The sequence below is a fragment of the Gossypium raimondii genome, chromosome 3 (genome assembly GCF_025698545.1).
Source record: "Gossypium raimondii isolate GPD5lz chromosome 3, ASM2569854v1, whole genome shotgun sequence".
Lineage (NCBI taxonomy): Eukaryota > Viridiplantae > Streptophyta > Magnoliopsida > Malvales > Malvaceae > Gossypium > Gossypium raimondii.
Window position 1 is genome coordinate 905,795 of NC_068567.1, and position 283,085 is coordinate 1,188,879.

Consider the following 283,085-nt stretch of genomic DNA (forward strand, 5'->3'; position numbering starts at 1 on the left):
ACCCATTAATCAAAGTAAACTATTATCTCTTTTAGTCTCTTTCTTTCCATTACATGCGAAGGCTGCTTTTCAAAGCTTTACAACTTTTAAATTCGCGGCACCAAATTACCCCTCAATTTCATCAAAACCACAAAATAAACATGCACAAATTCACTTTAATTATAGAAAGAACGAAAGGGCAATTCCGTCACTAAAAATATCCAATAACCATAATTTTTTCCAGTTAAAGGCCAAGTCCAAAAGTCTCCATCTTTGACTCTTGAATTTTTTTTTTCTTTTAAACAAAATTCCAAATCAAAGAGCCCTAATATTAAACCCTTTTAAATTTTAATCTAAATGTTGAATAAAGTGTTTTTAATTTAGTTTTGTAATAGTGATTACTGAAAAAATTAGCAAAGAGGAAATTTTTTTTAGGGATCAAATATTTTTATGATGATTGAAACGGGGGTGGTGGTTGATTATTTGGTGCCGTCGTGGTGGGAGGTCAAAGTGGCGGTCGCGGCGTCGGTGTTCGTGATCGTTTCTTATTGGTTTTTTGCATTACAAGGCAAAGATGGCGACGGCGGTGATCGATCGCAGGTTTCGGAGAGTTCTGCTGAAGGAATTCTTGACGAAAAAGAGAAGGTCAATTCTTTGACTTTTTAAAGAAAGAAGTACTTTATTTGAAGGTTTTGTTTTTGTGAATTCTATTTTCTATGAATTATGTTTTGATGTAGATGATGACATTGAATGTAGGAAAATCCGAGCCTTTTCTTTTTGGGTTTAATTTTTTGTTCATTTATTAACAATTATATCTCTATTTTTAAGGGTAAGTTTTTAAGTGTTTTTATTTTGGTTACCAATGGCAGTTAGTCAACTTCAATTTAGTTAATTATTTCTCAATTTTTTAGTTTTGGTTTTCAGTAAAGTTTTGTGAATTTTGTTTTCTTCATTAATAAGAATTGAACTTGCTTCCTTTCTTTCTTTAATTAAAATATGTAAGTTTTAAGCCCTTCATGCTATTGGTTTCTTTAACTGATGAGTCTAACACAAGTTCAATTCATGTTTCTTATTTGATGATAATTTTGTAGCAATTTTTTCTTTATTAATGGATAATATATGTGTAGCTTGTTTTCAGTTTAAAAGGTTCTTTTTCTGTGAATTTTGATTGGGTTTTCTTTTAGTCTTATTCCTATTTATATAGAATTTTATAGACTTTTGTAGGCAATATGATCTTCAATAGAGTACATATGTCCAGTGTGATCTATAAGTTGCTTAGTTTCTTCTGTGTTGTCTGTTAATTATTACTGGTAAAATTCACATGAAGTATCGATGTCTGTCACTGTCAATTGATAGTCTTTTCTATCTGTGTCAGAATACTCCTCCATTACTTGGTTAGCCATATTTACAGTTCGCTACCTGTCTCTGTGCAATACTGAAGAAGAGTAGGGGTCACTTGTTTTTGCATGTGACTTCTCTAAGCAAGTTTGGCTGAAAGTTTTGATTGACTTCATCTGTTGATAGAACTTCCACAAGTTGGGATTTCCTTTGATGGAGGGCAACACAGTCTCTATGCTTTAGTATTACACGGTTTATCTGATACTTTCTGTGTACATGTGTGTGTGTTAAATGCATTGCTAAAGCTATTATAGTACTCAATCCCATCTCTGAAAACATGAATATTGTCAATCTTATTTTATTGCAGTACAAAATGGAGCATGCGCTCTTTTCATGGAGTAATTTTTCACTTCTTTGACATGCAGTTGTGCACTTATTTTGTAGATAGTCCATTCGAAAGGAGATGTCCAAACTAATTCTCGATATCTAATCAAGGTACTTTGGGAATTTATTTCATGTGATGCAACTTGTTTCGAACCCAAAATGAGTTTGCTTCTGCTCTGTTTTTAAGGTGGAATTGCTGGCAGCTAAGAATCTTATTGGTGCTAACTTGAATGGCACTTCAGATCCTTATGCTATCATTACTTGTGGTTCTGAAAAGAGATTCAGGTTAGATGTTTATATATTTCCTTTTTTTTTTTCATTGCAAGTTTCTGAAGGTTGATGAATTCAAGCTATTTTAGCAATACTGGTTATCTGAGATTAAGCTTTTTATGATTACAAATAAGCAATATAAGTAGCATGCATGAGAAGCACTTGCAGGGGACGGGAGCATTACCTCTCTTTTTGTCCTTATCATATTATTAGTTATTACCATCTCACCTTGTACTTTGGTTTATTTTGGCTTTAGTACTTTTATGTTTGCTCCTTAGTAGTTATCTGTTCATGAGGACTTTTGAACTTATTTGTTAAGTTCTCCTTTCAACATTGTTGTTTGTTCACGATTTTAGGTCTATAGTTGCATTTTGGTTCTTTAAGGGAAAACTGTCTATGGTATTTGAGGTTAGTGTTAAAAACTAAAAGGGCAAATAGACAATTACTGTTCTGGGGGTCTTTAAACACTTATATCATATGGCTTCATGATCATTCTTTCTAGTTGCAGTGCTTTTATGTTTGTAGTGTTTATATGGATTTTTTCTGTTTAGTAGGTTATGAATAAGACTATAAGAGTGTAGGTTTTTTGCTAAATGATATTCCATGGCATTTTTTCTTTCAGATTGACATTATTGCTGCTATAGGTGCTCTAAAAAAGCATATATAATATTTCTAGATAAACAAAACAACTGATCTTCAAACAAAAATGAAAATGGACTTTAGTGCTTAACAATAGTTCGCATTTGGGAACAAATTCTGCATTATACATGTGTACATTATTTTCCTGGTTCATGTTGGGTTGATGAAATTTCAACCGTGGTTAATGGAAATCCCTCTGATATTTCCAGGCTTAATAACAAAGAAAATGCTTATAAAGTAAAACTAGTGAAAGAGTTAAGTACTGATGTATAAAGGATGGTGTTGTTTCGTGTTTACCCGTTGGTCTTAGGGATTATGATATTGGTAGTATAGTACAATATGGTTCCATATATATGATACATCCATGAGTCCTTTTTTTTTAAGTTTTGCATGATAGATGTACAATATCTCCATTTTGTCACATACCTAAGAATTTAATTGTCTTGCTGTTGCAGTTCGATGGTTCCTGGTTCAAGAAACCCCATGTGGGGAGAGGAGTTCGATTTCTCTGTAGATGAGCTTCCTGTACAGGTTTACATCATAATTTATTCTCGTTTTAGACTTTTATTTGGAGATTTTCCATTTTGCTTCTTCTTGGAACACTATGGTACATACACCCTGCGGATCCAATTTCGTAATCCGGAGCAGCATTATAGTAATCTTCCTGCTTTGATGTATATTTTGTCATTCCTGAGGTAAACTGAGAGTTCTTCTGAGCTACCAGATGCATAGCAGCTTTTGAACTATGGTTTCAACCTATATATTTATGATGGTTTGAATGATTTTTCTTCCAAGTTTTAGAGAGAAAGGTTTTGTTAAGAAAATGCACTTTTCATCCTTTAGATTCTTTGATGTTCATTTTCTGTGGGCGTTCCCTTGCTTAGTCTCAAACTAGTGATGAGAAACACTTTTTTTGTGTCTTTCTCAATGTGTAATGCCTTTTAACCTTTATATTTTCTGTACGGGGCTTTTATATAATGAATATCAACCATGCTTTAGAATAAATTGTTCAAACTTCTTTAAGCAACAAGGCTTTATTTTCAATTGGACTTGTACTTTGATCCTTGGCTGTACAAACTTTACATTTTAGTTGCTTCTACAAAGTTGCTGCTGCAAATTGTGATTATATCTTTGCTTTCCAAAGCCATGTAACCAGAATGTTCCTAATAATATAACTGTCAGTATTCCTCCCCTGATTCTTGGCATTGTCATCAGAAGGAATTTTATTTGCAATAATTTGAATACTGACTTGCATAATTATTGAAAAAAAGAGAAGTGAGATAGTGTAATTCAATTAAGGATGTATGCGGAAGAGAAAAATAAATGGAGACACTTGTGTTAACAGTTTTTATTTTCTTGTGTGGCATGGTTTGTCTAATAGAATCCTTCTTACTCATGCAGATAAATGTGACCATATATGACTGGGATATAATTTGGAAGAGTGCTGTTCTCGGTTCAGTTACAATTCTGGTTGACACTGAAGGTCAAAGTGATGCGGTATGGCATACTTTAGATAGCACATCTGGACAGGTGATATTTTATTCCCAAGTTTCATATTTATCATATTCGTCTGGCTCCTGTACAATCTTTCTTCTTGTAATGATCATAGAAGGCTTCACTGCTTTTCAGGTCTGTCTACATATCAAAACTATAAAACTCCCCGTGAATTCCAGGTATATTATTCAGCTTTCAGTATATATATATATATATATCTTAAAATGAAATATTTGTGTTAAGCTGCTTTTTCCATGTTGGCCGCACATAATGATAAATACTGGTGGAATTATTTTTATTATCTCAATATGTCATTGAATAGCTGGAAAGCTTTTACTAACAGGGGTATGAATGGATATGCTGGAGCTAATACTCGAAGAAGGATTTCTTCAGATAAACAAGGACCTACTGTGGTTCATCAAAAGCCAGGGCCTTTACAAACAATATTTAATCTCCTTCCAGATGAGGCAAGTTTCTTAGATTGTATAGTTTTATTTAAATTAGGCATGATATGGTTGTACTAAAAAATAGGAGTTCTAGGCAATCCCATTTAATCGCTTCAAGCCTCGGGTTATCTAACAGGCATTTTCTTTCAGGTTGTGGAGCATAGTTACTCATGTGCGCTTGAGAGATCATTCTTGTACCATGGTCGTATGTATGTCTCCGCATGGCACATTTGTTTCCATTCTAATGTGTTCTCAAAACAAATGAAGGTTAGGTTGCCATTTTGGTTAATAATTTACCAAGGTTTAGCCTGTTGAATTTCAGTAACCCTGTCAAAATATATGCTGAATTAATGGCAATTTTACTTACAGTAGAATCCAGAGACATGTAAACTTTCACATTAAAATCTCCGCATCATCCTTTTCTAAAGGCAAAACCAATTAAACTATATAAAGATAGTAAAAGAAATAGATTTGACACCTTCTATGGCATTATAAACCGAAAAGAGATGTTCTGTGTTTCAAATCTTAACAATCCTTTTTTTACATGACAGGTGGTGATACCATTTGGGGATATAGATGAGGTAAACTTTGTTCTTCTGATAAATTAGTTAAAGTTAGTTCTGTGATATTAAAAAGAATTATTTTATAAATGTTACATGCATTGTCTTGACCATGGTGGAGATCATTTTTTTAAAAATTTGTTTATGCTTATAATTTTCATTTGGTTTATGCAGATTCGTAGAAGTCAGCATGCATTCATTAATCCTGCAATAACAATTATTCTTCGCATGGGTGCTGGTGGGCATGGTGTACCTCCATTGGGGAGCTCCGATGGTGAGCAACTATATTCTTTTTACTAAATGCTTGGAAGCTGGTGGGATTTATATTTTTTAATATCTTGAACTAAAAGAGGATTGTACCTCAGTGATTTTATTTTTCTCCATCAACATGACATAAAGATCACTGTTGACAATTATTCTTTAATTTTTTTCTTTTCCTAGTTTGGTGTGATTTATTGATGCCCGCTTGAGTTTACCAAATGTGAGGTTTTTGGCTGCTTTATGGGGATAATTTTTGGCCAATGTACGTTCATTTAGCTGATTTCATTTTTCATGTTGGTCTCCCTACTTTTAGATTGCATTGCATTAAAGTTTTATGCATAATTGAGCTCAAAAAAATTCATGGAGGGAAAATTATTATGGCTTATTCTTAGGTGTTTATTTGTTTCATACGGGTTTCTCCTTAGTTAATGGACTGTGGAAACAAGAATGTATTTGTTGAACAGAAGAAGAGTAGAGGGAAGCATCAAGACATGTTTCTCTTGTACATAGCATGATAGATATAATATTCTAGCAATCCAATGATTTTATATTCTGAATAAGCACTCTTCTTTATCATTTAAAATTATGCACACTTATGGTAATTTGTACAGGTTTCTGTATTACTCACTAGCGCCTTTTGCTTGCTCCATTCAGTTATGCATTCAGAGATCTTTCCTTTAAAGATCTCTATTATTAATTGGGAAGAGTTAGTTCACTTTACAAGGGTGAGAGTCTGGTCTTAACATGAAACCAGTAAAAGAGTGTTTATAATTTTTCTTTTGTCTATTTCAGGTAGAGTCAGGTATAAATTTGCATCATTTTGGAACCGGAACCATGCATTAAGAGCATTACAGCGCGCATCAAAGAACTACCATACAATGTTGGAAGCTGAAAAGAAGGTTTTCTTGCCCTTGCTCTATGATCTGTGAATTAACTTTTGTTGAACTGTAGTCTTGATTGTTATTATTTTGATATGATCAGAGACATTAGTTTTCTTCACATCCTTAGGAACAGCAAAATTTGATAGCTGAAAGCTTTTCTTACTGACAAAGAAGGGGCATTTACTTTCCATTTAGTATTAATTTTGCTAGAATCTTGTTGACATTGTCTGGGAGCTGGTAAAGATGACTGGATATTGGAAAATGTTAGTGCAGTGAATAGTTATTTCTTGGCCAAGTAGTAGGAAAATGTTGGATTATACATTGAGTTGGATTAAAAATGTAAAGAAGCAAGAACATATTGGGAATAAGTGGATGGAGAGATTGTGAAAGCTGAATTGTATAAGATTTCCTTTTCTAAATGATGAAGTATAGTTTTTCGGGGGCACTCTTTGAACCTGTGAGGTGCTCAATGATGTATTTCAACTACTCAGGAGTCTGGAATAGGAAGTTATATGGTTGGACCAATGAGAATGTGATGGGTGAATACATTTGTCTGTGAACTCAAATATAATGAAAGCTCATTTGTTGTTGCTATTGCTATTTGCTTTTGTGGTAACAAATTATGTTTAAAGTAAAAGCTACAGAAATGATGTATGGATATAAACCTAAACTATGTCAAGGTTTGAACTTCAAGTAACTTAGAGATTGCTGAACTTTCAAAAAAATATAATTTTAACTGATTATTTTTTGGTTGAATTAGTTTATTGTAATGATTATTGGAGCACTACACGGAAAGATCCTTTTTGTAGGGCATACCTATATAGGTGTAGCAATTTCCTCAAGGTATTTCATTATTTAGCTTAGCAAATATAAAATGTTGTGTAGATAATTGTCGGTGATGCATATACTGGTAGGACAAAACTGAGACCATTTGATTTATAATAATGCCTTTGTTTTAAAGATTCTTGCTTGTATTTATGTGTAAATTTTGTCCTTTTAAATTGATTCAGGGAATTTTTATTTGATTTATTTTGTTGGTATGTAGGAAATAGCAGAATCAGCATTGCGTGCACACAGCAGCTCTATTAGAGGTAGTAGAAGGCAAGCTACGGCTCCCAAAGATAATGCATCTAAACCTGAAAAATCACAAGCTTTTATCAAAGAAGAAGTTCTTGTTGGTATCTACAATGTATGCATCTTATATTTTCCAGCCTTTTCCAGTTTTATTATGTTGTGAATTTGTATATTTATGATTCCTGAATGTTTCTTGCAGGATGTATTTCTGTGCACTGCAGAGCAGTTTTATAATTTGTTATTAAGTGATGACTCTAGTTTTACTAATGAGTATCGTGCAGTACGGAAGGATACAAATCTTTCGGTAAGCTAAGATCATTTAGTATTTCCCCATGCTTATTCTGTTGAAAATATCTTGAAAGTTTGTACCAACTCTCCTCTGTTATTTTCAGATGGGACAGTGGCACCCTGCTGATGAATATGACGGCCTAGTGAGAGAGATAACATTCAGAACCATTTGTAACAGTCCCATGTGTCCTCCAGACACTGCCATGACAGAGTACCAGCGTTCCATTTTATCACCCGATAAGAAAAAGCTTGTATGATTTCGTTCTTATTCATTCCGTCAATTCTTATTTAATGATCTGTCTCTCAGTTAAAAAATTCATTTCCTGTGATACATTGGCCTATTTTTTATGTTGGTTTTATGTTTGTTTCATTTAATTTAATTTAGTCAATTTTGTCTCTTCTTGTAGGTTTTTGAAACTGTACAACAGGCACACGATGTTCCATTCGGCAGCTACTTCGAGGTAAGTATTAGCTGGATATTTATGTTTTCAGTTCCGGTGGCAGTTCTAAGTTCAAACTTCTAGGGAGAACAATTTGCTTATGATATTTATGTCCCGCTTTTGTAATTACTAGATGTATTGGACATCGTTTTATTTATGTGCTGTACCAGGTACATTGCCGATGGTGTGTGGAGACCAATGGCGAAAATTCATCCATTCTAGATGTAAAAGTGGGTAGGTTTTCTGTTGGCTTTTCATCTCTTGAAAACGTTTTCTAATACAAAGATCCATTGGTCCTTGAACGCCACAATAGGGTAGCCCTCTCCCATCCTGCAAAATCCACCCATCATTGCAAAGGGTTCAAACCGAGACTTCCAGATCAGTCTTAAGTTCTAGCTTCTAGGGTGTCCCCTTGGATACATCTCTTGACAAATATTTCCGGCAGCAATAGCTCTTCTCCTAGTCAAACTCTTTTTCGAAGACTGTCTTTCAATTTTTACCAGTATGAAATTTAGTTGGCGCATGCGACAGACAATGGTGAAAGTAAAGAACATCCAAAGCACATCCTTTCCCATTAAAGTAACTTGGTTTTCAATTTTTTTTCATTTTCTTCTATCTGAACATCACTGAATTGTATCGACGGCATTGTCTCAATTTTTGCAGGTGCACATTTCAAGAAATGGTGTGTGATGCAATCGAAAATTAGATCAGGCGCTATCAACGAGGTTGGTATATCTTGAACTATGCTCATTGCCGATCACAATCACGAAGCCCATTCTTCCAAAAACATTTTTTTTCATCATTTTCGTAAACATTAAAGGTCAAAATTTTAACCATTTTCCGGCTTTCCATGCAGTACAAGAAAGAGGTAGAGGTGATGTTAGATGTCGCCCGCTCTTATATCAAATCACATGCAACCGGTGGTGAGACCAATAACTCATCATCCTCACCCCCAGTTATACAACAGGGTATCAGCTAGCAATAAACTCTTTGATTTTATTGTATAATTTCTTTTTTCTTTTTAATACAAGTAATGTAAGAATTATATGTAGAGGTACCAAGGTTTTTGCAATGACCTTGGGTGTATAATGTAACTTAACCCTTCTTTTTCTTTGAGGTTCTTGTAATGCATTTTTAACTATAATGGTGGGCTAATGTCAACCTTAATTTTCACCGTTAGTGAATATATACACACACTGTTTCTTCCTGATTTAATTTATATGTAAATGAAAAAGAGTTAAAAATTTTGGATAATTTCATTCTATGTGTTCTTTTTTAGAATGTGATATGTAATATGCTGCTTAAACTCTATGTTTTTAGGTACGGTAAGAAGACTAATATATGTGTGTCTGATTTCGAAATTTTATATAATAATAATATATTAATTTTGCAAAATTAAATTAATATATACTATAAATCTTAGTATAAAATATTATAAAACTAAATTTTATAAAAGGGTTAACATAATAATTTAGACAAAAAAAAAATTTCAAATTCAATGTAAGAGCAATTTAAAATTTCAATAACATTGATGAGTAGGTAATTGGGTTGAGATCCCAGAGCTGCTAATTAGTGAAACAATAAAAGTGCATAAAATTGAACTACTAATTATGTTTCATCAATATACATGTGAAACCAACAAGTTTCCAATAATACAGATGTGTTCGACGGAGCTATAAGGCAATCAAGGATATCTGAACCAATCACCCAAAAATTCCTAACTTTTATAAAAGTTCATAACTCCGTCACGGCGGTGCAATACCATTTCCGAATACACAATTCTCAAATATCATAGACTACTGGTTCCACCTACCATCATCGTCCTATCTATGTCACAAAGTTTGGCTGTGAAAATGAAAGCTTCAATTGAATTGTGAGATAACCTCGTCAAATTTTGGAGATGTGGTCTTTACCGGAGCCCAAATATCGGCTCCATTGCTGCGAGCAAGTCCTACGGTACACGAGACCGGTGCAAGGCATAAACCTCGGTTTCTCAAGCTATACTGATCATCATCCTGGAAAGAGAAAGAAGATTTTAAATCGAATCCAAAATCGGACCTTTTGAACTCCTATCACTGACCCTAGCTTGTATGTCTCTAGTGTGTCGGATACTTTTATATCTCCGCGTTACATATTTTTAATGTCTCTGTCTCTGTCTCTGTGTGTAATGGAGTCCGTTTAATGCTAACCTGTAAACTATTTGCTGGTATGGTTTGGAGATATGGAGCACTCAACACCTGAAACCATCCGAAAAGAACAGAAAAACCGAGATGTTTTTTTTAGTTAAAATTGCCATTTATACGGAAAATGGTTTTCTGCATATAGTAAACATTTCCAATGACATGAGCTATCATAAGTATTCGAAAACGGGCCTTAAAGAAAACTAAATAATTGACCAACGGATGATACAAGTAAAAGTAGGCAAGAAAAACAGACCTTAACTTGTTCGTGAAGAAATCGTATGTATCCCATTGCCTCGAGTAGGACGGAAGCTGTATCCGTCTGCAACGAACCAAACATTACTTCACAGCTATGGCAAACCGACAACTCCATTAAAAGCCTTAATAAACACTAAAAGGAACAAATATAGCATCACTAATCGGATTATTTGCGGATTCAGAATATTAGACTCAACTTTCTGACTCAATTTTCCCCAGAAACAATTGACAGAAGTCACCGTAAATGTAAACAAATTAATTGCCAAACGCACCTTTCCGTATGGCGAAACAAGTTGCTGCAGAGCCGCAATCCGTTCACTGACCTGATCTTTTTTCTCCTATTCCCGGGAACAGCGAATAAAGATTAATATCAGTAACAAATACATAGAGATGATATATAAACACGAGCTTCGGTACACAATATTTGTAACTACGAAATATATATAAAACCGAGAACAGACAGAACTAAAAACCTTTGTGGCCTTCTGCCGTTTCGATGCCAAAGACGTAAACCCAGTATGATCAACAGAAAAAGGGTTCCGTTTGTTTTCCATCATCGTTCCGATATCAATCGCTTCTTCACTAGTTAAAAACAAGAAAAAGAAAATCACCCAACCAAAATAATAACACAAAAACAAACAAACTTAGCTATCTCGCGAATCCGTTTTATTCATCGAGATCAAAAAACACCACAAAACATTCATTACAAATAGAATAAGATCAAATAATCAAACGTTTTTCGACTTCAAAACTAAAAGCACGATACTAATTCGACACAAAACCTCAAAAATAACTAAAAGGACAATCTTAAAAGGCAAAAAGAAAAAATAGCCAAAAATTAGAATGCAGCAAAGCTCAAAAATAGTGCACGTTCCCTTTACCTTGTACGTTGCATATATATATATATATATATATATATATACTATGGCAAAACGCCATGCGTGTTGATATTATTAGTTGACCATCAATGGATATATTTTAATCAGAGAAACTACATTGTTTCGACTCTTTACTCGTGTCTATCCGACAATATTTGTCATATTTGGACATGAATGCAAGAATATAAACCCTACCTCCGAATGCTCATACGCAACACTCACACTTAAATCCAAGTAATATATACCAAAACAAGCATCAACATGGAAATACAAACAATTTGAGTATAAGAAATTAGCAGATAATTATCCATTTACATTAATTTAATCACAACAACATAATTTAAAACAAAAAAAAAAAAACAATATCAACATATTTAATTATATTATTTTGTAGCCTTACAAACAGACAACATGTTGCAAGAATCAATGAACAACACAACAACCTACAGACATTAAAAATTGGAAAAAAAGGGGAGAAAATTTAAGTTAAATTAAAATAATTCATGGAATAAAAGAATAAGTCGATGTACACTATCATCTTGATTAATCAATTGGATGGTGGATGAAGCTCCAAATTTCAGTCTAATATACATAATATAAAATAAAATTAATTTCAAGGACCCTTTTTTACTAAAACAAATATGCAAATTTGCAATTCTAATCCTTCTAATTCCTTCAATTTAATTCCAAATAACAACTTAATGAAACAAACCCATGATAGGAAATACAAATAAGAGATAAAGCAACTCACCAAGAACATAAAGCCTGCATTTGCATAGCAACTCAAAGCACAAAATCTCAAAGTTCTTTATACTATAAATTGAGAAGCTTTGAAAGCAAAAAAATACCTTTTTTTTTTTTTTGATGTGAAAGCCAAAGTTTAAGGCTTTATGATTCAGTTTTTCAACAAAAACCCAAAGTCCAAAAGGCAATTTCTTTTGTTTTTCTTCACCATAGCATTAAAAAACACCAAACTTTTTTCTTTTAGTTAAATATTGAAACTTCTTATAGTATTGAAAGAAGTTGAAAACTTTAATGAAGAATTTTTATTTTATTTTTATTTTTGCCTTAAACCCAAAATAGATGAAGGCTCGAAGAAGTTGGGAGAGTATCTATATGGAAAGGAAAGGCTTTGTTTTTTTTAAAAGGTTTTAAAGCAATAAATTATAAATATTATGAGGAAAAAAAGAAAATGAAAAATATGTGAATTGATTTGCTCTTTCTTAATATTTGACAGCTAATATCCAACCATGTAAAGAGCCCAACAAATAATTTTCTTTCTTATGATTTATGAAAAATATTGAAAAAATATTCGATGATCACGTTAAAATTCGAATTAAGCATTTAAAAAATATATTTTTTAATAAAATATAATTTTTTATTTAAGACATAACTTGTATCCATACGCTTCATATTCGTCTGGAGTTCGCTTTCAGAAATATAGCTATCTCTATTCTCTCACATCAATCCCACAAGCTTCTTATCTATTTTTATTCGATCACTGCAGGACAAGGCAAAATAATAAATATTTTTATTGAATTTATTTCAAAATTGGTAATTTTCATTCACTTATTGCTATATTTTTCTAATTTTATTTTAATTAATAAATTAAAATTACACGAAAAAGGGAAACTGTTGTGTCTCTAATTTGGCGGGAAATCGCTGTCTGGTTTTGGAAACATGGGTGAGTTTGAAATTCACTTTCTCCCGTATCCACAATACTCGCTCTAACTCGCACTCTTCTGTCCAGATTTTACACGCGGCTGTCTTATTAAAGGGAAGTGAGGTTCACGAGTTGAGAGAGAAGAGTGGGGAAAATGTTTAAAAAAAAGTCCAAAAAAGAGATTAGATGGGGTGGGACCCACACGGTTTTTGATATTTAAAAGAAGTCATCTGTTTTCCTCATAAATCCAATCCTATTCAGTACTTTTCCTCAGTACTTTGGTTCTTCCTATTTTAGCAAACAAAAAAAAGTGAATTTTAAATTAAATTATATTTTAAATTTTTACTATTTATATATATAAATATATCTTAATTATATATATAATTTTTTTATCTAACTATAAATTTTAAAATTATTAATTAAGTTTAAAAATAAATGATCATATTTTTATTATTAAATATAATTATAAAAATAAAATATTAAAACTTTGTATTAATTGTTATTGGCCCATACAATATTATATTGACTAAAACAATTGAACTCGGAACATAGCGAAATGATCAAAACGTATTAAAATTTTTATCAAAATAAAACCATAAATACCGGTATCAATCTAAGACAAAAACGATGTATATCAACCGAATATTGATTGGCATAATTTAAACATACTATATATTTATATGATTAAATTCGTATAAATTATGTCACTTTTATATTGTATCTAAATTTGATAGTTGTATATTAATACATAAACTTTAATTTAGTGTGTAATTTGATGCGTGAATTTTGACTTAATCTTTATTCGGTTCAAGTATATATATGAAATTTTAATTTTAAAAAGTTGTAAGCATTTATAAAAATATCAACTTATTTTATATTAAATTAATATAATTATCAATTTATGCCATATGTAAATTGAAGCAAATTATATTTTGTATATACTGCACATTTAATCAAAATTAATGTATAATTTTAAAATTTATTTATTGTATATTTTATTATTTTTGTCAAACTTAATATGATTATTTATGTGAATTAAATTAAAGATAATGAGAATGAATTTTTAAAATTAATATCAAAACCTAGCATGATTATTTATGTGAAATAAATTAAAGATAATGACAATGATGTGTAAAATTCATGCATTAATGGCAAATCACCTTTTTTAATCATAAAATTAAACATGTGCAAATGTTTTTCTTCCTTAATTTTTCCTCTCCTTTTATGAGCATTAGATTTTTGAGGTGTAGAGTAGGTCCATAATTGAGATTATGTAGGCAACATGTGATTTTTGGTCCAATAATTTATGTTCTAAAATTCAATCAAATGGCCTATGGTATAGCTTAGACATAAAGTTCTACGTTTCAAAATAAAATAAATAAGGTAATTACTGGGTCGGGAAAGAATCACTATCTTAAAAGATATTTTGTCTTGATCGATATAATGAGAAATGGACTTCGCCCTCCCAAGGTTAACACAATATTTCTAAATTCGTACACCCGAATGAGAAAAATGGAACTCAAAATGATTGCTCTTCTTGTAAAAGTCGGGAAATAATCTGGAAGAAACTCGGACAAACCATATTAGGTTTAATTCTCAGGAAAGATTTGAGAGGTCACAGATGGTCCCACTTAAAACCCAATCTCCTAGACAGCATGTCGCACTAATGTAATTTAGTAAAACACCAAATTTTTAGAGAGCAAGAACGAAAGAGAAAAGAAAAGAACTGAGTTTTATTGTTTTTTTTTGTGTTGTAAAAAATGAGTAGAATAACCTGCTATTTATATTGTTTTTAGAACGGGCAGAATGATAAAATAACAGTGTCAATTTCAAAAAATAGTAGAGGTTTTTTCTGATTAATTAGACCCAACTGTGAAGGTTTTTGTACCAAAAGTTCAATTGTATTTAATCTTTTTTACTCAAAAAATGAGTTAAATAGTTATTATACATTAAAATAAAAAGTAAATTGTTCATTCTGTTAAAAATACATCCATTTCTACGGTAAAAAACTAATCTCTATACATCAGCATGAGATACACACGACACGCCACGTGTCACTTTTTGGTTATTTCGTCAGCTACGCCAATTTTTAACTATACAAATGGATAAAATTAACAAAAATGATAAATTTGTTCTTTGATCCAATATAAATGAGCTAATTTGCTCATCTTTTAAGTAAAAAGAGTAAAATACAAATTGACTTCTAATACAAGAACTTCTACGATACTTTTACCTAAACTATAGCATATGAAATATTTAAGGGTGAGCATTAATTGATGAGATAAATTGATACAATTTATTTGTACAATTTTATAAATTAATTTCGTATTAAGTGATTTTTGAAAATTTTAATTCAACTCATTTAATACTTGCAATGTCTTAAAATTATATAATACAAATTATTAATATATATAAATAACTTAAAAATATTATGATATATAATAAAATTAGTACAAAATAAGTGCATGCACTACCAAATCTAAAATTATTTGATGACCTAAGTTGAAAGTTGAAACCTAAGTTCGCTTATATATTTAAATTTAGTTTTATCATTAAAATATTGAAAATACTTTTAATATTTAAATCAAAATTATTTTATTCTATACTTTAAATGGAATTTGTTTTTCCCACCTAAAATAATTTAATATAATTTATGAAAAAGAATGATTATTTATGAGCAGTAATGATTTTGTAATTTTTCAAAAGGACAGGTAAGAGAGTTGGTGGAACGTAGACTAAAATAAAGCATGATTCAATGTTTTTATCGGTCTAATGTGAAATTATTTCTGCTTTTATGATATGAGGTCACCTGTGTTCCTAATTTTCTTTTTTAATGTTAATTTCAATATGATATTATCCAGGGATTTTCAATTTTTTTAGAAATTTTAAAAGTGTTGCGGATTAAGTTTTAATTCGATTAATATGAGTATTGTTGTCAATACAAGGATATGAGGGTTCGGGTGCGCTGAGGCGCGCATTATCCTCCTATTAATGGGCTGGTGAGGGGCTATAGGTAGTTTTAGGCATTGTGTAAAAGAAAACAGATAAGATCAGAAGCTACAATGAGATTATGTAAAAAAGTTATAGATTTAGTCTTTGTGCTTTTATTTGATCAATCGAGTTTAATCTTATACTTTTCGAATTTGTTACTTTTGGTCTTTATACTTTTGAAATTTTAGTCTTGACCCAAATAGTAACAATTAAATTCATTTGGTTAAATTCAATTACTAATGTTGTATTATGTGTATGGTTATATATTTAGTCTCTTTCCTCTAATTAAATCATTCTAAGTCTCTATATTTTTCAAGTTTTAAAATTTCAATCTTGACACAAATGGCACTTATTAATCCATCAATTGAATTTTTAGTGAGTAACATGTGGAAATGATAAGTGACATTACATTACATATAAGATAATATGTTTGGCACATTAGATTTTAGAATTAGCATAACTTTATTTGATGACTTTAATGGCTACTATTTGGTGAGGACTGAAATTTTAAAATCTGAAAGATACAGAAACTAAAAATGACCAAATAAAAGTATAAGGATTATACCCGCAATTCTTATAAAGTACAAGGGCTAATGGTAGAATTTAACCGTTTTTCAATAAGTTTGATATTGTTTTTTATTGAGATTTTGTCTCTCGAGAGCGTGAGTGATTTGAGGATACCTGAAAAAAAAGTCAGGTTCAATGAAGTGAAAGCATCTTATCGAGATGGATCGTGTGTGATACACAACTACCTACTAAAGAAACGTAAGCATTTATGTTTGGTAAAGTTTGAACTCGTATCCTATAACATGTTATGCTATCATGTTGGCAACTTAAATTTTGAATAAATTTAATATGTCAATTCAAATAAGACAGAGCATGTAATGTACTTATGGGCAACTTAAAATCTAAACAATATTTTAGAGTATAAAATTATGGGTAACTATGCTACCACTTGGGTAACTTTCGTTAATTTCACCATTAATTTAGGTATTAAATGTCAAATTAGATTTAATATATAGCATATTTAAAATACATGGATTAAATTATAAATGTGTGTATTTATTGCATAAATAACTTGAATTTAAAGCATGTAAAAAAAACAATATTGATTTAGCATAGAAATAGGTATATTTGTATTTACAAATTGATTTACTCGTTTTAGATATCTTCTAAGTTAAATTTGAATTGATATTTAAATCTAAACTAATGCTTAGTTTGACAGATAAAATGATCAATACAATACTAATATTTTAATTATTCAATTAAATCGCTTTGAATATTAAGAACCAATTTAAAGTTTGGATAATTTTGAGTATATTTTACAAGATTAACCCACTAATTTGAGGATTTTTTATATATTTTCACGTTCATTTTATTGTTTATGTTCGGATTCATAACTACTTTTAATAACAATGCCGTCTCCAGTATTTGAACCTACACAATTTTTTAATAAAATAAAGAAAACTTTAAGAAAAGTTTCAAGTTTTTTGTCATGTCCAATGTTATACAAAGTATCGTAAAAGTTGTAATAGTTTATATAATGTTATTAAGGCATGTGTTTAGACAATGTTATTTGAATCGGATCAAACAGATCGGTCCACCTAGTTACATTGCTGATATAATTATATGTCTGAAGAATCGTAAGTATCAAACTATTACAACAAAGACTCTCCAAGAAATCAAAAAGTAGAATCGAACCATTATAGCCAAGGGCAAATTCAGGGGAGTTGGTAGGATACCTGACCTCCCTAAATTTTGTAAAATTTTATTTTAGGCTATTTGAATTTTAAAATTTTTAATTTAATATTATAATTAGTGTTTTAAAAAGAATAAATTTATGTTTGACCCTCTAAAGTTTTTCAAAGATTTTTTAAAATTTTATTTTTATAGGATTTATAATTTTAATCATAAATTTAGTAACAGTTTTAGTTTAATTTAGTAAACTAATACAATATATTATTCTAAATATTAAATTGGTAAAATAAAGTTCAGTAATTGTAATTTCTAGGTATGAACAATATCTAAATATTAATTAAATAAAAGATAAACTTAAATAATTATAATATCTAATACAAATTTTGGTGGTTAAGATTATCACAATTTATCCAAAAAAAAAAGAAATCCCTAAATTTTGGTGATCAAAATTATCAAAATTTAAAATACATTATCGAAAGTCGGCTCGACTCACATAGATCAAGCCTACTTTAAACATGCATATTTTATATAAATATCTCAATCCCTTATCAATAATTCTGATTTCACTCTTGATTACAACACGATGGGGCTATTATTTGTATTATTTATTATTTGATTATGTGCATTATATTATCTTAGCGTTCTTGATTAGGGATGAGTAAGATCTAATTCAATTGAAAAATTCGATAAAAATTTTAAATTTTGAATTAAATAATTAAAGTTATTCGGATCAACTCGAATAAAAAACAAAATTTTCGGTTTAACTTGAATATGAATTACGAATTTGAGTTACCCGTAAATTCGAATAAGAAAAGGCAAAATTACGTCGTTTTGATGAATGTTTACATTTTCTAATGTTAAAAATCAAAACTACTAAGTTAAAAGGTAAAATTACGTTGTTTTGATAAATGTTTACCCATTAAGTTAAAAGACAAAACCAATATATTGTTTATGTAGTTAAATAATCTTGTATTTCGTCTACCAGTTAAATAATCAGTTCACGTAAATACAACATTGAATATAAGTAATAGGATTCGTTAACTCGACTCGAATAGACTCGAAATTTTTTGACTTGATTCGTTTTGTTTCGAAAAAAATTTCAAATTGAGTTCGGTTGCTAAAATAGGATTTCTCAACTAAATTAACTTCAAATTTTTTGACTCGATTTGACTCGACTTGATCGAATTGACGACTCGATAGTCATGGGTGTCGAAACGTGCATTTCTGGGATTTTGTTTTCGTAAAATGGACTCGTAGATATTTATTAAAAATATTTACGAAGTTAGTTGTGTAGACAATTAGGGTTTGTTTAGGTGAATTTGCATGAATTAAGAGTAATTACGTATAAGGACTAAATTGCATAAAGAGTGAAAGTTGAATTATAGATTAAAGAAAAAGTAAAGAGACTAAAGAAGCAATTAAGTCTTATTCCAACAAGTGGATGGTGTTGGTGAGTACATGTTTAAAATTTATATACATATATTTATTAATAAATTATACTTACTTAATACTACCCGACCCATGTTAAATTTTTAGAAATTATTAAAATTTTAAGTGTTGTCTATGTTGAATAATTTTAGTATTAGGGATTAAATTGATAGATTTTAAGTTAGAAATGAAAAAGGATTGAATTGTAGAATAAATTGTAAAATTTGAGTATTAGGGACTAAATTGTGAAAATTTGAAATTTAGGGATTTAAGTGAAATTAGGGAGTTAAATCTAATCTAAAGTGAAATTTATATGAAAAATATAAGATTGATTGTGAAAAAATAAAATTAGTTTCAGTTTAGGGACTAAATTGAAAATTAGGCAAATATTAAGCAAAATTAAAATATTCAATATGAAATTGAATTGTGTTGTATTGATATATTTTTTTAATTGTTTTAATTCCGTAGCTAACGTAGTACCAGAACCCTCGACTAAAAAGGGAAAAGATAAAGTCGACGAGGAATAGCTCGGAATTTTCTGTTTGTATTTTTATAATCCGAATCTAATTATTAATTGTTGTATTTTGATTAAATATTTATGGTAAGTGATTGAGGTGAGTATTTGGCATTTTGATATTGAATTGAATTTATATGTATATGTGATTATATGAAAATTTGATATTGGATATTGGTTGTTTTTGAATTCTGAAATTAAACCCTATTAACTGTATAGGGCTGAGTCGGATATAGATGGCATGTCATAGGATTTGTGATAGCCCAAAATAGGGCCTAATCGGAATAGTGGTTTCGTAACCACAAATCCGAAGTGAAATAGTTTAATTTTATAAATTTGTATTAGTTACTAATTGATTGAAATATTGTGTGAAAATATGGATAGAAAATTTTAATGATTTAGTGCCTAATTGAATTTTTAGGACTAAATCGAGAAAAATGCAAAGTGTGTCTAATTAGTGATTAAATGACTTAATTGAATTATTACATGAAATTGGAAGTGTTTATGTGGCAATTAGACCATAAATTAGTGTTATGGACGCAAAAGGGTAATTCTAGAAAAATATCTAAGTAATGGGTCAAGGGCATTTTTGTCCAAATTGGGAAAAAAGACAAAATAAAGAGAAAATAAGGGTCTGTTTGATTAGCAGTAAAATGTTTTCCGTAAAATGATTTCTGGAAAATGTTTTACTTTTCTGTAAAATGACTTACTGGAAAATATTTTCTTGTGTTTGATTGAATCTGTGTAAAATATTTTCTACTGTTTGACAGATTTCCTGAAAATATTTTCTGGAAAAGTTGTTTTTTACAAATATTAATATATATTAATAAATTTTTATATTTTAAATTGTTTTTACATATATTGCAATGATTTATTTATAATAATACTCAATAATAAGCTACAATATTGATCGTTATAAATTGAAAAATATTATCCACAATGAGTACTAGTAAGAATATTGAATAATTATAAATTACTTGAAACCATAATGCGTACTAGAAATAATATTATCCAAATACATAATTAGTAGTACACCACATAGTAACAACATTGTCCAAGTGCATAATATTACACCACATAAAAGTATCAATATCTTCAACCCTAAACCAACTACCAATGAACTAACAAAACGAGACTGAATTAGGAGTTGACAAAAGTCTAAACATGACAGTCTCAGAAATTTTTCCAACCATAATCATTCTTATAGAAGAACTACAATAATCAGTATTAGTATTTGACGATTATTAGAATGACGACTCCTTCCACTCCAAAGGAAGCAATGTGTAAGAATCAAGAAACCTTCCATAAAAGATATATCGATAACAAAGCAATGTTCTAAAAGCGGGCACATCAAATTAAAAAGCAAGATTAACCAAATCTATTGGGAATTTGAAATTACTATTTATAACCTTGACAAGATAATATGTTCACAAACATGATTCATCAGGATCATCATTTAAAAAGACATGAACAACCTCCATACATTGTAACAGTTGTTCATGTTTATACAAAACATGCTCATGAACTTCAAACAAATGAAATAGAAAACTTATATTAGTAAGAACACATAAAAAAGGAATCAAATTATGGACCCAAAGGCAATATACAACTCTTTGAAAAATAAAACAGAATGCTAGAAACATAGTCTATTTATTGTAGAAAGCCAAAAGAACTCAATTTGCTCCAAAGGAAAATATCAAGACTGCATGCAATTCTATGTCATAAAAACTTTAAACCAAGATCAAACAGATACATTCTTCACTAAATTTACAATCTTTCATTTGTAAATTTGTTTAATGAACTTATTGAAACCTTTAATGTAATGTAATGTAATGTAACGAGTTCTTTATGGGCATAAATGTACTAATGGCTCACCCACCTAAAGCTTGCATATTGATATTTGTCCATGTTTACAATGACTACTACAGACTTGAGTGCTCGCCAAGAATTAGGACAACTAAAGAACCCATTAAAATTAGTTCTTCCATTTAACAATCACTTAAACCCTATTACTTGCATTAGAAAAAACATTCTTCACTCAAAGGAAAAGGCAATGAGAGATGGATAACAAATGAGTTTTTTTTTTTATAAACACATATCTGAAAATCACCCATTTTTGGCACAAACTCAAACAAAGGTATAGTTTCAGCATACAAAGGCAAATGCATGTGAAGATAAAAAGTTAGGGTTTTTATTGAAGCTTTTGAAAGACGGAGACACCTCAATTGATTTTGTGATTGTAATTTAAAGGTCCATAATTTAGCCTCGACTAGCCCAGTTCCGGATTTGCCAACTTGTACCAAAGTTTCTTAAGGAAATCAAATGCATCTCTTTCCTTCTAAGGTTCTGAAATTGTACAAGTTTATTGACAGACAAATCCCAGATAAGGAATCTTTCTAAATGACTTAGAGATAAAGAATAAGTGGTATAAATTATAAAGCAAATAACCAAAATACTAAGGAAAAAGAGGGTGGGGAGTGGAATAAATGGTAAGACGTTACCCCTAGGCTAGATAAAATTTGATCCTTTGCTTCATTGCTTCTTATCCTATAGCCTTGAATCACTATTATTCGAAACCATTTTAGTCCAGTCATGAATTGTATTCCAGGATCTTTTATCTCCAAGGGCTGTAGATTGACCGTGTTATCTCAGAACAATGAGTTAGGAGTTGAGCTTGGAGCTAAAGATAAAGTGATGAAGGAAAGACATTGGGAAAGGAATCATAGGAGTTTGTCCAAGACTGGAATGAAGAAAAGACTTGTGAATCAGGCAGCCGCTCCACCTTGAATTCGTAACATGCATCATAAATTGCATCAGCATCTTAGCCCGTGGTTGAATGCCCTTTTCCATCTTCGTAACTTGAGGAAGGAGTCATGACTATCTAACCAACTACCTCTGAACTAATCAACAAGCGAAGCGAAATCAAGTAGGAGTTGACAAAAGTTGAAATATAATAGTTTCAGAAATATATCCAACCATAATCCATTCATTCATTCATTCTTACAGAAGAACCACAATTTTCCTTTCCATTTTGCAGGCAGAGATGATGAAGCCAAACATTTTCTTTCTCTTAAAAAGAATCATCCTTAGTAGCGAAAATTGAAAGAGAAGACATAACTATCTCTTTGCTAACTGATTTGGCCATGAAAGTATCAAAATTACCCATTTTCCAGTTAACCCAAAAACTGATTTGCAAAAAACATTTTCAGAAAATTACCCATTTGCAGAAAACACATCTACTACAAAAACTTGCAATAAAACTTGCAAAAATCAACAGATCCCCTAACATAGAGCTTGCAATTTTACCTTCGATAAACCAGCAGAGGCGAACCGGCACGCTAACGAGGCAAGCAAAGAGAAGAGGTGAACTAGCAGAGAAGATAAGGCAGAGATGATGATGCTGCAATCGATAGGGTGAAGAGAGGAGCTGTGGAAAGGGTGAAGAGAGGAGCTGTGGAAATGGTTTCAAGGGTGAATAGATGAGCTGTGGAAAATGTCTTACCGATTTCTAAGGGGTAAGACATTTTCCAGAAGGATGAGAGGATTTTACCCGTGTTGCGGAATTGATTTTCCAAAAGGAAAATATTTTCCTCCAATCAAACCTTTGGAAAATGGGAAAATCAATTAGGAAAATATTTTCCCCTATCAAAGCAGACCCTAAGTGTCCATCTTCTTCAAAAGCGTAAGCTTGTGCCGAAAGTTTCATGTTACCATAGCTAAGGTTCTTGATTTTCTAAGCTCAATTGTAAGTGATTTCTTGCCCGCTTTTAATTATTTTCGTATTTTTATGCTTATTGAAGCTTGAATTTCATGTTTCTACCATTTAATTTAAATGAAATTAAAGTTTAAAATTGACCCATTCATGATATAATTGTAAATTGATTAGTGATGTTAGATAATGAATGTTTGAAGTGTTAATTACAAGTTTTACTAGATGAATTTCAATGAAAATGTTGAAAAAGGGCTAAATTGTGAAAGATGGTAAAGTGTGCATAAAGTTGTGATTTTGTGAAATTGAGGGCTGTTATGAGCATGAAATATGATTTAGTGAAGTTTGAAATTTAAGAATTTAGTGAATTTTATTTTTACAAGCTTAGGGGCAAAAGTGGAATTTTTGAAAAGTTATGGGGAAAAATGTAAATTTGTCAAAATGTTGTGTATGAATTGTATTTGAATGAAATGTTGATAAAATGTATTAAATTGTGTTAATATAGATCAAGAAAGAAGAAATAGTGGAAGTGATCGGGGAAAAGAGAAAGTTATCGACTAAATTACAAAAAAAAATAGTCGTTTTGCATCCGAGGTAAGTTATGTGTAAATAATAGTTATATTTGTATAAATTGTGAATTATATTTGATATGTGAATTAATATTGAATGTGGAAGGAAAATTGTTCATGAATTATTCAAGTGATAAAGTGTTAAAAATAAAGTGTTAAGTGTAAATTCCCGGTTGAACTTAGGAATAGAAGTGGATACAAGTGACATGTCACTAGAGACCAGTGTTACTGATGTTACAGTGAGTCCGGGTCTGGGTGATCTAGCATGTGTTGCGACACACTGACGACTTGTGTGAGCGAGCTGTGGACATTTCGGTGTTATTGATCGGTGGTAGCTTCGGCTACATTTCAGTGGTAGCTTCGGCTACATATCAGTGGTAGCTTCCGCTATATATCAGTCTGGCACTTATGTGCTAAATCTCTACGTATCCGTGTATATTCCAAGTGTTCAACGGGATTAATAATGAATAAAAGTGAATATGAAATGAAGTGTGTAGGCAGGTACAATTGAAAGAATGAGTATATGTAATAAAAGTTAAGTGTGAAAATGTATATGCAAGTGAATTGGTAAGATTGTGCATTTGTAAGTGATTGAAATTGCTAAGAAATGTTTTGATTAGTTATATGTTAAAAGTGTTAATTGTTAAATGAGTACCTATTATTTACATGTAACTTACTAAGCTATTAGTAGCTTACAACTTTCTTCTTTTCTTTTGTTTTATAGTGATTTGAACTTGATCGAATTGGGGATCGTCGGAGCTCGTATCACACTATCATAATCATCTCGGTATTATGTGCTTTTCAAAATGTTTAAACTATGGCATGTATAGAGTCTTAATCATTTTGAGCATGTTCAAATGATATGGCTAATATTAGCTATTGAAGTAGTTATTAAAGAATATGTTTTGGTGTTATGTATGTTAAAATGGTAACTAATTCAAAGAAGCAGTTTCTTTGACAGCAGCAGTGACGTGAATGTGAAAAATCACCATAAATATTAGAAATGGAATTAGAGAGTGAATCATATATAGAATTAAAGCTCATCAAGTCTATTTTTACATGGAAGAAACGGTGTGGGCAAAGGAATTCTATAGTTAGAGATATTTGAATTTTAGTGAGACAGGGTCAGAATGGTTTTTGAAGTCCCCTGTTCTAACTTTATAAAATCATTATAAATTGTACAGAAATAATTATAGGTCATAATTTATATGTCTAGATTTCTTAGTGAGTCTATTTTCAAAAGAAATAAACGGTAACCTTATATGAATTCTGTACGATGAGATAATTGATTTTTAGTGCCAAGAGGTCAGATCTGTCAAGCTGTGAAACAGGGGATACTTTAATGAATAAACTGTACTAATTGGATAAGTCAAAAATTCTGAAAATTTTATGGTAAGTATCAATATAAGTCTAGTTTTAGGGAAAATTTACGGATTTAAAATTTGAGTTCTGTATCTTGAGTTATAATTAATTTAGTAACTGCTGCGCGATTGGACAACTTTGCTGTAAATAGTGAAAGTAATTTACAAAGCAAATTTTTATGCTCCGAATTGGTAAGTTAAATTGGATAACATCTCGTACTCGATTCCGGCGACAGTCTCGGATAAGGGGTGTTACAGGATTGGAAGAGTTTAGATATTTCTTCGACTTCGAGTCAATGAGACACTGGGTGTCATTTATTTACTTCGGATTAATTTGATGAGGCACTGGGTGCCAATTTACTTCGGTTTAGCCGATGAGGCACTGAGTGTTAAATTATTACTTCGAATTATTCGATGAGGCACTGGGTGCCAAACTGGTGTGTTTTGGTTGGATCCGTGTATCCGTCCGAGTCCGAGTTGTGTTAATGGGGGTAATTAATTGAAATTGCATTATGATTGATGTTAGATGATCTTGCATGTGAAATGAAAATGAGACAGTGAATTGAAATATGGATTGAGACACATGAATTGTGTATTCATGAATTGGATATGGAATGAACAAAATTATTGTTTAAATTATATGTGTATTTTATTGTGAAAAGCTATTTATATAGCAAATATGAGAATTGAGATATTGTGAAACAAATGAAATGTGATATGGTTATTGAAATATTTAGATTGTATATTTGTGATTTCATATTTTTTTTATATTCGGATTATAGAAATTCCATTGAGTTTTACTCAGCGTAAGGTTTTGTTTTCCGTGCGCAGGTTAAGTACTAAATTTTGATCGCCGATTCAGCATCCAACAACAATCCCGAACTCAAACGTGGTGATGTTTTATCCTTTTGTGTCGGGATGTACCTAGGGTGCCTAAATAATAATTATTTTGTGGACTGATTGTAAAATAAATGGGATTATATGTTTAATATTGGTTAGTTATATACATATAATACGTGTTTATGTTTGAGGTCATGTTATGACTTGTTTAAGTTAATGTTTAAATGAATAGGAATTAGGCAAGGTAAATTGAATTTGGTATGGTTATAAATTGGATTTGAATGATGTTTAAATGGTATGAAATGATGATATAATTGTGGTATCTAAGAGGGTACATTGGTTAGAGACACCTAGGATGTTTGTTTGATATGATTTGGATGAGTTTGATTGTGTTTTGAATTGGTTAAACGAATGATTTTTGAGTTGCTTATTGTTTAAAATTGCAGGGAATGTTAAACTTGTTGTTAAAGGTATATTTTGAGTCCACATGGCCAGACACACAAGCTTGTGATGGGTGACATGTGAGACACTGACACGACCACCACAGGCGTGTGAACCTATGACTTCAAAATTTTTTAATATTTTTCGAAAAATTCTCTGAGTTTTCGAATTAGTCCCGACTTGTTTCTTGTTGGATCGCCGGCACCCCTACGGCGCAGCGAAAAAAAATAAAATTGGCGACCCTAACCATGGATCCATGTGAGAGGAACGAATCGGGGTGATCAAGGTTACGAAATTACCTAATGTTTATTCAGAGTAGACAGCAACACCTCAACAACGAGTAGTCTGATCTGCTGTCGAACCAAGCCGCAATCTATCGTGATCCCGACCTCTACGTAACCCACCCAGTTGACTACGAACGGAAGGAATCCCCAAAACAGTTTTGAGAGTTATTTTTCTTTGACGGCTGCTAGGCTCAAACAAAGAAAAAAAGGATTATATATATCATTTTGTTTTAGGGTTTTTTTAGGAATTAAATAAATATAATAATATTTTTAAACCGAAAATTATAATTACATTAATTATAATATAAGTTCGGTAAACCATATATTTATTTGAATTCTTATGCTAACCAAATTCATGTCCTCACTATACATACAACAACCTTGTACATAATGTGTTGGAAATTTGATTACCGAATTAAATTAATTCTATAATTAATTTAATTTAAGCGACCCAAAAACAATACCAACTATGGTTTATTCCGTTCATTTCAACTATAGGGTGTGACCTCAGAGGTTCTGTAACGTTAATAAATAACACTAGAATAATTCTAATGTCAGAAACAATGAGTGACATCTAGCAATGCATCATTGCTACCTAAGTCACAAGAGATCATGATTCGACATAACATTTTTTTATGATTAACCTTTTATGCAATAATCCTTAAGTCCTTTATCTCTGGATTGGACGCAAGTCATGGAATAGTCACACTTGCATTGTCCATTCCATGTTTCTTGATATCTTAAGCAGACTACGATATACAAATAAGTATGACATCTAATATCAACTTATTTGAGCATGGTCATGCATTTCTAGTTTCACTTAATCAAGTGGCCTAAGATATTACTCCTATTATGTAGGAGGGACTTATCCTATATCGACCAACCATATCCCTCTACATAGATTGTGGTATATCCAACATCAGTCTTTATAGAACAACCGATTGTGATATCGCTTGACTGTACCAAAATATACAACTCACGATGTTGGGATTATGATGATCTCAAGTCTGAGGATCATATAAATATTAATCATTATGAGTAATGTCGTGACAATTACATAATAATCCAAGAAACATACTCATAACGGGTCAGTCCAATATGTTGTTCTCTAACACACATATTCATGTAATGATTCTGACATTCCATATCAATGGCAACTCTTTATCATCAATCAACTACATGTTAGTCTTAATGCATTATCGTTGTCCCATCCAACAATAATACTTGACTAAGGAACTTTTAAGAATAATCATATTATTCTCAAGACATTATTATAAAACAGTTTATTTATATACACAGAAAAGAAACTGAAATAATAATGGTAACGCCTTATATTAATAAACATGATAAATCAAATATGTTATTACAACCATCTCATGATTGATCTTTGGGCATACTCTAACATTTCTAACACGTAATTTGAGCCTCGATGGCTCGAATAAGGGACAATATGTATGTGTTTGATTGGTTTTGACTTGAATATTATATGATATGAAATGCATTGAAATTATGTCTGTTTGATCTGTAATACTTCAAAACCCTATTCTGATGACGAATGTGGGTTAGGGGTGTTACACGAATACTCACCCCTATTCTCGACATCACTAGTATGTATAATTGAATAATATTTTATTTAATTTATATTACAAAAAATTATGAGATTTATAATAATTTATTTAATCAAATAATGAGTTATATATATAAATCAACAAAGCTAAACTCAAAAGGGTTAGAATTTGGATAATGTTATAAATTTTGTTAGAATTTATTTTAGGAGTGAAAATTGAATTATAAATTCTTAAGGAGTCAAAATATAATTTTATCATTATTGCTAAATTTTCAAAGGACTAAATTGAAATTTTATCATTTTTGGAGAGGATAGAAGGCGATTTTACTATTGTATTAACTTATAATTTCAAAATTTTAGATGTTTTTTTTTTACCATTTTGGGGGTCAACTCCCGTCTATCCCCTTTGGTGTCGTTCCTATTCTATAACAATGGTGTCGTGAGTTCATTTTCAATTTAAATATATAAATTAATGGCACTAAACATCTTAAATTATAGTTTGAATTTTAAATGTTAAACTCTGATCTAATATATAACATATTGGATGACGTGACTTATTGGGTTTACACATGTCACACATGCTATATCATCAAATGATGTACATGCTACATGCAACAATTGGTCCATATCATCCAATTTTAGTAAAATTATAAAAATAAACTAAAATTGAATGACGTGACCTATTAGGTTTAAACATGTGGCACATGCTACGTCATCAAATGATATATATGTCATGTGTAACAACATATTTGGTCCACATTATTCGATTTTAGTGGAATTATAAAATATATTAAAATTCATAATTAAATCCAAAGTAAAGTACAAATTTGAAGCCAAAAAATTATATATATACTAATCACAACATTCAAATTAAACTCGAGTACCAACCAGTAATATATTTACCCTTTAAGAAAATTTAAAATATTTTTTGAAAAAAAAGTACCAAATTAATATAACCCAGAAAAAAAAGCTCACATCGACCCAATTACAAAAAAGTTCCAGAAATTATCCTAAACTGATATTTATTAGGGAAAAAGCAATAGGAACATAATACGACGTCGTTCGTCTTGGAAGCAGTTAGCAATAGTATGTAGTAGCCGACTCCCATAGACGGAGCGGCAAGTTTTCAATAGCTGATTTGCAAGAAAAAAAGGTTCAGCCAACGGCAGCACAGATCGCCCGATACGACGTCGGTTTCTCAATCCGATCAGTATTTTTTTGTTCTCTTCTTCTTAAAGTTCCATCTTTTAGTTATCAAGAAATTAAAAACCCAAACTTTTTATTTTTTTTTATTTTTTGCGTTTAATAATTTTTATATTTTTTTGCCATTTTTTTTGTAGTTTTATAGTAATTTAGCTCGAATCAAGTAGCTTTCAACTGATTTATTTTTAATTTCCTTTTATCCAATTTGATTGAAAGATTGATTATTTATTTTGTTTTAAGTCATGCATATAATTGTATCTGCTTAATGTAAATTACGAATGAAGTTCAGTTGCTATGAAAAAAAATGTGCTTGAGTTGATTCTGACATTGGGTTTTTGCATTTTTTTTTAATTATCTAAGCATCCAATGGCAGCAGCTGTGGAAATTTCACCAGTTTTAGAGATTTTAGGTACTTAATAACTATGCTTCTTTCCAGAATTGGGTTAAATCACTATTTGAGGTCTGAATTTAACAGTTTTTCCCACAGGGTCTGAACTTTCTTTTGTCCAAGTTAGGCCTTGAACTTGGCAATTGTTCCCATATTGGGACTTGAACTAGGCAACTATTCTCACGTTGGGGTTTGGACTTCTTTTGGTCCAAGTTAGTCCCTGAACTTGGACAAAAAAAAATTCAGGTCCTAGGAAAGAGTTACCGAAAGTATTTAACCCTTTAGAATTTATTCTCTGTATATAATTTGCTAAATTTTCTATTATTTTTATTGAATATTTGTAGTTCGAGAACCAGATGGATATTCTATCTGGAATGGACCTCCATTCAAGAATAATAATCAACCTGGGATTAAGCTTGAAAAAGTTCCTTGCAATAATGCTAAGTATAGTGAGGATGGTTCAAGGATTATGGTGACAAAAACAGACTCTGCTATTGGTATCTATGATTCCAACACTTTGAAAGAGATAAGGTGTTTTCAAATCCCGAATGTAGTCGCTTCGGCTTTGTCCCCGTGTGGGGCTTATCTTCAAACCTTTCAGAAATCTACTACGCCGCAGGAAAAGAATGTGGTCTTATGGAGCATAGAGACCGGGGATCCTGTTTACGAGCAGTTCCAGAAAAACATGACAAAAGCTACATGGTACCATATATGAACATATGCATATATTGGCTGCACACATTACATTATTTTAAGTGTACTTACTTGTAAATCTGTGTCTCAGGCCATTAATCCGATTCAGCTCTGATGAAGCTGTTGCATGCCGGCTTGCTACAAATGAAATACAGTTTTTCGATGCTGCTGATTTCTCTAAAGGAATTTCACATCGGCTAAGAGTTCCTGGGGTGGCTGCAGTGGAGCTTTCCAGAGCTCCTGGGTCCCATGTGGCAGCATTTGTTCCAGAATCAAAGGTCGGTGTTTCTTTCACTTCCGTTGGTTTCTTATAATGAAAGAAAGAGCCTGAGTCTTGTCCCAGATTAGTAATGTTCTGATGATTTGTTAACATGATGTGTCTTGAACTTGAACGTCGATTTGTTTCATTTGTGGCAGTGAAGGAACATGTCGAAGTTAGTTAAAAGCGTATAATAAATACTATATGATTTGGTCGTATAGATTCAGGGTATTTCATTTGCGAGACTTGAATAAAATGTGGACTTTTTTGTGTTTACATGCTAAGGATGTTAGAAACAAGCCATGCAGCTCTAGTAAAGCACGTCTTCAAGAGCTAGTATGTAGGAAGTGTTCACATATAAAAGAGCCTTGAAGTTCTGGGAGTGATACATTTTGTGTTGTAAATTGGAAATGATTTAATTACCTCCTGATTGTAGATGTACGTGACACGGGAGCCTAACTTTTTACACTTTCGATAAATTTGGGTTTTGTTTTTCTTTTTTGTAGGGGAGTCCAGCTAGTGTCCAGATATATGCGTGTGCGAAAGAGTTGCAGAGCCAACCTCTAGCTCGACGAAGCTTTTTTCGATGTTCTACTGTGCAGTTACATTGGAACCATGGTTCAACAGGACTTCTAGTTGTGGTTCAATCTGATGTTGATAAGACTAACCAGAGCTATTACGGAGAGTCGAAGCTGCACTACCTTACAACTGATGGAGCCTTTGAAGGACTTGTTCCCCTTCGTATGTTCTTGCTTAAACTTCTGTTTTTTCCCTTCTTCACCTTGTACAATTTATTGACTTTGTTACATATATTGGCAGGTAAGGAGGGGCCTATTCATGATGTTCAATGGTCATATTCCGGGAAAGAGTTTGCTGTTGTTTATGGATGTATCCTTTTCTCGTCATAGAAGACATGACCGCGTGTTCAACTTTTGGTCGATGATTGGATTTTGATTTTTATCAGGGCTACATTTAGCTAGTGTGTTTATGAAATGTAATGGGATTTGGAGTGATAATAGCATGCACTTTTGATCCCCTGAGGTAGGCTATTTATGAATAGATCCTCTAGTGTAGTACATACAAATCATATTTATGAATTATTTAAGGGTAAATTACACTAGTAGTCACCCAACTATTAATAAATTTCTTTTTCAGTCACCCAATTATTCAATTTTTTGTTTTTTGATCACCAATTGGCTAAAGTAAAAATGGAAACACCCAAAAATCCAAGTTAGTTGGGTGACCAAAACAGAAAAAATTTGAATAGGTAGGTGACCATTTTATAACTTTTCATAATTGGGTGACCAAAAAGGAAATTTACTAATAACTTTTCATAGTTGGTGACAAAAAAAACTAATAGTTGGGTGACTACTAGTGTAGTTCACCCATTATTTAATTTGTTACATATAATGTGTTTGACATGTAAAACAAGGGTATCCCTATATAGTGTATGGTAACAAGGGTTAGCCTTTCACTTCATTCTTGATGAATCCTTTCTGCAACTGTGCCCCTTGACATACTTTCAGTTATGCCTGCCAGTGCAACAGTATTTGACAAGAAGTGCAAACCAGTACATGAGCTAGGATCTGGTCCTTACAATACCGTTCGATGGAATCCGAAGGGGAAATGTATCCTTTTGTAAATAATTCGTAATATTCTTCCTATTTACCTTGTCTCATGAGCTTTAATTAACTGTTCATTGTACTTTTTGACTATACATATTTGTAGCCTTAAGTCTATGATATACAGTACTGTGTTTGGCCGGTTTCGGTAACTTGCCTGGCGATATGGTATGTATACACTTTATTTGCTGTATGTATTCACCTGGTGGAGTCGAGTTTGGTATTTGGGTGGTTCCTGTGGATTTGTTTCTCCGAGTTAGTTGACCCTTTTTCTTGGAGGGTCTCTGGCTTATATCTGCCTTCTGATATTTACATTTTGGTCCTTATGTTCTATTCTTCACTTTTTCTTTTCGCTTTGAGCTAGTTTGTCTTTTTTTTTTTCCTCGTTTCCTTCTAAGGCAGGCACAATCTTTGGGTTTTGTTTTTTTCCTCATTAGGCCTCTTCTCAATGAATTGTCCTGCCTCCCTTGTTCTTAATGGAGCTAATGTTTAGTTTTATTCTTCAGGCATTCTGGGATATTATAGACAAAAAGCAGCTTGGAACAACTAGGGCTGAATGCTCGGTAACAAGTGAGTGGTCTGCGGATGGATGCTATTTCATGACTGCTACAACAGCTCCCAGACTCCAAGTCGACAATTGGTATGTTGATTGTTGATGTTTTCTTATAATGAGGATTTAGCTGTTTGCAGCAGCAAGTTGGTCCATTGGCTGAATTAGAGACTGAGTTGTTCTCTTTTAAAAACCAAATAGACTAGTCCACCTCAGTATTTCAATGACTATGGAGATACTGTCGTTAAGTGAAAAAGTACTAACATCCGTGCTATTATCTCTCCGTATTTTATATGAATAGAATGATCTATGTTCTTTCCTCTCTTTAGAAACCATATATAGATGATAGTGATATCATATCTACCATTTGACCCAAGACAAGAGTAGCCATTATTTACCAAATAGTTTATTTACTGATTTCCGACTATCTTGTTTTTGAAGTGTTAAAATTTTTAGCTACAATGGATCGTTGCTCTTCAAGAAGATGTTTAACAAGTTGTTCCAGGTGTGTATCGTGATTGTTTAGTGCTCTTTTCATGAATTGGTTTTGTATGCACTTTTTGTTACTTGATATTCATCATGCAGGCTGATTGGAAGCCGGAGTCACCAGATAAGTTCGGTGAAATTGCTGAACTTATAAAGTCCGTTGGTTCTGTGAAGATTGAAGAAACCAAATCACTAGGTTCTATTTCATCAAATTCTCTAATGTATTTTAATTCGACATTGGTTTGAGTTCGGACCATACTTGTACTTGACACTTGCACTTGAGTCCAATTAACTTAGATTTGATTATTAAATTCTCATTTGTAGATGTGTTGATGTTGTTTTACTCCTTTTCCAGGACAAGGGTCAACCACCAAAAAGCCTGCATCGGCTAACCCTCCCGCACAGAAGCCTGCTGCTTATCGTCCTCCGCATGCTAAGAATGCAGCGGCAGTTCAGGCAGAGGTACTTCTCTGACAAGTCTTAAGATAATGATTTGAATGAAATGCAACGTATAAACAAGAAACTAAATGACAAGTTCACTAAGCAGTAAAAACACGATTGGCGAGACAATAGCAATACGGTATAATACAATGACCCTCTAGTTGAGGATTAGTTACAGTGTCACCCTGCAAACAAATACTTTTTGGATTGTATAACCTATTTGTTCCAGTTTTTCATTTTTCCTTGGAGTATCCATGTTTGGTCTGTATTGGACCATGATACGAAAATATGACCTCTGAGGCTTCTCATTCTAGCCAACTTGCCTTCTGAAATATCTTAGATATGATTGCATTATTACGATGACATTCCTATGTTTTCAATTTCTTTTCATAAGTCCGAAAAAAAGAAAAATCTTTTTGTAACCCTGACTCTCTATCATTGTGTAATTGCAGTTGTTTGGAGGGAGTTCTACAGGGTGAGTTTTCTTTCATTATAAATTCCGTGTCTAACATCCATACCGGTCTTTGATTTCCGCATTTTCTGATTCTCACATGTATAATGTAGAGAAATGAGCAAGAATGCACTCAAAAACAAGAAGAAGAGGGAGAAACAGAAGGAGAAAAAGGCCGCCGAGGCGGCAGCGGCATCTGGTGCTACATGAAAAAATTGCAGTTTTAGCCTAATTACCAATCAAACTATTTAGACCTTGATGCTTTGCAGTCACCATTTACCAGTTTTGATATGTAGCATTCGTTTCTGATTTCCTATTTTTTCTATGGGAAAGAGAGAACTGAGTACACATATATTGTTCTTTATGAGCTAGACATAACAATTCTTTACTCATCATAATTGTTTTTAAGATGTTATATATTTATTAAAATTTGACACATTAATAATTCGAGTTATATAAATTTGACATGTTTACAATGGGTTGAATCTCATTGTTCATACCTGGACATATTATTCCAAGCAACTGATGTTGAAACAAGGTCGGACAATGATATTTACAGCAATACTAAAGCTTAATGTTTATCCTTTTAATTTAAGAGCATATCATGGTATTATTACATAAAAAGGCAAATTAGTTTTTATATGTTAAATTAAAGAATAAAATAATTATTTCAGTTAAAAATTTTATCAATTTTTACTGTCAAAAGTTAATGTAAACGACAAAATAACCAGACAAATTATACATGATATTCATGTGTATTTCATGTTGATATACATAAATCAGTTTTTACCAGTAAAAATAGATAGATTTTTTAACAGAAAGACCAATTTGCTTCTTAATTTAACGCACAACGATTGAATTGTTCATCTTTTTTAGTAGAAGGGGCAAAATACAATCTCTCTTAATATAAAGATGTCTATGGTACTTTTACCAACATCCCATTTATGTTCTGCAGCAAACCTTTCAGCTTTTTTCTGCATTTTTCACTGTATTTCCATGATCCTTTCCCTGCCATTCATTTTGAAGGTACAAATCTATCCCTGGAAGACCTGAGAAACAAAGATAACAGTTAATACTGGTAGCAAAGTGTTGCTATTTTTTGGGAGCAAAAGAGAATTTCTATTTATTTGTACTTACAGTATAAACCAATAAACCAACGAAATGACCAACGAAGTGTTGGGGATAATGTAATGCACATTGCACTTCTTAGGAGAGAACACAAATTCAATAACATTGTTGGGAAGTACAACTACGAACTCTAAATATGAATCATACAAAAAAGAAAAAAAAACACCCAACAAAATGGGGATGTACCTTGATGAGGGAAGAACTTCGTAAAACACAATGCTCCAGTATGGCGTACGATAACAGGTCTGAATGAAAGGGCTGCTACCATCAGCCACGGAGATTTGAAATGTATGCATGAATTTCATGATTTAACCTACAGCTCCATCACTGCATAAGGAAAACAGTATGAATGGGATGGATGGAAACATTAATTGCTAAAGATAGCTATTTTGCCACAAAGGTTTCAAGCTGAATGCACGAATTGCAGGTTTCATATGAACTTTACAAAAGATTATACTCAAATAAATCAGCACCAAGTTTTACAAAGCTCCAAATCCGAGATTACAACTCCAAGAATATATGTGGCTACTATATAAACCCAATAGTGTAAATTTTAAACTCTACTGCCAGTATATTTGATGCGGTCGTTGGAAGCACCAAAAATATCCTATCCCTAATAAATAATGAAAAGAATAGTAAAAGGGAAGTAGGGTCAAATCCTCAGGGACTGGACTTGCAAAATATCTTGTTCCGTGATATCCCAGGCAGAGTCTTGCCCAAGACAACTGCGTTCTGAAAAAATAAAAACAATAGCAGAATTAAATTGTTGGATCTAGAAACGAAAAATAAAATAAAAACAGAATTAAGAATATTTAATTGAAAATTCGAAAAATTAAAAATAAAGTTAAGAGAAAGAAAATTCTTATGGGAGATTCCAGCCTCCAGTTGTCTTGTTCCGCCTTGGGTTCAATCATCGGCTTTTAGATGATCCTTCCCAAACCAAATAAGCCAGTTATAGTGGAAGAGGACGCCTACGACCACCAGCTCCAATGATTTAGACTACGATTTGGTGGAACCTGACTCTAGCTAACAATCGCTTCTGTGGGATCGTCTTATGCTAGATCAACGCTTCTCAATGGCGAATCCCACGCCATTTTGTCTCTTGGGCTCGCCAACCTCTGACGCAGTAAGCTAACGAACCGACTGTGCAACCTTCCCAAAACATACAAAGCGGCCGCCTTTGCATATGTTGAAAAACTTACTTCTTAAGGGACTTGGACGGAAGCGTCAGCCCCGTAGTGCGGAGAAACGATGAATACTCAGCGAGAAGGCTAAGTACGGATTCTTAGCCTCAAGAACCTTTTTGGGGATTTTTGACAACCTTCGGCTAGATGGATTTAGTAGCTCATGGTTGTGGTAGAAAAGAAAATAAATAAAATAAAAACAAAAATTTTATTGAAAGAAAATATGAAAAGAACAAAAGCCTAGACTTTTGGGGAGAGAGTGTTTACAGAAAAAGAAAAAGATGAGATCCCCTTTTGAGTCATTTCACCCCCTATTTATAGTGTTAGGGGAGATATTCTAATTCTACTTAAATTCCTAAAAGATAAATACATTTAATTGAAGATATATAAAGATAAAATAAAATCCTAAAAATAATCCTTAATAATTATCTCAATATTAATTATCCTAATATAATTAAAATAGAGTTTAATAAAATAAAATCTCTTCTTTTTTCATTTCAACCCTTGTGTCCTCCATGCTTGCACTTTTGGCACCAACTTTTCCTTGTGTCGCATATTGGCCCATTTTATCTCTAAATTCACGCTTTTGGCCCTTAATTTCACTTTTGCCTCAAATTTAGTCCCTATGAGATAAAAGATCATAAATAGCTCAAATTAGCAGGATCATACTCAGAATAGATACATAATTAATACATAAAAATACGTTATTCTAGAGTGTTATCAAATCCCCCCTACTTAGCCCATGCTTGCCCTCAAGTATGGTTCCTATCTACTGTGAAAGTTAGATTCTGCCATAAAAGAAATACAACTACAAAGTTTTATAAAATCAGTCAAAATGCATATGAAAATAAAGAGAACCCTAAGCTTGCTTTAAGTAAAACAGAAAAAGATTTCCAATTAATACACGCAAAAATTAGAATCAACTTAAATTATTTAATGAAAATTAGGTAAATTACCAAACCTACCAAGACATCCTATTTGTTTCCTCCTTTAGTCCCCAAATTATTTTTTTTCTTTTTTTTTTGCTTTTTTTTGTTTTTTTTGTTATGCTTTAGGAATATCTTGAACCTTTTGACGCGAAGAGAGATGATGACCAAGCACCCCACCCCGGTTTTCATTCAAACAAACTCCTAATTTATTATATTTTTCTTAAGAACACATCAAACCTTTTGACGCGAAGAAAGATGATGACCAAGCACCCTCCCGGTTACTCATTAACATGTTCTTAAAAATTAATTCCGGTTAGCGGAGTTTTACCTAACACGTCACACAACCTTTTGACGCGAAATAGGATGACAACCCAAGCACCCTACCCCGGTTACTCAGTCAGTCACATTTTTAAGCTGCACTCATAACCACGGAACATTAAATGACATTAATAATAAATTTTTTTATGAGGACTTTAGAGAAATAATAATAATAATCAAGTGTCAAAAATAAGTTTAAGTAATTACCTTAATAGTCATCAACATATTTTAGCATGCAAACATATTAAGTGTCCACTTTGTATTTAAACTTGATCAATTTTACGAAAAGCAAGATAAAGTTAACTTTATGAATCACAATTATTTTTACTCTAATAAAAATAAAACAGTGGAGATGGCATCAATTATGAAAAATTCGTAATTTTCTCAGAAAACAAGAATCATGCTTGTAGGTCAAACAGTAGGCAATTCTTGGTAAAAATCTTGGGCATGAAAAGAGGCAGGAGATTCCAAAAAAAATAAATATGGACAAAATAAAGCCTCAAGCAGAAACCCCAGCCAAAAATAATCACAAAGAAAAAGAACAATAACCAAAATCACAAGAGAAAATGATAGTAATAACGAAGAGTACCTCCCCTCATCGAAAGCACATTGTCCTCAATGTGGACGAAAAGAAATAAATAGGTAGAAAAGTTTAGAAAACTCCCATGTGATCACAAATGATGGCAATGAGCTTGGTCAGTTGCTGGCCAAAGGTTTCAAGTCAGGCCTTAATGCGCTTTAAGTGTTGCTTAACGGTTTGCTTCATTTTTTTTTCTAAGCAAAAGAAGAAAAATTGATTAATATCCAAATAGGTAATAAATAATAAAATAAAGTAATAAATAAAGTAAAGAAAAATAATAATAATAATAATAATAATTGGGTTACCTCCCAACAAGCGCTTGTTTAACGTCGTTAGCTCGACGCCGTTATTGGTTCTATGGTGGTTCCAAATAGATTTTCTTAACCGTGTGGGCTTGAAAATTCTCATAAAATGGCTTCAACCGCTGGCCATTGACTACGAACCGCTTTCCAGATTCTTCACTCTCTATTTCAATCGCTCCATGTGTGAACACTTTAGTAACAATAAAATGTCATTGCCATCGTGATCGAAGCTTACTCGAGAATAACTTTAACACGGAGTTATAAAGTAAAATTTTTTGTCCTACCGAAAAATGCTTCTGAGCTATTCTCTTATCGTGAAACAACTTTGTCTTGTCTTTATAAATGCGAGCATTCTCGTAGGCATCATTGCGAATTTCTTTTAACTCTTGAATTTTTAATTTCCTTGCCTTTCCTGTGGGTTCTAACTCCAACTCTGGTTCCTGTATAACAGAAGGTAACAGTTTAGTATTTGGAGATAATAACTCATTAACAAATTCAATTTCATCAAGTTCAGAATTATCTCCATAAATTGACTGAAAATTTTCTTCCACCAAAGAGTCAATTATATCGATACGATTTACGCTCAAGATTTCGCTTGGATGGCTAATGGCGTCGTAGACATTAAACTTTACGATTTCCCCATCAAACTCCATCGTGAGAGTTCCACTTCGAACATCAATTTTAGTACTAGCTGTACTAAGGAACGGTCGACCCAGCAGGAGATCTGAAGATCCAGGAGTGCTATCCTCCTCCATTTTGATCACATAAAAATCTGCAGGGAAAATAAGCTCGTTAACTTTTACCAGAACATCCTCAAGGACTCCTTCTGGATGCACAACAGACCTGTCCGCCAATTGAATGATAACACCTGTTTTTGTCAAAAAACCCGCGTTAAGTGATTCATAAATAGAATATGGCATTACATTTATAGAAGCCCCTAGATCACACATAGCCTTCTTAATTCCTAGATGGCCTATTTTGCATGGTATTGCAAACATGCCCCTATCCTTGCATTTTGCCGGCATTTTTCGTTGTAACACTGCGGATACATTCTCACCAACATTCACCCTTTCATTACCTGTTAATTTTCGCTTGTTGGTGCAAAGCTCTTTAAAAAATTTAGCATACCGTGGTATTTGCTTGATGGCGTCCAACAGCGGAATATTGATCTCGACATTCCTAAATGTTTCAAGGATTTCCTTGTCCTCTTTACCTCTTCGACACTGGTTGAATCATTCGGGAAATGGAGGTTGAATTTTAGGCAATGGAGGCTTCGGTCGGACCTGTTCGTCTTTCTTGGGTTTTTCCTGGGCAATTTCTTGGGCAAGATTCCTGTCAGAATCGATTCCAAGACTTTTTCGCTTCGTAACGCCCTTTGCATTTGCATTTTGTCTAGGGTTTGGTTCTGTTTGTGACGGCAGCTTCCCTTGAGAGTTTAATTTCTCGATCGATGTGGTCAACTCTCTGATAGACGCCTCGGTTTTCTGTTGAAAATCCTTCATCTCCTTTTGGAAATTAAGATTTTGTCTTTGAAAATCAAGAACATTAGCTGCTAACTTATTGACCATGGTTTCTAGAAAATTACCTGAACCTTGCGGCTGTTGCGGAAATCGATTTTGGTATGGCTGGTTATTTCGTAGGTTGGCCCCATAACTTAAGTTAGGATGGTCCCTCCACCCTGGGTTGTAGGTATTAACGTAGGGGTCGTACTGCCTTTGTGGTGGCCCAGGGAAATTTCCAACAGCATCCAGATGGGCCGTGGTATCATCATACAAACTGGGACATGCATCAGTTGTGTGATCAGGTGTAGCACATATTCCGCATAATCGAGCTGTCTTCGCTTTTTCTGCAATAAGAGAATTCATCATATTAGTAAGTCTATCAACTTTATCCTCTAAGGTTGAATTACTTAGCTGATGAACACTTCTAGGGGTTCAAGATTGGCTCGAATCGCGAGAATTTGCGACCATCGTGGAGATCAAGTCTCTCGCTTGTTGGGGAGTCATGTTGACCAATGCTCCTCCACTAGCAAAGATCTACCATATTCATCTCCATGGGCTTCAAACCTTCGTAAAAGTATTGGAGGAGAGATTGCTCTGTTATACCATGTTGTGGACAACTTGCACACAACTTCTTAAACCGCTCCCAATAATCGTAAAGGGACTCAGCTTCTTTTTGCCTTATTCCAACGATCTCTCTTCTTAACTCAATTTGCCGAGATTGGAAAAACACTGTTCGAAACAAACGAGATAGATCAGCCCAAGTTGTAATAGATCCAGGGGGTAAATAAAATAATCATTCTTTAGCGGAATCTGCTAGGGAGAAAGGGAAAGCACGCAATTTAATCTGATCCTCAGTTACCCCCTGAGGTTTCATGCTAAGACAAACCATATGAAATTCTTTCAGATGCTTGTGGGGATTTTCATTTTGTAACCCACGAAAAGTTGGCAATAACTGGATTAAACCTGACTTCAATTCAAAATCAGTATCCATAGTAGGATATGCGATGCATAATGGCGGTTGTTCTGTTGGAGCTTCGGCCAGTTGCCGAATTGTTTGAGCCATTGGTTCGTGTGCTAAATTTGGGTTTTCGTTAACCCTAGCGTTAAGCACTTCTTCTGGTGAGTCGACTTCTACTTTTTCGCTTTCAAGTGTTCGAGTAGGATTTTCGTTAACCCTAGACTCAGCTTCGTCGTCGACTTCAATTTCTGGCAGTGGATTACTTTGAGTTCCAACCACCGCTGACTGCTTTTTTCGTAACTTTGTCTCCTTGCGATTGGCTCTAGCAGTCTTCTCAATTTCTGAATCGAACGCAAGAGTACCTGGAGCAGATCTGGTCATAAGAAACAAAAAACAAGATTAGTACGTTGCCGGTCCAAGAACGGCGCCAAAATTTGATGCGGTCGTTGGAAGCACCAAAATATCCTATCCCTAATAAATAATGAAAAGAATAGTAAAAGGAAGTAGGGTCAAATCCTCGTGGATGGACTTGCAAAATATCTTGTTCGTGATATCCCCAAAGAGTCTTGCCCAAGACAACTGCGTTCTGAAAAAATAAAAACAATAGCGTAATTAAATTGTTGGATCTAGAAACGAAAAATAAAATAAAAAAAATTAAGAATATTTAATTGAAAATTGAAAATTAAAAATAAAGTTAAGAGAAAGAAAATTCTTATGGGAGATTCGGCCTCCAGTTGTCTCGTTCCACCTTGGGTTCAATCATCGGCTTTTAGATGATCCTTCCCAAACCAAATAAGCCAGTTATAGTGGAAGAGGACGCCTACGACCACCAGCTCCAATGATTTAGACTACGATTTGGTGGAACCTGACTCTAGCTAACAATCGCTTCGTGGGATCGTCTTATGCTAGATCAACGCTTCTCAATGGCGAATCCCACGCCATTTTGTCTCTTGGGCTCGCCAACCTCGACGCGCAGAAGCTAACGAACCGATTGTGCAACCTTCCCAAAACATACAAAGCGGCCGCCTTTGCATATGTTGAAAAACTTACTTTAAGGGACTTGGACTAAGGCGTCACCAGTAGTGAGAAACGATGAATACTCAATGAGAAGGCTAAGTACTGATTCTTAGCCTCAAGAACCTTTTTGGGGATTTTTGACAACCTTCGGCTAGATGGATTTAGTAGCTCATGGTTGTGGTAGAAAAGAAAATAAATAAAATAAAAACAAAAATTTTATTGAAAGAAAATATGAAAAGAACAAAAGCCTAGACTTTTGGGGAGAAAGTGTTTACAGAAAAAGAAAAAGATGAGATCCCCTTTTGAGTCACTTCACCCCCTATTTATAGTGCTAGGGGAGATATTCTAATTCTACTTAAATTCCTAAAAGATAAATACATTTAATTGAAGATATATAAAGATAAAATAAAATCCTAAAAATAATCCTTAATAATTATCTCAATATTAATTATCCTAATATAATTAAAATAGAGTTTAATAAAATAAAATCTCTTCTTTTTGCATTTCAACCCTTGTGTCCTCCATGCTTGCACTTTTGGCACAAACTTTTCCTTGTGTCGCACATTGGCCCATTTTATCTCTAAATTCACGCTTTTGGCCCTTAATTTCACTTTTGCCTCAAATTTAGTCCCTATGAGATAAAAGATCATAAATAGCTCAAATTAGCAGGATCATACTCAGCATAAATACATAATTAATACATAAAAATACGTTATTCTAGAGTGTTATCAATATTTTAAAATATCCTTTTATTAATGGTTTCTAAGAGGTATATTAATGACAAATTGTTTTGTTTATCTGCATTTACTCAAACTGTTCTTTTCGAACAACATAGAGGATATTACGTCCTCTATTGTGTCTAATATCCTCTATAGGACATCATAATTCGAGATGCAAAAAAGGCTTCATCTAAAGATATAGTTTAAGTTGGTATGCATCTTCATAAAGGTGTATTTGAGTGTAACAAGAGTTTACCTTTGAGTTGAAAGATCTGCAGGTGATTTGCAAAAGAAATAGTTGACATTTGACTTCTTTGGTCTTTACTTATCTTCAAGAACCAACTCTTTCTATTCTATTTCTAAGTATGGGATATGTGCAATTTTGGACCAGTCCCAACCATTCTTCTTTTCCAGGCGTCCTTGTGAAGCAGGGCATCCTTTGATTACCAGCCTTTGGAGATTGGTAAGGTAATGTATGCCTGATGGTAGCGATTGCAACATTGGGCAACTCACGATACTTAATTCCTCAACAGAACCAAGGGACGCCAGACCAGAAATGTCCCTCAGTTGTTCACACTCCATAACATCAAATCTCTGAAGGGAAGTCAGTGATCTCAGGCCCAAAGACAATGACATCAGTCTATCACAGTACAAAATACTCAAATGTTTAAGAGAGGAAGGTGCTTGGTTATTCTCAAATAGATGATCCAAATTATCACAATCGTAAAATGTCAGTTTCTCAATAGAGAAGTTTTTAAAGTAAGAGGTTAAAAACTTGAGCTTGAATTTTTCTACCACCAAAGAGGAAAGCGATGGTAGATGGACTACTGAGTGCAGTAGCATCTCATTGCTGTCACAAAGAGCTAAGCTTCTAAGATTTGGTATAACTGGCAACACAGTCAACCTATGACATCCTTTGACCACAAGTTTGTCAAGGCAGGGGAAAACTTCAAGTGACAAGGGACCAGAAGATCCTTCTATACTCATCCATTCCTCCAAGTTAGGCATATCATATATTTCAAGCTGTTCCAGGCAAGGGAATCCTCCATCCCCATAAAATTCAAGGTCTATTAACTGCACTTCAGACATCCCTTTCAAATAGAGAAACTTAAGGGAAGGTAGCTGTCCAAGTGGTGGAAGTGTTTGACAACTGCAACTGATTAATGAAATACTCGACAGATTCCGAAGACCCCAGTTCATCCATGATGGAAACTTGGAACCTTTGTATCCTTTTAAACAAAAATCCCTTAGGTTCAGGGGTGGGTAGAGGTATTCTAGTATTTTGGCAGACATTTGAGCACTCATAACACCACCGTGGCCCCAAGATAATTCCAATGAGTGAATGCTTACTTTCTTAAACAGCTCTGCGCCTTGTGCTTCTGCCTCCTTAGTCACATTTTCAAGATTCTTAATCTCTAGTCTCTCTTTAAGGTCCAGCTCACTCAACTCATTTAATTTAGCACTATCAGATTGCTTTCCAAGAACAAATGTTGGCAGCTTCTCAAGAAGCCTCAACTTTTCAATCCCTGAGGGAAGATAAGTCAAAGAGCAGCATGATGAAACACAGAGATTTACCAGACTTGTCAACTGGGGGACAGTTTTGGGCAACTCTTCAAGGTTGTAACACTCAGAGAGTTCCAATGTCTGCAAATACTTCAAGTTAATGATGGTTTCTGGTATCTTTCTTATATATGTGCGAGATGCATCGAGGCACCTCAAGTGTTTTAAAGCCCCAAGAGAAACAGGCAACTCAGAAATGCCGCTTTGGCTAAAGTCCAACACGTGCAGGTGGCTAAGTCTAGAGAATATCGTATCGGGGATACTGTCAAATTTACTCGATATGAAAAGCAAAGTCTGCAGGTCTTCTTTATTACACAAATATCTTAGTTGTGTTGACGGCTCAGATTCAAATACCAAGGAGCAATGATGAAGTTCTTTAGCAACAATTTCAGGCCCCACAACTGAGCATGTAGCCAAACTAACAGTCAACACAAAATCATACACTACATCATGCATTCTGCAAAACACATTGCCAGAGTCATCTCTTACAATGTCCTCAAAAAATAAGCGCTGCAACAATTTCATAAAGCAGTCCTCCGCTATGTCCTCAAAAAATGAGCCACTTGTTTGCGGAAAACCCTCAGATTTCCACAACTGCAACAATTTTTCTTACTGATCCAATATTCTCGTGGGAATATTGAACAATAAGCGAAGCATTGTTTCAGATTGGATGGTAAAAGATCATAGCTGAGGCGCAGAACTGGCAAAATATTAGAGGTATAACTATACTTTTGCAGCTCCAGTAAAGCAAAAGTAGCAGCAGATAACCAATCGCCCATTTCTCCATTATAGGGCAACAAAGCACCAAGTACCTTGACAGCAAGAGGCAACCCCCCACAATGCGCAACAAGAATCTTGCTAATTTGTAACAATTCAATATTCTGTTTTTCCTCTTTTTCTTCCCTGGGTAACAATGCCACCTTCCAAAGCATATCCAAACAATCTGCATCATGCAAAGGCTGCAAGTAATACAAGGGCATGCTACCTAAACTATCTGCAACTTCAACTGAGCGAGTCATGATTAAAACAGTGGATCCAGGAGAACCCACATTGAATAAGTTTTTTAACATGAACCATAGATCCATCTCCTCAATACACAAATTATCAAGCACAGCCAAAAACCTCTTCCTCAGCAGTTCCCTTCTAACACCATCCATCAAGTCAACCAAGCTCGTAAATTTTTTAGAGCAAATTGCTTCCCCAATCCTTTCAACATTGAAACGAAGACCATTTCCAGGAGAAATCCAATATTTGAACCTGAAATTACGCCCTAGTGCCTCATCATTGTAAACCAGACGAGCTAGTGTTGTTTTTCCCACTCCTCCAACGCCTACAATGGATACCACCCGACATATCTCCTTGGCCTCGCTCAATAATAAAGTAATCACCTTATCCCTATCCGTAACCCTGCCCACAATTTCAAGTTCTAAACCTAAAGAACTAGTTCCAGATCCAGAATTCAATCGAAAATAAAGATCTGGTCTCCAATTACTTTCCAGTGGCCAATTGCCTTCTCCGGCGAGTGTGGCCAACTTCTGGAGCACATTCGCTATCGGACGCCAGTCTCCAGTTTTAGTGAAGAAACCAAAACAACAGCTCATTAGTTTTTGATTCCTTACCTTGCATATTTTCTGTTCATAGTCATCCAACAGATAACTCAATCGGTAAGCTAAACGTTTGACTTCAGTCAACCACAGTTTGATTTCCACCGCCATTTCGAACCGCTGCTCCGCCACTGTAGCTAAGTCTTTGACTGCCGCCACAACACTTCGCGACCTGGTCAAGATCTCGTCGCCGCCGCGGCCGCCGCCAATTGAAAGGCAAATGGAATCCAACCTATTGAGAAGCGATTGGAGAAGGGGAGACACAATTGAATCCGCCATTAAACCCTGTCTCTAAATTACAGTTGAATTGGATTCCCTCTATGGAATATCCAGTAAACCAAAGAATTTGAATTTAGCTCCATATTTACATTAACTAATATTACCGAAAATTAAATAAAGGTGTAAATTTACGAAACTGCACTTTCTATTCTTAGTAGCTAAAATTGAACTTTTGTGTAATTAAACTTTTCTTTTTGGATATAATCGTCAAACCATATTATATTTTCAAAGCAACGCTGGTTAAATAAAATTTCAGTTCAATTATTCGTGTCGGAAGCTACAAAATTACGCTTTTGAAATTTTAGCCCTTTAGTTGGCTCTGGTTTTCACCAACTTCGCTGATTGCAGCGGCCGGCGGTTGTTTATGGCTTGAGCTGAAATTTTACGGTTAGTTCTGCCTTTTTCCATATCTATCATTTCCTCTCCCCCCTACCCTTTTTTTTTTCATTTTTGAATTGTTGAAATCAAATTAAATTCGTTTAGTTTCACTTATATTTGACTTTGGTTTCGATATATTTTTTTTAGACTTTTTTCCAGAGGGATTCTTGCCTCGGCCTAGTCTTCGTGGAAAATCAGATTTGTTTGAAGCTTTTCTCGGTCAGTAATTCAAGGAAGATAATTTGATTGCATCCCTCTGGTAAATTATTGAATTTTTTATGTTAATGAGATAACTACTTTATCCATAATCTCTAACCCTGAATGAGAGGAAAATGTGCTTGAATCCACGTTATATGTTGTAATAACAATGGAGCCACTTGAGCCAAAAAATTAATGTAAATAATTGATTTTTGTTGAGGTGAGACCGAAAAATCTTCAAGGTGTCATCTGCTGGGAGCCGGCTGACCTCTCAATGAGTATGACTCTGATGAAAGCCCAACCTACCTAGCCCAAGTGGTAGCATAATTGCCCATAAATTCTTACAGTTCCTTGGTAGGTGATCGTGTGCATCACACATGGTCTTGTTTCAACGAAACGCTCTCGACTTTGGCAAGAGCTTGAGTGCTTCATTCAGTTATGCATTCAGAGATCTTTCCTTTAAAGATCTCTATTATTAATTGGGAAGATCTTTCCTTAATTTTCACTGTTGGTGAATATATATGTTTCTTCCTGATTTAATTTATATGTAAATGAAAAAAAGTTTCAAATTTTGGATAATTTCATTCTTTAAATTTTAGTTAGTACTGTTATCCTGTGTTTATTTTTATTTTTATTTTAGAATATGATATGCTACTTCAACTCTATGTTTATAGGGATGGTAACATGACTAATATATATGTGTGTTATATTAATTTTTGCAAAATTAAATTAATATATACTATAAATCATAAAATATTACAAAACTAAATTCTATAAAAAGGGTTAATATAATAATCCCTTGATCTTTGGCCTTGAGTTTGGCATATTTGAGACTTGAACTTAGCAATATTTACATTAGTGATTGAATTTTTGTTGAGGTGAGACCGAAAAATCTTCGAGGTGTTATCTGCCGGGAGCCGACTGACCTCTCAATGAGTATGACTCTGATGAATGCCCAACCTACCTAGCCCAAGTGGTAGCATAATTGTCCATAAATTCTTACATTTCCTTGGTAGGTGATCATGTGCACCACACATGGTCTGTTTCAACGAAATGCTCTCAACTTTGGCAAGAGCTTGAGTGCTTGAGGCTGGCTTTTTTGTTGAGGATTTCCGACTCCTTTGGGAGAAATCTTCTTTTGTAAATCTTTTTTGTTGAGACTGCCTTTTTTTACCGAATGATGAACCTTTTAAATCTTGTTTATCTGGAAAGTTTCTGATCTTCTTCTATAAAACTAGAAATAATGGTTTTTAAACTTGTATCCCCTAATAAACTTCAAAATAGTACTTTATGGTTTATATTAATCGCAGTTTAATGTAATGAATCCTAGGTAGAGAAAATTGAACATTTTATTGAAACGAAACAAGCCCTGTGAGAGTAGTTACAAATTATTTCAGCTTTTTGCTTGATACTAGAGTTGATGGCTTTATATGGTGTTAATTTGGTGGTTTATTTTCTGCAGGTGAGATGGATTTTAGGCAGGATACCGGTTTTTCACATGTGGTTTCCTGGTGTAAGAAAATCACAGGTGCAAAACGCCGGAAAAAGATTTATCCGTCACTTAGACCAAAGACCGAATATCTGTTTGATCTACGAGATTCAGTGAAGGAAGAAATGATCAAAGAATTAATGGTTGGGACAAAGCGAACAAAAGAATGTCGAGAATGGCTGATCAAGTTGAGAAAGTTTGAAGCTAATGCAAAAGAATTACTGCAGTTTCATGAGAAGATTTCGGATAACTTGAGATTTTCAAAGAAACAACCACATGCTGATTTGATGAATGTGCTTGATGAAATCACTCGTCTCTTGGAGAGTTCTCCGTTGCAAAGGGAAACTAGAACAAGGAGTTCTTCAATGATTGAGGGCAAGAGCTTTGGGCTTGCTGAAAGAACTTCAAATGCTTACTTGAGGAGCAAAACTGAAGATCCCGTCGACACATATCTAGAAGCTGCAAGATCTCGTGCTATGGGGAAGGAAGTTGAAAAGGGGAAAGAGATACTGCTTATTAAAGATGGTATGAAATTGCTATCATCATCAAGAAAAGCTGAGGGAGATCAGAAGCCAAGAAATATGACCAAAAAAAAGGGATCATTTTTCTCCTTACCTCAGGTGGAGACCAAAGATGGATCAACTACAGCAGTTGGATCAATGATTGACATGGAAGCTCCTTTATCTGGTAATTCAGGTGCTTTTTGGTCAGAATCTTCATTGATTACAAGCTCTTCGTTGCCATCAGATGGTGTAGACCTCAAGACAAAGCCTGAGGAGGTATCATCTTCACAGACCAACATCTTGCCAACTGCTGAACAAGAAACCAAACTTATTTCTTTTGAAGAAGAAGAAGCAGAAGAAGAAACGAAACCATCTCAGCGACCTGAAATTTCTAAGACCGCGCTTAATGAAATTGAAGAAATTTCCTCCAGTCATGAAACAGAATCTGAGACTAGTTTACCAGCAGCAAGTCAAATTCCTGAATCACTAAAAACTGTCGACCAGTCAGTTGAACCTCCTATTGAAGTGGGAGCATTCATCTCTCCCAAAAGAGATGATGTCTGGGAGAGTATAGATTTAGAAGCAGTTGGTATTCCTAATCCTAGCTCGGAAAATGGCAGTGCGATAATACTGGCAACTAGGAATTTGGAGGTTTGTGATAACATGCGTTTCATAAATATGATCGAAGTTGGAACTCTTTCTAATGAAGAAGCATGGAAGCTGTTCTGTGAACAAGTAGGTAGAGTTGTCAACAAGCCAGGTATCCTGCCCTTTGCTCGAGTTATCGCTGAGAGGTGTGGAGGTCTGCCTCTGCTGGTTATTGTCACTGGAAGAGCTCTGTTTGAGGAAGAAGATGTCTTTGCATGGGAACAAGCATTCAAGCAATTTTCAGGGCCTTGTGGAGATCTAAGAAGCCGAAATGACATCATCCAATTGTTAAAATTCAGTTTTGACCGATTGCAGGTTCATGACATACAGAGTTGCTTCCTTCATTGTGCTTTATTTCCCGAAGATCAAGAGGTTAATATTTCTGAATTTGTTACATATTGTATCGAAGAAGGTTTGATTGCTGGGAATACGGCTGATGCATATAAGAGGAGCCATGAGATAATTACTGTTCTCATACGTGCCTTTTTGTTAGAAACTACTTCCAATTCTTCCATCATAATGCATGATATGATAAGAGACTTGGCATTGGCCATCTTGTTGCAGGAAAAAGGCAGTCAATTTCTGTTAAGAGCTTACTCAAAACCAGTGAGCCGAGAAAACCATTCATCACTCGTACTACATGAAAGCCATGAGAACAATAGATTGTTTATTCCTGATGGTTGTCAATTCATATTGAGAGGCGGTTCAAGATTGACCCAACCACCTTCAGTAGAGGAATGGGGGAAAGTCTAGTATGATCTTTTTGATGGACAATAATTTGTCCTCTTTACCTGAGAGCCCAGGTTGCCCTGGACTTTTGACACTGTTTCTTCAAAGAAATTTCAGGCTCAGAGTGATACCCGTGTCCTTTTTTGACTGCATGCCTTGTTTGAAAGTGCTAAACTTGTCAAATACCCGAATAAAGTCTCTGCCAAGAACAATTTCAAAACTTGTAAGCCTGGAAACTCTCATCCTTCGTCATTGTGAACGCCTTTCTATGCTTCCCTCTGATATTGGATCCCTCAAACTTCTTCAAGTACTTGATCTTAGAGGCACTGAGATAAACTTATTACCTGATGAGATCGGTGAACTATCGTCTTTGACATACTTTGATATATGCTTCTATGGATCTATCAACCGAAGGGAGCATCTTAAATTGCCACAAGGCTTGATTTCTAGTGGGATAATATCGAGGCTATGTGCATTGCAATCACTAGGGATTAGAGTGTGCCCGGGAGATGAGCGGTGGGACAAATGTGTCGAATCCATCATTTACGAGGTAAGTAAATTGACGGGGCTAACTTCTCTGTCTTTTTATTTCCCGGAAGTAGAGCTTCTTGAACTGTTCCTTCAAATAGTGCAGCCTGGATTGATCAATGCTTAACTGAGTATAATTTTGTGGTTGGCCATGACATCAAGCGTATTGTCTCTCGAGTTCCACAATATGTGGAGCTTGATTATAATCGAACAAGCCAACGCTTGAGATTTGTTAACGGTGAGAAGATACCTGATGCAATCGTCAAAGTACTAGCATATTGCTCAGCTTTTTATTTAGATCATCACCTGGACGTAATCAGCATATCGAAGTTCGGGATTGCCAACATGAATAAGTTGAAACACTGCATAGTAAGTGAGTGTCCCACAGTTAAAGCTGTTTTGGACGATAGGGAATTTACCGAGGTTGTATTTCCATGCCTAGAGCACTTGAATCTTCACTATTTGTGGAATTTGGAATACATCTGCGACAACCTTCTTCCTGAAGGAAGCTTCGCCATGCTACGGATCTTGTATGTGCACGCATGTCCAAAGTTGAAATATGTCTTGAAAAGCTCCATGCTTCGTTTCTTCTCGAAGCTAGAGGAGTTGATAGTCGATGATTGTACAGCAATCGAGAAGATCATACTTGACGATGATATGACCACTGATTTGAGTCACATGTCGGATTCCAGTTTCAAAAGATTAACTCTTCACTACCTTCCTGCATTAGAAACCATTCGAGAAGGTGTTTGGCCCTCATTCGAATATATCAGTGTATACAACTGCCCTAATTTCAAGAAAATCAATTTAGATTCCAAGTCGAAACACACACTGAAGGGGATTAAAGGTGAGAAGGATTGGTGGGATTCATTAGAGTGGAAAGAACCTTCTCTAAGCATACATTTCAACGACTTGTTTACTCTAGTTTCTGAGGATGATATATGAGGAGATAGTATCAATTGACGCTATTTTCATCGCTTGAGTCAATGATGTGTAAGAATCAAGAATTTTTACCAGCAGAAAATAAATCAAGGCTGAAGAGGTATTGTCTCCTTTTCCTTTTTCTTTTCCAGGATTATGAAGTATTTATATTTATTTGAAATTCAAGCATGCTTATATAGTAGGTGAATATCACTTAGCAGTGAGTACCTCGTTATTTCTTCTTCAATTTTCCTATAGTATCCATGTCCGGCACATTTTTGCAAAAATTGAGTTCCTCTTAACATCGACAAATAGTAAAAAGGTAATTATTTGGTCAATTCTTTGGTAAAAAGTAACATGAAAGCTCCTCTATTAGGAGGTGGACTGCATTTTGCCCCTCTACTTAAAAACGGATAAATTAGTTTTTGTATATTAGGTTAAAGGGTAAACTGGTCTTTCTATTAAAAATTTCATTCATTTTCTATTAAAAATTGGTCATTGTATGTCAGCATGAGATACACGTGACACGTCATGTCATTGTCTGATTATTCTGTCAACCACATCAGATTTTAACCGTACAAATTGATGAAATTTTTAACCGAAATGACTAGCTTGCTTTTTAGTCTAATGTATAAAGATTAATTTGTCCATTTTTGAGTAGAGGGGTAAAATACAATTCGATTTCTAGTATAGGGGTCTTCATGGTACTTTTATTCAATTATTTTCATCTAAATTGTGGTTGGTTGAATGTTTTATGGTTTAGCATGCCTTATTTGCTACTTTGTTTTATTTTTCCATGCATAACTTTCCAATCAAGATTATTGATAATTCACTTTTCTTAGGGCACTCCTTGGGGAGCTTTGAAATTCCTTCTCTACAAAGTTTCCGGCAGCAAATCAGCTCCTCACACTGGCAAACAAAGAGACAGGCGGAAATGGCTGTCCATTGACAACCAGTGCTATTGGTATAGCGAATGCAAACAATTAGAATAGCCTTTTCCGGAACAATTTCCGGAAAACGGAACTACCATTGTAGATAAAAGTACTGCTTCCTTCCCAATTCCCTCATGGATTCCCCGTAATGTGTTAGAGGAAGCATGGCAGCATCACTAACAACACTTGCATCCGTCGACAGTCGATTTATCGGAATTCTGGAAAGGTATCGGTCAAGAACTTGTATCTTTTGTTCCCCTTACAATCTAGACATGTTGAAGCCCTGAATTTATGGTTTAAAGATCTTGTTATATTAGGAACTTTCTCTGATTATTTTGCCTTCCATGTATATAATTTGTTGTCATTTTGAATTAACTTAATACAAGGAACATGCTTTTGTTCAATTCTTTAAAATGGGGTTGTTTAATATTTAAAAAAAATTAATTTAGTGTTGAATAAACTGTAAATTGAAAAATATTACACATTTAAATACGATTAAATTTGATTGCTATATTGAGACAATAATATATAGAAAATAATAACTCTGTTATAATTTGAATTTATTTTTATTTTTAATAATAAAAGATTAATTTAATTTATTTAATAATAAAGAGATTAATTTAATTTAGTCTTTATAATACAAGCATAAGTAATTTAACCTAAACTATAATATATATAATTATATATATGACTACTAATCAAGAACTTAACGAAAGTCGAAGGCTTTCCTTCTTTTCTGTAGGTATTTGCATGTGCATTATTGTTAGATTCTAATGTCACGAGGTTGGGACGAGTCTTACAAAGCGCATCGTGGCCCATAGACACTAGCAGATGGTTCATCCTAAGGTTTCACGTCTGGGAAGAGAAAATCCACCTCTTTGAATTGCATCTATGAGATTTTGTGATTACAATGTTAGTTTAACATTGTTTTTTAAAATTATTTTTAAAAATTTTGGTTCAAAATTTAAATATGCACTTAATTACTGTCACGAATTAACTCAACACCAATAAAATTATTAAAAACTCATTTTAAATAATTAATTTATATTGTTATAGGATATTTCTGAATTTTCATATATTTATATAAAATTAATTTAAAAAACAACTTTAAATTAAGATAATATGCAAATAATGCTATTTAAACTCAAAACATCAAAAATATTAAATTTTGCCATCCACCTAAACCTGGTTATCATTCTATACGATAATCTTTATAATCCAATTTTATTTTTGTACATATTGTATGTTCTGTTATTATTAATTTCAAACCATACACTTTATTATTTATTTTATATTATTTTTAAAAGCATACATATATTTTACATATGTAGTTTTCACGCACATACTTGTAATAAAATTTCTATTATTATTAATTAGCATGAAAAAAAATTAAAATATATTCAAATTTGTTGTTACTCACATTGACATTTTAATTATTAAAAAATCCAAAAATAAGTTTTAAATTTCTTAAAGAATTTTTTTGAAAATATGAACAGCTATTTTTTAATTTTTATGTACCTTTTAAAATAGTTTTTATTATGTATTTTGAATTCTAAAAAGAAAGGGTTAAATTGATAAAACTATTAATATTAAGTGCAAAATGAATCATTCTACCTTATCTATAATTTCCACATTTATTAAATAGACTAATAACTTAAAATTTAGAATTAAAAATAAAAATTAAAATTAAAATACAAATATCTCTTTCATATTTAAACCTAAAACCCTTTAATAAAAAAATAATTCATCTATACTATAATAAAATTTATGGATTATATAATAAATTCCTGACTGAATGTGTATATATATTTGGTTAAAATATGTTGTTAGTTTCTATACTATAATGAAAATTAAAATCTAGCTTTTGTATTTGAAAAATTAAAAGTTAAGTCCTTTTTTATTTAAAATCTTAGTTTAATCATTAAAATCGTAAGTATTTTCTGTTAGAATTTGTCCATTTGGTATATGATTAACAGGAAATAAATATGATAAGTTGGTAAATTTTAATAGAAACTACCGACAATGATGATGGTCGGACTATAATTTTTAAATTGAAAAAGTATATGAACTAAATTTTAAATTTTAAATAAGTATAGGGACTAACAACATAATTTAACCGATGGGGTAAACAACACCAACCTCGGTATCATCCTCAGAACCACCGTGATTATCGTCGGAAATTTCCACAACCGGCGAACCAAATTCAACATTATTATCCAGAAAATAAAGCAAAAAGACCAGGACCAAACAACACAAAATCATAGGAATTGGTCCAAATATCCACAAAAAAAGAGGCAAAGAGAAATAAAAGCCACGTAATCCCAACGACCAAAAATAACTTCCACGGTTCACAATCGTCGCCACGTAATCCGCCGTAAGACAGTGGCGGAACTGGTTCTCCGTACTCTTCTTCTTCGGCGGTATACAAACAAGTATACTCGCATGGCTATAATACCTTATAGACTGTATATTCAATAAGAAGACCACCATAAAACAAAGTAACATAGCAAAATACTTGATCGAAAAAACCCGGTGACTTAAATCTCCGACATCGATCGCCGATTTCTCGCCGGCGTTACTCGTCATTAACAACGCGATGAGCGAACTTAACGTTATCGCCGTCGAGGCTAATACCGTTGATGCCATTATGTTGTTACGTAACGTTTGAACTGCTAAGACACCGTTGCCCTGTACATCCTGTGAAAAAACGAGGATTTAATTTCAAATTAATTCAAAAAAAATATATCGAATTAATGATGAAGAACAGCTTCGAAGTTCGAACCTCCATCATGCAATGAACCCAGAATCGGCGACTAATTGCATTAATGCCGATGATAGTTTTGATAGGGTATTTGATAACACGATGAAGAAGCCATAGATGATAAACAGTCATTATTAAAAGACCAATTGGAACTAATATACAATCAAGATATCTAATCTCCATAGCCATAATTATTGATGAAGAAGAAGATTTTTTTTTTCTTTTTTTTTTAAGCAAACAACAATTTTTTTAATTATATTATTTCCTTAATGAAAGGAAATAATAATTGAAAAATAATGTGTCAAATTTTTTTCTTTTATTTTGATAAAAAAGATTTAAATTATAAATAAAATTTTTGTTTCTAAGAAAATGAGTTGAAATGGGTTTTAAATGGAAATTGTTTCTAATTTAAGAGTGGTATCAAATATAAAAAGAAATATTAATATTTATTTCTAAATTAAATGAAATATTAATTTAGTCCTCGAGTTTATATTTTTTTATCAATTTAGTTTTTATTTTTAAAAAGGAGTCAAATTGATTTTTTAACGGAAATGTTTATTAAAATGTTTTTATGATGATATTGGTGTTGCAACCCGCTTGATAGTCCACGTTTATTTTATGCTCATATAATATTATTTGACTTATATGTCACGTCAACAAATAATTTTAAAATTATAAAAATAAAAAGTATAAAATTCAAAAGAGTTAGTATAAAATGCACACGAATTGTCATACAAGTTGCCATGTCCAAGAATTAACGTTTTAGTCAATATTTTCGTTAAAAAAAATTTAATTCGACTCTTTTTAAAGGGCCAGAGCTAAATTTAGCTTTAGAAAAAAGGAATAAAAGTCAATTTGATAAAAGATATAAATATTAACAATTAAAGTTGTCATTACGCTTGTAATATATATTATTTTAAAATTATTTTATGATACACAATATTTATATATACAATTTATATTTGATGTATTCACATGTATAATTTTAAGAGTGATGTCAAGATTTTTCAGAGAGAGCCAAAATTAAATTATAAAATTGAGGAATGGTCGAAATATAATCTTATTATTATTTTAACTTCACTTTTTTTACAATTTTTAAGAGGGTTGAACTATAATTTACCATTTTGAGAAGCCCAAATGAAAAAAAAATTTATGTTGATTTGGTGGCTAGGGTGTTCATCATTTTAGATGCGATTTGAGTTCGAGTTGCACTAGTCACGTTGTTGTAAGAGTTTTGCTCTCTTATAATTCACCAAGAAAAATATATTTAAAAAATTCACGTCTTCTGAAATAGATTGTTTAAAATTCATTAAACAGTTCGAATTTAATCATTGCCGATAAAAGTGAAGGCTAAATCTGGCAACAATTGTTTATCGACCCAAAGTTAGCAATTTATGTCACAATTGTAAACTACACCTAATATCACTAAACTATTAGTAAGTTTACATTTTGGTTATTCAACTTCAAAATGTTACAAAATTGGTTATTGAACAATTTGAAAGTTTTCATTTAAGTCATTGGGCTGTTAAAATTGAAAGCTCTCATTTTCCTTCTCTTTCAAAGTTCAATTTTTTTCATGAAACAACTTTAAAACGTCACAAATGTACGACAAACCAATACATATGATATACAATACTTATATTTACAATTCTTTTATGATACACAATATCTATATATACGAATTTACATTTGATGTATTGATGAGTATAATTTTAGGGTGAAACCAGAAATTTTACTTGAAGAGTGATCAATTGTAGTAAACTATAAATTTCCCATTTTGAGAGCTAAAATGTAAATGTAAATGAAGGTTTTAAAATATTTATATGTTAAGGAAAACAATTTTTATTTATAAACATGAAAATAATGTAATAAAGATAATAAAATACTTTTAATTTCATAGAATTATAGTTGGGGAAAAAACTCAATACACGCAGTGTCTGCAAAGCATTACATTACAATAACATTGTCTACGAACCGATCAAGGCCGACCCTCAGCAAACATCAGAAAATGGCCCCATTAAAAGGGAAAATTATGAGGTCAAATTTAAAGAAAAAGGGGCAATGAAGCCCAAAGTTTTCCTGGAAAAACACTTCAACCACAATTGTCTAACAAAAATATAACGTTTTTTGGCCAAAAAAAGAACAAAAATATAACATTTTGAACCTTATTCTAAATTAATGTTTGGGTATAGGAACAGAGCAAATATATAAAAATCGAGGCAATGTTCTATCAGCGAGCCTAGTTGTCAGCCACTTCGATGAGTGTTGTCTCGTAGTCATTCGGAGCTACGAAACCATGGAGATTCATGACGGTTGCAGCCACGTTTGCAAGTCCACCATTCGGAACATCGCTCCGGAATCTAACACCAGGTGCCAATCCTGGACCTCCGATCGCAATAGGCACCTAATCGAAACATCGATAATATACATCACATATTCAGAACCTAATATAGATTTCGATAATGCGACCATTCATTGGTCTTTGGTGCAAAAAGATTTAAGATATTGGAAACTTACAGGTTGACAAGTGTGGGAGGTGAGTATCTGGAGATCTCCATTCTTGTCGAGAAGAGGTTCCCCGGATTTATTTCTCTTCACCATGTCCTCGGCGTTACCGTGGTCTGCAGTCACAATGTATATTCCGCCAACTTGCTCTATCGCATCGAGGATCATCTGCACCAAGCAATATGATCAAGAAAAGCCTTCTTACAAGACAATGTATGCTTTAGAACATTATCGGATATGAAAATACAACTCAAGAATAGAACGACTTCAGTATAAATGTAAAAAATGGATGATACATTCATAATACGAAGAACAAGTAATATTGATTTCCGATGAAAAATATCCCGTCAGCATCATATGAATAACTAGTGTGAAACACGACTGATTACAATTCATTAAAATGCTGTAAAATCATTAGAAATTTTTGAAGTAACAATTAAAGAATGAACTCGAGCCATTGTACCTCGACAGCTTCATCGGCAGCCTTGCATGCCACAACCGTAGCCTCGATATCTCCGGTATGACCCACCATGTCACCATTTGGTATGTTCACACGTACCTAAACAACAAAAAAGCCATTCAGCATGGGCTGAGTAAAGGTCAGCCAGTTCGGTTTTGGTTTCAGTTAGAACAATCGGTTTTAATAGATTAAGTTGGTGAATTGTCAGTTCTTGAATTTTACTCCATTAATAATCACCTGGTCAAATTTCCCACTCAGAATAGCATCCCTAGCCTTTTCACCGATCTCCAATGCCTTCATCTTAGGTTGAACATTGAACGTAATGCCAACATCGCTCGGGATTTCCACATATTCTTCCATTTGAGGATTGAAATACCCGGAGCGATTCCCATTCCAGAAGAAAGTGACATGGCCAAATTTGACAGTCTCACTGCAGATAAACAAACAAAGCATTTAACATATTGAATATTTCAAGGAAATGGGAGGTACGGATTATAATGAGTTGTCCTAAAATGCACCTGCAGGCAAAAGTACGGACACCATTATGCACCAAATATTCACCCGATGTTCTATCAATCTCTGGAGGAGAAACAAGGTAGCGGCTCGGAAGCTTCAACTCGCCATCATACTGAAGCATTCCAGCATAACGGATTTTAGGGACCCGTACACGATCAAATTTGTTGAAATCTTGATATTCAAGTGCCTTAGCAAGCATAACCATTCGATCTGCTCGGAAGTTAATGGTAACAACAGCATCACCATCTACTATCGGACCCACAGCCTTGTTGTTATCATCAACAATGACAAAGGGAGGTAAATACTGGTCATTGGCATTTTCTCTCAGTTTCTTTACAGCTTCAACGGCATTCTTAAACTTGTGTGGGGCTTCACCGAGAACTTGAGCGTCCCATCCTCTTTTAACAACATCCCAATCATTCTACGAAAAATCCAGTCACAAAAGTTAGCTTCTTAATCAATTCAAACGAATCTTTTAGATCTTTGACAATGATTTCTCACCTCATAACGGTCCATTGTGACATACATACGGCCACCACCAGATGCGATGCGGGCATCTACACCTTTTTCACGTAACTTTGCAAGGTCATTCTCCAGAGTCTCCACAAAGCCTACACTCGAACCATCCAAAACATCACGACCATCAGTGAGAACATGAACACGGATTCTTTTAGCACCACGCTCACTAGCTCCCTTCAGCAACAACTGCACAAAAAGATTTTAAAAAACAACTAATTAAACTTAAAGAAAGGAAATGAATTCATTAAAGAAACCAAGAATCACCGAAAATTACCTGCAATTGATCGAGACGGGAGTGAACACCTCCATCGCTAAGTAATCCGATCAAGTGAAGGGTACCCTTCTCAAAAGATTCACTTATATACTTAAATCCTTCACCATCATAGATCTTCCCCGAGGCAAGAGCAAGATCAACAAGCTTAGCCCTACGGTTAAAAATGACTTAACACGTTAGAACACTTGCAGCACGGTTAAATTTCCATCAAGATAGCAAGCATATCCATCCATCCATACACATCACAGACACACACATATATAAAGCAATAATCATGAAAATAAGCTTACCCTTGAGCGAAAATGCGGCCTGCACCGAGAGCATTGTGACCCACTTCACTGTTTCCCATGTCATCCTCTGTCGGAAGCCCTACAGCATTTCCATGAGCTCGGATTAATCTCCATCTGTCCGGGGCACCCTATATTCAATAACATCAATTTCTATCAAAATATAAGTCTCATAACAGAATGGTATAATGTAAATCCTTTTATTAATCAAAAGATTGTAATAATGTCCATATGAAGAAAAAAAATACTTACAGTTCCCATAACTTAAAGCAAACATATCTACACATTTTCCCCAAATTGCCGGAATCAACTAACTTATACAGGTTAAATTGTTCTGTTAGTCCCTTTACTTGTATAAAATTTGAGATTTGGTCCCTATACTTTAAAAGTTAAAATTCAGTCCTACTTTTTCAATTTAAAATCCTAGTCCAATCATTATAGTCATTGATAGTTTCTACCAAAATTTATCAAATTAAAATGTGAGTATAGCCTAATCATAACTCCAAGTCGACAAATTAAAAAAAAAAAAAACAATTACGATTTTAATGACTGGGCAGAGATTTCTAAATAAAATAAAGTAGGTTAATTTGTGCTGTTAGTCCCTCTACTTGTATAGAATTTGAGATTTGGTCCCTGTACTTTAAAAGTTAAAAAATCACTCTCCTATTTTTTCAATTTAAAAATCCCAGTCCACTTAGTCATGTGAGTATAGCCTAGTTGACAAAATTTAAGAAAAAATAATTAAGATTTCAATGACTGGGCTTAGATTTTTAATAAATAAAAAAAGGACTAAATTTTCAACTTTTCAAGTACAGGGACAGGGACTAATCTCAAATTTTGTCAAAGTACAGGGACTAACAGCATATTTTAACCACATATATAGTTCGATTCTCTGCATTATCAGTCAACCAAATCAAACAGTCATCTCATTAAATCCCAATATTAAAGCACAGGCTAAAAAAAACCCTACTCTAAAAGCAAGATTGAAAGCTTCATTTTCATAAAGAAACGAGATCCAAACCAACCAATACCATTAACAAACTATTATCGAATCAAAAACCAAGAAAATCCTAGATCTAAAATCACAAAAACAAATAGAACCTTAAAAGAAGAAAAAGGGCGGGACCTGTTTGAGGGAATCCATGGTGGGCGTTTGAGCAACATGGATACAATTGTATTGATCGGGTTTATATTCGCCCCAACCATCGAGGACCACGACGGCGATACGTTTTCCCTTTGGAAGCTTTGGGTGGTCCTCTAATTTAAACGATACTTGTCCTGAACTCGCCATTGTTGTTAAGCTTCGAATGTTTGTATTTTAATTAAGATTTGAATGAAGGTTTGATGATGGTTATATATATAGTAAGGGAAAGAAAAAAAATGGAAAAACGAGAGGAGAAGACGGCGGCGAGAATAGTGAAAGGATTCAAAGATTTTGACCTTTTAAATTAAACTGGTGGCGTAGAGACAAAGCATGGCATAACCACGTGATATAAATTTTTTCTTTATTGAAAAATCTCTCTCGCAACGTAATCATCCTCATGAAATAAAAATTTAAGCTTCAACTTACTTAAATTTATGTCTTTTCTAGAAGCCGACAAGTGCTTTGAAATAAAAAAATTATTATTTAGTTCTTTTAAATATTTTTAAATTTTAAATTAATAAATATAAAATTATATTTTAAAAATTATAAAGATATAAACTATAAAAATTAAAATTTTATTCGGTCTCTCTAAAAAATTGTTCTAGCTTTCACCTGGTCTTCTTACATTGATAACTATATCGATATTAATCGAGTTAAAACTCAACCAATCACACATCTATAATCTTATTCTTATTTTAATTGTTTTATTGGATGATCGAGTATTTATTATAAAATTACTAAAAAGTATAATCACTTATTTAGTCATTCAACTTAAAAATAAAATCATTTTAGCTCTTCATTTAAATTTTTCTTATTTTTAATTTTTAAACTCAGTATTATTTGTTAAATCATCTCAAATGGAATAAAAAATTAGCGTATATTAACTTTATTGATGTGACATCCGAGTCTCACGATATGCCACATTAATAATTAATTATTTTTAAAAAATTAAAAAATTCAATTTTATACTTTTATATTTTTAAAACAAAGAGGCAAAAATTTAAATAGAAGAATAAAATAACTTTTTTGTGAAGTTGGAAGGCTAAATTAGTCATTATATATACAATTTAAACCCAAAACACCATGTATGATATACATTTAACTTTAATTTTATTATGTAACCAAAACATCAATAGATTATTTATGTAAAATTTTAATAAATATATTTGTTACATAATTTTTATGTAGTTTAATAAGTTTAGTTTTTTTGATAGAGTAGATCTATAAATATAAATATATTATTATAACTACAGATAAAGAGACTTAAACAATTAAACTTGAATGCTCAAATCCAAACCTTCATGTTTTTATTACGTTTATTATATTCTAATTGATCGAAAATATATTATTTAAACTTTGTACATTATGATTCTCGGAACTTCAATTTTATTATCTCAATCAAAACTTCATCCACTAATTATATTATATTTAATTATTTCATATAATATTTATACTATATTATTATAATATATTTTTATATTTTTATATTATGTTATTTTTATGTATATCGAGTTTAATATTATCATATTTTAAGAAAATAATCACAGTGTGTGATAGAAGATTCTAGAAGTTCAAAACAAACATAAATAATAACCCTTTTTTTCAAGGTTCAAAAGGAATAAGGACAGAAAGTGACGCCCACAGCAGAGGAATTACCGAGAAAAATCCGTGAAAGTGCTATTAAGGATTAATATATCATTTAGGACTTAAATTTATTTTAATATTCAATTTGGTATTTGAATTGTGTTCCAAAGTTCAATTTGGTATTCATACCAAACGGCATCATGCTGTTCAATAAATGCTTGACATGTGTGCTTGATATATACTTATTCTCGTTGAAGTTTGAATACGAGAGCATGAAGTATGAGCCTTCAAAAACTAAATATCAAGGACCAAAACCATAATTTCACCAATTATAATTACACTGTTCAATATTTACATGAAGAATAAAAATGGAAAATAAGGACACGGATTTTGGGACCCACTTGTAATATTTTCCACAATCTAAAATTCGGGCCGAAGTACTCACTGCTTTATTAAACACTTACTATATGCTCATTTCCCCCATCAAAGCAAAGCAAATCATCCGTTTGTGCCTTCCTATCCACGCAATGAACAACCCCAAGCTCAAAGGCTATGGCTTCAAGCCCTCCGATCAAATCCTCATCGACTATCTCCGAGACCGAACACTGTTCGGCCGTGATTACTTGGTCCAAGATATCATCGTCCTCAGTCACGATATTTGCAACTATGATCCATGGGATCTACCTGGTATGTTCCCTTGTTTTTGTTTTTCTTTTATTCAATTACTTACTAACATTCTCTTTAAATTCGATTCTTTCTATTCGTAGGTTGTGATTCGGTCACACCAAATGATTCGGAACGGTTTTTTATTTACCCGAAAACGTATAAGTATGCAAACAGTAAGCCCAAGGTGATCGGTACGCCTACAGGACAAGTACCAAACAGTGATCAGCGGCAGCCGATGATAAATCGAGCTACCAAGAACGGAAAGTGGAAAGTCTCGGGGGTTCGAGTTAACGTAAAGTCTAGTGATGAAACTAAACAAGTGATTGGTATTAAGACAAGATTGTATTTCAAGCACAATAGTTGCCCAAACAAAACATCATGTGTGTTACATCAGTACGAACTTGTTGATATTGATCCTTGCCAAGTAAGTTATTCCTTAAACTCGAACCGATTTTCAGTTGTGTTGCGTTTATTGTAATGAATTTTTCTTCTCATTGATTTTTGTAGGATAAATATTTTCTTGGTAAAGTGATAATGAAAGAATTTAAGCAGACCAATATTTCAAGTAACAATATAAATGGTCGGATTTCAATTCCAGAGGTTAGTTAACTTCAATTTGTGCCAACAATGGTGACTAATTAAAATACTACACATCAAGTTTATGTTTTATGTATATTTCAGGTTCGAGTAGAACTTGGTCCGGAGCCATTAGTTGAAACCGAAGTAACTAATGAGTACGAGTGGACTCAAAGTGAACAAACTAATGAATTTATAACTCCTTGTCCGGTTTTCGGCAACGAAAACTTTATTGATGACGGGAATGAAGTGATCTCTAATCACCAGTCACAAGTAAGAACGCTTTTCTCAGAAATTTCGAAGTTTAGTTTATTTAATTAATGTAATTACTGTTAAAACGTGTCTCGAAATCCACAGATAAATAAAGAGCTAATTAGAAGCTTGGAAGTACCTAATATAGGTATTGAGGATCAAAATCAATCATACCAGAATATTGGGATCGATAATGATCCAACAGTCCCCGATGAAGGAAGCAATCAACATAATATAGGTGCAGTTGCAGAGAATGAAAGCTCAATGTTGCCTTCTAATTTACATGACCATCTAATAGATTTTATAAATCAAATGGTGAGTAACTTCTATATTGTTCATAAAAAAACAGGCATAAAACATGTTGAAAAATCTAATATTTGCTTGTTCAATATGATCCAGGAATGGTCCGATTTATACAACTTATGCCGCGGTAACGATGACGGGCTTTTTCTCGACGAGTTGTCTGACGAGCCGCCAGAACTCGGGCCACAAAATCAATGCGGTATTAACCAGCAAGTTGCTGCTGGTGCTGAGATAGAGAGCACCAATTTGCCCCCTTTGGATGTGACTGAATCTTCCTACTCGACGGATTCAGTCCGTAAAAGATCAGCCTTGGAGGTTGAAAGATCGGCCACCGGTGTAGAAACTGAATTGGCTCAACAACAAGCAAACAGAAGTAGATTAAAAAGTTCGAGTTGCTTATCTCCCGTATTTGATTAGTGCTTATAAGTCGTAATGTTAGACCCATTGTCTTATAAGTTAGTTTTCGAGGTTGGGTTTAAGTTTATTTGACTTGGGATCCTATCTAGGCATAGGTATTTATATCGAAAAGATTTTTTGCGTTGCTTGTATTACAAGTTAGGTTTTGAGGTCTCGTGTTTGAATATGTTTCAACTGTATATATGGACATCTGTAATAGCAAGTGCGGCTTGCTTGATATGTTTTTCTTTTTATGTTGATTTCAGAAGTTATAGCATGTAATTTCTTGACATTTGTTGCTGCTGTAAGAGAAAAGACACAGAACCATATAGTGGGGAGCATAACAAACTAAAGTGGCAAAAGAACAACAGGTTTGTGGTCAAAAAGGAAGAGAATAATGAAGAAAAATGAGGGTTGGAAAAAAAAAAGCATAAAAGTTTGCAAGTAATTTCATTCCAGAAAAATAATAATATCAATGTTGCCGGCTAAGTTCTAGCTCAATTGGTATTAGTATTATTGTCTACGTAAGAGGATGTCGATTTGAACGTGCTGAAACACATTTATCCTCCTATTGAAGGGTTGGTGAGCAATTATGGATAATTCTAGTCAATTTGTATAATAATGACATCAATGTTCGATGGACCAATACTTTCGACTAGTTATAGGAGAAATGACGAATAATTTACATTATTTAAGTCAAAACATTAAATAACAGGTTCAAAGTTAAACAATTATTTTTCATTAAATTTATAAGAAAAAAACGTCTCGTTAAAAAAAAATCAACTTTTATGCCAATTAGTTATAGGTGAAGTTACGAATGATTTAGCTTTATTTAAGTCAAGAAATTAAGTCTCAAGTTTAAATCTAAACAATCCCTTTTCCTTCCTCTAATTTAAAAAAACCTTTATAAGAAAATAATGTCATAATTTATTGAAATAAACAGGGTAAAAATTTTATTAGGAGTCATATTTCATTTTGTTTCCTCTATTGAAAAAGTGCAATTAGCACTTGTACATTACATAATAAAGTAAAATAGTCATTTCTGTTAAATTTTTTGTCCATTTGTATATAAACTGGTTTGCCTGCCGGAACAACTAGACAGTGACGTCACGTGTTCCTTATGCTGACGTACAAGGATAAATTTTTAACAGTAGAAATGGATAAAATTTTTAATAGAATGACCAGTTTACTTTTTTATCTAACGTATAAAGATTATTTTACCCTTTTTTTGAGTAAATGAAGCAAACTATAATCTAACTCCTAGTAAAGGGACATCAATTGTACTTTTACCAATAAAAAGAAAAGTGTTAGTGCATGGTGTTGATAGTATACGACATATCTTTTAAGTTTTTTTTTTTTTAAATGTATATGAACAACTAAGATTGTTTAAACCAGACCAGATTTCAATCGGATAGATTGAACCAAGAATTAATTGAGATATGGGTTCGGAGAAAGATATTGAACTGGTTAACTCAAGAATCAATATAAACTAGTTGAACTAAACAAAAAATCGATTGAATCAAACAATTAAATCGATTGAACTAAATTTTTAATATTTTTAATAAATTATTTAATTAAATAGGATGCACTGAACAAACCGATCAGATCAATTATCTATTTGCGACCAATTCGATTATTGATTTAGTTCTAAAAAACTTTGTCAACAAGCAAAACCATAAAGGCAGAGAAGCTTTGGACGCAAGTAATGTAAGAGTTGAGGGTTATTTTTTCTACGAAAAGACTGGGGTGAGCATAACAAACTAAAGTAAGCGAAAGAAAAATTTGGAACAGGCCAAAAAGGTAGTTGACTAATGGCAATTTAAAAGAAGAATCATGAAAATTTTAAAAGAAGAATACTAGTGAATCAGACAATTCGTGTCAAAGATCGTAAAAAAAAATATTATGTTTTTATTAAACTGGTGGCGTAGAGATAGAAGTGCTCATGGGCCGGGCTGGGCCTATAAAAAATTTTGGCCCGAGTCCTAGATCCAGGCCCGGCCCGAAATATGGGCCTGAAATTTTGTCCATGCCCGGCCCGGGAAAAAAATCATAAGCCCGGGCCCAGCCCGGCCCATTTTTAATAAAATACCAAAAAATTATTTTAAAAATTAAAAAAATTAAAAAAAGTATTTTAAAAATATTTTAAAATTAAAAAATTTAAAATTTAAAAATATTTATTATATCGGGCCGGGCCAGGTTGGGCCCGGGCCAAAAAAGTTGTGCCCGAGGCCCGGCCCATTTTCTAAATGGGCCTCATTTTTTGCCCAAGCCCATATTTCAAGCCTATATTTTTACCCAAACTCGGCCCGACGGCCCGCCCGGCCCATGAGCACCTCTACGTAGAGACAAAGCATGGCAGTACCACGTGATTACACATCTATAAATTTTTTCTTTTTTCAAAAATCTCTCTCTCAACGTAACTATCCTCGTCATGAAACAAAAATTTAATCAGCTTCAACTTACTCGAATTCATGTCTTGTTAGAAGCTGGTAAGGGCCTTTAAAATGGAAAATTATTATTTAAGTCTTTTAAATATTTTTAAAATTTTAAATTAGTAAATATAAAATTATATTTTGACCTTTCAATATTATATATATTCAATTTAATTTTTTAAAAGTTATAAAGATATAGACTATTGTCGAAACCGTTTTTGAAAACAAAAAAAATTGTCCACTTTTAAAAATAAAACTGGAGTCGCCACCGATCCTTTATTAAGGTGTGACCGGCCCACCTTAAAAATGATTTTGGTCTGCGAATTTTGAAAACAGTTCGAGTCAAGATTCACATGACGAGGAAGGGTTAGCACCCTCGTAACGCCCAAAAATCGGTACCAAATTGACTATTTAATGTCTTAGTGTCGAAAGTTAAAAAAGATTTTAAAATAAGCTTGAATGATGAAATTTGCAAAAGGATAACCAATTGTTCAAGTCATGTAAAGAAATTGAGTCCCAATACGTTAGGGTACAATTCCTCATAATCCCCGAACTTTGGATATCTCTCTTATTTTATACGAAAATCTTCATTTCGAGAAAGTAACATGCCACACCCAATACGTTAGGGCACAACAAGTTAAGTTCCCAAAAATGATTTTTATGCATTTTGAATAAAAACTATTCTTAGTCATTTAGGATTGACGAAGAAAATCGGAACCCAATACGTTAGGGCTCAATTTCCCTCGAAAATCCCAAACTTCCAAAAATGCTTTTATTCAAAAAAAACCTTTAAATCAAGAAAATAACTTTGATGTATTTTCAAGAGGGTATGTTAAAGAGCTAATATACAATATGATACAGATCCTTTAATTTTCAGCATACACGAATAAATATTCACAAAAACATATACAAGTACAATTAACAAGTAAATTTGCAAATATATGTACACATATATTTATTACGCATATACAAGGATACATAAAAAATGGAATGGAGTATAACAATCAAAACTAACAAAAATGCATGCATATATATTTGAAAATCGTGAAAATAAAATAAAAATATAAAAGTATGTACATGTGTATATATTTACAAGATAAAAAAATGTTTAAGTATACATGAAAATCTGCATTCGCATATATTTAGATATACATATATATATATAATATATAAAATAATAGATTATGTAAAACAATATAAATATTTATAATAATTTTAAAAACGGGTACATAAGTGTATTAAAACGTGCATGTGTTATGGAACATATATATATAAATATAAAGTATAAAGTATACAAAGAAATTTAGAAAAGTAAAATAAAACAAGTATGCATGCGTAAAACATATGCAAATTTAAACACTCAAAAGTATATATTAAAATATGCACATATATTATATAAAAATATGCGTGTATATGTATTGCAATTATAGTAGTAATAATAATAGAAAACAACGCAATAATAACAATATAATGTAACATAATAATAGTAAAAAAAATATAAAAAAAAATGAAAAGAAGGATTGAATTGAATTTAAAACAAAAAATGGGGGGCAAAATTTAAAACAATAAAAAAGATCAATTTGAACACGCGAGCGATAGTGGGGGACTAAAAAGGAAATAATTCCTTCCCTTCCAAAACGCTGCGCAATGTGGTATCAAATTGAAATAAAAATGAAATACGCAACCCAAATTTTAAAACGAATAAAAAGGATTTAATTGACGTGCGCTGCAAAAGAAAGGGGCTAAATGCGCAAATTCCCCACCTGACGTCAGAGCGCGCGGATCCTCCCCTTCGGGTCGGGTCACCGCGCGGGTCAGGGCCTGGACAAAACGGCACCGTTTTGAGGTTTTAATAAAACAAAATTTCCTTTTCAAAATCATTCAGAACCGAATGAAAGAAGAAAAAAAACTAAAAAAAAAAATCCTCTGGTGTTCTGCTAGGGTTTTCCCCCCCAAGCGTCCTCGCGCCGCCGCTCGCCTGGCCAAGCTCCGATCGCGACGGAGATGGCCACCAGTCCGGCGTCCTCAACAAATGAGGTAAACCCTTTCCCTTTTCTTTGTTATTTTTTTAAAAAACCATAAAACGCAAAAGGAGAGAAAAAAATAAAATAAAAATGAAACTAAAAGAACCCGACTCACCTTAAAAAAACTTTATACTCTGTTTTCCTTTCAATTTCTTTTTTCTATTTCTCTGTTATTCAATATCCGTCCCTTTTTACAGATTTCAAAGGGCCTTTTATAGGCCAAAAATAAAATAAATCGAGGGGGAAAAATAATCTTGCTTGCTGTTTTTTTTCTCTTTGGACTCCTTGAGTCCGTTTTTCAGGTGTTCGTGGAGAGTTTGGCGCGCGTGGAGGCCGAAACGTGCGGCGATCGGGCGTTGGGCGCGGCGCGAGTACTGTTGCGGCGTTGAGGCAGATGCGGCGCTCCTTATTGCTTAGGGTTTTTCTGCTTAACTTTGTAGTGTTGGGCCAGGAACCGTTTTGGGCCGTCTGTTTAATTTTGTAATGTTGGACTAGGAACTGCTTTGGACCGATTGGGCCTTATTACAACTATAAAAAAATTAAAATTTCATTCGATCCCTCTAAAAAATTGTTCTAGCTTCGCCCCTGGTATTCTTACATTGATAACTATACTCATATTAATCGAGCTAAAACTCAACCAATCATACATCTATAATCTTATTCTTATTTTAATTGTTTTATTGGATGATCGAGTATTTATTATAAAATTACTAAAAAGTATAACCACTTATTTGGTCATTCAACTTAAAAATAAAGTCATTTTAGCTATTCATTTAAATTTTTCTTATTTTTAACTCTTAAACTTGTATTATTTGTTAAATCATCCCAAATGGATAAGAAACTTAGCGCATATTAACTTTGCTGACGTGACATCCATGTAGGAGTCCACGTATATGCCACATTAGTAATTAATTATTTTTAAAAAAATTATAAAATATTAAAAATTGCAAACTTATACTTTTTATATTTTTAATTTTTTGAATTTTATTTTAAAATTTAATTAATTGTTAATGTGGCATCAATGTGTATGACAGTTAAGAAAGTTAACAAATAGACGAAAATTTAAATGGAAGAATAAAATGATTTTTTGTGAAGTTAGAAGGCTAAATTAGTCATTATATATACAATTTAAACCCAAAACACCATGTATGATATACATTTAACTTTAATTTTATCATGGTAACCAAAACATCAATAGATTATTTATGTAAAATTTTAATAAATATATTTGTTACATAAATTTTTTATTCATATCACGTGTAGTTTAATAAATTTTTTTTAACTGAGTAGATTTATAAATATAAATATATGATCATAACTACACATAAAGAGACTTAAACAATTAAACCTGAATGCTCAAATTGAAACCTTTATGTTTTTATTAAGTTTATTATATTTTAATTGATCGAAAATATATTATTTAAACTTTGTACATTATGATTCTCGAACTTCAATTTTGTTATCTCAATCAAAATTTCATCCACTAATCATATTATATTTAATTATTTTATAATATTTATTTTTTTATATAAGACCATCTTAAATTCAGACACTTAAATGTGTATCTACTTAAACTACCACACAAATAAAATCATTAATTACTTATATTAATTAGAATATGGTAAACATCTTTGATCAACGGGTCAAATGTTGAGTTCTTATAATATAAAAATATATTTTAGATTTTTATATTTTGATATAATGTTATTTTTATGTAAATCGGGTTTAATATTATCATATTTTAAGAAAATAATCACAGTGTGTGAAGATTCTAGAAGTTCAAACAAAACATCATTAATATCCCTTTTTTTCAAGGTTCGAAAGGAAGAAGGGCAGAAAGTGACGCCCACAGCAGAGGAATTTCTGAGAAAAATCGGTGAAAGTGCTATTAAGGATTAATATATCATTTAGGACTTGAATTTATCTTAATATTCAATTTGATATTTGAATTGTGTACCAAAGTTTAATTTGGTATTCATACCAAATCACATCATGCTGTTCAATAAATGCTTGACATGTGTGCTCGATATATACTTATTCTCGTTGAAGTGTAAATACGAGAGCATGAAGTATGAGCCTTCAAAAACTAAATATCAAGGACCAAAACCATAATTTCACCAATTATAATCACACTGTTCAATATTTACATAAAGAAAAAAAAATGGAAAATAAGGACACGGATTTTGGGACCCAATTGTAATATTTTCCACAATCTAATCTTCGGGCCGAAGTACTGACTGCTTTATGAAGCACTTACTATATACTCATTTCCCCCATCAAAGCAAAGCAAAGCAAAGCAAATCATCCGTTTGTGCCTTCCTATCCATGCAATGAACAACCTCAAGCTCAAAGGCTATGGCTTCAACCCCTCCGAGCAAATCCTCATCGGCTATCTCCGAGACCGAACACTGTTCGGCCGTGATTACTTGGTCCAAGACATCATCGACCTCGGTCACGATATTTGCAACTATGATCCATGGGATCTACCTAGTATGTTCCCTTGTTTTTGTCTTTCTTTTATTCAATTACTTACTAACATTCTCTTTAAATTCGATTCTTTCTATTCGTAGGTTGCGATTCTATCACACCGAGTGATTCGGAACGGTTTTTTATTTACCCGAAAACGTATAAGTATGCAAACAGTAAGTCCAAGGTGATTGGTACGCCTACAGGACAAGTACCGAAAGGTGAACAATGGCAGCCGATGATAAATCGAGCTACCAAGAACGGAAATTGGAAAGTCTCGGGGGATCAAGTTGATGTAAAGTCTAGTGATGATACTAAACAAGTGATTGGTATTAAGACAAGGTTGTATTTCAGGCACAATAGCTGCCCAAACAAAACAACATGGACGTTATATCAGTTCGAACTTGTTGGTATTGATCCTTGCCAAGTAAGTTATTCCTTAAACTCGAACCGATTTTCGGTTGCGTTGCGTTTATTGTAATGAATTTTTCTTCTCATTGATTTTTGTAGGATAAATATTTTCTTGGTAAAGTGATAATGAAAAAGCCAACCAATATTTCAAGTAACAATATAGACGATCAGATCTCAATTCCGCAGGTTAGTTAACTTCAATTCGTGCCAACAATGGTGACTAATTAAAATACTACACATCGAGTTTACGTTTTATGCATATTTCAAGTTCGAGCAGAACTTGGTCCGGAGCCATTAGTTGAAACGGAAGTAACTAATGAGTACGATGAGTGGACTCAAAGTGAACAAACTAATGAATTTATAACACCCTATCCAGTTTTCGACAATGAGAACTTTATTGCTAACGGGAATGAAGTGATCTCCTATCACCAGTCGCAAGTAATAACACTTTTCTCGGAAATTTTTAAAATACTACACATCGAGTTTATGTTTTATGTATATTTCAAGTTCGAGTAGAACTCGGTTCAGAGCCATTAGTTGAAACCGAAGTTACTAATGAGTATGGGTGGACTCAAAGTGAACAAACTAATGAATTTATAACTCCCTGTCCGGTTTTCGACAATGAGAACTTTATTGATGATTGGAATGAAGTGATCTCCAATCACCAAGCACAAGTAAGAACACTTTTCTCGGAAATTTTTAAAATACTACACATTGAGTTTATGTTTTATGTATATTTCAGGTTCAAGTAGAACTCGGTTCAGAGCCATTAGTTGAAAACGAAGTAACTAATGAGTACGGGTGGACTCAAAGTGAACAAACTTATGAATTTATAACTCCCTGTCCGGTTTTCGACATTAATGATGGGAATGAAGTGATCTCCAATCACCAGTCACAAGTAAGAACAATTTTCTCGGAAATTTTGAAGTTTAGTTCATTTAATTCATGTAATTACTGTTAAAACGGGTCTCAAAATCTACAGATAAATATGGAGCTAATTAGAAGCTTGGAAGCACCTAATATAGGTATTGAGGATCAAAATCAATCATACCGGAATATTGGGATCGATATTAATGATCGAACAGTCCCTGATGGAAGCAATCAACTTAATATAGTTGCAGTTGCAGAGAATGAAAGCTCAATGTTGCCTTCTAATTTACATGACCTAATTCAAATGGTGAGTAACTTCTATATTGTTCATAAAAAAACAGGCATAAAACATGTTGAAAAATCTAATATTTGCTTGTTCAATATGATCCAGAAATGGTCTGACTTATACAACTTATACGGCTGGTGCTGAGATAGAGAGCACCAATTTGCCCCCTTTGGATGTGGCTGAATCTTCCTACTCGACGGATTCAGTCCGTAAAAGATCAGCCTTGGAGGTTGAAGGATCGGGCACCGGTGTAGAAACTGAATTGGCTCAACAACAAGCAAAGAGAAGTAGATTATAAAGTTCGTGTTGCTTATCTCCCGTATTTGATTAGTGCTTATAAGTCGTAATGTTAGACCTATCCTCTTATAAGTTAGTTTTAGAGGTTGGGTTTATGTTTATTTGACTTGGGTTTACGTTGCTTGTATTACAAGTTAGGTTTTGAGGTCGTGTGTTTCGATATGTTTCAACTATATATATGGACATCTATAATAGCAAAGCGTGGCTTGCTTGATATATATATATATATATATATTAATATAGATATATTTATTTCAAAAGTTATAACATGTAATTTCTTGACATTTGTTGATGTTGTAAGAGTAAAGACAGAGATAGTGGGGAGCATAACAAACTAAAGTGGCAAAAGAACAACAGGTTAGTGGTCAAAAAGGCAGAGAATAATGAAGAAAAATTAGGGTTGGAAAAAAAGCATAAAAGTTTGCAAGTAATTTCATTCCAGAAAAATAAAATGTCACATTTTTAAGAGATTAAAGAAAAAAAAAATATCAATGTTGCCGGCTAAGTTCTAGCTCGATTGTTATTAGTATTATTGTCTACGTAAGAGGACGTGGGTTTGAACGTGTTGAAACACATTTATCCTTTTATTGAAGGATTGGAGAGCGACTATAAATAATTCTAGTCAATTTGTATAATAATAATATCAATGTTTGATGGATCAATACTTTTTATGTCGATTAGTTATAGGGAAATGATGAATAACTTACATTATTTAAATCAAAACATTAAATAACGGGTTCAAAGCTAGACAATTATTTTTCATTAAAATTACAAGAAAATTACGTCTCATTAAAAAAACAACTTTTATGACAATTAGTTATAGGTAAGTTACAAATAATTTAGTTTTATTTAAGTCAAGAAATTAAATCTCAAGTTTAAATCTAAATAATCCCTTTTCCTTCCTCTAATTAAAAAAAACCGTTATAAGAAAATAATGCATAATTTATTGAAATAAATAGCGTAAAAGTATTATTAGGAGTCATATTTCATTTTGTTTCCTCTATTGAAAAAGTGCAATTAGCACTTGTACATTACATAATAGAGTAAAATAGTCATTTTTGTTAAAATTTTCGTCCATTTGTACTGTTATAAATTGGTCTCGTTGACGGAACAACTAGACAATAACGTCACGTGTTCCTCATGCTGACGTATAAAGATAAATTTTTAACAGTAGAAATGGATAAAATTTTTAATAGAATGACTAGTTTGCTCTTTGATCTAACGTATAAAGATTATTTTACCTTTTTTTTTTGAGTAAATAAAGCAAACTATAATCTAACTCCTAGTAAAGGGACCTCAATAGTACTTTTACCAATAAAAAGAAAAGTGTTAGTGCATGGTGTTGATAGTATACGATACATCTTTAATTTTTTTTTTTTATGTATATGAACAACTAAGATTGTTTAAACCGGACTAGATTTCAATCGGATAGGTTGGACCAAGAATTAATTGAGATATGGGTTCGGAGAAAGATATTGAACCGGTTAACTCAGGAATCAATATGGACTAGTTGAACTAAACAAAAGATCGATTGACTCAAACGATTAAATCGATTGAACTGGATTTTTAATATTTTTAATAAGTTATTTAATTGAATAGGATGCACTGAACAAATCGATTAGATCAATAATCTATTTGCCTGACCAATTCGATTATTGATTTAGTTCTAAACAACTTTGTCAACAAGCAAAACCATAAAGGGAAAGAAGCTTTGGACGCAAGTAGGGTAAGAGTTGAGTGTTATTTTTTCTACGAAAAGATTGGGATGAAGATAGCGATATATTAGAAGCAAATTTGGTGCCCAAGAAAGACCTTTTTATGTGTGCTTATAATATAAGGACAACCATATTAGTGGGGAACATAACAAACTAAAGTAAGCCAAAGAAAAATTTGGAAAAGGCCAAAAAGGTACGTGGCTATTGACAATTTAAAAGAAGAATCATGAAAATTCTAAAAGAATAATCCTAGTGAATTAGACAATTCGTGTCAAAGATCGTAGAAAAATATTGTTTGGATTTTGGTTTGTAAATTCAATTCGAAACTTTCAAAGTTATTTCATGAAAAAAATATTGAATTGTAGAAGATAAGGAGAATGTGAGTTTTCGGTTGGTGCCAGTGGTATAAACAGAGAAAGTCATACAATAATGATTTTAGTAGCCTAGCGGTTTAAATGAAAACTTTCGAATAGTTTATTAATCATTTTGTAACTTTTTAAAGTTAAGTAACCAAAACATAAATTTACTAATAGTCTAATGACCTTGAATGTAATTTACCCTAGAAAATTGATCCAACCGGTTTATAGAATCGAATTATTAGAGGATTTGAAAAATCTAAAAAGACCGACCCAACAAAAGCAAGCTCAACCCAATTCTTCGTTTATTGAATTTTCTAAAAAACTTTTGGTCTGCCCAAAATTTCGTGATTCTTAGCCCAAGAATATTGAATTTTAATTTTCTATTTACTGTTTTATTTTCTGATTTAATTTTAAATTATTTTCTTTGAGCCCTAGGCAGCTGAGTATTGCTTCATCTACTCTTTCTTCTTCTTTAGCCGTGAGCCTTTGCTTCATTGAAGTTCTAAATCTCTGCTTTGCTTGCTGCTGCCGTAGTGATTTGCTGCTGCTGTCGGCTCCGGTAAGTTCTTTTTTTTTTTTTTTAAATTTTATTCGATAGTGCTAGAATAAGTAAGCACATGCTATCTACGTTGTTTATGAACCTTAGGCTTCTTCTTAAGTGAATATTGATTGATAATTTGATGCATCGAAAGTGTTGCTTTAAAACAAGAAATTTCACAACAGAATAAACCTATTGAAACTATTTGTTTTTACTGTTTTAAGGCTTTAGCAAATTTGCAATATTGATCGATTATCAGAGTCAGTTTTTTGTTAACAATATGCAATATGAACACACAAACACACAAGCGCGCGCACACACAAAATTTTTAGACTTTTTTTAAGATTTTCAACCGGTTAAATAGGGAATTAATGGTTTGATTGGTTGGATTACTAACTTGGTTCTTTAACCCCATTCAACTAAACCCTAATTCTCTCTTTTTCAGGATTACAATAAGAATGGACAAGTTTCATCAAACAGATTGCATTGAAATTTTATCTCAAATTAAGCATCAAGAGAAGCTGCTTAATCTCAAAAGAAGGTTCTTCCTCGTCTTTCTTTTCTTTAATTTCTTGCCTATTCAATTTATTCTCTTTGATTTCTTCAATATATATACTTTTCTTATAATTCTTCACAATTCTGAAAATTAGCTAGTAATTTGTAATATAAAATATACTGGTGGTCTTTTTATTTATTTATTTCTTGTTGAAACAAGTTAAAGATTGCCCTTTTTCTCAGTGCATATATATGTGTGTGTGTGTGAAGGGAATTATGTTGTTTCTTGTAAGAATGCCTACTAGAGGACCACGACGGCGATACGTTTTCCCTTTGGAAGCTTTGGGTGGTCCTCTAATTTAAACGATACTTATCCTGAACTCGCCATTGTTGTTAAGCTTCGAATGTTTGTATTTTAATTAAGATTTGAATGAAGGTTTGATGATGGTTATATATATATATATTAAGGGAAAGAAAAAAAATGGAAAAACGAGAGGAGAAGACGACGGCGGGAATAGTGAAAGGATTCAAAGATTTTGACCTTTTAAATTAAACTGGTGGCGTAGAGAGAAAGCATGGCATAACCACGTGATTACACATCTATAAATTTCTTCTTTTTTGAAAAATCTCATCCTCGCCCATGAAACAAAAATTTAATCAGCTTACTCGAATTCATGTCTTGTTAGAAGAGTGCCTTAAAATAAAAAAATTTATTATTTAAATTATTTAAATATTTTTAAAATTTTAAATTAATATATATATATAATTTTATCTTTTTCTTTTAATATTATATATATTTAATTTAATCTTTTAAAATTATAAAGATATAAAGTATAAAAGATTAAAATTTCATCCGTCCTCTAAAAATTTGTTCTAACTTTGTCCCTAGTCTTCTTACATTGATATAACTATACTCATACTAATTGAGTTAAAACTCTACCAATCTCATATCCATAATCTTATTCTTGTTTTAACTGTTTTATTGGATGATCGAGTATTTATTATAAAATTACTCAAAGTATAATCATTTATTTGGTCATTCAATTTTAACAATAAAGGCATTTTAGCTCTTCAATTAAATTTTTTCTTTTTCTTTTAACTCTTAAACTTATATTATTTGTTAAATCATCCCAAATAGATAAAAAAATTAGCGATATTAACTTTGTTGATATGACATACATGTAGGAATCTACGTATATGCCACGTTAATAATTAATTATTTTTAAAAATTATAAAATATTAAAAATTGCAATTTTATACTTTCTATATTTTTAAATTTTTGAATTTTTATTTTAAAATTTAATTAATTGTTAATGTGGCATCCATGTGTATGATAGTTAAGAAAGTTGACAAATAGACGAAAATTTAAATGGAAGAATAAAATAACTTTTTTGTGAAGTTGGAAGGCTAAATTAGTCCTTATATATACAATTTAAACCTAAAACACCATATATGATATACATTTAACTTTAATTTTATCGTGGTAACCAAAACATCAATAGATTATTTATGTAAAATTTTAATAAATATTGTAACAGTTCGATTTTGGGCCTAATCGGAACAGTGATTTCAGAACCACAAATTCGATGTAAGAAAATTTATTTATTTTATTATATTTTTATGATCTACGATTTCACGAAATGATTTTATCAAAATTTCGTTCGAAAATTTTAACATTTGGGCACTCAATTTAGTCAAAAATACTAAATTGTAAAAAGTGCAAAAGTTAAGTTCTAAATGTTAGAGGTGTCCAATTGTTATGAAATTTTAAATTGGAGGTCATTATATGTAAATTAGACCATTGGTTAAGTTGGTGGACAAAAATGGACATGGTTAAGCATGTTTCCAAAATTTTTCATTAAGGATATTTTAGTCATTTAGTTATTAAATTGAAATAAAATCAAAATTAAAAGCCAATTTTTGTCCATCTTCAACCTCTTGGCTGAAACTTGTATGGAAAACTATGGCTAGGGTTTTTCAAGCTTCCAAGCTCGATTGTAAGTTCATTCTAGCCCCGTTTTTAATTATTTTTATGTTTTTGAAATCCTCGTAACAAGATATAGCTATTTCTACCATTATTTTGAGCTAGGGTTTGTGTTTAATAATTTACCCATGGATGACTTGCATGTGTTTTGATGTTTCATGGTAGAATATGAAAGTTTGAAGTGTAATAAACAACTTCTACTAAGTGATTTTTAGTGAAATTTCATAAAATGACCTATTTGTAAAAGTTATAAAATGTGTAAAAAATGTGATTTAGTGAAAATTGTGGGCTGCTATAAGAGGGAATATGAATCGGCTAGACTTGGGTAATGAGAAAAATGAGTACTTTTCATTTTAAGAGCCTAGGGGTAAAAGTGTAAATATGACAAAGTTTAGGCGCAAAAATATAATTTTTGCCAAATATGATTTTTGGCTGAATTGATTAGTATAATGATTAAATAAGTTAAATGTGATGTTTTAGATCAAGAAAAACAAGGTTCGGATCTAGATCGGGGAAAAATAAGTAATTGACGAATAAGTCCTTTTTACCGATTTTGCTTTCAAGGTAAGTTTGTATTAGAGGTGCTCATGGGCCGGGCCAGGCCCAGAAAAAATTCCGGCCCATGTCCTAGGCCTGGCCCTGGCCCGGCCCAAAATATGGGCTTGAGATTTTGTCCAAGCCCAGCCCAGGGAAAAAATATAGGGCCCAAGCCCGACCCGGCCCATTTTTTACTTAAAATTAATTGTTATTAAAATTATATTAAATATCAAATTATATTTTCTTTGTATATAATGAACAAAAAATAAAATAAGATAACTTATTTGAAGAACAAACTCAAACATTGACTAATGTGGGATAAAACTGCTTAAGTAAATAACCTCAAACTGTAGCCTGTACAAAAAGGAAAATCAATTTGATATTTATTTTTTCCGTAATTAAGGAGAAAATAGTATAGCATATTATCTATAATTGCAATTCTATGGATAAAATTATTACAACAATTGAAGCCAATATAGTGGAATATGGGCTCTAAAATGGTATGTCAGTATTGATAAAAGAAAACTGCCCAAGCTACATGAAGATTCAACCCAGGTAACCCAAATATGAAAATATGGTAGCAAAGTAAAGGAACACTAGAAACTATTACTGGAAAGTGGAAACTATGACTGTGATAATTTAACTGGTCTCATTGTGATAATTTATAACAGTATATTACAAATTTTATAACAATATATTAAACCAGTATATTACATTAATAATTAAGGTGTAGTATTTATAACAGTATATTTATAACAGTATACTAAAACAGTATATTAAAACAGTATATTTATAACAGTATAATAAACTAGTTATTTAACTACAATAGATCAAACTTATATTTACAGTAAAGATCAGAGAAAGAAAGAAAAAAACTAACTTTTGATTTTAAGTAAAACTTATATTTCCAACATCGTTAAATTAGCAGAGGCACCAACAATGCTTGAAAGCACAAGAGGGTCAATTATACTAATCCCTTGCCTTCTCATCTTAACAAACAAGCCAAATGCATCAACCCCATTTCCACTCTGTATTAACCCAGATATCAAAGCAGTCTAAGCAAACAAATTCAGGTGAACCCTTAAAAACAACTCCAAAGCCTCTTCTTTTCTTCCTTTTCTAGCATAGCCATATATGATAGCAGTCCAAGAAGCCGTATTTTTCAACTTAATAGAATCGAAAACTAAACGACTATCATCAGGTAATCCACATTTTGCATACATATCAACCAAAGATGACTTAACAACATCATCATCAAAATAGGGTGATACTAAAAAGTTGCCATGAACTTGCTTACCTTGTTTAATAGCACCCAAGCTACCACAAGCCTTGACAAGGCTACCACCTGCTGTTTGTGAACCAGCATGCATGAAAGAAGCAGAAAAAATATACTTGTATGTGATCTCAGAATTCAGCCCTGCAAATTACATGTTCTATAAAACATAAATCAATTCTCATCCAATAATAATTGAATAATACAATTTTGCTCTTAATTCTCATCCAAAATGAAAATTGTTGTTAATGACAGTGACATATTAGTTTAGTTTAATTTAAGCAGTCAATTTGGAGGGTTATTTTTTCAGTTTTTTTAGATTCCATAAACCCTAAATCCAATTCTATTGATTTTCTTCCTTTTTCGGTTTTAATAAAAGAACAAATTTGCAACAAAAGAACAATCATCATTCAAGAAAAGAAAATCACATTAATCCGCAAAAGAACTAAAAAAAAAATAGAACAATATGTAAAGTGTAAACACAATCAAAATCCCCCCAAGATTCAGTGTCTCAAAATCAAAATCAGAAAATCGTTAACAGCAAAAATCAAAATCACAATCAAAAGCAAAAAGCAAAAAGGGGAGAAGACATTGAAAAATTAGAAAACCGTTAACAAGAAATAGGGTTAACAGCAAACTTACCTTTGAAATTCTACCACGTTGGAGGCTAGAGCGGAGGTGGAGTTGTGGAGGACCGGACACCAGAGGTGGAATGGTGGATCGGTGGAGGTGAGTTTTCGATTTGGGGGAAAAAAAGGGAGGAGGGAAGGGGTTAGGGATTTATAGATACACGGGGTCGGGAAATGAGAAATGGGGAGGGGAATTGGGAAATGTAACTGTAATAATAAAATTTAAAAATAAAAAATATATATTAATTAGATTAGGGCCGGCCCGGGCCAAAAAATTTTTGTCCGAGGCCTGGCCCGTTTTCTAAACGGGCCTCATTTTTTTGCCCGAGCCCATATTTCGGGCCTATATTTTTACCGGAACCCTCCCAAATTTTGGGCGGGCCGTTGGGCCGAGCCGGGCCGCCCAACCCATGAGCACCTCTAGTTTGTATGTAAATAATGCATCGTTTTTACTTATGTTATCATATTTTATTATGTTTTATGAAATGTGGCTGAATATTGAATGAAATTGACAAGTATCGAAAAGTAAGAAATTTCTCGATTAAACATTAGGAATAGAATAGGATACAAGTGACATGTCACTAGTGACTCAAGTGTGGTAATATGTGAAGGCCACTTTGTAAAGAAAGATAGTTTTGGTCACAATTGTGGTATGTGAAGGCCACTTTGTGAAGAAAGATAGCTTTGGTCACAAGTGCAGTACTATGTGAAGGCCACTTTGTGAAGAAGGTAGCTTTGGCTACAAGGGTGGTACTATGTGCAGGCCATCGAGTATTCGTTATTATTCCGATATATTCAACGGGAAATGACTAAGTGTAAACGAATATGACTATGTGATGAATAAGTGCAGGTATGTGTGTATAAACGTATGAGCAATGTACTCGAGATATAATCAAATTTTGGTAAGATTGATACGGAGTAAGTATTACAATGAAAGTTACTATAAATAAAACATGAAAGAGTGAAATTTAAAAATAAAATAGTTTTGGACAGCAGCAGTTGTGCGAATTTGAAAAATCACCAAAAATGGTGGAAATTGAATTAGAAGTTGAATAAGATATGGAATTGAAGCTTATTGAGTCTATTTTCACATAAAAGAAATGACGTCAGTAAAAGAATTTCATATTATGATATATTTGAATTTTTGTGAGATAGGGTTAGAATGATTTGGAATCCCCTGTTCTGACTTTGGAAAATTATTAAAAATTGTACAAAAATAGTTACGGGTTAGAATTTATATGTTTAAAATCCTGAATGAGTCTATTTTCAAGAGAAATAAACAGGAACATTATCGAAATTCTATACGAGAAGATAATTAATTTTTAGTGCAGAAAGGTCGAAACTATTAGACAGTAGAACAGGGGAACTTTAAAGAATAAACTGTACTTATTGGCTAAACAAAAAATTCTGAAAATTTTATGGTAAGAAGATATGTGAGTCTAGTTTTAGGAAAAATTTGCAGAACTTAATTTGGAGTTCTGTAACTCAAGATATAAATAATTTAGTGACTATGACTCGAGTAGATAGCTAGATATGAACTTGAGTAAATATTTGAACTATGTGCAATTATGATTGTATTATTTTGAGAACGAATTGTGAAGATTGATAAAAGCATGTTAATAAATTGTTTATTATTTACATACCAACTTACTAAGCTATATGCTTACTCCCTTTTCTTTCCCTTGTCTTATAGTGCCACCAAGCTAGTTCAGGTACGGAGATCGTCGGAGATCCATCCACACTAGAGGTGCTCATGGGCTAGGTTGGGCCGGGCCGGGTTCGGGCTGGTCCTAGAAAAAATTTTGACCCGAGTCCTAGGCCCGAGCTCGGCCTGAAATATGGGCCTGAAATTTTGCCCAGGCCCGGCCCGAGAAAAAAAGCATAAGCCTGAGCCCGGCCCGGCCCGACCCATTTTTTTATAAATACCAAAAAATTATTTTAAAAATAAAAAAATAAAAAAAGTATTTTAAAAATATTTTAAGATTTAAAAAATTTTAAAAAAGTATTTTAAAAATATTTTCAATTTTAAAAAAAATTTAAAAAGTATTTTAAAATTAAAAAATAAAAAAATTATTTATTATATTCAGGCCAGGTCGGGCCGGGTCGGGGCCAAAAAAGTTGTGCCCAAGGCCCGGCCCGTTTTCTAATCGGACCTCATTTTTTTACCCAAGCCCATATTTCGGGCCTATATTTTTACCCAAACCCTCCCATATTTTGGGCGGGCCGTCGGGCCGGGCCGCCCGGCCTATGAGCACCTCTAATTCACACTATCAACACTCTTTTAGTATTTTTGAAAGCAACATTATGAATTATGGCATGTATAGAAGACTTGGTTATTTTGTTATGTGTCATAATTGATTTGGCCCAAAATGATGGCCTATGTTATTTGATAGTTCAATTTGTATAAGCCCATTGATGTTGGCTATTATTGGTTATGTTTAAGTCCGGTAATACCTCGTACCCTGTCCTGGCGTCTGACACGGGTAAGGGGTGTTACAAATATATTTGTTATATAATTTTTTTATTCATATCACGCGTAGTTTAATAAATTTAATTTTTTTAATAGAGTAGATTTATAAATATAAATATATGATCATAACTACACATAAAGAGACTTAAACAATTAAACCTGAATGCTCAAATCCAAACCTTTATGTTTTATTAAGTTTATTATATTCTAATTGATCGAAAATATATTATTTAAACTTTGTACATTATGATTCTCATAACTTCAATTTTATTATCTCAATTAAAACTTCATCCACTAATTATATTATATTTAATTCTTTTATATAATATTTATACTATATTATTATAATATATATTTTATATTTTTATATTTTGATATTATGTTATTTTTATGTATATCGAGTTTAATATTATCATATTTTAAGAAAATAATCGCAGTATGTGATAGTGTCATGGGTTGCATGGGAACACGCAACCATGACGAACTTCAGCGATCCATCGTATTTGAAGGAGGTCATTTGGTCCAACCAAACCGCCCGTTTCTCAAGAGATTAAAGCCCATCCCAAGAGTCGATAAATAAGGAAGAGACCCAAGAAGATATGATTATTTAATCTTAGAGTTTTAATTGTATACAGCTTCTAATTATGTCTTAGAGTTCTAATTGTATACAGCTTTTAATTATAGCCTTTGATGTACTTTGAGGCTCAACTATAAATAGAGACCTCTTTACTCATTGTAATTCACTCAGTTATTAATAAGAATTTTGAGAGTATTCCCTCAAACTTTTCTCTCAAGTGTTCTTGCTTTTGTTCATCTTTCAAGGCTCGTTCTTACTTCATTCTTCTGCTGTTCTTAGCGAAAATCTTAAGGGAATTCTATTGAATCCTTTATTGTTGTGAGTTAAGTTGACTTGTGCGTTTTTGCTGTTGAATCCTTTTTCTTTGCAAGTTAGGCTGACTTAGGCGTTTTAAGCAGAGAAACTGCCTAAGGCCGCACGGATCGCGTGGGAAAGCTCTAAGTCCGTGACAATAGAAGATTCTAGAAGTTTAAACAAAACATAAATTATATCCTTTTTTTCAAGGTTCAAAAGGAAGAAGGGCAGAAAGTGACGCCCACAGCAGAGGAATTTCTGAGAAAAATCGGTGAAAGTGCTATTAAGGATTAATATAAAATTTAGGACTTGAATTTATCTTAATATTCAATTTGACATTTGAATTGTGTACCAAAGTTTAATTTGGTATTCATACCAAATCACATCATGCTGTTCAATAAATGCTTGACATGTGTGCTCGATATATACTTATTCTCGTTGAAGTGTAAATACGAGAGCATGAAGTATGAGCCTTCAAAAACTAAATATCAAGGACCAAAACTATAATTTCACCAATTATAATCACACTGTTCAATAATTACATACAGAAAAAAGAAATGGAAAATAAGGACACGGATTTTGGGACCCACTTGTAATATTTTCCACAATCTAAAATTCGGGCCGAAGTACTCACTGCTTTATTAAACACTTACTATATGCTCATTTCCCCCATCAAAGCAAAGCAAAGCAAATCATCCGTTTGTGCCTTCCTATCCATGCAATGAACAACCTCAAGCTCAAAGGCTATGGCTTCAACCCCTCCGAGCAAATCCTCATCGGCTATCTCCGAGAACGAACAACCTCCGGCCGTGATTACTTGGTCCAAGACATCATCGACCTCAGTCACGATATTTGCAGCTATGATCCATGGGATCTACCTGGTATGTTCCCTTGTTTTTGTTTTTCTTTTATTCAATACCTACTAGCATTCTCTTTAAATTAGATTCTTTCTATTCGTAGGTTGTGATTCGATCACACCAAATGATTCGGAACGGTTTTTTATTTACCCTAAAACGTATAAGTATGCAAACAGTACGTCCAAAGTGATCGGTATTCCTACAAAACAAGTACCGAACAGTGATCAACGGCAGCCGATGATAAATCGAGCTACCAAGAACGGAAAGTGGAAAGTCTCGGGGGTTCGAGTTAACGTCAAGTCTAGTGATGAAACTAAACAAGTGATTGGTATTAAGACAAAGTTGTATTTCAAGCACAATAATTGCCCAAACAAAACATCATGTGTGTTACATCAGTTCGAACTTGTTGATATTGATCCTTGCCAAGTAAGTTATTCCTTAAACTCGAACTGATTTTTGGTTGTGCTGCGCTTATTGTAATGAATTTTTTTTTTCATTGATTTTTGTAGGATAAATATTTTCTTGGTAAAGTGATAATGAAAGAATTTAAGCCAACCAATATTTCAAGTAACAATTTAAACGATCGGATTTCAATTCCGGAGGTTAGTTAACTTCAATTCGTGCCAACAATGGTGACTAATTAAAATATTACACATCGAGTTTATGTTTTATGTATATTTCAGGTTCGAGTAGAACTTGGTCCGGAGCCATTAGTTGAAACAGAAGTCACTAATGAGTACGAGTGGACTCAAAGTGAACAAACTAATGAATTTATAACACCATATCTGGTTTTCGACAATGAGAACTCTATTGATGACGGGAATGAAGTGATCTCCAATTACCAGTCACAAGTAAGAACGCTTTTCTCGGAAATTTTTAAAATACTACACATCGAGTTTACGTTTTATGTATATTTCAGATTAGAGTAGAACTCGGTTTAGAGCCATTAGTTGAAATCGAAGTAGCTAAAGAGTACGGATGGACTCGAGGTGAACAAACTAATGAATTTAGAACTCCCTGTCCGGTTTTCAACAACGAGAACTTTATTGATGATGGTAATGAAGTGAGCTCTAATCACCAGTCACAAGTAAGAACTCTTTTCTTGTAAATTTCGAAGTTCAGTTCATTTAATCAATGTAATTACTGTTAAAACAAGTCTCCAAAACTACAGATAAATATGGAGCAAATTAGAAGCTTGGAAGTACCTAATATAGGTATTGAGGATCAAAATCAATCATACCAGAATATTGGGATCGATATTAATGATCCAACAGTCCCCGATGAAGGAAGCAATCAACAAAATATAGTTGCAGTTGCAGAGAATGAAAGCTCAATCTTGCCTTCTAATTTACATAACCTTCTAATAGATATTATATTATATTTTATAAATCAAATAGTGAGTAACTTTTATATTGTTCATCAAATAAAAGGCATAAACATGTTGAAAAATCTAATATTTGTTTGTTCAATATGATCCAGGAATGGTCCGACTTATACAAGTTATGCCGCTTTATTGACCAGCAACGTGCTGCTGGTGCTGAGATAGAGTTCCCCAATTTGCCCCCTTTGGATGTGGCTGAATCTTCCTACTCGACGGATTCAGTCCGTAAAAGATCAGCCATGGAGGTTGAAAGATTAGCCACCGGTGTAGAAACTGAATTGGCTCAACAACAAGCAAAGAGAAGTAGATTATAAAGTTCGAGTTGCTTGTCTCCCGAATTTGATTAGTGCTTATAAGTCGTAATGTTAGACCCATCGTCTTATAAGTTAATTTTCGAGGTTGGGTTTATGTTTATTTGACTTGGAATCCTATCTAGGCATAGGTATTTATATCGAAAAGATTTTATGCGTTGCTTGTATTACAAGTTAAGTTTTGAGGTCGTGTGTTTAATATATGTTTCAACTATATATTTGGACATCTATAATAGCAAGTGCGGCTTGCTTGATATGTTTTTCTTTTTATGTTGATTTCAGAAGTTATAGCATGTAATTTCTTGACATTTGTTGCTGCTGTAAGAGAAAAGGCACAGAACCATATAGTGGGGAGCATAACAAACTAAAATGGCAAAAGAACAACAGGTTAGTGGTCAAAAAGGAAGAGAATAATGAAGAAAAATGAGGGTTGGAAAAATAAAGCATAAAAGTTTGCAAGTAAAAATAAAATGTCACATTTTTAAGAGATTAAAGAAAAAAATATATATCAATGTTGCCGGCTAAGTTCTAGCTCGATTGGTATTGGTATTATTGTCTACGTAAGAGGACGTGAGTTTGTACATACTGAAACACATTTATCCTCCTATTGAAGGGTTGGTGAGCAACTCTGGATAATTCTAGTCAATTTGTATAATAATAATATCAATGTTCGATGGATCAACACTTTCGATTAGTTATAAGGGAAATGACGAATAATTTACATTATTTAAGTCAAAACATTAAATAACGGGTTCAAAGCTAAACAATTATTTTTCATTAAATTTACAAGATAAATAATGTAGAAATGGATTTGTATTGTTATAAATTGGTTTGCCTGACGGAACAACTAGACAATGACGTCACGTGTTTCTCATGCTGACGTACAAAGATAAATTTTTAACAGTAGAAATGGATAAAATTTTTAATGGAATGAACAATTTACTCTTTGATCTAACCTATAAAGATCATTTTGCCCATTTTTTTTGAGTAAATGAAGCAAATTATAATCTAACTTCTAGTAAAGGGACCTCAATAGTACTTTTACCAATAAAAAGAATAGTGTTAGTGCATGGTGTTGATAGTATACGATACATCTTTAAGTTTTTTTTTTTATGTATATGAACAAATAAGATTGTTTAAACCAGACCAGATTTCAATCGGATATGTTGGACCAAGAATTAATTGAGATATGAGTTTGGAGAAAGATATTAAACCGGTTAACTCAGGAATCAATATGAACTAGTTGAACTAAACAAAAAATCAATTGAATCAAACGAATAAATTGATTGAACTGGATTTTAATATTTTTAATAAGTTATTTAATTGAATAGGATACACTTGAACAAATTAATAACTATACTCATATTAATCGAGCTAAAACTCAACCAATCACACATCTATAATCTTATTCTTGTTTTAATTATTTTTTGGATGATCGAGTATTTGTTATAAAATTACTAAAAAGTATAATCATTTATTTGGTCATTCAACTTAAAAATAAAGGCATTTTAGTTCTTCATTTAAATTTTTCTTATTTGTTAAATCATCTCAAATAGATAAAAAATTAGCGCATATTAACTTTGTTGATGTGACATGCATGTAGGAATCTACGTATATATCACGTTAGTAATTAACTATTTTAAAAAATTATAAAATATTAAAATTACAAATTTATACTTTTTTATTTTAAAATTTAATTAATTGTTCATGGGATCCATGTGTATGGCGCTTAAGAAAGTTAATGATCGAAAATGTAAATGGAAGAATAAAATGACTCTTTTGTAAAGTTAGAAGGCTAAATTAGTCATTATATATACAATTTAAAACCAAAACACCATGTATGATATACATTTAACTTCAATTTTATCGCAATAACCAAAACATCAATAGATTATTTATGTAACATTTTAATAAATATACTTGTTATATAATTTTTATTCATATCACGTGTAGTTTAATAAATCTAATTTTTTAATAGAGTAGATGATCATAACTATAGATAAAGAGACTTAAACAATTAAACCGATTACTCAAATCCAAACCTTTATGTTTTTATTTAGCTTATTATAGTCTAATTGATAGAAAATATATTATTTAAACTTTGTACATTATGATTCTCGTAACTTCAATTTTATTATCTCAATCAAAACTTCATCCACTAATTATATTATATTTAATTATTTTATAATATTTATATTTTTATATAAGACAATCTTAAATTCACACACTTAAATGTGTATCTATTTAAAATCATTAATTACTTATATTAATTAGAATATGGTGAACATCTTTGATCAGTTGAGTTCTTATAATATTTATATTATATTATTATAATATATATTTTTTATAATTTTGAAATATTTTGATATTACGTTATTTTTATGCATATCGTGTTTAATATTATCATATTTTAAGAAAATAATCACAGTGTGTTATAGAAGATTCTAGAAGTTCAAACAAAACATAAAGAATATCCCTTTTTTTCAAGGTTCAAAAGGAAGAAGGGCAGAAAGTGATGCCCGCAGCAGAGGAATTACCGAGAAAAATCGGTGAAAGTGCTATTAAGGATTAATATATCATTTAGGACTTAAGTTTATCTTAATATTCAATTTGGTATTTGAATTGTGTTCTAAAGTTCAATTTGGTATTCATACCAAACGGCATCTCAATAAATGCTTGACATGTGTGCTCGATATATACTTATTCTCGTTGAAGTGTAAATATGAGAGCATGAAGTATGAGCCTTCAAAAACTAAATATCAAGGACCAAAACCATAATTTCACCAATTATAATTACACTGTTCAATATTTACATGAAGAATAAAAATGGAAAATAAGGACACGGATTTTGGGACCCACTTGTAATATTTTCCACAATCTAAAATTCGGGCCGAAGTACTCACTGCTTTATTAAACACTTACTATATGCTCATTTCCCCCATCAAAGCAAAGCAAAGCAAATCATCCGTTTGTGCCTTCCTATCCAAGCAATGAACAACCCCAAGCTCAAAGGCTATGGCTTCAAGCCCTCCGATCAAATCCTCATCGACTATCTCCGAGACCGAACACTGTTCGGCCGTGATTACTTGGTCCAAGACATCATCGACCTCGGTCACGATATTTGCAACTATGATCCATGGGATCTACCTAGTATGTTCCCTTGTTTTTGTCTTTCTTTTATTCAATTACTTACTAACATTCTCTTTAAATTCGATTCTTTCTATTCGTAGGTTGCGATTCTATCACACCGAGTGATTCGGAACGATTTTTTATTTACCGAAAACGTATAAGTATGCAAACAGTAAGTCCAAGGTGATCGGTACGCCTACAGGACAAGTACCGAAAGGTGAACAACGGCAGCCGATGATAAATCGAGCTACCAAGAACGGAAATTGGAAAGTCTCGGGGGATCCAGTTGATGTAAAGTCTAGTGATGATACTAAACAAGTGATTGGTATTAAGACAAGGTTGTATTTCAGGCACAATAGCTGCCCAAACAAAACACCATGGATGTTATATCAGTTCGAACTTGTTGATATTGATCCTTGCAAAGTAAGTTATTCCTTAAACTCGAACTGATTTTCAGTTGTGTTGCGTTTATTGTAATGAATTTTTCTTCTCATTGATTTTTGTAGGATAAATATTTTCTTGGTAAAGTGATAATGAAAGAATTTAAGCCAACCAATATTTCAAGTAACAATATAAACGATCGGATTTCAATTCCAGAGGTTAGTTAACTTCAATTTGTGCCAACAATGGTGACTAATTAAAATACTACACATCAAGTTTATGTTTTATGTATATTTCAGGTTCAAGTAGAACTTGGTCCGGAGCCATTAGTTGAAACGGAAGTAACTAATGAGTACGAGTGGACTCAAAGTGAACAAATTAATGAATTTATAACACCCTATCCAGTTTTCAACAATGAGAACTTTATTGATGACGGGAATGAAGTGATCTCCCATCACCAGTCACAAGTAAGAACACTTTTCTCGGAAATTTTTAAAATACTACACATCGAGTTTATGTTTTATGTATATTTCAGGTTCAAGTAGAACTCAGTTCAGAGTCATTAGTTGAAACCGAAGTAACTAATGAGTATGGGTTGACTCAAAGTGAACAAACTAATGAATTTATAACTCCCTGTCCGGTTTTCGACAACGAAAACTTTATTGATGATTGGAATGAAGTGATCTCCAATCACCAGTCACAAGTAAGAACACTTTTCTCGAAAATTTTTAAAATACTACACATTGAGTTTATGTTTTATGTATATTTCAGGTTCAAGTAGAACTCAGTTCAGAGCCATTAGTTGAAATCGAAGTAACTAATGAGTATAGGTGGACTCAAAGTGAACAAACTAATGAATTTATAACTCCCTGTCCAGTTTTAGACATAGATGATGGGAATGAAGTGATCTCCAATAACCAGTCACAAGTAAGATCACTTTTCTCAGAAATTTTGAAGTTTAGTTCATTTAATTCATGTAATTACTGTTAAAACGTGTCTCGAAATCTACAGATAAATATGGAGATAATTAGAAGCTTGGAAGTACTATTAGGTATTGTGGATCAAAATCAATCATACCAGAATATTGGGATCGATAATGATCGAACAGTCCCCGATGAAGGAAGCAATCAACATAATATAGTTGCAGAGAATGAAAGCTCAATCTTGCCTTCTAATTTACATAACCATCTAATAGATTTTATAAATCAAATGGTGAGTAACTTTTATATTGTTCATCAAATAAAAGGCATAAACATGTTGAAAAATCTAATATTTGCTTGTTCAATATGATCCAGGAATGGTCCGACTTATACAACTTATGCCGCAGTATCGGGGTTTTTCTCGACGAGTTGCCTGACGAGCCGCAAGAACTCGGGCCACAAAATCAATGCGGTATTAACCAGCAACTTGCTGCTGGTGCTAAGATAGACTGCACCAATTTGCCCCCTTCGGATGTGGCTGAATCTTCCTACTCGACGGATTCAGTCCGTAAAAGATCAGCCATGGAGGTTGAAAGATTGGCCACCGGTGTAGAAACTGAATTGGCTCAACAACAAGCAAAGAGAAGTAGATTATAAAGTTCGAGTTGCTTGTCTCCCGAATTTGATTAGTGCTTATAAGTCGTAATGTTAGACCCATCGTCTTATAAGTTAGTTTTCGAGGTTGGGTTTATGTTTATTTGACTTGGAATCCTATCTAGGCATAGGTATTTATATTGAAAAGATTTTATGCGTTGCTTGTATTACAAGTTAAGTTTTGAGGTCGTGTGTTTAATATATGTTTCAACTATATATATGGACATCTATAATAGCAAGTGCGGCTTGCTTGATATGTTTTTTTTATATTGATTTCAAAAGTTATAGCATGTAATTTCTTGACATTCGTTGCTGCTGTAAGAGAAAAGGCACAGAACCATATAGTGGGGAGCATAACAAACTAAAGTGGCAAAAGAACAACAGGTTAGTGGTCAAAAAGGAAGAGAATAATGAAGAAAAATGAGGGTTGGAAAAATAAAGCATAAAAGTTTGCAAGTAAAAATAAAATGTCACATTTTTAAGAGATTAAAGAAAAAATATATATCAATGTTGCCGGCTAAGTTCTAGCTCGATTGGTATTAGTATTATTGTCTACGTAAGAGGACGTGAGTTTGAACATACTGAAACACATTTATCCTCCTATTGAAGGGTTGGTGAGCAACTCTGGATAATTCTAGTCAATTTGTATAATAATAACATTAATGTTCGATGGATCAATACTTTCGAGGAAAATGATAAATAATTTACATTATTTAAATCAAAACATTAAATAACCGGTTCAAAGCTAAACAATTATTTTTCATTAAATTTACAAGAAAATAACGTCTCATTAAAAAAATTAACTTTTATGGCAATTAGTTATAGGTGAAGTTACGTGTAACACCCCCTAACCCCAAACCGTCGCCGGAATAGGATTACGAGGCATTACCAGACATATCAAGCAATTTACGGATAATTCATAATAAAATATCAATCGTAATATAATTGTATAACTAAGTCTCTGTAACAAACTTTCAATGTTTAAACATGAATTAAAAGTGAAATGAAACTCATTCGAGTGCTCTGAATTTTTTTTTTAAATTTCGGCAGCATTTCTGCTTATTTTTACATATAACCCCCTGCAATTTTTTTTTAAAAATTATATCATTTCCAATCACAACCAATTCAACCGATTCAACCAATTCATTTCACATTCTCAAATTTCTATTCCAAATACCTACTAATAAACTTAATCAACATAATATCAATTTAAATTTAACAATATACTAAACTAAATAATAATAGATAAACTTCTTTCATTATGATTCATAAACTTATAATACTAACATTTTTAACCATTTATATTAAAACGTAATAACCTTTATACACATCCTATGTACATGCCACATTACCAAAAGAAATTATACATCACCAAAAGTTTGCTGAAGTCGGGTCTGACTTTGGATGTTGGTTCAGTACTTGACTTCTACAACCTACGCACGGAAACAACCGTACGCTGAGTATGCATATACTCAGTGGTATCACTATAATTCAATTTATAATTAAATACATTAAATCACACACATACTTTTCATTACAATTATCACTACAAATAAACAATTCAATCTTTTAATATTATCAATTAATTATATATATATATATATATCATTCTTATTTCTTTATTTCAAATTTCACTTTTCACATATACTGTATCATTCGAGATTAGTTTTATTAGTAAATTTATTTCATTTATCTCTATTAACTTGACTCGGACTCGGCGGATACGCGGATTCCAACCAAACACACCAAGAATAAAGAATCAATAACGGAAGAATAAAGATTCGACACACAAAGTCTTTGAATCGGTAACGATAACAAGATATGAGAACAATATTCGACACACAAAGTGCCGAATCGGTAACAGTAACAGTAATCAGCACATAAGTGCCTGATCAGTAAGCCGGCAAATACCCCGTACTTTTCCATATCCTATGGCATGCCAACTATATCCGACTAGCCCCACTAGTTAATAGGGTATTTAATTCACTTTTCAGTACAATCTCCATTTTAGTTCAGTATCGATTATAAATTTCTTATTTCAATCAATTTCACAGTATTGCAGTAATTCATTACTTTAGTAATTTCATAATTCAATACATTATATATAATAATATTCAACATTTTCACAATTCATTCAAGACTCAAATCAATATCCAAGATACTATAGTTCGGTTCAGTATCAATCTCAATTTCCAATACCTTATTACAAATTTATCATTTATTAAACACTTATCTTAAAATACTTACCACACATAAATAGCAAATTAAACACTTAATAATAAAGTTTGAATTATAGTGATACAAACCGTAATTCTCATGTCTATTCCTCGTCTACTTTTTCCTTCCCTTTCCTCTTGGATGCCTCAGGTGCGATATTAGCTACGAAAAAAAATATTAAAATAATTTTCATAATCATTAGCACAACACAGCTTAATTGCTGAAATTTTTATCTAACTTTTACTTTAATTTCAATTTAATCCTAACTAAACCTATATATTTTTCTTTCTCAATTCTTACCCTTTTTCTACTCAATTTCTTGCTAAACTCATATTTAACTATCTAAGTTTTATCATATTTTCATAATTCCGAATTTATTTCAATTTAATCCCTAAAATTCAAAACTTATAGTTTAGTTTACAATTCAATCCTTTATTCAATTCCAATCAAAATTTCTATCAAATACATCCCTACTTTAACAATTTATTCAACATGAACCATGCTTAATAATCTATAAACTTCCAAAACTTCAACTTATTTTTAACAAAATTTGTTTTAAAACTTCTAAAACATCTAAATTAAAAGAAAAGGACTTGATTGACTTACCAAATTAAATTCCAAGCTTTAAAACCGTATTTTCCTTTTTCTTTCTTTTTCTTCTTTCTTTCCCCTGTTTCGTTTGCTTCTCTGCTTCTTTGTTCTTTCTATTCTGTTTCTTTTCTTTTGCTTTGTTTTTATTTCCTTTTTGTTTAATTAATTATTATTTATAAAATATCTATTTTAATAACAAATATAATTAATACATTTGTACCATATCATAACCTTACAATTGTCACTACTTAATTTGTTTATCAATTAAAAATCTCATTATATAATTATTTAGTTAATTAATATCTTTTACTCAAATTTGAAGTAAATATTAATTATAATACAAGTGTATATATATATTATTACACTTGTACCTTCTTTTCACCATACATTTGTCTTAATTTTAATTTATTCCATAATAAAATAATACAATTAATATAATTACCATTTGAATAAATAATTATAATAATTATAATATTTATATACATATAATATTTATATATAACTTAAACAAAAATCTTGAATTTAGTGCATATATGCCGCCTCATTTATGGGACTTGGCATATTTGCCTATTTAGTCCTTTTAACTTTCTTTTAATCTATAATTAGACTTTCACTCTTTATTCAATTTGATCCTCTTTCCTAATTATTCTTAATTAAGCTAAATTCACCTATCTAAAACCTAATTAAACACACAACTAATCTCGTAAATATTTCTAATAATTATTTTCGAACTCAATTTACTAAGACGGAGGCCCGATAATACACTTTTCCGGTGCCCACGGATTTTGAGTCGTTACATTACGAATGATTTAGCTTTATTTAAGTCTCAAGTTTAAATCTAAACAATCCATTTTCCTTCCCTCTAATTAAAAAAAAAACCTTTATAAGAAAATAATGTCATAATTTTTTGAAATAAATAGCGTAAAAGTATTATTAGGAGTCATATTTCATTTTGTTTCCTCTATTGAAAAAGTGCAATTAGCACTTGTACATTACATAATAGAGTAAAATAGTCATTTCTGTTAAAATTTTCGTCCATTTGTACTGTTATAAACTGATCTCGTTGACAGAACAACTAGACAATGACGTCACGTGTTCCTCATGCTGACGTACAAAGATAAATTTTTAACAGTAGAAATGGATAAAATTTTTAATAGAATGACTAGTTTGCTCTTTGATCTAACGCATAAAGATTATTTTGCCTTTTTTTTGAGTAAATAAAGCAAACTATAATCTAACTCCTAGTAAAGGGACCTCAATTGTACTTTTACCATTAAAAAGAAAAGTGTTAGTGCATGGTGTTGATAGTATACGATACATCTTTAAGGTTATTTATTTATTTATTATGTATATGAACAACTAAGATTGTTTAAACCGGACCAGATTTCAATCGGATAGGTTGGACCAGGAATTAATTGAGATATGAGTTCGGAGAAAGATATTGAACTGGTTAACTCAGGAATCAATATGGACTAATTGAACTGAGCAAAAAATCGATTGAATCAAACGATTAAATCGATTGAACTGAATTTTTAATATTTTTAATAAGTTATTTAATTGAATAGGATGCACTGAACAAACCGATTAGATCAATTATCTATTTGCCTGACCAATTCGATTATTGATTTAGTTTTAAAAAAACTTTGTCAACAAGCAAAACCATAAAGGCAAAGAAGCTTTGGACGCAAGTAATGTAAGAGTCGAGTGTTATTTTTTCTACAAAAAGATTGGGGTGATGATAGCGATATATTAGAAGCAAATTTGGTGCCCAAGAAAGACCTTTTTATGTGTGTTTATAATATAAGGACAACCATATTAGTGGGGAGCATAACAAACTAAAGTAAGCCAAAGAAAAATTTGGAAAAGGCCAAAAAGGTAGTTGACTAATGGCAATTTACAAGAAGAATCATGAAAATTTTAAAAGAAGAATACTAGTGAATCAGACAATTCGTGTCAAAGATCGTAAAAAAAAAATCGTGTTTTTATTAAACTGGTGGCGTAGAGACAAAGCATGTCATGTCAGTACCACGTGATTAAACATCTATAAATTTTTTCTTTTTTCAAAAATCTCTCTCTCAACGTAATTATCCTCGTCATAAAACAAAAATTTAATCAGCTTCAACTTACTCGAATTCATGTCTTGTTAGAAGCTGGTAAGGGCCCTTATAATGGAAAATTATTATTTAAGTCTTTTAAATATTTTTGAAATTTTAAATTAGTAAATATAAAATTATATTTTGACCTTTCAATATTATATATATTCAATTTAATCTTTTAAAAGTTATAAAGACATAGACTATAAAAATTAAAATTTCATTCGATCCTCTAAAAATTGTTCTAGCTTCACCCCGGTATTCTTACATTGATAACTATACTCATATTAATCGAGCTAAAACTCAACCAATCACACATCTATAATCTTATTCTTGTTTTAATTGTTTTATTAGATGATCGAGTATTTATTATAAAATTACTAAAGAGTAGAACCAGTTATTTGGTCATTCAACTTAAAATAAAGTTATTTTAGTTCTTCATTTAAATTTTTTCCTTATTTTAACTCTTCAACTTGTATTATTTGTTAAATCATCCCAAATAGATAAAAAATTAGCGCATGTTAACTTTATTGATGTGACATCCATGTAGGAGCCTATGTATATGCCACGTTAGTAATTAATTATTTTTAACAAATTTATAAAATATTAAAAATTGCAATTTTATACTTTTATATATTTAAAATTTTTGAATTTTATTTTAAAATTTAATTAATTGTTAATGTGGTATCCATGTGTATGGCGATTAAGAAAGTTAACAAATAGACGAAAATTTAAATGGAAGAATAAAATGACTTTTTGTGAAGTTGGAAGGCTAAATTAGTCATTATATATACAATTTAAACCCAAAACACTATGTATGATATACATTTAACTTTAATTTTATCGTGGTAACTAAAACATCAATAGATTATTTATGCAAAATTTTAATAAATATATTTGTTACATAATTTTGCCCGTGTTATGTATATGAAAAACTAAGATTGTTCAAACCGGACTAGATTTCAATCTGATAGGTTGGACCAAGAATTGATTGAGATATAGGTTCGGAGAAAGATATTGAACCGATTAACTCAGGAATCAATATGGACTAGTTGAACTAAACAAAAAATTGATTGAATCAAACGATTAAATCGATTGAATTAAATTTTTAATATTTTCAATAAGTTATTTAATTGAATAGGATGCACTAAATAAACCGATTAGATAAATAATCTATTTGCTTGACCAATTCGATTATCGATTTAGTTCTAAAAAACTTTGTCAACAAGCAAAACCATAAAGGCAAAGAAGCTTTGGACGCAAGTAAGGTAAGAGCTGAGTGTTATTTTTTCTACGAAAAGATTGGGATGAAGATAGCGATATATTAGAAGCAAATTTGGCGCCCAAGAAGGACCTTTTTATGTGTGCTTATAATATAAGGACAACCATATTAGTGGGGAACATAACGAACTAAAGTAAGCCAAAGAAAAATTTGGAAAAGGGCAAAAAGGTACGTGGCTATTGACAATTTAAAAGAAGAATCATGAAAATTTTAAAAGAATAATCCTAGTGAATCAGACAATTCGTGTCAAAGATCGTAGAAAAATATTGTTTGGATTTTGGTTTGTAAATTCGATTCGTATCTTTCAAAGTTACTTCATGAAAAAAATATTGAATTGTAGAAGATAAGGAGAATACGAGTTTTCGGTTGGTGCAAGTGGTATAAACAGAGAAAGTCATACAACAATGATTTTATTAGCCTAGCGACTTAAATGAAAACTTTCGAATAATTTAGTGATCATTTTGTAACTTTTTAAAATTAAGTAACCAAAACGTAAATTTACAATAGTCTAATGACCTTGAATGTAATTTACCCTAAAAATTTGATCCAACCGGTTTATAGAATCGAATTACTAGAGGATTTGAAAATTCTAAAAAAACCGACCCAACAAAAGCAAGCTCAACCCAACTCTTCGTTTATTGAATTTTCTAAAAACCTTTTGGTCTGCCCAAAATTTCGTGATTCTTAGCCCAAAAATATTGAATTTTAATTTTCTATTTACTGTTTTATTTTCTGATTTAATTTTAAATTATTTTCTTTGAGCCCTAGGCAGCTGAGTATTGCTTCATCTACTCTTTCTTCTTCTTTAGCCGTGAGCCTTTGCTTCATTGAAGTTCTAAATCTCTGCTTTGCTTGCTGCTGCCGTAGTGATTTGCTGCTGCTGTCGGCTCCGGTAAGTTCATTTTTTTTTAAAAATTTTATTCGATAGTGCTAGAATAAGTAAGCACATGCTATCTACGTTGTTTATGAACCTTAGGCTTCTTCTTAAGTGAATATTGATTGATAATTTGATGCATCGAAAGTGTTGCTTTAAAACAAGAAATTTCACAACAGAATAAACCTATTGAAACTATTTGTTTATACTGTTTTTAGGTTTTGGCAAATTTGCAATATTGATCGATTATCAGAGTCAGTTTTTTGTTAACAATATGCAATATGAACACACGCACGCACGCACGCACACACACGCACACACACACACACAAAATTTTTAGACTTTTTTTAAGATTTTCAACCGGATAAATAGGGAATTAATGGTTTGATTGGTTGGATTACTAATTTGGTTCTTTAACCCCATTCAACTAAACCCTAATTCTCTCTTTTTCATTTATGTATTTCCTTTTTCAGGATTACAATAAGAATGGACAAGTTTCATCAAACAGATTGCATTGAAATTTTATCTCAAATTAAGCATCAAGAGAAGCTGCTTAATCTCAAAAGAAGGTTCTTCCTCTTCTTTCTTTTCTTTAATTCCTTGCCTATTACATTTATTCTCTTTGATGTCTTCAATATATATACTTTTCTTATAATTCTTCACAATTCTGAAAATTAGCTAGTAATTTGTAATATAAAATATACTGGTGGTCTTTTTAGTTATTTATTTCTTGTTGAAACAAGTTAAAGATCGTCCTTTTTCTCAGTGCATATATGTGTGTGTGTGTGTGAAGGGTATTATGTTGTTTCTTGTAAGAATGCCTACTAGAAAAGCCAATTTGAGTCGAATAGGGTGCTAGTGTTGCAGTCTTGAATGTTGATTCTAGTGATGTTATTGGAATGTATTTCATATTGTTATAGAAAAATGCTTTTGGTGTATTATGGGAGTTATGTTTGTATCAGAACTCAGAACGGAGTTACTCAATTGAGATCTTTTACAGGTGGTTGATGGGACTTTCGATTTCCAGGTCGAAAAAGAAGCAATTCAAGGAACCTGAGTTTTTCAAGTGCAAGTAAGTGGGAGAGCTTACTTTTACTTATATTTGTTATTGTTGTTCTTTCCTGTAATGGTTAATCAATGTGTTTGCATTCGGTTCTTTATTCCAGGACTTTGCCTGAATCTTTTCTGAGGGAGGATGATGTAAGTTAATGCAGCATTCTACGATAATGGTGGATGTCATGTTCTTTACTTCCCTTAATTTGCTACTATAAATTGTTCTTCGATAAAAAAAAAATTTGTATAATGTTTTGCAGATGTTCTATGAGATTATTAAAGCTCATGTTCAAGATGCCTTCGGAGCAAGCAATTCCAGAAGAGGAAATCATGTAATTCAAGATGATGTCCAATCATTTGATGCATCCAAGATAACTGGAGTTCTTTTCTCATATCTCGATGCTTTGACTAATGATGGGCTTCACCTTATTGTTATGATACTTTCAGGTGGCTCAGGAATGATTAAGAAAACTCAGTGCGAAATGATAAAAGCTATTAGAGAATCTTTGCCAAGCTTTTTAAGCAATAAAAACCTTGAGCATGAACAGAAGACCTCTATTATGCAGCTATATAAAATTCTCAATGATCCTAAAAATTTCCGGAACAATACTATGAAACCAATGACTCCAACATCTCTGTTTCATCATGCTGCTGCAATCCAGATGCTGGATAGGTTAGAGGATTTGCCTTTCCAGACCTTGATTGCAATGGATAGGAAGCTTAGTTGTGTCAAAACTGTGCCCCAGTTAAAGACACATGAACGGGGTCAGAAACGGAAACGTTTAGTTCAGAAAGTGGGTAAAACCGCTAGAAGGATGCTTATGGATCTTGATGAAGAGGGGAAACTACAAGGGCCATTAGCTAAAGCATTGGCAGTAGCAGAATTATCACTAAACCTAACTATGGGTTGTCAAAATTCCTCCACGACAAGCTTTCGCCAATTCACACCAGAAATAGTAAGCTTGCAGAATGATATTGTGAAGGCTATTTGGACTCTTAAAACGAAGGCTAGATTCCCAGAGCTGAAAGCCTTACAGCTTTTGTTGGATCCAAATATTGAAATAGCAACTCGTTCTTTAAGAGGAGCAATTATAAATGCATTAACAGAGTTCCTCTTTGAGTGCAGTGATATGGATACAATTCCCAAGTCTTTCTTAGAAGCACTTTCTGTTATTAACAGAGATTCCCGATCTTTGCCAAACAAGATTTCCCGATCTTTGCCACATCAAAGCTTCCTAAAGGATGAAATTGAAGAAGAGGTGGAATGTATACTCAGCGTGAGTGCTGAGATGAAACAAATTTTTTGGGACTTGCTTCCTGATCACGAGTTGGATGAGGAATTTGCTGATGCCTATGGGGAAGGTTTAGAAGGAAGTGATGATGATAGTTGTATTGAGGATAGTGGTTGTTATGAAAATGATTGGAAAATGGTTAATAAGGACTTAGAGAGTTGTATGTCCCATTCTGTCAAGTCAATTGAGAGAGATGAGGTTATACAGGACGTGAAAATGGATCCAGAATATGCCTCGAGTAATGCGAAAAGTAGCGAAGATAAAAACAGAGTAAAGAACAAGGCCTCTTTCAGTTCACCAAGAGGAGAGTTAAATTGCCAATCAATTGAGAGAGATGAGGTTGAACAGAAGATTGGAGTGGCTCCAGAAAATGCTTCGAATGAAAGGTTTGCAGACAACAAAACAAGCAAGTGCAGAAATCGATACCTTGCCATCCAAGAAGCATGTGATGAAACAAGTTTGGTTGCACACAAACTAATTGGTCGGTTACTGGAAAAGTTTGCTAAGGAGCAGGATATGGATTTAGATTGGAGTGATAGCTTGTATCTCGGAGGTGACTCTTCAACTCAACAACATATTCAAGGACAAGGTATCGAACTTCTTTTCTGTCCCCACCCTTGTTTCTCCCCTCAGTCGAGCTTTATAAACCATGTGCTTACTTGGTCAAATTTTCCAAAAAACTGTTAACATGAGCATATTGACTATCACGCAGTTTTAGACTACATTGACTTCAATGTTATATAAAAAATAGTTTCCCAATGTCTAATTGCTTTATATGCACTTTCTTCACCTTCTACGATTCATAGTAAATAATACTCCATTTTCACTATTTGTGCAGAAAAGAAGCAGAAATTGACCGAGGAGGACATGGGAGATAATCTTATCGGAACACTGAAGGAGCTTATGCCTTTTGTTACAAAGAGGTATTTTTCTTATCCATGCTTATTCCAGTATATGACTTCTCGGTTTATTGACTCTTCAATCCTATCTAATCTATTAGCCCATATTTTATCAACCAAACGCTTGATGTTGAGATGTAAACTGTCATTTGTTTGCCGCAGCCTGCCAGGGCATCAAAATCGAAAGAGTTGATGGAGGCAAATTTTAGGTGCCCTTTTATTATATCGGCGCAGATTTTCTATCGCATCCATCTTTATTGATTCAACACAACCTATTCAAATTCATTTATTTGAGATGTGGCTTGGCTTACAAGGATAAAAAATCAAACACATTCACGTCTTCACTGATTCATTGTACAGAAAAGTAATTGCTGGTCAGTGGTGAGGTGAGTTATGATCATCTTGCTTGCAAATCCGGGTCCCCATCCAAACGATGCGCTTAGGTAATCGAAATTTTGTAAAGCTGAGACCTATATATTGTTTCACATTCATTCGGAATTCGGAAATATTCATTTATTTTAACATGTACTTCTTGTTAACGAGTTCTCTCTCCTTGATAGAATGCTCGTGGAAAGAATTAAGGAAGCAATAGTTAGTTACCCTCAAAAGTTTGTTGTCAATTAGTGTATACGATGTCGTGTTTATGTTATTTTCTTGTATCGTAATTGTTTTATGACATTATATGTTTTTCAAAATTTTGGCATGTTAATGCTATGAGTTGTATAGATTTAGACACAGTCTATTTGCACACTCAAATTCTTAAACGTGCAATGGTATTGGTTTTTCACGTGATAATGATTGAATTAAGCTAAACTCAAATTTGACATTTGCAATGTCATAATCAACCTACTAACATCCATTTTTGTAGGATTGACATGATAATAAATAAGTTTTTATACATGGATTTGAATAAACGACGGTACAACTACAATTATAACCTATATTATCCAGACTTGGGTGAATGGCAGATAAAGGTATTTCTATAATACAAGGGTCGGATATTGATACTTCAAGAAAAATAAAAAGTTTCGTGTAACATAAACTATAACTATGATCCTATTTCTATTGTTCCCTCCTAACATATACAACCCTATACAACTTAATAAATATAATCTATGCTCACATCTTCTTATCCTTTCATGTGTGCTGGAAAATCAAATGAAGCAATGCATGAATGCAGAACCCGGATCGAGTTCAAAAAACTACTACGAAGACTGATGATTGATAGCCGAGGAGCATCAGCATATCTGCTATGAGTTACGGGATAAGAAACAATTGCTACTGCTAGAACTGCCCATAGTAAAAGGTACATCTCGAACTTGAAACTTAACGCTTCGAGTTCCAACATACTCCATTATTTCCAGACACTCGTGTAAATCCGAGTCGCTAACCAACATTACCCATTCCTCTTCATCGTCTAAATAGTTCAGTTGGAATGTCCCGTTTTGAACTTTGAACCTTTTTGCAACTTCTTCATATACTTGGAAGCATCCTGCAGATGGCTCAAACTTAAAACGGACTGTATTTTCTTTGTAAGTAGCTTTTATGGTAATTTTCGAGCTGCTATCAACACAAGTTTTCATTCTAGAATTTTTGGCTTCCATAGATTTCTCAGAGCTTGATGAACTTCCATGTAACCTTGAACCAGAGACATTTGAAGTGTCTGTCATGCTTGAAGAAGTATGTTGGCGGTTATATTCATCAATCCCATCATCACCTTCCTTTCGAATATCCATCTCATCGGTAGCAGCTAAGGAGCTTGAGTTCAGAGATACGAAGTGGCAGTCGGCAACCTCTACTTTCGGATTCCCCTTGTTCAAGCCCCACTTGTCGTCTCCTTGCCGGAAATACGAACCCGTAGTTGCATTTTCGGGACAAATCCAAGATGCAGCACCAGCAACCGACTTAGAGTCCTCACTACAATCATTTAAAGGGACAATAGATTTCTTTACTTCTTGACAGATACTTGGAATGAGCACACTCCTCGCAGCCTCGTTGTTGTTTCCACCAAAAGAACACTCGTTTTCATCCCACTTAACCACCGAATCCTCTCCATCAAGGCAAGATGCTAAAGGTGCTGATGATTTCTCGTGATTGAAAGCTTCGGATATTCCGACGGGAAGGTTATTGTTCGAGAACATTAGTGTTTTCTCGGGATTACATTCTTGAATAACAGTCCCTGCTGCAACAAATTCTCCTGTGGCTGGATCAAACTTCAATCCTCCATCAACTCCTTGCACAGAGTCCAGAACAGTTTGTATCTTTTTCAATGATCGGTTCACCTTGTTAATCTTGCGAGACGGCCATCTTGAGATACCGTGTTGTCTGCATATCCTTTTCAGTGTAGTGGGGCAAACTACAAGGAGCAAGGACCAGTTTCAAAATCATATTATTACCGAAACCCGAAATAGATCCAAGTATATAGTGACTATGTGATGCATATAGAACTTTAACATCGAAGCTTACCACCGATGCTTTTTGCAGCATCCTTCAGACTCCCTGAGAAATACTGCTGAAGAACACTGAAGCTCACATTTTTTTCTGTTGTACTTCTCTTTTGCCTCTGCAGTCCACTGATTGCCTATAGATATAGGTACCAAGGAATTACTTAACAGCATAACGAAAATATGTTTTGTGTGTGTGCGTGTATACATGCAAACAAACACACAGATTTGAGATCATAAAATGCTCAGTGAACCAAAAATCAGGACTTCTATCGATAATACACGAAGGGAGAGAATGACACAATACCTTTTCAGGAGGACCATCAGCTTCCTTTCCATCACTTATTGAATTAGATTCATTAAAGGGAATGCTATGATTGGAATTCATGTCACTATCAGCGGATAATGCTGTTTCTGAGCTCCTCTGAGACATAGCCATTGAGGGGAAGGTCGGGACCGTTACCCTCTGAAACTCAAATTTTGACCGTTCTCCGACAATTTCTGCATCTGAAACAGTTCTCAAAGTCCTACAGATTCGTTGCATGGTGCCTGAGAGGTTATTCAACAAGAGTTGTTGTTCCAAACTTCCTTTCATGTTAATAGGAAGAAAAAGCTCGAGTATATAATCATCATCACTGGTGTAGGTGCTTCTCAGCCGGATTGCAACTGCAGCATTCAGGTTAAACTTACGTGCATGATGGACGAGTGGATAATCACTTACGTCATATGTCTTTACATCTGCAGAGAAGAACGGATGATTGGATTGAAGTGCTTTTCCGGCTATACCCTGTCCTCCTTCGAGATAATGTTCCACACATGCATGCACAAAATCTTGCATCTCTCTTTCATTAACGTAACAGGCTGTATCTTCGATACATAAAACACACTTCCCATCCCAGCTCTTATTACCCTCTCTAACACGCATTTTTATATATTCATTCTCAGCTTCCTCGGTGTAATTACAAGGAATCCATGTTAGAGCCAAAGGCAACCTATGCGCATGACATACAGCTCGTAAAACATCGGTTATTTCAGCTAAAGCAGCTCTCTGATTCTTTGAGAGGCACTGAGAACAAAAAAAGGGAAAGACCTTAGAGAAACAGGAACTGTATTGCCTTATTTGTTCAGGTGACATGCATATACATATACATATACATATACATATACATATACAGGTATTAACATACCTGTGGAAGAAATCGAGGACGAGCAAGGGTCCTTAAATTCACAGCCTGCAGATAATAGAGATCAAGACATATTTCATGATACCAGCCATAAAAATTTTAATATACAGTTGAGAACCTCATAGTTCAAACATTTATAACCAAGACATTCAGCATACGGCAACAGCATAGCACCTAAATGAAGATGTTAGCTATAAAATAAATTTTCATTTTTAACATTGTAAATCCAAATATTCTGCTTAATTTCAGTGTGAATATGCATGATTTTGCAGTTGCATAAAAGGGTAAAATTTTGTACTGCACGACACCATTACCAAATTCTTCGTGTTACATAACTTTTTTTTACCTCCTTGATTATAGTCTTCTTTATCATCCTTGATATGCTGTGAGAATTATGAAGAGAAGGAAGTGGATATTCATTTCAAACTCGAAAAACACAAACTTGAACTACTATAGAAAAAGAAATAATAGAAACTAACCTCGAGAGCACGGCAGACATGCTCCATTTCTGAATGAAAATTGGGTTTCTCTTTTGTAGTCACAAGTTCAAGCACAGCACAACAAGACATCTCGGGAGGCTGAAAAACCGGTAAGCCAATAGAACCACGGACTTCATGATTGACGGCATGTGTAATCCGCAAGTACTCAGCCTTACTGTAATGGATTACATTGGAAGTCCACTCAGGAACTCTAGATAAAAAAACACGACCAGGAAGCCCTGGAAAAGAACCTGGTTTCTGTTCTGCAGAGAAGGTATACGTCCTTGAAACTTCACGATAACCTAAAAGCATCTGGTCTAGTAAATACGGCTGATCTGAGGTGGTCAACATGTACTGATCTCCATGCTTAATTGGAACCCAAACTTGTGCCAAAATGCCCTCTCCGGATAAATCCTTAAACAAGGACAGTGCTCTAAGCATCTTCTCATCAAGTGATCGTCCAATTGGCCTAGATATTAACAAATGACCCAAATATGAAGTATCATTTTGCTTGTTACCATCAGTATGTTGTCTAACACCGAGTTCTACACCTTTGGAATCCACAGTATTACTGAAGTGTTCATCTGTTTGCCGGAACACCGTTCTGTCCGCACAATTATAAGAACTATCCATTCCACCTAATGCATAACCGGATTCAACATATGTACTAGAACTTTGTCCTATACTATTTGTTGAATCAAAAGAGGCATGTGACATGGATGGATATGAAAAGAACCCAGAGGAGGCAAACATCTGATCTGTAGCTGCACTGCCACTACACCAACCACCATAAGCATCCAAGTTCATGAGCTCTGAATAGTTAAAAGGATCCTCAAAAAGCAAATTCCGGGTATTGCCACCAAATTGTTCGCCGACCTCCATTTGTGTTCTCGGAGGAACCCAATAACCATTCCCCTTTTCTCTAGATGAAAAGGGGTACTCCATTTCACAAAAAATACAAACCAAAACAACTTCCAACTAAAATCAAGAAATGCTAGAGTTCTACAAAAAAGAATTCACTCAACTGGACAATTCGATCCCGAAAATCCTTCCCTATCTTCTTCCCAAAACCCAGGAATTTCCCCAACAAATTCATCTATTTTCCCATTTTTTTCAAACACCAACCTTAACCTGGAAAACACACAAAGAAAACCCAAATTTGAAGAAAGATATATACATACATATATATATAAATAAATAACATATAATACCTAACCAAAAGTAGAGACAAAATTTGCAATTACTGCACATCCAAAGTTAATTCAACCATTGTAGTTCCTAAAAATAGTAATAGAAAGCTCAAGAACTGACCTCAGAGGGGGAAAACAAAGATGACAGCCAAAATTTAAGTCCCCAAAGCTGCCGCAAATTCTGCAAGAAAAATCCACAATTTTCAATCAATATTACTCACAAAACCCACCTCAGATTCATCCATTTATAGAAAAAAAAATTACATCAAAATTTCAAAATAAAAATCCAGAAAAGAAGTACATACATCAAGAAGATGAAATGAGAATTTAGGTGAAATGAATCGAATATCAAATTCTGAAGACCAAGTGATTCCCAATCAAAAAATTAACTTACTGAAAATACCACGTAACGAAGTAAGATAAGAAATTGCTGAAATTAGTAAAATTTTCCATTTAGTATTATATCCAAAGGAAATTCAAGTGAAACGAAATGAACTGCAAATGATATTCCAAAGAAAAAAAAATTACTAACCATCTGAAGCTCCATAAAATCCCTAAAGAAAACCCAGAAATCTAGAGGAAGAGAAAAAGTTACTATAAGGGAAATCTTAGTAACTGAGTAACGAGATTTCAAGTAGTAGAGGAGAAAATTGGAATTCTATTAGAAGGGTTACTAAAACTGGAAAGTTTAGTTGAAAAGCTGTTATAATTTAAGGTTTTAGAATATAAATTGATGGTTGAGAGCTTGTCTTTGCTTTCTTTTGGTATTTTGAGTTGAAATACATGAGTAATTAATTAAATAAAATGATTGCTTTTAAATCACTTTTAAATATTAAAATTATTAATCGCTGATCTTTCATCTCCAATTATCTTTAATATTTACTCGTAATTAGAGAGTAAAATTGTAGTTGTCTTTGTACAATCGATCCGTAGTTAGATTGATCATCACTCATATCGCTCGTTCTTTATTGTCATTATTTTAATAACCACGATTAAGACAATTTTATTATTCACATACCATTGCCACAAAATATTTGTTCATTTGGAACTTATCATTTGCAAAAGAAAAAAAATACCAATAAGAAATAGTCTTGTTTTATAAAATCAAAGTGGAATTCGGTATCTGAGTTTGACATATTTTTTTAATGAGGTACATTTGTTATTTTTGTTTCAATGTAGTACTTGTATATGACAAAATTTACACATTTTGGTACCTAAAAGTAACAATATTAATCTTTTAGTGTTTAATTCGGATTTTAGAGTTGATTTGATAAAAATCTATAATTAGGTAATAATATTAGCACTTAAGCGTCATCAAATCAATCCTAAAACTCAAATTAAATCACATTGATCTTATTGTATTTCACAAAATTAAACGTAAAATTAAATAAATTCGCAATTAACACTAAATTTATTTTATTAACAAAATCATGAAAAATTGAAACATGTAATAGTATTAATATTTAATTTTCATCAAATCAACCCTAAAACTTAAATTAAATAGTAAAAAGTTAACATTATTACTTTTAAGTACCCAAATATATAAATTTTATCAAATATATGTACTAAATTGAACTAATAAATAACACCGATACCACATTAAAAATAAGTCAAACTCGAGTACCAAATGATTGATTAAGCTTGTAATATTTAATTAATCAAATTGAAAATAGTTTTACTTTTTGACATAGAAACTAAACATAGATCCCAAAGTGAAAATATCATACATGCATAAAAAAAGGTAATAAAAAACCCAATAATTCCCATCAAATTTCAAAAATTTGAATTCACGTCCTTACAACTTTGAGTTCCTAAACAATGCATCGATCTTTGTTTTTTTTTTAATGTATTCTTCCACGGTATATATCAACAAAGATGCGACGACGGAAATGGACCATGTCTTCTTGTTTGAAAGGAAAGCAATCACCATGTGTAAGACAATCACCATATTTCATCACGAACACCGCACAATCAACCGAACTTTACGTTGTAGTACAAAAGAAAAGAAAAATAAGATAACGAGTAAATAAAAGATAAAAAAGCTACAGATATTTTTAGAGATGAATGCTTACTTTTTTTGCTCTGGAATATCATTACGCACTAAAAATGGCCATTCCTTTGCATCAACATAACCCAACTTTGGCAGTAGAAGAGTTGTAAACCATTGTAATATTATGTCTTTTTCGACATTATAAGACCTTACTCGAGAAGATGCTATTGGATCCAACCATGAAATCTTCTTCTCTTTGGTATCCGCATAGAAAAGAACCCAATGTTTTGATAAACTCATTGGTAGAAACATCTACAATCACATATCCAAAAAAGAAAAAAGAAAAACAATTATTGTTAGTAACAATCGACGATTTAAATTACGATTGATTTTTCTTACTGTAATGTAAACAATTACATCCCAAGTATAAGCTAAAAAGGAAAAAAAAAAAAAATCAAGAGCTTACTTTATGTACACCCCTTAGCTCATCAACTTTAACCCAAGCTAATACTTCTTGTTCTGTTCTTGGTCCTTCTATCAATTGAGTCTGATGATTGCAAAAATATGATGCTTTATATATATATATCGAAATATTGATAGATTTTGGCAAGATAAAAATTCTTACAGCTATTTGTGAGTTAAATGAATAGTGATTGATGTATATATTTGGAAATTTGTCAGATCTCTTCTTAAGCAATTCAAAAAAGTATTAACAACCTGCATCATAACATAAAAATCAATATCATCGATTTATTTACAATCAGATTCATACTAGATTGCAGACATGATAACATTGAACACAACATGGGAAAATATATATATAATGCATGACACAAGTATATATGATTATGAAAATGATATAAATATACAAATTACCGAATTAATTTATCCTTGATCATTATACATTCGATAATTACTTACCAAATCCTCAATATAGTACTCTTTTCGAGTTTCATCACCTTGGGGCACCATGAGTAGAGGTGCTAATATCTCACCCGGGATTTTAAAACATTTATCTCGTCCAATCCTTTTTCTGTGAGATATAAACATCGTTATATAGCTTAGATTATGATCATCACTTCATATTCTAATATTAACTTATCAAAACTAGCAACATACCCCTTCAACTCATTCTTTTGCCATTTATCTATCAGTTCATTCTCCTTTTTTGTAAACTCCGAGAGTAAATATGCCTTAATATCCTGTAACAACAATAACCAAAAAAAATCTTGATGTATGAATAAAACTAAAAGAATGTACGTATATTTACAACCAAATAAATGAAGTATGAACCTGTTCAAACCATGATCCTTGCTCCTTTAATGTTATTTCAACATCAGACTCGGAAGATGAACTCTGAAGTTGATCTGATTGATCATTGTCGGATGATGATTCACCACTTGAAACGTCCTCAACGTTTCTTCCATGATTAAATTCTGTAACAAAAAGCTTTGCTTAATAATTGAAGCCATTCCAATGTTGAAGAAAACCATTATTCAAGTAATTGATTTAGTTGAAAATACCTGATGACGACTTTTCTTGGTGAATGTCCTGTAAAGAAATAGTTCCCATCTTTTCATTTCAAGTAAAATAGTAACATTTATTCTTTAAATAAAGGAAAAAAAGAGAGTAAAAATCAACATTCAACCTCCTACCATTTTGTTGGAAGCTTTGGATTTGTTTCCACTACTAGTTTCTCCATAACACCCATTTTTGCTACTGTTCTCTGTTTGCAGCTCTTTCAGATTCAGTCCAAGATGAGAAATAAAGAAAAGAAAAGAAAAACCTTGTCAAGAAATTCAACTACAGTTTGATAGCAAATCAAATAAACAAATTAACTAATGTACTTACTTCCTATTGAAATTTCTCCAACAGGTTCATCTGAAAACATTGCGACACCATTTAATTAAAATAAAATGTATTACAATATGATATTTCAACAGGTTAATTAATTTTAAGTTAAATACTCATATTAACATTCACATTCGAGTTTGAGTAACATAGTAGTTAATAATAATAAGTATAGATTAATTACCATTGCTGTTGGAATCTTTGGCAATATCTTTCTCACAATTCGAAGGTTTGGATTTTTTTCCGACACAAGTGTCTTCATCCAGCTTCCTTTTTCCTTTATCCTATGAAATGAAAATGCATTAAGGTAATTCAGTTTTCAAGGCATATGAAAAAAAAATTCAATGGAGACAGCTTCTAATCATAATTTATGTACAATGCCTACCGTAGTTTGTGTGGGTTCATGATTTTCTCCATCATCTGTGATGGCAAATCAACACTGTTAAGTGATAAGATAATGTAATACTAAATAAAGTGTAGGAAAATATAATTGAAGGATCTGAACAAATTAAGAGTAAAGACTTACTTCCTTTTGGAGATTCCAACCAGTTTTCACTGCATACCAAAGCTTCCATGCTTTCAGGATTCAAGATATTGTAGGCTGGATTATTGATCGTGGCCTTAATATTCGAACATGGTGTGAAAATTGATACCGGAATCGCGAGGAAATCTCGAGCCATCTTTGCAAGTATTGGAAACTTTTGAGATTTATCACACCACCAACCAAGTATGTCAAAGATTTCTCCATCCATGGGAAGTAAAGGTTCATCTAAGTAAAGCTCAAGCTCTGACTTCGATGAGGCCTCGTTTGCAGTTACAAATTTACTGAAGGAGTCCCAAATAGAATTATTTCCAAGCCAATTGATATCATCCAAGACTGAAGCGGATGTAGTTTGATTTTTGGTTTCATTGGCATACTCATTGTAGACATTCGTAAGAAGTTCACGAAACGTGTTCAATTGCACCTTACTATCATGGCCATAAATCAATATATATGAGAACTCCACAACTTTAAATTTTAACCTTGGATCAAGAACAGATGCAACAGCTAATGCCGAATTGCATAATCTCCTCTTCATCAATGTAACAAATGAAGGATTGCTTTTTTCCAACTGAAGAAATTTCTTGTATATGTCACAAAGCTGTGGAAGGTACAAGCTTACAGTAAGGGATTGAGTTCCTTTGATATCATCAAAGCATCTCAAACAACTCTGTAGAGCTGCTGCATTCTCCCATTCCTCCATTGATGGGTTTAGTTTAAAATTGCCATCAATTTGCTCCAGTTTACAAAAGATTTCTCTTGATCTCAAAGCACTATCAAGTATGCCAAAGTCTGATTCCAGCTTGAGAGAAAGATCATCCCATGATTTCCCATCATGTAGCTTCACTTGATCTACAGCTTCTTGGAATTTCAATCTTCCATGTTTTGTTTCAGTGACATATTCAATGGACTTCTTTAAATTAAAAAGTAGGTCATCCATTTCACGAAACCCATCCTCAAGAAGAGTGCAATTGATGAACCAATGAGTTGAAGAAAGGGAGACTAGATTACTGAGACAATTATCTTTTATCTGTTGAACCATACTGTTATCCAAAAAAGAGTTATCCACAGTTATGGAACATACTTTACTGCCTATATTCCACTCCGAAACTAAGCTCTGAATAATTCCACCAACAGCTTTTGTGTCATTGATATGCTCCAAAGTTCTCAAGCCAAGAGTCTTCATCTTTAGTTCCCAACTATCATCAATAAAATGTGCTATCAAACAGCAATATGCAGTCTTTCCACTATTGTTCTTCCACAAACTTACTGTCAGATTGAATTTACTAGCAAGCTTATTAAAATACAGCTGAAGTTTCTCCTTCTCTTCCCTATAGATGCTACGTATGTAAGATGAAATATCTTTCGATTCAAACTCAAACATGGGTTGCATATCTTTCACAAAATTCTTGAAGAATTCTTGATCAGCCATATCCAATGGATATCGATGCTTGATAATCATTTTCACAAAATTCAAGCGACTCCTTTCTTGATTTTGTTCCTTCTGACACACGTTCAAGTGGTTTCTCAAGTGCGTGGTTCCGCTGTTGCTTGACCCTGTAAGCACCTTGGGGCAATGTTTACATTTGGCTACTTGTTCTCCACCTACTAAAAGCCTATCAAAATGCTCCCAAACCGCAGACGTCAACCTTCTCTGTGTGGTTTCTGGAAGTTTCTCCTTATTTGCTTTTACAGTCTTAGGCCTCGAGTTTCTCTGTTTGGTTCTTGGAAGTTTCTCCTTATTTGCTTTGCCAATCTCAGGGTCATCATTGGGAACAATCTAAGAAATTGAGAATAATAAATCATGTATACTACTTTATATAACTCATTTGATTTTTGGAACTAATTAGATTGAAAAACACTTGATTTTATGTTTTAGACCAATTAGATGGATTTAAATGTGAAAGATGAATAATTGGAGTGTAAAAAAGTAATTAAAGTAACATCTTTCATAGAGAAATTATAAATCAGTTATCGACTAGAATATGATATTAACCAGGAAGAATAAATAATTACCTGGTTATGAGGTCCTTCTGGTGTGTTAAAAGGAGCTGCAACAACCTTTGATGAAGAATGTGTAGGCATTGGCGAAGGAAAATTTGAATCCACTCCCCTCTAAAAGCAAATGTTATTATCATAATTAGAACCATGATTGCTAATTTATGATTAGTTTAGTGTTGAAATAATAGAATAATATATAACACAATGTATTTACCTCCACATCAACCCCATTTATTTCTACTGCTTGAACCTCCTCTGTTTCTTCAGCTGCTTGTAAACACCTTAATGTGGAAATGTTTGAAATGGCTTCTTTTTGGGATCCAATTTCAGTGCCTTGAATCTTTACTGCTACAAACTTTGTCTTCTTATGTTTCAAGTCATTGAAGATACGAAGAGCCAAAGATTTTGATTTTTCAATCTTAATTGTAGGCCAATAAAATTCTACTACATAAATATCATTACGTGTGTAACGATTTTGTAGACAGACTGTAACAATATCGTCTATATTTATGAAGTTATCTTTGCCAAGTTCAGAAGTAGATGAATGAAAATGGTAGCCGTCACTTGATTCAAGTGCTTTTTCAAAACTAGGTTGCATCGTCATATTAAATTCACATTCTTCCATAAAGAGAAGACACTTTTGGTTTGTCACATAACAAGAATTACTTTGGATAAAAAAAGTATGTTTCTTGTTTGAATCCGATATAGTTTCGTTCAAACAGCTAACTCTAGAAGCCCATGTTAAAGCTAATGGAAGCTTATGTTTACAACATAAATCTTCTAATATGTCATGTATCTCAGCAAGTGCAGCCAATCGGTTTAATACCAAATCCTGTAATTATTAAAAAAGAAGTGGTTACCAAGAACAAAATTTGAAAATGAAAAGAATTTTGACATTGTACTCTTGATTTGATAAAAGAAATAAAACTAAAGGTGGTTTTTTTTTTTTGTTAAATATTCATTACTTTAAAAATTAAAAAAACATGTGAAATTTATACTTATTCAAACAAATTAAATGTTAAGTTAATACCTCCGGAAATGGTTGACGAGGTGATGGATTTGGATTGAAACCTACAAAGAAATTCCATTACAATTAGTCAGTCTAATGATAAACAAAAATAACTTGTTTATGGTTAGCTATTAATATATATATAATTATAGATTTTTAATCTATATAGTTTGAGAAAATAAAAAGAAAAGTACCTTGTCCAAACTTATGGTCGGTGGAAAAGGAATTGAAGTGTCCATCTTCAACTTTGGGTTTCCATGCCGATAAGAAAAACATTGGACATCTCTTGTTACCTAAAATCAAACACTCTTCTTCCTCCCTCATTATTTCTAAAAAACTAGTATCGCTGAACGAACCAAATATAGAGCCAAAGAAAGGACTTTCATCGCCAAGATTATCTTCGTTGTGGTTTAATGGAATTCGAGTAAAACCAGCCATTGAAAAGAGACGTTGCCATTCACTCAAAGTTTGGTACCCCCTAATTACATTATTACCTTCACCTACATCTCTGCTCAACTCCCACTTATACTCATCAACAACAAATTCCGACTCCGCCCAGCAATCAAGAGTCTTCAAGGAATACTGAAATGAATCCTTGAAACATGTCAAGAAATTGGAGTGGGTATGATTAGAATAAAAGTCTAGCATGATTACAATCGTCGGATTTATCTCCTTCAATCTTACTAACTCTCTCTCCATTGCTTTTGCATCTCTTACCAACTTCTCAAGTTTAAATTTATAGTAAACCACCACCATTTCATCATCTCTACTTCTTTTGAAATCTATTTCACATTCGCCCACTTCTGCCAAACTATTGGCATAAACCACTTTCGGCTCATCCTCCAACTTTACGTTAACTTCCCTGGCATCCCTAGTCAAAAACTCCATTTGGCTTGAGAGTACATACTTAGCCTGAAATGGTGGAAGTATGTAGCTTACACGGACGGGAAGAGGATCGCCGGAGAAGTTGGGCAGTGTACAGAGAACTGAGTCCTCAAAACAATAGTTTCTTGGGATGGAGAAATCAATAAGGTGCAATCGCCTGTTTCCCATCAAAGCATCATCGATAACTTTTTTTATGACGCCATCAATACTGTTCCTGCTACGAAGATATGGTGCAGGATTCACCGGGAAAGTGAAGTTGGAAGAAGCGGGATGAAGTCCATAGGCTCGGCGAACCAGAGCCTCCGCAAAGTATTTCACCACTCTGCTTTGTACTCGAAATTTGTCGGGTGTCTCGTCAGCAAGAATCAAGATGAGCTGAAGGAACGCATCGGCCCTTTTCAGATTCCCATCTTCAATAGCTTGAGCGCTGTCTAGTAACCATTTCAAGACGGTGTCGGTGTCAACAAAAGAAGAAGCCATGAAACAAGGTCAGATTCAACACAGTTTGCGTAAAGCTGAAGAGAAAATTGGTCGAAATTAATGTAAGTGAAAGCAGCAAGATATGGTTCACGTCGGTTCTAATAAACATTGGTTTTAATATTTAATATTTAATTATGACCTAAGATTGATTAAAATTTATACCTACGGGTTACTTTTTTGCTTAACAAAATTATATTTTATTAAACTTAAATAATATTATTAGTAATAATAACATAATAGTTCCATCCTCCATGTAATATAAATATTTTATAAACAAAATTGGTGGCTAAAATATGCCCTATTTATTTTTTTAAAAAAATATTTGAAAAGGCTTTTTATTTTGACAATGTTTAAAGTTATCATTCTTTACCAACAAATAAAACTATTATTCTCTAATCACAGAACCTCTAATCACGCATTGATTGAAGACCAACTCCACCAGAACATTTTAATCTGTCTAAAGCTAAGCGTGATCTGAATTTCTATCGCGGCATGTACATTGTATACATTTATGTTATCCATTAATTATGCATCTGCATTAGGATGAGAATTGTGTTAAAGGAGAAAGTGCGAGCAGTTTAATTATCTGTTATTTCTGGTGGTTCAGCCACATACATATATGATTTTAGCGATTTATTGTTCAGTAGTTAGTCTGCAATTATTCTTTAATCATCCAATATAATAATGGCTTCTTTAATCATCTTTTCCTTGTATAAAGGATTGATTAAAGAACTAAAACTCATTACGGACTCATTCATTCATCACGTTGCTGTTGATTTAACTAAAAATATAATTATTTGTTTCACTACAATCTCAATATTTTTCGAAAATAAAGAGCAATAAGCATTGTTGAGTGTTATTCTCTATCCCATATTTATTGATGTGAGATATCATAAGTAAATTTTATGCATGTTAATTCGTACTCTACTCTAGATTTAGTATGTGTTTGTACGATGGGAATTTGCTTATGTAATGTCGTGCAAATCCACATCATACGGTCTCAGGTGTGATCTCATGGAAGAATATAAGTGCTCCTCCCGTGATAATTAAAAAGCAATAAATAAAGTATAATTGCAAATGTTAAGGAAGGTGATCACTACTTGGCTCTAAAATTTAAGAATTAAATGTTAGTTTATCGCAAAGCAAAAGCAACCGAGCGTGATTGATTGATGGAGAAACCCCAGGCGTGGATTTTCTTCTTTTCCCGTGGCCTCTAGAAATGACGTGATTGTGCCTCTTTCTTTTTCCCTACACTTGGATTTAATTATTAGCCACTATTAACATAATAAATAATAAAGTTCTTATTTAGAAGAAATAAAAGACTAAGCATGGTCTCTCAAAGTCTCAAGTGGGATAACTTTTATGTTTTCTTTTTCTGCAAAAAGATTCTTCCAAAGTTTGCATTTTCATTAAAAATTAGGTAAATGGATACTTTAATTATGACCTGACATTTATTAAATTTTATACCTACGGCTTATCCTGTTTTGCTTAACAAAATTATATTTTATTATACTTAAATAATTTTATTAGCAATAATAGCATAAGAGTTCCATCCTCCATGTAATATATATATTTTATAAACAAAAGTAGTGGCTAAAATATGCCCTATTTTAAAAAAAATTGAAAAAGGTTTTTATTTTGACAATGTTTAAAGCTATCATTCTTTAAAAAAAATTTATTTTGTTGTTACCAATTTTATAAAGAATCATGGCCCCAAAAACAATATCTAATCACGTATTGATTGAAGACCAAGTCCACCAGACCATTTTAAGTGGATCTTTTATAAAATAAAAAATAAAAATACATATAATTATTTAAAATAGGACAAATTAAAAGTTACAGGAAAAAATTAAAATGTTCATTTTAATCGTTTTGGTAAAAATTAAAAACTAAGGGTGAGTTTGGATGGGCGATTAGGTGCGGTGTGGTGCGCTTAGTTTTCTTTTTGTCTCACGCTACAGTATCTAATCTCACTGCTACCGTTATTTTTACACTAACCACAGGTAAACGCACCGCCTATCCAAACTTACCCTAAATCATTAATTTAAATGATATTTATATAATTTAATATAATCATAAATTTTGAATTCATTTTAAGTAATTAATATAAATAAGTTGTACTTGAAATCTTTTAAAATTTTAAATATAATTGTAAATATCGTAGTGACATTGTAAATCTCAAATTTTACTTTTATAATTGATGGTTGAAAGCTTGTGTTTCCTTTCTTTCTTTTATTTTTACATTTTGATATTTTTAATTAAAATACATGAGTAATAAATTAAATAAAAATATTACTTTTGAATATGAAAAGTTACTAATCATGTTTTATTCATCTTTTCTCTCTAATTATCTTTGATTCTTAATAGTCGAGAGAGAAAAATTGTGATCATCTTTGTATGATCGATCCATAATTAGGTTGAACATCACTCGGTCGCTCATTCTTTCTTATCATTATTTTCATAATCACAATTAATATAATTTTATTATTCACAAAATATTTGTTGATTTGGAACTTATCACTTGTAAAAGAAAAAAATACAAATAAGAAATAATCTTGTTTTATAAAATCAAAGTTTAATATTGGTTTAATAAGTATTTTGGTACCTAAATTTGACATTTTTAATGAGGTTTTTTGTTTGTTTCAATGTGGTACTTGTAATTGACAATTTATACATTTTGTTACCTAAAAGTAACAATGTTAATTTTTAATGTTTAATTTAGGTTTTAGAGTTGATTTGATGAAAATATATAATGAAACTAATAATATTAGCACTTACCGTCGTTAAATCAATCCTAAACTCAAATCAAATCACATCGCTCTTATTGTATTTCATAAAATTAAACAAATTAGCAATCAACATTAAATTTATTTTATTAACAAAATCATAAAAAAATTAAAACATGTAATAGTATTAGTATTTAACATTCATCAAATCAATCCTAAAACCCGATTAAACATTAAAAGTTAATATCATGAGTACTAAAATCTATAACTTTTTTTCAAATAGAAATACCAAATTGAACTAAAAATAATACGATACCACATTAAAAAATGTCAAACTCGAGTACCAAATAAAATATTAAGCCTATAATAATTAATTAATTAATATGAAAATTGTTTTCCTTTTTACATAGAAATAAACATAGATCCGAGAGTGAAAGCATCATACATGCATAAAAGAAGTAAAGAAAAAAATATAACAATAATTTCCGTCAAATTTTAAAAATTCGAATCCAAACTTTGAGTCCTAAATAAGACATCAATCATTGTTTATTTTTTTCTATGTAATCTTCTACGGTATATATCAAGAAAGATACAGCGACGAAAATGAACCATATCTGCTTGTTTAAAAGGAAAGCAATCACCATGCGTAAGACAATCACCATATTTCGTCACAAACCCCACAATCAACAGAGCTTTATGTTGCAGTACAAAAGAAAAGGACAAATTTGTAAGTTAACAAGTAAATAAAAGGTTGCAAAGCTGTAGATAAAGAATAATACTTGCTTTTTTTGCTTTGGGATATTATTACGCACTACAAATGGCCATTCATTTGCATCACTATAACCAAGCTTTGGGAGTAAAAAGCTTGTGAACCATTGTAATAATGCTTTAACATGGTTCTCAAAATGGTAGGATAGTATTGGAGAAGATGGATCTGGATCCAACCATGAAAACTTTTTTTTCCTTGATATCAACATAGAAACGAACCCAATGTGGTGATAAGCACAATGATAAAAACAATTTCAATCACAAAAAGAAACAACAGAATATTACATCTGTTCTTGTTAGCTACGATTAAGGATTTAAATAACATTTTATATGTTCGGTTTGATTTTCTCTATTGTATCGTAATTGAAAACAATTTATCGTTTGCATTCACCAACACAATTTAAATCTTAATTATAAGCTAAAAGAAAATAAAAAAATCAAAGAGCTTACTTTATGTACACCTCTTAGCTTCTCAGCTTTAAACCAAATTAGTACTTCAAGTTCTGATCTGGATCCTTGTATCAACTGAGTCTAATAATTGCAAAATATAGGGTACTTCATGTATATATAATGATTATAAAATAATAACAATTTCAATTTCAAATATCAATAGATTTTGAAACTGCTATTTGAGAGTTAAATGAATAGTGATTGATGTATGTATTGAAAATTTATCGAATCTCTTCTTAAGCAATTCAAGAAAGCATTAACAACCTACAATATAATATAAAAATTAACATCATTGATTTATCTACAACAAGATTTATGCTAGATTGAAGACATGATAACATTGAACACAACTTGATAATTAATGCATGACAAAAATATATGAATTGCCAAATTAATTTATGTCAAATCACTATATATTTGATAATTACTTATTGAATCATTAATATAATACTCTTTTCGAGTTTCATCACTTTGGGGCACCATGAGTAAAGGTGCCAATATCTCACCCTGAACTTTAAATTTTTTATCTCGTCCAATCGATTTTTTGTGAAACATAAATTTCTTTATATAGTTAAGTTATAATGATCATTTTGTATTCCACTATTAACACATTAAAACTAGCAATATACCCATTCAACTCATTCCTTTGCCATTTATCTAGCCGTTTATACTCCTTGCTAGTAAATACGCCTTAATATCCTATAAGAGTAATAACCAAATAAAACCATTAATATATGAATAACTGCAAAGGAATGTATGTATATATAGAACCAAAGAAATGAAGTATGAACCTGTTCACACCATGGTCCTTCCTCCTTCAATGTTGTTTCATCTTCAGACTCGGAAGATGAACTCTGAACCTCTTCCGATTGATTATTATCGAACAATAGATCATAGTTCCAAATTTCAATTACGTCATCAACATTTTTTTCATCAGGTTCTGTAATAAGAAACATTGCTTAATAATTTAATTCGTTTTTAATAATAAGGAAACCAAATTCATTTAAATTCAACCACATAAGTTATAAAAGGATCAAATAAAGAACTTACTTCCTATCGATGATTCCAACCTATTGTCATTGCAAACCAAAGCTTTCATGATCTCTGCTTTTTCACCAATACACTCTGAAGAAGAAAATTGTAGCTCCATCCAATTGTCAAAAGATAGACTAAAGTCTGGCATTTTTTACCGAATAAGAGTCCTTATCATCCATCTTCCTTTTCCTTTTATCCTATGAAATGAGAATGCTTTAAGGGAAATAAATTCTCATACTGTATGAAAAAAAAAAAATTCAACAGAGACAGCTTCTAATCATAAATATTCATGTACAATGCCTGAGTGTGAATGGTATGAAACTGTGATTCCATGTCATCCTTATCCCTTTCCAATAGGAGAATGACAAATCGGATTTTTCCTCTTGATTTTTAACTTTTTCCTCTTGACAAAATTCAAATCTAATTAAAAATGCTAAAAGTTAGGAGGAAAAATCTTATTTGTCATTCTCCTATTAGAAATGAATAAGGATGTCGTGTAATCACAATTTCATACAATTCTTTATCTCCATCATCTGTAACAACAAATCAACTATGTAAGTGATATTATGTAATACTAAAGAGCCGAGAAGGCCTTCTAAGTGTAGGAAAATATAATTGAAGGATCTAAACACATTAGGAGTTAAGGCTTACTTTCTTTTGGAGTTTCCAACCAGTTTTCACTGCATACCAAAGCTTCCATGCTCTCAGGATTCAAGGTACTGTAGGCTGGATTATTGATCATGGCACTAATATTTGAACATGATGTGGAAATTGATACCGGAATTGCAAGGAAATCTTGAGCCATCTTTGCAAGTATTGGAAACCTTTGAGATTTATCACACCACCAACCAAGTATGTCAAAGAATGCTCCATCCATGGGAAGTAAAGGTTCATCTAGGTAAAGCTCAAGCTCTAACTTCCATGAGGCCTCCTCATTGAAGTTGCTTGCAGATGCAAATTTACTCAAGGAGTCCAAAATACTATCATTTCCAAGCCCTATTGTTGAACAATTGAAATCATCCAAGACTGAAGCAGATGATGTTAGACTTTTGGCTTCACTGGCATATTCATAGTAGACATCCCGAAGAACTTTATGAAACATGTTCAATCGCATCTTACTGTCATGGCCATAAATCACCCTGTATGAGAGCTCCACAATTTTAAATTTTAACCTTGGATCAAGAACAGATGCAACAGCTAATGCCAAATTGCATAAGCTCCAATAGCGGTCGAATTTCCTCTTCATCAATGTAACAAATGAATGACTGCTTTTTTCCAACTGAAGAAATTTCTTGTATGTGTCACAAAGCTTTGGAAGGTACAAACTTACAGGAAGGCATTGAGTTCCTTTGATATCATCAAAGCATTTCAAACAACTCTGTAGAGCTACTGCATTCTCCCATTCCTCCATTGTTGGGTTTAGTTTAAAATTGTCATCAATTTGCTCCAGTTTACAAAAGATTTCTCTTGATCTCAAAGCACTATAAAGAATGTCAAAGTCTGATTCCAGCCTGAAAGAAAGATCATCCCATAATTTCCCACCTTGTAGCTTCACTTGATCTACAGCTTCTTGGAATTTCAATTTTCCATGTCTTGTTTCAGTGACATATTCAATGGACTTCCTTAACTTAAAAAGTATGCCATCCATTTCACGGAACCCATCCTCAAGAAGTGTGAAACTGATGAACCAATGATCTGAAGAAACAGAGCCCTGGTCACTAAGACAAATTTCTTTTATTTGATCAACCATACTGTCATTCAAAAAAGAGTTATCCACAGTTATGGAGCATACTTTGTTGCTTATATTCCACTCCAAAACCAAGCTCCGAATAATTTCGCCTAAAGCCTTTGTGTCATTGATATGCTCCAAAGTTTTCAAGGCAAGAATCTTCCTCTTTAGTTCCCAACCATCATCAATAAAATGTGATATCAAACAGCAATATATAGTCTTTCCAGAATTGTTCTTCAGCAAACTCACTGTCAGATTGAATTTACCAGCAAGCTTATCAAAATACAGCTGAAGTTTCTCCTTCTCTTCGTCATAAATGCGATGTATATAAGATAAAATATCTTTGGATTGAAACTCAAACATGGGTTGCAAACCTTTCACAAAATTCTTAAAGGTCTCTTGTTCAGCCATATCCAAAGGACATTGAAGCTTAATCATCATTTTCGCAAGATCCATGAGACTCCTTTTTTTATCAAACCTCAAGCTTCCTTCATTGGTATCAACTGGAAGTATCAACTGGCTTTCTTGATTTTGTTTCTTCTTACCAGGACATACTTTCAAGTGGTTATTCAAGTGTGTGGTCCCACTCTTGCTTGATCCCGTAAGCACCTTGGGGCAATGTTTGCATTTGGCTACTTGTTTTTCATCTTCTTCAAACCTATCAAAGTGATCCCAAACCTTAGACCTCAACTCTCTCTGTGTAGCTTTTGAGGATTCCTCCTTATTTGCTTTTACAATCTCAGGGTCACCATTGGGAAAAATCTGAGAAATTGAGAATAAATCATTTATACTACATTATATAATTTAAGCAAATGATATTATCATATTTAGAACCATGAATGCTAATTCATGATTAATTTAGTGTTGAAATAATAGAATAACATATAAGACAATGCAATTACCTGGACATTAACCCCATTTATTTCTACTGCATCAACGTCCTCTGTTTCTTCAGCTATTTTCAAGGGCCTTGCTGTGTACGAAGATGTTGGAATGTTTGAAATAGCTTGTTCGGTGCCTTGAACCTTTACTGTTACAAACTTTTTCTCCATATGTTTCAAGTCATTGAAGATACGAGGAGTAAAAGATTTTGATATTTCACTCTCAGTTGAAGGCCAATAAAATTCTACTACATAAACATCATTACTTGTGTACCGATTTTGTAGACAGATTGCAACAACAACATCTACGTCACAATTCTTTGCACGTTGGAGATACATGTAGTCGTCTATGTCAGACTTAGTAAGAGATGGCTCAAAATGGTAGCCGTCCTTTGATTCAAGTGCTTTCTCAATAATGGTTTGCTCAATCTTATATTCACATGAACGCATAAATTTATAAGAGTTCAAATCTTTCGAATAACAAGAATTACTTTGAATTGAAAAAGTATATTTCTTGTTTGGATCCGACATAGTTTCATTCATATTGTCAACTTTAGAAACCCATGTTAAAGCCAATGAAAACTTATGTTCACAATATAAATGGTTTAGTATGTCATATATCTCAGCAACGGCAGCTACTCGACTCAATGTCAAACCCTGTAATTATTAAATAAAAGGCAATTACCAAAAAAAAAATTTGAAATCACACTCTAAATGAAAATAATTTTGATATTGTACTCTTGGTTTGATAAAAGAAATAAAATTAAAAGGTGGTTTTTTGTTTTTGTTTTTATTCGTAATTGTAAAAAATAAAATAAAAACATAATGTTATAATTATACTTAATTCAGACAAATTTGATTCTTTCATACATATAAAGATATATTCATAGATCAAGTTGGATTGAACCGCATTTCAAAAATAAATTTAAAACTTATTCAGGTCTAAGCTAGGCTACTTGAAATAATTCATTTTATTATTTTAAAAATTAAAATATTTTTATATTAATATTAATATTAATATTTTTATAATTAAATTTTAGTTCTAATTTTTACTATGAAAAATTTAATTCGAGTCAATGTGAATTTTAATTTAGCTTAAGGGTGTAAAAAGCCCTCAAACTTTAAAAAAATTTAAAAATTAAGCCCCTCGTTTTTTTTGCACTCAATTGAGCACTTGAACTTTCAAAATGCATCAAAAAATCCCTCAAACTTCTTCAAAAAAATCAATTAAGCCCCTACTTTTTTTTTACTCAATAGGGTACTTGAACTTTCAAAATGCATAAAAAAAAAACCCCTTCAAAATTTTTCAAAAAGCAATTAAGCTCCTGCTCTTATTAAAAATTAGAAAAAATTATAAAAATAATAAATTTTAGAAAATTATTAAATTTTAATAAAAATTTAAAAATTAAAAATAGATTTTTTTATAAAAATCGTAAAAAATAAAAATTGTAAAATTTTATAAATATCATAAAAAATGACCCTAGTTTTTTTTTTCAATTAAAGCCATCATGTGTCACAACACATCGTCACATGTGGAAAAATGATAAAAATAAAAGTCAATAAAAGTTATAGAAAATTATAAAATCCTTCTTTTGGTACGATAATTTTTATAAATATTTTTTATGAAATTTATATTTCTTTACATTTTGTATAATTTTCTTACGACTTTATAAAATTTTATAATTTTATATTCCTATATATTTTATTTTTACTTTTCAATAAAATTTTAATATTTGAATTTTATTAAAATTTAATAATATTTATAGCTTTTATTTATTTTAATTTTTATATTTTAAAATTTTTAATAAAAGCAGGGACTTAATTATTTTTTGAAAAGTTTAAAAATCCTTTTGATACATTTAAAAGTTAATTATTTTTTTCTAAAATAGGAACCATAAATAATACAATGAAAAGAGTCCATAAAATAATTAAATGTGAAATTAATACCTCCGGAAATGGTCGAAGAGGCCGAAGAGGTGATGGATATGGATTGAAACCTACAAAGAAATTCCATTACATTTAGTCAACGTAATGATAAACAAAAATAACTTTTATCCAATAAATAAAAATAAGTTAAAGAAAAGACGATTTAATATTAATTAATTTGGTCAGTTTCTGTTTAACTGAACTTATAATTAATATATTATTAAACTAAGAATGTCATGAAATTATATTTTTAAACTTAAAATAAATTATAATATTTAATATATGATTAAACTAATAATATAATCAAAATAACTTAGTTTTTTGCATATACAATATATTATTAATGGCAAAAAATAAAAAGAAAAGTACCTTGTCCAAACTTATCGTTGCTGGAATTGAAATTTAAGTGCTCTTCTTCAACTTTGGGTTTCCATGCCGACAAGAAAAACATTGGAAATTCCTTGTAACCTAAAATCAAACATTCTTCTTCCTTCCCCATTATTTCTAGCCAACTTTGATTCGACATTGAAAAAAAGTCATTTAGGGGATTTACATCCTTAACAATAAGGTCAATACCTTCCCTGTGGTTTAATGGAATTCGACTAAAGCCAGCCATTGAAAAGAGATGTTGCCATTCTGTCAAAGTTGGGTGCCGCCTAATTACATTATTACCTTCCCATGCCTCTATGTGGCACTCCCACTCATACTCCTCATCAAAATAAAGGTCCAACTCCTCCCAGCAATCAAGAGTCTTCAAGGAATACTGAAATGAATCCTTGAAACATGTCAAGAAGTTGGAGTGGGTATGATTAGAATAAAAGTCTAGCATGATTACAATCGTTGGATTTATCTCCTTCAATCTTACCAACTCTCTCTCCATTGCTTTTGCATCTCTTACCAACTTATCAAGTTTAAATTTATAGTAAACCACCACCATTTCATCATCTCTTCTTCTTTTCAAATCTATTTCACATTCATCCACTTCTGCCAAACTATTGCCATAAACCAGTTTCAACTCATCCTCCAACTTTACATTAACTTCCTTGGCATCCCTAGTCAAAAACTCCATTTGGCGTAAGAACTTTACATATTTTTTCAGAAACGGTGGAAGTATGTAACTTACACGGACGGGTAGAGGATCGCCGGAGAAGGTCGGTAGTGTACGAACAACTGAATTCTGAAAACTGGAATACGGGATGGAGAAATCAATAAGGTGCAATTTCCTGTTTCCCATCAAAGCATTCTTTTCCATTAAAGCATCATGGATGACATTTTCTATGACGCCATTAATAAGGTAGCTGCCACAATGATAATATGGTGAAGGATCCACCGGGAAAGTGAAGTAGGAAGAAGCGGGATGCAGTCCGTAGGCTCGGCGAACCAGAGCGTCCGCAAAGTATTTCACCACTCTGCTTTTATATAGGTAGGGTCTCTCATCAGCAAGAATCAAGATGTTCTGAAGGTACGCATCGGCGCTTTTCAGATCCCCATCTTCAATAGCTTCAGCGCAGGATAGTAACAATCTCAAGGCGGTGTCGGTGTCGATGTCAAACAAAGAAGAAGCCATGAAAGAAGGTGAGATTCAACAGAGTTTTGGGTAAAGCAGAAGAGAAATATGGTAGAAAAGTAAGTGAAAGCAGCAATGATTGATATGCATAATTCAGGAAAAGCAAAAGCAGTAGGAAAGGCGCGTCGTCACGCGGAATACTGGTGTTTCTACTATGACTTTTCTGTTTGCTTCCTACAAATTACCTGCCTGCAAATTAAGTAATATCTCCTTTTTCCTTTCATTATTTTCTTTTTTGAGAGAATTTTTTAAAAAAAAATTACATACAAAATCATATTAACCAGTTATTACGCGGTTCATGTTGGTTCGAATAAGACTGGTTTTAATATTTAAACATTATGTTCATACAAAAAAAAATATTTTTGAAGTGATGGCATGACACAGCATTATATTGTAATGTCATCATATGAACCTAAGAAAAGTTATTAAATTTTTTTTTTTGAAAAACAAAACATAACTAAACTAACTACCTAATATTTTAATAATCACTTACCCTATCATTCCAAGACCATCACACTCTAAATTATCTCCTCTGGGCAATTCTAAATTATGCACTATGTTGTATTGTTTTGCCCAACTCACTGAAATTTTAATGGTTTCCCTGAAATTCCAAGATAGACATTGGAACACAAAGAGATTTCTATTTTTCCATATGCTCCATATTAACGAACCAAAAAGAGTAGACCAAGTCACCCTTTTCCTTAACGTCCATCCAAAATTTTTTAGGTTTGTTCTGACCCAATTTGAGAGGTTCCTAAAAAAAAAACAGCGACTAGCAATTTCTTGGCACAAAGTACTTCAAAATATTTTTCGTAATCGGGCAATCCCTAAGGACATGTAAGATATCTTCTATCTTGTGGTGGTAGACTAGGCAGGACATACTTTGTCTAATACCCCTTCGTACACGTTCCTGATTGGTAAGCAGTCTTTGTCTGCAAACAAGCCATAAGAAGAAGAACACGATGTGGTCCTTGATACTTCCAGAAGGCTTTCCACTTAGAATCTCTTACATCCCACGTATCTGCTTTTAACATATGATATGCACTTCTTATCGAAAATCCTCCATTTGTTGTATGTATCTAAAAGATTCTATCAAGGCCGGCTAGAGGGTGTGGTGGAGGGATACTTGCGATCTTTTGACAACTTCTTCTGGCAGTCGTTCCTTAAAAGCTTCCATATTCCATGCTGTGTCCTCTGTTACCATATCTTTAATAAAATAGTTTGTGATGGGCCTATCCGTAGCAGAGACATACATTTTCAACGGTCCTACTTTTGGGATCCAAGAATCCTCTCAATGGTGGACTGCCCTTGATGTTGCAACACGGAGTTTGGAGGTCGTAACACGGTAAACAAAATATCAAAAGAGCAGTCTAGCATTGGTGTTGCGACACAACCATAAGGTGTCACAAGATATCCCTAAAGATATGCCCTAAGGAGTAGACTGTCATCAGTGTTGCAACACAGGCCAGAGGGTGTCGTGGCACAGACGTGATGAGGTCACTTAATGAGCCAAGGGTATGTTGTCCACACGATGAACTTTAACGCAAAATAGTTAGCCAAATTACGTCAGGGATTAGTGGCCAAACCTAGGCTTATAAATAGAATTGCTCTGAGCAGTTTATGAACAACTTTTTACTTATTTTAATTGTACTTTCAATTGTAATTTAGATTTCTTTTCAGTTGTACTTTTTAGTTTTCTATTTCGTTCTTTGTGGGGATCGAAATTTAGATTAATCAACTATTCACGAATTACCATTCGTGCCATTATATTTATATTAGGATTTTTCTTATCTCTGTTCTTGTTTTATTCGTAATATTTATCTTTTCAATAAATTACATTGCACATGTTAAATCCATGGGGAACTAATCCAATAAGGGAGATTAATGAGTGGATGTGGGATTAATTAACATCTATGTGGGGTTTCTTAGCGGATCACCTAGTTGGGATAAGGAGAACTTAAAATGTAATAGCCCGATTTTGGGTATAGTCGGAACAGTGGTTTCGTGACCACAAATTAGACGAGGAAAAAAATTATTTTTATTATATTTTATGGCCTACAATTTCACACAATGATTTCGTGAAAATTTTGTTCAAAAATTTCGACGTTTGGGCACTCAATTTAGTCAAAAGGACTAAATTGTAAAAAGTGCAAAATTTGAGTTCTACATGTTAGAGGTGTCCAATTGTTATGAAAATTTAAATTGGAGGTTCTTATATGGTAATTATACCATTGGTTAAGTTGGTACACAAAAATGGACATGAGATAAGTGAAATAGGAAATTTTTAAGTTAGGGGAAATTTGGTAATTTAGTAATAAAAAAGGATTAAAAAGGGAAAAATATGCCAAAATGTGCTCATCTTCTCCATGGTGAACGAAAATAGCAAGGGGGAAGCCATAGTTAGGGTTTTCAAGCTTCCAAGCTCCATAGTAAGTGATTCCAAGCCCCGGTTTTAATGTTCTTTACGTTTTTAGAGTCCCGATAACTTGATTTAGCTTATTCTAGCAATAATTTAACCTAGGGCTTATGTTTGAAAAAATACACATAGGTGAAATGTGTTTATTTTGATGTTTTATGGTAGAATATGAAGCTTGAAATTATGTTAAGCAACTTTTGCTAAGTGATTTTAAGTGAAAACGAGTAAAACGACATAATCAATAAAAATACCTAATGCTCATAAGTAAGTGTTAGAGTGGGAATTTGATGTTGCCATAGAAAGGAAAAATGTTCAGCATGTCATAATACATAAGAATAAGGGATGAAGTTTAATTTACAATCTTTGGGGTAAATGTGTAAATATGCAAAAGTTTAGGGGCAAAATTGTAATTTTTCAAAAGTTTGAGTCAAGGGCTGTTTTGATAAATGTGAGTATTAAATAATTCAAATGTGTTATTATAGATCAAGAAAGAAGTGGAATCGACATTGATCGGAGAAAAGAAAAGATTAAAGACTAAATTGCTAAATTTTTATATTATTGCACTAAAGTAAGTTATGTGTAAATAATAGCAATATATTTTTATAAATTGTGAATTATTATTGAATGTGGAAGGAAAATTGTTTATGAATTATTCAAGTGATAAAGTGTTTAAAATAAAGTGTTAAGTGTAAATTCCCGGTTGAATTTACGAATAGAAATGGATACAAGTGACATGTCACTAGAGACAAGTGTTACAGTGAGTCCTGGGTGCTGGGTGATCTAGCATGTGTTGCAGACACCTGACAGCTTGTGTGAGCAGGCCCGTGGACATTTCTAGTGTTATTGATCAGTGGTAGCCCATTTCTGATTCGGTGGTAACCGGCTACATTTCAGTGGTAGCTTCGGCTACATATCAGTGTGGCACTTATGTGCTAATTCTCTACGTATCCGTGTATATTCCAAGTGTTCAACGAGAAATTGACTAAGTGAAAATACATGAGATCATGTAACGATTAAGTGTAATTGAATGATGAATATATATGTGGAATTGAATTGAATAGTGATCGAAAGTGAAAAAGTGAAATTATGAAATAGTAGAGTTAGCAACAAAATAGTTTTGGACAGAAACAGTTGTGTGACTTTGAAAAATCACCAAAAATGGTGCTAATCGAATTAGAGAGTGAATAAGATATGAAATAAAATCTTAATGAGTCTATTTTTACATAAAAGAAACATAGCAAGCAAAAGACTTATATACTTTGAGATATTTTAAGTTTAGTGAGACAGGGTCAGAATGAGTTTGGAATCCCCTATTCTGAATTTTGAAAATTGTTAAAAATTGTACAAAAATAATTACGGGCTAAAATCTATATGTTTAGAGCCCTGAATGAGTCTATTTTCAAGTAAAATAAACGAAAGTACCATCCGAATTCTGTACAGTGAGATAATTGATTTTTAGTGAAGAGAGGTCAAAACTGTCGAACAGTGAAACAGGGGAAACTTTAAAGAATAAATTGTACTTATTGGATAAGCCAAAAATTCTGAAAATTTTATGGTAAGAAGAATGCGAATCTAGTTTCAGTTAAAATTAATGGACCTTAATTTGGAGCTCTGTAGCTCTAGATAAAAATAATTTAATGACTCTGACTCGGATAGACAGCTTTGAATATACATGTGAATGAATAGTAAAATTATAGAAAACGTTATTTATAAGAGTGTTATGTACATTAAGGATGTGGAATGGAGTGGAGGAGGAGGAAAATAAAATATATGAATGGTTTGTGCATAATTGGTCATGGTTTAAGCTCATGTGAGGAAATGAAGTTTTATAGCTTATATGTGTGGTATATTTGGAATATGATTTGGCATGAAGTAATGTCATGAATGGTTCATGAATTAACTCATGTTGGTAAGTTTGATACATAGTTACAGAATTCATATATATATATATATATATATATATTTGATATTTTGTTATGTGATTCAGGAAAAGAGTAAGAAATGGCATAATGCAAATTTGATCATGATGTTAGTTTATGTTAAAGGTGTGTTTTATGGTTAAATTTTAATGATTATTTGATAATTTTAGGAATGATATAATATGTTAATTCATATGTTTGCTATTGAATTGTGAAAATTGTAAAAGAATGAAAATTGAATTATAAGTTCAAATTGAGTAGAATGCGGAGTTGAGTACTTTCGTTCAGTGATAAAGACGAATTGACGGAAAATACCATGGATGGACCATGACAATAAGTGATATGTAATTCCGTGTAAGACCATAGCTGGGCTATGGCATCGGTATATGTTATGTGATTACATGTAAGACCATAGTTGGACTATGACATCGAGAAAATAAGTACTCAATTCCGTAAGGCGTTCACTAATTTGACAAAGTTGGTAAGTGTTACAAGGACTCATATTCAAGTGATAGATTTATTGTGATTGTTGAAGTTGAATTCAATTAAGTGATTTCACCAATTGGATATTGTATATGGCAAAATGTGTTAGTGAATTACATATTTATGAAATGATATTTGAAGTTCAGTAAGTGATATATGAAATTAATATGAAAAGATTTATGATTGTTATTAGTATTGTTTCGACATAATGTGGATTCTTTGATGTTGAAATGATTTAACGGATTTATTGAGCATATGAATGAGTATGAGACTCATACGAATTAGTATAGATATGTACATGTGTCTTATAAGCTTTGAAATGATAAGACTTGTGAATTGTGAATTAATCTGTGTGAAAGTATATGGGATTGATTAGTGAATCTTTACAAGATATTGAATATTTAATATATTACAATGATTTAATAGGAAAAATATGACGATACGAGAATATGAAATGATACGGATCCATTCAGGTACTCGCGAGAAGCAAGTAATAATTGATAAATTCATATGACGAGAAAGTGAAGGATTATAAGTTCATATATGGCTATGAAATGAACAAATGGTGATAGCTATAAGGCTTGGATCGAATGAGTATATATATATTGGGCCTTGTAAGCCCTAATTAGCAATTCGAAGATAATAATTTAAAAGTTTTAATCTGTATGAAATTTTATAACTCAGTTTAATATGTTTATAAATGTATGTGTTTTGGTAATGCCTCGTACCCTATTCTGGCGTCGAATACGAGTTTGGGGTGTTACATAAAACCTTAGGCTTGACGACCCTAAAAAGTCAGTGGGAATGAACTCGAAATTGGTATTGCCTTTCCATGAAAACCTTACCCCAATCTGGTCTGAACTATGACATCGAGCGATAAGTAATTCTTATCGACTCATTAGGTTAGTGGAAGGTCGAGAGCACCTACTAGGTTAATGACTAGTTGATTGAATAGAACTTGAAGTAGGAGTTAATTATGAACACTGAAGCAAGTTAGTCTTCTTTCCTTTAATCTGATAAAATTTGCAATTTGTTTCCACAATTTTTTTATTATTTTTATAAAATAGCTTTTCTCATCACCTTAGGAACAATCTTAATATAATTTAGTTAAAGTACTAACTAGACCCATTATCGTAATATAATCTTAGGAACAATTGTAAAATTGTTAAAATATTACATTACAAAGGGAATGTAAGATTACCTAAGGAATATGTGTTATTGAGATTACCTCTTATATTCCGAATCTTAATATTATTGACTCAAACAACTTACGAGTATTAGTGTTTCATTTACACCCAATGATATTTCAATCAGACCAGACCGAACCAGACAGTTGAACTAAAGCTGGCCGAAATACCAATCTAAAAAATGATAATGAACCGAAAATCCGAACATATCAAATGAACCGACAATTTAACCTATTCAACTACCAATCTGATTCTAAAAACATGATTTAGAAGCATTATTTTTACACAACATGTGAAATGTAACATAGGCGTTTTACGAGTTGAAACGTTGAAGTAAACGATTGAATTGATCAATGGTAGTAAGTCAGTGTAATGCATCTTTTTAGCTCAGATGTTGCTGAGTAACTCACGATGTGCATCCATGCTGTATATCTTTATGTACACTTCTCAAAAGGGCCATTATTAATTTATTAACTTTTTATTCCTTCTTTAAAAAATATTTTAATAATTAAATTTAAATAAAATTATTTTATTTTGCGTTTTTTATCATATTAATATTGAAGAGGAAAAATGTCATGCTTATTATTTTATAAAATCATATGTAATTTGACATTTTTCGATTCAAATTGAGCTGTTTAATCTACCAATTTTCAATTGAATTGATTCAACCAATCAATTTAGTTTAGTTAGACCTAAAAAATAAAAATAAAAAAATGAAATTTAACCCAATTCAAGCCAACTTAATTACAGGATCAAACTAGCATGAAATATACTTCTTTAATATTATTGTTTGGTACTTTTAATATTTACATTGAGCTCCAATTATATTCAGACTCAAGCTACGTCGGAGGGAAAATTTTTTCTAGCATTATTGTTTTTATCTATAATATTCAAACTCGAGACCTTATTTAAAAAAACATCAAGCTTCTTTTTCGCTTGACCCAAAAATGTTCATTGAAATTATTATTATCTTATACCTTTAAAATTTAAAAATAATAATAATAAAAGAGGAAAATAAAGAGTCTTCGATTTTATAAATGGTAGGATGGTGAAATTTAAAAATTTTGTCTAAAAAGAGGTTTAAATTGAATACTTGATAATTACAAGGGACTAAAATTGAAATTATTCTATTTAACCAAGAGGGGGCCAAGACCCTTGCCTACCTCCCTAGGTACACCTAGACTTGTTCAAGAGTTGATTACCCATCCATGCTAGAAAACCTGTCCAAAATTTGAGAGGGTTTGAGCAAAAATATTATTCCCATAAAATGAGCTTGTTAAAAAAATAGATCCATTTAAAATATGGGCCGAGCTCAGGCTTAAACATTCAAGATTTGAGCTCGACCTTTTTTTAAGTTTATAATTCTTTATATTATATATATTTTTATATATTATATAATTTACAACACATTAAAAAATAAATCTATACTAAATATATAATATTACTTTAATGTAAACATTAAAATTGTGTTAAGATGATTATATAAAAAAATTCATTAAATAAAAAAATCATTAAATATTAAATTAAAAGAACATAAATATTTTTAAAAAATAAAAATAATATGGTCAACGTAAAATGGGTTTGCATAAGTTTTTTTGTAGATAAGGGTGAATTTAGATAAAATTTTAGGCCTATATTTCAGATTGGTTTGGGCTTGAACAAATATAAAGTATGTTAATATCATACTTAGACCTGATCCGACTCATGAACACCTCTCTAAGCCTACACCCTTGAAGTTGATAATTTTAAAAATAATAGCAACTAAATGTTTAAATTACTAAAATTTGTTTCCACAAAGAATGAGAAGTTCAATTAAGAGAACAAGGTAGGGAAAAAGTATCATAGAGGATCCTGTACTAGGAGTCGGATTGCATTTCGCCCATTTTACTGAAAAATGGGCAAATTAGTCCTTGTACGTTGGCACGATGCAAATGTGGCATGCCACATATCAGTATCTGGTTATTTCATCAGTCATACTAGTTTTTAACCGTACAAATGGAAGAAATTTTTAACAAAAAGATTAAATTGCTCTTTGATTTAATGTAGAATAACTAATTTGTCCATTTTTTAAATGGAGGAAGCAAATCTAACTCTTAATACAATCTCTATAGTTTGTTTACCTACAAAGTAAATAGCAATAATTTTATCGTATGTTAAAAATTAACAACCAAGAATTCCACATTAGTTATTTCAACAGTGAAAGACGCAAGGATGTTTTCCACTTCTTGGAAAGCTCAACAATATTGGTGCCTCAAGAATGTTTTCTACTTAAAATCAACGTTCTATAACATATGCTCTTTTGCTAAAAGCCATTGCAACTACTAATCAAGCCAAGATTTTCTAAGAGATCACAAAGAAAGCAAAAGAGTACACACTAAAAGCTTTACTTGAATTTCTATTGCTATAATAATGGCCTAGATAAACCAGTTAGGTGTATGGAATGGTGGGTCGAATTTCGTATGCTTTTTTCATTTGTCTTCACAACATCCTGCAAAGAGACTTGATAAGTGATTTGAGATTCCTTTTAGTTGATTCATCACTTGTGAAGCCAAGTATATCAGGGCTTATATTCTGCAATGGTGAATGAAGAGTGATAAAGCTGCAAATAGAACAATGAAATTTTCTTCTTCCTAATAGAGGAATGTTAGTAGTAGGTAAATATATATAATCTTACCGCAATATTCTTCAAAGTGAAAATCAGTGTATAAATTGATGTTTGAAGTAATTCAGTGTTCTTTGGGGTCATTATAATGGATGAATGCACTCTTCTGCACAAAGCAAGAAGAATATATGTAAGGTTATAACGAGGAACAGGGCAGCCGGTACATAAAACAAGGGACTGCAACTTATTTTCAACATGAAGATGTTGAGTGGAATCCTTTATCTTAAATGTTTCTTAGTTATAAGCATGAGAGAGGTAAAAGTATAGTGGAGCCCTTGTATCAGGAATTAGATTGTATTTTGTCCTCTTTATTCAGAAAATGGACAAATTAGTCTCTATACGTTAGATTAAAGAATAAATTAATCATTCTATTAAAAATTTCATATCCATTTTTACTGTAAAAAGCTTGTCCTTATACATTAGCATATAGTACACGTGACACATCACGTATTACTATTTGGTTATTCTGTCACCTATGCCATTTTTTAATAGTAGAAATGCAATCTACTAATACGACCTCAAAACTTTTACCTTTATATGTGTTACTGGTAAGCTGTCTTACAGTTAAATTCTGCTATTGATCTCTGTAGTTTATGAAAGTTATGGATTTAGTCCTTTATCTTAATTTGTTGTTTTTCAAATTTTAAAATGCCATAATGATAAATTTAGCTTTAACTTTTATATCTTTTGTCAATTTCACTTTTATTTTTTCAAATTAATTTTGACTATTAACCTTTCAAAAAGAGTCAAGTTGCTTTCTTTTAAGTAAATAAGGACTAAAATATTAGTCACCTAACTTTAGGGTTAGGCTTTATTTTGATCAACTAACTTCAAAAGCTTTCAATTTCATCACCAATATTTTTAAAATTTAAAATTTTAGTGACCCACAATTAAATATTTAACAAGAGAACTAACATGGGCTTATTTTTATTGGTTTAATAACAAATTTAGCCTCCGAAACATGAATAATGAAAGGAAAAAGAGAAAAACTTAACATCCAAAATGGAGTCAATTGTTTAAGCTTGAGCTAAATTAAAGTGCAAAAAGCTCAACATCATTTCAATTGCGATGGAAAATAAGTATAAATCTAAGGACGAAATACTATATGTGCATAAAAGGGTTAGATTTAACAAAATTAACAATAAAAAGACATTAAAAAAAAACACATCCATTGAATTTCAGCTCCAAAACAAGTGGCAAATTTGTCTATCTTATTTACCATGTAACCTCCCACGGTATATATCAAGAAAGATACGACGTCGAAAATGAATCATATCTTTTTGTGTAAAAGGGAAGAAATCACCATGCATTAGGCAATCACCATATTTCATCACGAATACTCCGCAATCAATCGAGCTTTAGTTGTAGTAAAAAAAATGAAAAAAAAATGGTAAGATAATAAGTAAATAAAATATAGAAAACTTGTAAGTTTTGAAAGATGAAATCTTACTTTTCTTGCTTTGGAATATCAGTGCGCACTTCAAATGGCCATTTCTCTGCATCATTATGACCAAATTCTGGCAGTAGATAGAGTGCGAACCACTGGAATATTTTTTGTTTTTCGACACTATTAGACATTATCCGAGAAGATGGTATCGGATCTAACCATGAAATCTTCTTCTCTTTGGTATCTACACAAAAAAGAACCCAATGTGCTGATAAACACATTGGTAGAAACAACTACAAAAAAAAAAAAAAGAATTACAATTAGATATGATCAACTATTTAAATCCAAGTTACATCACAAGATTGAGCTTACTTTATGGACCCCTCTTAACTTTTCATCTTTAAACCATGCTAATACTTCATCTTCTGATTTGGATCCTTCTATTAAGCAAGTCTGGTGATTGCAAAATATACAAGTTAAATGGTACTCCCTTTACATAATTTCATATAAAAATACCAATAATTTTTGGCAGGATAAAAATTCTTACAGCTATTAGAGAATCAAACGAATAATGTTTGATGTATACATTTGGAAATTTGTCGGATCTCTTCTTAAGCAATTTAAAATAAGTATTAACGACCTGCATGTAATATTAATCATTAATATCATTAATATATCTTCAATCAAAATATTAAATTGTAGAACTATTCACTTTGAAGATGAGTAAAACATAATACTAATTATAATTATAAAAATGATAACAATATACGAATTAAAAAGCTAAGTTATGGTTCAATCACGTAATAAGTAATTACCGAATCATCGATATAGTACTCTAGTAGTGTTTCATCACAATGAGGCACCATGAGTAAAGGTGTTAGTTTCTCGCCCATTAATTGAAATTCCTTGTCCCTTCCAATTTTCTTTCTGTGAAAAGTAAATGTTAATTTATAGTTAGATTTTCCATGAAACATAAACTCTAATATATATAGGTAGATTATAATGATCACTTCTTATTCCGATATTAACTAATTAAAACTAGCAACATACCCGCTCAGCTCACTCCTTTTCCATCTATTTAATCGTTTTTTCTCCTTGTTTGTAAAACTTGAGACTAAATATGTCCGAACATCCTTATAAGAACAAGAAGTTAGAATTCGTAATGTAAGAACACTAATATATGAATAAAAAGTAAAAGAATGTATATAAAAAACATTGAAATAAAGTATGAACCTCTCTACACCATGACCCTTGCTTCCTCAATGTTGTCTCATCATCAGACTCGGAAGATGAGCTTTGAAATCGATCCAATTGATTACTGTTGAATGGTGGTTCATCATATGGAATTCCAATTGCGGCAGCAATGTTGCTTCCATGATTAGTTTCTGTATCAAGAAATTTTGCTTAACAATGGAGTGAGCCATTGCCAAATGTTAAAGGAAACCATTGTTTAAGTAGTTTTGGATTTGTCTCCACTACTAGTTTCTCCATAAGAACTTACTTCCTATTGACGATTCCAACCTATCTCGATTGCAAACCGAAGCTTCCATGATCTCTGCTTTTTCACCAACAGACTCTGAAGAAGAACATTGTGGCTCCATCCAATTGTCAAAAGATAGACTACCATCTGGCATTTCAACAGTTCAATTGATACCAAGTTTAAGTAGCAAAACAGATAATAATGGCAAGTATGGTTCAAATACCATTTTTGTTGAAATCACTAGCAATGTCTCCATTACTACTAGCTTTTTCATGAGGCCGGTTTTTGAAAACTTTTACAGTAGGAGTGTCATTCTCTTCCATCTTTCTTTTCCTTTTATCCTGTGAAATGAAAATGCATTAATGTAATCAATCTTTTGAAATTCTTAGACATGTTGTAGGAAAAAGAATTCAATGGATATTAGTACCATATTTTGCATGGGTTCATGATGTTCTCCATCATCTGTGATAGAAATGAATTCATATAAGTGAAAACTTGATGCAACTCTAAAAAGTAGACCCTCTATTGAAGTGTAGGAAAATAGAATGATAAACTCTAGCTAAACAAAAAGGTCTAAACAAAGTCAAAGTTAGACTTACTTTCTTTTGTAGACTCCAACCAATTTTGACTGCATACCAGAGCTTCCATGCTCTCAGGGTCTAAGCTACTGTAGGCTGGATTTATGGTCATAGCACTAATATTCGAACATGGTGAGGAAACTGATACTGGGATTGCGAGGAAATCACAAGCCATCTTTGCAAGTGTGGGGAACCTTTGAGAATTAACACGCCACCAACTAAGTATGTCTGCATCCGAGGGAAGCAAAGTCTCTTCTAAGTAACAGTCAAGCTCTGACTTCTGTGAAGCCACCTCTTTAACATTGCTTGCAGATGCAAATTTACTGAAGTAGCTCACAATACAATCTTTCGTGGTCTCTGCTGTTAAAGAATTGGAATCATCCAAGACTGAAGATGATGCACTCAGATTTTTGGCTTCATTAGCATACTCAAAGTAAACATCCATGAGAACTTTACGAAATCTTATCAGCTTCATCATACTTTCAAGATCATAGGTCTCATTACATGAGGATCTAAACTTTAACCTTGGATCAAGAGCAGCTGCAATAGTGAAAGCCACATTACATAAGCTCCAATAGTTGTCAAATTTCCTCTTCATCAATCTGACAAACGGATGATTGCTCTTTTTTAGTTGACCAAATTCCTCATATATGTTGCAGAGCTTCGGGAAGTACAAATTTGCAGTAAGGGATTGAGTTCCTTTGATATCATCAAAACATTTGAAACAACTTTGTAGAGTTACTGCCTTCTCCCATTCCTCCTTTGATAGGTTTAGCATAAAATTGTCATCAATTTGCTCCAGCTTACAAAATATTTCTCTTGATCTCAAGGCACTATCAAGTATGTCAGAGTCTGATTCCAGCTTGAAAGAAAGTTCGTGCCATGATTTCCCACCTTGTAGCTTCACTTGATTTACAGCTTCTTGAAAGTTCAGTTTTCCATGTGTTGTTTCAGTGACATATTCAATGGATTTCCATAACTTTGAAAGTATGCTATCCATCTCACGAAACCCATCCTCAAGAAGTGTGGAACTGATGAACCAATGAGCTGAAGAAAGGGAGCCCTGCTCACTAACACAATTTTCTCTTATCTGATGAACCATACCATCATTCAGAAAAGAGTTATCCACAGTTATGGAACATACTTTCTTACTTATATTCCACTCCGAAACAAAGCTCCGAATAATTCCACCTACTACCTTTGTGTCATATACATGCTCTAATTTCCTCAAGCCAAGAATCTTCATCTTTAGTTCCCAACCATCATCAATAAAATGTGCTATCAAACAACAATATGCAGTCTTTCCATGATTGTTCTTCCACAAACTTACTGTCAAATTTAATTTGCAAGCAAGCTGATCAAAATACAACCGAAGTTTCTCTCTCTCTTCGTTATAGATGCGATGTATGTCAGATAACAATATATCTCTGGATTGAAACTCATACATTGGCTGCAAACCTTTCACAAAATTCTTGAAGGCTTCTTGACCAGCCAGATCTAATGGATACTGATGCCTAATAACCATTTTCACAAGATCCAAGTGACTCCTTTCTTGATCAAACGTTGCGCTTCTTTCATTGGTATCAACTGGAAGTATCAACTGGCTTTCTTGATGTTGTTTTTTCTTACCAGGACATACTTTCGAGTGGTTATTCAAGTGTGTGGTTCCACTCTTACTTGACCCTGTAAGCTCCTTGGGGCAGTGTTTACATTTGGCTACTTGTTTTCCATGTTTTTCAAATTTATCAAAGTCCACCCAAACCTTTGACCACGACTTTCTCTGTTTGTTTCGTTTTGTTTCCACAATCTGAGAGTCATCATTGAAAATAATCTATGAAAAATGAGAATAATAAATCATGTATATTACTTTATATGATTTCAATATTTTATCCAAAGGGAAAATCTATTTGATGCTACATATATGTACAATATTTAAGCAGAAAATATGAATACGATGTTGAAAAGATATTCCACCAATATTGTAAAAAAGGTAACTAGATTTTCTGTGAAATTAATTTATTAAGCTGCATTCTTGATGTAAGTTTTTCCTTATGGGTTTCTATGGAACTGATTAGGTTAAAGAAAGACTAGATATCCAGTTTAGACAGACTAGATTTCCAGTCTATGACATTAACAAGGAAGAATAAATAATGACCTTGTTATAAGGCCCTTCTAGTGTGTTAAAAAGGAGCTGCAACAACCTTTGATGAAGAATGTATAGAAATCAGAGAGTCAAAATTAGGAACCGCCACTTCTTAGAGCAAATGTTATTATCATATTAGAACCATAAATGCTAACCCATAATTAATTCAGTGTTGAAATAATATAAGAATATATAAGGTAATGTATTTACCTGCTCAATATGCGCATTTATTTCTATTGCATGAATGTCCCTTGCTTCTTCAGCTATTTTCAAAGGCATTGCTGTGTTTGAAGATGTAGGAATGCTTGAAATGGCTTCTTCTTGGAACTTAATTTCGGGGCCTTGAACTTTTACTGTTACAAACGTTGTCTTCATATGTTTCAAGTCATGGAAGATACGAAGAGCTAAAGATTTTGATATTTCACTCTCAATTGGAGGCCAATAAAATTCTACGATATAAACTTCATCACTTGTGTGACGATTTTGTAGACAGATGGCAACAGCAACATCTATGTTACAATCCTTTAACATGAAATATCTTAAGTCTTCTACCTTTGTAAGAGATGGTTCAAAATGGTAGCCGTCCCTTGATTCAAATGCTTTCTCAAATGCTTGGAGGCCTCTAATCATGTATTCAGAAACAAACATAAATTCATAAGATTTCCTATCTTTCGCATAACAAGAAATAATTTGGAAAAAAAAAGCATGTTTCTTGTTTGGATCTAAGATAGTTTCATTCATATTGTTAACCTTAGAAGCCCCTGTTAAAGCCAATGAAAGCTTGTATTTACAACATAAATTTTTTGATATGTCATGTATCTCGGCAAGTGCAGCTAATCGATTCAATATCAAACCCTGTAAAATTATTAAATAAGAAACAATTATCACAAACAAAATTTGAAAATTTGAAATAACACTGTAAATGAAAAGAATTTTGACATTGTACTTTTAATTTGATAAAGATAATTAAAATTGAAAGGTGACTTTTTCAGTCAGTTATTCATAAATTTAAACAAATTAAAAACATAATGTCATAATTATACTTATTCAAATAAATTTGATTTTTCCTTACGAAATAGGTATTCATAAGTTAAAGTTGGATTGAACAAAAAAATTGAAAGCTCATCCGAGTCAAGTCTAGGCTACCTATAATAGTTAATGTTACTATTTTAAAAATTAAAATAGTTTAAATATGAGTATATTAGCATTTAAACATGTACAAAGATAGACAATTTGCTTAGTCTTGGATAACGTGAATCTTAATAAGGATTAAATAATTTGAATTAAAACTTTTAATAATAAAGCTAATATTTTTTATTAAAAGGTATACTAAAATATAGTAGTTGAGAGTTGGCTCAAACTTGACTATTAATATCATCAATAATTTATTTACACAATTTATAATAATGAACAATAAATATTTTGTATGAAACAAAAAAGGAGGAGGTAAATGTAAAAGTAATACCTCTGGAAAAGGTTGAAGAGGTTGAGGAGGTAGAGGATTTGGATTGAAACCTACAAACATATTCCATTCAATGAAAATGCTATAATTCGTCAAATAAAGAAAGGACAAATGAATCAACTTTTATTAATTCAACTTATTACTAACCATGTCCTAAATATATATTTTAACTTAAAATATTATTAAACTAATAATATGTAAACTATAATTAAAATAAATTAATTTTGTATCCGAGAAATTTTGGTTAAATGAATAAGTCAGTTAATTAATTTCAACTAAATCAAATTAATTATAAACTATTTTTTAAATCCTTTTCAATATCAATTAAACTTTAATTAATGATTCAAAAAGTAGATTTTAATCGATATTTGAACATCCCTGTAAAAGTCATGTGGAAATTTTATATATAATATCAAATTTTATATACATATTATATCAAGTTTTATATATATACAAATATCTACAATTTTATATACAAACTTAGTTGTCACTTGACTTCTCAACTTATTTTCCGACCTTAGTTTGTCTTATATTTTAATTTTTATAATTTTATACTTTTTATAATATTTTGTAATTTTTATTAATTTATTAAAATTTATTATTTTCTATATTTTAAATATTTTTCATTTTTTACAATATTTTCTTTTGCAATTTATATAACTTTTAATTTTTAATTTTAATATTTTTGCAAGTTTTAATTATTTTATTTTTATTTATAATAATCTTATCATTTTGTGCACTTTTCTATATTTTCAATAAGTTTTTTTGTAATTTTATATTTTTGTATATTTTTATAATGATTATAATTTTATTATTTTAATAAAATTAGTTTTCACCATGTGTCACAATCCTTCCATGCCATGTGATGAAAATAACACAAAAGGTAACCATTACCATTTAACAATTGACCTTAATTTTAACAAAAAAATCCTTCAATTAATTAAATTTTAACATTTAAAAGCTCAATTGAATGAAAAAAAAGTATAAAAAGCTAAAATAATTTATTTTAACTCATTTTTAGTAATTTTAAAATAATTTATTTTAGTATGGATGTATCATATGATTGGTGATTAATATAGAAATTTATAAGTTTTCAATGCATCAAAAAAATTGATATATAATTTAAGATTATTTAAATTGAATTGAATCAAAAGCATATTGATGGAATCAATTCAATTGTAAAATTATTATATAATTAAAAAAAAGGAAAAAAAAAATACCTTGTCCAAACTTATGGCTGGTGGAATTGGAATTGTAGTGTCCATCTTCAACTTTGGGTTTCCATGCCGATAAGAAAAACATTGGACATCCCTTGTAACCTAAAATCAAACACTCTTCTTCCTTCCCCATTATTTCTAACAAAATTTCACCCTCAACGCTAAAATTATCTTTCGTGTGGTTTAATGGAATTCGACTAAAGCCAGCCATTGAAAAGAGATGTTGCCATTCTGTCAAAGTTGGTTGCCGCCTAATTATATTATTACCTTCCCCTGCCTCTATGTTGCACTCCCACCCATACTTACAACCAAGATTATGGTGCAACTCCGCCCAGTAATCAACAGTCTTCAAGGAATACTGAAGTGAATCCTTGAAACATGTCAAGAAATTGGAGTGGGTATGATTAGAATAAAAGTCTAGCATGATTACAATCGTCGGATTTATCTCCTTCAATCTTACCAACTCTCTCTCCATTGCTTTTGCATCTCTTACCAACTTCTCAAGTTTAAATTTATAGTAAACCACCACCATTTCATCATCTCTTCTTCTTTTGAAATCTATTTCACATTCATCCACTTCTGCCAAACTATTGCCATAAACCACTTTCAACTCATCCTCCAACTTTACATTAACGGCATCCTTAGTCAAAAACTCCATTTGGCGTGAGAGATCTACATATTCTTTCAGAAATGGTGGAAGTATGTAACTTACACGGACGGATAGAGGATAGCCGAAGAAGTTCGGTAGTGTACGAAGAACTGAATTCTGAAACCTGTAGTAATACGGGATGGAGAAATCAATGAGATGCAATCGCCTGTTTCCCATCAAAGCATAACCGATAACCTTTTTTATGACGCCATTAATACGGCAGCTGTTATAATGATAATATGGTGCAGGATCCACCGGAAAAGCGAAGTAGGAAGAAGCGGGATGCAGTCCGTAGGCTCGGCGAACCAGAGCGTCCGCAAAGTATTTCACCACTATGGTTTGATATGAGTAGGGTCTCTTATCAGCAAGAATCAAGATGTAGTGAAGGCACGCATCGGCTCTTTTCAGATCCCCATCTTCAATAGCTTTAGCGCAGGATAGTAACAAATTCAAGGCGGTGTCGGAAAAAGAAGAAGCCATGAAAGAAGGTGAGATTCAACAGAGTTTGGGTAAAGCAGAAGAGAAATATGGTAGAAAAGAAAGTGAAAGCAGCAAGATGATCACTCAGGAAAAGCGCGTCATTGATCAGTCACGCGGCATACTCACTGTTTCTGTTTGGCTGGCTTTTCTTCTTTTCAAATTTTAGCTTCCACTTGGATATAATTATTTGCCAAATTATTTTTATTCTAAAATAATATTTTAAAAACTAAAAGTTAAATAAAAGGCATGATATTTTTTTTTAATTTCACTTGTAAAATTTAAAAAACCATAATTAAAATATTAAATAATAACTTCTACGTTTTCTTTTCTGCAAAAGATTCACCCAAAGTTGAGTATATTTCCACACTTCCTCCCACGTTCCATCTTCTATTCATTTTCATTCACTTTCTTTTATTTGCATTTTATTAAAATTAAGATAAATGGATATTTTAATTATGACCTAATCTTGATTATATTTTCTACTTACCGGTTATCTTTTTGCTTAACAAATTTATATTTTATTATACTTAAATAATAATATTATTAGTAATAATAGATAATAGTTCCATCCTCGATGAAATATAATTTTTTATAAACAAAATTAGTGGCTAAAAGAATTAATATTTTAAACCGCATTTTATTTTCACAATGTTTAAAGCTATTCTTCTTTACAAAAAAAACATTATTTTGTTGTTCCCAATTTTATAAGGAATAAGCTTTAATCACGAATGGTAAAAAGAAAAAAAATCTCTAATCACGCATTGATCCAAAACCAAGTTCACTAGCGACGGCCCAAAGTAGCAAGGGGCGCTCTAGCCCAGAAGCCAGCGCCCTGAGTTTCATGCCGCGACCCCCTTTCATCAAGTCTCGACGTCATTACTCGTGTCTTGTGGGTCTATTTGCTATTTTAAAATTAAGATGAATGGTTACTTTTGTCTTTTTTAGTACTTAAGTGTAAACATGAGTTTGGATGAATGGTGCGTTTACTTGCGTTAGTGTAAAAATAACAGTGACGGTGAGATTAGATACTATAACAATATTATAATGTGAAAGAAAAAATAAATTAAACACATCGCACCTCAACCCCCATCTAAACTCACACTAATTTATAACCTTAGTTTGAAGTTAGTTAACACTCCAGAAACTCTATAAATAGGATCTTAGAATAGGGATGAAGGATCTCCATTTCCAATTTTAATTCACTTTGCGTTTTGTTTTGTTTTGTTTTATTTATGACTTGCTAAATTCTTCTTTTTTAGATAAAGTAACATTTGAAGTTCGATTCTACAAATTGTGAGATTTAATTGCTCTTAATCTTTTCTGTGTTCTTTGGTAAATGCACGTCTTTTGATATAATTACAATTGTTCAAATTTGCTAAATATATGACCAGTATCTAAAAACTTAGAATAATTGCTTTGTGAGTTAGATAATTAGTCGATCAGTTGGTTTCTAATAACTGTGACAATTGCATAATAATTCGTGTAATCTGGGCATGCAGTCTAACTTAAATAAACCTTGATGTGCATTTGTTTGTTAGAATTAGGTCTGTTTTGTTCTTTAAAACTATTTATAAATTAAATTCTTAATTGGTCGTTATAAGATTGTTTGTCAATAACAAAAGGTAAGAAGATATTATGTTACATGGGAATCATCGATAACTATAACTAATTTATTAAAAACATTGAAATTTATTTTTGCATCGATGTTCAAACCTTTGAATTAAACAGAGAATTTCCTTTGATTAGAAGCTTCATCTCATTGATTTTCCTTACAATTTTAGTTATTGCTATCTTTCTTTTTTCCTCAAATCTTAATCTTAATTTTAAGTTTTTCTTTAAACAAAACCTCTCTCTTTATTTTAATTATTTTAGTTAAAGGAATAAAATTTCTATCGATTTTGTGGATGCAACCCTATTTGTTATTTTATACTATTTATTTTTTCAAGTAAATTTTATTTTCGTAGTTTCAACCATACAATCAAGTTGGTCCTTGTTGAACCTCTTCATGAGAACCTATTCAAGTAATTTTTTAAGTAAATATGCATTAACATCCTATGTGAATAATATCCAAATAAAATTGTGATGTAAAACCATTAATATATGCATAAAATCAGAGGAATATGTGTGTAAGAAATAAAGTATTAACCTGTTCATGGTCCTTACTCCATCAACTGTTGGGGACCGACCCGATTAAGTAACGAACAAGTAAAAATAATGAAATAAATTGAGAAAATGAACACACAAATTTAACGTAGAAAAACCACTTCAAAGAGGATAAAAAATCACAAGCAAATATAATTTTACTATAATGGCAAAAGAACAAAGAGTACAAAAGATAGAGATAAAAACTAAACCCCGAAAACAAAGAACCCTTAAAACGCAAATACAAAATTCTCTAAAAGTGTTATGAGTTCTAATCTCTAATGGGTGTATTTTCTAATGTTGTAAAAGAGCCTATTTATAGGCTAAATCCATAGATCAAATAATAATAAAATAATCTAGACTAATCAGAGTTTGATTGAAATAAATAAACAAAGTTTAACTGGAAGATTATTTCTCAAATTTGACTAAAATAGAAGTCATACTTAACAAATCTCTACATTGACTCATATTTCCACAACGTCATCTTTGCCAAAACCAGCCACGAACCTATCTTGAACTATGCAGGGAATTAATTGAGTCGAATCTATGCTTAGAAGCTGGAAGACTTCTAGCTTTCGACTTATGCATTGCGAAATCAAAACTAACTCAAGTTTGATTTTCACAAACACAGTGCCCTAACTTTTTAAAACCTGCATCCAAAAGAGAACATCTATTCAACGAAATAGTCATACATTTTTCCCTCCTATGACCAAGTTGTCTCCGCTCCAAATGAGTTGACTCTAACTCCATAACAGACGAGAGATGTCTGGTTTCACCCGTCATTGTAGAACTTTCTATAATATAAATATTGTCAGTCATTTTACCTTTTAACAAAATGGAAGCCCCACGAGACACCTTAATGCCGCTCGACTCAATGTTGATTCTGCAACCTTTTGAGTCTAAAATACTCAAGGAGATGTGATTCTTTCGTAAATCAGGTACATACTTGACATTTGAGAATGTCCTAATTGTCTCATCGTGCATTCTAATTTAACAATACCAACACCAATTACCTTACTGGATGAAACGTTTCTTATGTACACAACTCAACCTTTAATCAAACTATATGTGGAAAACCATTTTATGTTGGGACACTTGTGGAAAAAACATCCCGAATCTAATATCTACTCGGACATAAGCTCGAAGCTATCGCTCATTGACACTAACAAGAAATCATCATCGATTTTATCAGCCAAATTAGCGCCACCTCTAAGATAGGCCTTGAAACACAAAAAAAGATTCATGTTTTTCCATACGCAGCATGCTAACAAACCAAATAACGTGGACCAAGGGACCCTATTCCTTTCCAACCACCCAGAATTTCCAAAATTTATCCTAACCCATTCTAAGAGATTTCTTCAAAAAAACTGCGCTTGGCGGTTTTTTGGCACAAAGTACTTCTAAACATCTTTGATAGTCGGGCAGTCCTTACGGACATGTAAAATATCTTTTATCTCATGCTGATATATTGGACATGACATACTCTATCCAATGCCCCTTCGAACACGCTCTTGGTTGGTAAGCAATTTTTGTATGCAAACTAACCATAAGAAGAAACGAACACGGTATTGTCCTTGATATTTCCAAACAGCCCTCCATTTGGTATCTTTCTCGTCCCATGTAACTGCTTTTAATATATGGTACGCACTTTTAATCGAGAAACATCCATTTGTTGTACATATCGAAAAGATTTTATCAAGGCCGGCTAGATTTTATCAGGGCATTCTTTAAAGGCCTCAAGATTCCAAGCTCCATCCTCTGTTTCCATATCCTTAAGGAAATAACCTCTGATCGGCCTATCCGTGGAAGATACATATGTTTTTAACGGCCCTATTTTTGGGACCCAATAGTCCTCCCAACACCGAACCGGTACTCCTACTCCTATGGACTAACATAGATTTTCTCTCAACAATGGCCAAACCTTTGCTATCACTCCCCATACAGTTGAGCAATTCTGTTTCTTAATGTCTTCGAGAATCCTCTCTCTTATCGTATATTTTGAGCGCAAGATCCTAACCCGTAAGTTTTCTTCCTTGGTGACGAGATTATACCCTAATTTTAACAAGAATGAGGTATTTTGGTCTTTCAGGTGTCGAAGGCCTAAGCCACTACACAAACGTGGTTAACATATAGAGCCCCAATCAACCAATGTCATTTTACGCTTTCCTGTATTGGATCCCAAGATGAATTGCCTTGCTAAGTGTTCAATTTCCTCACATACCCCTTTCGGGATTCGCATAGACTGCCTAAAGTAATTCAAGATGGACAGGAGTACTAACTGCACCAATGTGAATCTTTCTACCAAAGAAATTTGTTTAGCATCCTAATTACATAATTTAGATCTAACCTTCATACTTACAAATCTTAAGGTAGCATTAGTGAGTCGTTTGTGGAAGAATGAGATTCTTAGATATGATCCTAAGTTCTGGACTTTTTGAAAATCCAATAGCCTATTCAGGTTATTCCTAAGATTATCATCCACCCCTTGAGAGAAGAATACATTAGTTTTCCGTGCGTTAACCTGATGCCTAAAGAAGCTGCAAAATTGATCCATAATACTTTTAAGCAATAAGTCGTGCTTTATATGTGCTTTATCAAAAATCACCAAATAATTTACAAAAAATAAGTGGGATAAATGTGGTCCTACTCGTGCAAGCTTTATAGGCCTCCATTCGCCGGATGACTTAGTCACTTTAATGCTATGCCCTAACTATTCCATACATAAGATAAATAAACACGGTGATAAGGGACATCTTTAACATACTCCTCTTTCGGGTTTAAACTTTGTTGTAGGAACACCATTCCACAGTTTCTACATGGTAGACGTTAAGATAGCGGATAAAATCACTCTTCGTAAAAAAATATGGTATTCTTGCTGCTTGGATAGAGCATGCAATGAAGTCTCAACAAATCCGATCATAGGTTTTTTCTAAGTCCATTTTGACAGACATCTATTTTTTACTTTTCTTTCGCATAGAGTGGATTGCTTCTTAGGAAATAATGATATTATCAGAGATATTTCAACCCATGATGAACCCAGCCTGCTCTTACGCAATGATGTTGGGAACACTACTTTGAATCTATTGGTAATGAATTTCATACCTAATTTATAAAGAACGGAGCATAGGCTAATAGGCCGAAACTGTGAAATCTCTTTAGGTTGGGAAATCTTCGGAATAAGAACAATGAGTGTGTTATTTAAATATTGGTTAATGGGCCATCCATTAAAGACTTCTTTAACCCACTCACATACTGTGCCTCCAATGTTGTCCCACTGATTTTGAAAAAAGATAGCATGGTATCAATCACTTCCAGGGGCTTTTAATGGGGCCATGTCAAATAATGTTGTTTTAATTTCATCATTTGAGACTTCTTTCCCCAGAAAATCAATATTTTTTTGCTCCAATTGAGGAAAATAGTTAGGAGGTAAACCCATCATTAAACTTGGTTTTCTACTATATAGATTTTAAAAATAGTTAACAGCTTTTAACTGAATTTCATCCAAGTCATACAACCATTCTCTATTCCAGTTACACAAGGCATTGATGCGATTTACTTTCCTTTTATGCATTGTGTGATTATGAAAAAACTGTGTTTCTGTCTCCCAATTTGAGCCAATCGCACCTTGATTTTTGTTTCTATAGTAATTCTTCATGATTTAGTACTTCTTCGAGCTACTTTCTTATTTCTATTTCTTTTCTAGATATTATTCTTGAGTTTGACTGCTCCATTTCCTTTTGTACTTGGTTTAAAGATTGTATTAATCTTCATTTAGAAGTCCCAATATGTCTATATACCCTTTTATTCCACTCTTTAAGGCTGATGGTGAGTTTTTCAAAGGTATCAGTCATACTCTTATTATAATGCCACAAGTCTTTGACAGTTCTTAAGAAGTTCTGATGTTGTATCCACCTAGCTAGGAAGAAAAATGGGCATTCTTTTGGTAGGTTAACCTCTGGGCAGAAGCTAATGAGCAAATGTATCATTACTAAGTGTGTCATGAAGCACTTTGAGAACGTTTGGATCTAAGAAGCTGATTAAATACTAAAGTTACATATTTTATGTAATTAATTTGGTATATTTATGAGAATGCATCACTAATTTTGCCATATTTATTGAATTTTGTGCAGGAATGCAATTTAGGGCTAAATAGAAGAAAAAGGAAACAATTGGGCCAAATTAAAGAAAGAAGCAAAGAAGGAGGGCCAAAATAGAATCTTTCCAATATTAATTAGCTGAAAATTTTGTTGACTTAGTGGGGGAGATTATTTTGGGATATTTTTTGTCATGGAATATTTATATTTTTATTTTTCCTTGATTTTCTAGACTAGTTGGCTCCTAAATTAGTAAATCCTCTAGTATAAATAGAGCATGTATTGTTCATCAATTCATCAATAAAAAAATATTTAGCTTTTATCTCTCAATTCTCTCCTTCCTACGTAGCCTTTGTTGTTTCTTTAGTTTCCTTTCCTTCAAATTTTAATTTCCAGTAGCTAATCACCATTTGCAATTCCTTTTTCAATTTTTTTTCCAAATAGTCAACCACCCCACTTTAATATATTCCAACTCCCATACTCAATCACATCACCCACCTTTTCACCCATTTACCTTAATTAATTTATCAAATACCAACATGTCCCAAACCTTAGCCAACTAAACCCATTTTCAGCTTTAGGCCGAAATTAACCTCGTCAAAACCCGTGAGTTACGAACCCGAGCCCATTTAACTCCTAAAATTCCAGTACTTATTACTTCTCCGGATTAAGAGTATGATTTTGTCAGCTCATAAAGTCAGATCAACACTAAGTCAAAAAAGACGTCGTTTGATTTAGTGTGATTAGACGTACAGTTGGAATTCCGAAAGGAACGTTTCTAATCGGTTTTCTGTGAACACATTGGCGTGCCAAGTGGAGATAGTTGTTTGGTTCCGTCAAGGGAAGTAGTAACTGGATTTGAATGCCCCACACGGTTGAGGGCACTGGTTCGAGCTAGGCTCTTCTAGAACGCAAAGCTGTCGGAGTTCTAAATCACGAACGTTTCGTGGTTGTTCGATCCGTAAGAGTTAGTTATTGGACGTTCCATAACTAATTTACACAAGGAAGAGTTGGTGTCCGAGGCGTCCTTGGTAGCTATAACTAGCTTATTGGAAAAGAGGAGTTCATCCAATTTCGAGGATCGGTTCAAAGACGAGGGAAATCCGTGCCTAAAGCTGAGCTTATTCTAATTAAATTTTCTTAATATTTATTTCACGCTTTTATTATTCATTTTCAACTTTTACTTTTGACGTTATTTTTCATTAATTTCGTGTTTTCAATTTTTATCCCCGAACGTCTTGGGCACGACAATTTGCCCGACATAAATCTGGTCAAGAGAGCAACAATTTGATAAACCGGTCTCGAGGATCGACCCTACCCCTATACTGCATAATTTGCAAACTAAGGCGTAGGTTTATTTTGGTGGATTCGACACCCATCAGTTTTGGCGCCGTTGTCGGGGACTGGCAACACTTACAGATTGTTTAGATTATCTTCATGACCAGATCTTCATCCGGAGATCTCGAATACGACCCAGAGATTGAAAAATCCGCACGAGCGCAACATAAAGAGACGAAAGTTCTTAAACGTGTAGAAGCAATTGAACGTGGAAAACAAGTCGAAGTGGTTAAACTTGAGACCGAACCACTTCCTGAAACAAAAGAAGCAAAAGACAACCTCGGTGAACCAGAAAGGATGGCGAACCGAACCATTCGTCAGCTAGCCGCTGCTCCTAATGAGCAAACACCGTTGTGCATCAACTATCCAGCTGGAGAAACCCCATTCGAGTTGAAGTCAGGCCTAATTCACCTTTTGCCCACTTTTCGAGGCTTGAAGAATGAAAATCCACATACCCACTTGAGAGAATTCCACATGGTCTACTCAAGCATGAAACCACAGGGAGTAACCGAAGATGAAATGAAACTTCGGGCCTTTCCTTTTTCTTTAGTTGATACAGCAAGAGAATGGTTATTTTACTTACCACAAGGTTCTATTACAACGTGGGATGACTTATCTCGTGTTTTTCTTGACAGATTTTTTCCAGCATCGCGAGTAGCTGAACTTAGGAGAGACATAGTGGGAATTCGACAAATGGAGAGTGAATCGCTCTACGACTATTGGGAGCGATACAAAAAACTGTGTGCAAGTTGTCCTAAATACGGTTTGACCGAGCAATCACTTTTTCAGTATTTCTACGAGGGTTTGCTCCCTATGGAAATGGAAATGATTGACGCTGCTAGTGGAGGGGCGCTTGTCAATATGACTCCTCAAAGGGCAAGAGAACTGATATCCACCATGGCAGCAAATTCTCAACAGTATCAGCCGGATTCAGAACCCACAAGACGGGTTAATGGGGTAAACGTTTCATCCTTAGAAGATAAATTGGATAAGCTCACTAATATTGTTCAATCTATGCTTACAGAAAAGAAGAATCAGACCCAACTGTGTGGAATTTGTACTACATCTGAACATCCGACGGATTTGTGCCCAATCCTTAACGAAAATTCAACGGCACATGTTGACGATGTCGGAGGTTTTTCGAGACCTCCGCAAAGACGCTATGATTCTTTCTCCAACACCTACAATCCCGGGTGGAAGGATCATCCCAACTTGAATTACGAAGCTAATCCCCGATATAATCCGTCATACCAACGGAGACCTTTGCAACCACCGCAACTGCCACCCAAGCCAAGCACATCTCTAGAAGCTATTGTGGAAAGACTTGCCGTCGATGCTGCAAAATACCAACAAAGGACAGATGCATCAATACAGGAGTTAACTAATCAAGTTAGTAAACTCTTGATGGCAGTTAATCGTTTAGAGTCTCAAGGTAAATTACCTTCCCAGATAGAGCCGAATCCTAAGCAGAATGTAAGTGCAATAACTCTTCGTAGCGGAAAAGTTTTGGAAATAGTTTCAGACAAAAGTCATTGGCAAGACAACAAACGGGAAAAGCAGATCTCTGATCCAAAAGTCAGAATGGAATCAGAAATCCAGAAATCGTTGGATGCGGAAATGATATACCCGATCTCTGACAGTGATTGGGTTAGCCCGGTTCATGTCGTGCCCAAGAAAACTGGCGTGACAGTGGTGAAAAATTTGTCAGGAGAGCTAGTTCCTACCCGAGTCCAGAATGGATGGAGGGTTCGCATCGATTATAGGAAGTTGAATGCAGCTACCCGGAAAGACCATTTTCCACTTCCTTTCATCGATCAAATGCTCTAGCGATTAGCTGGTAAGACTCATTATTATTGTCTCGATGGATATTCAGGATTTTTCCAAATTTCGGTGGCGCTTGAGGATCAAGACAAAACAACTTTCACGTGCCCTTTCGGAACGTTTGCGTATAGACGAATGATGTCTGGACTCTATAATGCTCCGACCACTTTCCAGAGATGCATGTCTAGCAAATTCTCCAATTATGTCAAGAAAATCATTGAAGTTTTCATGAATGACTTCACGGTGTACGGATCTTATAGACGATTCATAAAAGACTTATTGAAGATCATGCAACCGCTTTGCAGTCTATTACAAAAGGATAAAGAATTTGAATAACACAGGTCGTCGAGCTTAACGACGTTAAACAAAGCGCTGTTGGGAGGTAACCCAAATTTTCTTTTCCTTTATGCAAATAATTTTTTTTTTTTGTAAAATGGAAAATGAAAATGCATGTCAGGGATTAGTTCTGTCTAAGGAAAGACTTGGTACTTAAGTATGTCCATTATGACTCACCTCTCTTTCCTGGGAACTTACTTGGTGCATTTATCACGACTGTTTTACCAAATCTCGTAATCTTGGTTTTTAATAATTTATTTCTCGAGTTTATAGCCTAGCTAATAAATTTGAAAATTTTTCCTATTATTATTATTATTTATTCTTACTATTTTATTTTATTTTTGTAGGAAAACATTCCAAGACAAAATTAAATTCTACATGTCAACCCACAAAATTCTTTTTATTTCAGCCAAGGCCCACTCTACCTACGAGACCAACCTCCACGACATTGAAATACATGGGGAGTTTCTTTTTCTCTCTTTCTCCTACTTATCTTTACTTTTTTTTAAATTACATTGGGACAATGTAAAATAAGTAGGGGGAGGAAAATATAAATTGATTCTAATTTGCTTATCTGTCATCGCTATTTTTGCATGCTTTCGGTAAAAGTTAAAATTTTTCTTTTGATAAATTGGGATGGTACACTTATGGTTTGACCTATTTAGCTATTTAATTTTTACACATGAAACTTTTTAATAACCTAGACTTAGTGGGTAAGAAATTTTTGGGAATTATGAGTTTGCTTGACTGCTTACCTTTTATCATATGTTAAATCTTTTCAACAAAAAAAAATAAGAAAAATAAAAAATAAAAAAATACTCCTCTGATACGAATGTTAAGAGTGAAAAATTGGGGTTGTACATCGGGCTGAGTAACCGGAACGTGGTGCTTGGGTTGTCATTACATCTCGCGTAAAAAGGTTCGTGTGGCTACCCAATTTCTTTGCACTCACTCTGCTAACAAGTTATCATGAGTACGGCGAAATAACCCGCTTAGAGATGTCCGAATTGAGTAACCGGAACATGGTGCTTAGGTTGTCATCATGTCTCGCGTCAAAAAATTCGAAAATGCCCTAAGTACAAAAATAATAAAATGAAAGGTAAGCCTATCAAGCTCTCATAAATTCTGAAATATATTTACTTACTTCTTAGGTTAGGTTATTTGAGATGTTAATGTGCTAGGATTAAATTGTTGAATTGTGCAAATCATGGGGGTCAAGTCCTATTTCGGAGAAAATTTTTCCTTTTACAGATACATACAAAATGCTCGAGGACTAGCATAAGCTAAGTAGGGGGGATTTGATTAAATACTAAAGTTACATATTTTATGTAATTAATTTGGTATATTTATGAGAATGCATCACTAATTTTGCCATATTTATTGAATTTTGTGCAGGAATGCAATTTGGGGCTAAATAGAAGAAAAAGGAAACAATTGGGCCAAATTAAAGAAAGAAGCAAAGAAGGAGGGCCAAAATAGAATCTTTCCAATATTAATTAGCTGAAAATTTTGTTGACTTAGTGGGGGAGATTATTTTGGGATATTTTTTGTCATGGAATATTTATATTTTTATTTTTCCTTGATTTTCTAGACTAGTTGGCTCCTAAATTAGTAAATCCTCTAATATAAATAGAGCATGTATTGTTCATCAATTCATCAATAAAAAATATTTAGCTTTTATCTCTCAATTCTCTCCTTCCTACGTAGCCTTTGTTGTTTCTTTAGTTTCCTTTCCTTCAAATTTTAATTTCCAGTAGCTAATCACCATTTGCAATTCCTTTTTCAATTTTTTTTCCAAATAGTCAACCACCCCACTTTAATATATTCCAACTCCCATACTCAATCACATCACCCACCTTTTCACCCATTTACCTTAATTAATTTATCAAATACCAACATGTCCCAAACCTTAGCCAACTAAACCCATTTTCAGCTTTAGGCCGAAATTAACCTCGTCAAAACCCATGAGTTACGAACCCGAGCCCATTTAACTCCTAAAATTCCAGTACTTATTACTTCTCCGGATTAAGAGTATGATTTTGTCAGCTCATAAAGTCAGATCAACACTAAGTCAAAAAAGACGTCATTTGATTTAGTGTGATTAGACGTACAGTTGGAATTCCGAAAGGAACGTTTCTAATCGGTTTTCTGTGAACACATTGGCGTGCCAAGTGGAGATAGCTGTTTGGTTCCGTGAAGGGAAGTAGTAACCGGATTTGAATGCCCCACGCGGTTGAGGGCACTGGTTCGAGCTAGGCTCTTCTAGAACGCAAAGCTGCCGGAGTTCTAAATCACGAACGTTTCGTGGTTGTTCGATCCGTAAGAGTTAGTTATTGGACGTTCCATAACTAATTTACACAAGGAAGAGTTGGTGTCCGAGGCGTCCTTGGTAGCTATAACTAGCTTATTGGAAAAGAGGAGTTCATCCAATTTCGAGGATCGGTTCAAAGACGAGGGAAATTCGTGCCTAAAGCTGAGCTTATTCTAATTAAATTTTTCTTAATATTTATTTCACAGTTTTTATTATTCTTTTCAACTTTTACTTTTGACGTTATTTTTCATTAATTTGGTTTTCAATTTTTATCCCCGAACGTCTTGGGCACGACAATTGCCCGACATAATCTGGTCAAGAGAGCAACAATTTCTGATAAACCGGTCTCGAGGATCGACCCTACTCCCTATACTGCATAATTTGCAAACTAAGGCGTAGGTTTATATTGGTGGATTCGACACCCATCAGAAGTATTCCCCAACACTCTATTAAATCATTCAAAGATCCTCTCTTTCTGCCATGTGAATGATAGCCCTCTAAATCTTAGATCATAGAGATCATTTGTTTCAACAAAATCACCAAAGAATGTGCATTGTTTTCCAACAGTACTACCCTCTTTTTTTTAATCACTTTTTGAAATAATAGCATTAAAGTCCCCTACTACCATCCAAGGGACAATGTCAGTAGGAATGGTTCTTTTTAATGCGTCCCAAAGTACTCCTCTTTTGGCTTTATTTGGGCTACCATAGACAAAACGTAATTAAAGTAATCCGTGCAAGGCACTTGAAGGAAACCTATGTCAAAATGAATTGGGGATGATTCTGGACAATCTTAAGGCGCACTAAATTTTTCCATCCAATCCAAATTTCGCTTGAAAAGCCTCTTGCCTTAACTTGATGCGAATATTGTAATCCTAATTTTGCAATTATCCCATTTGCTTTATCACCTCTAACTTTTGTTTCCATTAGACTAACGACGTCAGGTCGGTGGTCCATGTTGTACTCTGTGAAAATATGCAAAAACTTCGCGTTCACCCACCCTTGACAATTCCAAATAAATATAGTAATTCTGAAATCATTAATGAAAATAAAAAGAGCATTCCTTTTACGTAATGTCGACCACTAGCTTGCACGACTTTAGGCTCACCCATTTCTTCTGTTGCCAAACTATATTGCAACTGGCTTTGAAGAAGCTCAGTGATATTACTAACGGACTCTACCAAAAGGACTCTAGGAGATGTGGCCTTAAATGGACTCCCTTTCTCCTTTATGGTCTTATTATTATTATTATTATTATTATTACTATTTTTAACTACACTATTCTTCCCCCCAACTCTTTAGGCTACTATGGTCTAATCTAAACCCCAAAATTTCAGCTCCGCTTGTTGCTGCTCTTGTCGAAAGCCTAGGTTGGCCATTTTCTTTGAAGACCACCACCGAATGTCCTCCTAAGTCAAAGACTCCTTTTGTCAGGGTCACTATCTCCTCCTTGTAACAGCCCGATTTTGAGTCTAGATGGAACAGTGGTTTCGGGACCACAAATTCGACGAAAAAAATTATTTTAAAATTATGACATGGGTTGCATTATGATAGGAAGGTTGCATGAAAATATTGATATGAAAATTTAGTGATTAATTAAGGAAAGGACCTATTTGTATAAAATGTAGAATTTGAATTCTAGAAGCTAGAAGGGTTAACTAGCTATGAAATTGTAATACCGAAAATTACTATAGTAAGAAAGTAAGATAATATCCCGATATGGTAAATTAAGGAAATAAAGTGATAAAAGGGTAATTGAGTTATGTCAACATTGGAAAGTATATTATGACATATTAATTCAAGAAAGGATTAAATTGCAAAAGTGAGAAAAGTTTTGTTACCCAAGAGTAAATACTCAAATTTTGAGGGGTTAAAGTGTAAATATGAAAAAGTTGAAGGACCAATAGTGTAAATATTTAAATGGTGGAATGATCTAGAAACTAAGAAAATGGATGGATTAGGACCAAATTGAAAAAGGTGAAGAAGTTTGAGGGACTAAATTATAATTTTACCAAATTAAGTAATGACTCAAGGATGGAATTTTAAAAGATCATAAAGGGCAAAATGGTCAATTAAAAGAGAGAGAAATCTAGAAGATAATGATGATGTTGGAGATATTTTATATTAATAAATAAATAAATATTAGTTTATTAATATTTTAATCTGATTTTTTTAAATGATATCTTATTATTTTATTATTAATTTATTTAGTATATATATATGTAGAAAGAAAAAAAAAACAACCAACCCATCATATTTCATGCATCCAACGTGAGGAGAAGAAAGAAAGAAGAAAAGTTTTGCTTTCTTTACAATTTGGTCCTTCCTCCAAAAACTTACCATTTTCACCTAGAAATCAAAAGAATTTTCATATCCATCAAGAGAGAAAGATAACAAGGAGACTATGGGGAGCTTTAATATCAAGTTAGATTCAAGAAATAGAAGCTGGAGGAGGGAGAAAATCAAGTTAAAGATTGAATTCAATGGCATAAGGTAAGAACATCAAGATTTTTATATAATTTTGAGTTTGATATTATTGAAAAAGCAGGAAATTAATGTTAAGGTAGAGTTTCATTATATAAGGTTCTATATTCTTGTTATGTTAGTAAAGGGAAATAAGAGAAAGTGATGGAAAATATTGAAGAGAAAGGAAAGGAAAGTGTTATAAATTTAGTTATCAACATTTTACACTAAAACAGTTTTGAAACAGCAGCAGTAATCTGACTTTGAAAATCTACCAAAAATCGTATAAATTGAATTGGAGGATGAAAAAAATATGAAATTAAAGCTTATTGAGTCCAGTTTCTCATAGAAGATACGGTGTAAGCAATGGAATTGTAAATTATGAGATATAATAGTGTGAGATAAGGTCAGAATGATTTCGGGTTCCCCTATACTGACTTTGGAAAATCATAAAAAACTAGAGAAAAATAATTAGAGGCTTAAATTTATATGTTTAAATCCTCAATGAGTATATTTTTAATATAAATAAACGGTAACATCATTCAAATTCTGTACGAGGAGATAATTAATTTTTAGTGAAGAAGGGTCGGAACTGTCAGACAGCAGAACAGGGATGACTTTAAAGAATAAACTGTACTTATTGGCTAAACCAAAAATTCTGAAAATTTTATAGTAAGAAGATATGTGAGTCTAGTTTCATAGAAAATTAACGGATCTTAATTTGAAGTTCTGTAGCTCAAGATATAAATAATTTAGTGACTATGACTCAAGTGGACAGCTTTGAATGAATGTATAAGTAAATGGTGAAATTATAGATAATGTTACCTATAAGCATGTTATATGCATTAAGGATGTGGAATGGAGAGGAGGAGGAGGAAAATATATGATTATTCAACTAGCATGAGTTTTCATTAAAAATGACCAATTTACATGTTTTAGGTTCAGGGACTAAATTGAACAAATGTGAAACTTTATGGGTAAATTTGTAAAAAAGTCAAAAAGTGACCAAATTGCATGAAATGAATTGTTTTATTATTTAAATTAGTAAATTGAATGAAATATTAATTTAGATCAAGATTGGGTGGAAATTTAAGAAAAATAGAAATTTTCCAAAATGTCCCTGAATTTTGCTATTTCTGCAATTTAGCCTGGTAAGTTCGTATGAACTATATTTTGTATAATTTTAATAGAAGTGAATGCTATTTGGTAATGAATATTATATATGTGTGTGTTTTATTATTGGACTTGAATTATTATTGGTAATAGGTATAATTATTAGATGTTTTGAAATGATTATCGGAAGCTCGATTGGGTTGGAAGCTTGTTGGAGATATATCACATTATCCATTGGTTCTATTGGAAATTTTGGATGATTTGATTCTGGTTATAATGACTTGTATAAGTTAAATTGGTTAATGTTAGCTCATAAATGTTTTGATTCTGATTTATTATAAATATGAATGCTTGATGAAATGAAATGTCAGAAAATTAATTTGTAAACTCCGGTAATGCTCTATAACCCTATTCTGGAGAAGGATACGGGTTAAGGGTGTTACACTCCTGCAGTTCCTCAAGCCCCGAGCGAGGTCTAACCAGACGAGCAACCCTCGAATAAATTTCATCGCCGCTGCCTTGACTCCCCCGATTTCCCAGTCGTCATCTTAATGGTCGAGTGCCCATCAACTCTCGCACCCTATTGCTTCTCTTCCCTAGGCTCCGTCGAAGCAAGGGTTGTTCGCGTTGTCATCTGGAGATCATTGTTCACCGCAAGACGAAAGTCCCTTATTACCTTGACCCTAATCATCGATGGATTTGAACCTTTCTCACTCGATTCAGTTTGCAGTAGCCCAACTATCTTGGACCTTTCTTGACATTAATTATTAGCCAATTTATTATTTATTCTAAAGTGATATTTTAAAAACTAAAAAATAAATAAAATACGTGATAATTTTTTTAATTTCACTTGTAAAATTTAAAAAACCACCATTAACATATTAAATAAAAAAATTTTTAGAAGAAGAAAAAAAAAAACTAGGCATGGTCTCTCAAAGTCTCTGGTGGGATAACTTATGTTTTTTTTGTTTTTTCTGCAAAAAGATTCTCCCAAGATTTACAGAGAAAGAAATTTAGGGTCTGTTTGATTGGCAGTAAAATGTTTTCCGTAAAATGATTTCTGGAAAATGTTTTACTTTTCTGTAAAATGACTTCTTGGAAAATATTTTTCGGTGTTTGATTGAATCTGTAAAATATTTTCTCATTGTTTGATGATTTCAAAATATTTTCCGGAAAAGTTGGTTTTACATATATTAATATATATTAATAAATTTTATATTTTAAATTGTTTTTACATATATTGCAATGATTTATTTATAATAATACTCAATAATAAGCTACAATATTGATCGTTATAAATTGAAAAATATTATCCACAATGAGTACTAGTAAGAATATTGAATAATTATAAATTGCTTGAAACCATAATGAGTACTAGAAATAATATTATCCAAATACATAATTAGTAGTACACCACATAGTAACAACATTGTCCAAGTGCATAATATTACACCACATAAAAGTATCAATATCTTCAATCTTTGAGAAAATTTTTGAAGCCAAATTTTCTATGCTTCTTACTTTTAACTAAAAACATTTTGGCCTCTGATTCATGACTCCCTAGATAATCACACACAGAACACAAGAATTCATCATCAAATCCTTCTTCCTGCATCGACATCACTTGTTCAGAAGTCATCTTTGTCTTGTCGGCGATAAATTGTTTCAAAGCATTAGCAATTTCGCCAAGTTGGTCACCCACAAATTTAATTTGTTCATCAACGAGACTTTCTTGACCACTTTTTCTTTTACGTTTGGATGTGCCAGATGAAGATACATTTGTTCTTACCTCTTGACCTCTTCATTGTCGCGATCTACGTGCATTGAATCTTCATTATCATCATCCAAATCTATGTCAAGAAATGTTCGCAAAACTCCTGTTGCCATATCTTTGCCAACAACCACAACCATTTCATCATAATGATCAATGCTTTTATTCAAAATGGTTCATACTTCTTGTGTGCCTGTTGGATATTATACACAATTAGAATAACAAGTAAAAAACAATTGAAATATACTTAACATATATATACATATATTACCATCACTGTTGCATCGTATGTCGCTCTATCACATGTGATCATTTTCATGTTATCATCCCATCCAAAACCACTTTCACCTCGAATTTTGCATATAATCTGCCACTGGTTTTTTACTGTCCTCAAATGATTTTCCACGTGCTTTGTATCGCATTGGACTTGGAATCTAAAAGAAATGGCGTCGGTAACTCGATTAATAGAAACTGATTTGAAAGTATTAGAAGGCTTATTTCCTTTTCGAGCCTCCTCTGCTAGAATTTCAAGGAAAACATGTTCCATCGGTTTTGTCCACCTGAATTGCTTGGAGGTCCCTTCTTTGTTGCCCTTACCCATTCTACATTAAATAATTGTCATTGTCAATAATTTCAATATCCAACAAGCTTAAAACATAATAATCAATTCAATATCCAACAATGTTAAAACATAATCAATATCTAACCAATTCAAGACATATATCAAAATCCAACAATCTAAAATCTGACAATGTTATTATCCAACCAACATTTACAAAAAAAAACATCAGTCTAAAACATACATAACATAGAAATAATAACCCTAAGCCTAAATCTACCTAATATTTCTAGCCATGTAATCAGTCCACATAGTTTCTGCAATCTCATCTCTCTTAGCAGACCATTCTCTTGCTTCTTGTCTTTCTTCTCGCTCCGTGAGAGTTTGTATTATCGAATCAAACTCAGACTCCTCGTATAATCCTTGATTAAGTAAATCACTAGGATCAACTCCCATTATATGATTATGAATGATACAACAAGCCAAAACTATATCTACTTGAGTTTGAAAATTCCAAAATGGTTCAGCATCTAATACACGAAACCGTTTCTTTAAAATCCCAAAAACACGTTCAACAGTGATCCGTAATGATGAATGTCGAAGATTAAAGAGTTCCTTTGCATTTTCAGGCCCTTCAGCACCAAACTCTTTTAAATGATATCGGACACCACGATATGGGGTAATACATCCAATTCGGATGCCATATCCAGCATCAGCAAGATAATATTTACCTATAATTTTACAATACGTAATTAATCTCGATAAACTATGAGCTTATTGGAACTATTTGTGATAAATATTACCTTCTGGAATTCTTAATCCTCTTGGGCGTGAAAGTGCATCACTTAAGATACGAGAATCATGTGCACTACCTTCCCAACCAGCTAGAACATAGGCAAATTTCAAATCAAATGTAATGGCGCCAATACATTTTGTGTCGTCCCCCTTTACTGCCACTGAAATCTTCCTTGCATGCTAAGTGGAGCGGATGCACGAATATGAGTTCCATCTAATGCTCCAATACAATCTTTAAAATAAGGATAAAACCTTGGATTGTTTCTAATTTCACTAAGAGTTGACTCATCGGTAATCTAATAACTAGTCTATACAATTTCAAAATAGCTCTCAATACAACCCTAAAGTAATGGTGAACTGTTCGAATTGATCTATAATATCTAGATCCAATCACTCGAAACCTTACATTATGACCAATTATATGTAAAATATAACTACTTGCTCCCTAATATCGATGATTTAGACGATTGTAACAAATTATTCGTACTAAGAATATCACATAAATTAAAAAAGGCGATCGGTCTCATCCTTATTATATCAATGCAATGCTGGTCACCACTATATAAAATACTATTAATATAGTTTTCTCTTTCATAATCTCGATTCACACGAGGCGAGAAGCAATTTTCTTCCTAGTTTCTAATTTTTAATCCAAAGAGCCCCAAAAGCTAAAAGCTGAAGCCACAACTCCAAGCAATTGCCATTTGATTTTGATTACGATCCATCTACACAAAATAACATAGGCAAATATATGATCACTACTACAAAAGATGCAAGATTTTCATAAGATCACATAAAGTTACCATGAGTAAAAAGTGCATACATACATATCAAGCTAATTGTAATTGCCCAATAATAATTTTTTAAAGTAGCACTTAAATATTGATCATAGTTAATACAATACTTCAATTGGTGCAAGAGTTTTAAATATATTGATCATGTATTAAAGTTACCATGACTTAAAATATCTTTCATGTATTTGTTATATATTGATCATAGTTAATAATATGTTTTATAAAGTTATTAAAATATATTGATCATGATTTTATAAAGTTAAGATCACTTAAAATATATTGCTCAAAAGCTATAAATGTTGATGCCTCTTTTTTAAAATATAAAAGAGTTTTAAATACTTCAATTGCTATCAAGTGTGTTTTCTTTTTTATTTCAATATAAACAAAAAATTTGACAATGTTATAAATTTTTTATTTCTATTTTTATAATTTTTAAATTATAAATTGATTACTTTTATAAAAATAAATAATGTTTAAGTGCTTTGCTACAATTGCTATATATACAGTTTAAAATTTGGACATAATTAACAAAAATATCAGTCTTATCATAAATATAACAGCTCATCACTGCCATTTCCCAACAAATTACAGAAAAAATGTACATAACAACCATTTAATTCACTTGAACCGAATTATAACAACCACAAATGCATATTAGAAGGCTTATCATAAATCAAGCACACCACAAACCTCTTATGAAAATATCGACCAAGGCCACCAACACGAGTACGAATGCTTTGAGGTAGAGGCTAGGACAAGAAGAACTATACAAATTGGAGGTCAAGCATACAAAGAAATTAGAACCGTTAGGAGCAATAAAAAATAGAAGCTAAGACAACATCAGTCTTGCCATCATCAATAAACAGTATCAAAATCCAAATCAATAAACATACAAAAATTGGGTCATCTTCAACAGTTTATTTTAACACAATTACATCCAACTTGTATAAATTAAAGACAACATCACATGTTTTTATCTTTTCACTTCTATAATAATTAAATTTATATCGGTATTAATTAAAAACTCCAACATTTCATCCATAATTCACGATATAATATTAACAATAATCATCCTCAACAACTCTCATTACCATATTAACAATAATCAGAATTATGAGCTAAAACATGTGAACTTCGCTCGTGTGAATGGAAGTAAAAGAAAAATAATTATTCATAATTTATGATTAGTTTCTTTAAAAGAATTAACTTATTTTTAAAGGCAATTATTATATAAAATATCCAAAAGCCGTAAGCAGTATCTACATATAATTCAAACTGGTTTTTACTGTCAAAACATACTAACCCTAAATAATGAGTTCAAAGTTTAATTAACAAAACCCTTGCTAATTGATTCAGCCATTCCATGCCAATGTATTAGTGTTTGAAAGAGATAGAGACAGTTGCCACAAACAGATGTGAACTTCATTTATGCAATTTAGGATTGGAATGGAAATTAGTGGGCAAGGCCTTCTGGTGTAACCTACCAAACAAACGAATGTGCCCTAAATTTTCCCAAAATGAGAATCTATACAAATTTGATGTGGTTGTGGTTGTAGGGTTGGATTTTTTACTTGGCCAAACCAGAATGCAACCTATCAACTTCCTTCTTTCTATCTCTTTCTGACTCGTATGCAGTCAACTATGTTAAAATTTCTTAATGTATACAACATAAATACAGGAAATAACTTAACCCTAACCCATACCCCTCCCAACTAACACAAATATGTTTGTAGCAGCAGTAGCAGTTTCTTTAGGGGATTTTGTAGGCATTTTTCAGGTATACTTGGTGTGAGACATGTATATGCCAACTTTTCATCACACTTGCACTACCAACATTAAATTAATTCTTAGAACCATTTAAGCAAAGGGTAATCTTTAATTTGTCTACTCTCCTTTGGGTATCCCAAATTTTCTTAGAAGAAATAACTCACATGACTTTGTTCATAAATAATAACGCAATGATCCGAGCTATCCCATAGATCTGGAGTGAAAAGAAAGAGTAGAGAGAAAGAAAACTGAAGCTATCTCCTATAACAACGAAAGTTGGAGTAGCAGGATTCGCATATATACCAGTGTATGTGAGAGTTTAACTACACATGAGAAAGGAAATGAACAACCAAACACAATCCCTGCAGATCTTGTTTTCATAATCGATGAAAAACCTCACAGCACATTCACACGCGATGGCAATGACCTGGTTGTCACGCAAAAGATATCATTGGTCGAAGCATTAACGAGCTACACCGTTCATCTTACAACATTGGATGGAAGGAGCTTGAACATCCCCATCAACAGTGTGATCCATCCAAACTATGAGGAGGTAGTCCCGAAGGAAGGTATGCCAATTCCCAAAGACCCATCGAAAAGAGGTAACCTCGAATCAAGTTCAACATTAAGTTCCCAACAAGGTTAACTGCAGAGCGTAATCTGGAATCAAAAGTTATTGGGACCATCGGGTGGGCTTTGATTTAGGAAAATGAAAGATATGATCGGTAGGAACTTGGGAATACCTGCTTGTGATCATTCCACCACTCGTATGGAAAAGGATGCCGATTTCTAGTGTTTTGTTTCTTGTTAGTGTGTGGTTTTAATAGTGATGCATTTGTCATTTGAGAATAATAAAGAACTTTTAGTCTATTTTGTACTTCTGAGAAGAAAGCAAAGTTTTAAGACCATCAACGACTCTATAATTCCAACAAAGTTTGTTAATAGATGGATCTATGTTAAAGATCATGTCGTCATATTCTTTGGATTTTAACCGTGCAAATCCTCTCTTGCATGAGTATTAGGGTGAAAGAAATCTATTAAGAACCTTTCTCCATATCGCAAGCCAGTTATTCAATTCCAAATTGAAGGAGTTTTGCTTTACATACCGACTTTTTTTATAAATATAAATGCACATTCGATAGGACTATACCTAATGACGCAAAGCAAATACATTCAGCATGTTATCAATGATAGAGGGAATCCTGCTACTCCAACTTTCACATACCTTTGGTATATATGCGAATCCGAAAGCATACGAAACAAAAAGTAAAAGCACCGAAACAAAAGCGAAAATAAAATCCAGCATGTCTTACCTGAAATTTCCCACAGATCTGACTGAAATGGTGATCGGAGAGAACGTATTGTGGGGGAAAATCAGTCGACAGATCTTGTGGGGGTTTGGAAATGGAAGGAAATGAAGGAATGAAGGTTTTAGAAGGCTGGAGAGAATATGGAAAATGTCTTACCGAAATGAAGGGTGTAAGACATTTTCCCCAATTTTGTAATAGCTTTTCCCGTGTCTTGGAATTGGTTTTACAAAAGGAAAATATTTTCCTGCTATCAAACACTGGAAAATGTGTAAAACCAATTCCGGAATTGGTTTTCCCCCTATCAAACACAGCCTTAGTTAAAAGACAATCTTTTAGCTATTTATAAATAATAAAAAAATTTCATGGTCCCACTTTGCATGTTCTGTTCATTTTCATTGATTTTGTTTTTGTTTATTTACATTTTTATTAAAAAAATTATGTAAGTGGATAATTTAATTATGACCTAACATGCATCGATTAAAATTTATACCTACGGGTTATCTTTTTGCTCAACAAAATAATATTTTATTATACTTAAATAATATTATTAGTAATAATAGCATAATAGTCCCATCCTCCATGTAATATACATATTATTTTTTTGAGGTTCGATGAAATATAAATACTTTATAAACAAAACTATTATTTTGTTGTTTCCAATTTATTATGTGGATCTTTTATAATAAAAAACCTGATCTTTTATAATAAAAATTTTTAAAATATACAATATTATCTAAAACACATAAAAAGAATAAATCGGGATAAATGATTATTTAAATATGAAAATTTTTATTTTATTAATTTATATAATTTTAAAATTTTATATTTATAATTTTCATGTTACATGTTGAGAGATTACTCCGTGGCACATTATTAGTACCACGTCAAACACAAATTATTGATGTTAGTGAAGAGATATCAATCTCGTTGATGGAAGATAAGTTCAAATATCAACTAGGTAAAAAATAATAAGTACCAAATAGAGATGTTCATGAACCGGGTCGAGTCAAGTTCGTGCTAGGTTTAGGCATGAAACTAATATATTTTATGTTTGCTGAAGTCCAACTTGACTCGAAATACGAGCTTAAAACTTCGATAAGATTTTTTTCTTTCGACCTAATTTTTAAATATTTTTATTTTAAATTTAATTATAATATATATTATATTAAATGATATATTTTAATATTTTATAAAGCTTCAAGATAGACCTTGAAACACAAAAAGATTCATGTTCTTCCATACGCGGCATGCTAACAAACCAAATAACGTGGACCAAGGGACCCCATTCCTTTCAGCTACCCAGAATTTCCCAAATTTATCCTAACCAATCCTAAGAGATTTCTTGAAAAAAACCGCGCTTGGCGGTTTTTTGGCACAAAGTACTTCCAAACATCTTTGATAGTTGGGCAGTCCTTATGGACATGTAAAATATCTTTTATCTGATGCTAACATTCTGGACATAACACACTCTATCCAATGCCCCTTCGAACACGCTCCTGGTTGGTAAGCAATCTTTGTATGCAAACTAACCATAAGAAGAAACAAACGCAGTGTGGTCATTGATATTTCCAAACAATCCTCCATTTAGTATCTTTCTCGTCCCATGTAACTGCTTTTAATATATGGTATGCACTTTTAATCGAGAAACCTCCATTTGTTGTACATATCGAAAAGATTTTATCAAGGCCAGCTAGATTTTATCAGAGCATTCTTTAAAGGCCTCAAGATCCCAAGCTCCATCCTCTGTTGCCATATCATTAAGGAAACAACTTCTGATCGGCCTATCCGTGGGAGATACATATGTTTTTAACGATCCTATTTTCGGGACCCAATAGTCCTCCCAACACCGAACTGATACTCCTACTCCTATGGACTAACATAGATTTTCTCTCAACAATGGCCAAACCTTTGCTATCACTCCCCATATAGTTGAGGAATTCTGTTTCTTAATGTCTTCGAGAATCCTCTCTCTTATCCCATATTTTGAGCTTAAGATCCTAACCCATATGTTTTCTTTTCTGATGACAAGATTATACCCTAATTTTAACAAGAATGAGGTATTTTGGTCTTTCAGGTGTCGAAGGCCTAAGCCACTACACGAACATGGTTAACATATAGAGCTCCAATCAACCAACATCATTTTACGCTTTCCTGTATTGGATCCCCAGATGAATTGCTTTGCTAGGTGTTCAATTTCCTCACATATCCCTTTAATTATCTTAGACCTTTCCTCGCATTAATTATTAGCCAATTTATTATTTATTCTAAAGTAATATTTTAAAAACTAAAAAATAAATAAAATACATGATATTTTTTAATTTCACTTATAAAATTTAAAAACTACCATTAACATAGTAAATAATAATTTTTTAAAAGACAAAAAAAAAAAAAAAAAAAAACAAGGCATGGTCTCTTAAGGTCTCTAGTGGGATAACTTTTATGTTTTCTTTTTCTGCAAAAGATTCTCCCAAGATTTACAGAGAAAAAAATTAGTTAAAAGACAATCTTTTAACTATTTATAAATAATAAAAAATTTCATGGTCCCACTTTCCATGTTCTATTTATTGTTTATTTACATTTTATTAAAAAATTAGGTAAGTGGATACTTTAATTATCACCTAACATGCATTGATTATATTTTATACCTACGGGTTATCTTTTTGCTTAACAAATTTATATTTTATTATACTTAAATAATATTATTAGTAATAATAGCATAATAATAGTTCCATCCTCCATGTAATATATATATTTTTGAGGTTCGATGAAATATAAATATTTTATAAACAAAACTATTATTTTGTTGTTTCCAATTTATTAAGTGGATCTTTTATAAATAAATAAAAACTGATTTTTTAATAAAAAATTTAAAATATATAATATTATTTAAAACACATAAAAGAATAAATCGGGATAAATGATTATTTAAATATGATAATTTTATTTTTATTAATTTATATAATTTTAAAATTTTATATTTATGTTTTTCATGTTACATATTGAGATATTACTATATGCCACATTATTAGTGCCACGTCAAACACAAATTATTGATGTTACTGAAGAGATATTAATCTCGTTGATGGAATACAAGTTCAAATACCAACTAGGTAAAAAAAATAGGTATCAAATAGAGATGTTCATGAACCGGGTCGAGTCAAGTTCGTGCTAGGCTTAGACATGAAATTAATATATTTTATGTTTACCCAAGTCCACCTTGACTCCAAATACGAGCCTAAAATTTTGACCTAATCTACTCATATTTGTAAATAGTTAGCTCATTTTTTTTTTGTCCATGGATTGGATGGCTTGCCTGGCTCGACCCAACTTCGGTAAAGATTTTTTTCTTTGGGCCTAACTTTTAAATATTTTTATTTTAAATTTAATTACAATATATATATTAATATTAAATAATATATATTAATATTTTATAAATAGTTGTATACGTTATTTGGTTGGACCAAGCTTGAGCCCAATTATTAAAAATTTTAAATTTAGGCCTTGACTTGGCCCGACCATAGACATGTTTAGTTTAAACTAAAACATTTTTTTACCAATTTTTCAAATATTAAATCTAATATACTGGTTCTAATCTTTATAAATGTTAAAATTTGTAATTCTATTTCTAAATATAGGTTCAAAACATGCATATTTTTATTATTGAAAACAAAATTTTATTTGTATTTCTCAAACATGTTTTTCAATTTCAAAAAATAAAATAATTTTGAAAATGAAAATAAAATAGAAAATATTTTTAAACCAAACAGAACCATAGTTTGGAAAATAATACACTTTTAAAAATTATTGTGACATTAATTTAAAATTTTAAGTGTTTAGTATTACTATAAAATTACAGTAAAAAATTAAAATATTCATTTTAATTGTTGTGGTAAAAACTAAAAACTAAATCATTAAGTTAGATTAATTTTAAATTCTTTAAGTGAAAACCAATAAGTCAAAAATCAAAATCACCTAAACATGTTCATGGCACCCTTTACAATGAGTAATTCAAAACTACAATTTCTCTTCTACCAAAGAACAAACTTCAATGCTCTTAAACATGACAAAGGTATACTGCAGAAGTAAATACAATATCAAACATGTTCATGCATTGTTACTGTAAGTGACTAATTGACTAGGGATTACAAAACAATGGAAGCTTATAACTTCAATTAATGCAACACTGGCAACAGAGTATGCAAGGTCATGGCCAGCATATGCTAGATCTTCTCCATTTTGTGGCTGGATGAATCCTTGTGCCATCCAAAACTTGATATAAGCACAATCCATGCATTAAATTGTAGGTGACAATTCAATGTAATAATGGCTTCTTTAATCATCTTTTCCTTGTATAAAGGATTGATTATAGAACTAAATCTCACTACCGACTCGTTCATTCATCATATATCAAAGCAAGCTTGCCGTTTCTGTCGATTTAACTAGAAACATAATTATTTGTTTCACCACAATCTCCATGTTTTTCGAAATAAAGAACAGTAAGCACACTCCAATTATGAGTGACTCGTTAGTTCCATCATGGTAATAACTTATCCGATCCTCTTTTCCTTGCATAATGCATCGATTAAAGAAATGAAAGTCACTACATTAGGATGGACACTATTCATCATTCTATCGAGCAAGCTTATCGCTTCTGTTCTGTCCATTTACCTTCAATCGTTTCACCCAAACAAAATGTCCCTCATAATTAAAGAGCAATAAACAAAGTATTATTTCAAATGCGAAGGAAGGTGATCACCAAAAGAAAAATTAAACCATCATCAAATTCATTTCCTTGGTGATGAGAAATGTGCTTCAATCTTATTCAATTGATTTTTACTACAATTTTTAAAAACCATGCAAACATTTTTGTGCCGTACAGATATTTGTATAGACACTCGTATCCAAATCCCAGTAACATGGGAGGTATCCCTTCACAGCAGAACCAGAATGATAATTTCAGCAATTTATAATGCTTAAATTATGAACCCAACATAACACAAGCACCAAATGACTAACAGAGCCTTCCTCGCATTGCCATTGTCCACTAAATACCCCGATGTCTTTTCAGAGACCACGTTCATTTCAAGACAAAGATTAAATCGTCCCAAGAGCTTCACCAGAAATCCTTGCAAGAACAAGAACCCAATTGAAAATGGTGGAACCGTTGTCCGTCTCTTACAATAAGATGCCTGCCTGTAACCTTGGAAGTAAACTTCAAAAACGAGTGACAATCACCACAAGTTTGTAGGTTCTTTATGATCGTAAGAGTAGTTCCCGGCTCAGTACCGATAAGTCCCCAAGCGACAGCCAATCGTTCGCTATGAACCTTCATAGACTCCTCTTTCTCTTCATTTTCCAAGTCATGAACTACCATATCTGTTTCAGCAACATATCCAGCTTCTTTAAGTTTTGTATTAAGCTCATTCAACTTTTCATAGATTCCAGCAGACCGATGATGTGATCTATCTCCGGCCATAAAAACATGTACCGAGCCATTGATCTCGATCTGGCTCCAACCGGGTTCTTTAACCAATCCTTTATTCCTCATCATGCTTCTTGTTTTAGCTGCTTCCTTCCACTTACCAGCCGATGTATATATATTAGCCATCAAAACATAACTGCTGGTGTTTCCGGGATTTAAATCTAACAACTTCTTGGCTACATATTCGCCGAGTTCGATTTTACAATGTTTCCTACATGAACTAAGCAATGGAGCCCAAACTTGAGCTTGTACTTGCAGAGGCATCTCTTGGATGGTTTTCAAAGCCAAGTCAAAGTGACCAGCTCGTCCAAGGAGATCGACCAAGCAAGTATAATGCTCTATTCCGGGCTCTATTCCGTAATCGTCTTTCATGCTTTTGTAGTACTTCAACCCATCTTCTACCAACCCTGAATGACTGCAAGCCAATAATATGCTTGTGAAAACAACATGATCTAGGCTGCACGGTTTGGTTATCTGCATCCGGTGAAATAGTTTCAGAGCCTCGTTACCCATTCCGTGAATCGCGTAACCATTTATCATGGAACTCCAAACAGCTAAGTCTTTATGTAACACTCCTGCAAATACTTCTTCTGCCTTGTCTATCCTCCCACATTTACAGTACATGTGAATCAATGAGGTCTGAACCTGCTGATTTGACGCCAAACCATTCAATTTCACATAATGTTCAATCTCGTTCCCGATGCTCAGTGACCCCAAATCAGCACAAGCAGAGAGTATGCTGGCAATGGTAGCTTCATTTGGTTTAAGATCGGTTCTTAATAAACTCTTGAATAAATCCAATGCTTCAGCAGGGTAACCATGCTGAGTATTCGCTGCAATCATTGATGTCCACAAGAAAATACATTTCTCGTCTACCATTTCGAAAACTCGTCGAGCCGACACAATGTCACCACATTTTGAATACATATTAAGAACCGAGTTATCGATCGAAGCTTCACCATGAAATCCACTTTTTAGAACAAGGGAATGAACTGATGATGCCAATAACAAATTCCCAGATTTCACACAACCCGAAATGATCTTAACAAACAGCACCATATCTTGACTAACACACCCCATTTGTCTCATTCTATTAAAAAGATTGAATGCTTCCCCAACATTCCCAACACTTACATAGCCACCAATAATAGTAGTCCATGAAAGGATCGATCTTTCATCCACTGTATCAAAAATAGAACGAGCATCATCAATTAACCCAAATTTAACATACATATTCACAACCGAATTCGCTAAAGGTATCTCGCAATGTAGCAACCCAAGCTTGAACACACAACAGTGCATTGATAAGCCTAGTCGAAGATTAGTACAAGCAGCTATAACACTAACAAAAGTGGAAGCATTCAGCTCAAAACCAATAACCCACATTTCTTTCAACAAATTCATTGCTTCCATCACACGGAAACAACGACAATAAGCAGAAATCATAGTGTTCCAACAAACAACATTTCTCATAACCATTTCGTCGAACACATTCCGTGCAGAGGCCAAGTCAGAGCATTTCGAGTACATATCGAGAAGAGATGTTTGTACGAAGATGTCTTGTTGAAAACCAAGCTGAAGCACGTGGGCATGGAGCTTTGTACCATCATGAAGAGAATTAAGGGAAGCGCAGGCTTTGAAGAGTAATGGGAAAGTAAAGCTATTGCCATGAACAGGAGTGTCTCGTAACATTGAAGAGTAGATTTTGAGAGTGTCAGCGAAATCGCCATTGTTGGTTGAGTTTCTGATTTTCAAGTTGAACAGATAAAGTGGACGCTTCTTTGAAGTGATTGAATTCAAAGGAAAGTGTCGCATTTACAAGTTCCAAACATTTGGTGGTTATTAGCACTAGAAAAGAAAGTCATGCAATTGACCTTAAAAAATGGAAACAATAGATATGTTGGTTTGCGGCAGACGTGATGGTCGGGGTGGTGCTTAATCAATATTAATATATTTCTCCAAACATAAGTTTAAATTTTTACTTTATTTTACAACTATTCATATTATTTTAAATTTTTTAATATTTATATTATATTATTTCAATATTTAATAAAATTATTAATTTTTTATTTATTGAAAATTTTTGTATAGTCATCTTAACGTTATTTTAATTTTTACATTAGAGCGATATTGTTTACTTTGTATATGTTTATCTTTTTAATGTAGTTAAAATTACATAATATATAAAAATAATATAATATAAAGTATTATAAACTTAAAAACGGTCTGAGCCAAGTTCGAGTTTTAAATATTCAAGCTCGAATCCAAACCATATTTTAAATGGACCTAATTTTTGTCCAAACTTATTTTCAGACCTAATTATTTTACCCAAACTCTCTCAAATTTCGACCAGATCTTCGGGCCTAAGTGGACAGTCCGACTCATGAACAGGTCTATTTTGAGAGTATTTTTTAAAATTTAAATTAAATATTATTTAAATAATTATTTAAATTAAGGAAATATTAATAAAAAATGTCTTTCTTTTGTATAAAATTTGTTCTTTTAAATAAATTAAATTGATATAATATGAATTATTAAAATTATATAACTTAAAAATAACTTAAATACAATTATGATATTTGGGCGACCTCCAATAATATCATTTTAAATGTTCAAAATATCATTTTGATGTTTAAACTTGTGTTATTATATTGAAAGTGTAATGTGTCTTACTACACGAATATTTATTTATTGTTTAATTTTAAAACTTGTCTCAAATAGAAATACCTTTCAAGCATAAATTTTTCAATTAGTCCTCATCTTCTTAATATAAGAAGGTTAAAATATGCCATTAGTTCATATATTTTAATAAAATTTAAATTTTAGTTTTTATTTTGAAAATTTTTAAATCAAGTCTCTATATTTAAAAAGCTAAAAGTTAAAATCTTTAATTTTTTATTTAAAAACTTTAGTCTAATCATTAAAATCGTAAATATTTTTGTCAAATTTTATCAACTTGACATGTTCATTAGACTATCATCATGTGATAAGGCATATGGCGGAAATTACAAACGATGATAAAAGTAGGAAGATTGGATATTTAGTTTGTTAAGTATAGGGACTAAATCTCAAATTCTATCAAAGTACAGGGACTAATAGAGAGTTAACCTAAGAAGAAGTAGAACTCTAACGTCATATAACTATTTAACCAAGGTTAAAACAGTCAATACAATAAAATTTTCTCTAGGGTTTTTTGTGTGCACCCTATATATAGTTAAATATCGAACTTTTGTAGCGCCTTTTTGTGCTTGGGTTATAGCAAATTGAAGAATACGCTGAAATCTTCAATCCAAAATGGTAAAACTCATGTCTCTTTAATTCTCTGAAATTATTCTTATTTTGATGCTCTGTTCTGACTCAATTTCTCACTTGGTCTGCATTTGAATGCTTTGTTTGCATCTTTCTGATTTTCTCCTCATTTGATGGAGCTTTGTAGAAATTTGGGTACTAATATAATGCAACTGATTATCATATATCCGTTTATGTTGGCCTAAATAATGAGAAAATTGTTTCATACAAATCTGGTATGGCTCAATGAACTGTGTTTGAAGATGGGAAAAAGTTAAAAATTTTGCCCATGTTTTTGCTGCATCATTTGATGATATTTTCAGTCTAAAACATCTGAATATGTTTAAGAATGTGTGTGTGCTGTTCTCAGATCTTTAGTTCTAATTTGTGTTTTTACTTGCTCTTTGAGTTGCTGATTTGCTTATTTGCAAATAGTCGTCCTAATGCAATGTTATGTCTTTTCTGTTGGATTTGGCTTATGTTTGAAGGACTTGCACATATTTTTACTACATGTTATGACATTTTAATTCTAGAATATCTGATTATGATATCATTTGTTAAGAATGTGTATATTCTTTTAGTTTCAATCTGTATTTTCCTTGTTCATTGAGTTGCTTATTTACTTATTATGATCCTTATTTTGCGATTTTGGCTCTCACCGGCCTCTGTACTATAATTGATTTATGTCTTTAACTATGATTCGACTTCCTGGGTTAAACGAATGTTTTCTGGGTTATGATTTACAGCCTAAGCAGATTCATGAGATCAAGGACTTCCTTCTGACTGCCAGAAGGAAAGATGCACGCTCTGTAAAGATCAAGAAGAGCAAAGATGTCGTCAAGTTCAAGGTCCGCTGCTCCAAGTACTTGTACACACTTTGCGTGTCGGATGCTGAGAAGGCTGACAAGTTGAAGCAGTCCCTTCCTCCAGGTACATCTATATAAATGATACAGTAATCGTTTTTCTTTTTTCGGTTCAACTAGCATCCTTATTTCAAATCAACAAATATATTATAGAATTGTAGGTCCATAGCAGAAGCAAACCATTGTTCTCGTTTCTGCTGTACTGACAGAATTACAATCTGTCTTGCTGTTCTTTCTTACCATGTAGATAACATCTCGAAGTTTCTTGGTCTTTGCTATGATGGTGTAGCCTTGTTTTTCTTATTTCGTTTCAACCAGCATCCTTTTTTGAAATTGAGAAACATGCTATAGAATCATAAACCCATAGCAGAAATGAATCATTGTTTCCCACTGTTATCATACTGGTATCAGTACAATCAATCCTACTGTTCTTTCTTGCCATGCTGGTAATATCTCAAGGTTCTTGGATGAAACAACTGAATAGCCTCGTTTTTCTTATCTTGATGCAACCAGAATCCTTATTTGAAATGAATTATTCGAAGCTAAAATGAAGTATTCTCTCTTTTTTGCCATGCTGGTGGCAATAGAATGTGTTCTTTATGCCATGTTTGTAACTTGGTAACATTTCAAGGTTCTCCGTCTTGACCTACTTATCTCATGTTGTTCTTGTTTGCAGGTTTGAGTGTTCAAGACCTGTGAAAATATGGCAGCCCCGGGTTTGTCACCTGATTTATAGGTGATGAAAGCTAGGTTTTTAGTTTTGGGTTTATTGTATTTCTGGTCATTCTGCAACAGTGAGCTCAATTTTCTGTAATTGGATCTATGTTTTTTTGTTGATTAAGGATTTTAGTGATATATGCACTTTTCAATTACAATGAATGTTCTTTTTAATGAAAAACAGAAAATTTTGACGTTGCTTCTCTATATTTTCTTAGCTTTAAAGTTCAAGCAAAAAGCAGCGAATTAAGTAACAAGATATTTATAATTCTATCTATATTTGATTAGTTTACCCTAAAAGTTGGGTGACTGATTGGGTAATTTGCCCTAATTCAAAACCATCAGACTTTTAACACTAGATCAGTATCTTATTGGCGAGAACTTGGACTTTATGGAATGGTTGTTCGGCTTTGTGCGTTAGGTTTAAATTATTCAATCAATCAATGTCTCGATTGCTGTTCCTTTTGATGAAGTACCGAGAATTCATCGATCAACACTCAGCAGCTACAGTTTTTGCCTACGATGGCCTCTTCGTCTTCTTTTTCTTCTGCTGATGCTGCTTTGGAGCTCTTAGTATCGTGTGCTCATGCAATTGAAGATGGGAATTTGAAAACTGCCGATTCATTCCTGCACCAGATCTGGAACCTTGCTCCTGAAGAACACGGCCTCATAAGCAAACTCGTGAGATACTTTGCCGAAGCTCTAGTTCGACGAGCTTACGGTCTCCATCCTTCTTATTATACCTATTCGAATCTGCAAATACCTCATCCACTGTATTACTATTATTATTACTCGAGGTTTGATATCAATGAAATGGTGGGAGAAGCCATCGAAAGTGCCGCGATAGGAAAGAAGGGATTTCATCTTATTGATTTCCACATTCCGCATCTCTATGGAAGGGGATACTTGTTCAAGACACTACCGAATCGCTCCAGCGATCCCTTGTCGGTCCGTATAACCGTCGTATTACCAACTTTTCTGAAAAATACCGTCGATTTCCAAGAAGAAATGGAGTATTTGACTGGAGTGGGTAAGCCATTGAAAATAGAGTTGAAGAGGGAAGATCTGAGAATTGTTTACGCTAATAGTTTGGGAGAAGTGGATGAATCTACGTTGGATTTGAGAAGAACAAACGATGATGAGGCTTTGGTGGTTTATTATAACTTCAAATTTCATACACTGTTGGCAGAGGCAGAAGCAATGAAGAAAGAATTGATCAAATTGAGGCAGATAAATCCAGAAATTGTGATCATGCAAGAACAATACGCTAACGATAACGACGGGAATTTCATCAAACGCTTGGAGTACTCTTTTCGATATTACTCTAACTTTTTTCAATATTATTCTAATCTTTTCAAATCTGGGAAACCTCTGGACTACAATACAGCTAAATATTATATGAGACAGATTCATAACATTGTGGCATGTGAAGGCAGGGATCGAATTATGCGACACCAGAGTTTGGATGAATGGCGAGATCTGTTGTTAACAGCGGGCTTTCTTCAAATTCCATTCCAGAAAGATGTTGAGAATTTACATGCTCTGTATTGGGTAGAGGAAATCAAGGAGGAAAAAGGGTGCTTGGTTTTAAGTCACAAGGATTGCCTAATCTTGTTCGTATCATGTTGGAGACCCAGAGCTGGAGAGGAGCATTTCAAATTCAATCTAAACAGCAATAAGTTACGGCAAGGTATTTTTGTTTTCCATTGTTGAATTATTGTAGTCATAGGTGAATATCCATTATTTACTTTATCTTTACTCAGTTTCTTAACAAATAAAAAACAATTAGAATTTGTTAATATTTTGAACAAAAGAAAAGAAAAAGTGACTAAGTTAGACTTGAGGTAAAATTTTAGGTTCGTTTTTTAGATCTATGCCCAGTCTAGTTTAAAAAATAAACCTAAAATTTTACTTAAATCGAGTTAGATATAAAATACTAAACTTGGATTTGACCCGATTAGCCCATATTAAATTTTTATATAAAACAAATTTAAAAATATAATATATTAAAAACACTAAAACTTTAAAATAAATAATTCTCAACAAATTGAAAATATATTAAAAAACATTTATACTTAAATAACATTAAGATAGATGTAACTTAGCGAGTAAATGCCTTTAATGTAGTAGTAAAATTAACAATAAAATAAAAGTTATACAATATCCAAACAATAACAACAATACGACAACAAACAACAGAAAAAAAAATTTAGGTAGATTTAGGCGGGTTGAAAGAAGTTTACTAGAGGTCTAATCTGTTTAAAAAATGTACATTATTTTTTGTCCAAGTCCTTTTTCTGGACTTATATTTTTGCTTACATTTTTACTTTTCAAGTAAATCTTCGAACTTAAACGAGTGATTCAACTCATTATCAGGTCTATAATTAATGGTGAAAAAGTTATTTAATATAAATTTTAAATATTTTTATTAATCATATTTATTATTAGTATACCCACTTCACCTTCTCACGAATTTAACTTTTTATTAATACATATCTTCTCTCATATAATCTTTTTTTAAAAACAACCATCACATTTAACTTTTCCCAAACATTTTTTTAATTTCTATTAATCCTCATAGTAGTGTGCAATTGAGCTGTCCATGGCCATAGTTAAGTGGCCCGCCTGACTTGATTGGTCCGGCCCAACTTGAGAGTTAAACTGGGTTTGGATAAAGAGATTTTTATCCCTGGCCCAATTTAGCCTGAATTTAAATAGAATAATTTGTAAAATAATTTATTTAAATTTAATTATAAAAATATATTTTATAATTTTTAAACTTTTAGGTGGGCTGAGCAAGGGTCAGGCCTTGACTTTGGATTTTTTTTTTTAAATTCTTGATTCAAGTTATGGACACTTCATTATGATATAATCTAGTTTTAATAATTTAGTTGTATGTTTTACTTACACAAATTTATCAATTTTAATTTTAATATAGAATAAAATAATCAAATTATGGAAATTAGATTGCAAATCTTAATTCTGTTATCTTTTCACAAAATTAATTTCATTAAAATTTAAGATTAATGAAAAGAATTAAAACATATTTAATGAATGATTTTTCATTAAATTAAAAAATATATTTAAAATCGAGATTCCTCTCTTTAAATAATAATGTGGTTTTCAATGTTTGAATCTACCTTTTCTATTGGAGAGTGCAATGTATCTTACTACTACACTCAACACTTGTTGGTAGAACGATAAATTTGAGATATACTAAATATCCATTACTCATTTCGTAGATTTTTTTTGTATTTATGTTTATATGTAAAAATTAATTTAACATAAAATTCAACATTTTTATTTAGTTATATGATTGCATTAACTAACAATAGCATTATTACCTTTCTACATTCATAGGCTTCAATCCAAGACCTTTTCAGCCATTCCCAGAGGTATCAACTTTTATTTATTAAGAGTTTCACTTTGGTTTAGCTTTAAAAAGTTATTAGTATTACTGGTTTGTATGTTTTATAAAAGATAAAATATAACAGTATGCTTTTATTTTGATTGAATGATAAAAAAAAACCATAAATTATTTTATAAGAAAAATAAAAGGTCTTTTAAACTTGCTTAGAGGATACATATTTTGAGCATTATATATATAGTTTACACATGTTTAGATGATGGATCAAATTAAGATATGTTTTTTCGACCAAAATGAAATAGGATAAAATATTCTCGGATTCTTACAAGACAAATGTGAGCTTTAGGGCATCGGAGGTTAATAGTTTGAGACACTCTTTGATGTTTAAGTCATTAAATGGTATATTCTCATAAAGAAAGTAAGAAGTTTCAGCTAATGAAGAAAATTTAATGGAAGAGAAAGAGCGAAGAGCATCCAAATTCATTTCATCTTCTTCGAATTCAACTTGATACATCATTTAAAGATTCTTAAACACACACATATAACTGTACATTCTCATTTCTTGTAAAGATATACATGTATATATATATATAGGTTTTGAATTTTGGGATATAAACTTAGAAACTGCTTATAAAATGGTCAAAACTGTTCACTTAGGGATCTTGTCATGAGTTATTTTGGATTTTCTAATTTTCTTTCTGGTAGTTCATTGTTAAGTTAATATTTTAACAGGGTTTCATATTGAACCGGTTAGCTACTTTTGCTGAGATTTATGACATGTTGGAAGATGTATGTTTTAGATATGAGCTTCCAGTGGCTTTTACATGGGCTTGTGAGGCTAATACAGATAAAATTATGTTGGATGGCAAGAAATATACTCTATTCATGGAAAGGACTTCTTGTTATGCAAGTAATGAGGGGTCTCAATGTTTCATGGAAGCATGTGCAAAACATCATATTCAAGAAGGGCAAGCCATTGCTGGGAAAGCACTCCAATCAAGTGCTAACTTTCATTTCGAACCAAGTATTACAAAGCTTATCAAAAGTGACTACCCACTGTTTAATGCTGCACAGTTGTTTGGTAGCCATGCTGTTGTTGCAATCTGTCTACAAAATCACTACATCATTGGTGATGTTTATGTAGTAGAATTTTATTGGCCTGAAATCGAAAGTGAGAAATCAGAATTTTTAGCACTTGATATCTTCAATGACTTGAAAAATATGAAGAAAAAGTTTGTAACTATACGGGTTGGAAGTAATGAAGTTGGATTCGAGAGAGAAGCCATTTCAACCACTCTGCAGGGGACAATGCATACGAGAAATGCTCAACCAGCTTCATCCACCAATGATTTACTAAGCTCAAACACAACATGGTCTTTGAATGCAGTTCAACCATGTGATGTTCATGAAATGGAAAGACATGGGCTTGTTGAGCAGGTATGTTATGTTATATTATTGTTATAGACTTGTAGTATTCTAGTTCATGTGTATAATGAATAACAATATTTTCTTTTAGGTTGAATCAGCTCCCTTTAGCACACCCAATCCCATGAGTTATGGAGGAGTACTACAAACACAAGGGCCTCATAAACAGGTAATCATTTCTATATAGTTGGTCTAACACTTGAAATTTGATTAGTAGGACAAAGCCCTAGAATATATAAAGGAGAAACATATACTACCAATTATCTTGAATATTTTTTTCAAACAACACGAATGTAACTTAACTGAATAGCATTAGAATTAGTTGCTTGCCACTTTTTTTCCTTTTTCTTTTAAAAGAAGAAGGGTTTGGTTGATAGATTGTCAACATTTTATTAACATTGTATGCTTATATATATAATGTAGTGCTGCGTGCCTAAGCTAAGTATTCAAATGATTATATATAATTTTGAGAGCTTTAGCTATTGTAATGTGCTTTGAAGTTTTACTTATAGAGAACTTATTCTTAGTTTGTCTACTTTCTGAAAGGAAATTGGTGAGAAGGATTTCATTTCTCAGACTGTATCCATTGGTGACTATGAGATTGTGAAAGCATACATGGAGACCTGTAAAGTCCCACGAACCAAACGGAGAAAGTACTTGTCTAAAGTTTGGCTAGATTTCGATAAGTTTGAAGTGAATGGAAAACAAGTAGCCAAATGTAAACACTGCAATAAGGATTTTACGGGGTCAAGCAAAAGTGGAACCACACACTTGAAAAACCATTTGGAAAGATGCCAAAGTAAGAAAATAAAAAATCAGGAAAGGCAGTTAATCACATCTGAAATAGGTGATTTGATCACTCGGGATAGTGATGAAAGCAACTTCACATTCGATCAAGAAAGGAGTCGCTTGGATTTTGCGAAAATGATTATCAAGCATCAATGTCCATTGGATATGGCTGAACAAGAGTTCTTTAAGATTTTCGTGAAAAATTTACAGCCAATGTTTGAGTTTCAATCAAAAGATATTTTATTATCTGACATACATCGCATCTATAAAGAAGAAAAGGAGAAACTTCAGTTATATTTTGATCAGCTCGCTTGTAACTTCAATTTGACAATCAGTTTGTGGAAGAACAACCTTGGAAAGACTGCATATTGCTGTTTGATAGCACACTTCATTGATGATAATTGGGGACCAAAAATGAAGATTATTGCCTGCAAACCTTTGGAGCATATCTATGACACAAAGGCTTTAAACGAAATTATTCAGAGCTCGGTTTTGGAGTGGAATATAAGTAAGAAAGTATTTTCCATAACTATGGATAATCCTTATTTGAGTGATGATATGTTTCAGAAGATAAAGGAAACTTGTTTTAGTGACCAAGGTTCGTTTCCTTCAACTCACTGGTTCATCGGTTGCACTTTCATTAAAGATGGTTTTCGTGAGATGGATCTAATACTTTTGAAATTAAGAAAATCCATTGAATATGTAAGTGAAATAGCACAAGGAAAACTGAAATTTGAAGTTGTAAATCAAGTGAAGCTACAAGGTGGGAAATCATGGGATGATCTTTCTTTAAGGTTGGATTCAGACTTTGGTGTGCTTCATAGTGCCTTGGAATCAAGAGAAATTTTTTGTCAACTGGAGAAAATTGATAGCAACTTTAAATTAAACCCATCAGTGGATGAATGGGAGATGATACTAGCTTGCCACAGTTGTTTGAAATGTTTTGATGATATTGAAGGAACTCAATCACTTACTGCAAATTTGTACTTCCCAAAGCTCTGCAACATATATAAGAAATTTCTTCATCTGGGTAAGAGCAACTATCCAATTGTTACATTGATGAAGAGGAAATTTGGCTACTATTGGAGCTTATGTAATTTGGCATTTGCTGTTGCAACTATTCTTGATCCAAGGTTAAAGTTTAAATTTGTGGAGTTCTCATATACTGAGATTTATGGCCATGATAGTAAGATGCATTTGAACAGATTTCATAAAGTCCTCACAGATGTTTACTATGAATATGCCAATGAAGCCAGAAATTTGTCTAAATCCACTTCAGACTTAGATGATTCCAATTCTTCAACAACAGAGATTGATAATGATTGTATTCTGGAATCTTTCAGTAAATTTGCACCTGCAAGCAACTTTAATGAGGTGGCCTCATGGAAGTCTGAGCTTGACTGTTACTTGGATGAGCCGTTACTTCCCTTGGATGGAGCCTTTGACATACTTTACTGGTGGCGTATTAATACTAAAAGGTTTCCTACACTAGCAAAGATGGCTCGAGATTTCCTTGCAATGCCAATATCAATACTCGCACCATGTTTGAATTTCAACGCCATGATCACAAATCCAACCTACAACAACTTGAATCCTGAGAGTATGGAAGCTTTAGTATGTAGTCAAAACTGGTTGGAAATTCCAAAAGAAAGTAAGTCTAACTTTTAATTTGTTTTAGATCCTTTCATTCTATTTTATTGCACTTCATTTGGAGGGTCTATTCTTTAGAGTTACATTATCTTATCACTTAATTGAGTTCATTTTGTTATCACAGATGATGGAGAAAATCATGGACCCATGCAAAATATAGTAGGTATTACATATGAATTATGATTAGAAAATGATCTCGCTTGAATTCTTTTTCCTATACTATGACTAAGCTGAAGAATGAATTACCTTAATGCATTTTCATTAAATAGTATAAAAGGAAAAGGAAGATGGAAGACCACTCTAACGTGGTAGAAGTTTCTAAAAATTGGAATCGAGAAGAAGCTAATAGTAGTGGAGACATTGCCAAAGTATCCATCAAAAATGGTAATTGAACCATACTTACTATTGCTATCTATTGTGTTACTTGGACAAGGGTATTTCAAGAAGGATGAAAAGAGCTTTGTTCTTATTTAACTTGAAATGCCAAATGGTAATCCGCTTGTTGTTGAAAAAGCAGAGAACATAGAAGTTTCAGTTTGCAATCGAAATAGGTTGGAAATATCAACAGGAAGTAAGTTCCTTATTTGATCGTTTTATCACTTATCTAGTTCAGTTTTCCAACCAATTTTTTATCTACTCATCTTGAACTGAATCTAAAAGGTGTGTAAACAGTGATAAGTTGCAAAAATTGATCTTATGAAGAAATTAGCAGTGGAAACAACTTAAGTAATGTTTCCCTTTTAACATTGGCAATGGCTCAATCCATTATTAAGCAAAATTTCTTGATACAGAACCTAATCATGGAAGAAACATTACTGCCTTAATCGAAATTCCAAAAGATGACTCACCATTCAACAATAATAAGTCAGGTCAGTTTCAAAGCTTGTCTTCTGAGTCTGATAACGAAATAACATTGAAGGAGCAAGGATCATGGTGTAAAGAGGTTCATACTTCAATCCATTCCTTAAACACATTTCTTTGCTTTTATGCATATATTAAGGCTTTTACATCTAAAATTTTTCCTTTTTTTTTTTAATTCTTCTTTAGGATGTTCGGGCATATTTAGTCTCGAGATTTACAGGCAAGGAGAACAAACGGCTAAATAGATGGAAAACTAATGAGTTGATTGGGTATGTGCTAGCTTTGATAAGTTAATATTGGCATATGAAGTGATGATTATAATCTAACTATACATTGAAGTTTATGCTTCACAGAAAATTGATTGGACGAGATAAGGAGTTTTGCTTAATGGGTGACAAATTAGTACCTTTACTCATGGTGCCCCATGGTGATGAAACTCGAAAAGAGTATTATATTGATGATTCTGTAAGTAATTATCAATTTTTTGGAGATATGGGCATAACCTAATTTGGTAATCTATATATTCATATGATTTTCATAATTATAGAACTGTGTTGTGTATTAATTATGTATTTTCTCATGTCATGTTCGAAGTTATCAGGTAGTATGAGTTGAAAATAAACAAATGTTGTTAATTCATTATGGTATGCAGGTCGTTAATACATTCTTCAAATTACTTAAGAAGAGATCTGATAGATTTCCAAAGGCATACATTAATCATTATTCATTCGACTCTCAAATAGCTGTAAGAAATTTTATCTTGCACGAGGAACTATATTGATATTTCGAATTGAAATTGTTAGTATTTTATATCAAATACTATATATAGTACAGTTTAACCTATATATTTTGCAATCACTAGACTTCCTTGATACAAGGATCCAGATCAGAACATGAAGTATTAGCTTGGTTTAAAGCTGAGAAACTAAGAGGTGCTCATAAAGTAAGCTCTTCAATTTTTGCTATATGCTTTGTAATTGTGATAAATTACATTAACTATTGCAGTAGAAAAAACCCAAATCAAAAATATCAACAGCAACTTAAATCCTTGATTGTAACTAACAAAGATGGAACCTTTTTTGCTTTCCTTTTTGTGATTGCAGTTGTTTTTACCATTGTGTTTATCAGCCCATTGGGTTCTTTTCTATGTTAATACCAAGGAGAAGAAAATTTCATGGTTGGATTCAAATCCATCTTCTCGAATAATGTCTAATAATGTTGAACAACAAAAGATATTACTATGGTTCACGACCTTTCTACTGCCAGAGTTTGGTTATAATGATGCAAATGAATGGCCATTTGTAGTGCGTACTGATATTCCAGTGCAAAAAAAGTAAGTATTCATCTATCAAAATCTACACATTTTCTACCTTTTATTTACTTATTATCTTACCTTTCTTTTTTCGTTTCTCTTGTACTACAATGTAAAGCTGGGTTGATTGTGGAGTATTCGTGATGAAATATGGTGATTGCCTTACGCATGGTGATTTCTTCCCTTTCACTCAAAATGACATGGTTCATTTTCGACGTCGTATCTTTCTTGATATATACTGTGGAAGATTGTATGGAAAAATTAGACAAGTTTGATGCCTTGTTTTTTCTAATTTTAATGCATACATGGTACTTTTATCCTCAGTTTATACTTACTTTCTACGGTTAAAGGTGAAGAACAATGTACTTGAAAATATGACTTGACAATAGAATAGGATTTTGCCAATTTTAAAGTTGAGTTATGATCATTTTCCTTTGCATTTGAAATAATGTTTAGTTTATTGCTCCTTAATCTCGAAGGACATTGAGCTTGAGGTGAAACAATTGATCACATTTTTTGGATGGCATTAAGTGTTTATCCAGCCACCATTAGTATTTCATGGAGATTCTATTTTCAAGTTACAAGACAAGATGATTTGGGAATTGTGGAGAGCTTAATAATGCATGATCTTGCATTGCATGCTCTGTTGCTGTGACTGAATGTTGCATCACAAGTTGACATTTTTGCTCCAGTTAAGTGGTGTTAGCTCGGATCATTGCATATGCATTCGGATATGCATCAATACAGATTCAGATCATTTCAGGTTGTGCCAAATCTAGGAATTTGGATATGATGGTGAAACTTTGATTGACAACTCAGTTCCTAGCATGTATGCAAAGTCACTGCAAAGTGTGGTGGCATTGTCTCAGCTCGATGAGTATTCGAAATGATAGACTTTCTTGTGGACATTGATGATTATTGTGTATACTCAGCATGGTTACCCTTCTGAAGCATTGGATTTATGCAATAGTTTGTTAAGAACCGATCTTAAACCAAATGAAGCTATCATTACCAGCATACTCTCTGCTTGCGCTGATTTGGGGCCGCTGAGCATTAGGAATGAGATTGAACTTTATGTGATCGACAGGTCCAGACCTCATTGGTTCACATGTACTGTAGATGTGGTACGATAGACAAGGCATAAGTACTTGGAGGAGTGCTATATAAAGATTTAGCTGTTTGGATTTCCAAGGTAAACGGTTATGCGATTCACGGAATGGGTCATCAGATGTAGATAACCGAACCTTGCAGCTTACGTCATGTTGTTTTCATGAGTATATTATTGGCTTGCAGTCATTCAAGGTTGGTGGAGGATTGGATTGAAGAACTTCAAAAGCATGAAAAATGATTTTGGAATAAAACCCGGTGTAGAGCATTATACTTGCTTGGTCGATCTTACTTGGTAGGGTGGGTCACTTCAACTTGGCTTTGAAAATTAAAAACCATCCAAGAGATGCCCATGCAAGCTCAAGCTTGGGCTCCATTGCTTAGTGCATGTAGGAAACACCAGCAGTTACTATTTTACAACGAATATTTTTAATGTATCACATTTTCTTCTTACGTAAAAAAATAATAATTTAAATCTGCAACGTTTCACGCCGGGACGATACAACTCCTGGTTTCTGCCAATTTGGTACATATAATTCTGAAAAGTTATATCAATTTCTGTAAATTTGAAATTGTGCCACCAACTATCAAAATAGTGCCAAGTCAGAGTTTAATAGCAATTAAACTGTCACGTAAGCTGTTAATGTTGACCATTAGTCAACTAATGACCACGTCAGCATATCCGTCAAAAATAAATTAATGTGACAAAAAAATAAATGTTAGGGGTTAAAGTGCTCCAAAAAGGAAAGATAAAGAGTCAAAGTGACCAAACATTCAAACATTAGGGGCTATTTTTGGTATTATGCCTATATTTTAATAAAATTTGAATTTTAGATTTTGTATTTTGAAAGTTTTGAAATTTAATCTCTATACTTAAAAATTAAAAGTTAAGTCCTTTTAACTTTTTATTTAAAAATTTTGTCTATTCATTAAAATCTTAAGTATTTTCTATCAAAATTTATCAATTTGAAATGTTGATTAGGCTATCATTATGTGATAATGCTTATGATTGATAGAAAACTGAACATGTCAAGTTGAAATATTTAAATAAAAATTACTAACGATAATAAAAGTAGGTGATTGAATTTTTAACTTTTTAAGGATAGAGACTAAATCTCAAATTCTATTAAAGTATAGGGACTAACATCATATTTTAACCTAAGAAGAAGTAGAACTCTAACTTCATATAACTAATTAGCCAAGGTTAAAACAATCAATACAATATAAAATTTTCTCTAGGGTTTTCTCCGTGCACCATATATATAGTTAAACATCCAGCATTCGTAGTGCCTAGACCTATCTATAGGTAAAGTCGAGTGTCCGCTCAAAAAATGGGAAAGTTTGAGTAAAAATATATGTTTGAAAGATAGATTTTGACAGAAAAATAAGGCCCATTTAAAAAATAGGTCATGATCACGAATCCAGCCAACTTGAACCCCGAGAGCATGGAAGCTTTAGTATGCAGTCAAAATTTGTTGGTAATTCCCAAAGAAAGTAAGTCTTTACTCTTAATTTGTTTAGACCCTTTCATTTGATCTCCTATGCATCGCTTTCGAGAGTCTAATCTATTCCTCAGAGGTCCATTATCTAATCACGTAACTATGTTCATTGGCTATCACAGGTGATGGAGTTCATCAACCCGTACAAACTATGGTATGCACCACATGTGAATTATGATTGGAAGTGATGTACATTGATTTTTTTTCATACGCTATAAAGATTGAATTACCTTAATGCCTTTTTCATTTCATAGTATAAAAGGGAAAGGAAGATGGACCAGGAGGATTATTATCTGGTAAAAAAATCCAAACCTTTGAAACGCGAAGAAACTAATAATATCCAAGATATTGCCAATGATTCCAACAACAGTGGTAATTGATCTATGCTTATTATTAATTACAATATTACTCGAACTTAAATGTCAATATTGATACGAGTATTTGACTGACCTAAATACTAAAATTAAAGTAAAATAAAGTAGAGATGAAGGAAGCTTCAGTCTGCAATTAAAATAGGTTTGAAATGTGAATAGGAGGTAAGTTCATATACTAATTTATCTACTTCAATTTTTCGACTAGTATCTTGAAATAAATCTAAAAGAGATGGAAACAATGAAAGGTTACAAAAACTCGTATCATGGAGAAACTGGTAGTGGAGACAAATCCAAAGCTTCCAACAAAATGGTAAGAAATTAGATTATTATTTTCCGTTTAATTCAAATGTTTGATCATTGCTGCAACAATAAATTTCAATGTTTTTTAATAAATTAGTTATAGTTATCGAGGATTGTCAAGTAACTTAATATCTTCTTTACCTTCTATTATTGACAAACAATCTCATAACGACCACTTAAGAATTTAATTTATCAATAGTTTTAAGGAGCAAAAGAAACTTAATTCTAACAAACAAATGCATATTAAAGTTTATTTAAATTAGATTGCATGCCCACATTACACAAATTATTATGCAATCGCCACAATTATTAGAAACTAGTTGATCAACTAATTATCTAACTCACAAAGCAATTATTCTAAGCTTTCAGATACTGGTCATATATTTAACAAATTTGAACAATTGTAATTAAACCAAAAGACATGCCAATATCAAAGAACACAGAAAAGATTAAGAGCAATTAAGTCTCACAACCTGTAGAATTGAACGTCAAATGTTACTTTAACTAGAAAAGAGGAATTTAGCAAGTCATAAAGAAAATAAAATGCAAAGTGAACTAAAATTGGAAATGGAGATCCTTCAGCTCTATTCTAAGATCCTATTTATAGAGTTTATGGAGTTTTAACTAACTTCAAACTAGGGTTACAAATTAGCATAGTTTCATATGGGGGGTTGAGGTGCGATGTGTTTAACATATTTTTTCTTTCACGTTACAATATTACTATTATATTTAATCTCACCGTCACAGTTATTTTTACACTAACGCAGGTAAACACACCGTCTATGCAAACCCATTTACACTTAAATACTCAAAAAGACAAAAGTAACCATTCAACTTAATTTTAAAATAGCAAACAGACCCACAAGACACGGGCAATGACGTCGAGACTCGATGAAAAGGGGTCGCGGCATGAAACTCGGGGCGCTGGCTACTGGGTTGGAGCGCCCCTTGCTTCTTTGGGCCGGCGCTAGTGAACTTGGTTTTGGATCAAGTGTGATTAGAGTTTTTTTTTTTCTTTTTACCATCGGTGATTAAAGCTTACTCCTTATAAAATTGGAAACAACAAAATAATCTTTTTTTGGAAAGAAGAATAGCTTTAAACATTGTGAAAATAAAATGCGGTTTAAATATTTATTTTAGCCACTAATTTTTTTATAAAAAATGATATTTCATCGAGGATGGAACTATTATCTATTATTACTAATAATATTATTATTTAAGTATAATAAAATAAAAATTTGTTAAGCAAAAAAGAAACCGGTAAGTAGAAAATGTAATCAAGATTAGGTCATAATTAAAATGTCCATTTATCTTAATTTTTAATAAAAATGCAAATAAAAGAAAGTGAATGAAAATGAATAGAAGATGGAACGGGGGAGGATGTGTAGAAATTGACTAAACTTTCGGAGAATCTTTAATTCCGCGTGGAGTTTCTCCATCAATCAATGACTCGCGCTTGCTTTTACTTTGGGATAAACTAACTTTTAATCTTTGATTTTGATATTTTTTTAATTTAGTCCTTAATTTTTTTGGTTTACTTTAGTTTTAGAATTTGATAAATTTCTTTTTTTAGTTTTAGGTCAGGTGATGACATGATAATATGATATTGTACTATGTTATCACTTAAAAAATATATTTTTCTTTTCGTTTTAGGAATTTTTATTTGTTCTCGTAGTATATTTTTTTAGTCTTGTTTATACAAATAACCTTAGTCTTACAAGTGGTTTTATGGATAGTTTTGTTGCCGTTCTCTCTAGTTTGATGAATGCTCTAATATTTTTTCGATTTTTACCTACCGCTTTGGATCATCCATGGTTGATTATCTTATCGCATTAAGTGCTTGCAATCACTCTATATATATCGTGCTTGAATTGTGATAATGCCAATTGTCAACAGGTCGGGTCATGATACTGAAGCTAAAGTTGAAACAGTGTATTCCGCGTGGGGTTTCTCCATCAAGCAATGACTCGCCATTGCTTTTACTTTGGGATAAACTAACTTTTAATCATTGATTTTGATATTTTTTTTAATTTAGTCCTTAATTTTTTTGGTTTACTTTAGTTTTAGAATTTGATAATTTTTTTTTTTTAGTTTTAGGTCAGGTGGTGACATGATAATATGATATTGTACTATGTTATCACTTTAAAAATATATTTTTCTTTCTGTTTTAGGAATTTTTATCTGTTCTTGTAGTAAGTTTTTTTAGTCTTGTTTATACAAATAACTTTAGTTTTACAAGTAGTTTTATGGATAGTTTTGTTGTCGTTCTCTCTAGTTTGATGAATACTCTAATATTTTTTCGATTTTTACCTACCGCTTTGGATCATCCATGGTTGATTATCTTATCGCATTAAGTGCTTGCAATCACTCTATATATATCGTGCTTGAATTGTGATAATGCCATTTGTTAACGGGTCGGGTCATGATATTGAAGCTAAAGTCTTTGTTGTGTTGTTTGAGCTTGTCCTTCATTATTTGTTATGAGTATTTGTTATTTTTTTCTCTAAATTATATGGTTCCTTCATTAATTAATAAATTTACCTTTAAATATATATATTTCTATAAAAATTAGATAATAACATCACACCATTTTAGAATACAAAATCAGGGATCAAATTTGTGAAATTCTTGTATTAATGTAGACAAAAAAAATGAGAAGAGTAGGTTGAGATATTATTTAATTTGCAGGCAGGTAATCTGTCTGTAGGAAGCAAAAAGAAAAGTCAAAATAGAAACACTGAGTATTCCGCGTGAGTGATCAATGACGCGCTTTTCCTATTGCGTTTGCTTTTCCTGAGTGATCATCTTGCTGCTTTCACCTACTTTTCTACCATATTTCTCTTCTGCTTTACCCAAACTCTGTTGAATCTCACCTTCTTTCATGGCTTCTTCTTTTTCTGACACCGTCTTGAGATTGTTACTATCCTGCGCTGAAGCTATTGAAGATGGGGATCTGAAGAGCGCCGATGGGTTCCTTCACAGCATCTTGATTCTTGCTGGTGAGAGCTGCTACTCAGATCAAAGACTGGTGAAATACTTTGCGGACGCTCTGGTTCGCCGAGCCTACGGACTGCATCCCGCTTGTTCCTCCTTCACTTTCCTTGTGGATCCTGCAGCATATTATCATAGTATCTGCTACCTTATTAATGGCGTCATAGAAAATGTCATCCATGATGCTTTGATGGGAATCAGGCGATTTCACCTCATTGATTTCTCCATCCCGTATTACTACAGTTTTGGGAATTCAGTTGTTCGTACACTACCGACCTTCTCTGGCGAACCTCTACCCGTCCGTGTAAGTTACATACTTCCACCATTTCTGAAAAAATATGTAAAATTCTCACGCCAAATGGAGTTTTTGACTAGGGATGCCAAGGAAGTTAATGTAAAGTTGGAGGATGAGTTGAAAGTGGTTTATGGCAATAGTTTGGCAGAAGTGGATGAATGTGAAATAGATTTGAAAAGAAGAAGAGATGATGAAATGGTGGTGGTTTACTATAAATTTAAACTTGAAAAGTTGGTAAGAGATGCAAAAGCAATGGAGAGAGAGTTGGTAAGATTGAAGGAGATAAATCCGACGATTGTAATCATGCTAGACTTTTATTCTAATCATGCCCACTCCAATTTCTTGACATGTTTCAAGGATTCATTTCAGTATTCCTTGAAGACTTTTGAATACTACTGGGAGGAGTTGGACCATTATATTGATGGGAAGTATGGGTGGGAGTGCAACAGAGAGGTAGGGGAAGGTAATAATATAATTAGGCGGCACCCAACTTTGACAGAATGGCAACATCTCTTTTCAAGGGCTGGCTTTAGTCGAATTCCATTAAACCACAAGAAAGATAATCTTAGCGTTGAGGATGAACGTTGGTTAGAAATAATGGGGGAGGAAGAAGAGTGTTTGATTTTAGGTAACGAGGGATGTCCAATGTTTTTCTTATCGGCATGGAAACCCAAAGTTGAAGATGGACACTTCAATTCCATTTCCACCAACCATAAGTTTGGACAAGGTATTTCTTCTTCTTCTTTTCTTTTTTTAAATTATATAATAATTTTATAATTGAATTGATGGTTGAACCACCAAATTATCAATTTATTAATTCTATTTAAATTGACAATATATTTTTAAGTTAAAATATATATTTAGGACATGATTAGTAATAAGTTGAATTCAACAGAAAGTGACGAAATTAATAAAAGTTGATCCATTTGACTAATTATAGCATTTTCATTGAATGGAATATCTTTGTAGGTTTCGATCCAAATCCTGCGCCTCTTCAACCTCGTCAACCTTTTCTAGAGGTTTTACTTTAACATTTAGCTCTGTTTTCTTTTCTTTTGGTTTCATACAAAATATTTATTGTTCATTATTGATAAATTGTGTAAATAAAGTATTGATCATATTAATAGTCAAGTTTGAGCCAACTCTCAACTACTATATTTTAGTATACCAAAAATAATTACATTTTAATAAAAATATTAGTTTTATTATTAAAAGTTTTAATTCAAATTATTTAATCCTTATTAAGATTCACGTTATGACTAACCAAATTGTCTATCTTTGTACATGTTTAAATGCATTTGGGCCAGTCGGCTTGAATTATTTTTACAATAAAAACTATAACTTTTATTTAAATTTAATTATAAAATAAAAATAAAAATACTCATATACTCATATTTGAAATATTTGAAATATTTTATTTTTAAAAATAGTAAAATTAACCCTTTTAGGTAGCTTAGACTTGACTCAGATAAGTTTTTAATTTTTTTTGGTTCAATCCAACTTTATTTATGGATACCTATCTATGTAAGAGAAATCAAATTTATTTGAAGGGTAAACTACATCACTTTTGTTTACCTTAGATTACATTTCAGTCACTTATGTTTGAAATGGTACGTTTTAGTCACTTACGTTATTGTGTTGTAACATTTTAGTCACTAAGCCGTTAATTTTCGTTAATGGTGTAATGGTAAGCTGACGTGGCACGTTAAATTATCATTTCAAACAAAAACTTTAGGTTAAATTATACAATTGGTCCCCATAATTTTTCATTTTGAGCAATCTAATTCTTTTATGTTCTTTTAACTTTCTTTCTTTATTTTCTTTATTTTCCATTCTCTTCTGCTTTTCCCTCTGTTTTCCTACCTTCTTTATTTCTTTTAACATACCAGGAAGTCGAATTGGTAGTGAAGAAAGAAGCATGGTATGGGTTTATGGGTTTTGGTTATAGGGTTTTGGTTATAGGCAAATGATGATAGTCGACTTCCTACTTCTTTTTTCACTGCCAATTCGACTTCTTAATATGTTAAAAGAAATGGGAAAGATATGAAAACAGAGGGAGAAACAAAAGAGAAGGAAAAAAAGATGAAAGTTTAAAGTACATAAAAGAAAAAAATTTAAATTACTTAAAACGAAAAAAATATGGGAATCAATTGTATAATTTAACCTAAAATTTTGTTTAAAATGATGATTTAACGTGCCACGTCAGCTTACCGTTACACCATTAACGATGATTAATGGCTTAGTGACTAAAATGTTACAATATGATAACGTAAATGACTAAAACGTAACATTTCAAACATAAGTGACTAAAACGTAACCTAAGGTAAACAAAAGTGACCATGAGTGTAGTTTACCCTTTATTTGAATAAGTATAATTATGACATTATGTTTTTAATTTGTTGAAGTTTATGAATAACTAACTGAAAACAGTCACATTTCAATTTTAAATATCTTTATCAAATTAAAAGTACAATGTCAAAAGTGTTATTTCAAATTTTCAAATTTTGTTTGTGATAATTGTTTCTTATTTAATAATTTTACAGGGTTTGAAATTGAATCGATTAGCTGCACTTGCCGAGATACATGACATATCAAAATATTTATCTTGTAAATACAAGCTTTCATTGACTTTAACATTGGCTTCTAAGGTCAACAATATGAATGAAACTATTTCGGATCCAAACAAGAAACATGTTTTTTTTATCCAAGATAATTATTGTTATACGAATGATATGACATCTTATTATTTTATGCTTGATTATTCTAAAGACATGATTAGTGGCCGCCCCCTAATTATTGAGAAAGCATTTGAATCAAGGGACGGCTACCATTTTCAACCATCTCTTTCTAAGGTAGAAGACTACAGAGATTCCACGTTACAGCGTTATAACATAGATGGTGCTGTTGCCATCTGTCTACAAAATCGTCACACAAGTGATGAAGTTTATATCGTAGAATTTTATTGGCCTCCAACTGAGAGTGAAATATCAAAATCTTTAGCTCTTCGTATCTTCGATGACTTGAAACATATGAAGACAACGTTTGTAACAGTAAAAGTTCAAGTCCCCGAAATTAAGTTACAAGAAGCCATTTCAAGCATTCCTACATCTGCAAACACAGCAATGCCTTTGAAAATAGCTGAAAATGCGCATATTGAGCAGGTAATTACATTACCTTATATATTGTTATATTATTTCAACACTGAATTAATTATGGGTTAGCATTTATGGTTCTAATATGATAATAACATTTGCTCTAAGAAGGGGTGGTTCCTAATTTTGACTCTCTGATTTCTATACATTCTTCATCAAAGGTTGTTGCAGATCCTTTTAACACACTAGAAGGGCCTTATAACAAGGTCATTATTTATTCTTCCTTGTTAATGTCATAGAGTCTCTAAACATGAAATCTATTTTTTTTTTTACCTAATCAGTTCCATAGAAACCCATAAGGAAAAACTTACATCAAGAATGCAGCTTAATAAATTAATTTCACAGTAAATCTAGTTACCTTTTTTACAATATTGGTCGAATATCTTTTCAACATCGTTTTCATATTTTCTGCTTAAATATTGTATATATATGTAGTATCAAATAGATTTTCCCTTTGGATAAAATATTGAAATCATATAAAGTAATATACATGATTTATTATTCTCATTTTTCATGGATTATTTTCAATGATGACTCTCAGATTGTGGAAACAAAACGAAACAAACAGAGAAAGTCGTGGTCAAAGGTTTGGGTGGACTTTGATAAGTTTGAAGAACATGGAAAACAAGTAGCCAAATGTAAACACTGCCCCAAGGTGTTTACAGGGTCAAGTAAGAGTGGAACCACACACTTGAATAACCACTCGAAAGTATGTCCTGGTAAGAAAAAACCAAATCAAGAAAGCCAGTTGATACTTCCAGTTGATACCAATGAAAGAAGCTCAACGTTTGATCAAGAAAGGAGTCACTTGGATCTTGTGAAAATGGTTATTAAGCATCAGTACCCATTAGCTTTGGTTGGTCAAGAAGCCTTCAAGAATTTTGTGAAAGGTTTGCAGCCGATGTTTGAGTTTCAATCAAGAGATAAATTGTTATCTGACTTCTATAAGGAAAAGAAAAGAGAAGTTCGACAGGGTTTTGATAAACTTGCTTGTAAGTTCAATTTGAGAGTCACTTTGTGGAAGAATGGTCTTGGAAAGACTGCATATTGTTGCCTGATAGCACACTTTATTGATGATGATTGGAAACTGAAGATGAAGATTCTTGCCTTCAAAACTTTGAAGCATATATATGACACAAAGGCTTTAAGTGAAATTATCCAGAGATCAGTTTCAGAATGGAATCTAGATGAGAAAATATATTCCATAACTATGGATGACCCTTCTTTGAACGAGGAAATGTTTCAGCAAATAAAAGAAACTTGTGTTCGTGATCAAGGCTCGCTTTCTTCAGCTCATTGGTTCATTAGTTGCAATTTTCTTGAGGATGGGTCTCGTGAGATGTATAGTATACTTCATAAGTTTAGGGAATCCATTGAATATGTCACTGAAACAACACATGGGAGACTAAAATTCCAAGAAGCTGTAGATCAAGTGAAGCTACAAGGTGGGAAATCATTGGATGATCTTTCTTTCAAGTTGGAATCAGAATTTGACATACTTACTAGTGCTTTGAAATCAAGAGAAATCTTTTGTCAGTTGGAGCAAATTGATGGCAATTTTAAGCTAAACCCATCAATGGAGGAATGGGAAAAGGCCATAGCTCTAAAGAGTTGTTTGAAATGTTTTAATGATATCAAAGGAACTCAATCCATTAGTGTAAGTTTGTACTTTCCAATGCTTTGTGACATATACAAGAAATTTCTTCAGCTGGAAAAAAGCAATCATTCATTTCTTACATTGATGAAGAGGAAATTTGATCGCTATTGGAGCTTATGTAATTTGGAATTAGCTGTTGCATCTGTTCTTGATCCAAGGTTAAAATTTAAAATTGTGGAGCTCTCATATAATGTGATTTATGGCCATGACAATAAGATGCAACTGAACGAGTTTCATAAAGTTCTTACAGATGTTTACTGGAAATATACCAATGGAGCTAGAAATTCGATTGCATCCACTTCAATATTGGGTGATTCCAATTCTTTGACAACAGAGACTGCAAATGATTGTATTTTGGACTCCTTCAATAACTTTTTACCCTCATGGAAGTCAGAGCTTGAGGATTACTTAGGTGAGTCAGAGCCTGCACTTCCCTTAGATGGAGACATACTTGGTTGGTGGCGTGCTAATTCTCTAAGGCTCCCTTCTCTTGCAAAGATGGCTCGTGATCACCTTGCAATGTTGGTATCAGTTTCGATGCCATGTTCGGCTGTTAGTGCCATGATCACACATTCAAGCTACAATAGGTTGGACCCTGATAGCATGGAAGCTTTGGTATGCAGTCAAAATTGGTTGGAAACTCTTAAAGAAAGTAAGTCATAACTCTTAATTTGTTTATCTGCTTTCATTTGATCTTCTACACTTCACTGAGAGAGTCCAATATATTTTTTAAAGCTGCATTATTCATCACTTAACTAAGTTCATTTACTATCACAGATGAGGGAGAAAATCATGAACTTACACAAAATACGGTAGGCAGTGTACATGAATTATGATTAGAAGCTATCTCCATTGAACCTTTTTTTTCATACACCATGAAGACTGAACTCCCTTGATGCATTTTCATTTCATAGGAAAAAAGGAAAAGGAAGATGGATGAGGAGGACACTTATGTGGTAAAAAGTTTCAAACCTTTGAATTGCGAAAAGGCTAATAGTACCAAAGACATTGCCAAAGATTCCAACAACAATGGTAATTTACTACACTTATTATCATTAACTATTATGGTACTCAAACTCGAATGTCAATGTTTTTATTTAATTTGAAATTGATTAAGCTGTTGAAATATCATATGGTAATATATCTTATTTTAATTGAATCTAGAAGAGCTGCAAATAGTGAAAAGTTGCAAAAATTGGTGTAAGGAAGAAACTGACAGTGGAAACAAATACAAAGCTGCCAACAAAATGGTAAGAAATTTAGTGCTATTTTTTATTATCATTTCTATCTTTATTTAAAGAATAAATGTTGTTATTTCACTTGAACTGAAAAGATGAGAACTCTTTCTTTATAGAATGTTGGCAAAGAAGTGATATCATCAAAATCATCAGGTATTTTCAACTAAACAAACTACTTGAATTTGGTTTTCCTTAACAATGAAAATGAATTAAATTATTAAGCAAAGCTTCTTAATACAGAACTGAATCTTGGAAGAAACACTAATGACGTAATAGAAATTTTGAGTGAAGATACGTCGATCGATACTACTCAATTAGATCAGGTCGAAAGCTCATCTTCCGAGTCTGATAATGAAACAACATTGAAGGATCAAGGATCATGGTGTGAACAGGTTCATACTTCATTTCTTTGGTTATATATACACCTACATTCTTTTGGTTTTATGCATATATTAATGTTTTTACATCATGATTTTATTTGATTATTGTTCTTATAGGACGTTGAGGCATATTTACTCTCGAGGTTTACAAGCAAGGAGCATAAACGGCTAGATAAATGGCAAAAGAAATGTGAAAGGAATGAGTTAAATGGGTATGTTGCTAGCTTTGATGAGTTAATATTAGAATCTGAAGTGATCATCATAATTTAACTATATAACAATGTTTATATTTTACAGAAAAATGATTGGACGAGATGTAGAGTTTAAATTGATGAGTAATGAATTGGCACCTTTATTCATGGTACCTCAAGATGATGAAACTCGAGAAGAGTACTATATTAATGATTCGGTAAGTAATTATCAAATGTATAGTGGTCGGGCATAAATTAATTCATTAATTAGTATATTTGTATCATTTTCATAATTATATTTTGTGTCATGCATTAGTTTTCAAGTTGCGTTCAATGTTATCATGTCTACAATCTAATATGAAACTAATTAAAGATAAATCAATGATGTTAATTTTTATGTTATGATACAGGTTGTTAACGTTTTCTTGAATTGCTTAAGAAGAGATCCTATAAATTTCCAAATGCATACATCAATCACTATTCATTTAGCTCTCATTTAGTTGTAAGAACCTTTATCTTGCCAAAATCTATTGGTATTTAGAATTGAATTTGTTATTATTTTATAAACATTATATATAATGAAAGTAACATATATTTTGCACCCATCAGACTCAATTGATAAAAGGATTCAAATCAGAACATGAAGTATTAGCTTGGTTTAAAGTTGAGAAGCTAAGGGTCTACATAAAGTAAGCTCTCTGATTTTTTTTAAAATTTTCCTTTTAGCTTTTAATTGAGATTTAAATTGTGTTTGTGAATTCAAGCGATAAATTACTTTAAATTACGATACGATACCGTAAATATTGAATGTTATTTAAATTTCTAACCATAACTAACAAAAACAAATATAATGTTATGTTGTTTCTTTTTGTGATCGCAGATGTTTTTACCATTGTGCATATCATCACATTGGGTTCTTTTATATGTTGATATCAAGGAAAAAATATTTTCATGGTTGGATCCAGATCCATCTTCTCAAATACTATCTTACCATTTCGAAAAACCTGTTACAGTATTACAGTGCTTTAAAAGCTTTTTACTCCCAAAGCTTGGTTATAGTGATGCAAATGAATGGCCATTTGTGGTGCGTAATAATATCCCAAAGCAAAAAAAGTAAGTACTTTTCATAATCTACAGCTTTGTAACTTTTTATTTACTTGTTATCTTACAAATTTGTCTCTTTTTTTCATTTTTTTACTATAATGTGAAGCTCGGTTGATTGTGCGGTGTTTGTGATGAAATACGGTGATTGTCTTACGCATGGTGAATGCTTTCCTTTCAAACAAGAAGACATGGTCCATTTTCGTCGTCACATTTTTCTTGATATATATCGTGGAAGATTACATAGAAAAAATAAAGATTGATGCCTTGTTTAAAAACTCAAAGTCAAAAGGATGTGAATTCGAATTTTTGAAATTTGATGGAAATTATTGTTTTTTAATGCATGCATGATACTTTCACTCACACATTTTGTCAATTTTAAAGTTAAATTATGATCGTCTTCCACCGTATTTGAGGACAATATTTCATTAATTTTTATTTTTATATTTTTAATATCTTTTTTTACCCACATCATGAATATGAAAAAATGTAGTATTTTAAATTTAATTCTACTCCAATATATTTAAGTTGATTAAGTATATTTTTTAGTTCCTCTCAAATATCAATAATTCAATTTAAATTATTTTATTTTAGAGTCTAAATAATAATTTCATTTTTATATATTTAAAAAATCAAATTAACAATTTAATATAATATACTTTTAAATAATTTTATATTATATCAACCAAATTAAATATATATATATATGTATATGTATATATATATATCTTACATTCCATTCAAATTAACAAACAAAAATAGAACACTCGATATTATACTAAATCATCATATATTCTAATAAAATTTAGAGCAAACTATTTGGGTGGTCGCCCAATTTAAGGTAAATTCTATTTTAGTCACTCAACTTCAAAATTTTAATTTCATCACTAAAATTTTAAATTTTAAAATTTTAGTCACCCACAGTTAAATACTTCACGAAAAGCTGATGCGGGTCTGTTTTTATTGATCTAATAACAAATTTAGCCCTCCAATGTTTATATATTTTATTAATTTGATCCTAAATTTAAAATTTTAACAAATTTAACGTTTAATGTTTACAAAAATTTTATTTAGTTCTAATTTTTTTAAAAAACCTCAATTAAGTTAGCCCTGAATATTTACAAAATTTACCAATTTAAATTTAATTCAAAAAGTTTAAAAGAAGGAAAAATATTTAAAAGTTCAAAATATGTATGGAAGTTCAAAAATTCCATACGTTACCCAAGAGGAAAGCTTCATTAAACTTAACGTTATGATGATAGAAGGGTTTAGACTACTTATCTTTTAGCTTTTGCTTGTTGAATAAAAATCTAAGTGATTTGTATTTTGAAAGTCAAGGAGATTTTTTTTTTCTAATGTGATAACTTTCTTATTATTGGATTGAGAATGGAGTGTCGAGGGCCGATCATAAAAAAATTTTAAATATTTTTCTTCTTTTAAATTTTTGAATTAAAATTAAGATTAACAAATTTTATACATGTTTACGGCTAATTTTATTAGTTTTTTAGAATTAGAATTAAATGAAAATTTTGTAAACATTGAGCGCTAAATTTGTTGAATTTTACATTTAGGATCAAATTAATAATGTGCAATACATTGGAGGCTTAATTTATTATTAGACCAATAAAAATAGGACTGCGTTAGCTTTCCGTTAAGTATTTAACTGTGGTGACTAAAATTTTAAAATTTGAAAATATTGATGATGAAATTGAAAGTTTTTAAAGTTAAGTGACTAAAATAAAACCTACACAAAAATTGGATGATCACCTAAGTAATTTACCCTAAATTTTGTTAAGGTAGCCAGATATTATGTGAACCAAATAGACACCTAGAAGTAAGGTAATCAAGCCTCATACTAGTGTTGGGTTTGGGCGAGCCTATGTAATGTTTGAATACCATATATAGTTAGTCAAATTTAACTCGATTCACTTATATTTATAAATAATTAGTCTGAACCATTTAATCCGTCCATATTACTTTTCAAATTACATTTATTTATTATTAAGCAATTATATATTTTTAGTATTTTTATTTTATTAAATTTTAAACATAAAAATTTAACCTATTAACAAGCATGTTCCACAAAAATTCATTAAGCGTCATTTTAGTCATTCAAGTTATTATTAATTATAGTATATCAAATTCAGTATGTTTCATTTTCCATATTTTGTTGAGCCATTTTACACCATCTATATGAATAGCCTATATCTATCTACTATCTTAAGCTAAAAATTGACAAAATTGAAGGAGAAGCTCTCTAACCTTGATGGATGATACATCGCCATGGATAACACATAAAATTAAATTAATAATAATATATAATACAATTATAATGTAAATATTAAGAATGTTAATATCATTATATAGATAATTTTAATAAATAAAAATATATAAAAATTAAAATGAATTTGAGTTTATCATTTATAAAAATAAGTGAACTTTTTATAAAATTTTAAGTTTATATTTTAAACAAAATTAAATTTGACTAACTATATATGGTATTCAAACATTACAAAGGCTCGCCCCAAACCAACGGCTTGATTACCTTATATAAAATATGCTAATGTTGGACTGGTCAAAGATGCACTTTATTACGTGTCTCGACAATCTCTCCACTGAAGCTTTGCGAAGAAAGTTAACGAGGGGGGATGAATTGCTGAAAAGGTTATGCATTTTCTTCACAAAATCGAACCATGTTGTGTGTTAGTTCCAAAATGCGTGGTAGAGCTAAAGCAATTATAGTCTATAGAGATATGATGAGATCACGGCTGATAAAGCCAAATTGGTGCTATTTAGTGACCGTCTAGTGGAGTTGCAGATGTATCAAAAGAATTCCTTTGTGGTTGAAGAAGAAATACCTGAGAGGGAGGAGAATTTTAGTAGAACATCCATATCTGAAGAAAATGTTTCGATTGTTCCAATAATAGGAAAAATATATACTTGACATTCTAATAGTGGTTCAAATATATATTTAAAATTTTAATTTTAATTTAATAATATGTATTTAAAGAAATAAATATATTAATTTATTTTATATTAAATAAATATAATTATTCATATATGTAATATATAAACATAAATTAATATTATAATAATAATTATGTTAATAATTTATAAGAATCGAATTAAATTAAATTAAATCATAATTTTATATATCAAATTACACAAAATTGAAATTTATATATATAATTATATATTAAACTATATAATTTTAACATCGAAAGCGGGAGGAGCTGTACAATTAAAATAAACAAAACATCAAATTAAAATCTTTGGAGAATGTTTTTTGCAGAAAAAGTTATGCCACGAGTGGCCGCGCCTAGTCTTTTTTTTTTCCTTTAAAACAGAAAATTATTATTTAATATTAAATTATGAAACACACTAATATTATGTAATTTATTTATTATAAATTGATATAAAAATAAATATAGTTTAAGATATTATATATTTGATGTTTATAATCATATTTTTTTGGTTTTTGTATAAAAAAGATGAAAAAAAAGGGTCTTAAATTATAGATATCAATGACGCAAAACGAAAAAAGAGAAACTAGAAAAAGTGAGTATTCCGCGTGAGTGATCAATGACGCGCTACTCCAACTGCTTTTGCTTTTCCTGAATTAGTTTCATATGAGATCTTGCCGCTTTCACTTACTTTTCTACCAAATTTCTCTTCAGCTTTGCCCAAACTGTGTTGAATCTGAGCTTGTTTCATGGATTCTTATCTTTTTGACACCGAAACCGCCTTGAGATTGTTACTATCCTGCGCTGAAGCTATTGAAGATGGGGATCTGAAAAGAGCCGATGCGTTCCTTCACAACATCTTGATTCTTGCTGATGAGAGACCCGACTCATATCAAAGCAGAGTGGTGAAATACTTTGCGGACGCTCTGGTTCGCCGAGCCTACGGACTGCATCCCGCTTCTTCCTACTTCACTTTCCTGGTGGATCCTGCACCATAATATCATTATAACAGCTACCATATTAATGGCGTCATAAAAAAAGTTATCGATGATGCTTTGATGGGAAACAGGCGATTGCACCTCATTGATTTCTCCATCCCGTATTACGGTATGCAGTCAAAATTGTTTGGTAACTCCCAAGGAAAGTAAGTCTTTACTCTTAATTTGTTTAGACCCTTTCATTTGATCTCCTATGCATCACTTTAGAGGGCTAATCTATTCCTTAGAACTATATTATCTCATCACTTAACTAAGTTCATTAGTTATCACAGGTGATGAAGAAATTCATGAACCCGTACACACTATGGTATGCACCACATGTGAATTATGATTGGAAGTGATGTACATTGATTTTTTTTCATACACTATAAAGATTGAATTACCTTAATGCCTTTTTCATTTCATAGTATAAAAGGGAAAGAAAGATGGACCAGGAGGATTATTATCTGGTAAAAAAATCCAAACCTTTGAAACGTGATTGCCAATGATCCCAGCAACAGTGTTAATTGATCTATGCTTATTATTAAGTACAATATTACTCGAACTCAAATGTCAATGTTGATATGAGTATTTGACTCACCCAAATACTAAAATTAAAGTAAAATAAAGTAGAGATCAAAGAAGCTTCAGTCTGCAATTAAAATAGGTTTGAAATGTCAATGGAGGTAAGTTCATATACTAATTTATCTAGTTCAATTTTTTGACTAGTATCTTGAAATAAATCTAAAAGAGATGGAAACTATGAAAGGTTGCAAAAATTCATGTCATGGAGAAACTAGTAGTGGAGACAAATCCAAAGCTTCCAACAAAATGGTAAGAAACTAGATTATTACCTTAATCAGGTTTTCTAACTACACAAACTACTTACATACTTATTTTCTTCAACATTAGAAATGGTTTAACTTATTAAACAAAGCTTCTTGATACAAAACATGGAAGAAACATTAATTACAATTAATGAAGTAATGGGAATAATGAAATGGGTCAACTTCTTGCCAAAATAAAATTTACTTTAAAAATGAATAGTAAAAGATGACAAATAGGGTTGCATCCACAAAAATCGGTAGAAATTTTATTCCTTAACTAAAATAATTAAATAAAGAGGAGGTTTTGTTTAAAGAAAAACTTAAAATTAATATTAAGATTTGGGAAAAACAAAGAAAGCAATAACTAAAATTCTAAGGAAAATCAATGAGATAGAGCTTCAAAGGTTTGATGATTGATGCAAAAATAAATTCAATATTTTTTAATAAATTAGTTATAGTTATCGACAATTGTCAAATAACTTAATATCTTCTTACCTTCCATTATTGACAAACAACCTCATAACTACCACTTAATAATTTAATTTATCAATAGTTTTAAAGAACAAAAGAAACTTAATTCTAACAAACAAATGCATACTAAAGTTTATTTAAATTAGATTGCATGCCCACATTACACAAATTATTATGCAATCGCCACAATTATTAGAAACCAATTGATCAACTAATTATCTAACTTATAAAGCAATTATTCTAAGCTTTCAGATACTGGTCATATATTTAATAAACTTGAACAATTGTAATTAAACCAAAATACATGCAAATACCAAAGAACACAAAAAAGATTAAGAGCAATTAAATCTCACAACTTGTAGAATCGAACTTCAAATGTTACTTTAACTAGAAAAGAGGAATTTAGCAAGTCATAAAGAAAATAAAACACAAAGCGAATTGAAATTGGAAACGGAGATCCTTCATCTCTATTCTAAGATCCTATTTATAGAGTTTATGGAGTTTTAACTGATTTCAAACTAGGTTACAAATTAGCATGATTTCAGATAGGGTTGAGGTGTGATGTGTTTAACTTACTTTTTCTTTCATGTTACAATATTGCTAAAGTATCTAATCTCACTGTCACGATTATTTTTATACTAATGCAGGTAAATTTATCGCCCATCTAAACCCACGTTTACACTTAAATACTCAAAAATACAAAAGTAACTATTCATCTTAATTTTAAAATAGCAAACAGACCCACAAAACACGGGCAATGACGTCGAGACTCGATGAAAGGGGGTCGCGGCATGAAACTCGGGGCGCTGGCTATTGGGCAGGAGCACCCCTTGCTACTTGGGGCAGGCGCTGGTGAACTTGGTTTTGGATCAATGCATGATTAGAGATTTTTTTTTTCTTTTTACCATCCGTGATTAAAGCTTATTCCTTATAAAATTAGGAACAACAAAATAATATTTTTTTTTTGTAAATAAGAATAAGCTTTAAACATTGTGAAAATAAATGCGGTTTAAAATATTTTTTTTAGCCTCTAATTTTGTTTATAAAATATATATATATTTCCTCGAGGATGGAACTATTATCTATTATTACTAATAATAATATTATTTAAGTATAATAAAATAAAATTTTGTTAAGCAAAAAAGAAAACCGGTAAGTAGAAAATGTAATCAAGATTAGGTCATAATTAAAATATCCATTTATCTTAATTTTTAATAAAAATGCAAATAAAAGAAAGTGAATGAAAATGAATATAAGATGGAACCTGGGAGGATGTGTAGAAATTGACTCAACTATGGGAGAATCTTTAATTCGGCGTGGAGTTTCTCCATCAATCAATGACTCGCCATTGCTTTTACTTTGGGATAAACTAACTTTTAATCTTTGATTTTGATTTTTTTTAATTTAGTTTAGTTTTTGAATTTGATAACTTTATAATATGATATTGTATTATGTTATCACTTAAAAAATATATTTTTCTTTCCGTTTTAAGAATTTTTATCTGTTCTTGTAGTATTTTTTAATCTTATTTATACAAGTAACATTAGTTTTACAAGTTGTTATCGTCCTCTCTAATTTAGTGAATACTCTAATCTTTTTTTTTCTATTTTTACTCGCCGCTTTGGAACATTCATGGTTGATTTCCTTATGTCATTAAGTGCTTGCAATCACTATATATATCGTGCTTGAATTGTGATAAAACTAATTGTCAAAGGATCGGGTCATAATAGTGAGGCTAAAATCTTTATTGTATTATTTGAACTTATCTTTCACTATCTACAGTGAGTATTTATTATTTTTTTCTCTAAATTATATAATTCCTTCATTAATTAATAAATATATATATTTCTATAAAATTAGATAATAACATCACACCATTTTAGAATACAAAATCAGGGATCAAATTTGTGAAATTCTAGTATTAATGTAGACAAAAAAAAATGAGAGAGTTGGTTGAGATATTATTTAATTTGCAGGCTGGTAATTTGTAGGAAGCAAAAACAAAAGTCAAAATAGAAACATTGCTTTTCATACAGCTTTTGAATTGTACATATCAATCATTGCTGCTTTCACTTACTTTTCTACTATATTTCTCTTCTGCTTTACCCAAACTCTGTTGAATCTCACCTTCTTTCATGGCTTCTTCTTTTTCCGACACCGCCTTGAGATTGTTACTATCCTGCGCTGAAGCTATTGAAGATGGGGATCTGAAAAGCGCCGATGCGTTCCTTCACAACATCTTGATTCTTGCTGATGAGAGACCCTTCTGGTTTGGAAATAAAAAGAGAGTGGTAGAATACTTTGCGGACGCTCTGGTTCGCCGAGCCTACGGACTGCATCCCGCGTCTTCCTACTTCACTTTCCCGGTGGATCCTGCACCGTATTATCATTATAACAGCTACCATATTAATGGCATCATAAAAAAAGTTATCGATGATGCTTTGATGGAAAAAGGGCGATTGCACCTCATTGATTTCTCCATCCCGTATTACAGGTTTCAGAATTCAGTTCTTCGTACACTACCGAACTTCTTCGGCTATCCTCTACCCGTCCGTGTAAGTTACATACTTCCACCATTTCTGAAAGAATATGTAGAGTTCTCACGCCAAATGGAGTTTTTGACTAAGGATGCCGAGGAAGTTGATGTAAAGTTGGAGGATGAGTTGAAAGTGGTTTATGGCAATAGTTTGGCAGAAGTGGATGAATGTGAAATAGATTTCAAAAGAAGAAGAGATGATGAAATGGTGGTGGTTTACTATAAATTTAAACTTGATAAGTTGGGAAGAGATGCAAAAGCAATGGAGAGAGAGTTAGTAAGATTGAAGGAGATAAATCCGACGATTGTAATCATGCTAGACTTTTATTCTAATCATACCCACTCCAATTTCTTGACATGTTTCAAGGATTCACTTCAGTATTCCTTGAAGACTCTTGATTACTGGGAGGCGTTGGGCCATAATCTTGGTTGGAAGTATGGGTGGGAGTGCAACATAGAGGCAGGGGAAGGTAATAATATAATTAGGCGGCACCCAAGTTTGACAGAATGGCAACATCTCTTTTCAATGGCTGGCTTTAGTCGAATTCCATTAAACCACAGGAAAGATAATCTTAGCTTTGAGGATAATCCTAGCTTTGCGGATAATAGTTTGTTAGAAATAATGGGGGAGGAAGAAGAGTGTTTGATTTTAGGTTACAAGCAACGTCCAATGTTTTTCTTATCGGCATGGAAACCCAAAGTTGAAGATGGACACTTCGATTCCAATTCCACCAACCATAAGTTTGGACAAGGTATTTTTATTTTCTTCTTATTTTTTTTAATTATATAATAATTTTACAATTAAATTGATGTTTAAACCACCAAATTATCAATTTATTAATTCCATCTATCTGCTTTTGATTCTATCCAATTAAAATATATCTGCTTTTGATTCTATCCAATTAAAATAATCTTAAATTATATATCAATTATTATTTGATGCATTGAAAACTTATAAATTTCTATATTAATTGTAGACTACATGATACATCCATACTAAAATAAATTATTTTAAAATTACTAAAATAAATGAGTTAAAATAAATTATTTTAACTTTCTTATATTTTTTCCATTCAATTGAGCTTTTCAGTGTTAAAATTTCAATCAATTGAAAGATTTTTCTGCTAAAATTAAGGTCAATTGTTAAATGGTAATAGTCATTTGTCCTTTCTTTGACTTGTTGCTTTTTTTTATTTGACTAATTATAACATTTTCATTGAATGCAATATGTTTGTAGGTTTCAATCCAAATCCTCTGCCTCGTCAACCTCTTCAACCTTTTCCAGAGGTATTACTTTTACATTTACCTCTTCTTCTTTTTTTCATACAAAATATTTATTGTTCAACTAGTATATTTTAGTATACCAAAAATAATTAAATTTTAATAAAAATGTTAGCTTTATTATTAAAAGTTTTTAATTCAAATTATTTAATCCTTATTAAGATTCACGTTATCCAAGACTAGGCAATTTGTTTATCCTTTGTACATGTTTAAACGCATTTGGGGCAGTCGGCTTGAATTATTTTTTACTACAACTTTTATTTAAATTTAATTATAAAATAAAAATACTAAAATACTCATATTTGAAATATTTTAATTTTTCAAATAGTAAAATTAACTATTTTAGGTAGCCTAGACTTGACTCAGATGAGCTTTCAATTTTTTTAGTTCAATCCAACTTTAACTTATGAATACCTATCTATGTAAGAGAAAATCAAATTTATTTGAATAAGTATAATTATAACATTATGTTTTTAATTTTTCTAATTTATGAATAACTTACTAAAAAAAGTCACCTTTCAATTTTAATTATCTTTATCAAATTAGAAGTACAATGTCAAAATTCTTTTCATTTAGAGTGTTATTTCAATTTTTCAAATTTTGTTTGTGATAATTGTTTCTTATTTAATAATTTTACAGGGTTTGAAATTGAATCGATTAGCTGCACTTGCCGAGATACATGACATATCAAAATATTTATCTTGTAAATACAAGCTTTCATTGACTTTAACATTGGCTTCTAAGGTCAACAATATGAATGAAACTATTTTGGATCCAAACAAGAAACAAGTTTTTTTTATCCAAGATAATTATTGTTATACGAAAGATATGACATCTTATTATTTTATGCTTGATTCTAAAGACAAGATTAGTGGCCGCCCCCTCATTATTGAGAAAGCATTTGAATCAAGGGACGGCTACCATTTTGAACCATCTCTTTCTAAGGTAGAAGACTACAGAGATTCCACGTTACAGGGTTATAACATAGATGTTGCTGTTGCCATCTGTCTACAAAATCGTCACACAAGTGATGAAGTTTATATCGTAGCACTTTATTGGCCTCCAACTGAGAGTGAAATATCAAAATCTTTAACTCTTCATATCTTCGATGACTTGAAACATATGAAGACAACGTTTGTAACAGTAAAAGTTCAAGGCCCCGAATTTAAGTTCCAAGAAGAATGCATTTCAAGCACTCCTACATCTTCAAATACAGCAATGCCTTTGGAAATAGCTGAAAATGCGCATATTGAGCAGGTAATTACATTACCTTATATATTCTTATGTTATTTCAACACTGAATTAATTATGGGTTAGCATTTATGGTTATAATATGATAATAACATTTGCTCTAAGAAGGGGTCTGATTTCTATACATTCTTCATCAAAGGTTGTTGCAGATCCTTTTAACACACTAGAAGGGCCTTATAACAAGGTCAGTATTTATTCTTCCTTGTTAATGTCATAGAGTCTGTCTAAACTGGAAATCTAGTTTTCTTTTAACCTAATCAGTTCCATAGAAACCCATAAGGAAAAACTTACATCAAGAATGCAGCTTAATAAATTTATTTCACAGTAAATCTAGTTACCTTTTTTACAATATTGGTGGAATATCTTTTCAACATCGTATTCATATTTTCTGCTTAAATATTGTATATATATGTAGCATCAAATAGATTTTCCCTTTGGATAAAATATTGAAATCATATAAAGTAATATACATGATTTATTATTCTCATTTTTCATAGATTATTTTCAATGATGACTCTCAGATTGTGGAAACAAAACGAAACAAACAGAGAAAGTCGTGGTCAAAGGTTTGGGTGGACTTTGATAAGTTTGAAGAACATGGAAAACAAGTAGCCAAATGTAAACACTGCCTCAAGGTGTTTACAGGGTCAAGTAAGAGTGGAACCACACACTTGAATAACCACTCGAAAGTATGTCCTGGTAAGAAAAAACAAAATCAAGAAAGCCAGTTGATACTTCCAGTTGATACTAATGATAGAAGCTCAACGTTTGATCAAGAAAGGAGTCACTTGGATCTTGTGAAAATGGTTATTAGGCATCAGTATCCATTAGATCTGGCTGGTCAAGAAGCCTTCAAGAATTTTGTGAAAGGTTTGCAGCCAATGTATGAATTTCAATCAAGAGATAAATTGTTATCTGACATACATCACATCTATAATGAAGAGAGAGAGAAACTTCAGTTGTATTTTGATAAGCTTGCTTGCAAATTAAATTTGACAGTAAGTTTGTGGAAGAACAATCATGGAAAGACTGCATATTGTTGTTTGATAGCACATTTTATTGATGATGGTTGGGAACTAAAGATAAAGATTCTTGGCTTGAGGAAATTAGAGCATGTACATGACACAAAGGTCGTAGGTGGAATTATTGGGAGCTTTGTTTCGGAGTGGAATATAAGTAAGAAAGTATGTTCCATAACTGTGGATAACTCTTTTCTGAATGATGGTATGGTTCATCAGATAAGAGAAAATTGTGTTAGCGAGCAGGGCTCCCTTTCTACAGCCCATTGGTTCATCAGTTTCACACTTCTTGAGGATGGGTTTCGTGAGATGGATACCATACTTTCAAAGTTATGGAAATCCATTGAATATGTCACTGAAACAACGCATGGAAAACTGAACTTTCAAGAAGCTGTAAATCAAGTGAAGCTACAAGGTGGGAAATCATGGGACGAACTTTCTTTCAAGCTGGAATCAGACTCTGACATACTTGATAGTGCCTTGAGATCAAGAGAAATATTTTGTAAGCTGGATCAAATTGATGACAATTTTATGCTAAACCTATCAAAGGAGGAATGGGAGAAGGCAGTAACTCTACAAAATTGTTTCAAATGTTTTGATGATATCAAAGGAACTCAATCCCTTACTGCAAATTTGTACTTCCCGAAGCTCTGCAACATGTATGAGGAATTTGGTCAACTAAAAAAGAGCAATCATCCGTTTGTTATATTGATGAAGAGGAAATTTGACAACTATTGGAGCTTATGTAATGTGGCTTTCACTATTGCGGCTGCTCTTGATCCAAGGTTGAAGTTTAGATCCTCATGTAATGAGACCTATGATCTTGAAAGTATGATGAAGCTGATAAGATTTCGTAAAGTTCTCATGGATGTTTACTCTGAGTATGCTAATGAAGCCAAAAATCTGAGTGCATCATCTTCAGTCTTGGATGATTACAATTCTTTAGCAGCACAGACCACAAAAGATTGTATTGTGAGCTACTTCAGTAAATTTGCATCTGCAAGCAATGTTAAAGAGGTAGCTTCACAGAAGTCAGAGCTTGACTGTTACTTAGAAGAGACATTGCTTCCCTCGGATGCAGACATACTTGGTTGGTGGCGTGTTAATTCTGAAAGGTTCCCTACACTTGCAAAGATGGCTCGTGATTTCCTCGCAATCCCAGTATCAGTTTCCTCACCATGTTCGAATATTAGTGCCATGACCATAAATCCAGTCTACAGTAGCTTAGACCCTGAGAGCATGGAAGCTCTGGTATGCAGTCAAAATTGGTTGGAATCTACAAAAGAAAGTAAGTCTAACTTTGACTTTGTTTAGACCCTTTTGTTTAGCTAGAGTTTATCATTCTATTTTCCTACACTTCAATAGAGGGTCTACTTTTTAGAGTTACATCAAGTTTTCACTTATATGAATTCATTTTCTATCACAGATGAGGGAGATCATCATGAGCCCATGCAAAATATGGTATTAATATCCATTGAATCCTTTTTCCTACAACATGTCTAAGAATTTCAAAAGATTGAATTACATTAATGCATTTTCATTTCACAGGATAAAAGGAAAAGAAAGATGGAAGAGAATGACACTTCTACTGTAAAAGTTTTCAAAAACCGGCCTCATGAAAAAGCTAGTAGTAATGGAGACATTGCTAGTGATTTCAACAAAAATGGTATTTGAACCATACTTGCCATTATTATCTGTTTTGCTACTTAAACTTGGTATCAATTGAACTGTTGAAATGCCAGATGGTAGTCTATCTTTTGACAATTGGATGGAGCCACAATGTTCTCCTTCAGAGTCTGTTGGTGAAAAAGCAGAGATCATGGAAGCTTCGGTTTGCAATCGAGATAGGTTGGAATCGTCAATAGGAAGTAAGTTCTTATGGAGAAACTAGTAGTGGAAACAAATCTAAAACTACTTAAACAATGGTTTCCTTTAACATTTGGCAATGGCTCACTCCATTGTTAAGCAAAATTTCTTGATACAGAAACTAATCATGGAAGAAACATTGCTGCCGCAATTGAAATTCCAAATGATGAACCATCATTCAACAGTAATCAATCGGATCAATTTCAAAGCTCATCTTCCGAGTCTGATGATGAGACAACATTGAGGGAGCAAGGGTCATGGTGTAGAGAGGTTCATACTTTATTTCAATTTTCTTTTTCTACATTCCTTTACTTTTTATGCATATATTAGTGTTCTTACATTATGAATTCTAATTTCTTGTTCTTATAAGGACGTTCGGACATATTTAGTCTCAAGCTTTACAAACAAGGAGAAAAAACGATTAAATAGATGGAAAAGGTGTGAGTTGAGCGGGTATGTTGCTAGTTTTAATTAGTTAATATCAGAATAATAAGTGATCATTATAATCTACCTATATATATTAGAGTTTATGTTTCAGGGAAAATCTAACTATAAATTAAAATTTACTTTTCACAGAAAGAAAATTGGACAAGACAAGGAATTTCAATTAATGGGCGAGAACCTAACACCTTTACTCATGGTGCCTCATTGTGATGAAACACTAAGAGAGTACTATATCGATGATTCGGTAATTACTTATTACGTGATTGAACCATAAATTAGTTTTTTAATTCGTATATTGTTATCATTTTTATAATTATAATTAGTGTTATGTTTTACTCATCTTCAAAGTTAATAGTTCTACAATTTAATATTTTGATTGAAGATATACTAATGATATTAATGATTAATATTACATGCAGGTTGTTAATACTTATTTTAAATTGCTTAAGAAGAGATCCGACAAATTTCAAATGTATACATCAAACATTATTCGTTTGATTCTCTAATAGCTGTAAGTATTTTTATCCTGCCAAAAATTATTGGTATTTTTAAATGAAATTATTAGTATATTATATAAAATTATATAAAGAGAGTACCATTTAACTTGTATATTTTTCAATTACCAGACTTGCTTAATAGAAGGATCCAAATCAGAAGATGAAGTATTAGCCTGGTTTAAAGATGAAAAGTTAAGAGGGGTCCATAAAGTAAGCTCAAACTTGTGATGTAATTTGGATTAAAATAGTTGATCATATCTAATTGTAATTCCTTTTTTGTAGTTGTTTCTACCAATGTGTTTATCAGCACATTGGGTTCTTTTCTGTGTAGATACCAAAGAGAAGAAGATTTCTTGGTTAGATCCGATACCATCTTCTCGGATGATGTCTATTAATAGTGTCGAAAAACAAAAAATATTCCAGTGGTTCATACTCTATCTACTGCCACAATTTGGTTATAATGATGCAGAGAAATGGCCATTTGAAGTGCGTACTGATATTCCAAAGCAAGAAAAGTAAGATTTCATCTTTCAAAACTTACAAGTTTTCTATATTTTATTTACTTATCATCTTACATTTTTTTTCATTTCTTTTACTACAACTAAAGCTCGATTGATTGCGGAGTATTCGTGATGAAATATGGTGATTGCCTAATGCATGGTGATTTCTTCCCTTTTACACAAAAAGATATGATTCATTTCCGACGTCATATCTTTCTTGATATATACCGTGGAAGGTTACATGGTAAAAGATAGACAAATTTGTCACTTGTTTTGGAGCTGAAATTCAATGGATGTGTTTTTTTTCTGTAATGTTTTTTTATTGTTAGTTTTGTTAAATCTGACCCTTTTATGCACGTATAGTGTTTTCGTCCTTAGATTTATACTTAATTTCCATCGCAATTGAAATAATGTTGAGTTTTTGCACTTTAATTTAGCTCATGCTTAAACAATTGACTCCATTTTGGATGTTAAGTTTTTCTCTTTCTCCTTTCATTATTCATGTTTCGGAAGCTAAATTTGTTATTAAATCAATAAAAACAGGCCCATGTTAGTTCTCCAGCCAAATACTTAATTGTGAGTCGCTAAAATTTTAAATTTTAAAAATATTGGTGATGAAATTGAAAGTTTTTGAAGTTAGTTGATCAAAATAAAGCCTACCCTAAAGTTAGGTGACTAATATTTTAGTCATTATTTAGGTTAAAGAAAGTAACTTGACTCTTTTTGAAAGGTTAATAATTTAAATTAGTTTTTAAAAAATAAAAGTCAACTTGACAAAAGATATAAAAGTTAAGCTAAATTTATCATTATGCCATTTTAAAATTTAAAAAACACCAAATTAAGATATAGGACTAAATCCATAACTTTCATAAATTACAGAGATCAATAGCAAAATTTTAACTGTAAGAAAGCTTATGAATAGCACGTATAAAGGTAAAAGTTTTGAGGTCGTATTAGTGGATTGCATTTCTACTCTTAAAAACTGGCATGGGTGACAGAATAACCAAACAGTAACACGTGATGTGTCATGTGTACCTCATGCTAATATACAAGGACAAGCTTTTTAACAATAAAAATGAATGAAAATTTTAATAGAATGATTAATTTATTCTTGGATCTAATATATAGTAACTAATTTGTCTATTTTCTGAATAAAGAGGACAAAATACAATCTAATTCCCAATACAAGGGCTCCACGATACTTTTACCTCTCACAAACTCTCATCGAATATGTGAAGGGTCATTTGTTGAGTAGAGATAAACTCAGCAATAAGTTTGGTTCGCATCAAAGAAGCGAGACAAAAGGAGAAAGAGGAGTTTAGCAAGTCATAAAGAAAATAAAACGCAAAGCGAATTAAAATTGGAAACGGAGATCCTTCATCTCTATTCTAAGATCCTATTTATAGAGTTTATGGAGTTTTAACTGACTTCAAACTAGGGTTACAAATTAGCATGGTTTCAGATGGGGGTTGAGGTGTAATGTATTTAACTTACTTTTTGTTTCACGTTACAATATTACTACAATATCTAATCTCACATACATGATTATTTTACACTAACGCAGGTAAAAGTACCATTCATCCAAACCCACATTTACACTTAAATACTCAAAAAGACAAAAGTAACCATTCATCTTAATTTTGAAATAGCAAACAAACCCACAAGACACGGGCAATGATGTCAAGCCTCGATGAAAAGGGGTTGTGGCATGAAACTCGGGCCGCTGGCTGCTGTGCTGGAGCACCCCTTGCTACTTTGGGCCAGCGCTAGTGAACTTGATTTTGGATCAATGCGTGATTAGAGATTTTTTTTTCTTTTTACCGTCCACAATTAAAGCTTATTCCTTATAAAATTGGGAACAACAAAATAATATATATTTTTTTTTGTAAAGAAGAATAGCTTTAAGCATTGTGAAAATAAAATGCGGTTTAAAGTATTCTTTTTAGCCACTAACTTTGGGAGAATCTTGAAATTAAAAAAAAATTCATACCTTTTATTTAACTTTTACGTAATAGTCCGTGGGCCCTACTCAATCTTTTGGTTCGGTGTATTGACCTAATACGGGTCTATTACATTATGAAAGTATCCCAAAATATACTAATTTCTATTTCCTTCCTTTTCTCAGTTTAGGTGTTGCTTTAGTTTTATGCCCTGATTTACCCTCTCGATTCACGCTTCTGTTTTACCCAAAATCCACCGTCTTCTGTTTCTTCCTTCTAGCTTTCTTCTTCACTCTCCTCGCCGTCTTTTCCTTCTCTTTTTTACATCTCTTTGGCATCACAACTGGACTTAGAACACCGATCAGAAAGCACCCTCCATCTCACGTTTTCCGGCGAAACTGGTGAAGTTTTTACTATTGTGTCCATGGGAACCGGTAAAGAAGATACAGCAGTCTTCCTGGATCGTGCTTCTCGATCAACCAGAGGGAGAAGGTGAATCTTCAACCTAAACTAAGATAGGATTCCTTTTATTTAGAGCCACAATATTGGGAGTAGCTAGAAATTATGATCAGTTTTAGGTTTTGATTAAAGGATTCAGAGGCATTAAAGTTTGTTAGTTTTAGGTTTTGATTAAAGGATTCAGAGGCATTAACCCTTTTTCTGTTTGTGGTTCTCTCCTTAGGAGGAGAATAATGTCAATTACGAAGAAGAGCCAGAGGTTGCTGATGTGTTTGATAGTGACTTCGATGAAGATGTTTGTATTGCTCTTTTCTCTACATTTGATTTAATTCATTGTCTATAATTACTCTTCCGTTGTAGGATATCTTTCTGTGCTAAGAGAACTTCACACCTTTGGTATCTTGAAAATTGACTCTCTTCTATGGCTTGGCTGCTAGGAACCTGAGCCAGATGAGGAAGTAGAAAATGATGCAGATGAAAGGTTTAGCTTCTTTTACCTTTTTTGTATTGTATTTACATCTCCATTTCATTGCCCTTATTTTTATATTTAATCGCCCTAGCAGGTTTCGCACAAAGAAGCGTCTGATATTTCCTGGAAAGCCTTCTATGAAGAAAAAGAAAGTTCTTTCAAATTTAGATGGTGATTCCAAGGATGAAAATCTTACTCAAAAGACTTCCTCTACACAGCATCATGATGCCCCTGATGATGCAGAAGGTGAAAGAATTATAAGGAAATCTACAAGAACTTCAGTCATTGTTAGGCAAGCTGAGCGAGATGCGATACGTGCTGCTCTGCAGGCTACAATGAAGGCAAGTTTTTTGTTTATTTTTTTCTTCTTTTATAGGAAAATATTTCTAGTAGACATTGTTATATCAAAAATGGGAAAATAAAATGGATCATGGAATTGGTTACTGCATATATCTTTTCTAACTGATATTTATATGTGTATAAATATATATTCTTTTGTATATAGATGAGATCTAGTTTAAACTTAAGCAAAATAATACAAGAAGTGTTTTCATAACGACTGCTTTGAGTATTATACCATTTGATGTTTGTTCTTGACTGTACTCTTGTTCTTGAAGCTTGAATTTCACCGGTGAGAGACTTGGGTATATGTTGGAGGGAGCTTAGGGGGGATGATTGTCTCAAAGTGCCATAGTATTTCCTAGATTCCTGATGTGTGAATTGACGTCTTTGTACAAGTAAATGACATTCCTCCCTTACTTTAAAAAAGGAAAAGAAATAATATAAATAAAAGGAAAGTGTAAATCAAACCGAATGGGCATCTCAATAATTTTTCTTGAAGTACCCATCTCCAGCACTTGTGTCCAACATGTGGATATGGAGTTATTACCTCTAAAGATCGTTAGACCTTGTGTCCAACCATGTCCAGCACTTGTGTCCAACATGTTTTCTGTTTCCTTAGACCTTGTCATGCTACTTCTAGCAACAGAGTGCAACTTTATTATCTATGTTTAGATAATTATACATAGAATGTATAAGCTTAGATTATTATACATAGAATGTCCTACTAAAGATATCAAGAATTTCACACTACACTTTATGCACAAATCTGAGTGTTGGTTATCTAATTGAGCATTGAAATGCATAGCTTTTTATGGTCACTTGCACTTGTTTTCCCCTCCATTTGAGGTTTGCATTTTCTTTGAGACCATAATGTAGTTAGAAGCAATAAAAAAACAATCACTGTCTTTTACTGCAACTTCTGTAATCCTTTGGTTGAAACTCATGAACTATTCAGAAATGTGAAACTGTCAAGTTGTACACGGTCAGAATTTGAGGCATGTCTGTGTGTGTATGTATTGTTTGATTGTATAATTTGGAAAGAGAGATTGAAACCTCGTGCTTTCTTTGAGTTTATGCCTTAACTTGTATGGAACCTTCATGGTAGTAATTCTGAATATATCTTTGGGCAGATTGTTCTGTCTGGTTTTGCGGCAGCAGATGAACAATTAAGGCTCACGACTATGGTGTTCAAGAACATCTTTCCGGATATTGATATCAATACTGTGAGTTCACTTAGACTGTTAAATTATAGTATCCAAAGTGATCTCATTTCTTTTCTTCTTCCCTCTTTAACATTGTTTGGACATGAATGTTTCAGGTTAAACTTTCTTCTTGCCAGAGGATTGTGTTGCTTAACTACAATAAAGACACGAAGCTTATTGATTTTCGACATTATTCTATCAGACTACAGCCTGTTGGTGTCTCGCGTAGAATTCAAAAATTCGTGCAGAACCATCAAGTGCCTGATCTTCGGAATCTTCAAGATGTGAGCGACTTTGTATTGTTATGAGCTATACGTATTTATAGTACTGTCCTTTTGAATGGTATACTCTTTGTGATTCGTTTAGTTCTCCTCACACCTTTGATCTATTATATGAAGAGCGGGTTATGGATCAGAAAGCGAAGCTGATGAGGAAGCTGCAACAGTTACTCTGACTAGTGATCTTAGTCGAGTTAATCGTGCCTCTACAAAAAGCGCAGTTAAGCTTCAAGAAATTGGACCTAGAATGACTCTCCAACTCACCAAAATTGAGGGTGGACTATGTTCTGGTGAAGTTATGTTCAGTGAATATGGTATGTTCATCTATCCATGTGAAAACAAGAGAAGAATAAGAATTTATCTCGAAAAAGAAAGAAGTCTCTTAACCTTATCATTTACATGCTAGATTATTTTGCTGAGACATGTTCTATAACGTGCCTTTATTCAACTAGCATATTTATTTAACTATTTTGTTATTTATCAGGCAATGGTGGCAATAAGAAAGAGCCAGGCAATGAGGGTAATGAAAAGGAAGACGGTGACAATGATGGCCAAATGGAGGATAGCGATAGCGATGAAGATGATGAAGCGGATAACGAGGAAGATATGGAAGAAAGTGAAGAAGATTAGTGCTTTAGCAAAGTGGAAGGTGCAATACAACTTCCATTTTCTGATTAAATGACATGGCACTTGACATTAGCCATGTTCTTTACATGGGGAAGATGCTTATCTGGACTGAGGATCTGATAAGCTTTTGTGCCAGTTAGCCTCTTGTTTTTGCCTTTTTACTTCCCAGCTTTGTCTGTTTCCTCCTAAATTTTGGCTTAAGTTTGTTGTAGAAGATCCATAGATTTTGATATAAGAAAGAAAAGGCCATATTTTCAACTTTTTTTCTCAAAATATTTGTACTAATAAATCAATTCACGTTCCTTATGTGCTAATAATATTTTAATAGCATGAACATTGGCATGGTATCTCAGCATGTCAGAGAAAACTCCCTGCAAGCAGTAGAAGACACAATGAGAGGTTAAAAATATCTGTAGGCTTATATTTGAGAACATAACAGATACAATAAGGTAATACATATTAAGTTGATTCTGAACCTATTCTATTGAGAAATTTAAACAACATAGATTATAAATTATATTTAATAATAATTATTTTAAATTATATTTTATAGTATTATATATTATGATTTTAGTAAATTCATATAATAATATTTAATACTACATAGATTATAAATTATATTTAATAATTATTATTTTAAATTATATTTTATAGTATTATATATTATGATTTTAGTAAATTCATATAAGAATATTTAATACTAAGAATTTTATCAAATTATATATTTTATTAAATTATATTTAATAATAATTATTTTAAATTATATTTTATAGTATTACATATTATGATTTTAGTAAATTCATATATTTTATTAAATTATAATAATTATGTTAAAATATGATTAAATTATTTATTATTTATATTAATAATCTTATTAAAATTGATAACAATAACAATAATCATGTACCTAACAAAAATTCTGCAAAGAGTATTCTAGTCATTTTAGTTTTTTTCCTTATGCTATTACACATCTTATTACATTCAACCAAACACAAGAATACCATTACGCCTCTATTCCATTCCATTTAACCAAACAAAATATTTACCTATTACGTCTCTATTCCATTACGCATCTATTTCATTACACCTCTATTCCATTACAACGAACCAAATGTGCCCTTAGTTTTTAAAATATTATTTTAGAATAAATAATAATTTGGCAAATAATTAAATCCAAATTTGAAAAGGCTGTATCACATTATTTCCAGAACCACAAGGAAAAGAAGAAACTTCAAAGTTGAAACAGTGTTTTCCGCGTGGAGTATCTCCATCAATCAAGGACTCGCGATTGCTTTTACTTTGGGATAAACTAACTTTTAATCTTTGATTTTGATATTTTTTTAATTGAGTCGTTAATTTTTTTGGTTTACTTTATTTTAGAATTTGATAATTTTTTTTAAGTTTTAGGTCATGTGATGACATGATAATATGATATTATACTATATTATCACTTAAAAAATATATTTTTCTTTCCGTTTTAGGAATTTTTATCTATTCTTATAGTACTTTTTTTAGTCTTATTTATACAAGTAACCTTAGTTTTACAAGTGATTTTATGGATGATTTTGTAGTCGTCCTCTCTAGGTTGATGAATGCTCTAATCTTTTTTTGATTTTTACCCGCCGCTTTAGATCATCCGTGGTTGATTTTCTTATCGCATTAAGTGCTTGTAATCACTCTATATATATCGTGCTTGAATTGTGATAAAGTCAATTATCAACGAGTTGAGTCATGATATTGAGGATAAAATCTTTAATCTGTTGTTTGAGTTTGTCTTTTACTATCTATGATGAATATTTATTATTTTTTCTTTAAATTTTATGATTCCTTTCATTAATTAATAAATTTACCTTTAAATATATATATTTATAAAAATTAGATAATAACATCACACCATTTTAGAATACAAAATCAGGGATCAAATTTGTGAAATTCTAGTATTAATGTAGAAAAAAAAAAGAGAGAGTAGGTTGAGATATTATATATTTAATTTTCAGGCAGGTAATTTGTAGGAAGAAAAAAGAAAAGTCAAAATAGAAACAGTGACTATTCCGCGTGAGTGATCAATGACGCGCTTTTCCTACTGCTTTTGCTTTTCCTCAGTGATCATGTTGCTGCTTTCACTTACTTTTCTACTATATTTCTCTTCTGCTTTACCCAAACTCTGTTGAATCTCACCTTCTTTCATGGCTTCTTTTTTTGACATCGACACCGACACCGCCTTGAGATTGTTACTATCCTGCGCTGAAGCTATTGAAGAATATGGGGATCTGAAAAGCGCCGATGCGTTCCTTCATAATATCTTGATTCTTGCTGATCAGATACCCAACTGGTTTCAAGATGAAATCAAAGTGGTGAAATACTTTGCGGACGCTCTGGCTCGCCGAGCCTACGGACTGCATCCCGCTTCTTCCTTCTTCACTTTCCCGGTTGATCCTTTACCATATTATCATTATAACAGCTACCATATTAATGGCGTCATAAAAAAAGTTGTCGATGGTGCTTTGATGGGAAGCAGGCGATTGCACGTCATTGATTTCTCCATCCCGTATTACAGGTTTCAGAATTCAGTTCTTCGTACACTACCGAACTTCTCCGGCGATCCTCTACCCGTCCGTGTAAGTTACACACTTCCACCATTTCTGAAAAAACATGTAAAGTTCTCACGCCAAATGGAGATTTTGACTAAGGATGCCGAGGAAGTTAATGTAAAGTTGGAGAATGAATTGAAAGTGGTTTATGGCAATAGTTTGGCAGAAGTGGATGAATGTGAAATAGATTTCAAAAGAAGAAGAGATGATGAAATGGTGGTGGTTTACTATAAATTTAAACTTGATAAGTTGGTAAGAGAAGCAAAAGCAATGGAGAGAGAGTTAGCAAGATTGAAGGAGATAAATCCGACGATTGTAATCATGCTAGACTTTTATTCTAATCATAGCGACTCCAATTTCTTGACATGTTTCAAGGATTCATTTCAGTATTCCTTGAAGACTCTTGATTACTGGGCGGAGTTGGACCATTATCTTGAAGGGGAGTATGGGTGGGAGTGCAACAGAGAGGCAGGGGAAGGTAATAATATAATTAGGCGGCACCCAAGTTTGACAGAATGGCAACATCTCTTTTCAATGGCTGGCTTTAGTCGAATTCCATTAAACCACAGGAAAGATAATCTTAGCGTTGAGGATAAGAGTTTGTTAGAAATAATGGGGGAGGAAGAAGAGTGTTTGATTTTAGGTAACAAGGGACGTCCAATGTTTTTCTTATCGGCATGGAAACCCAAAGTTGAAGATGGACACTTCAATTCCATTTCCACCAACCATAAGTTTGGACTAGGTATTCTTTTTTTTTCTTCTTCTTTTCTTTTCTTTTTTTTTTAACCACCAAATTATCAATTTATCAATTTATTAATTCCATCAATTTCTTTGATTTGATCCAATTCAAATAATCTTAAATTATATCAATTTTACTTGATGCATTGAAAACTTATAAATTTCTATATTAATAGCCAACCATATGATAGATCCATACTAAAATAAATTATTTTAAAATTATTAAAATAAATAAGTTAAATAAATTATTTTAACTTCTTATACTTTTTTCATTCAATTAAACTTTTAAATGTTAAAATTTCAATCGGATTTTCTATTAAAATTAACGGTTAATTGTTAAATGGTAATGGTTACCTTTTGTGTTATTTTCATCACATGGCATGGACGGATTGTGACATGTGGTGAAAACTAATTTTATTAAAATAATAAAATTATAATCATTATAAAATATACAAAAATATTTTAAAAATTAAAAAATTATTGAAAATATAGAAAAGTGCACAAAAATTATTATAAATAAAAATAAAAATAATTAAAATTGCAAAAATATTAAAATTAAAAATTAAAATTATATAAATTGCAAAAAGAAAATAATGTAAAAATATGAAAAATATTTAAAATATAGAATATAATAAATTTTAATAAATTAATAAAAAATTACAAAATATTATAAAAAAAGTATAAAATTATAAAAAAATTAAAAATATAAGACAAACTTAGGTATGAAAATAAGTTGAGAAGTCAAGTGACAACTAAGGTTGTATTTGTAGATATTTATATATATTTAAAATATTTTATATAATTTTTATTTTTTATGATTGATCAAAATTAAGGAACGGTTACGGAAAATTGAGTACTTCACTTTCACTTTGCCATAGTATAACTATGGTGTTACGTAAGATCACTTATCACTTGTCCTTGATCAGATAAGTGTAGCTAGGCTACCACCTATCACTTTGTCACTTGATCAAATAAGTGTAGCTAAAGCTAACACTTATCACTTTGTCACTTGATCAGATAAGTGTAGCTAAAGCTACTACTTATCACTTTATCAACACTTATCACTTGTTCCTGATCAGATAAGTGTAGCTAAAGCTACCATTTATCACTTTGTCACTTGATCAGAAGTACTCAAATCCGGCGTTCCGCTCAATTTGATTATTTATTCAGTTTTCGCATTTTTATTTTATTCTCATTTCATCAATAAATATATATATTTCAACATATATTATATAATTCATGAAATTAACATTTAATCATTAAATTTCAGCCATATGAACTTACCTGGGTTGATTTGCAGAATTTGTAAAAGTTCAGGGACTAATCAGCTACTTTTTCTTTTCCTCGACTTGTTTCGGGTTCTCGATATGATTCAAATATATGAAAAACCAGCTTGTTTCAGACCTCCTATGGCGTCTTTGCTGATAAATTGTGAAGAGATCTCTAGATTTTTCACTTTTGTCTTTGTTTTATATGTTTAATTTGTTAAGTTTCCAATTTTGCCCCTGTTTTTCCTTACATTCTGCTGATTTTTCTTACCCAACCGTCCAACCCATATAATTTGGGTCTAATTGCCTTTTAAATCCCTCCTCATTAGTCACTTAAGCTATTTAATCACAATTTAACAAATGTTACTTTGTTTTCAATTTAGTCCTTTTTAGTTAATTAACCATCCAAATGTTAAAATTTTCTAACGAAACTTTAATACCAACTCAATGACACTCTATAAATATTTCTAAAAATATTTATGGCTCAGTTTAAAATCTTCGAGGTCTCGATACCTCGTTTTTTACTTTAATTATTTTAATATTTATTCTTAGTACACTATTCACTATTTCAAAAAATTTCCTAACTTCACATTTAACTTATACTTACTAAATTTATAATATTTTCTACTCATTGTCAGATTTAGTGATCTCGAATCACCATTCCGACACCACTGAAAATTCAGGCTATTACAGGCCCGGCCTGGGCAAAATCTCAGGCCCATATTTCGGGTCGGGCCAGGCCCGGGCCTAGGAAGTGGGCTGAAAATTTTTCCCCAGCCCGGCCCATGGACACCTCTAATTTGTCCTTTCTTTATTTGACTAATTATAGCATTTTCATTGAATGGGATATCTTTGTAGGTTTCAATCCAAATCCTCTGCCTCTTCAGCCTCTTCAACCTTTTCTAGAGGTATTACTTTAACATTTATCCCCCCCTTTTTTTTACAATAAAAAGTATATTTTTTATTTAAATTTAATTATAAAAATAAAAATAAAAATAAAAATATTTGAAATATTTTAATTTTAAAATAGTAAAATTAACTATTTTAGGTAGACTAGACTTGACTAAGATGAGCTTTCAATTTTTTGGTTCAATCCAACTTTAACTTATGAATACCTATCTATGTAAGAGAGAATCAAATTTATTTGAATAAGTATAATTATGACATTATGTTTTTAATTTTTTAAATTTAGTCACCTTTCAATTTTAATTATCTTTATCAAATTAAAAGTATAATGTCAAAATTCTTTTCATTTAGAGTGTTATTTCAAATTTTCAAATTTTGTTTGTAATAATTGTTTCTTATTTAATAAATTTACAGGGCTTGATATTGAATCGATTAGCTACACTTGCTGAGATACATGACATATCAAAAGATTTATGTTGTAAATATAAGCTTTCATTGGCTTTAACATGGGCTGCTGAGGTTAACAATATGAATGAAACCATCTCGGATCCTAAGAAGAAACATGCTTTTTCTATCCAAAGTAATTCTTGTTATGTGAAAGATAGTAAATCTTATCGTTTTATGTTTGTTTCTGAATGCCTGATTAGTGGCCTCATTATTGAGAAAGCACTTGAAGCCAGGGACGGCTACCATTTTGAACCATCTGTTACTAAGGTACTTACTAAGGTAGAAGACTTCAGATATTCCATGTTAAAGGATTGTAACATAGATGTTGTTGTTGCCATTTGTCTACAAAATCGTCACACAAGTGATGAAGTTTATATCGTAGAATTTTATTGGCCTCCAACTGAGAGTGAAATATCAAAATTTTTAGCTCTTCGAATCTTCGATGACTTCAAACATATGAAGACAACGTTTATAACAGTAAAAGTTCGAGGCCCCGAAATTAAGTTCCAAGAAGAAGCCATTTCAAGCGTTCCTACATCTTCAAACACAGCAATGCCTTCGAAAATAGCTGAAAATGCGCATATTGAGCAGGTAAATACATTACCTTATATATTCTTATATTATTTCAACACTGAATTAATTATGGGTTAGCATTTATGGTTCTAATGTGATAATAACATTTGCTCTAAGAAGGGATGGTTCATAATTTTGACTCTCTGATTTCTATACATTCTTCATCAAAGGTTGTTGCAGCTCCTTTTAACACACCAGAAGGGCCTTATAACAAAGTCATTATTTATTCTTCCTTGTTAATGTCATAGAGTGTCTAAACATGAAATCTAGTTATTTTTTTTAACCTAATCAGTTCCATAGAAACCCATAAGGAAAAACTTACATCGAGAATCCAGCTTAATAAATTAATTTCACAGTAAATCTAGTTACCTTTTTTACAATATTGGTGGAATATCTTTTCAACATCGTTTTCATATTTTCTTCTTAAATATTGCATATATAATTATATGTAGTATCAAATAAATTTTCCCTTTGGATAAAATATTGAAATCATATAAAGTAATATACATGATTTATTATTCTCATTTTTCATAGATTATTTTCAATGATGGCTCTCAGATTGTGGAAACAAAACGAAACAAACAGAGAAAGTCGTGGTCAAAGGTTTGGGTGGACTTTGATAAGTTTGAAGAACATGGAAAACAAGTAGCCAAATGTAAACACTGCCTCAAGGTGTTTACAGGGTCAAGTAAGAGTGGAACCACACACTTGAATAACCACTCGAAAGTATGTCCTGGTAAGAAAAAACAAAATCAAGAAAGCCAGTTGATACTTCCAGTTGATACCAATGAAAGAAGCTCAACGTTTGATCAAGAAACGAGTCACTTGGATCTTGTGAAAATGGTTATTAGGCATCAGTATCCATTAGATCTGGCTGGTCAAGAAGCCTTCAAGAATTTTGTGAAAGGTTTGCAGCCAATGTATGAATTTCAATCAAGAGATAAATTGTTATCTGACATACATCACATCTATAATGAAGAGAGAGAGAAACTTCAGTTGTATTTTGATAAGCTTGCTTGCAAATTAAATTTGACAGTAAGTTTGTGGAAGAACAATCATGGAAAGACTGCATATTGTTGTTTGATAGCACATTTTATTGATGATGGTTGGGAACTAAAGATAAAGATTCTTGGCTTGAGGAAATTAGAGCATGTATATGACACAAAGGTCGTAGGTGGAATTATTGGGAGCTTTGTTTCGGAGTGGAATATAAGTAAGAAAGTATGTTCCATAACTGTGGATAACTCTTTTCTGAATGATGGTATGGTTCATCAGATAAGAGAAAATTGTGTTAGCGAGCAGGGCTCCCTTTCTACAGCCCATTGGTTCATCAGTTTCACACTTCTTGAGGATGGGTTTCGTGAGATGGATACCATACTTTCAAAGTTATGGAAATCCATTGAATATGTCACTGAAACAACGCATGGAAAACTGAACTTTCAAGAAGCTGTAAATCAAGTGAAGCTACAAGGTGGGAAATCATGGGACGAACTTTCTTTCAAGCTGGAATCAGACTCTGACATACTTGATAGTGCCTTGAGATCAAGAGAAATATTTTGTAAGCTGGAGCAAATTGATGACAATTTTATGCTAAACCTATCAAAGGAGGAATGGGACAAGGTAGTAACTCTACAAAGTTGTTTCAAATGTTTTGATGATATCAAAGGAACTCAATCCCTTACTGCAAATTTGTACTTCCCGAAGCTCTGCAACATGTATGAGGAATTTGGTCAACTAAAAAAGAGCAATCATCCGTTTGTTATATTGATGAAGAGGAAATTTGACAACTATTGGAGCTTATGTAATGTGGCTTTCACTATTGCAGCTGCTCTTGATCCAAGGTTGAAGTTTAGATTCACATGTAATGAGACCTATGATCTTGAAAGTATGATGAAGCTGAAAAGATTTCGTAAAGTTCTCATGGATGTTTACTTTGACTATGCTAATGAAGCCAAAAATCTGAGTGCATCATCTTCGGTCTTGGATGATTCCAATTCTTTAACAGCAGAGACCACAAAAGATTGTATTGTGAGCTATTTCAGTAAATTTGTATCTGCAAGCAATGTTAAAGAGGTGGCTTCACAGAAGTCAGAGCTTGACTGTTACTTAGAAGAGACTTTGCTTCCCTCGGATGCAGACATACTTGGTTGGTGGCGTATTAATTCTCAAAGGTTCCCTACACTTGCAAAGATGGCTCGTGATTTCCTCGCAATCCCAGTATCAGTTTCCTCACCATGTTCGAATGTTAGTGCTATGACCATAAATCCAGCCTACAGTAGCTTAGACCCTGAGAGCATGGAAGCTCTGGTATGCAGTCAAAATTGGTTGGAATCTACAAAAGAAAGTAAGTCTAACTTTGACTTTGTTTAGACCCTTTTGTTTAGCTAGAGTTTATCATTCTATTTTCCTACACTTCAATAGAGGGTCTACTTTTTAAAGTTACATCAACTTTTCACTTATATGAATTCATTTTCTATCACAGATGATGGAGAACATCATGAACCCATGCAAAATATGGTATTAATATCCATTGAATTCTTTTTCCTACATGTCTAAGAATTTCAAAAGATTGAATTACATTAATGCATTTTCATTTCACAGGATAAAAGGAAAAGAAAGATGGAAGAGAATGACACTTCTACTGTAAAAGTTTTCAAAAACCGGACTCATGAAAAAGCTAGTAGTAATGGAGACATTGCTAGTGATTTCAACAAAAATGGTATTTGAACCATACTTGCCATTATTATCTGTTTTGCTACTTAAACTTGGTATCAATTGAACTGTTGAAATGCCGATGGTAGTCTATCTTTTGACAATTGGATGGAGCCACAATGTTCTTCTTGATGCATTGGTGAAAGAGCGTAGATCGTGGATGAAAAACTCGGAGGAAAAATTACATTATTTTCTCTGCTTTAGTTTACTGATTATAAAGAGAGGAATAATCAATTTAAAGGAAACAAATCCTAATTTCCTAAGAATCGATGAATCGAGATTAGTTTCTATTTACAAGGGAACTACTAGTAATAAGGTAAGAATTGATCCTTAATTATAGGATTAAATGATTTCTATCCTTAATTATAGGGATTCTAACACTCCCCTCAAGTGGAGTGTAGATGTTAATCAAACCCGACTTGTCAATAAGTTCTTCAAACATGTTTACTTCAAACTTTTAGTTAACATGTGCGCAACTTGTTGTCTAGTAGGTAGGTAGGTGATGCATACTTCTCCGAGTGTATTTTTATTTTATAAAGTGACGATCTATTTCCACATGTTTGGTCCGATCATGATGCATGGATTATGTGCTATCTTGTGCAGACTTGGTTGTCACAAGACATCTTCATAGGTCCGGTATAAGGCACTTTTAGTTCTCCCATAAGTCTTTGTATCCAAACTCCTTCGCATATACCATGAGATAGTGCTCGATACTCGCCTCTGCCTTGCTGCGTGCTACCACAGTATTTTTTGCTCCTCCACGTCACGAGATTACCCCAAACATAACTACAATAGCCGCTTGTAGGCGTCTATCATTAATGTAACACCCCGATGCGCATCGATGTAGACTTCACGCTTCGGTTGATAGTCTTCTTGAAGTCTGAGGCCTTTCTGGGAGTTCCTTTTAGATATCTTAGTATTCTATATGCGACTTCGGTACTTCTCCCTGAGCATGCATATATTGACTAATAACACTCACACTGAAAGCTATGTCTGGATGAGTGTGAGATAGGTAGATGAGCCTTCCTACTAGACGTTGATATCTCCCCCATCGATTTCTTTTCCATCCTCATTAGTTCCCAATTTAAGGTTAAACTCCATAGGAGTTTATTTGTTTCTTGCCTATCAAACCGACTTAAACGAAGAGATCAAGAACATATTTCCTTTGGGAAATGAAGATACCTTTTTTCGACCTTGCTACCTCCATACCAAGAAAATATTTAAGATTCCCCAAGTCTTTAAGTTCAAACTCTGTACCAAGAAATTCTTTCAATCTCAAAATTTCGATCTCGAGTCATTTCCTGTTAATATTATATCGTCGACATAAACGATAAGGATGCAGCATTTACCCTCTTTCGAGTGCTTGTAGAACATGGTGTGGTCTGTCAGTCCTTGAATGTAAATTCTGCTAGTCATAGCTTTTGCAAATCGGCTGAACCACGCTCGTGGAGATTATTTCAGCCCATACAAGGACTTCTTCAACTTACACACTTGGTCCTTGTTTTCTTCAAACCTGGGTGGGAAATCCATGTACACCTCCTCATTTAATTCCTCGTTAAGAAAAGCATTTTTTACATCCAATTGAGTCAAGTGCCAATCAAGGTTGGCAGAAAGAGATAGCAGGACACGGTGTTTAGCTTGGCAACCGGTGCAAACGTCTCGTTGTAGTCGAGACCATAAGTTTGGGTGAATCCCTTAGCCACAAGTCGAGCTTTGTATCGATCAATACGGCCATCGGGTTTAATTTTCGTAGTGAAAATCCATTTGCACCCTACGATTTTTTCCTTTAGGTAGATCCGAGACTTTCCATGTTTTATTTTTTTGAGGGCCTTCATTTCTTCCATCACGGCTTGTCTCCACTCAGCTGATTCAAGAGCCTCTTCTATATTTTTTGGAGTTTTTATAGAATCAACATTAGTTACAAAAGCTTTGTAAGACTTAGATAAATTTCCATATGATACAAACCAAGAAATAGAATGTTGAGTGCAGCTCCTTGTACCCTTTTGAACTGCAATTGGAAGATAGATAGATGGTGATGGAGGTGGGACTTCTGTTTCAGAACAGTCCTCGGTTGGAGATGTAATTGGCACTGCTGTATCAGTTTCAGGAGAACGATTCCGTCGGGAGTAAACCTGTATTTGATGTTTTCCTTGATTAGGTGGCTATTGTACTTCGGTGGAGGTATTGTTATTGGGAAGGACGGTGTTAAATTCTTGCTGCACAGGGGAAACAACAACTAAATCTGAGATAGGTTTGTTTGTGATAGTAGTAGTAGGATCATGAGGTATAATGAGGAGAGTATTAAGGGTCTCATCTTCATTAAAAATCTCCCCTTTAAGATGAGATGCTGCAAAGTATGGTTCATTTTCAAATAAGGTAACATCCCGAGAGACAAACATTCGGCGCAATATTGGTGAGTAACACTTATAGCCTTTTTGTGTAGGGAATATCCAATAAAGATGCAGGTGTGGGCTCAAGGATCAAGTTTGGATTGATTTGGTTGATGGTTATGGATAAAAGCTTTACAGTCGAATATTTTGGCTGGATGATTAGGAACATGGAATAGAGAGAAGGCCTTTAAAAGAGTATTTAGAGGTGTTTAGAAATTGAGGATCTTTGATGGCATTCGATCAGCGAGGACAGCTTCTCCCACAAGTATTTTGGAACATTCATAGTGAACATTATGGCTCGAGCCACATCAAATAGATGACGATTTTTTCTTTCAGAGATCCCGTTTTGTTGAGGAGTGTCAGGACAAGAGCTTTGGTGTATAATGCCTTGGTCAGAAAGGTATGGACTTAAGACAGAGTTGAAGTATTCTCTCCCATTGTCAGTACAGAGGGTATGTATGGTAGAGTTGAATTGGGTTCGAACCATTGAGTGAAAATTTTGGAATACTTTGGGTGTTTCGGATTTTTCTTTGAGTAGATAGACCCAACACACCCTAGTATGATCATTAACGAATGTTATAAACCATCTAGCCCCTGTAATATTTTTCACTCGGCTGGCTCCCCATAGGTCACTATGGATTAATGAAAAAGATTGGGACTGACTATGTGGTTTTAATGGGTATGGCACACGGGTATGTTTAGATAATTGGCAAATTTCACACTTCAAGGAATTAATACTTTTATTTCGAAATAACAGTGGAAGATGGTTTTTCAAATACACAAAGTTTAGATGTCCTAACCTATGGTGCCATAACATAATAATGTCCTCTTTTGAAGTGGATAAAGCCAATCCCCCTTGTGTACTGTTTTTATTCCAAATATATAGTCCATCATCAACTTTAGCACTGCCAATCATCCTCCCCGATTTCTGTTCCTGTATCACACAACCAATTGCAGAAAATTCAACAAGAACTTTTTCATCCTTAGTAAGTTTACTAATTGAAAGTAAATTACAGGACAAGTTTGGGACATGTAGGACTTTATCGAGAGAAAAACTCTCTGTCATTTGTACTTCTCCTATTCCAGCCACATGTGAGTAAGAACAGCCAGCTATGTGAATTCGGGATTTGTTATGACAAGGAGTGTAGGTGTGAAACAACATGGAGTCACATGTCATGTGATCGGAGGCACCCGAATCGAGTATCCAAGGAGATTGATTATTAGATTCAAAAGCAATGTTGAGGGCAGTACCTTGAGTGGCTAGAGATCCATGAGTAGTGGGAGTACCAAGTATCTTATGGAGAGTCTCAAGCTGTGTTTTGGTTAAGCAAACATCAAGAACATCATCAACAGTAGTGGAGGATATCATGGGAGTCTTATTATCCTTCTGTTTTCTTTCAGGATAGCCATAGAGTTTGAAGCATTTTTCTTTTGTATGACCAACACGATTGCAGTGACTACACCATGGTCTTATTATAAGGGATGAATTAATTTCATCTTGAGTGATTCCCTGATTGATATTCTGAGTTATTTGTGATGTCTCAGTTTCAGAGAAATTTTCATTGATATCACAGATTGGAGGACTAAACCGAAGGAATTTTTAGGAAGGGAAATTAGAGAAAAAATTAGGATCGAATGAATCTTAAAGCTCTGATACCATGAAAAAACTCAGAAGAAAAATTCTGTTATTTTTCTACCGCTTTAGTTTACAGATTATAAAGAGAGGAATAATCATTTTAAAGGAAACAAATCCTAATTTCCTAAGAATCAGTAACTGAGATTAGTTTCTATTTACAAGGGAACTACTGGTAATAAGGTAAGATTTCGATCCTTAATTATAAGGATTCCAACAGATTTCTATCCTTAATTATAGGGATTCCAACAATAGAAGCTTCGATTTGCAATCGAGATAGGTTGGAATCGTCAATAGGAAGTAAGTTCTTATAGAGAAACTAGTAGTGGAGACATATCCAAAACTACTTAAACAATGGTTTCCTTTTAACATTTGGCAATGGCTCACTCCATTGTTAAGCAAAATTTCTTGATACAGAAACTAATCATGGAAGAAACATTGCTGCCGCAATTGAAATTCCAAATGATGAACCATCATTCAACAGTAATCAATCGGATCAATTTCAAAGCTCATCTTCCGAGTCTGATGATGAGACAACGTTGAGGGAGCAAGGGTCATGGTATAAAGAGGTTCATACTTTATTTCAATTTTTTATATACATTCCTTTACTTTTTATGCATATATTAGTGTTCTTACATTATGAATTCTAATTCATTGTTCTTATAAGGATGTTCGGACATATTTAGTCTCAAGCTTTACAAACAAGGAGAAAAAACGATTAAATAGATGGAAAAGGAGTGAGTTGAGCGGGTATGCTGCTAGTTTTTATTAGTTAATATCGGAATACGACGTGATCATTATAATCTACCTATATATATTAGAGTTTATGTTTCACAGAAAATCTAACTATAAACTAAAATTTACTTTCACAGAAAGAAAATTGGACGAGACAAGGAATTTCAATTAATGGGCGAGAACCTAACACCTTTACTCGTGGCGCCTCATTGTGATGAATCACTAATAGAGTACTATATCGATGATTCGGTAATTACTTATTACATTATTGAGCCATAAATTAGTTTTTTAATTCGTATATTGTTATCATTTTTATACTTATAACTAGTGTTATGTTTTACTCATCTTCAAAGTGAATAGTTCTACATTTTAATATTTTGATTGAAGATATACTAATGATATTAATGATTAATATTACATGCGTGTCGTTAATACTTATTTTAAATTGCTTAAGAAGAGATCCGACAAATTTCCAAATGTATACATCAAACATTATTCGTTTGATTCTCTAATAAATGTAAGAATTTTTATCCCGCCAAAAATTATTGGTATTTTATATGAAATTATGTAAAGGAGTACCATTTAACTTGTATATTTTGCAATCACCGGACTTGCTTAATAGAAGGATCCAAATCGAAGATGAAGTATTAGCATGGTTTAAAGATGAAAAGTTAAGAGGGTCCATAAAGTAAGCTCAAACTTGTGATGTAATTTGGATTTAAATAGTTGATCATATCTAATTGTAATTCTTGTTTTGTAGTTGTTTCTACCAATGTGTTTATCAGCACATTGGGTTCTTTCTAATGTAGATACCAAAGAGAAGAAGATTTCATGGTTAGATCCGATACCATCTTCTCGGATAATGTCTAATAGTGTCGAAAAACAAAAATATTCCATGGTTCACACTCATCTCTCGCCACAATTTGGTTATAACGATGCGAGAGAAATGGCCATTTGAAGTGCGTCTTGATATTCCAAAGCAAGAAAAGTAAGATTTCATCTTTCAAAACTTACAAGTTTTCTATATTTTATTTACTTATTATCTTACATTTTTTTTCATTTCTTTTACTACAACTAAAGCTCGATTGATTGCGGAGTATTCGTGATGAAATATGGTGATTGCCTAATGCATGGTGATTTCTTCCCTTTTACACAAAAAGATATGATTCATTTCCGACGTCGTATCTTTCTTGATATATACCGTGGAAGGTTACATGGTAAAAGATAGACAATTTTGCCACTTGTTTTGGAGCTGAAATTCAATGGATGTGTTTTTTTCTTTTAATGTCTTTTTATTGTTAATTTTGTGAAATCTAACCCTTTTATGCACATATAGTGTTTTCGTCCTTAGATTTATACTTATTTTCCATCGCAATTGAAATAATGTTGAGCTTTTCGCACTTTAATTTAGCTCAAGCTTAAACAATTGACTCCATTTTGGATGTTGAGTTTTTCTCTTTCTCCTTTCACTATTCATGTTTCAGAGGCTAAATTTGTTATTAAATCAATAAAAACAGGCCCATATTAATTCTCTCATTAAATATTTAATTGTGGGTCACTAAAATTTTAAATTTTAAAAATATTGGTGATGAAATTGAAAGTTTTTGAAGTTAGTTGATCAAAATAAAGCCCACCTTAAAGTTAATTGTGACTAATATTTTAGTCATTATTTACGTTAAAAGAAAGCAACTTAACTCTTTCTAAAAGGTTAATAATCAAAATTAGTTTTAAAAATAAAAGTCAAATTGACAAAAGATATAAAATTTAAAAGCTAAATTTATCATTATGCCATTTGAAAATTTGAAAAACACTAAATTAAGATACAAGACTAAATCCATAACTTTCATAAACTACAAAGATCAATAGCAGAATTTAACTGTAAGAAAGCTTATCAATAATACGTATAAAGGTAAAAGTTTTCAGGTCGTATTAGTGGATTGCATTTCTACTCTTAAAAAATGGCATGGGTGACAAAATAACCAAACAGTAACACGTGATGTGCCACGTCTACCTCATGCTAACATACAATGACAAGCTTTTAATAGTAAAAATGAATGAAATTTTTAATAGAATGATTAATTTATTCTTTGATCTAACGTATAGGGACTAATTTGTCCATTTTCTGAATAAAGAGGACAAAATACAATCTAAATCATGATACAAGAGCTCCACGATACTTTTACCTCTCACATGCTTATAACTAAGATTCATTTAAGATAAAGGATTCCACTCAACATCTTCATGTTGAAAATAAGTTGCAGTCCCTTCCTTTATGTACCTACCGCCTGTTTAAAAGCTAAATTTATCATTATGCCATTTGAAAATTTGAAAACACTAAATTAAGATACAAGACTAAATCCATAACTTTCATAAACTACAAAGATCAATAGCGAATTTAAGCGTAAGAAAGCTTATCAATAATACGTATAAAGGTAAAAGTTTTGGTCGTATTAGTGGATTGCATTTCTACTCTTAAAAATGGCATGGGTGACAAAATAACCAAACAGTAACACGTGATGTGCCACGTCTACCTCATGCTAACATACAATGACAAGCTTTTAATAGTAAAAATGAATGAAATTTTAATAGAATGATTAATTTATTCTTTGATCTAACGTATAGGGACTAATTTGTCCATTTTACGAATAAAGAGGACAAAATACAATCTAAATCATGATACAAGAGCTCCACGATACTTTTACCTCTCACATGCTTATAACTAAGATTCATTTAAGATAAAGATTCCACTCAACATCTTCATGTTGAAAATAAGTTCTGATCCCTTCCTTTATGTACCGGTACTACATTCCTCGTTATAACCTTAAAGATATTCTTCTTGCTTTGTACAGAAGAGTGCATTCATCCATTATGACCCCAAAGAACACTGAATTACTTCAAACATCAATTTATACACTACTTTTCACTTTGAAGAATATTGAGGTAAGATTATATTTACCTACTACTAACATTCCTCTATTAGGAAGAAGAAAAATCCATTGTTTTATTTGCAGCTTTATCACTCTTCATTCACCATTGCAGAATATAAGCTCTGATATACTCGGCTTCACAAGTGATGAATCAACTAAAAGGAATCTCAAATCACTTATCAAGTCTCTTTGCAGGATGTTTTGAAGACAAATGAAAAAAGCATACGAAATTCGACCCACCGTTCTATACACCTAACTGGATTGTCTACGACATTATTATAGCAATAGAAATTCAACTTGGTACTTTTTTTTGGTACCTAACTAATATTATTAAAATACGTTGATATGATGCTAACAACCAATAGCATAATGACACCTGGTAATCTCATATTTTAACATATGATAAAAAATTTAGACATCAAGTATATATAAATTACTAAATTCAAGTACCTCCATATATAATAATAATAATAACAATAACAATAACAATAGAAGTGTGAAAGATCCATGGCAAGAAGTTTGTGTTTAGCTATGCTCAATTTGTTCTAATTTTTATGACATTCATGCCTTTAGCATCCTCAATACATATGTTCAATTATTCGGATTATAAATAGAAAAGATGAAAAACTCGAATTTCACTGACATTTATTTTCCATTTTTTATTTTGTTTTGCAGCCGACATTTGTAGTTAATGTATGTGTTGATGGTTTAGAACACTATGAGACCCTACACAGCACAAGTAGTTGGATGTAAGTGTCACCATCCTACCATTTATAAAATCTCAAGGCTCTTTATTTTCTTCTTTTATTATTATTATTATTAAATTTTAAAAGTATAAGATAATAATAATAATTTCGATGAACATTTATTGGGTCAAGCAGAGAAAAAGCTTGATGTTTTTTAAATAAGGTCTCGAGTTTGAATCTTATAGATAAAAACAATAAAGTTAGAAGAAATTTTTTTCCTCTAACGTAGCTTGAGTTTGAATATAATTAGAGCTCAATGTAAATATTAAAGTGCCAAACAATAATAATAAAGAAGTATATTTCATGCTAGTTTGATCCTGTAATTAAGTTGGATTGGGTCAAATTTCAATTTTTATTTTATTTTTTAGGTCTAACTAAACTAAATTGATTGGTTGAACCAATTCAATTGAAAATTAGTAGATTAGATAGCTCAATTTGAATTGAAAAATGTCAAATTACATATAATTTTATAAAATAATAAGCATGACATTTTTCCCCTTCAATATTAATATGATAAAAAAAAAGCAAAATAAAATAATTTTATTTAAATTTAATTATTAAAAATATTTTTTTAAAGAAGGAATAAAAAGTTAATAAATTAATAAGGGACCCATTGAGAAGTGTACATAAAGATGTACAGCATGGATGCACATCGTGAGGTACTGAAACTGAAGTTTGACAGCAACATCTGAGCTAAAAAGATGCATTACACTGACTTGCTACCATTGATCCATTCATTCGTTTACTTCAACGCTTCAACTCGTAAAACGCCTATGTTACATTTCACGTTAGTGTAAAAATAATGCTTCCAAGTCATAGTTTTAGAATCAGATCATTACTTGAATAGGTTAAATTGTCAGTTCATTTGATATGTTTGGATTTTCGGTTCATTATCATTTTTTAGATTGATATTTTGGCCAGTTTCTAGTTCAACTGTCTGGTTCAGTCCGGTCTGATTGAAATATCATTGGGTGTAAATGAAACACTAGTACTCATAAGTTAATTCCGAAAAAAAATTCAAACTAGATTCAATAATTATTAAGCCAAATTCAAGCTTAATCTACTTTACTCAAACTGCTTGCAAACCTTACCGAGCTTTTCCCTTTTTTTATATTGTTAAATTATATTATTGCCCTTAATATATATTATTAAGCCTAAGCTTATTTATCAAGCTAGAATTCGAGTTTAAATACAAAAAATTGATAAATAAGCTTAACTGAGCTTCAGCATACGTAGCTCAGTTATATCTTGAGCCAAGCTCAAGCTTAAAAATAAATGTTTGATCAAGCTCGAGTAAAATACCGAGCTCCGAATTTTGAGTCAAACCTGAACTTGACATTATTTGGGCTTAGCTCGGCTTGACTACACCCCTAATAGAAAGTATATATATACAATTTTAGATTATTGCAAATCAATTTAAGACATTGTTGAATGGTATACATAAGGTAGTCTATATCGTACTAGTAAAGCTATTGTTTTTGTTACGCTACTGATGCATACCAATATCAGCGTGTTTTGGTGTACCATTTTGAGTTTATTAATATTTTTAAAATATTTTTCATATATAAGTGGATTAATGCCTTGCATGCTCCTAGCTACGTTCCTAGATTTCGAGAACATTGAGATTTCAAGTTCGGTTCCCACCTTAGGTAAAGTATTCATAGATTCTCAGTTATATTTATTTTAGTTTAAATCTTATCATGCGCGCTTTATATAAATATATTCCGTTTATTTTAGTTTAAATCTCGCAATGTAAACTATTAACGGATATATTCAATTATTAACTTCATCGTACTTTACAATTAGACCCAACACATCATTAATATTTAGAATTGTAATTTGACTTTTAATCATACTTATAATATCTTAAAAATAAAAAAATATTAATTTAAAAATCTAAAGTCAACTAGTATAATATTTATAATTATAAACTTGAGTAAAGTTCAATTATTGATAACTTAACCCATTCTTTTATTGAATTGGTTGAAACTAATATTATATATAATAAATAAAAATATTCTAACAAAATCCTTTTATAAATAATTTAAATTAAAAATAGGGTAAAAATCTTTTGAGTATGAAATGCTTTAATACTTTAATTAATTATTAATTAATATGTTAACAAACATTATTGAATCTTTTGGTTGAAGATTGCTTATTAAATGATGATTGGTGTGGACATGACCAAATATTTGCTGCTTTATCTTTATTAACTTTAAGGCAATAAATACTAATTACTACTCTTTAGTATATTTATTATTTGGGTTTTTTAAGGAAAAATAATTAAATGCTTTGTTCTTTTTTGTTTTATTATTATCGACCCGTTACCCAATTACTCTACTGGGTTCTGATCCAGATTTTATGCGGTTCGTATTTTGGAATTGTAAGTGAGGCATTCGCGCTATTTTATGAGACCACACGATGTAGGTTTGCATCATTATGGATGCGAACTCACATCTAGAAAACACGTGTGAACTCTAAAGTAAAGTATATGTTGGTATGTATAGAAACCTACCTATGATATCATATCTTATAAATACACAGTTTAACCCATTTGAAGAGGACAAACTCTAAAATACTCAACAATTTCATAATTTTGAAAGAATTTTTAATAAAAATTAATTAGTTAAATAATCAATAATCCTTGTGTCGGCCATAAGGTTAAGAAGATTTTAGTGCTCTTTTGAGAGTGAAATCTAATTGGTGAATATATGAAAATAAAATGATGTTCAATCTCAATCATTATCTAACTTTTAAAATATCTTTTTTACATTAATTAATATGACATTTAAAAATAAAATTAATGGATTATTTTAAAATAGACGAAAGTAGTATATTAAATGTAAAAGAAATACATAAATTAGTAACTAATTTGATAAATTTTGAGATTTATTAAAATAAGAATTTATTATTTTATTAAAACACGGTTAATATTCTCTTAAATGCCATCTTAATTTTCTAATAATTTATATTAAACATTAATTAATATAATTTTTCTCAATTTTTCTTTTTAATTGAAATATTCTTACAAAAAAGGGATTAAAATAAAACAATTAAAACCCATTAATTATTAATAGAAAGTACTTGGGATTCTCTTTCATTATCTAAATTAAAATGCTTAGGTAAACAACCCTTTTTTAATAAAATATAAATAAATTAATACCATTTTAAAACTAACGAATCCGATGTTTTTTCAATCCAAAAGATTCCCCAAAAAAGTAGGTGTTTTTCATTATTTATACTTAATTATATCAAAACATGAATCAAGAATTTGGTCAAATTATTGATTGTTAATTCAATCAATTAAATTGTTGATTCAATAATAATTTAATAAAAATAAGAATATCAATTAGAATGGGTAAAAGTATTATTGATGCCCCATATTAAGAATCGGTTTACATTCTTTTCTTTCTATTAAAAATTAAATTAGTCCTTCTATTAAAAATCTCATTCATTTTTATTATTGAAAACGAGTCCCTATATGCCAGCATAAAGTACATATGACACATCATGTGTCACGGTCAAAAAGGATGAAATTTTTAATAAAAATGACCAAATTGCTCTTTGATCTAACATCTATAGACTAATTTATCCGTTTTTAGTAGATGGGGTAAAATACAATTTGACTCCTAGTATCGTGGCCATGATACAAACTAATACAAACTAATACGCATTGATACAAGTCGGCACTGATCAAAGTAGGCTAAAATGCATTGAAATTTTAATTGAACAATACTTAGACTATTGGTAATGGTTTAGGACTAGAACGATGCATATTGACTATCAAGCTCGTATCAATATCATATCAATTAAGAATACATGTCAACTTTTAATTTCATTTTTTAAATTAAAAAAAATCTACTACTAGCGTAACAAAGAACTATTTTTATATTATTAATGTATAAAATTATATTTATTATATAATTTATGCATATAATATTGATGTACTATTTTCTTGTTTTTACTTGACAATGTCAAAAGGAAAAATTGTTTTTCTTTTTAATTATTGACTTGAGAATGTTAAAAAAAAGTCTATGAAAGATGCTTCTGCAGCTAACTTTTATTTTTTTATTTTAAGTTGACTTGAGAATATATTTCATGTCACTTTATTCTTCAACAATTTATCTTGTTTATTAATTATTGCTTTTCCACCAATACTGCATAAATTTGGCTGCTCTCTATTGCTTAAAACTTTGGTCATTATCAAATAGTAAATATTAATATTTTATTTTAATATATTACAATTAAATTTAAATAATAATTTGCTTATTAAATAATAACCTAAATACAATTAACAAAAATTTAAAACTAAAATAAAAACACACATATTACTGTCATAGTTGTTTAAAATTAATAAGATAATAAGTATATATTTTATATAAATATTTTATTATTTAAATTAAATCAGTCAAAATGTATACTTTTTTTTATTCAAATTTAGTTCAAATCGAGCCGAACCGACCAAGTTAGATGAGCTGTTGAACTCATGAGCATGTTCATATATATAAGTATATGTATATTTTAGGAAATTATTAGTATAATCATAATTGTAATTATAAATAATATATTCGAATAATTATAATTAGAATCAATCATTACAAAAGTACGATACAACAAATAACTAAACCAATATCAAAATAAATTTGAATGGGATTCGTACATGATAAGACTTAAACCATAATAAATTTAAAGAAAATGCGCGCATAGTTTACATTGAATTGGTAATCAAACTGATCAGACATTGGTTCGTCAATCTAATTGATTCGTCTGGTCCAACCACTTCGTTTGATTCAATTAAGTAAATTATTAAAAAATTATAAAAAAATTAAATACAAATCTGGTTTAATAGATTTATACTAATTTTCAAATTAACTAATCTAATACCCTTCTCTAGACTGATACTTCAACCGATTTCTAGTTCAACTAATGGTCCATCCAGTTCAAACAACCATACATAAAACTGGAATCTAAGTTTTCAAAAATCTCAAAAACTAAACCCTACTATAAATCGAAAAACATGTTTAAATGGGCAATGCAATCGATATAATTCATTTCTAAACAATTGTATTTATATTATGGGTAATTATTTGATACACCAATTATGAAGTTTTTTAGTTTTACAAGCGGATTCAAGATATGACAAGTATTGCATTTATTTATATGTTTATTCTTTTACTATACACTACAATTGACTTATTATACCATTAATTCACTTGTGAAATTTAATGAACTCTGGTAGGAGATAATTTTCCTTACAATACTTTTCTTTTTGTTGAAATACACTCCAATTTCTTGCACCATTTATATATTTTAAATTTATTTTTAAATATAAATTTAACTGTTAATATTATTAGAATTATATTATTAAATTTATCCACGTCACATTTTAAAATAAAATTATTTATGCCTATTATTAAAAAATTATTCAAGACCCATATCCTACTTTTGATTCATGATATTTGATAGTCCATTTTCCATTAAACAAATGTGAAACACATTGAAAGACCAAAAGAAACTTTTTTTTATAAAATCAAAAGCGTAAAAATTCGAAATTTATTTTATTTAATTAATGTATTTTTAAAAATATATGATATTAGATTTTAATAATTATATTAGGTCTGGAATAAATTCGAAGTTGAAATTTATAAAGACAAATTCTCGCAGCTATGCTTTATTTTCATTCATAAAGCTCAAACCCAAAATTTATTTTGAAATATCAAACTTTTTATTACTCGATGTAACAAGCATCTGATTTTTAAAAAAAAGCTACATTTCACATATTTGAGCTCGGATTATGTAAAGATAATAAAAATATAATATTACCAATAAGTGTTGGGTATAGTGATAAGCAAGGTTTTTAGAATTGAGCCAGTAATCGAACTGATCAAACCATCAATTTTCGGTTTGATCGATTTATCCAATTTAATTGAATAAATTATTTAAAAATAGAAAAAAAATCAATTCAATCGATCTAACATCTTATTTCAAACTAGTACCTTAGTTGGTCTAATTTCAAAGAGAGAACATAGGTTTGAACCTTAAAACCGACATTATTGAACCAATAACTATAAATCTCAAATATAAACGATAAAATGGATACGAATGATAGAAATAATTTATTCAAATAAATAAGTAAATTGTTTTTGTTTTTGTTAATTAATTTTATTTAACCAATGAAAAACAAAATAAAGAAAATGTGTAGGGAAGAGCAATAATCTTGGGGATGTGACATATATTTATTTATTTTTAGGTAGCCGACAAAGCAAGTTACATTGTTTCTAACACCCCCATTGCTCTGCACATGCAACCATTAGCATACATATAATAAAATATTCCATTATTAATTCAAAAGAAATTGTTTATTTGTTATGCTTAACTTATTCTCTCTCACTAGATTCTTATTTCACAATTCTTGCATTCATTGGCTCAATAAAAATAGAATGAAATTGTTATTTTAATATTTTAAATATATATTAAATGATTAATAAAATTTAAAAATTTATATGTATAAAAGGAAAAATACTAAGGTTTTAAAAACATATCAACGGTTAAATCAATTAGATTACCGATTTATCGATCAGACTTAATTAAAAATCATGAAAGTCTTGTAAAAATTAAAAGATTAAAAATTAGATAAAATAAAAAAGGGTTCAACCAGATTTATAGATCAACTGACTAAATCTCTTATTCCAAATTGATATCATAATTGATTTTTAATTCAACTAGCTGAAAACTATAAAAATACATTTATAATAAATTTTGCTATTTTATAGAAAATGAAATTTTAATAATTTTTCTATTAATTCAACAATTACTTGTTTAAATAATAGTATAAATAAATATTAAAATAATTTTTAATGAGAAACTGAAATATTAATTAAAAACTTAAATAAATTTATAAAAAATAACTTATTCTCTCTACCAAAATATTCCTATTTCAATCAATTCTTGTAAAAGTCTTCTTCAAATCAAAACCCAAACTTTAAGTTGAACAAAAAAGAATCAAAACCCAAATTTACTTCATAATATTTGGCTCCAAAAAAACATTAAAATGAAAAAAATATAAAAAAATAAAATCCATTTCTTTATCCTAAGATCTCTCATGGTTGCCTATGTACTGGGAACTCAATCTTGAAGCCAAAGTGTAGGTCAAGGGTTCCATGTTTGGTTTCTTACAGTATTGGTGTTGTCAGATTCTGACACACAATTTCTATCTTATTTTCTTTCTCTCCCTTTTTTTTAATGTTATGTCATTCATATAGTGAACCATTCAAATTTTTTTTCTCCTGTATTTTCCTTTTCACATACTTTTCCTGGAAATTTTTCAGCTATCCCTTCAAGTTTCAGCCCTTCTTAAAAGCTGTATTTTCCTTGTATGTTATGTGACTTCAAAACCAACCCAAAGTTTATCAAGTTTCTTTTTCACCTTTTTTCACCATTTCCATATTGGGTTTTGGAAATTATATTGTTTGTTCATTTTTCTTTTCTGGATTTGGTGGATTATATTTGGTAATTTTTCCCTCTTTTGTTCTTTCTTTCTTGTACTACCATTTTTGTTCATTTTTACTAGTAATTTGTTTAAAATAATCCCATTTTAATTCAATTTTTTTGGGGTTTTTTTGTTAATAAATCTCTTCTGGATTGTCGTCCTTCTTTTTCTTTGTTATAGACCAATATTAAAGACCCCTTTGAATATTGTACAATATGAACCCTTTGTTTATGGTAACATGTTTTATTTCACTATAAAACCATAATCCCAATCTTACACCTACCATCTGTTTGTCAAAATCTCTATCTGTAATTCTTGATTCCTTGTTTGAACTTGGGTTTTGTCACTTTTTTCCAATCTGGGTATTCACAAAAAGTCCTTTTTTTCAGTTTCTTTCATTAAAGGTCTCTTTGATTCTCTCTTTTCATATAGAAAATCTTTGGGTTTTCATTTTCTTGGGGGGTTTTTTGTTGTTGTAAAAGTAATGCAAATTGGAGGCGTCCAAAATGGCAAATCTTGTTCCAGGGGTTCTTTTGAAGCTTTTACAACATATGAACACTGATGTTAAGGTTGCTGGTGAACATAGGTCATCATTATTGCAAGTAGTGAGTATAGTTCCTGCATTAGCAGGTGGTGAGTTGTTCCCTAACCAAGGTTTTTATCTTAAAGTTTCAGATTCATCTCATGCTACATATGTATCATTGCCTGATGAACATGATGATTTAATTCTTAGTGATAAGATCCAATTAGGTCAGTTTATACATGTAGACCGGTTAGAATCCGCTTCACCGGTTCCGATTCTTCGTGGGGTTCGACCAGTTCCCGGTCGGCACCCTTGTGTAGGAAGCCCTGAGGATATTGTTGCAACTCATTCTCTTGGGTTCCTCAATAATGGTAGTGAAAGTGGGTTGGGTTCAAAACCTGGAGAGAAAGTTAAGTCACCATCAAAAGTGGTGTTAGGTAGTGGTTATGGTGGAGAGAAAGGGAAATCTGTTGGGAGTAGATCAAATGTTGGATCAAAGGATGATGGAACGGATAAGAAAACAAAACCAGGTTCTTTGACTCGAACGAAGTCTTTATTGAGTAAACCGGCATTGAGTGTGGATGTGAAGAAGGATTCTTTAGGGAAATTGAAAGCATTAAGTTCGCGGTCGATTCCTTCGTCCCCGACAAGTTGTTACTCGTTGCCAACTTCTTTCGAGAAGTTTGCAACCAGGGTTAAGCATCAAACTGAAATAAAGGGGATGAAGAAAGGAAGTCCCAAGGCGGGATCTTTGGAGAAGACAAATTCCTTTAATGGGCCGAGTTCAACTGGAAAGAAAGCACCTGTCATCAAAACTTTGGTTCATGGGATTGAATTAGGGGCGAAGGCTTTGAGAAAGAGCTGGGAAGGGAATATGGAAGTAAAGGGTAAGAACCATTTGAACAAACCAAAGGCGACCAAGCATGACACCAAGGGAGAATCTCGGAGCACTTCGGTATGTATTCTTGTTTTTGGTCTGTTGTCTCTAACCATATAAAACATAAGAAAGTTTAAAATAAAAGATAATAGAATCTGTTATGTTCTTTTGTCGAACATTGGTTTTTACTGTTCTATATTAGTTGTTAGATTTCCGGACTGGTATTTCTCAAAGGACATGATTTGATTCTTGGACGGTGCTATTAAGTGTAGGGGTCGTTTAGTTTTTACTTCAATTTGCAGTAGATTTTTTTGAAGTGCTTGATGCGTGTTAGATATAGGTGCATCGGAGCTTAAGGTTTGGGCACTTTAGAACGATTCGATCTATTTTAGTGGATTTTGATCAAAAGATTTAAGCATTGAATACGGCTTCTCCTCCCCTATTATCTTCTAATGTCAAAAATGTTCTAGAATTGGAAGTACATTTGAATTATTTCTTCATTGTCTTGAATTCATGTTTCATTGAGCTACTTTTTCCCCATCTTATAATTGTAATCTCGATGCCAGGCTCCAAGGAAAAGCACATCAAGTGAAAAGTTGTCGTCCAGGGAGGAGACTAAGCTCCTGGCATCTACCAGGTCGTTAAAAGAGGAGAGCAAATCTCAGGTGTCAACTAGGAAAGCCGTGGGAAATGGAATGTCGAGTGACCATGATAAACAAAACAAGCCCAAAACGCATGTTGGGAATAAATGTGGAGAACCAACTAATAATGGTGGCCTTGGAAACTTGGTTAAGGTTCAGATCAATAGTAAAAGATTGACAGATGGAAGTAGTGTTTCATGGGGCTCACTCCCCTCTTCACTTTCGAGGCTCGGGAAGGTATGAACATATGACTTTTGGGATATTTACAGCATCCCGGCCTTCGGGGCCATACGATATACTTTTTGCATGGCTACAACAACTATTAATCGATGTTTAAGGGTCATTGTTTGTCTTTGACACATTCTAGCATTGGGAAATATATGGTTGCTTCTTTTATTCATGCCAAATTTTGTGTTTGTTGTTACAGGACGTCATGAGACACCGGGATGCAGCGCAAACAGCTGCAATAGAAGCTTTACAAGAGGCTGCTGCTTCTGAGAGCTTACTTCGATGTTTAAGGTATGGATTTTAAACAATAAAATGAAGAAATTTGATTGAAGAAAATTCCAAAATGAGGAAACATCAAATATGTTAAATGTCTGTGTTTTGATTCTCTTTACCACTTTGTCAAATTTATTAATATGTTTGTGACGGAAACCTTCAGAACATGCTAATGTCGATGGAACTATACATTCCTCAATCAATTGTTTCTATTGTATCCTCATTTTGTATGTCTTCGGTCTTGCCGGAAAACTTTTTGTTCTTTGCTTTTATGACAAATTCAGTATACTATTTTATCTTGCAGCTTATATTCTGATCTTACTACCTCGGCCAAGGAAGACAACCCTCAGCCGACCGTGGATCAGTTCTTGACTCTCCATGCAAGCTTGAATAATGCTCGCATGGTTGCAGATTCTTTATCGAGAACCATCCCAGTCGGTTCATCTCCGGAGTCAGAAGGTACCATATCAGAAGAGGCAGTAAAAGTCGCATCAGATAGACGGAAATACGCAGTTTCATGGGTGCAAGCCGCATTGGCTACCAGTATGTCATCATTCTCTGTATTTACCAAAGAACATCATTCAAACTCGAGTCATGGTTCAGCTTTTGTAAAAAGCCAGAAGATCATCCCTGCCAACCAAAACATGTTAATTCTCGAAAATTCGGCTAAGAACGGTTCAACAAAAACCCAAGTAAAAGCCCGTCCAGTTGTTGGTTCTAAGCTTGTAGCACAAGGTGTTCTTCGTAAACCTGGGAATGGTTCAGCTCTTGGTCCCAAGGCTCCGGTTCAACCATCACCTGAAATATGGACAAGGGGAAATGGCCTTGATGAAGTTGTTGACATGGCGGATATGTTGCAAATGGAATCCCAAGATTGGTTCCTAGGATTTGTCGAGAAATTCTTGGATGCCGATGTAGACACATCTGCTCTATCCGACAACGGTCAAATAGCCGGGATGTTGACACAGCTCAAGAGTGTTAATGACTGGTTAGACGAAATTAGTTCGAGTAAAGACGAAGGTGAGACACTTCCGCATGTTTCGTTAGAAACAGTTGATCGGCTTCGGAAGAAAATATATGATTATCTTCTTACACATGTAGAGTCTGCCGCCGCAGCTCTAGGTGGTGGATCACAGTCGTCACCTCCCATCCGAACAGTTGAAACAAAAGCGAGAAAGTAACTCATTCGATCATCGTTAAAATGCGGTTAGGCACAACAAAAGCTGGAGCCGAAGTCGGTTTAACGATTCATTGATATGTATATAAGTCCTACATGGGTTTGGAGGTATAGATGCATAACATGTCAAAAAATTAGGGTTTCAATTCAAAGTTGAGGTGATTTCATTTTCTTTTTCTTTTTCCTCCCCATATTGGTATTTGTTGCATGCAATTTATACAAATGAAAACAGTTTGAAAGGTATTTATACAACTCATTTCCAATGGCAATGAGATATTATTTTCCTTTGGTCAAAATATCCATATAAGTCCTTGTAATATTCGTAAATGTGAAATTTAGTTCTTGTGTTTTTTAAATTTTAAAATTAAAGTTTAATTGTTGACATTGATAAATTTATTTTGTTATATTTAAGTTCATTATAACATTAAGGTTTTAGTTACATTGGTACTAAGTGACTTTTTTTTATAATTTTAAAAGGTCATGGAAACCAATTTAACAAAAAAATGATTAAAAGTATTACAATTGGACTTGAATTTTAAAATGTAAAAAGTAGAGGCTAATTTTGAAAACTAAAAGTATAGGGATTAAATCTTTCATTTGCAAAGTGTGTATCCACCTATAGCATATTGAAACTTTTTTTCCTCTTTCATTGTAGCATTGTTGATAGTATCACACCATGCACACGTAGAAAGGTGTTGATAGTCGGACTAAATTGGGTCAAACTCGAATAGCAAAGAAAAGGTTGTGTTTATGTTTAACAAGAGCCGTAAGAAGTTTGAGTTTAATTTAAACTTAGATTTAAGTCAATTGAATCTTATTATAGAAGCTTCAACTCAGTTTAAAGTAAAATTAAACCATACAACTTAGCTTGATTAAGTTGTTAATTATGATTTGTACACAAATATTTTAATTTATATTTAAATAACAAAATTTAGGATTTCGGTTTTAAAGATATATATTTTAAAATGTAATAATTTAGTATTTGATATGAAATATATAATAAAGATAATAAAAACAAGAGAAACGAAAAGTAAAAGAGAAATACGTATTTTATTGATCAATGAAAATTTTACCCTTTTATAATTTATATTTATAGTGTAATGACCTAAAATTCATGGGCATTGAAAAATACATTATCGGACCTCCGTCTTAGTAAACTGAGTTATAAATCATTATTAGAAGTAATTATGAGTTTAGTTGAGTGCTTAATCAAGTATTAATTAGGTGAATTTAATTTAATTAAGAATAATTAAGAAAAGGACTAAATAGAATTAAGTGTAAAAGTTGAATTATAGATTAAAAGAAATCATAAAGGATCAAATGGGCAACTAAGCCATATTTGGAATATGAGGCAGCAAACATTAAAACAAAATTTAAGATTTTGTTAAGTTATAAATTATATTAAATTAATTCAAAATAACTATATTATAAGATTTTTTATATGATAAATAAGTTATGATTTTGACAAATGGATGGTGATAAAATAATACATGTGTAATTAAAATATTAATTAAACATAAGATATTTATTATATATTATCAATTATTATTAAATTAAAAGATATTTAATAATTAAATAATTATATTATGAGATTTTTATTTGATAAACAAATTAAGTAGTGACAATTGTATGGTACTGATGATGTACAAATGTGAATATATGATAAGATATTTAATAGATATTTAGAATAGAAAAAATATATTAATATATGTTAAGCTAACAAACAGAATAAAGTAAATGAATTATAAAATAAATAAAGAACTAAAGATAGAAAGAAGAAACAGAGAAGCATTCGAACGGCGGAAAAGAAGAAGGGAAAGAAAAGAAGAAAGGGAAAATTGGGGATTTGAAGCTTAGAGTTTAATTTGGTAAGTCAATTAGGTTCTTTTTACTTAATTTTGATGTTTTAAAAGCTTTAAAACAAGATTTTATTGAAATTAAGTTGATATTTTAAGAGTTCATGGGTTTTCAAGTATAGTTTATGTTGAACAAAAAAGATGAATTAGGGATTTAATTGAATGAATTTCAAGTTAGAATTGATAAAAGGATTAAATTGTGAAGTAAGCTATAAGTTTTATGTTTTAGGGACTAAATTGAGAGAAATTCGAAATTAGGAAAATATGCTGAAATTTTAATAGTAAAATTTGAGTTTGGATGAAATTTGAATAGAAAGAGAGTGTGAATTGAATTAGAAAAGTAAGAAAACTTGGTTAGGATTAAATTGAGAACAAGGTAGGAATCGATTAGAAATTCAATTATTTTATCATAATTAGTGTTGTAATTAATAGTGTAAATTATTATTATTTTCGTAGCTAGCAAAGAACCAGAAGCATCTGCACGGAAGGAAAAAGAGAAGATTATCGAGTAAACTCGAGAAAATTACGGTTTGTATTACTATAATTCAAATTATTTATTATTTTAATGTTAAATTTAGATTATGTATAAGGTAAGCAAATAATAAGATAAGTGAGATTATTGAATTGAATTTGGAAAATTAAATTGAATGAGAAAAGTATGTGTTGGTATTGAATTGTGTTTGGATGAAAAGCTTGAGATATCTAGATCGACTGGGAAACGAGCTGGATTCTCGAGATCTTTTCGGTAAACAAGCTCATACCGAATTACCAAAAAGATCTCGAAAAACCAACTCGTTTCTCAATCGATCTAGATATCTCAGGCTTTTTATCCAAACCCGACATCTACTCTTACCATCTTTGCTCTCTCTACCAAATCTACAAATTTCGTAATTCAATGTGATATCAGCTGTACCCTGATCTCATCTCTCAAACCCCAAAGAAACCTTTTACATTTACTAATTACAACACAATTCAATATCAACACATACTTTTCTCATTCAATTTAATTTTCCAAATTCAATTCAATAATGTCACTCACCTTATTATTTGCTTATCATACACATAATCTAAATTCAACATTAAAATAATAAATAATTTGAATTATAGTAATACAAACCGTGATTTTCTCGAGTTTACTCCTCGATAATCTCCTCTTTTCCCTTCCATGCCGATGCTTTTGGTTCTTTACTAGCTACGAAAATAATAATTAATTACACTATTAATTACAGCACTAATTATGATAAAATAATTGAATTTCTAATCGATTCCTACATTTTTCTCAATTTAATCCTAACTAAGTTTTCTTACTTTTCTAATTCAATTCACACTCTAATTCTATTCAAATTTCATCTAAACTCAAATTTTACTATTAAAATTTCAGCATATTTTCTAATTTCAATTCCCTCAATTTACTCCCTAAAACATAAAACTTATAGCTTACTTCATAATTTAATCCTTTTATCAATTCTAACTTGAAATTCATTCAATTAAATCCCTTTGTTCAACATAAACTATACTTGAAAACCTATGGGCTCTTAAAATATCAACTTAATTTCAATAAAATCTTGTTTTAAAGCTTTTAAAACATCAAAATTAAATAAAAAAACCTAATCGACTTACCAAATTAAACTCTAAGCTTCAAATCCCTAATTTTCCTTTTCTTCTTTTCTTTCCCTTTTCTTTTCCGCCGTTCGAATGCTTCTCTGTTTCTTCTTTCTATCTTTTGTTCTTTATTTATTTTATAATTCATTTACTTTATTTTGTTTGTTAGCTTAACATATATTAATATATTTTTTCTATTATAAATATCTATTAAATATCTAATCATATATTCACATTTTACACCATCAATACCATACAATTGTCACTACTTAATTTGTTTATCAAATAAAATCTCATAATATAATTATTTAATTATTAAATATCTTTTAATTTAATAATAATTGATAATATATAATCAATATCTTATGTTTAATTAATATTTTAATTACACATGTCTTATTTTATCACCATCCATTTGTCAAAATCATAACTTATTTATCATAAAAATCTTATAATATAGTTATTTTGAATTAATTTAATATAATTTATAACTAAAATAATATATTTATAATTTATAACTTAACAAAAATCTTAGATGGTTGTTTTAATGTTTGCCGCCTCATATTCCAAATATGGTTTAATTTCCCATTTGATCCTTTTGATTTCTTTTAATCTATAATTTAACTTTTACACTTAATTCTATTTAGTCCTTTTTCTAATTATTATTAATTAGACTAAATTCACCTAATTAATATCTAATTAAACACTCAACTAAACTCATAATTACTTCTAATAATTATTTATGACTCAGTTTATTAAGACGGAGGCCCGATAATGTACATTTCCAATGCCTATGAATTTTGAGTCATTACACTATAGGCATTGAAAGTATAAATGAATTAAAACTCTATTTCTAGTCACTTTCAGAATCATGAAGTATATTAAACTGATCTTGATCTTGATGAACATCCACTTCATAATTAAATATTTATAACACACCTATTTGAATGTCCATGAGTAGATAATGTGCCTCATTAAATCGCTAAATTATTTTATGGATCCTTCCCACCACATCATTTATGGTCCATTTCCAATCATTTAATGACATTTCAACAATTTTTTCGTGTCATTGATACACAATTTGGTAATTTTTTTATCTTTAACCTCGAACTTCGAACTCATTTGAGGTTTAGGGTTTATAGTTCATGGTTCGAGATTGAGTTCAGGTTTAAGGTTCAGGGTTCAACGTAAAAAGATTATCAAAATTATATGTCAATAACATGATTTTTTTTGAAATGTCATTAAATAATTAAAAAAATAGACAATGGATGATGTGGTGGAAACGGTTCATAAAATAATTTCTCCATTAAACCTTATTAACATGAATGCCTTTTGAGAAAAATATTATTAGTAAAAGAAAAAGAGTACAAATATTTATGATACGCATGACAAGTTATCTCATTATAAATTTTATCAAGAAAATTCAGTGAGATAAAACATCGATTAAAACAAAAAGAATACAAGGTGCATTTACTGTTATTTATGACAACCAAGTAATATATTATATTCTAAGTATTAAAATATTCATAACAAGATTAAAAATATTAACATATATAATAATTAAATTAAATTTACATATGGTTGGAATTAAATATTAAAATATTAAACACTGACTCACTTTAAGTTACAAAACCTAAAGGAACAACCTTCGTCTTTGTTTTTAGTGGTACAGCTTTAAAAACTTGCGTGGCCCATGAGTTTTGTGCAACAACTTGATGTGTTCTTTTTCTCCGCCCATCGAAGGAGTGCTTTTTTCACGTGATATCAACATCAAAAGGTCCAAATTTTCACACTACACATCTCGTTTCACCATTCACACCTATTTTCTAGTTGATTGAATTTTATTGGTCATTTAATAAAATCCATTATGCCAACGGGGCCCTCTCGTTTGGTACAGTTGATAAGGGCAGATGTATTGGTACCGTTGTTTAAATTGGTATGATTATTCGATTCAATCAGTTTTTTTCGATTAAACTGAATTGTATAGTTGAATTTATTGAATCAGATTTTTTAATATTTTTATTTTATGATTTTTTAATAATTTATATAATCAAATCAGTCGAATTGATTGGAGGCGGTGAACTGGAGTTTTAATTGATTTGATCTCTGATCTGATTCTAAAAATCTTGGGTTTGGGTTCTGAAATACCCACATTTGAGATTTTGTCATGCGCAATTATATGTATGGGTTTTCGAGACCCGTACAATTATCATGTGTGGATTTTAGTTTGGTTCATTGAATTGTATCAATTCTTAGTTTATTTGTGTTGTAATAGTTTGATTATACTTTGTGATTATCCGTATGGTTTGTTTGTACTATAAGCCAGTTATAGTTTAATATTTGTGGTTATTTGTTTTTTGTGAATTTAAATAATATTGAAATTTAAATTTTAAATTTATTGACAGTTGTGGATTTGAAGCGAATCCAGATAAAATCCAAAAATTCATTATTTGAAATTTGAATATCTAAATCTACCTTATAATTTTGATTTAATATATATATATATAAAGATTTAGATATTTAAAAATATTGAAAATTTTGAATGCGTTTCTTTGCATATCAAACATCTAATGAATAATAATACTTAATTTGAATTCAAATAATTTACGGATTATAAAATGATTCGAATTTTATATAAATTTGCATAATCATATTGGGATAATTCAAAAAATATAGATATCTATTTCGCTGTCATTTATATTGCCAATTAGACATGTAGAAAACTTAATAACAAACCTAGCCCAGCCCAATAAACCCGATTCGATTTATATTGAGTTCACGAATTTAATTTAATTTATAAAAGATATTTTTAAATTTAAACTCGATTATAAAAATATATAAATATTAATATAAAAATATATTCTAATAATTTTTAAATTTTGAAACGGGCTACGGAACTGGACTTTTTTTTCTCCGAAACCAACCCACATCCTTACTCTGCTCATCAATAGCTTCACTGAAATTTTTCATAAGGTTTAAAAGAGAAGACGAGAGGCGAAATCAGAATTTTTTTAGGTAAAATTAAATTGTTATTTATAATTGTTAAAATATAATTTTACTAATTTTTAAAGGATTAAATTAAATTTTATTATTTTTAAAAGATTAAAGTGTAATTTTATCATTAATAATTTAAAATTTTATAAATTATAATGAGTTAAATAAAAAATTTATTTTAAAAGGTAAATTTATCCTTATTAAAGAAACTCCTATATTAGTTTTTAGTAAGCCTCTCGTCCTTTTGTAATAATTTAGAAGTTGAATAAAACTCATTAAATATATATATGTTTTTATAATGAAAGTGATAATGTGTTTTATTTTTATATTTTAATGTGTTTTCCTTTTAGAAAAAAAAACCTGCTAAATAAGTAGATTTATTAGTAAGTACCTAAAACAGAAAAGGTCAATTTATGGTTTTAATCCTTCTATTATAAGAATGGAGACTTAGTCCACATAAATTAATCTTTTCATTTTTAAAGTGCTATTAGTTAATGGGTAAACTACATTAGTAGTCATCCAATTATTAGTAAGTTTCTTTTTCTGTCACTTGATTATTAAAAGTTATAAGATAGTCACTAAACTAATCGAATTTGTCTCACTAAACTAATCGAATTTGTCTTTGTTGATCACTTGTCGTTAAATGGCTAACTGGAAATATGATGAGGCAACTTTTTATTTGGCATAATAGCATCTTTAATCCTCAATATTTATACATTGTGTCAATTTAGTTTTGATTTTAAATAATTTAACCCTCAACATTTATACATTGCGTAATTTTTTTTTTCTTTTTTCTTTTCTTTGCGACATTTCACCTAAAACGCTAAAAAATAAATTTATTAGTTAAGTTTGATAAAAAATAGAAAAATAAGAACACCACAAAGATCCAAAATAATACTTTTCATCTTTTCTCATTCTTTTAAAATTAACCCTTAATGTCACGAGAAAAGCAATTTTTCTTTGTGACATTTTACCTAAAAGCTACAAAAATAAATTTATCAGATATATTTGATAAAAAACCAAGAAATAGGAACACCGAAAGATCCAAAATAATATTTTTCATCTTTTTCATTATTTTAAAATTAACCCTCAATACACAAAGAAAAAAAAACAAAACTACAAAATTACCAAATTACACAATGTGTAAATGTTGAAGGTTAATTTTTAGAATAAAAACTAAATTGACACAATGTATAAATGTTGAGGGTTAAAATTACTATTATACTAATTTTAAAAGTTGCTAAGTTTTCTTTTGTTAGTAATTTAACGGTTGGTGACCAAAAATAAAAAGTTAAATAATTGAGTGACTAAAAATAAATTCACTAATAGTTGGGTGGCTACTAATATAATTTACCTTTAGTTAATTCAAATAGTTAATACAATTAACTATTCGGTTAAAATATTAAAGTGATTTTAAAAAAAGCAAGTCTTTCTATACAACAAAAGAATCATGTCAAGACGGTGAATTTGGAAACTATGTTCTAAAAACATATCAATATTTTAATTGGAATAGTTGGCTATGTTAATTGTTCGGACTAACTAATAATATTATAAAAGTAGTATACCAAATTATACCAAATCAAATACAAAGAACTAAATCTCAAATTTGAGCCAGAAAGACCAAAATCAGAACCAAGAGAAATATACATATGGATAAGGTATGGGTTAATACATTATTTGGTATCTAAGTTTAGCTTCAATATTCAATTTGATACCTAAGTTTCTTTTGTCCCAATTTGGCACCTGAATTTAGCTTCAATTTTCACATTGGTACTTAAATTTTTTCAATTTGATAATTGAGGTTTTTTTGTCTCAAATTGGTACTTGATTTTGGCTTCAACGTTAATTTAGTACATACTTTTTTCATTATCCTAATTAAGTACCTATTTTTTAGTAAAGCACACATGTCAAAAATTTATTAGCTCACACGATGTCATTTAGCTTTCGTACCAAATTGAACATTGGAGCCAAACTCATGTATGAAATTGCAAAAAGAAAAGAACTCAGCCACCAAATGGTACATTAACCCTCAAGGTATGGACAAATATTGCCGTAGAAAGGGCTTAAATGACATTACGCTGTCTCCATATTTAAAAGTAAGTATATATTTACAGATAAAATGGGAAAGAGAAGACTTCAGTGAGTCAACACACCGAGCCAGTGTCCGTTTTACACGATTGGGTTATAGCTTAGCTTTGCTTAGCTTCTTTTAGATCAAAACTTCATTGAAACACCATATTAATGAGTTAAAAATCTTTACCGGAAATGGGCAAACTTGTTCCCAATCGCTCGTTTTTCCTTTTATTTTTCCTTTTTCTTCACTTTCTCCTCTTCGATTTCGCTCTCTCTGAGATTTTCTTCGAAGAACGCTTCGAAGGTAAAAAAGATAAGGAAAAAAAACTTTAGTTCATCATTTCTTGTTATGTAAATACTATTAAATCTAATATCGTTGAGCTTCATTTCATCTGTTGTATCTTTCTATAATTGTTTTTTTGGTGATTTGTAGAAGTTTCTAGAATACTTTTGGATTAGTTTTTCTTAGCAAATTAGTGAAAGAATTTTCTGTTTTCTTCTTTTAGGATTTTAATAACGGAAAATTTGTAACCAAGTTAGAGGATTTTTACGGTAGTGATTGGAAAGAAGAAGGTTCTGGAAGTTTTTGGTCAAACAGTTTGACTGTAGTGTATTGTGCTTTTAATTATCGTTTTCAATGATGGATCCTGTGTATTTCAATGATTGGAATTGATTTATTTTGAGTGAAGTGTGATTGCTTATGAAAATGATATTCAATTTTTTTTTTTTTTGTTTTCTGGAATGCTTTTGGATTTAATTTGTTCTTTGCAGAGTAGCCAAAAAGTTTCTGTTCCATTCTTTTAGGATTTAGTAACGAAAAGTTTGTAGTTAAACCAAACATAAAGGATTTTTGAGGTATTGATAGGAAAATAAGAATCTGGAAATTTTGGTCAAATAGTTTGACTGTAGCTTATTGTGCTTGTATTTATCGTTTTCAATGATGGATCCTATGTATTTCAATGATTTGTATTTATTTATTTTGAGTAAAGTGTGATTGCTTATGAAAAATGATATTCGATTTTTCATTTTTTGTTTCTAGAGTATTTTTGGATTAATTTGTTCTTAGCAAACCAGTAAAGAAATTTATATTTTCTTCTTTTAGAATTTAGTGAAGGAACATTTGTAGCTAAATTAAACATAGAGGGGTCTAACTGTAGTGATAGGAAAAGAAGATTCTAGAAGTTTTGGTCAAACAGTTTGACTGGATCATTATACTTGTAGTTATCACGTTCGATGATGGATCCTGTATATTTGAATGATTTGAATTGATTTATTTTGAGTAAAGTGTGATTACTTATGAAAAGATTTTTGATATTTTTTGTTTTCTTTTTGGAATTCGGAGACAGATGGGTGGAAGAGCCGATGGGTGCTGTCAGATTGGAAAAGGAGTGAGGGAAAAGCCGGCACCTTTAAGCACACCGCCGGCAAGTGGTCTGGCGATCCTGATGATAAGGGTATATTTACACTGTTATAATATATATTTGGATTTTAGAGATTTAAATGCTGAATCATGAATCCTAGTAATTTAAGATAAAAAAAATGCAATGACTGTTATATATAATGATTTTGTGAATTGATTGCTAAGAACTGTTGCTATTTTTATCATTTTCAACTTCTATGATCTTTTTATCAAGCATTACTAGTAATTGTTACATTTTCATACATATTTATGTTTACCTAATAGGGTTGAAAAAAAAAGGATGTCTAAATATACATGGTTACATTTATGGATGGCCTACCAAATTAGAGTATTGGTGTATGTATTACATATATGGAAAAGCACTGCTGGCTATAGCTGATTTTTTTATGCTTGGAAATCTTGCAGGTATTCAGACTTATAATGATGCCAAACATTATGCCATCTCTGCTAAGATACCAGAGTTTAGCAACAAAAACAGAACTCTAGTGGTCCAGTATTCTATTAAAATTGAACAAGACATTGAATGTGGTGGTGGTTACATCAAGCTTCTCTCCGGTTATGTAAACCAAAAGAAATTTGGTGGCGACACTCCTTACAGGTCTAGCAATTCATTTATCTACGTTCGGTTACTAGTGTAATAACATGAGGAAAAAGCTTATTTAACACACATGTTCTAAAATAGTTAGACTTAAAATAAAGAACATTTAGTACAAATTTAAACTTGCCGTTAGAAAGATGAGTATAAACTTTTGTAAAAATTAAGACCACTTCAAAATAAGCAATAAGTTTTCCTTCTCTTTGCCACAAACAATTCATTAGAGTGACTAAAAATTTCCAATTATGACTAGTTTATAGCTAACCAATGACTAAAACATGTGGAAATAATAATACTCCCACCAAATGTAGCATTAATATATAAATTTTGCCAATGACAAATTTCATATTTCCACATCTTAGATTATTTCCATGCGAATCCAGACTGGAATAATCAGTTATCTACAACAGAAATTTCAGACTGTTGACCTGCTGTTTGTTTTTCAAAGTCATATCTATTGCTTTTGTATGTATATTTTGGTACCATATATAATTTTCTGGTTAGATTGCATTTTCTTTTCTTTTCCTCTTGGCGACTTTTGCCTTTTCTATAGATGTTATTATAGAAACTGATGCCATTTTCAGACTTCATATTTACTTTAAACACTAGCTGATGGGTCTTTCATTGTGGTGCAGTTTCATGTTCGGACCAGATATTTGTGGCACACAGACCAAAAAGCTCCATGTTATACTATCCTACCAGGGACAAAATTATCCTATTAGAAAGGATCTACAATGTGAAACGGACAAGCTAACTCACTTTTACACATTTATTCTAAGGCCTGATGCCTCTTATAGCGTCTTAATTGATAACAGAGAGAGAGAAACAGGCAGCATGTATACTGATTGGGATATCCTTCCTCCACGAAAAATAAAGGATGTTAAAGCCAAAAAGGTAGGACTCCAAGTGTCAACATTAGGTATTCATTAATGGATACCAGCTATGATATCTGATATGATGCATCTACACTTATATTTGAAATTCAACTTTAAGAACGTACTCATGCAAAAGACCTTGAAGAAGCACCGATTTATATAATGTTACTACCCAGAAAGAATTAGAGTTCCTCTCATTATTTTTTTGAATATGCTGGTATGTCCTGATCTATTTACCTGCTGCCTCAAAAAATTCTCACATTTGTTCTTTTCACAGCCTGCAGATTGGGATGATAGAGAATACATTGAGGACCCTAATGATGTCAAACCGGAGGTAACACATGCTTCTTGTCCCTTCGGAATGTGATCTCTGAAGCGATCATGTGATTTACTGTGAACTAAACACTTCTATTATCCGGTTTTATGCAGGGATATGATAAAATTCCAGCTCAGATTCCAGATCCAAAGGCAAAAGAGGTTTGTGCTCATTGTTCAACATCCAAAGGTCGTATTTTCAGATGGATAAAACAATTTCAGTACAGATATAATTTGTGCCGATATTCCTATTCCTTTCTTTTGTCAAAACACGATGCTTTCGACAGATCATGTGTTCCCTTCCTCCCCATCCCCCTCCCCCTGAAGGATGATAATTAGGCTCTAATTCTGGTAGTTGATATGCTTTCAATGATAAGAAGTTATTTAAAATTTCTTTTAATTTTGTTCTCATAGCCTGATGACTGGGATGATGAAGAGGATGGTATTTGGAAACCACCTAAGATCCCAAACCCAGCATACAAAGGACCATGGAAGCGTAAGGTACTTTCAAGCTATTAACGTAAGATAGAAAGTAAAACCTCTGCTAAAGTTCTAACTTCTTCATCCCTTATTCAGAAAATCAAGAACCCCAACTACAAGGGAAAGTGGAAGACTCCATGGATTGATAACCCAGGTATGTCCTTGCTAGATGTCAGCAGCTCAATGGTAAAATCACACAACTAGAGCGTAACCGGGGGACTTTAACTTGCCAAAAATGGTTAATATAGTCTATAAGTAGTCACCGAGCTGCTATGACTATCCAAGCTACTCTTCGCATTTATATTTAGTTCTGATGGATTTATGCAGTTGCTATCCATGCCTGTCTTCAATACAGGCTGAATATGTACTGTCCTCTTTTTTCATTGTTTCTTCTGATATGTTGCATAAACTCTAATTAATTTGTGAATTTTCCATTGTCTTCATTTTCCTGTCCTCCAGAGTTCGAAGATGATCCGGACCTCTATGTGCTGAGACCAATAAAATATGTGGGTATTGAAGTCTGGCAGGTAAGCATCAAACATTTCTTCATATGCTTTTGGTGGAGGGTGATTTAAGATAGAACTAATCTTTTCAGGAACAAAAGAAATAATCCCATTGTTCCAAAGTTGATTACTTCCAATCTTGTTTCCTTTTTCAATAATGTGTATTAAATGACACGTTAAAGAGGCATACCTCTTGTTCCTATGGTACATTTGCATGTTTGTTGCCAACCCAGATCGAATGCCTAATTCCCGGAAAGAAATATATATGTTGAAAGGGGGGTACAGTAAGCTGTATGGCAAAACTAAATGGATTATTTTTCATACTGCAGGTAAAGGCTGGTTCGGTTTTTGACAACATATTGATTTGTGATGACCCACAATATGCAAGAGAAGTTGTAGAAGATATATGGGCCAGGAATAGGGAGGTGAGATGTTTATTTTCAGACTTCAGATTTAGAGTGAATTGAAGTGTCTAACTAGCTAACAATTTGCATGGAATATTTCAGGCCGAAAAGGAAGCCTTTGAAGAAGCAGAGAAAGAACGAAGAGCCCGGGAAGAGGAGGTTGTTAGCCCAATATAGTTTCTCTTCGAACTTTGAATCTGGAATTCATTGCATTATTTCTGAATATTAAGTCTTTGAATCTCTATTTGTGCAGGAAGCCAAAAGAGCTAGAGAGGAAGGTGAAAAGCGGAGAAGAGAGAGGGACCACCGACATAGAGACAGGAGGCACCGTAGAAGGGTATTTTATTTGTCTTCTTTATTTACTTTTCTCTAACATTTTCTTTTTACCTTTGTAAATCATTTAATCAACAAAAGTCAATGATCCCATGTGCGTTCATTGTTGAAGAGAGTAAGATCAAGTTTTAATCATAATAAATGGAGTCTATGGTAACTTTAGTTCTTTTCCTAAGTAGTGGTGGCTGGTGGTATGTGTATATATAACATACATACGTATATATGTTATACACACGCCAACGATTTGGAAGAAAGCATTTCTTTGTTACGTATATAGTGGTGATGGAAGTAATCATGGGTTAGTGTGAAGAATTAGATTGTCATTGTTTGCACCATGTTAGAAAGAGAGGTCTGAACTGCAAATCGTTAGAATATAATATTGCCTTTCTTTACCAAGCTGCATTATAGTATGAGTTGAAGTTTTTTTTTTTTTTTTCTTGGCAGCACGATCCTCGTGATTATCTGGACGATTACCATGTAAGTGCAATTTTCCTTTCTATTCCTTCACAATAATTCTTTTTATGAAACCATTTATTCAGTTTGGTCGAATTTTTATCTCAAATCGATGAATATGATTGTGCTAAAAGTTGGTATTTGTTATATTCAGTGCCATCATAAATTGTTAATGTCCTTTGCATTTAGGTTTAGGGCCATCATAGATTGTTATCTCCTTTCTTTTTTTTCTTTGTTACTGGCTTTGAATTAGATCTGTCCATATTAGACACGACACAGACAAAATAAGTACAACACATTGCATAATCAAATATCCGACACACTAGAGTCCGAGTAACACATAACTCGATAGCATTCCCGACCAAACACCTAACCACAGATTCTTTTTTCTTTCCTTATTCTTTAGGATGAACTATGAGGTTGTCCACCACAATTTCGCGAGTTTTAGGATCCCATTTCGATTACGAAAAAGAGAAAAATCGAAGCAAGGTTCCATGCTGTGAGAGTTGGGGTTACCGTGTACTGGTTGTTCTCATTGTTGTCGTTGTTGTTGTAACATCAGTGTTGTAATATGAACATTGAAGCTGAAAACTGCTAACATTCCATGATCCACCTCATGTTTGTATGCTAATTTTGTTGAATAAATTGGAACTTTCAATTATTGTTGTTTTGCTTACACTTTGCATCTGATTCAACTTTTCCACGTCATTTACAATTTTTTTAAAATTTAATTATAATATATATATATATATATATATATATATATGTTTCAAATTATAGATAAACACAAAATTTTGAGTTACAAGTCAACTTGTGTTGTGCAAAAATAAAAGTTGAGTTTTACTTAATGAATCGGTCTAATTTTGAAGCTAATTGTATTTTGGTGTAGTTATCATTTTAGTATGTTTATTATGCTAAATATTGAATTATTATTATGGTGGTGGTGGTGGTGGTGGTGGGTTATTTGAGATGGAACCCTAAATTTAAGTGTAAGCCAATATTTTATTTTATTTTGTTTTATCCTTTTGAGAATATCGGCCCAGATTTTATTGTAATGGGAAATCTTTTGTTATTATATTAGGGTTTAGTTTATATTATTTTATTTTTAAAATGTTTATTAGTTAGTTGAAAATATTAACACATAATTTTTTAAAATAAATTTATGTGAACTTCAAATGATTAAGTTTTAAAAAAAAAGAAAATTAGTTGAACATTTAATAAAATGACTTTACATTGAATTTCAAGTTAACATTTTAACAAGAAAAAATAAGTGTTAATAATTTAGATTAATTAATAATATTATAAACATAAAAGCATTTAATTGTGTAAAATTAAAATATTAAATTTTACCGTTTCTTTTTATTTTTAGATTAGCTGCCCGGTTTAAACTTTTCAAAATATTAAATAAAAGTTAATCTTTTTTAAAGTGTTCAATTTTCATGCATTTCATTAGATTTATAATAAAAACTAAATGAATAGTGACTTATTTTAATTAAAATAGGAACAAATGATAATTAAATCAGATATTACTTAATATATATTATTTAAAAGAGTTTTTCTTTGAATTTTTTTTTAAAATGGCTTTAATTTGAGCATATTCAAAAACAAAGTAACTTGAATTGAATCAGACCGATTAGATCAAGAATCTATCAAAAATTGATCTTGAATAAATTTACTTAATAATCAATTTTGAATCAGGGCATCCAAGCAATGAACCAAAATTTTAATATATATCATAAATTTTAATAATTTATTTAATAAATTAATTAAATCAATTGAATCAACAAATTGATTATTTGATTAATTTAATTATAATAAGATTCCGAAAACTAAAAAGTTTTAATTCCAATGTAAACATTTAATCATTTTTTGATGATGAGGTGAGCAGTTCCGTTTTGATCGAGGGACCAAATTTGTTTAACAACCTCATCTGAAAATTTGCCCCATTTAAAAGAGCGTTAGGTGAAGCTAACAAATGTCTCATAAAAAGGGGACAGCAATTATGTCACCAAGTCGGCTCAATTTCACTTCTACGTGTAGTTCCACAACCTTTATAAAATCGTCACCGACCAGTAACTTTATCGTCACCTTTTAAAATGGTCAAAATCTTATTGAAATCTAATATATATAGCTCATTTATTATAATTTAATTATTTATAGTTTTCTACATTTCGAAATATATAATTTTAATTTTGAAGTCCGTTTTCCATTAATTCTATAAAATAGTTGCTTAAATTTTGCTATTAGTCCTTCTACTTCATGAATGTTATGGATTTAATTTAATTAATTTCAATTCTTGTACTTTTTAAATTTTAAAATTTCAATCATCATCGAACAATAACTATTACATCCATTAAGTTAAATTTTGCTATTTTCAAAATATGATGTGGTAAACACTTGATCATATGTGTAATGTCATGTCACTTGCTATTTCAACATTGCTCACTAAAAATTCAGTTAATAGATTAACAAGTGTCATTTGCGACAATACTGAAATTTTAAAATTTGAAAAGTATAGAAACTTAGAATGATCCAATCGAGAATATGTACTAAATCTACAACTATACACATTGTACAGGGATTAGAAATAATTAAATTTAACCGAATGAATTAAATTGCTATTGTTTGGATCATAAATAATTTTCAAATTTTAAAAAGTACGGGATTAACATTGACCAATTCGAAAAGTACCAAAAATAATAATGAATTAGACTAAAGTATAAGGACTAAATCCATAACTTTTGCAAAGAACATGGAATAATAGTAGAATTTAACCAAAATAATTTGATATAATTTATTTTTAAATAATATGACATATACACCTTGAATTTTTATAGTCAAATTCTCTTTTTACAATTTTAGAAAAACATAAAATAATAAAATATATAATATTATGAAGTTGTCAAAAAGAAGCATATGTCTATTTTAAAAATAAATAAAAAATTAAAGAGAAAAATTTGATATTAAAATTAAAATACACGCCTTAAAAAACTAAATAACAATAAATAATTAAATTTATAAAATTAAAGTAATATATAATAACTACAATAAATATATATAGAAAGCGTTCCTTTATATTCTATATTCTATCAAAAGTGTCAAGGCGATGAAAAAAAAAAAGGTGGGGATATTTAAAAATAAAAAATTTATTTAGCAAAATATTTTCTTAGTCGCTCTTTTTGAAAAAAATAGAATTTTCCTCCCTCGTAAACTAAAAATTATCAAAATTTACTTTTTACTAATAAACTTATTTATTTCGAAATAAATTAATCGTTTTTAATATCCACAAATTAAAAAAAACTTTGCTTTACAAATTGATTAAATTTTATATATACCTCGTAGAAAAAATGTTTTTAATTTAATTTATTCCTATTACTTTAGAAAGTAAAGACGAAATTGACAATTTTTTAATAATAAATACCATTTATTTCACTTGATGTTAAATAAAATAAAATTTGAATAATATAAAAAAATCATAGAATATCTCAATAATATCACATAATCAACATTTTTTTCCCAAAATCTTTGAAAATTAATAGTTTAGGGTAAACTACAACCGAGGTCACTAAATTGTTAGTATGTTTACTTTTTGGTCATTCATCTTTAAAAAAATTACAAAATGATCATTAAATTGTTCAAAAGTTTTTAATTAAGTCATAGGGCTATTAAAATCGATGTTGTATGGCCTTCTTTGCTTGCACCGCCTGCACTAATCAAAAGCTTTCTTCCCCTTATTTTCTACAGTTTAATTTTTTTTTCATAAAACAACTTTGAATGTTATGAATCTTCAAATTAAAATTCAAAAAAATTTCTTTTCCGATCTTCATCATTGATCATTAACTCGATTCGGATCTAAAGTATGTTCTTCTACTCGTTAATGGGTATTGAACTACTGATTCACCGTTCAAATCGTTAAATCATAGTTTAGAGCTTGTTAGCTGATTTTTTTTTAAAATAACAATCTAGTAACTTAAATGAAAATTTTCATATAGTTTAGTAACTTAAATGAAAATTTATAAATAGTTCAGTGATTATTTTATAAATTTTTTAAGTTAAGTGACCAAAACGTAAATTTTTTAATAAATGAATGATATTGGGTACTATTTACCCAGTAATGAAAATCTATGTTTTTACTCAAAATAAATATTTTTTCATGTGTTTCACTCAACAAAAAACAGACATTTTATTGACAAGTGACAGCCCACAATGTACATGCACTGTATCTCTCTCTAAAAAGAGAAAGCTTTCTAAAGGAGAATCCATTTTTAGGAGGAGAGAGAAGAGAGATATATGCAAATGCTCTCTAAAGCTTCATCTGCTATGGCCTCCTTTCCTTGTTCAAGGGTCTGTTTTCTTCTTTTTCATTTTCATTTTCCCCTTCTTTTAATCCTTGAGTTTGCATTTTTTTTAGGAAGGAAACTGAAAATAAAATGAAATATCATAGCAAAGATCTGATTTTTTTTAATACCCAATTTGAGAAAAATGACATTTCTTTTTATGGCTAATCGAAGAAATGGGTGTTGGACTAGTTTTAGCTTGATGGGAAATCTGGGTTTTGGCTTTTGTGATATATAGTTTGCTTTTTTTATGCCATTTTTAACCATCTATTTTTTTTCCAAATTAGGGTTCATATGATTTTAAGTGGTTTTGCCTTGTATGAACATTTGAAACTAGTTTTATCACTATATGTTGATATGAATCTTGTTCAAAATGGTGTGATTTATAGTTAGTGTTTCCATTATCTGAAGTTCATATGATGCACTTTAAAAAAGAGAGCTTATTAAGGTGGGATCTAAGTCCCGTACCTTGTACTTAGATATATAACAATACACCATGCTTGGCAGTCCCGGTTCCGAGGTTGGTTTTGCGATGGCTTAATCTAGTTTAGGGTAAGCATTGCAATGCCAATGTCAGATATGAGCCTCAAGTGACTTTCCATTGGTTTTTGTTGTTTCTCGAGCCTCAGGCTTACGCTATATTACCTATATCACCAGCTATGTTATGTGGTCTAGGTTTGCAATGCTACAATACCAATTTCACCTATGACGGGAAGCTTCGATACCAATTGATATGGATCTCCGGAGAACCATACCCGAAAAGCTAGATATTAGGGTGAGAGAGAGTAGGTCCATATAAACCTTTTAAGGAAATCCCCTACTTTCCAATGTAGGATCCAAGCCCTATAACAGAGTAGCATGATATCACCAGCTATGTTATGTGGTCTAGGTTTGCAATGCTACAATACTGATTTTACCTATGATGTGAAGTTTCAATACTAATTGATATGGATCTTCGGAGAACCATACCCAAAAAGCTAGATATTAGGGTGTGAAAGTCTAGGTCCAAATAAACCCTTCTAAGGAAATCTCGTACTTTCCAATGTATGTTCCGATCTGAGCCCTATAACAGAGTTGCATGATATGAATCATTTCCCACAAGTCATTAAACTAAAGCCTTGACTTTGATACGAACTTGCTGCTTTCTCTCTGTACATTTACTTGTCTTGTATGTATGTAGATATTAGGCAAGGTAGTCTAGGTCCATATAAACCCTTTTAAGGAAATCTCATACTTCCCGATGTAGGATCCGAGCCCTATAACAAAGTTGCATGTTATGAATCATTTCCCTCAAGTCATTAAAATAAAGCCTCGACTTTGATACGAACCTCCTTTCTCTCTATACATTTGCTTGTCTCGTGTGTATGTAGATATCCATATATGAATTGGTGGTTTGCAATCATTATTATAATTCGAAATCATTTTATGTGATTTTGTATTTGATTGTTATTGCAGGAACTTTTGTCTTGAATATATGTTGGTTTATGGTTATATTTGAAAGCCTATTTTCGAATGTTTTAGGTGAGGAGTGGGCTTTGTGTTTGGCCAGGCTTGAGGCAATTTTGCATAAGAAAGGGTCTCGAGTATGGCTTGCGCTTATTATCGATGCCCCTCAAAACCTTGCGCGGGGCAAGTCGTTCTCTCAGGGTCGCGGAGTTTTGTAGTGTCACCAACGTGTCTTCCTCATTGCAAATCGAATTGGTGAGCACACCTCTTTTAATATTTCTCGTGTTTAAAATGTTTCGTTTTAATAATCTTTTTACTTGTTTTGTTTTTGTGATAGTTTGTTCGCCTTCATTTTCTCAACTCATTGTTTTTTGCAGGTACCATGTCTTAGAGACAACTATGCATATCTTTTACACGACGTGGACACAGGCACGGTTGGAGTCGTTGATCCTTCAATAGCTATGCCCATTATCGATGCTTTGAGTCGGAAAAACTGGAACTTGACTTATATATTGAATACCCATCACCATCACGATCATACTGGTGGGAATGCAGAGCTGAAAGCAAGGTATGGAGCAAAGGTACGAAAACTGTTATCTCTTGGTTCGGTCATCTTTTCAGCTCCTATCAGACATTAAAATCATAAACTCGACTGGAATATCCATTTGTAGTCTGTGAAAGCAAGCTACGGAACAGGGCATCAGCTGGGCTTGGCAAGTAAAAACGAGCCATATCCCAGCCTGGCCCATAGACAGGTTTATTTACAATGCATGTGCAAGTGAAGCTTATTAACGGTCTTTAGACAATGACATATATGTGGGTTTCAATTGTTTGGAAAGGCATTTGAATCATGGATTTTATATATTGTGACCGGGATAATGATAGTAGTAATAACTGTTGTTCTTCGTGTAGGTTATCGGTTCGGGAATAGACAAGGATAGGATTCCTGGAATTGATATTGTTCTAAATGATGGGGACAAGTGGATGTTTGCAGGTCATGAGGTGCATGTCATTGAAACTCCAGGTCATACCCGAGGTTAGATTCATTACCCCATTTTATCTGAAATTCAACTGAATAATGTATGAACTTATAGCAGTCATATTCTGGTCTCCGCTTTGTGGTAGCTTGTACCTTCTCAATCCCCCTTTTTTCATTTATTAGCTATATTACTTGGACTTGATCATGAGTGTTGGATATGTATATATGTCCAACCAGGGTATTTTCTTTTTTTAAAAGTTTTTCATGTCTTTGGAGGGTCATATCTTATCATACTAATGTTCATATATGCATCAAATCCAAGCATCACAAGTACTTAAAGAAAAATGAAGATCCCGAGTAACATAGTTTATTAGTATTTATTGTTATTATTAAATTGAAACATGTCATGCAGGCCATATCAGCTTCTATTTTCCAAGTTCTGCAGCAATATTTACCGGGGACACATTGTTCAGCTTATCATGTGGCAAGCTTTTCGAAGGAACCCCGGAACAGGTATCTTCTTTGACATCTAAAATTTAAAGGGCTATTTGGACTTGGCTATTAGTATCGAAGGTCAGTATGTTCGATATTTTTCAAGTTTTCCATGTATTTGGGGGTTGATCCGGTATCCCCGCACCTATATCCAGCATTAGACATGACTATCATACATAGGTTAGAAAAAATGAAGAGTCTGGATAAGTCAAAGTAACATAGAATTAAATGTGAAACAAATGTAAAATTCTGGCGCCGTATATCACAAACTTTCATATTCTGGTGATCATCTGTGTTTTTATCAATACATATCTTAATGGCTGAATTCTACCTGGCAGATGCTTTCTTCCCTTCAGAGGATCATGTCTCTGCCTGATGATACAAATATATATTGTGGTCACGAATATACTTTGGTTAGTCTATTAATCTTTTCTATCGAACCCTTCAGTTTTCCCCATTCAGAATTCAGAAAGGCACTAACCATATAATGTACCTGTTTTGGCAGAGTAATTCGAAATTTGCATTGTCGATAGAACCCAAGAATGAAGCACTTCAGTCGTATGCAGCGCATGTAACTCACCTTCACAACAAAGGGTTGCCTACGGTAATTTCTATAGTTTGTCTTTCTTAGCTAATTTCTCATACCTTTTGAGGATTTCTTTTTTGTTCAATATACCTTTCAAGGACTAGATCATAAAATTTGTCGAACAAACCGATAATGATTTGTTTTTGGTCATTGAACTTAGTAATTAGGTCTACTTTAGTACCTGAACTTGGATTTCGTCAAGATTTAATGATGTGACTAGTGTGCTTGGAAAATGACTGGATTGGTCAGTCGAATTAATTGGACCGATAATTGACCGGTATACTAGTCCAAACAAAGGGTTGAACCGATTGAATCAAAAACTGCTTGAAACCTTTGGGTTGAACCGATTGAATCAAAAACTGCTTGAAACCAGTAAAAATAAAAAACTAGGACAGAAACCAGTAATTGAATAGGTTGAAACGATTTAATAAATTTTTTTAGTTATTTATGCAACTGTGTTTGACCGTTGGCTCAACTCGATCCATGCGAGTCGAGCAAGCTCCCCCAAATTGCCTGATAATGTAGCATCAACTAACAATCTGCTGTTTTTCAGATTCCAACTACACTGAAAAAAGAGAAGGCGTGTAATCCGTTCCTTCGAACGATGAGCTCAGAAATCAGGCAGGCATTAAATATTCCGGCCGATGCAAATGCGGCTGAAGCGTTGGGTGTCATTCGTCAAGCAAAGGATAATTTCTAGGGCTTGTTTAGACACCATTGCTGTATGTGTATAGGTGATGTTAGCTCTTCCATATGTGAAATAAAAAACCACAAATGTTTACCAATGTTCATATGCTTTGATTTTAAATTTTTTTGGTTCTTTCGAAATTCTCTTGAGCTAATCTCAAAATATTATTTCGCTTATTTCATCATAACAATTTTTTATTCCTTTGCCTCTTATATACATGTAATTTTTAACATTAAAATCTCAAAATCGGATTGGAGATCGAATTGGTTTATTTTACGGTCCAATTAGTTTAATTGATTGGGTTGATTGGTTTTGGGTCAGACCAATTTAGATCATGTTAATTTGAAGTTTTAAAAATTTCAGGTTTTTTTGACATGTAAGTTTCGAGGTTGGATCATTTTGAATCTGGTTCAATTGTGTTTGAGGTTTGGGATTTTTGGGTTGAATAATTATTGGTATAGATCATTTTGGATTTTAATCACTTCGTTATTTGCGCTATATTTAAGTTTGAATCAATTTAAGTGTGATTGGAGAAGTGTAAGTTGTTTTTTTGGTTAATAAATTAGGTTAATCGGTTGGGGTTTAGGTTTGAATTGATTGAGCCGGATTTTAATATATTTTTTATAAAGATAAGGATAGTCTAAAAGATGAATTTGGAGAGAATGTCGATCTGAAACTTTAAAAATAAAACTTTTGTTATTTCATATTGATTTAATCAAAATTGATAAATTACATAAAGATTATCTTAAAATAGCATCGTTCTTACTTTGGTTTTTTTTTGTCAATTTAGTCATTACTGTTAGAAAATTTAATCAAAATGGTTATCCCATAGTTTGTTGACTGGATTTGCAAAAAGAAAAAGAAAAATTGTTCTTATAATCCCTTTAAAAATTACAAAATTTTTAAGTTAACCCTTTAAATCCCCATATTAAATAACATAAAGAAATGCTAGATCTAGGTTCCGAACTTCCGATATGCTTTCACCACCGTCTTCCCCCACTATTTCTTCTGTTTCCTCCTCCGATTTAGACATTGAGATAAATTTCTTAATTACTCATGTTCTCCATTTATTTATTTTCCTACTTAATAGCTTAGTTGCACAGTTTTTTCAAAAGCACTTTGATTTATGAAAAGATGATTACTCTTCAAACAGAAACTATATGTATTAAGGTTTGTTTTTTAAATACAAAGCTTTCTGTTAACCCAAATAGTGAAACCACAAAACAATTGCATTCTGATCAAATCATACCAAAAAAATGAAAAAAAAAATTATTAATATGCACAACTTTTGATTAACCCAAACTCTGAAATCTTGATCTAGTTTTCTTATTTGAGTGAAAGACGACAAAGTGAATATTTTAAAATTTAGGTTCAATAATCACGGGGTTAGGTGACATGGTAAGTGTTTATTCTACTTTAAACAATGATTGAGGATTTAATCCTCGCCTTGAGTATGAATTAGCTTTAAAACCTGTGACCATCATCTACCATTTTAATGGGCCTACAAAATGCTAAGGATTGGTGATTAGGTTTCTTTTGTTAAATGTATTGATTTAGGGAAAGGTTTAAAACCGATTGATGGCTTACAAAACGCAGAAGATTAGTGATTGAGTTTTTTTTATTAAATGTGTTGATTCAGAGAAAGGCTTTAAATCAATTAAGCCAAGGAACAGTTGAACCATATTTTTTTATTCTTTTACTATTTTTATTTTGAAAATTTGAAATAATTTATTTAATTAAATTGGACGAACTAATTGGACTAGCAAACAGGTGGCTTGATCGATTTGATTTCTGAAAACCTTGGTAATTGGACTTGTTTTTTTTTATTAAAAAGTAAAGAGGCTAAATTTTAAGAAATAAAAGTAGGAAATTAAATTCTAAAAATACGAAAAGCATAAGAACTTAGAACATATTTTAACTGTTTATATATATGGTTAAAGTGAATGGCTTAAGTCCCTTGAGTACTTAGGCCTACGTCACTCCATATGTGTATAATATGTGTGGGTTTTTTTAGTTTTTTTTTATCATTCATGCTCGTTTTACAGTCTATATTCAGGATTTGTGACAATCATTTTTAACTATATAATCATTAAAGTTCGAACTTGCATTCTATTTTCGAAATTATAATATGTCTTACCACTACATCTACTACTTAGAGGTCTTAATCATATTCTTTTTAATTAATTTTTATTTAATATTAAAGATAAAATGAGATAACACGGTTTAAACCCATATCAAACAAGCAAATCAATACTTTAATCACCATGTTTATCATATATATTAATTGTTTTTATTTATAAGTTATATCATACTTATGTAATATTTATATCATCATATTTAAAGAAAAATTTGGAACGAATTTAGGAAGACAATAATAGTAGGTGACAAATAAAGTTTAGTGGGAGCCGTAATTTTCACCTGAAAGCGCCCATGTATCTGACGCCCCATGGACTCACCCGATTTCTGGTCCCTACCACCCACTGGCCACTAGTCACTACCCCACTTTTTTTCCTTTCAACCAAAATATTAGTTACATAATATTTATTACGTGGTCTAATTTTGGTTTTAATCCTCTATTACTTTGGAATTTAAAATTTAGTCCTTTTCTGATAATGGGTAAAGTTTAAAGGATTGCCTACGGGTCAAACTCGAGATTGGTGTTAACTAAATACTCTAACACAATTACTTTTTCACTCACTAGTGGTTTAGTGACAAACCATCTACTTTTGGTGGATACCAAAAAAATTATAATTTAACTAATAACATTAACAATCAAATTTTGAGTTCTAGAGATTTTGAAGAAAAATTATAGCTAATAATATTAACTATTAACTTTCATCAATTAAGTTAAGATCAGGTAAAAGTACCAGAGAAGCTCCTGTAATTAGGGGCAGATTGCATTTTGGCTCTTCTACTGGAAAAATAGACAAATTAGCCCTTATACATTTTGAAACATGCAAATTAGTCATTCCGTTAAATTTCATCTGTAAAATAATGATGTGGAATGTTAATTTAAATGGTTAATTCATAATTTGGTCCCTAAACTATAGCTAAAATATCATTTTGATAAAGGGTTAATTTTCATGTTTCAAAACAAATGGTATAAAGGTTAACTTATCCATTTTTTAGTAGAAGGTCTAAATGCAATCCACTCCTAAATAGAAGGGCTTCCTCATACTTTACCACTAAAATTAGTATATTAACAAAATCATGAGAACTCGAACTTAATATTAACAATTAACTCTCGTCAAATCAAATTTAAAATCCAACTTAAATACTAAAAAATAATATAATAATCTTTAAATCCCAAAATGTACAATATTCACAAAATATAAATATCACATTCGACAAAAGCAATACACATATATCATATTAAAAGATGTCAAACTAATGATAGAGATATTAAATAAAAATTTCATATAGTAGAGGGACTAAAATAAGAATTAGTCCTATTAATTTTCCTTCACGTTGAGAAGGGGAAAAAATAAATCAACGTTTTGCCCCGCCAAACAGCTTTTTTATTCACAACTTTTTTATTCACAACGACCATAATATTTATCAATTTTCCGCACACTAATCGATAATATCGACGATCCCCATTTTTTGCTGATAAAAAAGGGGAAAAAAAGAAAAAGGAGAGAAAATGGCGGAGAAGGCGGCGGCGTCTGACGTAGCGCGTGGAGGTTGGAGCGAAACTCGGACGTGCGTTGTTTTAGGAGGTCGTGGATTCATAGGAAGAACGCTAGTCAACAGGTTACTGCGACTCGGAGGCTGGATCGTCCGAGTCGCTGACTCATCATCTCACTCGCTGCTGCTCGATACTTCCTCTGGTTTAGATTCTCTCCTCTCTGATGCTATCAGTTCTGGTCAAGCCACCTTTTGCCACGTCGATGTTCTCGATACTTCTCAAATCGTCAAAGGTAAAAAAGTAAAGTAAATATACGATCAATATTCGCATGTATATATATACCTCTTTAAACATATAAGCATTTCCGATGGAGATACTGGAGAAATGCTAGGAAAGAGAGCTCGATCAGTTATCTATTTAAGTTTAAGGTGATTTAAAGTTAGTTTAACTGAGAATGGAGTTTGCGCTAAGCATTTTTGTTGATTGTTGATTTTTGGTTTCTAAAGAAGTTGCAGTGAAGTCAAATAAAACTCATAGTTGATCATAAATGAACAAATGATTGACAGGTCATATCCGTTATAGCATAATCGGTCTCTATAAAAGTAAAATCATATATATATATATATATTTAAAAATATGCTGTTTTGCTTTCGATTTAAAACTTGTTCGTTTTGTCTCTGGAAATGAACGTGAGTTGAAAAAGCGATTGTTAAAATAGTATTAGATTTACATTAATTGAAATAGAGGCTTTTTGTTGTTACCTTAGAGATTAATATTACTAGATGGCTTTAACTTTAGCTGGAAATCTTAGAAAATTAGGGATACACAATAGTTAGTTCGTGAGAAGCCATGAAAAAATGTTTGAGAGTTGAAAATGTTAGTTTTATCAATCTTGTTTGTTTTCACCCTTTGCAAGGTAAACAAGGAAGATAGACCTACTGAATGTATTTGTTTCTGTTTGTTTGCGAGAAAAATAGATAAAAGAAATTAGTATCTGAATTTTTTTTTGTTAAGGAACTGAAGCGTATGCTGGGACAGAAAGGAAATAAATTGAATTCACATATGTTGCATTTTTATGTCATCTTCAGTTTTAAAATATCATTGCAACTTTGGAAATGTTTGAGAAATTGGCTCTGTTCTGACAATACACCTCTTGCAGTAACTACAGGGGCAGATGTTGTATTTTACATGGAACCGACTGATTTAGACACACATGATTTCAGTAATTGCTACGTGATCATAGTTCAAGGTAATGGGCCTTTCTTGTTTGCCTCTCTTTATGAGATTTATAACTATATACTATATTTCAAAATCATACCATTGCGTTGACAATATTTTCAGGTGCAAAAAATGTCATTAATGCATGCCAAGAAAGTAAAGTTAAGCGACTTGTATACAATAGTTCTGCAGATGTTGTTTTTGATGGTTCACAAGATATACTTAATGGTGATGAGTCCTTCGCTTACCCAGGGAAAGTATGTTTCATATTGCTTCAATCTGATAAAACTATTTTGGGTTTTGAGTTTCCATCTGTTTGCTAATTGTCCTTTTGTTTATTGATGCACCTCTACAGTTTAAGGATATGACAGTTGACCTTAAGTTTCAAGCTGAAGGACTAATCAGGTTAGCTAACAATATTGGCGGTCTTCAAACATGTGTACTTCGCCCTAGCAATGTCTTTGGACCTGGTGAAACACAATTTGTGCCTTTGCTAGCGAATCTGGCCAAGTTCGGTTTGGCAAAGGTTTGTGAACAATCTTAACTTCGCTTTATTTGTGTAGAGCTGTAGTTTTACTATTATCTTGATTATTTTAAAATTCTTACTGTTATCTACCGTATCGTAATGGATATTTCTACATTGATTATCAAAGTATAGGCTAAAAGTGAAATATGGCAATGTGTCTTTAGGAACCTCTTTACTTTTAGCCCTAATTTCCCATGTTTGATTTATCTCAAGTAAGATCCTTTTTGCATCCCAGATCATTTATGCCTTTTGGGAATGTGCAGCTAGTTGTCTGTTTCTAAAATTATATTATGTCTTGCCTTTTTTTTTTTTTGGAAAATATATGTTTACTTTATGTTATGATGGAATAAGTAGTATTTCTATTAATCCTTTTTATAGTAACAGCTCTCATTTCAGTTCATTACAGGAAGTGGTGGAAATATGTCTGACTTTACCTATGTCGAGAATGTTGCTCATGCTCATATCTGTGCTGCAGAAACTATGGATTCTTGGGTAGTCTCGGTGGCTGGAAAGGTACTCCTTAAGTTTGAAAGATATGTAAAGTTCTCTCTTATTTTAATTAATATTAAAACTATGTCTAAGGGAGATGTTCTCAATATGCAGGCTTTTTTCATTACAAATCTCGAGCCTATAATGTTCTGGGAATTTATCTCTCTCATACTTGAAGGCTTAGGGTATCAAAGGTAAAGCATGCTGGTTTTCCAATGTGTGAAAGTCTGCGATATCGTACTGATTCGTGGTAGGTTACTATGCTGTAGATTCATCAAACTAACATGATTGTGACATGTAATATATTTAATTGTGTTACATTTTTTGTTCATAATTTACTTGTGTTACTAAGACGGTTATCATGGGCCAGAGGAGGGAACAAAGAAACTATGATCATTTTATGAAGCGTTGTTCCTTATTTGGATCCTTTCCTTTGGTCTTTGAAATTTGAAATATGTTTTTCATTGCCAATTCATCAGCACAAATACTGCTAGATTTTGGCATACCATCAAGAATTTTAGTGTAGGAATGGATGTTCTTTCTTGTTTGGAAGTGGAATCCTACTAATATGATCTACAAAATCTGCTGGTTTATGTTTTAGTGTCCTGTTTGACTTCCTTCTCTGAATTCTCTTTTTCTTTTGGTTGACAATTTATGTACTTTTTTTCTTTCTGCTAAATTGGCTGCTGAAGCAATTACAAAATCCCTTTTCTCTTTTCTTTTCTTTTTTGTCACCTTTAGTATTCTCCTGACTGGAGTTGTCAATTGCATTGCAGACCGTTCATAAAAGTTCCTACTTGGATGGTTTCCTATGTAGTCATACTTAGTCAATACATACACGACAAGTTGGGCTACAGAATGTATAAATATTCCGTGTCACCTCATTACATTGTTCAGTTAGCTTCACGTAACAGAACTTTTGACTGCTCTGCAGCTCAAAAGCATCTTGGATACTCACTTGTTGTCTCACTAGAAGTAAGTTTCTGCTGTTTTTCCTTATATGTAAATCCATTCTTTTGTAACATATAATATTCTTGTAGTCTCTCTTTTCTTTTGGCACCCCTATTTTGTACAGAATATTTCCAGATCCTCTGTTAGCTGTTAGTTTTTCATGATTTATTAGGACTTTTACAAAAATAGAAAAAAAAAAAATTCAGTTGACTAGCCAAAGTTTAAACTTAGTGCATTCAACATCCTTTTCAATATCTGAACATATATTTTTCATCTCTTGGTATTTCTGAATAATATTCATCTTCATAGAGTAGAAGCACTAATTATTGTCTCCACTTCTAAGGGATTGAGTGGTTATAACTCATAAGTTGACACATGAACATATCTTTGGTGGGTAGTTAGCTAGAGTTTAGGTTAATTCAGCTTATTTTCATGAACTGAACACTAGGATGAATGGAACTTGGTGGAATTGGGTATCCTCATTGCTTTGCTAAATTTGAAGGCTGGAGGAATTTTTGAAGCAAAGGAATGGCTGTTGGGTTTAGAATTTCTTGTAGAAACTAATAACTGCTTTTGTCCTTTACGCCTTATCCTTTTCTTCCCTAAGTTGATAAATGGAAAGACAATTTTCATTCTCTATTACACTTTTTCCCGTTCATGTTACATTTTGTTATTCCTTTAAGAAATTGAATTGAGCTCATAGAATGGTTTTATCTGAAGATCGTTTTTGTCATCTCGTGATCACATCAATCACATAAAGTAGTTTCCAAAGATCCACTAGGGTGACTGCAACTTTTTTAATCTGAAAGTTTGACATACCTTTTTTATATTTGTTGCCGATAATGCAGGATGGTATCAAGTCAACAGTTGCATCATTCTCTCATTTATCTAAATACTCATCTTTTATGAGATTCGGCAATTTTGATGAACAATCCAAAGCAGAGAAGCTGCTAGGCAGCGGGATAGGTATTCTATTATATGTTTTTTATGCAGATTTCAATAATGGCATTGCATAGCTATTTCTCTGAAGTTTATGCTTAGCCAAAGAATTTGTAGTGTCCTTTCAACAATTGAGCACATGATTAGTTAGTTTGTAGATTTATTTTTGCGTACTACTTTTGAGCATGTCATGCTATGCCATGAGATTTTACTATGGGATTGAATAGTTAAAATGATTCTTTCTTCTAAAGTTGGTGAAGGTCTTTGAGGTTGTAATTGTAGCCGACAGGCTACATAGTCCATCTTGACTTCAGCTTTAAGCTTAAGCCGAGGCAACATTTCATGGCAAACTGTACAATCAGATGGAGGCATAAAACAAGATGCATCAATTGGTCGCTAGTTGAATACTTGAGTCATGATCGTTTCTCTGGATGCATTCCATACCTGGGTGTTACATTTATTTTTTAATCTATTATGTGTTGTTTTTAGCAGTCATAAGATGTGGTTAGGGTTTTTCTAATATATGTTTTCTTAAAAATTTTAAAAGAAAAAAATATCTTTGATTTTGATTTTATTAATAATAGTTTATTTAAACTTTTAGTAATTTTACCGAGTTGGTGTCATTTGAGACCAAAGCTGAATCAAACACTGTATTATAGCATATAGATAGATGCATTCAAATAGGCTCTTATAAATAAATGAGGCATGATAGTGCAATTTTCTCCATATAGTGACCTTGAATTACTTCAATTCAGTTGCAGATGTCCTCCTGTGGAGAGATGAAAGGAGAACATTTATGTGCTTCCTTATACTGGCTTTGGCATTTTACTGGTTCTTTTTCTGTGGAAAAACTTTTACCTCATCTGCAGCCCAGCTTCTGCTGCTAGTTACAGCCATTCTTTATGGATACGGTATTTTAGCATCAGATATGTAAGTATTGCTAATTACATCCCTTGGTTCTTTCATCCCAGTTCATTGGGTCAATTTGTTGTAGTTCCCCGTTTTTACTCATCGATTGATTCAATCTGGAATGTGAACCAGTTCCATGGTCCTCTTTGGACCTCTTTCACTTTTTGTTTTCCAGTGTCCGTGTTTGATGCCAAACTCTTTTGATTAAGATACTCTTTCCATTACCTCTCTTCATTTCCATTTCCTTGTTTTGGCATATACCCCAGCTTCGGGAATGTCATTACCAATACAGAGATGGGGTTTGATTGCTTGTTTTCCTTTAGAATTCCTTTTTAAATAGTTAAAGAAATGTTCTAAAGTACTAATCATGTTTCCCTTGGTTCACTTTTACCATTTCTATCGACATGACCCAATCGGGCTTTCTTCCTGTCTGGTGAACTAGTTTATTAGATGCCATGCCCTTTTCCCCCTTGAAACAATTGGAACACCTACCTGAACCAATTTTCTCTTACAGTATTTACATTCCTACTATTAGCTTATAAAATCTGCAGT

The 283,085-nt window shown here is 31.9% G+C and overlaps 29 protein-coding genes, 2 long non-coding RNA genes and 1 other non-coding gene across 67 annotated transcripts in view; 19 read left to right on the forward strand and 13 right to left on the reverse strand.

Moving 5' to 3' along the window:
- Nucleotides 1-262: 262 nt before the first annotated feature.
- On the forward strand, nucleotides 263-9,269 carry LOC105796353 (BAG-associated GRAM protein 1-like). Of its 5 annotated transcripts, none has more exons than XR_008194158.1 (19): nucleotides 263-624; nucleotides 1,762-1,812; nucleotides 1,889-1,986; nucleotides 3,066-3,141; nucleotides 4,012-4,140; nucleotides 4,240-4,283; nucleotides 4,448-4,571; nucleotides 4,701-4,817; nucleotides 5,102-5,131; nucleotides 5,285-5,384; nucleotides 6,164-6,270; nucleotides 7,298-7,441; nucleotides 7,526-7,630; nucleotides 7,719-7,865; nucleotides 8,022-8,075; nucleotides 8,225-8,284; nucleotides 8,368-8,633; nucleotides 8,718-8,779; nucleotides 8,911-8,996. XR_008194158.1 is itself a non-coding variant. In XM_052627857.1 (18 exons), the coding sequence occupies exons 1-18, from the start codon at nucleotides 430-432 to the stop codon at nucleotides 9,031-9,033; spliced, it is 1,770 nt and encodes a 589-aa protein (XP_052483817.1). In that variant the 5' UTR covers nucleotides 266-429; the 3' UTR covers nucleotides 9,034-9,269. The 5 variants fall into 5 exon arrangements, 2 of the variants coding, with proteins under 2 accessions (XP_052483817.1, XP_052483818.1); XR_008194161.1 differs by having other exon boundaries at nucleotides 264-624; nucleotides 8,225-8,288; XR_008194160.1 differs by having other exon boundaries at nucleotides 264-624; nucleotides 8,225-8,633.
- Nucleotides 9,270-9,623: 354 nt separating this feature from the next.
- LOC105796355 (transcription factor bHLH153) lies at nucleotides 9,624-12,428 on the reverse strand. Of its 2 annotated transcripts, none has more exons than XM_012626026.2 (6): nucleotides 12,122-12,428; nucleotides 10,966-11,074; nucleotides 10,765-10,830; nucleotides 10,491-10,556; nucleotides 10,244-10,291; nucleotides 9,624-10,069 (listed from the first exon to the last, which is right to left on the reverse strand). In XM_012626026.2, exons 1-6 carry the CDS (start codon nucleotides 12,145-12,147, stop codon nucleotides 9,917-9,919), a joined length of 468 nt encoding a protein of 155 aa, XP_012481480.1. In that variant the 5' UTR covers nucleotides 12,148-12,428; the 3' UTR covers nucleotides 9,624-9,916. The 2 variants fall into 2 exon arrangements, with proteins under 2 accessions (XP_012481480.1, XP_012481484.1); XM_012626030.2 differs by having other exon boundaries at nucleotides 12,219-12,427.
- Nucleotides 12,429-21,494: 9,066 nt separating this feature from the next.
- Nucleotides 21,495-21,598, reverse strand: LOC128040298 (small nucleolar RNA snoR103). The gene has a single exon (XR_008194954.1). It is a non-coding gene; the product is annotated as a small nucleolar RNA snoR103 (small nucleolar RNA).
- Nucleotides 21,599-23,877: 2,279 nt separating this feature from the next.
- Nucleotides 23,878-24,902, forward strand: LOC128039670 (uncharacterized). The gene is made up of 2 exons (XR_008194125.1): nucleotides 23,878-23,967; nucleotides 24,667-24,902. It is a non-coding gene; the product is annotated as an uncharacterized LOC128039670 (long non-coding RNA).
- A 4,601-nt stretch (nucleotides 24,903-29,503) lies between these two features.
- Nucleotides 29,504-34,973, forward strand: LOC105796354 (eukaryotic translation initiation factor 2A). Of its 2 annotated transcripts, none has more exons than XM_012626021.2 (14): nucleotides 29,504-29,624; nucleotides 29,999-30,047; nucleotides 30,371-30,728; nucleotides 30,811-30,997; nucleotides 31,485-31,719; nucleotides 31,798-31,866; nucleotides 32,505-32,606; nucleotides 32,728-32,768; nucleotides 33,107-33,240; nucleotides 33,592-33,655; nucleotides 33,736-33,832; nucleotides 33,992-34,098; nucleotides 34,530-34,552; nucleotides 34,642-34,973. In XM_012626021.2, the coding sequence occupies exons 2-14, from the start codon at nucleotides 30,005-30,007 to the stop codon at nucleotides 34,736-34,738; spliced, it is 1,557 nt and encodes a 518-aa protein (XP_012481475.1). In that variant the 5' UTR covers nucleotides 29,504-29,624; nucleotides 29,999-30,004; the 3' UTR covers nucleotides 34,739-34,973. The 2 variants fall into 2 exon arrangements, with proteins under 2 accessions (XP_012481475.1, XP_052483819.1); XM_052627859.1 differs by having other exon boundaries at nucleotides 29,536-29,645.
- Nucleotides 34,974-37,029: 2,056 nt separating this feature from the next.
- Nucleotides 37,030-46,671, reverse strand: LOC128039690 (putative disease resistance protein RGA3). Of its 3 annotated transcripts, none has more exons than XM_052627861.1 (2): nucleotides 43,422-46,655; nucleotides 37,030-37,463 (listed from the first exon to the last, which is right to left on the reverse strand). In XM_052627861.1, exon 1 carries the CDS (start codon nucleotides 45,248-45,250, stop codon nucleotides 43,514-43,516), a length of 1,737 nt encoding a protein of 578 aa, XP_052483821.1. In that variant the 5' UTR covers nucleotides 45,251-46,655; the 3' UTR covers nucleotides 37,030-37,463; nucleotides 43,422-43,513. The 3 variants fall into 3 exon arrangements, with proteins under 3 accessions (XP_052483821.1, XP_052483822.1, XP_052483820.1); XM_052627862.1 differs by lacking the exon at nucleotides 37,030-37,463 and adding an exon at nucleotides 42,640-43,077 and having other exon boundaries at nucleotides 43,422-46,671; XM_052627860.1 differs by lacking the exon at nucleotides 37,030-37,463 and adding an exon at nucleotides 42,640-43,077.
- On the reverse strand, nucleotides 38,750-40,291 carry LOC128039691 (uncharacterized). Of its 2 annotated transcripts, none has more exons than XR_008194162.1 (2): nucleotides 38,973-40,291; nucleotides 38,750-38,861 (listed from the first exon to the last, which is right to left on the reverse strand). XR_008194162.1 is itself a non-coding variant. In XM_052627863.1 (2 exons), the coding sequence occupies exons 1-2, from the start codon at nucleotides 39,992-39,994 to the stop codon at nucleotides 39,133-39,135; spliced, it is 768 nt and encodes a 255-aa protein (XP_052483823.1). In that variant the 5' UTR covers nucleotides 39,995-40,291; the 3' UTR covers nucleotides 38,757-39,132. The 2 variants fall into 2 exon arrangements, 1 of the variants encoding a protein (XP_052483823.1); XM_052627863.1 differs by having other exon boundaries at nucleotides 38,757-39,159; nucleotides 39,254-40,291.
- A 206-nt stretch (nucleotides 46,672-46,877) lies between the features above and the next one.
- LOC128031978 (disease resistance protein At4g27190-like) lies at nucleotides 46,878-53,338 on the forward strand. The gene is given in 6 exon segments (XM_052627864.1): nucleotides 46,878-46,995; nucleotides 47,134-47,205; nucleotides 48,647-50,565; nucleotides 50,567-51,176; nucleotides 51,179-52,123; nucleotides 52,845-53,338. Coding segments are annotated over 3 exon segments (3,372 nt in total). The 5' UTR covers nucleotides 46,878-46,995; nucleotides 47,134-47,205; nucleotides 48,647-48,651; the 3' UTR covers nucleotides 52,027-52,123; nucleotides 52,845-53,338.
- A 1,708-nt stretch (nucleotides 53,339-55,046) lies between these two features.
- Nucleotides 55,047-55,886, reverse strand: LOC105796358 (uncharacterized). The gene is made up of 2 exons (XM_012626037.2): nucleotides 55,717-55,886; nucleotides 55,047-55,631 (listed from the first exon to the last, which is right to left on the reverse strand). The coding sequence occupies exons 1-2, from the start codon at nucleotides 55,882-55,884 to the stop codon at nucleotides 55,047-55,049; spliced, it is 753 nt and encodes a 250-aa protein (XP_012481491.1). The 5' UTR covers nucleotides 55,885-55,886.
- Nucleotides 55,887-57,564: 1,678 nt separating this feature from the next.
- On the reverse strand, nucleotides 57,565-61,703 carry LOC105796357 (2,3-bisphosphoglycerate-independent phosphoglycerate mutase). Its single transcript, XM_012626036.2, has 9 exons — nucleotides 61,383-61,703; nucleotides 60,260-60,387; nucleotides 59,970-60,120; nucleotides 59,678-59,881; nucleotides 59,179-59,597; nucleotides 58,898-59,090; nucleotides 58,664-58,759; nucleotides 58,213-58,368; nucleotides 57,565-58,099 (listed from the first exon to the last, which is right to left on the reverse strand). The coding sequence occupies exons 1-9, from the start codon at nucleotides 61,545-61,547 to the stop codon at nucleotides 57,935-57,937; spliced, it is 1,677 nt and encodes a 558-aa protein (XP_012481490.1). The 5' UTR covers nucleotides 61,548-61,703; the 3' UTR covers nucleotides 57,565-57,934.
- Nucleotides 61,704-63,479: 1,776 nt separating this feature from the next.
- Nucleotides 63,480-65,471, forward strand: LOC128032024 (NAC domain-containing protein 14-like). Its single transcript, XM_052628979.1, has 6 exons — nucleotides 63,480-63,671; nucleotides 63,752-64,074; nucleotides 64,158-64,250; nucleotides 64,332-64,499; nucleotides 64,584-64,793; nucleotides 64,878-65,471. Exons 1-6 carry the CDS (start codon nucleotides 63,512-63,514, stop codon nucleotides 65,196-65,198), a joined length of 1,275 nt encoding a protein of 424 aa, XP_052484939.1. The 5' UTR covers nucleotides 63,480-63,511; the 3' UTR covers nucleotides 65,199-65,471.
- A 6,458-nt stretch (nucleotides 65,472-71,929) lies between these two features.
- LOC128039693 (uncharacterized) lies at nucleotides 71,930-73,955 on the forward strand. Its single transcript, XM_052627874.1, has 6 exons — nucleotides 71,930-72,123; nucleotides 72,204-72,526; nucleotides 72,610-72,696; nucleotides 73,253-73,408; nucleotides 73,493-73,687; nucleotides 73,772-73,955. The coding sequence occupies exons 1-6, from the start codon at nucleotides 71,964-71,966 to the stop codon at nucleotides 73,808-73,810; spliced, it is 960 nt and encodes a 319-aa protein (XP_052483834.1). The 5' UTR covers nucleotides 71,930-71,963; the 3' UTR covers nucleotides 73,811-73,955.
- Nucleotides 73,956-76,430: 2,475 nt separating this feature from the next.
- LOC105796362 (hypothetical protein) lies at nucleotides 76,431-103,463 on the forward strand. 4 transcript variants are annotated; one of them, XM_052627870.1, is made up of 7 exons: nucleotides 76,431-76,596; nucleotides 77,021-77,116; nucleotides 100,525-100,596; nucleotides 100,691-100,724; nucleotides 100,838-102,458; nucleotides 102,708-102,792; nucleotides 102,931-103,463. In XM_052627870.1, the coding sequence occupies exons 2-7, from the start codon at nucleotides 77,034-77,036 to the stop codon at nucleotides 102,959-102,961; spliced, it is 1,926 nt and encodes a 641-aa protein (XP_052483830.1). In that variant the 5' UTR covers nucleotides 76,431-76,596; nucleotides 77,021-77,033; the 3' UTR covers nucleotides 102,962-103,463. The 4 variants fall into 4 exon arrangements, with proteins under 4 accessions (XP_052483830.1, XP_052483829.1, XP_012481495.1 ...); XM_052627869.1 differs by lacking the exon at nucleotides 77,021-77,116 and adding an exon at nucleotides 99,998-100,093; XM_012626041.2 differs by lacking the exons at nucleotides 76,431-76,596; nucleotides 77,021-77,116 and adding exons at nucleotides 99,278-99,542; nucleotides 99,998-100,093.
- Nucleotides 85,484-87,689, forward strand: LOC105796356 (NAC domain-containing protein 71). 3 transcript variants are annotated; one of them, XM_012626033.2, is made up of 7 exons: nucleotides 85,484-85,715; nucleotides 85,795-86,117; nucleotides 86,201-86,293; nucleotides 86,375-86,542; nucleotides 86,611-86,778; nucleotides 86,863-87,087; nucleotides 87,171-87,689. In XM_012626033.2, the coding sequence occupies exons 1-7, from the start codon at nucleotides 85,556-85,558 to the stop codon at nucleotides 87,384-87,386; spliced, it is 1,353 nt and encodes a 450-aa protein (XP_012481487.2). In that variant the 5' UTR covers nucleotides 85,484-85,555; the 3' UTR covers nucleotides 87,387-87,689. The 3 variants fall into 3 exon arrangements, with proteins under 3 accessions (XP_012481487.2, XP_052483831.1, XP_052483832.1); XM_052627871.1 differs by lacking the exon at nucleotides 86,863-87,087; XM_052627872.1 differs by lacking the exons at nucleotides 86,611-86,778; nucleotides 86,863-87,087.
- Nucleotides 90,327-92,734, forward strand: LOC128039692 (uncharacterized). Its single transcript, XM_052627873.1, has 8 exons — nucleotides 90,327-90,533; nucleotides 90,614-90,935; nucleotides 91,019-91,111; nucleotides 91,193-91,360; nucleotides 91,429-91,596; nucleotides 91,665-91,820; nucleotides 91,905-92,105; nucleotides 92,189-92,734. The coding sequence occupies exons 2-8, from the start codon at nucleotides 90,747-90,749 to the stop codon at nucleotides 92,468-92,470; spliced, it is 1,257 nt and encodes a 418-aa protein (XP_052483833.1). The 5' UTR covers nucleotides 90,327-90,533; nucleotides 90,614-90,746; the 3' UTR covers nucleotides 92,471-92,734.
- Nucleotides 103,464-103,601: 138 nt separating the features above from the next.
- Nucleotides 103,602-108,823, reverse strand: LOC105796361 (protein NLP9). 4 transcript variants are annotated; one of them, XM_052627868.1, is made up of 8 exons: nucleotides 108,598-108,823; nucleotides 108,371-108,458; nucleotides 108,187-108,246; nucleotides 106,876-108,006; nucleotides 106,400-106,444; nucleotides 105,520-106,278; nucleotides 105,235-105,349; nucleotides 103,602-105,124 (listed from the first exon to the last, which is right to left on the reverse strand). In XM_052627868.1, the coding sequence occupies exons 4-8, from the start codon at nucleotides 107,818-107,820 to the stop codon at nucleotides 104,019-104,021; spliced, it is 2,970 nt and encodes a 989-aa protein (XP_052483828.1). In that variant the 5' UTR covers nucleotides 107,821-108,006; nucleotides 108,187-108,246; nucleotides 108,371-108,458; nucleotides 108,598-108,823; the 3' UTR covers nucleotides 103,602-104,018. The 4 variants fall into 4 exon arrangements, with proteins under 4 accessions (XP_052483828.1, XP_052483827.1, XP_052483826.1 ...); XM_052627867.1 differs by lacking the exon at nucleotides 108,371-108,458 and adding an exon at nucleotides 108,460-108,495; XM_052627866.1 differs by having other exon boundaries at nucleotides 108,371-108,495.
- An 873-nt stretch (nucleotides 108,824-109,696) lies between these two features.
- Nucleotides 109,697-116,881, reverse strand: LOC105796363 (uncharacterized). Of its 5 annotated transcripts, none has more exons than XM_052627878.1 (16): nucleotides 115,652-116,881; nucleotides 115,479-115,519; nucleotides 114,663-114,809; nucleotides 114,464-114,562; nucleotides 112,433-114,227; nucleotides 112,292-112,326; nucleotides 112,091-112,190; nucleotides 111,907-111,936; nucleotides 111,711-111,793; nucleotides 111,579-111,606; nucleotides 111,349-111,491; nucleotides 111,175-111,257; nucleotides 110,977-111,088; nucleotides 110,522-110,602; nucleotides 110,138-110,367; nucleotides 109,697-110,045 (listed from the first exon to the last, which is right to left on the reverse strand). In XM_052627878.1, exons 1-16 carry the CDS (start codon nucleotides 116,820-116,822, stop codon nucleotides 109,907-109,909), a joined length of 4,317 nt encoding a protein of 1,438 aa, XP_052483838.1. In that variant the 5' UTR covers nucleotides 116,823-116,881; the 3' UTR covers nucleotides 109,697-109,906. The 5 variants fall into 5 exon arrangements, 4 of the variants coding, with proteins under 4 accessions (XP_052483838.1, XP_052483837.1, XP_052483836.1 ...); XM_052627877.1 differs by having other exon boundaries at nucleotides 114,663-114,812; XM_052627876.1 differs by having other exon boundaries at nucleotides 111,711-111,781; nucleotides 114,663-115,280.
- Nucleotides 116,882-119,914: 3,033 nt separating this feature from the next.
- On the reverse strand, nucleotides 119,915-128,051 carry LOC128039694 (zinc finger BED domain-containing protein RICESLEEPER 2-like). Of its 5 annotated transcripts, XR_008194167.1 has the most exons (8): nucleotides 126,707-128,051; nucleotides 126,359-126,408; nucleotides 124,433-125,068; nucleotides 122,453-124,292; nucleotides 121,817-122,014; nucleotides 121,558-121,706; nucleotides 120,767-120,847; nucleotides 119,917-120,240 (listed from the first exon to the last, which is right to left on the reverse strand). XR_008194167.1 is itself a non-coding variant. In XM_052627879.1 (5 exons), the coding sequence occupies exons 1-5, from the start codon at nucleotides 127,902-127,904 to the stop codon at nucleotides 121,994-121,996; spliced, it is 3,729 nt and encodes a 1,242-aa protein (XP_052483839.1). In that variant the 5' UTR covers nucleotides 127,905-128,050; the 3' UTR covers nucleotides 121,859-121,993. The 5 variants fall into 5 exon arrangements, 1 of the variants encoding a protein (XP_052483839.1); XR_008194166.1 differs by having other exon boundaries at nucleotides 119,915-120,847; XR_008194165.1 differs by lacking the exons at nucleotides 119,917-120,240; nucleotides 120,767-120,847 and adding an exon at nucleotides 121,162-121,465.
- A 9,532-nt stretch (nucleotides 128,052-137,583) lies between these two features.
- On the reverse strand, nucleotides 137,584-145,035 carry LOC105796364 (zinc finger BED domain-containing protein RICESLEEPER 2). Of its 2 annotated transcripts, none has more exons than XM_052627881.1 (14): nucleotides 144,842-145,035; nucleotides 143,625-143,674; nucleotides 142,370-142,781; nucleotides 140,038-141,823; nucleotides 139,866-139,900; nucleotides 139,662-139,779; nucleotides 139,460-139,585; nucleotides 139,192-139,343; nucleotides 139,009-139,091; nucleotides 138,774-138,885; nucleotides 138,506-138,598; nucleotides 138,331-138,411; nucleotides 138,022-138,251; nucleotides 137,584-137,927 (listed from the first exon to the last, which is right to left on the reverse strand). In XM_052627881.1, exons 1-14 carry the CDS (start codon nucleotides 144,884-144,886, stop codon nucleotides 137,783-137,785), a joined length of 3,468 nt encoding a protein of 1,155 aa, XP_052483841.1. In that variant the 5' UTR covers nucleotides 144,887-145,035; the 3' UTR covers nucleotides 137,584-137,782. The 2 variants fall into 2 exon arrangements, with proteins under 2 accessions (XP_052483841.1, XP_052483840.1); XM_052627880.1 differs by having other exon boundaries at nucleotides 140,038-141,847.
- LOC128039789 (DELLA protein GAI1-like) lies at nucleotides 145,022-145,967 on the reverse strand. The gene is made up of 2 exons (XM_052628317.1): nucleotides 145,106-145,967; nucleotides 145,022-145,035 (listed from the first exon to the last, which is right to left on the reverse strand). The coding sequence occupies exons 1-2, from the start codon at nucleotides 145,965-145,967 to the stop codon at nucleotides 145,022-145,024; spliced, it is 876 nt and encodes a 291-aa protein (XP_052484277.1).
- A 27,362-nt stretch (nucleotides 145,968-173,329) lies between these two features.
- On the reverse strand, nucleotides 173,330-175,989 carry LOC105796369 (pentatricopeptide repeat-containing protein At4g21065). The gene has a single exon (XM_012626058.2). It carries the CDS (start codon nucleotides 175,875-175,877, stop codon nucleotides 173,694-173,696), a length of 2,184 nt encoding a protein of 727 aa, XP_012481512.1. The 5' UTR covers nucleotides 175,878-175,989; the 3' UTR covers nucleotides 173,330-173,693.
- Nucleotides 175,990-177,235: 1,246 nt separating this feature from the next.
- On the forward strand, nucleotides 177,236-179,124 carry LOC105796373 (60S ribosomal protein L38). The gene is made up of 3 exons (XM_012626067.2): nucleotides 177,236-177,359; nucleotides 178,097-178,280; nucleotides 178,890-179,124. The coding sequence occupies exons 1-3, from the start codon at nucleotides 177,357-177,359 to the stop codon at nucleotides 178,910-178,912; spliced, it is 210 nt and encodes a 69-aa protein (XP_012481521.1). The 5' UTR covers nucleotides 177,236-177,356; the 3' UTR covers nucleotides 178,913-179,124.
- A 138-nt stretch (nucleotides 179,125-179,262) lies between these two features.
- LOC105796366 (uncharacterized) lies at nucleotides 179,263-188,723 on the forward strand. Its single transcript, XM_012626050.2, has 15 exons — nucleotides 179,263-180,620; nucleotides 182,291-182,325; nucleotides 183,030-183,734; nucleotides 183,814-183,891; nucleotides 184,269-186,162; nucleotides 186,286-186,320; nucleotides 186,431-186,545; nucleotides 186,679-186,732; nucleotides 186,953-187,104; nucleotides 187,209-187,291; nucleotides 187,376-187,487; nucleotides 187,675-187,767; nucleotides 187,885-187,965; nucleotides 188,126-188,355; nucleotides 188,453-188,723. The coding sequence occupies exons 1-15, from the start codon at nucleotides 179,453-179,455 to the stop codon at nucleotides 188,607-188,609; spliced, it is 4,992 nt and encodes a 1,663-aa protein (XP_012481504.1). The 5' UTR covers nucleotides 179,263-179,452; the 3' UTR covers nucleotides 188,610-188,723.
- A 5,512-nt stretch (nucleotides 188,724-194,235) lies between these two features.
- Nucleotides 194,236-202,982, forward strand: LOC105784864 (uncharacterized). Of its 5 annotated transcripts, none has more exons than XM_052627883.1 (15): nucleotides 194,237-195,627; nucleotides 195,870-195,919; nucleotides 197,444-198,061; nucleotides 198,214-198,258; nucleotides 198,594-200,361; nucleotides 200,487-200,521; nucleotides 200,624-200,741; nucleotides 200,877-200,959; nucleotides 201,064-201,100; nucleotides 201,188-201,339; nucleotides 201,445-201,539; nucleotides 201,625-201,736; nucleotides 202,128-202,207; nucleotides 202,399-202,631; nucleotides 202,729-202,982. In XM_052627883.1, exons 1-15 carry the CDS (start codon nucleotides 194,496-194,498, stop codon nucleotides 202,752-202,754), a joined length of 4,584 nt encoding a protein of 1,527 aa, XP_052483843.1. In that variant the 5' UTR covers nucleotides 194,237-194,495; the 3' UTR covers nucleotides 202,755-202,982. The 5 variants fall into 5 exon arrangements, with proteins under 5 accessions (XP_052483846.1, XP_052483843.1, XP_052483842.1 ...); XM_052627882.1 differs by having other exon boundaries at nucleotides 194,238-195,627; nucleotides 200,874-200,959; XM_052627885.1 differs by lacking the exon at nucleotides 202,729-202,982 and adding an exon at nucleotides 201,929-202,020 and having other exon boundaries at nucleotides 194,238-195,627; nucleotides 200,874-200,959; nucleotides 202,128-202,542.
- Nucleotides 202,983-209,720: 6,738 nt separating this feature from the next.
- LOC128039696 (uncharacterized) lies at nucleotides 209,721-210,463 on the reverse strand. Its single transcript, XR_008194169.1, has 2 exons — nucleotides 210,323-210,463; nucleotides 209,721-210,230 (listed from the first exon to the last, which is right to left on the reverse strand). It is a non-coding gene; the product is annotated as an uncharacterized LOC128039696 (long non-coding RNA).
- Nucleotides 209,993-237,971, forward strand: LOC105796370 (uncharacterized). 3 transcript variants are annotated; one of them, XM_052627888.1, is made up of 15 exons: nucleotides 209,993-211,145; nucleotides 211,631-211,680; nucleotides 212,314-212,931; nucleotides 213,065-213,109; nucleotides 213,423-215,232; nucleotides 215,371-215,405; nucleotides 215,493-215,610; nucleotides 215,687-215,812; nucleotides 215,911-216,080; nucleotides 216,181-216,263; nucleotides 216,387-216,498; nucleotides 216,674-216,765; nucleotides 216,881-216,961; nucleotides 217,034-217,266; nucleotides 237,642-237,971. In XM_052627888.1, the coding sequence occupies exons 1-12, from the start codon at nucleotides 209,993-209,995 to the stop codon at nucleotides 216,758-216,760; spliced, it is 4,407 nt and encodes a 1,468-aa protein (XP_052483848.1). In that variant the 3' UTR covers nucleotides 216,761-216,765; nucleotides 216,881-216,961; nucleotides 217,034-217,266; nucleotides 237,642-237,971. The 3 variants fall into 3 exon arrangements, with proteins under 3 accessions (XP_052483848.1, XP_052483847.1, XP_052483849.1); XM_052627887.1 differs by lacking the exon at nucleotides 237,642-237,971 and adding an exon at nucleotides 217,359-217,703; XM_052627889.1 differs by lacking the exon at nucleotides 237,642-237,971 and adding an exon at nucleotides 217,359-217,703 and having other exon boundaries at nucleotides 215,929-216,080.
- LOC105796372 (SWR1 complex subunit 2) lies at nucleotides 219,345-222,826 on the forward strand. 2 transcript variants are annotated; one of them, XM_012626066.2, is made up of 8 exons: nucleotides 219,345-219,683; nucleotides 219,874-219,949; nucleotides 220,088-220,131; nucleotides 220,214-220,460; nucleotides 221,592-221,684; nucleotides 221,780-221,947; nucleotides 222,030-222,255; nucleotides 222,426-222,826. In XM_012626066.2, exons 1-7 carry the CDS (start codon nucleotides 219,616-219,618, stop codon nucleotides 222,045-222,047), a joined length of 714 nt encoding a protein of 237 aa, XP_012481520.1. In that variant the 5' UTR covers nucleotides 219,345-219,615; the 3' UTR covers nucleotides 222,048-222,255; nucleotides 222,426-222,826. The 2 variants fall into 2 exon arrangements, with proteins under 2 accessions (XP_012481520.1, XP_012481519.1); XM_012626065.2 differs by having other exon boundaries at nucleotides 219,347-219,683; nucleotides 222,062-222,255.
- On the forward strand, nucleotides 224,557-237,116 carry LOC105796367 (uncharacterized). Of its 2 annotated transcripts, XM_052627890.1 has the most exons (9): nucleotides 224,557-225,901; nucleotides 228,024-228,073; nucleotides 228,486-229,109; nucleotides 229,626-231,435; nucleotides 231,574-231,608; nucleotides 231,693-231,810; nucleotides 236,244-236,395; nucleotides 236,699-236,810; nucleotides 236,986-237,116. In XM_052627890.1, exons 1-8 carry the CDS (start codon nucleotides 224,755-224,757, stop codon nucleotides 236,774-236,776), a joined length of 4,014 nt encoding a protein of 1,337 aa, XP_052483850.1. In that variant the 5' UTR covers nucleotides 224,557-224,754; the 3' UTR covers nucleotides 236,777-236,810; nucleotides 236,986-237,116. The 2 variants fall into 2 exon arrangements, with proteins under 2 accessions (XP_052483850.1, XP_052483851.1); XM_052627891.1 differs by lacking the exons at nucleotides 236,699-236,810; nucleotides 236,986-237,116 and adding an exon at nucleotides 236,494-236,576 and having other exon boundaries at nucleotides 224,558-225,901; nucleotides 236,244-236,385.
- Nucleotides 237,972-247,225: 9,254 nt separating the features above from the next.
- On the forward strand, nucleotides 247,226-251,738 carry LOC105796368 (hypothetical protein). 2 transcript variants are annotated; one of them, XM_052627892.1, is made up of 5 exons: nucleotides 247,226-249,201; nucleotides 249,690-250,001; nucleotides 250,192-250,283; nucleotides 250,570-251,285; nucleotides 251,367-251,738. In XM_052627892.1, the coding sequence occupies exons 1-5, from the start codon at nucleotides 248,230-248,232 to the stop codon at nucleotides 251,444-251,446; spliced, it is 2,172 nt and encodes a 723-aa protein (XP_052483852.1). In that variant the 5' UTR covers nucleotides 247,226-248,229; the 3' UTR covers nucleotides 251,447-251,738. The 2 variants fall into 2 exon arrangements, with proteins under 2 accessions (XP_052483852.1, XP_012481511.1); XM_012626057.2 differs by having other exon boundaries at nucleotides 247,229-249,201; nucleotides 250,570-251,738.
- Nucleotides 251,739-260,015: 8,277 nt separating this feature from the next.
- LOC105796374 (calreticulin-3) lies at nucleotides 260,016-266,006 on the forward strand. Its single transcript, XM_012626068.2, has 14 exons — nucleotides 260,016-260,271; nucleotides 261,314-261,421; nucleotides 261,793-261,985; nucleotides 262,618-262,876; nucleotides 263,135-263,191; nucleotides 263,287-263,334; nucleotides 263,587-263,673; nucleotides 263,749-263,806; nucleotides 264,112-264,179; nucleotides 264,485-264,580; nucleotides 264,662-264,718; nucleotides 264,813-264,896; nucleotides 265,337-265,369; nucleotides 265,752-266,006. Exons 1-14 carry the CDS (start codon nucleotides 260,160-260,162, stop codon nucleotides 265,761-265,763), a joined length of 1,272 nt encoding a protein of 423 aa, XP_012481522.1. The 5' UTR covers nucleotides 260,016-260,159; the 3' UTR covers nucleotides 265,764-266,006.
- Nucleotides 266,007-269,526: 3,520 nt separating this feature from the next.
- Nucleotides 269,527-274,070, forward strand: LOC105796375 (probable hydroxyacylglutathione hydrolase 2, chloroplastic). Its single transcript, XM_012626069.2, has 8 exons — nucleotides 269,527-269,689; nucleotides 271,204-271,383; nucleotides 271,506-271,709; nucleotides 272,041-272,164; nucleotides 272,520-272,620; nucleotides 272,938-273,012; nucleotides 273,105-273,203; nucleotides 273,739-274,070. The coding sequence occupies exons 1-8, from the start codon at nucleotides 269,636-269,638 to the stop codon at nucleotides 273,883-273,885; spliced, it is 984 nt and encodes a 327-aa protein (XP_012481523.1). The 5' UTR covers nucleotides 269,527-269,635; the 3' UTR covers nucleotides 273,886-274,070.
- Nucleotides 274,071-277,419: 3,349 nt separating this feature from the next.
- Nucleotides 277,420-283,085, forward strand: part of LOC105796377 (3beta-hydroxysteroid-dehydrogenase/decarboxylase) — a 7,253-nt gene continuing 1,587 nt past the window's right edge. Inside the window, exons 1-9 of the mRNA XM_012626071.2 lie at nucleotides 277,420-277,793; nucleotides 278,661-278,750; nucleotides 278,843-278,976; nucleotides 279,075-279,245; nucleotides 279,642-279,758; nucleotides 279,849-279,928; nucleotides 280,511-280,709; nucleotides 281,534-281,651; nucleotides 282,380-282,554. Coding sequence (XP_012481525.1) covers nucleotides 277,517-277,793; nucleotides 278,661-278,750; nucleotides 278,843-278,976; nucleotides 279,075-279,245; nucleotides 279,642-279,758; nucleotides 279,849-279,928; nucleotides 280,511-280,709; nucleotides 281,534-281,651; nucleotides 282,380-282,554 — 1,361 coding nt within the window. The 5' untranslated portion in view covers nucleotides 277,420-277,516. The remainder of the gene's footprint in view (nucleotides 277,794-278,660; nucleotides 278,751-278,842; nucleotides 278,977-279,074; nucleotides 279,246-279,641; nucleotides 279,759-279,848; nucleotides 279,929-280,510; nucleotides 280,710-281,533; nucleotides 281,652-282,379; nucleotides 282,555-283,085) is intronic.

Excerpts from the sequence above, each read along its gene's own strand:
- LOC105796372 (XM_012626065.2), top strand. The coding sequence starts at position 219,616 with ATGGGAACCGGTAAAGAAGATACAGCAGTCTTCCTGGATCGTGCTTCT. Across the intron at positions 219,950-220,087 it reads TGACTTCGATGAAGATGTTT|GAACCTGAGCCAGATGAGGA; the intron begins GTATTGCTCTTT and ends CTTGGCTGCTAG. Across the intron at positions 221,948-222,061 it reads ATCTTCGGAATCTTCAAGAT|AGCGGGTTATGGATCAGAAA; the intron begins GTGAGCGACTTT and ends TATTATATGAAG.
- LOC128039690 (XM_052627861.1), bottom strand. The coding sequence starts at position 45,250 with ATGAAATTGTTGCAGCGCTTATTTTTTGAGGACATTGTAAGAGATGAC.
- LOC105796362 (XM_052627870.1), top strand. The coding sequence starts at position 77,034 with ATGGACAAGTTTCATCAAACAGATTGCATTGAAATTTTATCTCAAATT. Across the intron at positions 100,597-100,690 it reads CCTGAGTTTTTCAAGTGCAA|GACTTTGCCTGAATCTTTTC; the intron begins GTAAGTGGGAGA and ends TCTTTATTCCAG. Across the intron at positions 100,725-100,837 it reads CTTTTCTGAGGGAGGATGAT|ATGTTCTATGAGATTATTAA; the intron begins GTAAGTTAATGC and ends AATGTTTTGCAG.
- LOC105796363 (XM_052627875.1), bottom strand. The coding sequence starts at position 116,822 with ATGGCTTCTTCTTTTGTTGACACCGACACCGTCTTGAAATGGTTACTA. Across the intron at positions 114,563-114,662 it reads TAAATGGGGTTGATGTGGAG|AGGGGAGTGGATTCAAATTT; the intron begins GTAAATACATTG and ends ATTTGCTTTTAG. Across the intron at positions 111,937-112,090 it reads CAAAGATTCCAACAGCAATG|ATGAACCTGTTGGAGAAATT; the intron begins GTAATTAATCTA and ends CAATGTTTTCAG.
- LOC105796367 (XM_052627890.1), top strand. The coding sequence starts at position 224,755 with ATGGCTTCTTTTTTTGACATCGACACCGACACCGCCTTGAGATTGTTA. Across the intron at positions 231,609-231,692 it reads ATGAACCCATGCAAAATATG|GATAAAAGGAAAAGAAAGAT; the intron begins GTATTAATATCC and ends TTCATTTCACAG. Across the intron at positions 231,811-236,243 it reads TAGTGATTTCAACAAAAATG|AAACTAATCATGGAAGAAAC; the intron begins GTATTTGAACCA and ends TTCTTGATACAG.
- LOC105796375 (XM_012626069.2), top strand. The coding sequence starts at position 269,636 with ATGCAAATGCTCTCTAAAGCTTCATCTGCTATGGCCTCCTTTCCTTGT. Across the intron at positions 272,165-272,519 it reads AACTCCAGGTCATACCCGAG|GCCATATCAGCTTCTATTTT; the intron begins GTTAGATTCATT and ends CATGTCATGCAG. Across the intron at positions 273,204-273,738 it reads ACAACAAAGGGTTGCCTACG|ATTCCAACTACACTGAAAAA; the intron begins GTAATTTCTATA and ends GCTGTTTTTCAG.
- LOC105796369 (XM_012626058.2), bottom strand. The coding sequence starts at position 175,877 with ATGCGACACTTTCCTTTGAATTCAATCACTTCAAAGAAGCGTCCACTT.
- LOC128039691 (XM_052627863.1), bottom strand. The coding sequence starts at position 39,994 with ATGCCGGCAAAATGCAAGGATAGGGGCATGTTTGCAATACCATGCAAA. Across the intron at positions 39,160-39,253 it reads TAGCTCAGAAGCATTTTTCG|TGTTCACACATGGAGCGATT; the intron begins GTAGGACAAAAA and ends TTGTTACTAAAG.
- LOC105796374 (XM_012626068.2), top strand. The coding sequence starts at position 260,160 with ATGGGCAAACTTGTTCCCAATCGCTCGTTTTTCCTTTTATTTTTCCTT. Across the intron at positions 261,422-261,792 it reads TGGCGATCCTGATGATAAGG|GTATTCAGACTTATAATGAT; the intron begins GTATATTTACAC and ends GAAATCTTGCAG. Across the intron at positions 263,807-264,111 it reads TCCATGGATTGATAACCCAG|AGTTCGAAGATGATCCGGAC; the intron begins GTATGTCCTTGC and ends CCTGTCCTCCAG.
- LOC105796355 (XM_012626026.2), bottom strand. The coding sequence starts at position 12,147 with ATGCAAATGCAGGCTTTATGTTCTTG. Across the intron at positions 10,831-10,965 it reads AACGGCAGAAGGCCACAAAG|GAGAAAAAAGATCAGGTCAG; the intron begins GTTTTTAGTTCT and ends TCCCGGGAATAG. Across the intron at positions 10,557-10,764 it reads TTGTTTCGCCATACGGAAAG|ACGGATACAGCTTCCGTCCT; the intron begins GTGCGTTTGGCA and ends GGTTCGTTGCAG.
- LOC128039693 (XM_052627874.1), top strand. The coding sequence starts at position 71,964 with ATGAACAACCTCAAGCTCAAAGGCTATGGCTTCAACCCCTCCGAGCAA. Across the intron at positions 72,697-73,252 it reads ATCAGATCTCAATTCCGCAG|GTTCAAGTAGAACTCGGTTC; the intron begins GTTAGTTAACTT and ends TGTATATTTCAG. Across the intron at positions 73,688-73,771 it reads TACATGACCTAATTCAAATG|AAATGGTCTGACTTATACAA; the intron begins GTGAGTAACTTC and ends AATATGATCCAG.
- LOC105796370 (XM_052627888.1), top strand. The coding sequence starts at position 209,993 with ATGGCTTCTTCTTTTTCCGACACCGCCTTGAGATTGTTACTATCCTGC. Across the intron at positions 211,146-211,630 it reads CAACCATAAGTTTGGACAAG|GTTTCAATCCAAATCCTCTG; the intron begins GTATTTTTATTT and ends ATATGTTTGTAG. Across the intron at positions 213,110-213,422 it reads TAGAAGGGCCTTATAACAAG|ATTATTTTCAATGATGACTC; the intron begins GTCAGTATTTAT and ends CATTTTTCATAG.
- LOC105784864 (XM_052627882.1), top strand. The coding sequence starts at position 194,496 with ATGGCTTCTTCTTTTTCTGACACCGTCTTGAGATTGTTACTATCCTGC. Across the intron at positions 195,628-195,869 it reads CAACCATAAGTTTGGACAAG|GTTTCGATCCAAATCCTGCG; the intron begins GTATTTCTTCTT and ends ATATCTTTGTAG. Across the intron at positions 195,920-197,443 it reads CTCGTCAACCTTTTCTAGAG|GGTTTGAAATTGAATCGATT; the intron begins GTTTTACTTTAA and ends ATAATTTTACAG.
- LOC105796373 (XM_012626067.2), top strand. Across the intron at positions 178,281-178,889 it reads GAAGCAGTCCCTTCCTCCAG|GTTTGAGTGTTCAAGACCTG; the intron begins GTACATCTATAT and ends TCTTGTTTGCAG.
- LOC105796366 (XM_012626050.2), top strand. The coding sequence starts at position 179,453 with ATGGCCTCTTCGTCTTCTTTTTCTTCTGCTGATGCTGCTTTGGAGCTC. Across the intron at positions 180,621-182,290 it reads CAGCAATAAGTTACGGCAAG|GCTTCAATCCAAGACCTTTT; the intron begins GTATTTTTGTTT and ends CTACATTCATAG. Across the intron at positions 182,326-183,029 it reads CTTTTCAGCCATTCCCAGAG|GGTTTCATATTGAACCGGTT; the intron begins GTATCAACTTTT and ends ATATTTTAACAG.
- LOC128039789 (XM_052628317.1), bottom strand. The coding sequence starts at position 145,967 with ATGGCTTCTTCTTTTTCCGACACCGCCTTGAATTTGTTACTATCCTGC.
- LOC128039694 (XM_052627879.1), bottom strand. The coding sequence starts at position 127,904 with ATGGCTTCTTCTTTGTTTGACATCGACACCGACACCGCCTTGAGATTG. Across the intron at positions 126,409-126,706 it reads CAACGATAAGTTTGGACAAG|GTTTCAATCCATATCCATCA; the intron begins GTACTTTTCTTT and ends ATTTCTTTGTAG. Across the intron at positions 125,069-126,358 it reads CTCTTCGACCATTTCCGGAG|GGTTTGACATTGAGTCGAGT; the intron begins GTATTAATTTCA and ends TAATAATTACAG.
- LOC128039692 (XM_052627873.1), top strand. The coding sequence starts at position 90,747 with ATGATAAATCGAGCTACCAAGAACGGAAATTGGAAAGTCTCGGGGGAT. Across the intron at positions 91,112-91,192 it reads ATCGGATTTCAATTCCAGAG|GTTCAAGTAGAACTTGGTCC; the intron begins GTTAGTTAACTT and ends TGTATATTTCAG. Across the intron at positions 92,106-92,188 it reads TAGATTTTATAAATCAAATG|GAATGGTCCGACTTATACAA; the intron begins GTGAGTAACTTT and ends AATATGATCCAG.
- LOC105796364 (XM_052627880.1), bottom strand. The coding sequence starts at position 144,886 with ATGGACACTACAATTCCAATTCCACCAGCCATAAGTTTGGACAAG. Across the intron at positions 139,780-139,865 it reads ATGAACCCATGCAAAATATG|GATAAAAGGAAAAGAAAGAT; the intron begins GTACTAATATCC and ends TTCATTTCACAG. Across the intron at positions 138,599-138,773 it reads AGTACTATATCGATGATTCG|GTCGTTAATACTTATTTTAA; the intron begins GTAATTACTTAT and ends TATTACATGCAG.
- LOC128032024 (XM_052628979.1), top strand. The coding sequence starts at position 63,512 with ATGAACAACCCCAAGCTCAAAGGCTATGGCTTCAAGCCCTCCGATCAA. Across the intron at positions 63,672-63,751 it reads TGATCCATGGGATCTACCTG|GTTGTGATTCGGTCACACCA; the intron begins GTATGTTCCCTT and ends TTCTATTCGTAG. Across the intron at positions 64,075-64,157 it reads TTGATATTGATCCTTGCCAA|GATAAATATTTTCTTGGTAA; the intron begins GTAAGTTATTCC and ends TGATTTTTGTAG.
- LOC105796356 (XM_012626033.2), top strand. The coding sequence starts at position 85,556 with ATGAACAACCTCAAGCTCAAAGGCTATGGCTTCAACCCCTCCGAGCAA. Across the intron at positions 85,716-85,794 it reads TGATCCATGGGATCTACCTG|GTTGTGATTCGATCACACCA; the intron begins GTATGTTCCCTT and ends TTCTATTCGTAG. Across the intron at positions 86,779-86,862 it reads GCTCTAATCACCAGTCACAA|ATAAATATGGAGCAAATTAG; the intron begins GTAAGAACTCTT and ends CCAAAACTACAG.
- LOC105796353 (XM_052627857.1), top strand. The coding sequence starts at position 430 with ATGATGATTGAAACGGGGGTGGTGGTTGATTATTTGGTGCCGTCGTGG. Across the intron at positions 4,141-4,239 it reads TAGATAGCACATCTGGACAG|GTCTGTCTACATATCAAAAC; the intron begins GTGATATTTTAT and ends ACTGCTTTTCAG. Across the intron at positions 4,284-4,447 it reads AAACTCCCCGTGAATTCCAG|GGGTATGAATGGATATGCTG; the intron begins GTATATTATTCA and ends TTTTACTAACAG.
- LOC105796361 (XM_052627865.1), bottom strand. The coding sequence starts at position 107,820 with ATGGAGTACCCCTTTTCATCTAGAGAAAAGGGGAATGGTTATTGGGTT. Across the intron at positions 106,279-106,399 it reads GTCCTCGATTTCTTCCACAG|TGCCTCTCAAAGAATCAGAG; the intron begins GTATGTTAATAC and ends TTTTGTTCTCAG. Across the intron at positions 105,125-105,234 it reads TGCTGCAAAAAGCATCGGTG|TTTGCCCCACTACACTGAAA; the intron begins GTAAGCTTCGAT and ends TGCTCCTTGTAG.
- LOC105796358 (XM_012626037.2), bottom strand. The coding sequence starts at position 55,884 with ATGGCTATGGAGATTAGATATCTTGATTGTATATTAGTTCCAATTGGT. Across the intron at positions 55,632-55,716 it reads GGGTTCATTGCATGATGGAG|GATGTACAGGGCAACGGTGT; the intron begins GTTCGAACTTCG and ends GTTTTTTCACAG.
- LOC105796354 (XM_012626021.2), top strand. The coding sequence starts at position 30,005 with ATGGCAGCAGCTGTGGAAATTTCACCAGTTTTAGAGATTTTAG. Across the intron at positions 30,048-30,370 it reads ACCAGTTTTAGAGATTTTAG|TTCGAGAACCAGATGGATAT; the intron begins GTACTTAATAAC and ends GAATATTTGTAG. Across the intron at positions 32,769-33,106 it reads GTAACTTGCCTGGCGATATG|GCATTCTGGGATATTATAGA; the intron begins GTATGTATACAC and ends TTTATTCTTCAG.
- LOC105796368 (XM_012626057.2), top strand. The coding sequence starts at position 248,230 with ATGGCAAATCTTGTTCCAGGGGTTCTTTTGAAGCTTTTACAACATATG. Across the intron at positions 250,002-250,191 it reads CACTTTCGAGGCTCGGGAAG|GACGTCATGAGACACCGGGA; the intron begins GTATGAACATAT and ends TTGTTGTTACAG. Across the intron at positions 250,284-250,569 it reads AGCTTACTTCGATGTTTAAG|CTTATATTCTGATCTTACTA; the intron begins GTATGGATTTTA and ends TTTATCTTGCAG.
- LOC105796357 (XM_012626036.2), bottom strand. The coding sequence starts at position 61,547 with ATGGCGAGTTCAGGACAAGTATCGTTTAAATTAGAGGACCACCCAAAG. Across the intron at positions 60,388-61,382 it reads CCATGGATTCCCTCAAACAG|GGTGCCCCGGACAGATGGAG; the intron begins GTCCCGCCCTTT and ends TATTGAATATAG. Across the intron at positions 59,091-59,178 it reads GTCCGTACTTTTGCCTGCAG|TGAGACTGTCAAATTTGGCC; the intron begins GTGCATTTTAGG and ends GTTTATCTGCAG.